At 57.7% G+C, this 272,889-nt stretch overlaps 12 protein-coding genes and 1 long non-coding RNA gene across 39 annotated transcripts; 7 read left to right on the forward strand and 6 right to left on the reverse strand.

Annotated features, from left to right (window-relative positions):
• Positions 1-1,614: 1,614 nt before the first annotated feature.
• Positions 1,615-20,421, forward strand: GBX1 (gastrulation brain homeobox 1). Its single transcript, XM_032643268.1, has 2 exons — positions 1,615-2,164; positions 18,988-20,421. Exons 1-2 carry the CDS (start codon positions 1,630-1,632, stop codon positions 19,542-19,544), a joined length of 1,092 nt encoding a protein of 363 aa, XP_032499159.1. The 5' UTR covers positions 1,615-1,629; the 3' UTR covers positions 19,545-20,421.
• Positions 20,422-22,819: 2,398 nt separating this feature from the next.
• On the reverse strand, positions 22,820-79,438 carry AGAP3 (ArfGAP with GTPase domain, ankyrin repeat and PH domain 3). Of its 7 annotated transcripts, none has more exons than XM_032643260.1 (18): positions 78,806-79,436; positions 49,949-50,007; positions 49,621-49,708; positions 49,352-49,437; positions 49,065-49,206; positions 48,536-48,670; positions 48,272-48,399; positions 46,440-46,598; positions 42,908-43,000; positions 38,404-38,508; positions 31,696-31,864; positions 28,634-28,753; positions 26,933-27,070; positions 25,066-25,220; positions 24,892-24,982; positions 24,491-24,713; positions 23,677-23,932; positions 22,820-23,522 (listed from the first exon to the last, which is right to left on the reverse strand). In XM_032643260.1, the coding sequence occupies exons 1-18, from the start codon at positions 79,128-79,130 to the stop codon at positions 23,316-23,318; spliced, it is 2,679 nt and encodes an 892-aa protein (XP_032499151.1). In that variant the 5' UTR covers positions 79,131-79,436; the 3' UTR covers positions 22,820-23,315. The 7 variants fall into 7 exon arrangements, with proteins under 7 accessions (XP_032499151.1, XP_032499153.1, XP_032499154.1 ...); XM_032643262.1 differs by lacking the exon at positions 78,806-79,436 and adding an exon at positions 75,940-75,958; XM_032643263.1 differs by lacking the exon at positions 78,806-79,436 and adding an exon at positions 51,158-51,219.
• Positions 79,439-82,371: 2,933 nt separating this feature from the next.
• TMUB1 (transmembrane and ubiquitin like domain containing 1) lies at positions 82,372-84,893 on the forward strand. 2 transcript variants are annotated; one of them, XM_032644049.1, is made up of 3 exons: positions 82,372-82,475; positions 83,367-83,785; positions 84,083-84,893. In XM_032644049.1, the coding sequence occupies exons 2-3, from the start codon at positions 83,397-83,399 to the stop codon at positions 84,432-84,434; spliced, it is 741 nt and encodes a 246-aa protein (XP_032499940.1). In that variant the 5' UTR covers positions 82,372-82,475; positions 83,367-83,396; the 3' UTR covers positions 84,435-84,893. The 2 variants fall into 2 exon arrangements, with proteins under 2 accessions (XP_032499940.1, XP_032499941.1); XM_032644050.1 differs by lacking the exon at positions 82,372-82,475 and adding an exon at positions 82,655-83,011.
• A 236-nt stretch (positions 84,894-85,129) lies between these two features.
• On the forward strand, positions 85,130-89,745 carry FASTK (Fas activated serine/threonine kinase). 6 transcript variants are annotated; one of them, XM_032642799.1, is made up of 10 exons: positions 85,130-85,316; positions 86,113-86,535; positions 87,035-87,214; positions 87,334-87,473; positions 88,291-88,504; positions 88,606-88,765; positions 88,964-89,055; positions 89,139-89,253; positions 89,327-89,441; positions 89,534-89,745. In XM_032642799.1, exons 1-10 carry the CDS (start codon positions 85,235-85,237, stop codon positions 89,639-89,641), a joined length of 1,629 nt encoding a protein of 542 aa, XP_032498690.1. In that variant the 5' UTR covers positions 85,130-85,234; the 3' UTR covers positions 89,642-89,745. The 6 variants fall into 6 exon arrangements, with proteins under 6 accessions (XP_032498690.1, XP_032498692.1, XP_032498693.1 ...); XM_032642797.1 differs by having other exon boundaries at positions 85,176-85,571; XM_032642798.1 differs by lacking the exon at positions 85,130-85,316 and adding an exon at positions 85,326-85,571 and having other exon boundaries at positions 88,606-88,759.
• An 89-nt stretch (positions 89,746-89,834) lies between these two features.
• SLC4A2 (solute carrier family 4 member 2) lies at positions 89,835-106,106 on the reverse strand. 2 transcript variants are annotated; one of them, XM_032642795.1, is made up of 23 exons: positions 105,934-106,106; positions 103,571-103,684; positions 101,757-101,922; positions 101,355-101,593; positions 101,156-101,274; positions 99,369-99,601; positions 99,127-99,269; positions 97,521-97,701; positions 96,078-96,213; positions 95,823-95,988; positions 95,563-95,677; positions 95,257-95,441; positions 94,901-95,126; positions 94,536-94,751; positions 94,305-94,453; positions 93,984-94,178; positions 92,061-92,318; positions 91,858-91,947; positions 91,490-91,656; positions 90,894-91,147; positions 90,627-90,796; positions 90,171-90,344; positions 89,835-90,071 (listed from the first exon to the last, which is right to left on the reverse strand). In XM_032642795.1, the coding sequence occupies exons 2-23, from the start codon at positions 103,619-103,621 to the stop codon at positions 89,991-89,993; spliced, it is 3,714 nt and encodes a 1,237-aa protein (XP_032498686.1). In that variant the 5' UTR covers positions 103,622-103,684; positions 105,934-106,106; the 3' UTR covers positions 89,835-89,990. The 2 variants fall into 2 exon arrangements, with proteins under 2 accessions (XP_032498686.1, XP_032498687.1); XM_032642796.1 differs by lacking the exons at positions 103,571-103,684; positions 105,934-106,106 and adding an exon at positions 102,938-102,976.
• A 1,722-nt stretch (positions 106,107-107,828) lies between these two features.
• CDK5 (cyclin dependent kinase 5) lies at positions 107,829-111,779 on the forward strand. The gene is made up of 12 exons (XM_032644048.1): positions 107,829-107,982; positions 108,581-108,669; positions 108,761-108,828; positions 108,961-109,021; positions 109,120-109,176; positions 109,833-109,928; positions 110,064-110,138; positions 110,275-110,371; positions 110,544-110,613; positions 111,137-111,197; positions 111,309-111,389; positions 111,499-111,779. Exons 1-12 carry the CDS (start codon positions 107,946-107,948, stop codon positions 111,583-111,585), a joined length of 879 nt encoding a protein of 292 aa, XP_032499939.1. The 5' UTR covers positions 107,829-107,945; the 3' UTR covers positions 111,586-111,779.
• Positions 111,780-112,817: 1,038 nt separating this feature from the next.
• Positions 112,818-116,980, reverse strand: ASIC3 (acid sensing ion channel subunit 3). 6 transcript variants are annotated; one of them, XM_032642545.1, is made up of 11 exons: positions 116,169-116,811; positions 115,267-115,417; positions 114,937-115,064; positions 114,578-114,779; positions 114,428-114,484; positions 114,178-114,325; positions 113,778-113,869; positions 113,537-113,616; positions 113,364-113,435; positions 113,117-113,175; positions 112,818-113,021 (listed from the first exon to the last, which is right to left on the reverse strand). In XM_032642545.1, the coding sequence occupies exons 1-11, from the start codon at positions 116,700-116,702 to the stop codon at positions 112,886-112,888; spliced, it is 1,659 nt and encodes a 552-aa protein (XP_032498436.1). In that variant the 5' UTR covers positions 116,703-116,811; the 3' UTR covers positions 112,818-112,885. The 6 variants fall into 6 exon arrangements, with proteins under 6 accessions (XP_032498436.1, XP_032498432.1, XP_032498431.1 ...); XM_032642543.1 differs by having other exon boundaries at positions 112,819-112,998; positions 116,169-116,980; XM_032642542.1 differs by having other exon boundaries at positions 112,825-112,998; positions 113,364-113,450; positions 116,169-116,740.
• Positions 116,885-134,949, reverse strand: ABCB8 (ATP binding cassette subfamily B member 8). 5 transcript variants are annotated; one of them, XM_032642536.1, is made up of 17 exons: positions 134,757-134,949; positions 130,869-131,181; positions 130,377-130,532; positions 130,206-130,300; positions 129,942-130,047; positions 128,928-129,089; positions 128,745-128,830; positions 128,522-128,619; positions 127,968-128,073; positions 124,855-124,888; positions 124,502-124,638; positions 124,216-124,310; positions 123,939-124,072; positions 123,087-123,234; positions 121,466-121,716; positions 120,648-120,776; positions 116,885-117,013 (listed from the first exon to the last, which is right to left on the reverse strand). In XM_032642536.1, the coding sequence occupies exons 1-16, from the start codon at positions 134,849-134,851 to the stop codon at positions 120,651-120,653; spliced, it is 2,142 nt and encodes a 713-aa protein (XP_032498427.1). In that variant the 5' UTR covers positions 134,852-134,949; the 3' UTR covers positions 116,885-117,013; positions 120,648-120,650. The 5 variants fall into 5 exon arrangements, 4 of the variants coding, with proteins under 4 accessions (XP_032498427.1, XP_032498428.1, XP_032498426.1 ...); XR_004351371.1 differs by lacking the exon at positions 116,885-117,013 and adding an exon at positions 118,391-118,658 and having other exon boundaries at positions 119,307-120,776; XM_032642537.1 differs by lacking the exon at positions 116,885-117,013 and adding an exon at positions 118,391-118,658 and having other exon boundaries at positions 130,005-130,047.
• Positions 134,950-137,148: 2,199 nt separating this feature from the next.
• On the forward strand, positions 137,149-146,011 carry ATG9B (autophagy related 9B). Its single transcript, XM_032642534.1, is given in 17 exon segments — positions 137,149-137,207; positions 137,489-137,650; positions 137,652-137,715; positions 137,830-137,876; positions 138,023-138,084; positions 138,287-138,458; positions 138,981-139,116; positions 140,791-141,543; positions 141,705-141,815; positions 141,818-141,861; positions 142,042-142,221; positions 142,901-143,137; positions 143,303-143,436; positions 143,618-143,683; positions 143,685-143,709; positions 144,502-144,625; positions 144,712-146,011. Coding segments are annotated over 17 exon segments (2,448 nt in total). The 5' UTR covers positions 137,149-137,204; the 3' UTR covers positions 144,840-146,011.
• A 138-nt stretch (positions 146,012-146,149) lies between these two features.
• On the reverse strand, positions 146,150-163,998 carry NOS3 (nitric oxide synthase 3). Its single transcript, XM_032642533.1, is given in 27 exon segments — positions 146,150-146,513; positions 146,602-146,796; positions 147,129-147,277; positions 148,094-148,215; positions 149,219-149,306; positions 149,408-149,618; positions 150,042-150,214; positions 150,762-150,949; positions 151,064-151,142; positions 151,270-151,402; positions 153,161-153,334; positions 153,439-153,556; positions 154,150-154,217; positions 157,009-157,113; positions 157,353-157,497; positions 157,675-157,748; positions 157,877-158,071; positions 158,587-158,688; positions 159,180-159,354; positions 159,458-159,597; positions 159,798-159,827; positions 159,829-159,940; positions 160,033-160,124; positions 161,625-161,787; positions 162,001-162,149; positions 162,453-162,570; positions 163,841-163,998. Coding segments are annotated over 27 exon segments (3,618 nt in total). The 3' UTR covers positions 146,150-146,351.
• A 13,393-nt stretch (positions 163,999-177,391) lies between these two features.
• KCNH2 (potassium voltage-gated channel subfamily H member 2) lies at positions 177,392-210,958 on the forward strand. 5 transcript variants are annotated; one of them, XM_032643636.1, is made up of 15 exons: positions 177,392-177,858; positions 180,610-180,840; positions 196,216-196,380; positions 197,732-198,178; positions 198,771-198,982; positions 203,296-203,724; positions 204,238-204,625; positions 204,954-205,153; positions 205,651-205,903; positions 206,879-207,072; positions 207,325-207,424; positions 208,097-208,369; positions 208,446-208,638; positions 208,973-209,150; positions 210,398-210,948. In XM_032643636.1, the coding sequence occupies exons 1-15, from the start codon at positions 177,783-177,785 to the stop codon at positions 210,524-210,526; spliced, it is 3,468 nt and encodes a 1,155-aa protein (XP_032499527.1). In that variant the 5' UTR covers positions 177,392-177,782; the 3' UTR covers positions 210,527-210,948. The 5 variants fall into 5 exon arrangements, with proteins under 5 accessions (XP_032499527.1, XP_032499528.1, XP_032499529.1 ...); XM_032643637.1 differs by lacking the exons at positions 208,973-209,150; positions 210,398-210,948 and adding an exon at positions 208,829-208,961 and having other exon boundaries at positions 177,709-177,858; XM_032643638.1 differs by lacking the exons at positions 208,973-209,150; positions 210,398-210,948 and adding an exon at positions 208,785-208,883 and having other exon boundaries at positions 177,709-177,858.
• A 25,178-nt stretch (positions 210,959-236,136) lies between these two features.
• Positions 236,137-255,876, forward strand: LOC116759875. The gene is made up of 6 exons (XR_004351559.1): positions 236,137-236,837; positions 250,450-250,596; positions 253,851-254,054; positions 254,244-254,330; positions 254,967-255,124; positions 255,725-255,876. It is a non-coding gene; the product is annotated as an uncharacterized LOC116759875 (long non-coding RNA).
• A 51-nt stretch (positions 255,877-255,927) lies between these two features.
• On the reverse strand, positions 255,928-263,949 carry AOC1 (amine oxidase copper containing 1). Its single transcript, XM_032644077.1, has 5 exons — positions 263,891-263,949; positions 258,808-260,389; positions 257,701-257,986; positions 257,200-257,332; positions 255,928-256,980 (listed from the first exon to the last, which is right to left on the reverse strand). The coding sequence occupies exons 2-5, from the start codon at positions 260,384-260,386 to the stop codon at positions 256,711-256,713; spliced, it is 2,268 nt and encodes a 755-aa protein (XP_032499968.1). The 5' UTR covers positions 260,387-260,389; positions 263,891-263,949; the 3' UTR covers positions 255,928-256,710.
• Between the last annotated feature and the right edge of the window lie 8,940 nt (positions 263,950-272,889).

Raw genomic sequence — 272,889 nt, forward strand, 5'->3', positions numbered from 1 at the left:
TGACCAGATGACCCTCATTTAGCTGGCCAGCTTGCTCTGTGTCCTGAAGCTCCGGTCACCCTTCTTCTGTTGACTTGCCTGTCTTAAGTCTTTCTTGCCCACTGACCTGAGGGGGCTATCAAGCAAAAGTGCCCATGACTTTTGCCTCCAGATTGACAAGTCTACTTCTGGGAATCAGGAGGACGGGGAGGGTAAAAGGCGCCGCCATTTCTGTGTCGGAGAATGGGGGAGGTGAGCGGAGTCATCTGCAATTAGCGGCTAATTAGCGCTGCTGACCCTTGGGGCTCATCGGCGCTCCTGGGGCCGGCCCCCAGCAATCAGCCAGGGCAGGTCGAGAGTGTCAGGCCCAGGAATGAATAGGGCTCATCAGCGGCGCTGGAGTCGGGGAGCCAATCAGGGAAATTAATAGCGGAAGAGAAGGAGAGAGAGCGAGGGAGGGCGACCGAGATTGACAGACAGACAGACAGAGATATAGATTTAGGCGAGGAATGAGGGGGTAAATAGCATGAAGCGGATGGGGTAGGGAGTGGGAAATGGGAATCATCAGATAGGAACGGGGATAGAAACGAGGGCAGGAAAGGGAAGGGTGGGAGGAAGATGGAGGGAGAAGGGTGAGAGGAATGGTAAGTACTTGACTTATAGTGAGGGCACTCGAGGAAATTACCCGCAGAGGCCAGAGTGAGGGACTCAGGGAGTGCACGACGGAGGGGGAGTGAGGAAAGGCAAATGCCAAGAGGCACCGGGGGGAGAGTGTGAATGCGGGCTACCGAGGAGGAAAAGGGTCCGAGCCGAGGGGCCCAGAGCCGCGGCGGCCGCGGAGGAGCGCGCCCCCTGCCGTCCCCGCCTCGCCGCCCCGGGGGGCGCCGAGGTCCCGTCCGCCCGCCGCGCCTTGCTCTCGGGCCCGCCCTGTCGTCCGCCCCAGGGGCCGCGGAGGGGGCGTCGGGGGCGGGGCCACGCTGGGGGACTGGCCCGGAGTCCGACGGAGGGCGGCGGCCCGGGGCGGGGGTCTCTGTGGTCCGGCCGCGCCAGCCGCCCGCCCGCCGCCGCGCCCTCGCTGCGCTCTCCTCGCTGGCCGCCCCGCGCTCGGTCCACGCCGGGCCCAGCTCCCAGTCCACGCCCAGAGCTGGGTGGGCAGAGTGGGGGGCGGGCCGGCTGGAGGGAGGGGCACCGGCCCAGCAGCTGCCGCTGCCTTCTCGTCGGCCGCAAACTTTCACAAAGCGGCGTGTCCGGCCTCATCAATCTCCATTAATAATAGTTGGTTGGGCTGCGGGGGGCGGGCGGGGGTCCCGGGCCGGCCGGCCGGGCCGCTGGGAACGGCTTCTGCGGAGGGAGCGGGAGCCGGGCGCGGCGGCTGCGGGCGGAGGGAGGAAGTGAAGCGTAATTTGAGGAAGATGGATGAGTCCGGAGGGCGACACCCCCAGCCCTCCCGCTCGCCCGCCCCCTCCCTCCTTATGAGAGAGAGAGGGAGCGCGGCGCCGGAGCCACACTGCGCCGAGCCCGCGCCCCGCCGGCACCTCGGCCCGGGAGCCAGGGAGCGAGCCCTGCGTGTCCGCGTGGGGCGCCAGAGCCGCGGGGCGCACGGCGGCGCTCGGAGGGGAGCGCCCTGGGGCGGCCGCAGCTCCGGGCACGATGCAGAGAGCCGGAGGCGGGGGCGCCCCCGGGGGCAGCGGCGGCGGCGGGGGCCCGGGCGCTGCCTTCTCCATCGACTCCCTGATCGGGCCGCAGCCGCCGCGCTCCGGCCACTTGCTCTACACTGGCTACCCCATGTTCATGCCCTACCGGCCCCTCGTGCTGCCGCAGGCGCTGGCCCCCGCGCCGCTGCCCGCCGGCCTCCCGCCCCTCGCCCCGCTAGCCTCCTTTGCCGGCCGCCTGACCAACACCTTCTGCGCGGGGCTGGGCCAGGCCGTGCCCTCGATGGTGGCGCTGACCACCGCGCTGCCCAGCTTCGCGGAGCCGCCCGACGCCTTCTACGGGCCCCCGGAGCTCGCTGCTGCTGCCGCCGCCGCCGCCGCCGCCACTGCCACGAGAAACAACCCCGAGCCGGGCGGCCGACGCCCGGAGGGCGCGCTGGAAGCCGAAGAGCTGCTGCCCGCCCGGGAGAAAGTGGCAGATCCCGCACCGCCCCCGCCTCTGCACTTCTCAGAGACTTTCCCAAGTCTGCCGGGTAAGTGCCGGGCGACCAGGGCGCCGGGCGGGAGGCTCGTTCACTTGGAAGTCCCAGGCAGCCGCCTGCTCGGAGTCTCGGCACCTGCCTGGAGTCCTGGAATCCCAGACCCCCAGATGGCGGGTTCTGAGGAGCCACCTCCAATTCCGCTGCCGACGCAGCTCCTCTAGACCCCAGCACCGCCGCCCCGCCGTGTCTCCAGAGTGCCTGCAGCCTCACCGGAGACTTGCCATTGCTCCTGCCAGAGCAGTGCCTTTCCTCCCAGCAGTCTAGTCCTCCAGCCTCAGCTCCTGCGTCTCCTTTTCAGAATCCCTTCATTTTTCTCCTCTGCTGGGAATAGAGAAGCTGCCAGTGTGGGATTCCTGGGGACACCAGCAAGACCCCTGGGTGAGGGTAGTGGGGCAGCTGTCGGTTCATTAAGGGCTTCTGAAGAGACGATTGTACTGACCCCAAATGGGCTCTGTGAACGCAGGGGCAGAGGGAGGGTCTTAAAGTGGTGCTGACGGTGAGGATGACCTGTCTTTCTCTTACAGTTGTAGAGGTCACTTCTTTATTGGCGGATTTAGAGCTAAGCCTTGAAGAACCAAGTAGGGGTCCTAAGGGAACATTAGCTAGCAGGGGGCCTAGCACTGCTGGACCAAGGTTGACTGGGAGGCCAAGAGAGAGGCTACAGGCTGGGCTGGATTGGGTGTGGCCCAAAGGCCTGGAGTCCAGAATCCAGCTAAGATTCTGGAACCAGTGAGATTCAGCTAAGAGATACTCAGGAATCCTGGATCCTCCATAGAAGGACTCCCTCTCAATAGAGGCAAGGTGTTTTCGAACTGAACCCTGTTGCAAATCAATCTAAACAGGCTTCCCTATTGATCCTTAATCTCCAGAAGCCGGAGAAGCTTTCCGCTATCCAGGGGCAGATTCAGGTGTGCTGAGACCCAAAGCTTACGCAGTTTGGTGGGTGGGCCCTATTTAAGAGAAAACGGGCTGCGTGCAAGTGTGGCGATCCTGAAGCTTAACGCTTGTTAGCATCAGGACGAACCTGCCTCTGCTCGACCAGGCTAGCAGGTGGAAGTGACCCAGGAGGCCTGGGGGCCGACTCTAGTGGAGACAGGGAGGAAAGCCAAGAGCCTTTTTGTCCTTTGCCAGGAGAGAGCAATTCCCGAGGATAGGTTGCTAGGCCCTCTTCCAGAGTCCACCTTCCAGAGTCCACCTTCCTCTTCTTTGCCCCTCTAGCCCTGGGCATTTTGGCTTTGGGGATTCAGCTGTTGGGTTTTTTTGTACCTGGTCGGACCAGGAGGAGCCAGTGACTGAAGTCTAAGCAGCATCTCCTGAGGAGGACCCAAAGGAAATGACAGAGCAGCAACTGGAAGGTGGGAGGAGATGCCCACAAGATAAAAGGGGCCAGAGTGGAGAGAAGGAGGGGCAGCCGGCAGGAGGACGGGAAGAGGAAAGGATCAGCGGGGTGTTTTGAATAGGGTGGTCCTAAGGCAGAAAGGAGAGCGAGGCAGGCGTCAGAGGGATGGCTTTGGAGGCAGTAGGAGAAGCAGACACCCGAGGAAGAGATGAGCTGAGCGGGAGGAGAGAGGAAGACACCCCAGTGGAGGGGAGCTGAGGGGATTATCCCCAGACCATGGGAGAACAAGCACCGTGTCCTACTCTTTCAGGTTCCCCTCAGTTCTTATTTTGACCTATTTGTATAATGGGGGCTCTTTTCTGAAGCAGGTAGAATATTGGCAGTAAAACCAGACAGAGAGAGAGAGAGAGAGAGAAAGGAATAAACAGAGGAAAAGAACAGAAGAGAAATATTGAGTAATAGAATAGAGGAAAGGATGAACAAATGAGCTGTATACCCAGATTATCCAAAGAGCATATGAGAAAGGAGAGGGCCACCTATTGGAAGAGGCACGTGCAAGGGATTTCTAGCGTTGGCTACACGAAAAGGGAACAGTATTTCTGGAACAGAAGTGTGTGTGTATGTGAAAGAGTTCTGTCTTGAGAGGATTAGGAAGGAACTAAATAAATATACTAGTAGGAAAGAAGGGAAAGTGTCAACACTAGGAGTGATTTTTTTAAAAAGGTGTTTCAATACTGGGAGTGAGAAGAAACTGGAAGTTATATATAGAGAATGCTGAAGGAAAGATCTTCATCACTGGAGGGAATATTGGAAGCAGTAGAGATTGTACTTTGTCCTTGGAGTAAAGACAAGGAATTTCTTTGCGAAGAACGATGGGAAGGAGGCCTTACAGAGGAAGAGTTCTGAGAGGTGCTGGAGTGAAGGCAATCATTCATTGGGAAGAGATACACATAAAGGGTTTACAGTGGGGCTTGCGGGGCTGAGCAGTAAGGAGAGGTGTCAGAAGGAACATTCGAAGGGGACAATGAGTGGGAGGTCTTCTCTGTGACCGCAGCTTCTTATCCCTCTCAGTGCAGACTCTCAACCCTTCCTCGCCGCTCCCGTCCACCTTCCCAGTCTTGATTTTTCCCTAACATAGTCGAGAAAAGAAATGGCAATTCCAGAAATGTTAGACATCACGTCAGTTTGGAGAGTGATGAACCATGCATGCTGAAAGTGGTGGGAAAACACACACTCCATTTGGGGAACTGTATTAGAGTATTTAGCATGAAGTAAGAGAGTTCTCAGATGGAATAAAGGGGTTGAAACCGCAACATAGTAGAGTTTGGAGAAGGAACGACATTTTTAAAATGACGGGAAGAATTGCTGTCCTAGTTTGAATGGGTGACATGGGTCTGAAATTATTAATTTACATTTGTCTAGCGTTTTACAATTACTAGCCCTTTTAATGAAATTATAGTGAAGATAGGCCAATTTGGAGAATGGTGAGCAAAGTTCTTTTTGTTGGGAATTAGAAGGACTATTTCTAAAAATGTTTCTGAGAGTTGAGACAGATAGCACCGTACTAGAACGGATGAAGAAGGAAACAGAACTTTATTATGATTAGATGGCAGGGGTAGAAGCTCTATTAGCAGGCAAAAAGAAATACTGTGTACAGAAATAATGGGGTAGAAAAGGTATCGAGAATGGTATATGGAAAATAATTCTGGGTTTGGCGTGTGGGAGCAGTGGGGGTAGCTGGGAGAGGCGTCCTAGGAGGAGTGATAACAGAGAATTTTTAATTAGTAGGGAAGATTTAAAAGTATGAATCAACAGAAGCACCCAGAGTAGTGCTGTCTAGCAAGTCATTTATGTAATTAAAATAATTTTACTAGCCACATTCAAATAGTAAAATGAAACAGGTGAGACTAACTTCATAGCATATTTTATTTAACCCAGCATGTCCAAAATATTATTTCAGCATTAATCAATATAAAAACTTTCATGAGATGTTTTATATCCTCTTTTCATACTAAGTCTGAAACCCAGTGTGTATTTTACACATTCAGCACATCTCAATTCAAGCTAGCCATGTTTCAGGTGGTCCATAGCCGCATGTGGACCATATTCGACGTATCAGATCGAGAGAGTTGTAAGAACAGTCACGTGAAAGTGATGAGGGAAAGGGAGCTTTGAAATGGGTGGATAGTGAAGTCCTTGGTGTATTAGGAATACGGAGAGAAGAGAGCAGTAAGCCCCAAATGACAGGAAAAAAAGAGAATTCTGCCTTGAATGGGACAGGGAGAGATGATCTTGTGTGTGAAGGTGTGTGTGAGCTCTGACAGTTATCAAAGCTAACTTAAGGATGTGGTGTGAATACACATCACAGAGAGGACAGGTGAAGAGGATGCTGTGTGCTGGGGAATGATGAAAAGAGCTGGCCGTTTGGAGAAATGCAGGAGAAAACTTTAAGTTGCAGGTGTCTAGAGCAGTGATTCATTCAGGGAGAAAAGGGTTGGATTGCCTGAAAACAAATAGTTAAGAGCTGAGGGATGGTGGACACTCCATATGTAATTGTTGGACTGACAGTACAAATCCAGTGAGAGATTGATATGAAAGATAATGCCAGTACTGAGCATGGTGAAGAAAAGAACATTTGTGGTTGAGATGGTATAGAAAAGAGAACATGATGGGACAAAGCTGGGAGATGGCAGTGTAGTGAACATTATTTTTTAAAACTAAACCGAAAAAAAAAAAAAAACTAAACCGAAAAAGATGTGCTAATTTCCAAAGAGAGATTGGCAATAATAATGGAAATTATGCGAGGAGACTAGGGAAACTTCCTGGGAGCATATCTGAATGCTGATTGCTGTAAGTCAAGCACCTGGTTATAGCTAGCGAACATTGTAGATGACCATCAATTTCTGAACAGGTGTTCATTATGACTGTCAAGATATATTTACTGATGAGAGAAAAACAGGAAGGGATAATGTGACATGGAATCAGAGACTTCTGTTGTTCGAAGCAGGAGGGAGCTTTTTCTTGGGAGTGATGGAGAGCTCGTTTTCCTAGAGATTTTGAGGAGGAGCAAACAGGGAGAGCGATTGCTCCATTGACACGTATAGAAAGGCAAATGTTGCATTAACTTAATGTGATGGAAGGAACGTCTACTTAGGAGTCGTGACACATGGGTCCAGGTCTCAACTTTGTCCATCATTAGCTGTACAACTTTGGCAAGCCACTTAGTTCAATTCAGGGAACGTTTAATGTGTGTCTGTTATGGCCTTAGTATTGTTTTTTTTTTTTTAAAGATTCCTTTTTTTAAAAAATGGTACCGTTACTTTTTAATTTTATTTATTTACTTTTGGCTGTGTTGGGTCTTCGTTTCTGTGCGAGGGCTTTCTCTAGTTGTGGCAAGCGGGGGCCACTCACTATCGCGGCCTCTCTTGTTGTGGAGCACAGGCTCCAGACGCGCAGGCTCAGTAGTTGTGGCTCACGGGCCTAGTTGCTCCGTGGCATGTGGGATCTTCCCAGACCAGGGCTTGAACCCGTGTCCCCTGCATTGGCAGGCGGATTCTCAACCACTGCGCCACCAGGGAAGCCCCTTAGTATTGTTTAAAACACTACAGGAGATTCAAAGTCTTCTAACTTCTCTAGGCTTCAGTTTCCTCACCTGTAACATAAAAGCTTTAGTTCAGATGATTTTTAATGTTCCTTTCACTTTCATAGAATTAAAGCTTATTTCTCTAGACTCAGTGTTTAGTCGGGCTGTTAACACAGACTCCATGGACCTCCTGTGAGGAGATCTGTTAATTATGGGTGGGAAAAAAATTACATCTTTATTTCTATTAACTTCTCACTAAAATTTGGCACTTCCTATAATTATGAAAGTAGGCTAGAAACCATGGTAGTTTCCCCAGTACCTGAGATTTTTGTCACCAATAGAAATCACAGATATTTTCATAGAAATTTACAATCTTTGGTGACATCTTGTTGTGTAATGATTTAGGAAAGAAACATAAATTATTCTCAAATGCATTTAAAATATTTGATAACTAGATTTTATGTAGTTGGCTTCTAATGTAATCCTGTGTGTTTTATGTGATGCACCTAAAAGCATTATTCCAAGAAGGGGTTCACAGGCCTTGTCAGGCTGCCAAAGAGACCATGGTTGAGAGAGAGAGATCTCCGAAATGACAGCGGAAAACGTTACTGGAGGTTTGGAATGCGATCCTGAGATGCCTTGTGCCATAGTGAAGGTAGCACTTGGGAGGGTTGGAAGACAGAGGGGTCTCTGCTGTGACAAATGCAACTATGGAGATACAGAGTCTAGACGGTTGGGAGTATAATCCTTAGACTCAGAGTGATGGGCATGAAGAGTCTGTACTGGGAATAACGGGAGAGAGGCAGTGATTGGAATAATGAGGGGAAAATGTTTTAATTGGAAAGAACGAGGAACATAATCTAAACAAAGTGCTTTGCATTGACGGTTAATGTTACTCTCAACGCAATACAATGGGAAGCTACAGGCAAGGATTTTGCCTTGGAAATAACGGGGAAAGAGGATCTTTGCAGTGAAACGGATTGGGGATTAGGAAACAGCAATGAGAGAAGCAGTGGGGTAGATGTACAAAAAGAGAGAAGCTTAAATGGGAACGATGAGAAGGAAAGAGTTCGCTGGGGAAGAACTTTTACCTAGAGGGGATGGGAAATGCCCCAGGCCGGGGCCGGACAGAGGAAACCCCTCATCTGAAACACTGAAAAGGACAGAGCGCTGTATGCCCGTGGTGGTGCCCACGGCTGTGACGGTGATAAAGGAGACCTGGATCGGGAGTGGTAGAGAAGAGGTTGGGGTTTTCACTGGCGATACGATCACGCTGGGAGAAAGTTACAGCTTAGAGTAATGTGGAAGAAGCTTTGATGTGCTGACTGGGAGAGTGCTAGGGAAAAGAGGTGCTTGAATTTGGTGTGATAGGAGAGTGACCTTCACGAGTTGAATTGAGTGTTAGTAGGAAGAGACAGCGCTGTACGGCAGGTAGTCACGAGGCAGCGCCTTCATCCCCTTCCCATCATGGAAGGGAAAGGAATACTCTTCCAGTGATGAAATGAGAAGTCTGTATTAGACGCAAATGCGGGGGGGTGGGGGTGTGGGGGGGGGAGGGCTGGGGGCGGGGCATGGAGTGCGGGGCTGCCGGGACTAACAGAGGCTAGGGTTATGAGGAGAAAGCACTGGGGGTAATGGGAGATGGATTTCTTGACTGTGAATTATGGAGGAAGTGGTATTAAAGAAGAAGTATTGGGTAAGCTGGAACTCTGTATTGGAAGCAATGGGAAGAGAAGTGATGCAGCCGTGTACTAGGAGGGAGGAGGATGAAACGATCCCAAGAGGGAAGGGAAGAAGCACCTTGTGCCGGAATAGGTGATAACTATCTCATAAATGATGCACAGATACTGGGAGTGTGGAACTGACTGGTCTTGGCCAAATCACGCCTCTGTGTGTCCCAGCTTCCTCATCAGTGAAGTTAGGGGTCTGAATTAGGTGATCTCTAAGGTCGCTCCAGCTCTACAATTCTGCTTTTATCTGTAAGGATACTTTTATTAATGAATTGTTCCCTTAAAAAAAGAAAAAGCCGTCCTGAGCAAACGGATTGGGAGAAGAGATTCTGTACTTCTCAGCGCTGAGTTACCAGGGTCACTGACGAGGAGGCGCCTGGGATGCCTACATCTTGAGATGAAATCAGGGCTGGGCTTTAGGATGGAAAAGGCCTCATCATCTGGGATCCGGATGGTGTTACCTGAGCTCTGGCCGTTTACAGCCATCATACTGAAACATTTGATAAAGGTGGGGGTAGATCTTATCTAGGCCAAAGAGACTGGGGATCGATTGTGACCACGTTGATGTGGTGAGGAAGGGGCAGTGCCCAAAAAGAAGGCTTGTGCTGTGAAGTCAGTTCCTGGTCTTCTGTATTATTTCTCCATCTGGTACAGAAGTTATGATAGGGTGACGGTGGGTTTCAGTCTCTTTTTCATTCAGTGATAACAAAGAGATGTGGTGTCGCCCAGAGGAACGAACACAGGCTTCGGATGCAGATCTAGGCACCACCCTTTCTGTGATCTACAGCAAAATACTAACCTCTGCAGTCTCCGTTTTCTCACCAGTAAAATAAGGGCAACAGTTCTTACCTCACAGAGTTAAGGATTAAATGAGAAGATATTTGTCCAGCATCCTAAAGTAATAGGTGTGCAAGAAATTCTGTGTTGTCCGTGTACTGGAAATGGATGGGAATTAAGCTTTCCTGGGAATTAAGTTGGGAAAGACCTCTTTACCAGGAGTTGTGATGGGTGGCACTCTCTGTACTGAAAAGGACAAATTAGAAATAGCGCTGTATTCCGAGAACTGGTTGTATGGGGCTTGCCGCGAGAGAACATTGCAGGAACCTAATACGGGTAGATTTGGAGTTTTGTCTTTAGCTCTTTCCCCCTCTTTTCAGTTTTCCTGTCTCACATTTTCGTGAGACACTCTGTGTAGACACTCTGTGGACATGGCTGCCCAAAGCCCTTCTGTGTCCCACTGGGGCCTGTGCTTCCCTTCTCTCTGTTAAAACAAACATAAAACCCCAAACAAGCAAACAAACAAGAAAACACCTCTCCTTTTTCTTCATCAGAATTCCTGTTCCCTCATGTATCTGATCTCAGCTTAGCGTCAGGAGCACAGCTGTTGGATTAAAGTAATTCACACTGGATGGATTATGGAGATTTTTTTAAGTCCAGATACATTTCAGACTTGTGAACTTTTAGGTGGCATTATCATGAATAACTTGAGGGATGACCTGGGTTGCTTTTTGGAAAAATTATTTTCGATGGGATTGGTGTGGGAGTGAGGTGGAGAGACTTACCTTCCCTGGAGTCACGCGAGTATTGTCACTTCTAGTTAGAGCAGTGTCCGCAGTCAGAACTCTTTGGGTTGCATGTGACAGTAGCTCAGCTCTAAATTAAGCTAAACTGGACATTTATTGATTCACATGGATCCAAAAATGCAAACAGTGTCGTTAGGTCTTTTTTTCTTGCTCTCAGTCTGGCTCCTGTCTCTTGTCTTTGCCTCATTTTCTCCTGATGAGAGGAAGGGGAGGACACAAGCATAAGCAACGCTAAATTCTTATAATCCCAGATCGGGACCCCAGTGAATTCTAGCACGTGTAAAACCCTAGGACAACGGATTCACTAGCTCGAGTCAAGTCCCCAGAGAGACCGGATGTGCGGATTGGTCAGCTCCAGGTCACCGTCCTTGTGGTCGTGAAGGTGGAGAAATGCAATTGACAGCCCCCCTCTACGGGGCAGTTGATGGGGAGCAGTGGCCAAAGGAAGGGGGTGTGCGTCAGTGAACAGGCGGGTAAGTGGTGCTGGGCAGACAGAAACAAACCCTGAACAGATGTCTATCAACCAGAAAAAAAGAAGAGAATGTGCCTTTAACTCCCTTTCAGTATTAGGGAGGAAAGCCTTCTCCCTGGCTAGATAAGCAGTGCCAGGAGAGCTGGATACTGGGAGTGAGGCTCTGAGAGGGTTCTGTAATGGGGAAGGCAGGCAGAGATGCCGGTGGGAGGAAGATGTCTGTTCCTCAGTGAGGCTGACTCCTGGACAAGGCAGAGCTGTCCTTGAGGGATGAGAGGCGCTTGTACAGCAGAAGCTAGAGAGGATTGGTATTAAAACTGTTTCCATAAACGGGCAGTATTATTCTTTAAATGAGAAAATACATTTCTAAATAAAAGAAATGGTGACGGGCTTCCCTGGTGGCGCAGTGGTTGAGAGTCCGCCTGCCGATGCAGGGGACACGGGTTCGTGCCCCGGTCCGGGAAGATCCCACATGCCGCGGAGCGGCTGGGCCCGTGAGCCATGGCCGCTGAGCCTGCGCGTCCGGAGCCTGTGCTCCGCGATGGGAGAGGCCGCAACAGTGGGAGGCCTGCGTACCGCAAAAAAAAAAAAAGGTGACTGGTAAGATTACATCATACAAACGAATAATGACGGAAAAAACAGCAGAAAGATTTGGAGGGAATTTTGTCTTGGGAATGATGGGAAAAATAGCCTGTGAAAGGACAAAGGTGGAGTTTGGTGAGTGAGGCCTCTTCTGTGGCGATTTTAAGAATCTTCTCTGCGGAAGGTAAGGGAAGATGTTGATGATTAGGCTGGAGCTCTGGGTGATAAGTGAAAGGGATGTGGTCTAAACTAAAACTGGGTTTGAGAGGAAGCCCGCTTGTGTGTTGAGGCATCTGAGGAGGGCTTCTACTGCAGGTGGAGGGAAGAGAAGATATTGTACTGGAAAGGATGGGAAGAGCACTGACTGGAGGTTTAGGAGACCAGGATTCTAGACCTGGCTCTGTGCCTAGCTATGTGCCTGGGGGAAATCATTTCATCTTTGTTCTTTTAATTTTTTAAAATTTTTGGCTGCATCGGGTCTTCGTTGCTGCACGCGGGCTTTCTCTAGTTGCGGCGAGTGGGGGCTACTCTTTGTTGCGGTGCATGGGCTCCTCATTGCAGTTGCTTCCCTTGTTGAGGAGCACGGTCTCTAGGTGCGCAGGCTTCGGTAGTTGTGGCTCGCAGGCTCTAGAGCGCAGGCTCAGTAGTTGTGCTGCACAGGCTTAGTTGCTCCACAACGTGGGATCTTCCCAGACCGCGGCTCAAACCTGTGTCCCCTGCATTGGCAGGCAGATTCTTTTTTTATTATTTTATTTATTTATTTATTTATTTAATTTATTTTTAACTGCATTGGGTCTTCATTGCTATGCGCAGGCTTTCTCTAGTTGCAGTGACCCGGGGCTACTCTTCATTGCAGTGTGCAGGCTTCTCATTGCAGTTGCTTCCCTTGTTGCAGAGCATGGGCTCTAGGCACGCGGGCTTCAGTAGTTGTGGCACGCGGGCTCTAGAGCGCAGGCTCAGTAGCTGTGGCGCACGGGCTTAGTTGCTCCATAGCGTGTGGGATCTTCCCAGACCGCGGCTCGAACCCGTGTCCCCTGCATTGGCAGGCAGATTCTTTTATTATTATTATTTTATTTATTTATTTATTTAATTTATTTTTAACTGCATTGGGTCTTCGTTGCTATGCGCGGGCTTTCTCTAGTTTTGGCGGCTGGGGGCTACTCTTCGTTGCAGTGCACGGGCTTCTCATTTTGGTGGCATCTCTTGTTGCAGAGCACGGGCTCTAGGCACGCGGGCTTCCGTAGCTGTGGCATGTGGGCTCAGTAGTTGTGGCATGCGGGCTCTAGAGCGCAGGCTCAGTAGTTGTGGCGCACGGGCTTAGTTGCTCCGCGGCATGTGGGATCTTCCCGTATCAGGGCTCGAACCCATCTCTCCTGCATTGGCAGGCGGATTCTTAACCACTGTGCCACCAGGGAAGCCCCATTTCATCTTTTTGAAACTCAGTTTTTTCACCTGAAAATAAGGTTACTAACCTCCCATTACTACTACTAATAGGTCAGCTGTACTTCAGCGAGTTGCTCAAAGATGAAAGAATAAGTGTGAAAGTGCTTGGGAAAGTTAAAGGTCACACAAGAGTGCTCTTGGCAATGATGATGTTAATATGCCATGAAAGGAGCTCTGAGCTTGGGGCGGTGGGGAAGTCGCCATGAACTTGTCATGAAGGTGGGAGTGATGTAGAGGAAGTTCTCATGTCCATTTGGAGTAAAGAATGCTGAAGAGTCATGGGGAAATGGGAGAGAGAGAACATGAATTTTCCTTCTTGTACCTAAAATTATAGGAAGGAGTAGTAGCATAATGTGGGCATGAAATTAATGAGGATGAATGAAAAACACATTGAAAGTGAGCTAGTTGCCATCAAGGACGGGAGAAAGTACCGTGTCCAAAAGAAACAAAGAAATAATTATGTACTGGGCGTGTTGATGCAATGAGGATGGTGGCAGACATGCCTCTTTTTTGAGGGGTGACCTGGGTTTTTTCCCACTTTTTTACCCTACCCAAATTGGTTCTGTATTCAGGAAGCTGGGTAGTCGTCCGGAGAGTGGTTTGGGGCTTGTGAGGGTAGTGGCTCTTTAAATGGAGGGAAGAGAAGTCAGAACTGAGTGTAATGGGGGAGAGGCTTCTCCTCAGTGCGTACTAAAAACTGTGTTTTATGTCAGCTGGACCACAGCAGGCTGCGTGAGGGCCGAATGGCACAGGGGCTCTGTCTAAAGTGGTTCTCCAGTCCCGGGGGTGGTTTCCGCTCCACTACCCAGGCCCGGCATCCTTGGTGACCTCAGCCGCAGACTCCCTCTCTAGATGGTACGAGTCTGGTGCTACTTGTTCTTTCTACTGGAGAATACCTACCACGGATTCTTTTGCCCTTGATTTCTTCCCCAGTCTGACCTGACTCGTTACCGAGTTAGGGCTTCTCTTCCTCTCGGAAGGAAAGCCCCTTGCAAGGGCGCCCCTGGAGTCTGAGTGCTTCTCTCTGGGGTGGAATGACGCCCCTGGAGTGGACTCCACAAGTAATCATGGTTCGAACCCTGCGATTTCTGCTTCTTAGGATAATAGCACCTACCAGGAGAACTCTGCATGTCTCCTAATAACCAGTCTGCTCCAGTGTCATTTCCCCTAGATAGACACCAAAGTCCTCACAGACTGTAGACTCACCCACAGGGAGCAAGCTGAAAACAACGCACTCTTCTTTCTCTTTTCTTTGATATTGGGGTAGAGTTGATTTACAATGTTGTGTTAGTTTCAGGTGTACAGCAAAGTGATTCAGTTATACATATACATATATCTATTCTTTTTCAGAGTCTTTTCTCATACAGGTTATTACAGAGTACTGAGTAAAGTTCCCTGTGCTATACAGTAGGTCCTTATTGATTATCTATTTTATATATAAAACAATGTACTCTTACATTACCAATAATGTCATTTTCATACCCAAAGGACAGAACCTGTCTGTTTGGCCTACCTACCTACCTACCTAGCACAGTAAAATTGTTTCCAATTAAACATTTTTCCTTTTGCTAGAATTTTTCTCATCAGGATCATTATTTCCCATGGAAAATTTTCTACGTTTGTTTTGTTGATCAAGTTTTTTTGTTCACGTCAATCAACTATAGCGTCTGCAGTTAGAAATGTGCTTTTATGGACATTATATCTACCAGGTCTAATTATTCCAAATCAAAGGTTACAAATAGAAATTTTATCAACAAGATGCGCTTCTGTCAAGTCTTAGCCAAAACCATTTTTCTAGGCGCCATCTTTGTTTTGAGTATATTTACTATTAGTATGCATTATGAATTGGATAAAAGAAAATAGTTTGCATTTATTTTTTAGCTCATGAGAAAACAGTAAAGCTGTTTCAGGATTGCTGTACTGTAAAGGGTCGACCTGCTGTGCTGCTCTTCGGAGCCTTCACAACAGCTTCCGTCACTTTGGGCCTTGCATTCTAAAGTGCTCCATCTGTCGGTGGAGCAGAGAACGAACAGCAGGGCTCCAGACGCATCACTGTTCAGGGTGGAAAAATGTAGGGCGTGTTGGGTTTTTTCCGAAAGCTTTTTGCTCTCTTCTCCCCGTGCCCCGGTGTTTTTCTGTTTTCTCCCTAAACTTTTCAGCCCTTTCAGGTTCTCTGACTCATCGTCTACTTCTTCTGCCGCTATGTCTGCCCCCCTCGTGCCCCAGTCCTCCTGCTGTGCCTTTCCTTCTCCCTCCCCCTCAGCCTCACTCACTGCCCCAGACCCTTTCCTCTGAGAGCGGAGCTGTGTTTTCCCCTGTCGGTTGCTTTCTTCTGTTTCCCCACCCCCACCTCCTTAGAAGAGTTGCTTATCAGAGCCCTCGATGTCATGATTCTAAAGGCTCAGGGGGGCACTCTTGCCCCTGCCACTCAGGATCCCACCGGGATCAAGTAACTGAGAGAGGTTGTGGACCTGTGCTTCTTATTTATATGGCTTTAAAAGCGGCACTGGGGGTGGCGCACTCATGTGGGCTTGATTTTATGGAATCTGTCTGAGGACAGAGGGATGGATGGTTTGATCTCAGGAGGGCCCTGCCAGATCAGGAACCTGGGAACTTCAGCTCAGTTATCATCAGTTTAGATTTATTGGATGCCCCCTGGGTGCTTGGAGCTGTGCTAAACCATTTCATCCTTCAAGCCCTGAAATCCAGTTTCTGCCTTTTTAGCAGCGGTTTAAAATATTGTAATACTGGGCTGAGTTGTAACAAGCTTTTGTTGTTCTTTCTGTTACTCTTTACTGCAAACCATGTTTTAAAAATCAGAAATTAAAAGTTAGAGGATTTAGTAATGGTGTTGGGGGTTGTTCTTGATTTCCTTTAGCATAAGATCCTGTAGATTCCTACCACGTATGGGTTCCTCTACAGCGAATGTGAGGTCAGAGGGCACACTGAAAAGTGGGTAGAATAATATTCATGGAGAGAATGTCTTATGCCCGGAGCTGGGGTGAGGGAGCAGGGCTGTAGGGAATATTTTAGGAGAGGCTTGAGAAAAGAGGGACAGAAATGGAGAGGGAGAAAGTGCTTGGCAATAGTTTCTTTCATTCAGTCAACAAATATTTATGCAGTGCCTACTCTGTGCGGGTAACTTTCTAGATGCTGGGGATACAGCCATAAATATAAATAAAATAAAAAATGGCTACCTTCATGGAGCTTATGTTCTAATAGGAAGAGACAGCCAATAAAATAAGTTAATAAAGTTAGTGACACATACTATAGCAACAAGTAAAGCAGAGAAGGGAGATCGGGAGTATTGGGAGTTTTAACTTTAAAAAGGATGATCAGAGAAGGTCTCATTGATAAAGACGTGAAGGACATAGGGAATGAGTCAGTGCAAAAATCTAGGTGAAGAATATAGTATTTCAAACAGAAGAATAATTGGGGCAGGGGTGGGGGGAGGGGCAGAAGCAGGAGAAAATGTTGATGAACCGGGTAAGAGACGAGGGTGACTCAGGCCAGTTGGACATAGAGGAGGTGGTGAGAAATCGGGTTGGGCACGGGCGGTGAGAGAGAGTGAAGGTCTGGTTTGAACAACACGGAAGACGGAGTTACCATTAACCGAGATGGGAAAGACGGGGGTTCAGATGGGGAAGGACTGGCTCAGGAGAAGTGTCAGGAGTTCAGTTTGGGACACGTTACGCTTGAGTCCTGGGGAAGAGGAGAATGGTGTGGGAAAGAGCCCTTAATGACACGAAAGGGGAACCCAAGGGTCTGAATCTTGCAGAAATTAAACAGATTTTGGCTAGATAAGGAAGAAAGCCCGGGGTGGTGGGAGGTGAGCATCACGAGGACTGCGTCACCTGTGGACAGTGGCAGTGGATGTGTCTCTTGACAGCTCACGGAGCTGGGGGCCGGTGGAGCTTGGGTGGGCTGCTAGCGAACGAAGCCCACCTGCCGGTGGCAGCAGCGAGCAGGGACAGCGTGGGAAGTCTGGGTAAGGCTAAACCAGGGTGTGCCACATGGGTTTTGCAAAGGTCAGATAAAGCATGAAGCCCTCCAAGAAGAGGCAGGGGCTCAGGCATAAAGATACCCCTGGGGTGTGAGATGAGAACACTGACTGAGATGGGGGTGGGTGATCTGGGCAGGGCCTGAACACTGGCCTCTAAGGAAAATAATGCAAACGTGGCTCCTGAGGAAAAGGAACAGGTGTGGATTGCATCCGTGAGGGGAAAGGACAGCTCTGGGATCCGGGAAGGGAACTGAAGGTGACTGGGCTGGTCCTGGAGGCCCTGAGCAGTTTTCGCAGGGGGGCAGGCACATGGCAGGGTTTAGAGAGGAGCTCCAGCCAAGCTCTGAGCATTGGGATGCCGTCCAGCCACGCGCACACGTGCACAGCCCCGTTCTCTTATAACGCATTTCACTGTTGCCCCAAGTCACTTAGCTCTGCGTTATAGCCTCAACCTCAGGGTATTCTTAGGAGTGACACGTGGTGGTGCGGATAGACGCACCGCCACGTCTACGAAGTCCTCCCCCCTTACACAGTGAGGGCCCCTGGTAAGGAGCTGACTGTTGAGTTTACGGATTACCTGTTTTGTTCTCTTTTCTACTGGTTGGTTTTCTTTTGACTTTTTGTTGCCCCACTGTTCATCGGTCCTTTGGGCAGAAAACAAGGGAGTTTGTAAAACTCAGACGCTGAAAACACTCGTAATGCGTTATTTGCAGTCCTGACAAAAGTGTCAATAGATAAGATCAAAGCCAGTGGCTGAATTAAATTTTAGAATTATGTATGGATTAAAATGTTTATATGCCTGTGATTACAAATGGTCAGTAGTCTACGGAGTCAAGATTTCGTTCTCCGTTTTCCTCTCTGTACCTCCCCTTGCTGAACTTCCATTTCTCCCTCCTCCTTCCACACTCCCTCCAGTTCCCTCCCTGACACCAAGCGCAGGGTCCTCGGGATTCAACTTGGGCAGAAAGCAGCTGTTCGTGCTTCTCAGCAACCTTGGCTGGGAAAGAGGGAGGGTGGAAAAGAGATGATGGCTTTTTAAAGTTAAGGAGAAGGACTGAAAGGGTCTTGGAGGGCTAAGTAATTGGAGGAAAAATCCGGCCACTGATAAGGTGGCGTGCGGCGGGGCGGGCTCCCTGCTCTGGGCTGGATGGTCTGGTAAAGGAGAATTGGGGAGGTGGGTACAGAAACCTCCTGACTCGCAGGTGCTTGGGCAACACTTCTTGGACCCCGATTGCGGCAGGGGGAGGGACTCAGATGACCCTGAAGTTTCCATCTGGAAATGAGATTCTGAGATTCCAGGACTTCGCTGGCGGTCCAGTGGTTAAGACCCTGCACTTCCAATGCAGGGGGCGCGGGTTCGATTCCTGGTCGGGGAACTAAGATCCCACATGGCATGCGGCGCTGCGGCCAAAAGGTTAAAAAAAAAAAAAAAAAATAGATTCCAGATTTAGGGAAGAGGGAAGGGAGGGAGGCGCGGAACAGAGGTGAGCACGTATCTCTTCCCACTAGGCCAGCGAGGAGTCCTAGGAGAATAGCAAAGGCTGCAGCTGTGGTCTCCCCCTCTCTCCTGCAAAAGTGAATTCCCCAACGTTGCTCACTCCTGCCTCTAGCCACTGAAAGGACCCCAAGCCAGGTTTTGCCCTGCTTCCCTCTGGCCTGCGGCTGCGCCGTTGGGGTCTGGAGGGGGCGTCAGTGAGTGGCAAGCCCTCCGTGTGGGTCTGGAGAGGGCCGGAAGGCAGCGGGTAGGGGAAGCGAGGTCGCAGGGGTGGGGGGTGGCGGTGCCACAGTCCTGGGGACGGTGCTTTTCTGATCCATGCCCGTTGCCGCCCCCACTTTGCGGAGTGAAGTCTGTGCTGGTTAATACCTTTCTTCCCATCTCTTTGTCTTCCCGAACCTCTTCCCACCCCCCACCCCCCACCCCGGATGTCTCCCCTCCCGCCCCGTCTCATCCCCTCCACGTGTGTGTCTCCTCCCGCTGTCGTGCGGTCCACGCCTGGCCACGGTTCCACGTGCCGCCGCCTCCAACCTGTCCGCCTTCTCCTCGCCTCTCCCCCACCCGCTGGCTCTCACTCCCCCCAGCCGAGGGGAAGGTGTACAGCTCGGATGAGGAGAAGCCGGAGGCGCCGGCGGGAGACCCAGCAGGCAGCGAGCAGGACGAAGGGGGCTCGGGCGGTGACAGCGAGGACGACGGTTTCCTGGACAGTTCTGCAGGGGGCCCGGGGGCCCTCCTGGGACCCAAAGCGAAGCTAACGGGAAGCCTGGGGACTGGAGCTGAGGAGGGGGCGCCGGCGGCGGCGGCAGGAGTCACGGCTCCTGGGGGCAAAAGCCGGCGGCGCCGCACAGCCTTTACCAGCGAGCAGCTTTTGGAGCTGGAGAAGGAGTTTCATTGCAAGAAATACCTGAGCTTGACCGAGCGCTCCCAGATCGCCCACGCCCTCAAGCTCAGTGAGGTGCAGGTCAAGATCTGGTTTCAGAATCGGCGGGCCAAGTGGAAGCGCATCAAAGCTGGCAACGGGGGCAGCCGTTCTGGGGAGCCTGTAAGAAACCCCAAGATTGTCGTGCCCATACCCGTGCACGTCAGCAGGTTCGCGGCGCGGAGCCAGCACCAGCAGATGGAGCAGGGCGCCCGGCCCTGAGGGGCTCCCGGGGACGTCCTGAGTCTGCTCTGAGACTGGGCCAGGGTCCTGGGGACCAGAGGGGCTCCCGCTGTGATTCTGCCCTCGGACGGCGCTCAGTCGGCAATTCACGTAGCTCTAGGGGGGCTCTCCTGGCACTTGGCCCCGAGCCACTTCAGAGACCCCCAGGACTGGGGCTTCAGGGCTAAAGGGGCTTAGGTCCTTCCTGTCGAGGAGCTGCTGGGACTGAGGTGGACCCCTAGGGCTCGGCAGGTTCCTGGCTAATGCCCTGGAATCGCTTCTGACGGGGATGGGAGGAAGCCAGGGTGAGACCTAGCCAAGCTGATGACAGCTCCTTATTTATTTTGTGTGAAGTTTGTATATATGGAGCTCTCTGCCTCTGTCTGTCTGCACCCCTGAGAGGGACTGGGGAGCTTGTGTGTTTCCTCCATCCTCAGCCAGTTTGGTTCCGTCTCACTGCCCCAGGGTGGGTACCGCCTCGCCTGTCTATAGTACAGGGCGCGCAAAGAAGTGAAGTGGAACTGTCACTAGCCCGTTAGAAACCCTTCAGCACTCACCTGTCCTTCCTGTAATCTACCTCCACTAACGTCCTTGCCCGCCGCAGGTGCTGCCCACCGTCCCCGCCTCCAGCTCTCACGCTCCTAAGGCGGCACTGCTTTTCTCTTTACCATTAAACAGGCAAGCTTCGGCACCTCTGTTTTCTGCTCTTTGCAAGAGTTTGCAGACTTCAGGTAGAGGGTTCACTCCCTTTTGTGTTCTGAGGGGAAATGAAGTACTTGACCCCAGCTTAGATGGGGCGTGTCTGGCCGTGTCTAAGTAGGTGGAGGTTATCAGTCGTGTGAGGGACTGGGGCCGGCCGGGGGCTCACCCCCATCACCTGGGAGCCCATTAATAGATCCTCTCCTGTGTAGAGGACATGGCAGCTTAGTCCATCTCTGCTGCTCTTTGATATTCCAGACATCAGGGCCTGGAGTAAAAAGACCCATTTCTAGTGCAGCATTAATTGTGGTCTCCCCCCACCCCCGGCCCCACCGTCCACTGCACTGTTTACGAAGCTTGGGATCCCAAGTCCTCTTCTGCTATAAAATGAGTTTGGTTGAGAGGGCCCACTGCGACCTGGACGAGGCAGGAATGTGTCTGACGGCTCTGGAAGGGTGTGTGCTGTGGAGGAGGCTTGGGGGTTGGAATTCTGTGAGCAGATTAAGGAACAGCGTTAATGGTGGACGAAGTAAACATACAGGCATGAGGCTTCAGGGGCACTTGCAAGAAACAGAGTAGACCTAGAGGGAAACGAGACAAGCTGAAGCTGTTTGCCATTCCCCCACCTTCACAGACGGGCTACCATCCTGTACCAGCTGTGGAGCCAGGCCGCACAGGCATCGGTGGGGGGGGGGGGGGGGGGCGGGGACAGAGTTACCACAGAAACCAGCTGAAGTCGGTATCGTGGTTAACGGGGCTTCCTGGGAAGAAACAGGACCTGCATTGAGTTGGGAGGAGAGGTGGAGTAGAACAGAAAAAAAAAAATTGGCTGTGAGTGAGGCCAGGTCAGAGAGGGGAGGGAAGTCCAGCTCAGTCCAGCCCCCGGCCAGCTTCCTCACCTGCGTCAGAGGGCACCTTGCTGCTGTTCCCGATTCCTGGTTTGCAAGCCAGCCGCTGTCTAGTTGCTCACGTCTGTTGCCTGCCTCTTCCAGTGAGACCGAGACAGCCCTTCCCCAGCAGCTCTTTCCTCCTAGCTGGTTCTGGCAACCAAACGGAACGCAGCCTGGAGCTGTGACTGGTCACGAGCAACGGTGGCACGGCGCCCTGGCTGGGACACACACAGCCGGGGTCCTCTCTGTCTTTTGGCTAAATTCCAGCAAGGCTGGAGAATCAGGCTGAAAACATGTAGTCCAGACCAGCCCCATTCCTGATCTACATCAAGGCTGTCTGCTACCTTTGACTCACCCACATGGGGAACCTACAGGGTGAGATTCTTTTTCGGAGAGAAGCCAGGCAGAGGTCGAGGATCCCAGGAGCGGTTGTCTTGCTGCCAGGAATCCGGGTGGGTCCGCACGTCTAGCTGAGCTGGAGCAGAGGCCCCCTGGCTCTGCCCGCAGTGAGGGGAAGGGGGGGCGGGGAGAACTACCAAGACCAAGGCCTCCATCTGCCCGTTTGTCCTGCATTTACCTCTGAAGCCTCCTAAACTATACCAGGCAGCATTCAGCCGCCCAAGGGGCTTCTTTTCCTTGGGGAACCTGGAGGTGATTATTGCTAGTATTTTCTGAGCCCAGGAGCCCAGTCTCACACACACCCATGGCCCTGTCTCTATTCTGCCCTTATCCTTGTTTAAGCCTCTTGTCAGCCTGGCAAAAGGACCAAGACAGTAAAATCTGGTTTCCTCTCTGAATAGCTTTACTTGGCTGATTTCCCTACGCACAGGCAAGGGCCGTGCAGAGCGCCAGCCCGCCACACCCAATGTACAAGGACCACCAGCAGAGAAGCTCCAGGAACGGGGGAAGCAACGGGCTCCCTAGGGAGTAGGGACCCTAACTTAGCAGTTCTCACCCTTCAAGAACAGGTACAGAGGGGTTTCTCCCAGGTTTTATTTCTAGAATAACTAAGGGATAGTCCGAAGGAAAAGCAGCAGCTCTGGATTCTGCCTCCAGTTTGGCAAGGGGTTGGTGGAAGCCAAGGGGGCTGTTCTGCTGTCGGTGACCCACCCCCTTCCCTCTCCTCAAACGCAAAGCCTAGGGATGAGTTCCCCAGAGAAGCGCTGCCACTCAACCCATCCCGTCCTCAGAACTCTCCCCCCGGGCACGGACCCGCGTGGCTCCCTGAACCCCTGGCTGTGGGGCTGGTTCCCAGACAGACACCTAGGAATGGGGGGGGGGCCTGTGCTCCTGCCCTCTCGGCGGGTGAACCGTGGGCAGCACAGCTGTGCTGTGAGGTCACTGGACAGAATACTGATGAAAATGAGGAGACCCACAGAAAGCCATTCTGAGGGTGGGGGCGGCAGGGCAGGGGGGCAGCAGCAGGAAGCTTCGAGGGGGGAGCACGGAGCTCGACCCTCCTCCCGGTGCTGCTGAGAAACTCAACTACACCCCTGGCAAGAGAGGGCTGAGAGAAACGCACGTAGGAGGCTGGGGGTCACCTAGCCTCCAGCCTGCCTCCTGGACGGGGGTGGGGGGGTGGATGGGGTACCCTAAAGTAAAGTACAGCAAAGATGAGAGGACAGGGACAGAGGAGAGAGAGATGAGAGGGGCATTTTCGGAACGGCAGGGAGATGAGAGGGGAGATGAAGGCCACACACACAGTCTGGTTTATTGGCACATCTCACACACACCAAATATGTACACAAACATAAATATTCCAATGTACACATTTACATGGGACTCGCAGGTCACCCCCCAGCGTCTGCCCGACCCAGGCTCCGTTTTAGGAGGAGGCTCCCAGGGGGCCGGCACGAGAAGGCAGGAACCTGGAGGAGGGCGAGGTCCTGCCCCCCTCTCCTCACAGCACCGCCAAAGGGTCCTGTCCCTTCTCAGTGGCGCCGGAGGGCAGGGGCCAGACCCCTCCGACCCCTCCGCTGCAGCTCCAAGCCCGGCGTCTCCTCGGACCCTTCTGTGTCTCCCGTTTAGTTCTTCCCTTTGGCTCTTCCCGTCTCCCTCTCCTCCTTCCTCTCCACGTGTCCCTGCTTCTCAGTCTCTGTGTCTTTGTTTCTCCCAGCGCCCGTAGGGAGGTGGGTCCCCATGCCCTGGAGTCCCTGTGGCCCCTCTGCCCTCTTCCTGGGCCTTACAGGAGACTGGGGCTTCGGTGCAGCTCAGCGGAGGTGCTGCTGCCGTTGGCAGGCTCTCTGCTGGGGGTCGGGGCTAAGCTGCAGCCCTCCCCGGGGCAGCCATGCTGGATCAGGATGTCTGCGCACTCCTGGCTGCCGGCCCGGCGAGCATAGGCCAGCGGGGTCAGGCCCCGGGCGTCCCGGCTCCTCACGTCCACCCCGTACTGCAGAAGAAAGCGCGGTTGGCACGGTTGGCGGGACACGGTGGGAAAGGTGTGGGTTCCCAGGGAGAAAAGGGAGAGGCGGCTCTCAGAGGGCTGGGGTGAGGAGGACGTCAGGGAGGTCAGGGGCACCTGTGGGGCGGGAGCCCCGACTCACCCAGATGAGCAGCTGCGTGAAGACGACGTTGGCCATGGCGCTGGAGAGATGCAGGGCCGTCCGCCCGTCCCCGTCCCCGTAGGTCTCATTCACCTCTTCCTTGGACCCGTGGGCCAGGAGCATCACCAGCAGCCGCAGGTCGTCTTCCACCACCGCTCGGAGCAGCTGCTGCCCCAGCGGCACGTCCGAGCTGGGCAGCGGGGCCAGGAAGAGCTTCTGCTCGTACTTGGCCCGGATCCAACGCTCCTTCTCCTCTCTGCGAGCACAGGAGGGGCCGGGCCGGGGGTCAGGGGGGTGAGGGGGCCGCAGAGGCGAGCCTGAGGGACCCGGGGGCGTCAGGGGGCAGCGGGCGGGCGGCACAGAGGGTGTGGAAGAAGTGGAAGAGAACTCCGGGGGAGGCCCCTGGGGGCCGAGAGGGCAGGAAGATTCCCGGCAGGGCTCGGGTGGCAGCTTATCTGGCCCTGCAGGAACAAAGGAGGCGGGGGCCTGCGCTGGGGGCCCATGCATGACCCTATCTACCACCCATTCTCCCCATCTCAGAGCTCAGGCCGTGGCCTTCGAGCCACAGAGCGATAGGGCCCCGCTGGCCCCCGACCTGCTGATAACGCTGAGAAAGGGCCCGTTGTGAGGTGCTGAGTGACAGGAGGGGGAGGGGCACCCCCAGGGGCCCACTGCCAAGCTGAGCAACCGCCGGGCTTTAATTAACCCTTCCAGCCCTGTCACAGCTGCCCGGCCCCACCCCCAGTTCTGCCCACCTGGCAGGAGCGCCCACGTCCCCGCCCTCGCCAGCCAGCGCCAGGGCCCCCGCCCTCACCTGCAGGCGTCGGGCCCTGGCTTCGCGTAGCCATCCAGGGCCCCCTCCCAGACACTGTTGGCCAGGGCATTGCCCATCGCGGTCATGACGGCCAGCAGCTCAGGTGGCCAGTCATCGAGGTCGAGGGAGCGGACCCGGGACAGGTGAGCCCCCAGATGCCGGTGGGTCCCCGAGCACTCGATGCACATCAGGGCACCCAGGTTCAGGCTGGCCCAGTCTGGATCTAGGTGCGGAGAGAAAGCAAGATGAAGCCCACGGGCAGCCAGAGCGAGACCACCAGGAAAGTCCTCCCTGCCGCTGTTCTCAGCCTACGAGAGGCCTCCTGCAGCGCTTCCTCCACCAAGCTGGTCGCGCTTTCTCTAAGCCACCCACAAGCCCGGCCCCGCCGGCCCGGCACTCACTGGGGGCATCGCAGTCAATACAGAAGCTGTTGCCACGAACGGTGCGCACGGCCTGCACAGCCAGAGCTGCGTTCTGGTTCCCCAGTCGAGTCTGCCTCGGGGGGAGAGGCAGGGGTGGCTGGTCAGTCGCGAGGCCAACCTGGGACCCCACCCCACCCGGGCCTCTGGGCCAACCTTGTCCTTGGCGCTGCGGCAGCCCTGCAGGCTGGCGAGGATCTGGGCCTGCACGCTCTGTACCCACAGTTCCCGCTCCTCTGCCGTCGAGGCCTCGAAGTGCCACGTCTGCCCGGTGAGGGACACCACCACAAACTCGAACGACTCCTCGGCCTCTGTGGGCACAGGGACACACGCCGGCGTGAGGGCAGAGGGCCCCTGCCGGCACGCACGTGCAGGGACACGCCACCCCAGCCTCGAGGACCGCTCTCTCCAGGGCACCTTGCGGGGAGTCGGGGGGCAGAGCGCCGTGTGGAGCCCCCAGACCTCCATCCTAGCCACCTGCGGAGCCTGGGAGAAAAAGGTGGGGAAGCGAGGTTCTGGCATCCCTGGCACTGCTGGGAATGGGTCTGGAAAGCAGAGGGTTGCTTCCTGGGGAAAGCAGAGCTGAGTATCTGGAGGATGTGATGGGGCGTTAGGAGACAGTGCTGGGGGGGGGGGGCGGCGAAGGCGGGGGTGGGCACCATCCGTACATGTCAGCTGCAGCCACCTCATTTTGCAGCTCATTAAAGCCAATATTCCTGACGGCGTCAGCGTGGGGCTCCTGGGAGCCGGGCCCCTCCCCCGCTACCCTGGCACAGGCAGGCAGGGAGGGCAAGGGGATGGGGAGAGGAGGAGAGGTTTCCTCCACAGACTAACTCGGATGTGTGAGCAGATAGGAACCTGAGGACATCTGCAGTGACAGACACTTCCCAAGCAGTGCAGTGAAGCTGTTCCCAGCTCTGCTCCCCCAGGCCCCCCAGGAGACAGTCACGTGGATCTCCTTCCCGCCGGTCACCGCCCCGTGGGTGAACGGTTCCTAACAAGCAGTGCGAGTGTGTCCTGCGGCTGGAGAGACAGGTGCCTGTGAGGAGGCCCAAGTGAGACCACACGTCCTGCCAGGGCAGCCTCCCGCACCAGTGGCACTGGCCATGCCCTCCCCGCCCACCCCCACCCCCCGCCAAGGGAAGTCCTCCTGGTGGGCTCCTGCTCTAAGGCGCCCTTAACGGAACTGTCTTCGTAGAGAAACTGGTACCTTTCTTTCCCCAGGCTCCACCATTCCACCTCACCTCGCTTCCAACCATCTCTGAACTACATAACGGTGACAGTCTGTGGGGTTCAGTTCCCTGGTACAGGCGCACCCCGTGCCATGAGCGCTGAGCACCCCTGTGTCACCGGTTGGCTGGGAAAGGTGGCTCCTTCCCTTAGAGATGATCTCCCGCACCGAGCCACGCCCCTAACCCTGACCATCAGAGTATAAACCAGCAACTGTGCATCAGTGTAGGTTACCCTTATTTAGGAGCAAGGACGCTCCAACCACTGAGAAGAGGCACATTCTGAAGACACTCTGGGGAAAACCAGAGAAGCAGCGCTATGATTAATAAGGGATTACGAGAAAGGACCTATGGAAAAATAGCTGAGGAGCTGGAATCCCTCAGCCTAAAGACGACTAAGGAGAGGCTCAGCCGAACACGCACGCGTATGAAGCACCTGTTTCGCGCCCAGCACTGCTTAAACTCAATGGGTGACACAAGACACAGAAAACATGGGTCCTGCCCGCACCCCCTTGGAAGAGCTGCGGGGGGAGTAGCGGCCTGCTGTCTTTTACCTTCTGTAAGAATAAAACAAGGAAGCTCACGTTTTCACAGGAAGGCTTTAAGTTAGGCAGAAGAAAGAGCTCTTCTAAGATACCAGGCTGAGGTGACCCGAAGCGGTGGAGCTGCTTTTACTGGAAATTACTATTAGAGAGTGCTTTTAGCCTAATACAGAAAGGGGGACCCTTCAGGTACTATCCCCAAGTCCCGCTGCCCGCCTCCTGTGCCCCATTTCCCTCGCGGGTCCCCCTAACCTTCAGCAGCACCGCTGGGGCCGTCTGGTCGGGGGGTCCCGGTGCTCTTTTTCCTCCGGTGCTTCTTCCGGTTGGAGTGGGGAGATGGGGGAGGCTCCAGCTTGGGGCTGGAACTGAGCACCTCGGCTGGGCCACTGGCTGGTGAGGGAGAGGTGGAGAAGTGTGGGGAGAGGGGAGGGGCCCGCACAGGCCCTGCCCGGGGTGCTGGGGGCTCCACCCTGAACTGCAGCCGGGGCAGGGGGAAGGGGGGGCACTCCCGCCCTGTCCGCACCCCGGGAGGGGTCTGCCCACAGGCCCCAAGGCGCCCCCGGCCTTGGAGGAAGGGAGGGTGGAGAGGAGCGTGTAGGAACCGCAGGCAGGGCAGAGTGAAGGTGCAGAGGGAACCGGCTTCTGCAGCCTGGAGGGCGGAAGGCGGCCGGGGGCTGGAGACCCAGCAGCTCCGCACCAGATTTATCCTCAATCACACTCCCCGCTCCTCACAATTAATAGCAGAATTAGAAACAATCAGGGAGCTGCCTAATTACTGTCAATTAGAGCGCGCTAATCAAGCTCCCGTCTCCCACACCCCGCCCGACGCTCACCACTAAATGTCAAACTTCATTAGAGGCAGACACGCGCCCTCCCTCCCTGCCTTCCGCCTGCCAGACTCAACAGAGGGGCCCCACCAAGGCCAGCACAGGCCGCAGGACGGTGACCCGGGAAGGGCCCCCGGCTGCCCTCTGGGGCCTCTACATCCACCGGCCAGAGGCCTGGGCCTGGCCGGGCAGGTGACGCAGGCCCGGGGCCGTGGGCGCCCAGCGGCTTCCTGCTGTCAGAGCTCAGGCCGGGCCGGCGCTTCTGCTGGCATGCGGGCCTGGGCAGGGTCTCTGGGAGGCGAGTCGGGGAGGAGAGCTAGCGCGCTGCAGCCGGGCAGGAGGGACGCGGGAGCAGCAGCGTGCCTGGCGCCCAGGGAGTCTCCTCCCTCTCACACCCTCACTCAGGAGAGGAGGGCCGGGCTGCGCCCATTTCCCTCTAGCCTTCAGGACTGCTGAGGGATGTGGGGCTACGGGTGAGTGAGGAGAGCGCGCGGAGGTGCTCGCTGCAGAGGCGGGGGAAGAAGTAAGGGGAAGACGAGGCACAGACGCTGATGAAGGGAAGAAGACCACAAGGCCAGGGAGAGCAGGCGGAGGTGGGAAGGGAGAGTTCTCGACCACCCAGACTGGGTGGGGCCTCAGCCTGTGGGGGCAGCGCGGGGGAGAAAGCACCTCTCCTATGGGGGCAGCGCGGGGGAGAAAGCACCTCTCCTATGGGGGCAGCGCGGGGGAGAAAGCACCTCTCCGGACAGCTCCCTGATCCTGTCTGCGGGGACCCCGCTCCACGTGGGCTAGCTGCCGCCTTCGGAACTGTTTCAAGCCCCCAGCCTCCGACCTCCCCACTCAGCCGCTCCCCCGCACCCCCCCCCCAGCGGAGAGGCTGATGAGCTGGCGGCACAGGGGGCTGATGGGGATGGACAGCGGTGGGCGGGCAGGGAGCTGCAGAGGGAGGGTCTCTAGCGCCAACCGCTGGCGCGGGCCTGGGGACAGCACAGGGGCAGCCACCCCACTCCACGCCCCAGGTGTGGCACCGGCTCTGCCACAAGCCCTGGAGGGCTCCGCCGCGCCCCCTTGCCCATCTCGGCCTCCCCGGCTGCCCTCCGCTGCGGCTTCACCGGGTCCTGCGTACCTGGGGGCAGGGCAGCGGCCTCACTCCACTGGTCGGCGCTGGAAACAGAGCAGGAGCGCTGATGCAGCCCCTCTGGGCGCGGGCCGGCCCAGGCTGGGCTGCTGGCTGAGTGGGGGGCACCTGGGGGGGTGGGGCGGAAGGGTCAGACTGGGAGGGGAGGCCGGGGGAAGGGCACCCATAGACTCTCCTGAAAGTACAGCTAGGGGCAGAGCTTGAGAAATCCCAGCAGGACACTGACCCAGGATGAGGGGCTCCTGGATTCACCAGGCACCGGGCCAGGATCACTGGAGAACCGGAGGCCTCCCATAGGCCCAGACTTCACACCCCCCCTTGTCTCCATGAACACCAGGGTCCACGCCTCTGTCCCCTCCCTGTGATCAGGAGCCAGAAGCTGGGTGAGTGGGACAGTCCCCCCATCACTGCCGAGCTGCTCCCCTGCTATCCCAGCCCCTGCCCCTCCTGGCCAGGCCCCGAACCCCGTTCCAGGCCACGTATGCCATTTGCCGTGCCTCAGCTTTGCTGCCATTCTGACGAGGAATAAGTGTATCAAATTCAAGTAATTATGTCTAATTAGTATTAGTAATTATCCTCTGGGGCTGGAGAAAATTAATCTTTCGTTTCCCATCGGGGAAGAACAGCAGAGCCAGGGGAATCGAAGGCTCCAGGAGCGCCAAGCCCGGGGCGGTGGGGGCAGCAGTGCGCGCCCTCCCCGGGCCCGAGTCACCCGTGGGGAGATGGTGGCAACGGCCCCCGGGCCCCAGGCCCAGCCGTGGACAGCGACACTGCCCTCTCACTTCAGCCGACCTGAGACAGGGTGGGGCCTGAGGCCAGAAGGCCACGGCCGAGGGAGGTCTGCACTCAGAGCTGGGCAGCTGGCCGGGTGCCCGCGGTTAGTGACAGGCAGAGACTCGCCCTGAAGCTGAACAAGCCGGAGGGAGGGGCGAGCGGCCGACACCAGGCCCCGGACCAGCCCCGCAAGCACAGGGGTCAAGTTTCTGGAATCCGGGGGACAGGAAGATGCGCGCGGAAGCCACTAGAAGGTAAAGGAACAGGCTCGCTCCGGGGACAGCACGAGACTGAATGGTGGGGGCGGGTTTTGTGTTTCTCTTGTATCTGTCATAACACCCCAGGCAGGACCAGACACACAGTTAAGTGCTTGTTAACATACGTGTGGCACCTGTGCCAGCTCCTCCCACCCTGCCTAACAGGTCCCTGCAAAGTTAGCCTTTCTTGGGGTCCCCCCGCACCGACCCCCATCAGGAAACCTTCCAGGGGAGCAGCCTAGGGTCTTAACTTCTCAGATGCTGTGCTTCTCGCCACCCCTCGCCTGCTTCCATCTCCCCCCGCGCCCCGGGTTCCAGATCTTATTCCCCCCTCCCCTCAGCCCCACCCAAAGAGAGCACAGGCCCAAGTTCCTCCTCAAGCCCCCCAACCCAAAACCCCGAGGGAGGGAAAGCGCTTTCCCTTTCCTTTGTTAATTCTCCCCTCATTACGCCTGCAATCCCACAATCAGTATGCACCGTAATTGTCGAATTTGATGCTAATGATTAATGAATTAAACATGGAGCCATCAATTAGTCCTCGGAGAATAATTCTGCATAAAGCAGCGGATAATGTAATTACAGTAACAAAGATAATGAGATGTTAACATCGCCCGGTGAGCGGAGACATGTATGAGTGTGTGCGAGGTCGGCGCGCGGCGGAGGGGACGCGGCTCCGGTGGCGCCTGGCCATGTGTTCCGGGGACGTCGGCGAGCGTTTGCGGGTACTGGCAGTTACGTGGGTGAGTGTGCCGCGCACTCCCTTCTCCATGCACCACTTCCGCTCCCCAGGTGAAGGTCTTCAGGGACCAGGAATGTGACAGGACCGAGTGTCTTAAGGCTTCCCTTCCTCTGAGGGAACAGGTAGCTTTCCCCTTGCTGCCTGCCTGCAAGGAAACGCTCCCCTTCCATGCTCCCTCTGGTGTCATCTGAGAAACCCCAAGCCAGTCCACAGGCAGCTCCGCGAGGTCCCCAGCCCCGCCCCGGCCCTTCCCTTCCCCAGCGGCCCCGCCCCTGCCCCCGCCCCACGCAGAACACCCAGGGCCCGCCTCCCCGCCCCCCAAGTGCAGCCCCACAGGCCGCTCCTGGCGCCCTACCCATCCTTCTTGTCTTTCTGTCCTCAGCTTCCTTCCTTCCTTCCCTCCGTCCGCTAGCTCCCTCTCTGTCTAATTCAAGGGCTTAGGGGACAGAACATCGCTTCCCAAGTCAGGCACGCGCAGGTTCAAACCCAGCTCCACCACTTCCTGTGGGAGTTTACAGACACGTTATTTAACTTCTCGGAACCTTTGTTTCCTCATCCACACAGCATGGGGAGGATAGTCTCGACTTCAGATCTACTGCAGCCAGCACCCCTCCACCAGCGGGGCCAGTGCCCGCCCCCTGCCCCTCGCAGCGCCTCCAGGCTGGGGGGCAGTGGTGGCACACGCAAGAGGCCGGGGTGCCGGCTTCTCGGGGCCCTCACCTCCAACCAGGGGCACACTCAGGAGGCCCCACCTCTTCTGGACACGGGGCAGAGTGCGCTCGGCCTCCAGCTTCTCTCTAAACTCAGTCTTCTCTGAGCAAAGACCACCCCCCCCCCCCCCCGGCCTCTCACTGCAGACCTGAGGACGGTTACCAGGTTTGTCCCAGGCAGCTGTGTCCCCTCCCGCCCGGCAAACTCGACTGAGATGTGGCCCTGGTGCCAGGGGGCCCCGGCGTCCCCAGCATCACCTGCCTGGCTCCAGACGCTGATGCCCCCTGTCGGCACGAGGCTACCTGTCCCCATTCTGATCTGCCAGGCGGTCCACTGGCCGCACCGCTACTAACCGCACGAGGGCAGCGTTGTGGCAACTGCGCTTGGCTGAGCTGACCCCGAAGCAAGACGCCGGGTGGCCGGCGTGTTTGGAGCCCTGAGGCCCTGGCTGGGGAGGGGTGCAGCCCCACACGCCTCCCTTCCGGGCCCCGTCGCGGCGCGCCCCACCCTCCCAGACAAACGGGGCCACGGCAGCCACACGCCCCCTCCCACCTCAGCAGCCCCCTCACCTGTTCCCCCGCCCAGCTGCGCGCTACTCCGCTCCAAGGCCATCCCGTTGGCCCGGGGGCTGGCGCCAGGGGCCGTGGCCGGCGTGGCTCGGGGCAGGCGCTTCCCTGGCACTTTGACCGTGGTCCGCAGCAGGTCAATCTCCTTGCCGTGGATGTTCTGCATGTAGTCCTAGGGCCACGTGGACAAGACAGAGGAAGACTCGTTAGGACAGGTCACTCTTAGGCAGCACCTCACCTCCGACCCTCCCAACTCCTGGGTCTCTCCCCCGTGCTGCTGGTGGGGGTGGGGGGGAGGAGGGGGACAGCCCGAGTTCTGTGGCGCGCACAGCACACCTCCAAGGCTGCCCGCGTGCGGCTCGGTGCGGGGCTCAGCCGGGAGCGGGGCAGGGGCGACAGAGGGTGGAGAGCCAAGATCTGAGGCTCGGGGCTCCTTTAGGGAAGACGGCTCAGGAGGCAACGAAAGGAGGCCAAGTACCGAATGAACCAAGATGGGATTTAGGGAGAGACGGCACGTGGTCGAGGAGAGGAACTGACAGGCTCCGCGGGATGTGGACGACTGGGTTGCCCCGGGCCCCGGGTGGCTGGTCACCAAGGACTTCAGCCCTATTTTCAGAAGCTCCCACCACCACTTGGGACTTTGAGAACTTATAAAGCCTAGAGCAGTCCCCAGTCCTTAGAATGGCACCTGACGATAAACATCTGTTGAACAGTTACAGGGAAGCCTTTGATTCTTTCCGCTGTTCTTAGGGATACTGAGACGAGTCCACGGTTCCACAGGTACCAGTGAGTATCCCAACGGCAGGAACAGTAACAACCACTGACAACATCACATCGCCCACCCAGCCACGTGCCAGGTGTCCACTGGGCCACAGCTGTATATCACATCTACATTCCATACACCGCCTCACGGGATCGTCACGACAGCTAGGAGGACGGTGTTACGATGCCCACTTTGCGGGTGAAGAAACTGAGACTTACAAAGGTTAACCTGCCCCAGGTCACACAATCAGCGGGTGACAGCCAGATTCAAGCCCAGGCTTTCTGGGTTCCCAAGGCTCTGCACGGAAGGCAAACTTCCTCCTCGGCCCAGGAGCCAACCCTGCCTTCAAGTCAGTACCGACAGGGCCCTGGAACTGGATGAGTGGGGAGGGACCCTGAGGGTGGGAGCCACTGGGTGCCGAGCCCCACCATCCACTTTCTCGACCTCGGCCTGGGACCGCCCCACCCCAGGGAGTGGCACCTGGAGGGGCCGGGGGGCGCGGGAGGTGGGTGACGCAGAGCACAGCCCTGCCCGCCCTTTGGCTGGCTGCCTGCCGTAAGGCCCGCCCGGCCTGGGCCCCGCTCTCCCTGCTGCTCTGATCTCTCCTTCCAGGCTGCCGACTCCTGCCTCCCTGCCCCTGGCACCAGCGAGTTCCGGGGCAGTTCCCAGCAAACGTCCTCCGTAAAATGTGGCAAAGGCTCCTTCCGGGGGCAGAAGCTGGGCCAGTGGCAGCAATTTAACTTCGGACGGAATTCCACCAATCAGACTCGGGATGGGCGCCTCTCCTCCCTCAAGAGAGCCTCTGGGATGTTCTGCACCCAGGGCGCTTCCCTGAGCATCTGGCTCGATGGCGTCTTCGTGTCCTTCCAGGCCCCAACCCTCTCACCCTACCCACTTGGAGCATCACTGCTGGTCACCCAGGTGTTCTCCTACCTTCTCAACTTTTAGCTTCAGGGAAAAGGGACAATGTCCTCTGCTCAAAAGAGCCGATGGGGAGTGCTGCCTGTTGGGAAGCAGGGCCCGGGCGGGCTGGCAAGGGGCTCAGGGGCTGCCCTCACCCTGTGAAAGAGCAAGAGGACATCAAGGAGAAAGGGGCCACCTGGCCCTGAGGAGCCAAGAGAACGTGGGAGCTTCCCGTTAGGAAGAGAATTGAGAACAAGGAAACAGAGCACCCAGCACCAGCCCTGCTCCTGCACTTCTGCATCGGGCTGGAACTCACCACGGGGCGGGTCATCAGGGGACCAGCGCGAGGGCCTGTGGCAGGACTACGGCAGGAGGGCCGTGGGGAGGCCGGGGCACCGCCGATACTAGCACGCTGGCCTCACCAGTCAAGCCCGGCTCCTGGAGGCCTGGCCTGGCCTGTACTCACTCTTTACTCTCCAAGCAGCTCTGACACCTTCACAGGCAGATGGCCCTCCAGAAAGACAGCAAGGGCACAGCAAGCCGGAGGGGAGGAGCTCCTTTCCCTGCAGCTTTGCGCTGCATCCGTGCCCTCCTGCCACCACTTAGTCCCGCGTGAGGGACAGTGCCGGGTGCCTGGCCTCAGGCAACCCCCGCTCCGAGGGGGTCTGCTTCGTGTCTCAGAAGCACAGAACAACATCACTGAGAAGTCGGTGAGGGTGGGCTCCACCCACGGGAGGACCCCCTCTCCTCCAACGACCTCTCACCCCCGCTCTGCCGAGCACTGCCAGGGCTCCGTCCCCCTGGTCCCTTCTCCAGCAAACTTGGCCCCACCCGGTGGCCGCTGGCCCTTTGGTCCTGCTCTCGGCCCAGCATCCAGCGTGTGACTCCACCCTCCTGGCCCTCCTCACTCCAGGCCCGACAGCCCGCCGACTCGGCTTCCGCACGCACCCAGGACCCCGCACACAGTCACATCTTAGCTCAGCGGCTCCAGACGACTGTCAACAGCTGGCTGGGCCGAAGGCACAGCTGCAGTCCCTTTCCTGGGGGAGGGGCTTGGGCTGCTCTAGTTCACAAGGAGGTCACAGCAGCTGCAACAGTTTTCAGGCCCCACGACGGCCCTGGGATAACCAGGCTGGGACACGGCGGGAAAAGCTGACTCCAGGCCAAGAAAAAGAGCCACACGGAGGGACTCTGTTCAGGCCCAAGGAGCCAGCAACCAACGTAAGGGGAAAGCACCGGCCCTCAGCATCTCCGACCACCTCGGACGGGCACTGGTTGCTCGGGGGGTGTGGGGAGCAGGCCAGCACCCGGCCAGCTGCAGGCCCAGGCCCAGAGGCGGGGCCCGGCCCCAAGGAGAGTGCGGCAGGAGCTCAAAAGGCAGCAGCAGGGATAGGGCATCCGGGGCAGAGCAGCGGCGTTTCCCTCCGTCAGCAGAACGGGGGCTCGGCAGTGGCGGTGGGAGCGGCTGCTCAGGAGAGCGGTCACCACGGCTGCCTTTATTACCCACCATCAAACAGCAATTTCTTCCCCAGCCTCCTCGCTAATTACCCAGCCAGCGTTCTCATCTCGTTTTATTACTGGAATTAACAACGAGTTCAGAGCGTGGAAAGCTATTAAGATGTGTGATTAAGCCACATTCAATTAGTTTCTACAAACAATTTAATTGATGTTGCAGATAGAATTAACAGAAGGTGATTGTGTGAATGGCTTCGCTGGCTGCAAAACGGGAGAGGCTGTGGCGGGCTCTCTGGGGCTAGGCAGGGGCTGGGCGTGAGGCTCGAGGCCTGCCCGCCAGCCCTTCCTCTGCAGCCCGGCCCATCCCGCCAGCCCCCATCGGGAGGCGGGTCCCCAGCACCACTGCCCTCGGGTCTCATGGGCAAGGCCGGGCTAGGCCAGGAGTTCCCGGACGGGCCTTCCTCTCTGGCTCCCTTGGCGCCTCCAAGGGAAGCGGGCAGTTCCGGGGACGGAGGGTCCCTGCTCACTGCTGGCAGCTGGGAAGCATGCTCAGGCTGGAAAACACGGCAAAGAGGGGACGGAGGTGGGAGAGCTATAGCAACAGGAGGGCGGCGGCCACCAAGGATGGAAACCGAGGCGAGCGGCCTCTTTTGGGAGGGAACTCAGGCCCCCGGGGCCGCGCACGTGCTTTCACTGTCACCACGGTTTCGAATCTGATTCGCGTCTCGTGAACGAGAAGCGTCTACAGGGCAGGGAGGCCGCCATCTGCGCGTGCTGGTTGCTGGGGGCATCCAGCAGGTGGCGAGCTGGGAAAGGACGTGCACTTTGACCACGGAGCCAGAGGGCAGCCAGCGAGGGGCTGACGGATGGGGAGGCCATGCTCTCAACCTCCTCACCGTGTCCTGCGGCCCCGGGGGGTGGGGGGGCAGCAGAGGCGGCAGCCTCTTCGATTCACCTCGCAAGAAAGAAGCAACAGCCTGGAAGCGCCTGCCGCCAGACCCTGTCCCGCGCCCGACACACTAAGCCACACACGGTTCACGGGCAGCACGGCGCTGGACGGGACTCCAAGAGCATCTGCCGCCCAGCCGTGCCGGGCGCGTGGGCTGCCGGCTGCCCCTGCCACACCCACCCAGCCACCTTACTTGCCCCAGTGGTAACTCTCCAGTGACTCGCAGGCAGCCCCGAAGGGAGGCGCTCCTGGCACTACAGAAAACTCTGGGCAACGCTCAAAGTCATGGGCCAAGTCACAGCCCAGCCACTGGCTGGGTGACTGATGATCCGGCAAACCCCACCGAGCCTCTGCTCTCCAGTTTGTTAAGCTGTGTGTAAAAACAGCAATCCCTCAGGCCTTTACCTTCCCTTCCGAAACCAAAACCGAGCACAACACCAGGCACTCTCCTCCCTGTGCCGAGACCCCGCTCCCATCCCTCTCCTCCTTCCTGGGGGGGGGCATGGGACCAGCAGGGGGCACAGGGTGCCCAGCCGGGGGCAGCGTGAAGCAGGAGAAACAGGTAAGGATGCAGCAGAGACGAGGGTGAAGGCCACTGCCACACAGGTGGGGAAACGGAGGCCTCAGACAGGCCAGCTCCCAGCCCAGCAGCCAGGAGGTGCCTGGTCAGGGCCACGTGTGTCCTCCTGGGCTGTGGGCGCTGGAAGCCAGGAGGGCCCAGACCCTCTCTGCTGGGAAAAACTATGGTCCTGCTCTTTCCGGCCGGGGGCGCTGCACCCGCAGACGCTCCCCGCTCCCTAAGACACGGTGCCTCTCATCAGGGCTCTACCAGTAGCCTCGCTGCCTCTTGTCCTGCGTGGACTCAGCAGCGGGACCAGGTCCTGGGCGAGGAGGAGGCCAGAACGGGGGAGAGGACGGTACCCAGGAGCCTTTGTGCTGAGTTCCCAAGGGCCCCTGGCCGTGGCCCCTCGTCTATAACCCCCCTCAGCCCCAGTATCATGGCACCAGCTCCCGCCCTGTGGAGTAAGAGGCCCCGAGCTGAGGGGAAGGGCCAGGTCCAGAGACACCCAGAGGGCCAGGCTGGGCTCTGGCCTCACTGGAAGGCCCAAACCAGGCCTGTGAGCTTTCTCAGCCGTCCTGGGTTGTGCTCTCAGGATGGAGCTATGGCCGAACCGTGGACCCCAGCACGCCTCAGGTCGGGGACCCCGGACACCTTGTGCAGATTCAAAGGCCGGCGAGGGACCCTCGGAGGCAGGCCTGGGGCCTCCGGGCCGGGGGTGGAGCCAGCCCACGTGCTGCGCTTCAGGGGCTTCACGGGAGAACTCATTAGCCCCACAGCAGGGTGGTGACAGAGATGGATGCTGGGGACAGCTGTGCGCTGGAGCCACGCAGTGAGGGGAGCGGAGGGAGGAAGGGTGGGGGAGCGGCCACGGGGGCCACGCTACCGTCACTGTGCCTCAGCCCCTCCCCGGGCATCGGCCACACCCTTCCAGACCCCTCTGCCCTACCAACAGTACCCCCGACACTCCTCTTCCCAAGGGGGCCTGTGCAGGCCCGCCACCCCAGCAGCCCTGGCTTAACTGCCCTTTCGCTCCACATCATCCCAGGAGCCCAGGCGTAACCCCAATGGTGCAGCTCCCAGAGACACAACTGTTGGCAACACTGACCCCCCCCCAGCTTGAGCAATTCCATGTAAACGGGCCCAATCCAGCTCTTAAAACAACTAGAGTGTAGGATGCAGAACCTGACTCGCACACCAGCCTAGCCCAGAGGTGACCGTCCCCAGGGGTGAGTTTACTCCAAAGAGCTCGGCCGGGACTTCCCTGGTGGTGCAGTGGTTAAGAATCCACCTGCCAGGGCTTCCCTGGTGGCACAGTGGTTGAGAGTTCGCCTGCCGATACAGGGGACACGGGTTTGTGCCCCGGTCCAGGAGGATCCCCCATGCTGTGGGGCGGCTGCGCCCGGGGGCCATGGCCGCTGGGCCTGCACGTCCGGAGCCTGTGCTCCACGGCGGGAGAGGCCACAGCAGTGAGAGGCCCGCGTACCGCCAAAAAAAAAAAAAGAATCGACCTGCCAATGCAGGGGACACGGGTTTGAGCCCTGGTCCAGGAAGATCCCACATGCCACGGAGCAACTAAGCCCGTGTGCCACAACTACTAAGCCTGCGCTCTAGAGCCCACGAGCCACAACTACTGAGGCTGCGTGCCACAACTATGGAAGCCCGCGCACCTAGAGCCCGTGCTCTGCAACCAGAGAAGCCACTGCAGTGAGAAGCCCGCGCAATGCAACCAAGAGTAGCCCCCGCTCGCTGCAACTAGAGAAAGCCCACGCGCCGCAACAAAGATCCAACGCAGCCAAAGATAAATATTAAAAAAAAAAAAAAAAGTGAAAGGGAGTGACAAGGTCATCCCTTTAAAAAAACACAAAGGGCTCAGCCAAGACTCAGAGCTTTCGTGCAGTGTTCAGCCTGGGCCTGGGTCTCAGAGTCTGTGCAACTCCCAAGCCACCAAAGCGAGGCCCTTTCTCGAGGAAAGGTCTTTTTGAGCTAAGGTCGCTTCCCTCTGGACCTGGAGTCAGCCCTTCCACGTCCGCTTCTCATCCTCGGCGCCCAGCCTTCCCCAGGCGCAGCCCCCCGACTCACGTGCAGGCTGGGATGGTAGGTAAGCAGCCCGTTGTCACACAGGGTCACGTACTTCTTCTTCCATTCCTTGTTCAGGGACTTTCCACTGCGCTTGAGCAGGATACCCTGAGGACAGAGGCCGGATCAGAGACAGAAGCCAGGCCCGCACGTCACAGCTACGAGGAAGGTCTCAGTGTCCACGGGTCACAGCATCCCCCGCCCCCCATCCTCCCGGGTCACTGTGCTTATCTGCATGGAGAGGCCACACGGGACTAAAACCGAACCAGGGAGAGCCAGGCGGATGAACCCATCTAAGGAACTCGGCTGCCCCTGACCGTCCTCAGGAAGCAGCCTGGAACCCACCTCTCCAGTTACCATGGACACCGTCCCATGGCAGGGAGGTGTCCTCTCCCCCAGGTTGTGGAACTACGTCAGCAACGGGAGGCGGGGGTTTAGATGGCCTCCCAGCAGTGATGCTCCCACCCACCGTCTCCAGGGATGGGGTGGAACGACAGCACAGAGACCTCAGGAGGGCCCGGGCCTCCTACCCTCTGTGGCAGCCCCAAATAGAGCAGAAAAGCCCCTAACTGTCCCCAGAATGGCCCAGTCTCCCCCAAGGCAGGCAGTGGGAAGACCCAGCCATACAGCCCAGCAACCAAATCTCCCGTGTGAGCTGATAAGACACTGGGTGTGGAGGTTAGATGGGCACCAGGATGAACAAGAGCTCCCCAGGGGCAGGGATTTGGGCATGTCGTTCCTCGACACCCTCAGCACTGCGACACTCCTGGGATGCAGCAGACGCTCGGGGAACAGCTGGTGGACGGGGCGGGGGAAGAGCCAGCCGAGACCGTGCGGTGTCAGAGGTGCTGCGAGACCTCACCGAGGCAGACGAGGCGTCCACCCACACCCCAGACGGCCTCTGCTGCCCTCCCCTGATGACAACCCCCGACGGTCCCTCGCCCACTGGCTTTCGCCTGGAAACAGCAGACAGCAAGGGAGAACGGCCAAGGATGGAGCTCGGGTCGGGATGGGACACGGATGTGCACAGGCGGCAGGTGCCCCAGGACCGTCATCACCCCTGTGGGGCCCCCTCCCCAAACTCGGGAGGGCTGAGAAGAGGCAGTGCTCCCTGGACATTCCTAGGCAGAACTCCTGGGGGGCAGCCCCCCCTCACAGCGGGACTGCCCCGGCTGGGCGAGAGCGGGCAGCACGCCAAGTCCCAGCAGGTCGCAGAGGAGCTGCCAGAGCTCCTGTGCCGACCTCTCCTACAGGAGGGGAGGGCCGTGCCCTCAGACAAGCCGGAAATGGGGGTCAAGAGATTCACTGTGAGAGAGGGTGGGGGGTAAACCCCGGATTCCATGGCCCCCTACCCCACTAAAGCTTCCTACTGGAAGGCTCAGCCCTAGGGGGTGAGGTTAACAAACAGGGGGGCTGGGATTCCCGCCCCATCTTTCCCCACAACAGGGACTGCGGTGGCCATAACATCACAGGTGTTTCACATCCTTGCTCCCCCACTCCCTTCCCCATCCTCATCCTCCTGCCCTCAAAGACAGGTGCAGTTGCGGGAAGTCACGCCACTGGAGCCAGTCCACCTAAGGACACTGCTGCTGCTATCTGGCCCCCTTTTCCTCACAAAGAGCTTCTGTAGACCAAGGGTGTGAACGGGACTTTCACCAGACGACAGGTTGGCTGGAACAGCCCAGGCCACCGCGGCCCCTGCATCGTGGTCCGCGAAGGAGCCTTGGCGACCGGCCTCTGGGCGTAGCAGCCATCCCCTCACAGGCCAGGAACGTGGAAACAGTTCAGCCGCCGCCTCTCCCCTGACTGTGGACCAGGGCCCTGAGGACTGCCGGCCAGACCCTGGAGAAGGCGGCCCAGGCCCACCTCGCTCCCCTGGGAGTGGCCGCCACGGCTGGCTCGCCTGCGCCCCATCTCACTCCCTCCTTTCCCACCTGCTCCCCAAGGGCCTCTGTTCTCAAACCTTTCACACCTGAGCCCGCCCTCCCTCCTCTGTCCCTTCCTCTTCACCAGGTTCCCTCCTGGTCAAGGGAAAGGAAAACCTGACTCCGTGCCCCGTTCTGCCACCAACTAGCTCTTAACATCAAGTAAGTCGTGTCACTGTCTGGGCCTCAGTCTCCTCGGAAGCGCGGACTCACCTACAGGGCCCGCTCCCCGCCCCCCCCAGCAGGAAATCAGGAGCCAGGATGCAGAAGAGGCCGGCGTAAGCGGGAAGCCCTTGTCTACCCAGAACTCTTCCTCCTCCGTCACCCGGGCCCCTCTCGGGAGGAGACCCCGGCGCCGCGGACGGCGGTAATGACGCTCCGACGCTGCTCTGACGCTCGTTGGCAGGGGGCGTGGGAGGAGCGCCGGGAGGGGGGCGGGGGAGGAGCGACCTCGGCCGCTGGGGCTTGACCCGCGCCCACAGGCTCAGCCCGCCTCTCACCGGCCCGGCCCGCTCTGCCCTGCCCTACCGGCGCCTCCGTCCGGGTCACAGCCCGTTCCGAGGGAGGAGAGCGAGCTCCAGGGGTTCCTGCTCCCCTCCCTGGCCGGCCGGCTGCGCACGGCGGAGCAGGAAGCAATCTGGGGCGGAATGGGAGCGGTGCGGAGGCGACAGCCCCCAGAGGACCCGTTCCCGCCGCCGCCTCCCTCCCAGCTCCGCCAGCCGGCTTAATTGCGGAGTCCGGATTGATTGGGAATGCAAATGGCAACTGAAATGCAATCTCCACTCCCAGCAGGAGCAGAGTGGGAGAGAGGAGAGGAACGGAATGGGGAGAAGAACGGGACAGGAGAGCGGGAAAGGAGTTAGCCCGGCCCTGGGGGGGGGGGGGGGAGGGGAGGAGGGAGGGGGGCGCGCAAGTAATGGCCACTGGCCCAGAGAGGGGAGAGTGGTGGAAGGACGCGCGGTCCCAACGGCAGGCACGCCCCCAGCCCCCGTGAGGTCGGCGCGGCTAGGCACCTGCCTCCAGCGGGCAGCTTCCTGGCTGTGTGCCGCCTCCTCCGGAGTGTCCCTGAGGTTCGGGGCCTGTGACACTCCAGTACCCTAGCTGACCCCTTTGGCCGGGCTTCACCCCCCACCTCACAGCCCCGCCTTCCCGTCCACGTTGGGGACTCAGGGAGCAGATAAATCAGACCGACCCCAGACAGGAAAGGGGGCGTCTGGGGCTAACTTATTTCAGAGCACGGGCCGGGGCAGGGGGGTGGGGATAAGCGTTGTCTGTTAAATGTTTACATGCGCATGTGTGTGTACTCAGAGCACACGCCCCAAAGCCGGGAGTGACAGTCCCCTGCCTGGCCCCGCGAGGGCCCTGTGGGAGGCCTCGGTCAGCACGGCCCCAGAGACACTCAATCACACCATCAACAGGTTTATGGACCAGTTCTGTGCCCAAACACACACAGGGACGGGGTGGAGAGTGCCCACCGCCATTCTCCCAGGCCCTCCACGCGCCCCCCGGGCAGGCTGACCCACCTAGAGCAGTGCCTGCTGGGCGTCACTGTGGTGACACTTCAGGGGAGGGCTGAAGCACAGATGCTCCTCACTGTGTCCTCTGGGCCCCGAAACCCTTCCTGAAACCCAGTGGACCTTCGCTGTGCGGTCAGAAACCCCCGTCCCTAACACCAGGATTCTGGTCACACTACCTACAGGCTCCAGGAGCCCCAGCCTGGAGAGCCAAACCTGACCACAGGGCCCTGGCCAGGCTGACCTCAGGGGCTCCAGCCACACCAGTCTCCTCTGTGGTCAAAAACTGACATCACAGCCCCTGGAGACACAGCATCTCTAACCACTGGCTCCCAAGAAGATCTGGGCCAAGCGCAGCATCCTGTGGGTACAGCGGACTGGCCAGCAGGCCGGCTTAGCAGTTCTAGAGCCCTGCCTGCCCAGCACACCATCAGCTCTGCACAAAGACCCCTCCACCACTCAACGTCTTTTTCCAGCAGAGAGACCCACGACAGGAGGTCTGGGAGGATCCAACACCGGGTGGCCCAGCCCTGCCAGGCAGTGACTCAGGAAGGAGGTGAGGGAGAGGCCCTACCAGGACGTGGCCCCTCCACTAAGTTTCGTCTTTACCAACAAACAGAGGCTCACACGGTAAGGCTGGGCCAGTGAACCCAGGGTAGGAAGAGCCCTCGGTAAGACCTTCAACGCGTACTCCTCGGGGTACTCTTTTGAGAATTCTCTTTTCTGGGAGGAGGGGAGGGAGGCCAGAGAGACCATACCCTCCTCCGGGGCCGCCCACCTCCAGAACCACCACCAGCGAAGTGCAGCTGAGGATGGCAGGCGGCTCTCTGCTGCCCCCCTGTGGTGGTGAGGAGGAACTGGCAGCGTGAGGGTTCCGGCCACCCTTTCCCCGCTGTGCTGTGAGTTCTTCTCTGCAGGAGAACTCTCCTTGTTAAGGATTCAGGCCTGGCAGGGGCAGGGCGCTGGCCTCTCTCACCATCTTCCAGAGGCCCCGAAAAGAACCATCATCTAACATTTCCTGGGCTTCATCTCAGCTCCTCTCCAGCCCCAGGGGAAGGGAGTGCTGACCTGTTTAATGGGGATGGCCCGACCACTCCCGATGCTGTCCACCTTGCACTCGGCGGCTTTTTTCTCCCGGTCCAAGTCGGCACCCTTTCGAGACTGGAAGAGAACAGAAGAGGCGTGTTAAAGGGGCCCAGGGTCTGCGGGGTCAGCAGCCCACCTGGAATCCCCAGCCAGCCCTCCCGTCCTCCCTCCTCCTGGGCGGGCCCTAGCAGTGGGGCGGGGCCGGGGCGGCGGGACCGGGAAGGAACTGAGACCACGAGTATTCCAACGGGTTTATTCTTACACACGGCACCATACAGAGCAGCACAGGTCACTGGGCCGGGCCCGCCCCTTACAAAAGAGCAAGGACACGAGATACCGAGGGCGTGAGGAGCGCGCAGCCCAGGGGGCTGGGGCGTTAAGAGACGGGAAGGGGCGAGGAGAGGTGTACGGTGGGGCTGAGGGACATGGCCGGGAGCACAGGGCATGACCACCAGGGAGAGCAAAGTCCAGAAGTGAGCGGGTAGCGGCCCGTCTGCGGCACAGACACCACATGGCACATTACGCCGAGCACCGCGGCGTAGCCCGAGGGGCACAGTGGATGGAGAGAGAGAGGAGAGAGGCCAGAAGAGGCCCTGCGCCCCTGCCGGGCTCCTGGGGCAGAGCCCGCCCGAATGCGGATCCTAGGAAATGGGAGGCCAAGAGAGGGGAAGGCAAGCGCGGCGTGGCTGCGGCGTCCGGAGCGGAGCAGGAACGGCAGAAGTCCATGCAGGAAGGAGCAGAGGAGGGGAGGGGCGGGGGAGCTCCCCCAGGAGCAGCTGGACCGCCGGCCGGCCGGGCGCTCGGACGCCCCGGCCTCTGGGCCTCGTCGCTGGCCGGCGCCGGGCGTGGGCCGAGCTCCCTTCTTCTCCATGCAGCGAGCCTGGCGCAGCGCGTCCAGCAGGGCTGGTCCCTGGCAGCCCCCAGCCGCGGGCTCCGGCGTTCCTAGCCTTCCCTGGGGGTGGGGGTTAGTTACAAAGGTTCCTGTGGGTCTCTGGAGTGGGGAGCACGGCGGCCGCTTCTCATCTGAGAGCAGTCCCAGGGCCCGGCCCGCCTCCGGCCCCGCACAGGGGAGAATGTCCAGAGGTGCTGTGTGTCACCACCTGGTCTTCTAATTTGGAAGGAGTTGGAAAGGCCTTTTTGTTGATGAAAAGTTGGAAACAGTGGCACATATCTGCAAATATCGAAAGAATAAAGATTTTGGCAAGTTATACTCAAGCCCCGCACAGTCGGTCAGCACTGGTGAGGGCAGAGACCCAGGCGGCTGGGGAGAGGCGGCGGCGGCGGGATGAAGAGGAGGGGGAGGGGGTGCGGGGGGGCGGGCAGGCGGCGGCAGCGGTGGCGCCGGGCAGTCCATGTCAGCGGGGAGTGTTCTCCACTCCGGGCCCTACACCCTCCTGCTCACCCGGGCTGCCAGGAGCCAAGGGCACAAGGAAGAGGCAAAGGACCGCAGCCGCAGCGCGGGGGCAGCACAGCCAAAGGAGCGGGAAGAGGCAGGCCAAGGGCCACCGCCCGCGGCTCCACCGTCCGTCAGCACCCGCCCCGGGCCTCTCCTGGGCGCCACGGCCTCTGCCCCTTCGGCCCAGGGGGGAGGAAGGTGGATGGGCCCGCTGCCACCGGGTCCCCAGACAGAAGAGCCGGTCGTGGGGAGCGGGGCGCAGGCTGTCCCAGCCAGGCTGGTGAGCAGAGAGGCCCCAACCAGCAGAGGATCCCTGGGAGCCCAGAGGGGCCCCCCCCAGGACGGGAAGCCGGGCAAGAGTGGCAACAAAACGAGTAACATGAAGTCATGGGGGAGACGGGGGACGCCAGCGGCCACGTCCAGCGGGAGAGTCACGGGGGCGCCAGCCACAGAACAGGCGTGGCCCTGCTGGGGAGGACGAGGAGGGCAAGGGGGTGGCCCCGGCAGCGATGATGAGAAGGGGAGGTCCCGAGATGCACCTCTAGAGACAGACACGTCTTGAGGCTGCCTCGGGGACAATGGCGCAAGTGAGGTCACCATGGAAACAATGGAAAGAAAAAATAAGGTTGCCACGGTGAAGATGGAGAGAATGAAAGGGCCCGGGGCCGGCTGTGCCCAGGACGCGCGCGCGGCGAGGCGGGCGGGCAGAAACAGCTCCGCAGCGCAGGCAGCTGAGCGCGGGGAGCGCCAAGGCGCTGGCGAGGGGGCCCTGGGCCCCGGCGGGCGGCAGAGGGAAGAGCGCGTGCCCCGGGGTGGTGCAGGACCAGCGGCAGAGGAAGGCGAGAGGTGAAGAATGGTGTGGAGGGAGCAGGTGCTGAGGGCGTGGATAGCAGTCACTGCAAACACAGGTCGCCCACGGGCTCGGCGGCGGCGGCGGCAGCGGCAGGAGGCGTGGGCGCGAGCAGGCAGCCCAAGGCGCTGTGCGTCTCAATGGGCGTGCACGGGAGACGGGGAGCTGCGAGTCCAGGCAGGGTTGGGGCTGGGGGCTGGGGGCTGGGGGCGGCTGTAGCGCACGGTAGCAACTGGCGCAGGGAGGGGGTCGGTCAGCATGGCCGGGGAGGGTGCGAGGCAGGCACAGGGCGGACAGAGGCAGGCAGACTGGGCAGAAGTGCGCCGGGCAGGCAGAGGCGAGGATGAATGGGCGAGGCCTGGGGAGCACTGGCTCTGTCTGGACGGGGTTCCTGAGAGCCTGGCCGGGGCCTGACCTGGTGGGCTGGACTGACAGCCACGCCCTGATGCTCAGAAAGAGGCACGTGGAGTGACGCAGAAGGACAGGGCGATCTCCTGAGAGTCCACACGGGCAGCTCACCCACCTGTGTCTGACCCAAGACTCCCGGAATGGTCCAGCCAAGTCCCAGCTGGACGGTGAGTTTGGGGATGGGCACTGCGTGTCAGATGCAGGCTCAGGACACCTAAGAGCTGACGGGCTGGGCCCCTACGGCGGAAGGCACACGGGACCCTGGGGCTGGGGTCTGCGGGGAGGGGGAAAGGAAGAGCTCGTCGGGGGACCGAGGCAGGGAATCAGGAGATGGAGGCCTGGGGAAAGACAGCTAAGCCTTCGTTAGGCCGATGGCAGCAGCGGGTGGGAAGCGTGGGAGAATGAAAAGAGCGGGCAGGTGGACTCGAGGCCTGGGCCCTGTTCATTCTAGCTCTGCCAGCAAACGCTTCCTGTAGCCTCAGGCAAACAATCTTGGGGCCTCAGTCCACAACTGCGGAATCACGGGTGCCTCAGAGTTAGAGCAGACGCGTCCAGAGATCCCTCAAGCTGGCCAGGAAGCCCTACGAGGTCGGGGAGAGGGAGGGTGTGTGTGTGCAGCCGGGAGGAGGGTCTGTGTGGATGCGCTGAGGGCGGCCCCGTGGGCTCGGAGGAACAGTCTGGAAGAGTCTGGGTGTGGACGGGGGGCACCGGTAAGGAGCCGACGGAAGCGGCGCGAGTCAGTGGGGATGGAGGTCGGCAGCTGGCATCGTCCTGCCTGCTCCCTCCTGGCCGGGGGCTGGGGGCTCGGCCCTGCCCGTTCGGTGAAGGCGGCCGGGCAGGCGGGAGGGGCGGGCACGTACCGTGAAGATGTTGGAGCGCCGCTTGGACTGCTTGCGGATGGGTGTGGGGGTGGAGGAGGCAGCGATGGTCTCGATGCGCAGCTCCCGCTGGCTGATGCTGGGGGTGGAGGGGACTGAGGATGAGTAGTCGCTGAAAGCGCTGCTGCCGCCATTCGTGGCCTAAGGACAGAGAGGGCTGCTGAGGGCGGCTCCGGGAGGGGCGCGGGGGCGGGTGGCAGGCAGGAGCTGGGAAGCCTGCAGTGCGGAGACCTGGCCGGGGGCTCGTGGGGCAGCAGAGGGGCCACTAGCTCCTACAGGTGGTACCAAGGGGAAAGGTAGCACGGCCTGGAGGCCAGCAGGACCCGGTGGTCACCACACTGGGCTGCCCCACTAGGGCCCCAGCAGGGGCCGTTCGGGGTCAGCCCGGGAGCTGAATCGGAGGCAAAGGCTAGCAGGTTGGAGTCAGTGACAGAGGCCAGAAGAGAACAAACTGTGGAGTCTTGGCTCACAGGTGGGTGTGACGCGAGGTGGCAGGTCACCCTGGATGAGCTCCCCAAGTCAGTGACAAACAGCAAGGCTGCAGGAGGCCAGGGCGGGCCTCAGAGTGCGGGGGGAGGATGAGGTTTGCTTCTAGGCAGTGTGGGTGACAGGGCACAGGATCCAGGAGGGCCGGGGCAGAGAGCGGAACAGCTAAACTAAGACTGCTCCAGAGGAAGCAGCAGGTAAGGGAGAGAGGCGGCAGCGGATCTCAGCAGAGAGACAGCAGGTGCTCGGCAGTGTCTACTCCAGGACTCGGGAAGCACAGTTTGACAAGGCCACCCGCTAACGGCCCATCAGATGATCACTAAATAGAGAACGTGTCCTGCCCTGGCAGCCTCCTCGAATCCTAACCCGTACAAAGGGAGCAAAACACCTGAGCTGCTGCCCCTCGGTGGGCAGGGCCCCCGTGCACAGCTGGTTCTGCAGCTGAGGTAGAACCGCTCAGAGACAGTGAAGAAAGACCTTCCGTGCCTCCTTTCTTCCACGGGGGAGTGCTTACAGGGGAAGCCCTGACGCCTTCTAAAGTGCTAAAGGGAGGGCTCTCTGGAAAAGTCACCAGGCTGTCATCAGGACACTGGTGGGCCAGGGGGCCTCAGAAAGACGATGGCCCTTGGCAGAAGTAAAGGAGTGGCCGTCGGCTTTACCACTCAGCGCGCACACCCGTGATGGCCCAGGGCTTTCCGCCGAGCAGGGACTGAGCGGGGAGATGCAAGTACTGGCCTGCCTGCCAAGGGCCAAAAAATAACCAAGCAGTAGGCCCAGGAAGTGGGCGGGTGTCCAAGTGGTAATACGGGAGAAACCCTGGCAGGACCCGGCTCAGAACACCCCCACTACCCCACACGTCACAAATGCCACTGGCCCTTGCGGGTAAGTGCTGCTCTTCTAAATGCGAACACCGAGAAGGGCCAGCAGGTGAGGGCCGGCAGGTGGGGGCCGGCAGGTGAGGGCCGGCAGGGACGAGCTCAGCTTAGAGCCTCCTGAGAACGGCTGCACGGGAAGCGGGCACTGAGACAGCACTAACGCGGCTGACCAGAACAAATGCTTAGGCGGCCTCAGCCGCTGCAGCTGCGGGGCAAGGAGAGTGTCGAGCAGGGATGGGAACTAGCGGGAAGGCAGTCACCACAGGGTACAGAGGAGGCCAGGCCAGGCCAGTCGTGCAGGCTAAGGGAACTCGAGCCAGTGCTTTCAAACCATCGGCAAGGCGGCAGCCCAGACGAGGTGGGGACAGGCAGGCAGGCAGGCAGACAGACAGGATGGCGAGGCAGGGCCGCGGCGGGCGGGACGTGCAGTGGCGGGGGGGAGGCTGCCCGCACCTGGTTGATATGCACGGCCGGGATGGAGGCGGCGGACACGGCCGAGTGGCTGGGAGAGTTGGGCAGTGACTTGCAGGGCCCGATGGCCAGCTGCTGCTTCTTCCGCAAGGCCACTACCTTCTGGGCCACTGCAGGGGACAGCACAGTCAATCACCCATGGGGGGAGAAGCGAGGAGCCCGGCTTAGAGCCGCCACCCCCCGCCCTCCCCCCCCACCCCCCCGCCTGCCTGACCCCCTCTGGGGGAGCGTCCCTGGCGCCGTTACCGTCCTGGAAGACGCGCTCCACGTTGAGTCCGTAGGTGGCGCACGTCTCGTAGTAGGTGCAGCGCTTCAAGTCTGTGGACAGCTTGCGGGCCCTGCTGTCGTCGATGACCCGCGGGTTCGCGGCACTGATGGCGTCTGTTGGAGACGGGAGAGCGGGGACTGACTCAGCCTGCTGAGAAGCTGAGGCTGCCGGCCGGTGGGCCGTTCGGTCAGAGGGTGGCTGGGCAAAGAGCCCGGGCAGCGGACGACACGGAGCACGAGAATACGGGTGTCTGGGCCTCGTTCCAGCTCTGCCACCGACTCACTGAGTGGGAACGAGCCAGACACTCTGTTTATTCATCTCAAAATGTGGACACGACCACCACACGGATGGGATGGCAGGATCTTAGCTGGGGAAGACCCAGTGCGTACGGGGCAAAGAGGAGGCGCCCGCTCTAGGGCGACACGAAAGGGCTGGTCCAGCGCCAGGAGGGCGGGGGAGCCAGGCTTTCTCGCGCCTGCCACCTGGCGGCCCAGAGCCCCCGCTCACCCTGCGTGCCCACCAGCACCATGGGCACCTCGCTGGCGTTGCGGAAGCTGCAGAGCCGCAGGAAGTAGTTGTACACCGTCTGGAAGCTGATTTCATCCTCCAGGCTGAACACAAACACCACCGCGTCCACCCAGGCAGCAAACTAGGGGGGACCGAGCACAATTACCACCCTCACCTGGGCACGGGCGAACTGCGTACCCCTTTCCCCACACGCAACCTTGCCCAGTCCCAACTGGGAACCTCAAGAAAGGGGCACCAAAGGCCAGGGCGGGGGGCAGGGGCATCACCTGGAGCTCAGGGGGGCCTCCTTCGTCTCGTATCAGCAGCAGGTAACTCTGGCCATCCACCACAATCTCCTTCTTAAACCGACCCCCTAGGACAGAGTTCACGGTCAGGCCCCAAACCAGAAGAGCGAGCCCACGGGGGCCAAACAGGAGAAACCCACAGCTTCCAACAGAGAAGACGGGAGCGCTGAGAAAGTCAAGGGGCTGGAGCCCCCCGCACAGACAACGGGAAGGAGGGACGGCAGCCATTAAGGCCGGCCCGTAACGCTCACCTTCTGGGGACTCCTCCTGGACATAGGTCCCCGTCAGATAGCGGTGCACCAGGGCCGACTTCCCACTAGACAGGTTCCCCACAATGCCCTGTGGGACAGGAAGGCGGGAGAGCTGCGGTCAGAGGGCAGGACAGGCTAATACATTAGCAAGGAGAGGGGCCGGTGCTGCGGATGGGCGAGCAAAGAGAAACAGGGAAGAGAGGGGTGACGGGAGAGACCAAGCCTAGAGACGGAGGGGACTGGAAGCAGGGGAAGCAACGCCGGCCCACCACTCCAGCCCGCACCCCCAGCCCCTGGGCTGCCTGGGCCTCCCATGGGCCTCACTCACCACTTTAAGCTCCGGCACCGAACGGCTCAGGGTCCACTCCTGGCTGTTCACAAAGGAGTCTGCGGGAGAGAAGGCCGCCTGTCAGGACTGGGGTGGGACACACACCTTCGCTATCGACCACCCGCTGCTTCTGACGCTGCCCCTTCACGGGCCACGGCCAGAAAACAGCACTCACGCCCTGGTTTCCTGGGAAGCAGCAGGAACGTTCTGCGCGGCTGGGACAGAGCGATGCCAGCCCCCACTTCCACTGGCCTGGCCCTGATCCCTCCTCTTACTGCTACAGCAAGGTGCGTAGTTGCCCCCTCGAGCCACACCCGGCCTGCTGCCCCCCACCTGGTGAGGGGCCTCCAGTAGGTCTCAGCCAGACCCAACCTGGGCTGCAAGGCTGCGAGTAGGAACAGCTCACCCTTGCAGGGTGCGGCCGCCTACCGCATTCCTGGAGGCTGAAGAGGGAGGAGCCCTTACCTGGCCCTGTTCTGTGAGAGGCAGGTCCAATGGGGAGCGGCCCTCGTCCCCAAGCTCCTCCTGGGCAGGAGGCCACCACCCTCTGTGTCCCAGAGACCCACCTCCGGGGCTCCTCCTCTCCAGTCCATCCTCAGCTCCCGCAGAGCCCCCCTCTCCTTTATCCTCTAGGTTGTAATGGACATCCTGCGATCAGCTCCGGGCAGCCTGGGCCTGGGCCAGCCTCTCTGGCTGGGCTTGCTCCCCCTCCCCAGGCTGTCTCAAACAGTGCTTCTGACGGTCGGGTCCACAAGCATTCCCCAAACCCATCTGCATAGGCAGCTAGAGGTGAGGGCTCGAGCCTCGCCTGGGAGCTAGAAATGCTGCTGTTCTAGGGTCCCACCCAGAGCCCGCTGGCTCCGAGTGAGTCTCCATCCCTCCCCTCCCGGGCCCCAACTCCTCAGGCACTCAAAGTGATAAGGGGCCCTTCCGACCTGCTCTCATTCCACCACGCTAGGGCCACGGGCGGGAGGTCCTGCCCCGACCCACCTGGAAGGCCACCTCTGCCACAGACACCTTCTCCAGACCCACCGGCGACCCCAGAGCCTTGCCTGCCCGGCGCCGATCCCACTCGGCCGGCCCCGGCTAGCCCCCAGGCCCACAAGGCACGCCCGCCTCTCCCAGGTAGGTTTCCGGTTTGTTTCACACCCGCCCTCAACCCCGGACTCCAACCAGGGAGGCCACGCAGGCCGGGGCTCTCCCCCTTACCGCTTGGCGCGCTCAGGAGCCCAGGGGCCGCGGCCGCCCGGCGGCTCCACAGCGGCTCGGACGGCGCGGGCGCGGGCGCGGGCCCCCTCCGGCGGAAGCGGCTGGTGAGCAGCCTCCAGAGGCCGGCGGCAGTGTGGGGCCGGCCCGGCTCTGGCGCGGCGCTCGGGGCCGCGGCGCCCAGCAGCAGGTCGCGGCGGCTGGAGAAGGCACCCAGAGAGCTGGCGTCGCCGTCGCTGCGGGTGCGCGCCCGGGGCAGCAGCCCCGACTCTGCGCGCCGGATCTCCTGGCCGCGGCGCAGACGGAAGCTGAAGCTCTTCCTCAGCGCCGACAGTCCGCGCCGGGGGCCCGGGGAGCTGCGCCCGCCGCCGCCGCCGCCGCCGCGCAGCACCTGCCAGCGCTGGCTGCTCCACAGCGAGGCGCCCCGCAGGAAACCCGCGCTGCCCGCGCGGCCCAGCCCCGCGCCAGCGCCCTCGGCCTCAGCCGCCAGCTCCAGGCGGTTCACCTCCAGGAACGTCATGCTGGTGGGGCCGCGGCGCCAGGGTCCGCCGGGGGCGGCTGCGCCGGCCCGGCGCGGGACTGGGCGCGGGGCTGGGCGACGGACTAGGCGCGGCCGAGCCGGGGCGCCCCGAGGACGCGGGCCGGGGAGCCGGCGGGAGGCCGTCGGGGGGGGCCGCGGCGGCCGAGACGCGGGCGCAGGAGGCCGAGCAGCAGGCCGCGGACGCCAGCGGCCGGTGGCCCCGGGCCGCCCGAGCACACGCTCTGCGGCCGCGCCGGCTGCTCGCGCACGGCGCACAGGGCGGAGGCGGCGCGGCCGGCCTGGGCGCCGTGCAGGTCCAGCGAGTCGCAGACGCTGAGGGCGCGGCGGCAGGCGGCGGGCCGCTCCCGGCTGCGGCTGTCCCCTGGCGGCCAGCCCCGCTCCATGCTCAGGGCCCACGGGCGAGGGCCAGGCCCATGGTGAGGGGCGCGGGGCTGGGCCCGGGCCGGGGCCGCGGCCGAGGCGCACGGACCTCCGGCCTCTGGGCACCTGGTGGCGGCCGACTGAGTCCCTCAACGCCTCCACCTCGCAGCCGGCAAGCCCAGACCTGGAGAGGCCGGGAGCCAGCCCAACACCGAGAGAGACGTGGCAAGCCTGGCCTGGAACACCCAGGAACGGCGGCCGCAGGGGAGCCAGCCTGCTGGGGCAGCCCCCGAGCCCTGAGAAAACAGGAAATTCCAGCCCAGGGCTCCTCCTCGGTTGGGGCAGGCAGGTGAGGAAATGTCATTAAGAGCAGGCCAAATAAGTAACAGTCCTCGGCACACCACACACTGAGTTCGGTTTTGGAGAGAAGCAGGCCATTTGCTGTCTCTCCAGGGAAGAACCAGAAGGTGACCCACGAGGGTGGGAGTCAGTAAAAGCCTAAATTATGAGTCAGGAGTTATGCGGACTTCGGGCCTCAGTCTCCTTATCTGGAAAGTAGGGAGCCTCTACGAGGCAATCCTGTCTTAGCTTGGGAAACTCGCAAATCCGAGTTGCTGTATGTTTTAGTCAGCTCTTCTGTTAATGACCGAGGCCGTCTTCTTCCCTGGAGATTATAAAATCACCTGTAGTAGGTTAAGTGTTGTCCTGCCCAAGGGCAGCAGAAAATCGAAAGAGAACCTCTGGACCTGGACCATACAGTTCTGGACGAGTGACTCACTTCTGAGGCCCTGAAGTCTCCAGCCTCCACCCGCTGGCTGGTTCTCACCTCCTGTCCAGAGGCTGTGCAGAGGTGAAGCTTCAGACTGCAGTACTGGTTGGAGCCTGACGCTCAGCACCGATGCCCTGTGAAGTTCACGTGTGTGGGCTGCAGCAGACTCTCAGTAAATGCAGGGATGACTTCAGGACGGGGGCAGGGGGCAGGCAGTTGCCGTGCTGTGCTCTCCACTGCGGTGTAAACGTCAGTCCTCTCCAAGGCGCTGGAGATGAGCCAGTTTACCATAATCCACAAGGACCCCGAGCAGATCAGGAGAAACCAGTTGAGGCACGTGGCAAGGAGGAGTGGGCTTGCCTTTCCTTTAAAGATGTGATACTCCCAGGTTTCCTCCACCCCCAGTCCAACCCAACTCCCAACGTTCCTGTCCCTCTCAGCTTTAGAATTCCAGGGTCCTGGTCAGAAGCAAAGTACAAGATAAAAGTGGCACATTCCTGAGGGGGCTGGGGTGGGGGAATGCCTGAGAAAGGCAGGGCCTCTCCATCCTAGGTGCTCCTGGGGAACCCAGAGCTGGAAACTCCCAAGTCCTGGGCTGGATCTCCCAGGCCTGGAGAGGCCCCGGGGCTGATTGCGTATTTTCCTGGGACTAGTTATTAACAACAATGAGGATGACTTCTTCCTCTCCGGGATGCACACCCCACATAAGAGTCGCTCCTGCAGAAGAGCCTTTCCCAGGCTCCTTCAGGCGTGAAGACAGGAATGCAACCCAGGAATCCTGACTCACGTTCCCAAGTTTAAGTCTCCTACGCTGAACTTCCCTATCTTCGTAGCTGTCTCTCTGTCCTCTCTCACACACGTAGGGGGGTTACCCCTCCCCAGAGAAGCGGCCTGCTCATTCCAAACCCTCCCCCCAAGCCAATGAAAATGCAAGCACAGGACAGCAGCTATCAGAGACAAGTGGGGACTGAGGGGGACGGGGGACAAGGTGCCGAACAGGGGATGGGCTGCTTCAGAACCCAACTGGCTAGCCTCAGGGGGCGAGGCGCAGGCTGGGAGAGGAGAGTAAAAGGCCCCCAGTTGCGCGCACACGCACACACACTCACGGGCTACAGGACATGCAGCAGTCCCCAGTCCAGGAGGTGGAACAAACATGCCACATTCTCAGAGGACACACCAGCTCCTGACTTGTACCTGCAGAATCGGTCCAGGCGAAATGCTCAGACTGGGTCAATCCCAAACCTGGACAGCTTCCTCTTCCTCATGGGGCTGCCTCCTTCCTATTCCTGCTTCCTAGAACCTTTCCTGACTCAGGGAACCAGACAGAGAAGGGCACCTGCCTGCACACAAATGTCCCAGGACATCAGCCGAAGACCCCAGAAAGGAGATCGGTGCAGGCACACACCTCTCTCCTTGTTGGTGTCACACACACACACCCCCGCCCGGGTTAGGGACAAGGTCTCTGTGTTCCATCTGCAAGATTCTACCCCAGAGACATGTGACAAACAGCTTACTACTCAACACAGCCCAAAGGAAACTAGGACAATCCTAAAAAGCATCAGGCTGGGGCCACGTAAACCGCACAGAAATCCCATAAAACTAGCCCTCGTGTCAGTTCTCTGACTCTTAAGGTCAACAGAAACACCAGGCTGAACCTGTCGTGTAGGGGTGAGGCCCCACAGAAGCTTCTGGGGAATTAAAGACGCACTCTCTCACAATGCCTGCAGCGTGCATCCTGGCTGAGGACGGACACGCTTCCCTGGAGGCTGAGCGCGCAGAGGCTGAGCACTGAGCACCCCCTTCTGTTCTGAGCGCAAGGCAAATCAGAAGGAGAAGGGCCAACTCTAGAGCTGGCTGAGCTGGACTGGCTGCTCGGACCTGAGAGAGGAGGGCGCCTGCGTGTGCAGCTGTGGCCTGGGGCAGCAGGGGTGCACTGCTGAACCCAGGGTGTCTAGGGAGAAAGAGAAAGACCCCTGCATAAAAAAGGCATGCGCTGTGAGGCACTGCATAGAAGCGGTGCACTGGTGGGGGGGAAAAGAAGGGCGGCCTCCGGCCCAGGAATCCCACAGAACCTTGTACCTAGTCTCCCTCAATATTTGCTGGGTGATCCATTGATAACTGTCGAGGCGCGCCCAGCTGAGGCCACGCAGCAGCCGCAGAGAGCCTGTGGAGGTCCTTCTCAGAGCCCGGGAGGGGCTGGCTTTCTGCTGGAAGCCAAAGGCTGTGGCTTCCTCCCGCCGCCAGAGCGGTCCCAAGAGCCGCAGGGCCCTCCGACGCCGGTCGGCATCTTCTTGCCCACAAGGTGGCAGCAACACATCTTCCTGCAGCCAGGTGGCCTCCAGCTGTGTGGCGAGCAAGGAGGTAAGGACCCCAGCAGTGGCCCGGCGGTGAGTGGCCACGCGGGTTGGCCAAGCCCTTCGACCGCTGAGCTGAGGGAGGCGACGAGTGTCACACCCGGAGGATCGCAAGGCCCGCAGGTTTCTAGCAAGCTCTGTCCTCTCTGCAGGTCACCGGGTTGGGGATTAGGGAGTCCGCGGAGACACCTGGGCTGCCCCCGCCAACGACCCGCCGCTCACACGGGCGGCCTGCAGGACCGGCCTCCTTACAAGTTTCAGGAGTTGTCCACAGCCGTCAAAATATTCATCTAACACTCATCCCTCTCAGATATTTCCCCGGTGTGTTTAACGCTCCCCCGCTAGAACTCGGCAGGGCACGCAGGTGGTGTGCAATGATTCTGTGAATGAATGAATGAACGTGCATCTTTGCTGAGCATGAACTGTGCGCCCCAGCTAGTTGTAGCTCACGAGCTCTAGAGCACAGGCTCAGTAGTTGTGGCACACGGGCTTAGTTGCTCCGCGGCACTGGCAGGCGGATTCTTAACTACTGTGCCACCAGGGAAGCCCTCATCCGTCTTTAAAGGTTGTTCTCTTCCTTCAAAACTGAGCAACGGTCCAGCCAAATCCCATGAGCTAAAAATCTGCCTCTTCCAGTCCAACAGGCTAATGAAAGTTTGCTTCCTCTTTCCTACAGAAGTAAACTATTTTCATAAAGGGAAGACAACACAGTATTCAAATAATTGCGCCGTTTTTGCTCTAAGACGGAGGAGCTGTGCCCCCATCTGGGAACTCCAGTACAGATGCACAAGATCCGGGTCTCAGGGAAAGGGGGACTGAGGGTCAGTGTACGCTATTAAGAATAAAGACAGGTAGTCTGAGAGTCTAATGGACAAAAGTTTAAAAGCCTCTGAATTCCAGGTGGGTGAGGGATGGATTGGGAGTTTGGGATTAGCGGATGCAAACTATTTATATAGAACAGATAAACAACGAGGTCCTACTGTAGAGCACAGGGAACTATATTCAATATCCTGTGATAAACAATTGTAAAAGGAGGGACTTCCCTGGCGGTCCGGTGGTTAAGACTCCGCGCTTCCACTGCAGGGGGCGCGGGTTGAATCCTTGGTCGGGGAACTAAGATCCACGGGCTGCTCAGCGTGGCCAAATAATAATAATGTAAAAGAACATGCAAAAGAATATATGTACGTATGTAACTGAATCACCTTGCTGTACACCAGGAATGAACACAACATTGTAAATCAACTATACTTCAATAAAATAAAGCTTCAAATAAATAAATAAAAGCATCTGATTTCCCATTATCAATTTTGGAAGCAGGGCCTACACTGAGGCCCAGGGCTCTGCCCCACTGGCAAGGCCAAGCCTGCCCATTGCCCCCAGCATCCAACACACATGCCCAGGCCCCGGGAGGCCTCTGGATGGGCTCCCCATCAAAGGAAGCCACAGACCTCTCAGGCCAGACCCAGGTTGACACCAGCAGGGCCTGGACGTGGAGGCTACCTCCCTCCCCGCCGCCAGCCCAGCAGGAGTCGTCGGTGAACACTCAGCTCAGGCCCGCTGCCACCACAAGCCCTCCTGGACGTCCCGGCCTCCTCTCACTGGCCCCAGTTCACCTCGTGTCTTCTGTAGATGCTAACGTCTAATCTGCTCTCACCTCCTGGGCGCCTGAGCTCCCGGGCACAGAAAGGTCACAGATACCTGCCCCTGTGGTTCAGGGCCAGACTCGGCCAGCCCTGGGGACGGCAGAGCCATTTTGGTGCCCTGTACACCCAAGGCAGCAGCCACAGGGGATGGCACTGGTCACCCGATAATAATGGCCACTTACTGAACATGAGAGGCTCTACTCGGAGCACTTCACACACACAAAGCCATTTAACCCCTCTGAGAAAGGTACTGGTTTTCTTTTTTAAAGAAATATTTATTCATTGACCACGTCTCGCGGCATGCGGGATCTTAGTTCCCCCACCAGGGATCAAACCCGTGCCCCCTGAAGTGGACGCTTGGAGTCCTAACCACTGGACCGCCAGAGAAGTCCTGAAAGGCACTGTTTTGTTTCTTTGTTCGTTTGGTTGGTTTTTTGGGGGCTGCGTTGGGTCTTCGTTGCTGCGCGTGGGATTTCTCTAGTGGTGGCAAGTGGGGGCTACTCTTCTTTGCGGTGCGCAGGCTTCTCATTGCTGCGGAGCACGGGCTCTAGGCACGTGGGCTTCAGTAGTTGTGGTACGTGAGCTCAGTGGTTGTGGTGCACGGGCTTAGTTGCTCCTTGGCATGTGGGATCTTCGCGGACCAGGGCTCGAACCTGTGTCCCCTGCATTGGCAAGCGTATTCTTAACCACTGTGCCACCAGGGAAGCCTGAAAGGTACTGTTAATCTCCCCATTTTACAGATGAGGACTCTGAGGCACAGCGGCCAAGTAACGTGCCTAAGGTGAGGGCTGGTAGGTGGCTGAAGCTGACCTTCCAACCTAGGCCACCTGTCTGGCCCCGAGCCCTGAGGCCTGCTGAGCCTGGTGAGATTTCTGCTGGCACACAAGTTCATCTTGCAGGCAGCACTCACCCGTCTCCCTTTCCTCCTGCCCTGGTACCCACATCGGGGCGGCCCAGCCTTGCCCCTTCCAGCAAGGGAACCTCCTTCCCAAAAGACTCCCCAAGGTTCCTCATCGCCCACCTTCCAAACAAACTCCTGCCCCCAAATCCCACTCTCCCAGCCCTGAATCAGTATGAAGTTCACGAGCCAGCCCTGCTAGGCATGCATGGCATTCACAAAGGAGAAGCCACCTCAACAGGCAAAAGGGGCGCTGTCTGGGGCTGAGGGGCCCTCGCACACCTCACGTTCACAGCCATTAGACAGAGCCCAGAGCGGCCAGCCCGGGCCTTAGGTCAGACCCACCCTCCCGAAGTGAAGACACTTCCCTGGGCGACTGCCATCTTCCTGAGCCCTTCAGGTACCCAGCAACATGTGACAGTTAATTTTCTACTGTGAGACACACCTTTCCCACCTCCCCGCGCAAGGGGTCCACTGCCCAGCGCTGCCTGGGCCACACAAGGACTGGAGTGGGGTGGGGACAGCCCGATGGGGCCCCTGGGGGCACAGGGCTACCCCCATCCCCATGCAGCCGGTCCACCTGCACACACGTCTGCTCAGCACCAGCAAGCATTCCCAGTCCCACCAGCCCTCCCGCGTCACGGAGCGACCTGGGAGTGGCAATCAGAGCTTTGGCGCCTGGCAGTTGGGTTTCAGACTTTCCTCTTTTTTTTTTTAATGTAAAAAGGGTTTTATTTGGAATTCCCTGGTGGTCCAGTGGTTAGGACTCCGCTCTTTCACTGGCCGAGGTTCCGGGGCCCGGGTTTGATCCCTGGTCAGGGAACTAAGATCCCCGCAAGCCACGTGCACAGCCAGAAAAAAAAGGTGGGGGGGAGGGTGCTTTTACTTGCAGGGGAGCAGGACTCTAGTGGCACAAGCCAAATGCCACGTCATCGTCTGACTCCTCGGCCTCCTCCCCCTTCTCATCTTTCTGCAGATCCTGGGGTGGAGACGGCCACAGCCCCGGCGGGCGCGCTGGCCAACATGCCGATACCCCGGCAATGACGCCCTCAATTGTTCTTTCCGTTCAGCTCACAGATGACCTTGTTGAGCCGGTCATCGTCCGCCTCAGTGCTGCGCTGTCCAGGATCTTCTTGATGTCCTTGGCGCTGGGGGAGGTGCTGTCCCCAGGGCGCCCAGCAGGTAGGAGGCGACGCAGCGCATCTCTGCGGCGGTGAGAGGCCTTGCATGGGCCACCTCAGAGGCATCAGGGACCCAGGCTTTCCTCTTAATTCTACTCTCATCTGTCTTCAGCCTGAGGACTCACCACTCCCACCGGCCCATCAGCTCTCAGGCCTGGGCCCCGGGCCACACCATCGCTGTGAAACAGCGTCAGGGAACCCTGGTGACCGCATGGGCGCTCAAGGGAGGCCACCCAGGAGGGAGCCCCGGAGGCCGCGTGGCCGACTGCAGCCTCCCCACGGTCCTCGGCTGCGAGATGAGACGGGCGCAGAGGTCAAGGCTGTGTGCAGAGCTGCCGTGCTTCGAACTTACGCCACAGGCAGAGCCGACCAGGAGCCCCCGGCAGAACCCCTGCGCAGAGAGCAAGGGCCCCCGGCCCGTCAGCCAACAACTGGGCAGCGGGGACGACACGCAGGGCAGAGGTGGAGGGGTCCCTGCAAAACCCATCTTCACAAACGCCCGTCCACAGCCTGTAGACCCCACGCGGGCGGGTCTTCTCCACCTCCCCTCCTGGAACCTTCACCTGTGCCCCTCTGTGCAACGCCCTCACTCAGCCCACCTCCTCCCCGAGGCCTCAGACCTCAGCCGCCAGCCCTCGCCCCAACCTCGCCGAGCCCTGCACAACTTGGCCGGGCAGCCGGGGAAGCCCACCGGCCACGGAGTCTGCGTGGAGCTACGGCCGAGCCGCAGGGGAAGCTGTGCTGGACCCCGGGAGGGGGGGAGGCAGGACACAGTTTGCAACAAGGTTCCTGGATTTAAAGGATAGAGAGAGAAGACCGATAGATTCACTGCATAAAAATAAGGTCCTGAATGATTTTTAAAAAATTGTAAAAAAACCCACAAAAAAACCTAAGAGGAATATAACTAAAGGGAAATCAACACCTGGACGAAAATGTGACTATGCTGATGGGTTGATATCACTAATACATGCAAAGCGCACAGATGTCGCTAAAAAAAAATAAATAAAATCTTGACGTAAAGAAGTACAAACAGCCAATTCACGTGGAAATCACTCGCTCCTCACTTGGGACTCAAAGAAACAGAAATTATAAATGAAGTTCCAGGGCTTCCCTGGTGGTGCAGTGGTTAAAAATCCGCCTGCCGATTCAGGGGGACACAGGTTCGAGCCCTGGTCCAGGAAGATCCCACATGCCACAGAGCAACTAAGCCTGTGCGCCGGAACGACTGAGCCTGCACCCTAGAGCCTTTCGAGCCACAACTACTGAAGCCTGTGCCCTCTAGAGCCCACGTGCCACAACTACTGAGCCCGCGTGCTGCAACTATTGAAGACCACACGCCTAGAGCCCGTGCTCCTCAACAAGAGAAGCCACCGCAATAAGAAGCCCATGCACTGCAACGAAGAGTAGCCCCCGCTCGCCACAACTAGGAATGAAGACCCAACGCAGCCAAAATAAATAAATAAAATTAAAAAAAAAATGAAGTTCCACTTCTCACCTACCAAAGCCTTAACATGACTTTTGTGTCCATAAGGCCCAGTGCTGGCAAGCGTGCACATGCCCCAACCCCCCTCCCCGGCAGCTCAGCCCTTTGCCCCTCTTACTAAATTAGCCACAGGGGACTCCAACAGAGACCGTCTGACATGGACACAAAGGTTTAGGCCCAAGAAGTCCAGCACTTCCAAAAAAGTGAAATCAACCAGAGTGTCCACCGATACGGAAACAAGGGAGTAAGCGACAGTGTCTCCAGACGGTGGGACGTTATGCAGCCACTTAAAATAACATCAGCAGGGGCTTCCCTGGCCGTCCAGTGGTGACGCCTCCACCTCCCACTGCAGAGGCCACGGGTTCCATCCCCGGTCGGGGAACTAAGATCCCACATGCTGCACAGCACAGCCGTAAATGAACAAATAATAAGTAAATAATAAAATAACATCTGTAGAGACTTCTTTACCCAGCACTGCAGCAACACTTGTGATCATTTTTTTTAAAAAAAAGCAAGATACAAAAACTGTACATAACATGGGACCCAGGTAAAAAAACGCGGGGAAAAGGAACATATCAAAATGAGGACAGAGGCAACTTGGCGGTTAGGACCTGCAGTGATTTTTTTCTGCCTCTTTCTACTTTTCTGCAAAATGTACATTTCACCCTGTTTCCTAAAATGTTTGTAGAGGATACGCTACAAAGAAAACAGAAGAAACAGAAGAGTGTTTCACATAGGGATGAGGGCTGGGTGAGGGAAGAAATGGCTCGCCAGAAAAACGCGTGGGTTTGCGCTCTCCCAGCTGAACCCTCGCCCCCTAAAGGCCCCCGAGCCTCCACACCTGCAGCGGCTCTGGGTCACCACACAGCCTGACTGGGGCTCACAACAGCTTTCCAACTCCAGCTCTGCGCGGGGACACAAAAGAAGAAAGTGGGCTGGGACTAGTCTAATAACATGCCCTTTGCCCTTCTTTTTAGAATTATATTTTACAGTATAAAAGCACATTCACAACACGCTGGGAAAGCTGCTTTTGATCCTCTGCCCCCTTCCCTTTCCTTCAACACGGAAGCTTCCAGAATGAGTGTCCCCTCCCGTCCCCAAAGCCCCAATGCTAGGACTTGGACTTAGCGTTTCACCACAATGCCCGGCCTGGGAGCAAGGAGCAGCTGCTAACACAATACGCTGGCAGCCTCCCCAGTCCCTGGGTACAGGCCTCACTCATCCATCATCCAGCCGTTGCCCTACTGAGGGCCATTCAGGTTGCTTCCTTTTTTGTCTTTAAACCTCTACAAGCAAGGCTGTAATCAACACCTGTGTACCTAGGTGTTTTCTTTCTTTCTTTTTCTTTTTTCATAAATTTATTTATTTATTTTTGGCTGCATTGGGTCTTCGTTGCTACGCGCGGGCTTCTCATTGTGGTGGCTTCTCCTGTTGCGGAGCACGGGCTCTAGGCGCGTGGGCTTCAGTAGTTGTGGCTCTCGGACCCTAGAGCGCAGGCTCAGTAGTTGTGGCGCACGGGCTGAGCTGCTCCGCGGCATGTGGGATCTTCCCGGACCAGGGCTCGAACACGTGTCCCCTGCATTGGCAGGCAGATTCTTAACCACTGTGCCACCAGGGAAGTCCCACCTATGTGTTTTCTCTCCACAGGTTACATGCCCCAAAGTAGAAAAGTTGGGTTCAAAGAAAAACATGAAGTTTTCATGTTCATGGATAATGCCTGATGACTTCTCCAAATAGGAGGCAGCAATTCACTGCCCCCCATTCCCCCACCAGCAACATACGGGAACACCCACTGCGCCACTCTCACCAGCATCGAGTCATCAGCTCACTTTCTGCTACTGAACGAGGAACCCAGTACCTTGCTCTTCAGATCTGTGTTTCCCTGATGACTCTTAGGCTAAGCATCTTTTCACGGTCATCAACAATTTCCATTTCCTCTTCTCTGAATTGTCTGCCTGGTCCTATTCTTTGTCCACCTGTCTTTGGATTTTTTTGTTTTGTTTTGTTTTTTGCTTGCACCGGGTCTTAGTTGCGGCACACAGACTTCTTAGTTGCGGCATGCGAACTCTTCGTTGCGGCATGCATGTGGGATCTAGTTCCCCGACCAGGGATCGAACCCGGGCCCTCTGCATTGGGAGCACGGAGTCTTACCCACTGGACCACCAGGGAAGTCCCTGTCTTTGGGGTTTTCAAAACCTTTTTCTTAACAGTTTAGAGGAATTCTTTGTATAATAGGCATCTTAACCATTTATCTGGTATATGTACATGGCAAGCAAATTCTCCTACTCTGTTCTACAAAAGTGTAATTAAATCTATTAATTTTATAATTGATTATAACATCTGAACAATAAGAACCACAACAAAAATCCATGAAACGAGAGTGTTCCTAAAAAAGGGCAAAGGGGGTGGGGGCGGCCTTCTTGACAGAAGAGTACCAGCTAAGACTTGCGGAAGGAATGTCCAGATGAGAAAATCACCACGTGGCAGCCCCAACAGAACAGATTCAGGCACGATCACTGAGGCACTGAAAACCACTGACTGAAAGTTGCCGGGAGCAGTTTACTTTCAAGGTGCAAAAGTCTCACTACAGATTACTGATGAATTACAAAGGGGGAGGCAATGGGCCTTCAGGATTAGGACATCTGGTAATTATGTCCTTAACATCACTAACAGCAGGGCCTGATGTGACACAATAGGAGGTATTCCCGTCAAAAGGGTTTAACCTGGATCTCATCAAGCCCCTGAGCTCGCTCCAGGTATAGGCAGCAGGCGGGATACAGGCACAAGTTAAATAACACCAAGCAGCCACAGCGCCCGAATCAGAGCGCAACCTGCTACAAGGAAACTGCCCCCAGACTCTTCAACAGTCTGTGTGATAAAGCGGTCAGAACGGCCATCATTAAAAAGTCTACAGGGCTTCCCTGGTGGCGCAGTGGTTGAGAATCCACCTGTCGACGCAGGGGACACGGGTTCGAGCCCTGGTCCGGGAGGATCCCACGTGCTGCGGAGCAACTAAGCCCGTGCACCGCAACTACTGAGCCCGTGCTCTAGAGCCGGTGAGCCACAACTACCGAGCCCACGTGCCACAACTACTGAAGCCCACACACCTAGAGCCCGTGCTCCCCCACAAGAGAAGCCACTGCAGTGAGAAGCTCGCGCACCGCAACAAAAAGCAGGCCCCGCTTGCTGCAACTAGAGAAAGCCTGCGTGCAGCATCAAAGACCCAACACAGCCAAAAATAAATAAATAGTTATATTAAAAAAGAGAAGTCTACAAATAATAAATGCTGGAGAGGGTGTGGAGAAAAGGGAACCCTCTTAACACTGCTGGTGGGAATGTAAGTTGGTGCAGCCACTATGGAAGACAGTATGGAGGTTCCTTAAAAAACTACAAATAGAGCTACCACATGACCCAGCAATCCCACTACTGGGCATGTACCCTGAGAAAACCATAATTCGAAAAGATACACGCACCCCTATGTTCATAGCAGCACTATTCACAATAGCCAGGGCATGGAAGCAACCTAAATGTCCATCGACAGATGACTGGATAAAGATGTGGTATGTATATACAATGGGATACTACTCAGCCAGAAAAAAGAATGCTGGGGCGAAGTGAGAGTAGCATTGACATATATACACTACCAAATGTAAAACAGGCTTCCCTGGTGGCGCAGTGGTTGAGAGTCCGCCTGCCGATGCAGGGGACACGGGTTTGTGCCCCGGTCTGGGAAGATCCCACATGCCGCGGAGCGGCTGGGCCCGTGGGCCATGGCCGCTGAGCCTGCGCGTCCGGAGCCTGTCCTCCGCAACGGGAGAGGCCACAACAGTGAGAGGCCCGCGTAACGCATAAAAAAAAAAAAAAAAAAAAAATGTAAAACAACTAGAGGGAAGCAGCCGCAGAGCACAGGGAGATCAGCTCGGTGCTTTGCGATGACCTAGAGGGGTGGGATAGCGAGGGTGGGAGGGAGGCTCAAGAGGGAGGGGACATGGGGATATATGTATGCATATGGCTAATTCACTTTGTTGTACAACAGAAACTAACACAGCATTGTGAAGCAATTATACTCCAATAAAGATGTACTAAAAAAAGAAAAAAAAAAAAAAAGAGGGGCTTCCCTGGTGGCACAGTGGTTAAGAATCTGCCTGACAATGCAGGGGACACTGGTTCGAGCCCTGGTCCAGGAAGATCCCACATGCCACGGAGCAACTAAGCCCGTGCGCCACAGCTGCTGAGCCCATGTGCCACAAGTACTAGAGCCCACGCACCTAGAGCCCATGCTCCGCAACAAGAGAAGCCACCGCGGTGAGAAGCCTGCGCACCGCAATGAAGAGTAGCCCCCGCTCACCACAACTAGAGAAAGCCCGCGTGCAGCAACGAAGACCCAACACAGCCACAAGTAAATAAAATAAAATAATTTATAAAAAAAAGAATAAAATAATGCCATCGGCAGCAACATGGATGGACCTAGAGATTATCATACTAAGTGAAGTAAGAAAGAGAAAGACAAATGCCATATGATATCACTTATATGTGGAATCTAAAACATGACACGAACAAACTTATCTACGCAACAGAAACAGACTCATACACAGAGAACAGACTTGTGATTGCCAAGGAGGTGTGGGTGGGGGAGGGAGGGTTGGGGGTTTGGGATTAGTAGATGCAAACCATTATATATAGGATGGATAAACAACTCCTATTGTAAAGCACAGGGATCTATATTCATTACCCTGTGATAAACCATAATGGAAAAGAATAAGAAAAAGAATATATTTATATATAACTGAGTCACTTTGCTGCAGAGCAGAAATTAACACAACATTGTAAATAAACTATACTTCAATAAATTTTTTAAAAATATTAAAAAAAGAGTCTGTGTGATGGGGAAAAGCATCACGATGGATCCTGTGCCATCCTGATCCCATCCTGATTTGGAAAAACAAAGAGGTTATTATATAAGGCACGTGGGGGTTACTTGAGGACATTTGGTTATGGATGAGCTAGTCAACGACGGTTGAGAGTTCTCACTCATCTTTTTAGGTGTGACCCTGGTACTACATTATGTAGAAGGACGGTCTGTTCGTAGGAAATGCCTGCTGGAGTGCTTGGGGGGAAGCATACACAACTACAGACCGTCACCTCCACCAAAATATGTGTGTGTGAGAAACAGAGGCAAAGCAAATGGGGTAGATGTTAACTAAGGATCATTCAAGGTGGTCGTTTTTCAGAACGAAAGGCTTGGGGAGGGCTTCCCTGCTGGCACAGTGGTTGAGAGTCCGCCTGTCGATGCCGGGGACGCGGGTTCGTGCCCCGGTCCGGGAGGATCCCACATGCCACGGAGCGGCTGGGCCCGTGAGCCATGGCCGCTGAGCCTGCGCGTCCGGAGCCTGTGCTCCGTGGCGGGAGGGGCCGCGGCAGTGAGAGGCCCGCGTACCGAAAAAAAAAAAAAAAAAAGGCTTGGGGAAAAATCTGTCTGTCTTTCCCTCTATAAATTCTGGGTTTCCTGTCTGGCTTAAGGGGATACCTCTTATCCCAAGATTAGACAATACCCTTTTACCTTTCTTCTGTATTTTTAAGAGTTGTATCTTTTTCGTGGTGCCGCAGCGCACGCCGGCTCGGAACACAGAATCTGAGAATGGACTCCCCGGGTCCAGGTCCTGCCTCTGCCATTGTGAGGCGAGCAACCTTGGGCAAATTCCTTTACATCTCGGTGTCAGTCTCCTCACCTTCAGGATGGGGATGGTAACACCCCAGGAACGTCTCGAGAATTACAAGCAAGCACGGAGGGCGGAGCCTGGCACGTAAGCACTGACAGAAAGCTATTCTTTCGAGTTCTTTCTGAGATGCCAGATCTGATGCAGCCACCCTTCGTTCAGAACCCTGCGGCTCCCTGGCACCTGAAGCAAGAGCTGTCAATCTTGCCATGTCTGCAGCACAAACAGAGTGCTGGAGTGTGGGGTGGCGCATTTGAATAGTTTAAAAACACGCTACGCCAGCAATTTTCATAATAAAATCACGACTCTGGTAAAACAGCGTCTCGCGGTGCCTATCAAAGCAGCCAGGTACGCCACAGGGCTCCCCCCACGTCCCTCCACGCTGGGTCACTCGGTAGAAACCCCATCGAGGCCCTGGCGTGTGGCACGCTCTTTGGGAAATACAATTTTTCTTCGGTGCCAACTCAGCATCACCCAGCCCATCCTCTCCTGCTTGGAGCAGAGGGACACCCCACTCAGCTCACTCCCAGCTGGGCTGCACCAGGCAGCACTGGGACCTGTACCCCCGCGGACCGCAGAAATCAATGTTCCCCTTGATTGAGTTCAGGGGGCACCCTGGAAGGAAAGGCAGTGGCAATGCCCAAGGCACCCAGTTCAGAATTCCGAAGGGCCTCCCCCCTCCTCCCCCCACCCCACAGCTGCACACAGCTCCCTCCGCCTGGACCACCCAGCCCTCACTCTCCAGGACGGATTTTCTCTTGCAGACAGAGGGGAAGGACTCTCTCCTGTGGCCCCCAGGGACCCTGCCCCCTCAGTGGGTCTGTGTTAAGCTGTTCGGACTTGGGTCAGGGTCTCCGTATCTATGCCATTGGTGCCCCCAACGTGGACACAACTGACTGCCCTGGACCTGCATGGGGCCTGTTCGCCCTGCACCCATGGGAGAGACCCAGGTAGTGGCCGGTGTCCCTCCCTTGGCCTCACATCCACTGTCGCCAGGCGAGGGTCACACAGTTGGGGCAGAACGTGGCCGCCTCCCGGGGCCGCAACCCAGGGCAGCCTTCTCCCCGGGCAGGTCACCGGCTTTAGGGCGACCAGTCAGAAGCACATGCCGGAAAGCAAGACACCTTGCTCTCAGGGACCTGGCAGCTCTGGCCCAGCTCTGAGCCCTGGAGGAAGAGGCCAGAGAACTCCACGCACCGCCCCTCCTCCTGGTCACCCCAGTGCCGGCGAGGCACAGGCTGGCAGCCCAGACTCTGCGGGGAGGCACAGGCCTCAGAGAGAGAAGTTAGGCCCCTCCACAGACGGCCCCCGCGCCACCCTGCTCTGGGGGCTGCAGAGCTCCACCTCAGGGGCCTCACAGCCCACAGGCCCCCTGCCCTTGGCTGCTCGGGGCCAGCGGGCTGGGAGGGGACCCCACGGGCAGCACCGTGGCCCTGGAGGGGACGGAACAGTGCGATACAGGCGAGGGCTCCCTGAGCCACCTCCAGGTCCAACAGGGCCCCTGGGCTGGGTACAGAGAAGGGAGGGCCCTTGGTCACTGGTACCTGCCAGGCTGGTACTGGGCTGGGGGCTCAGTGTCCAGGAGGAAAGCAGCAGATGAGGACGACACCAGCTTGGGGCCAGCGGGGGGAGAGCACCCACTGCTCCAGGCCCCACGAGGGACCAGGCCAGGGGAGACTAGGGGCTGGGGAGGGACACCCAACAGACCAGGGCCTCGAACAGGAAAGGTGGGCGATGGAGCTAGACAGAGGCAGGTTTAGATCCCAGCTCTTCTCACAGGTAAAGGAAAGTAATGGCCCTGGAGGGGCTGCCGTGCGCTCAGGGCCCACTGAGAGAAGCAAGGCCCAAGGGCCACAGCCAGCAGGGGATGGGGGATACCCAGGAAGGAGGTGAGAGCCTGTTAACACAGTTTCAGGATGGCGTGTCCCCCCGCCACCCCCGGCCGAGAGTGACGGCCTGGGAGAGAATGAGAGCTCTGCAGGGTGATAGGCTCTGTCTTCTCTGGGTTGGCTGGAGGGGCCTCAGGACCTCCCATCCAAGATGTCAGTCACCAAGGGCCTGCTAAAGGCAGAGAGCTGCCCAGCCCAGCCCATTGGCAGGTTCCCTGCTGGCTCCCCGGACAAAGGTTAACAAGAGGGGGCTGGTGAACTAGTACAACAGGGTGCTCCTTCCTGGGCGGCCCCACAAGCATCTCATCTCCAAGCAGAGGGGGGAGGGGGAAGGTCTCCTTATTTCAAGGCCCGGAAGTGGACTGAGAGACAGAGCAAGGAAGCCAACCCAGGCTGCTGGCTGAGAGGGGCCTTATTCTGTGCCACGTGTTTTCAGAGAGTACGTGTACATTTACGAACTTTTCGCTATTATATACATGTTACTCAGCGTAAAGACAAAGCACAAACCAAAAAAAAAAAAAAAAGCTTACAAAAAACAGCTCCTGCCTAAGACACCAGGATGGGGTGAGGGGAATATTGTGACTTTGCTGGTGACATATCCTGGCACAACTGCTGTGGGTCACGGCTGAAGGGGACATGGCCGGGATCACCCGACCAGCCTCTCCTGTGAGCTGGAAGGAGAGTACCACCGTGAAGTGCAAAGGCCCGGGGCCTCACCACCCTGCTGCCCAGCAGTGACCTTGAATCCCTGGCAGGTGGCTTCCACCCTCTCTGGTCCGCAGAGCGAGGGCTGGGCTTACAGTCTGCACGGCTGGCCGGCTGGCCGGCCTGCATAATCGGCACCCTATTCCCTAGTGGTCTGCACTTCACAATCCAGCACTTTAGTCCATCAAGCGTGAGGAGGATACGCAGAGGCCAGCCAGTCCACGGACTGTGCTGTTCACACGAGCTCTGCCCAGCAACAGGCTCGCTGTCTGGCACGTCCACTCCCGGTCGGGCCCACCGGCCCTTGCCCCCAAGCAGATGGAAGAGCCTTTCCCTGCCACCTCCCTTCCCCTCACCCTAATTCAGGATTATCCTCGGGCTGTGATGCAGAGGGGGTGGGCGGGGACGTAAGTAGGGCAGAGCGGCAGCCACGTGGGATGAAACCGCCAAACCCAAGTGACGTGAGCCACGCTGGGGCCCGTGGGCAACCCATTCTCAACCAAGACGCTGAGTAACAAGAGCCTGGACGTGATACCCCCCCCAACAGACACGCGCCCTCTCCTCCAGCTTCTTGCAAAAGAGCGGGGTCTGGGCTCACTCCCCACCTTCCGCCTTGAGCAAAACCGTGTGAACCTCGGTTCCAGAACTTGAGAACCCCTGGACGGGAACACGTTTCAGGGCCAAGCCCCCTCAGCAGTAGTTGTGCTTCCGGGTTTGAAGAAAATCCACGGCGACAAAAAACTACTGTGACTTCAGTAACACTTCTAAATAGATTTATCTGCCACCCATCACCACAGCCTGAGCAGGTACTCAGAAGTGTTTGTTGAGTGACTGAATGAAAACGGCAGGATATACGTGAAAGTCACGTTACTTAAAAAATTTTAATATGATACTTTAGAAAGATGAATCCAAAAGGATATACTTCTGTATTCAATTTTTCCAACAAACAGGAATTCTTTTGTTACTTTATAGGCTAAAATTAGAGCTGTTCTTCCAATACCAGAGACACTGGCCACGCATGGCTCTTGAGCGCTTGAAATGCGGCCAGTCCAAATGGAGAGGCACTGAGCGGGTGAAACACAGTTTGAAGACTTAGTTGAGAAAAGAATGTAAGATGTCTCATTAAAAATTGTTATATTAATTAATTAATTTATTTATTTATTTATTTTATTTAATTTTTGGCTGTGTTGGGTCTTCGTTGCTGCGCGCAGGCTTTCTCTAGTTGCTGTGAGCGGGGGCCACTCCTTATTTGCAGTGCACAGGCTTTTCACTGCAGTGGCTTCTCTTGTTACGGAGCACGGGCTCTAGGCGCGCAGGCTTCGGTAGTTGTGGCTCGCGGGCTCCAGAGCACGCGTTGTGAGTAGTTGTGGCGCACGGGCTTAGTTGCTCTGCGGCATGTGGGATCTTCCCAGACCAGGGATCAAACCAGGCGGATTCTTAACCACTGCACCACCAGGGAAGCCCCGTTATATTAATTTGTTAATTGTACGTTGAAATGATAATATTTCAGATACAATGGGTTAAATAAAATGCATTATTAAAGATATTTTTTTTTTTGCTTTCTTACTATGGCTACTTGAAAATTTAAATTTACACATGACTCACATGTGTAACTGGTGCTGAATTAGAGGAAATACTTTAATCGGCGGGCAAGCAATTAGATGAAAGCAATGCTGGGTGCCTGTGTGACACGCTCCTTGTGACCAGCTGTGGTCCAGGGTCTGCTCCAATCAGCTGGAACGTCAGACAAGTCCGGACCTGGCACCCCTCCCTGGGGCCTGCCAGGCTAAACCAACTTACCCCAAACTCTGCCCCGCCAGGTTCTCCCATTCGCCCGCTCGGGTTCAGGGAGCATGACTGGGGAGCCACCGCTGCAGGTGCCATGAGGGACACTCCCTCCCTGAGTCCTCTCCGCAGCCCTGCAAAGGCTGGAGCCACTGTGAACACTTCCGAGGGGCCGGGGCTGGTCTAAAAGCTTTGCACGCGTTAACATACTTCACTGTCACACCTACACAATGAGATGGGTGCTTGTTAAACTCATATTAGCAACAAGGAAGCCAAGACACAGAAAGGTTACACCACTACTAAGTGTTAGAAATGTACATCTAGGCAGCCTGGGTCCAGAGCCGGATGTACCCACTACCCTGTACAGACTGTGACAGAGAAGGAATGACACCAGGCTCCATTCTACCACATCATCCAACCTAAAACAGTCTAGAAGAGTCTAGAAGCAATAACCAAGACGAGTGGGGCTTCAGAGGGACTGAAAGCCACCAAATCATCACAGCGCTTCTTAGCAAAGGGCCTTCGTCTAGGGCCTGTTTAACCAAAAAAGTTCTCTGGGCAGGGACGTGCATCTGCCCCTCCCTGGAAGACACCACACACAGAGGAGGAGCCGGGAGCTCCCACCAGGAGCAGAGCAGGAGCCCCAAGTGGGGTCCAGCTCTCCCGGCCTCCCAGCCCTGCCGCACACACAGACCCACAGACACACACGGAGAGGCCATGACTGGGCTCGAATCCCACTCTACCAGCTTGGGATCCAGGTTCGCAAGCCAACAAAGCATCAAATTAAAAGGCAAAAGAGAAACTGCTGTGGGCGGGTGCACCAACAGTGGCAAGGAGGGGTGCTGACAAACAAGAAAGAGAAAGAAAAGACACACTATAAACAGGCACGACAACAGGAGAGGCATATACATCCCTCTGGGACCATGTGCTGTGGGCTCACCCACCTGGGTGCCCAGGGCCCCGGGAGGGCCAGAGTGCCGCCAGAGCGATCCAGACCCCAGCTCCCCTCCAGCAAACGGCAATGTATGCTTCATCTATGTTTGCATATTAAAACTGTCCTACACAGGGGCTTCCCGGGCAGTCCAGTGGTCAAGATGCTGTGCTTCCACTGTAGGGGGTGTGGGTTCGATCCCTGGTGGGGGAAGTAAGATCCCACATGCCGCACAGCCAAAAAAAAAACAAAAACAAAACTATCTTACACATATTAAGAAAAAGAGTAACAAACCACGAGGAAGATGAATAAAGGATATGACAGGAATTCAACAAAATACAACAACCAAAAACATTATGTTTCATGTTGACTCTCACGAGTAATCGGATACACACAAGATAAAACAACAACAAAAATCATTTCATCATTTCTCTTCACCTTTCAGGTGGACAGGGTGGGCAGGGAAAAGGCAGTCTCTGTCCCAGGGAAACGGGAAGGGCCTTCCTGCGGGGCAGTGTGGCACACAGAGAAAGGTCATGCGTGCCCGACGGCCTCGCTGTTTTCTTCCACTTGGGAATTTGTCCAAAGGAAATAATCAGACAAGTGTGAAAAGATCTAGGTACCAGGAGACTTGGATCAACTGCACGCAGCCCCTCAGCTCACCACGAGCACGCACTGGGTGCTCGCTCTGTACCAGGCACCGCTGTCGGCACCTGCCGCGCCTAACTCCATCACACTGTCACTACCCCTCCTCCTTACCTGAGGAAACTCAGGAACAGAGGCGATGACCAGCTCCTGGAGGGCTCCCGGGCAGCGCGTGTCATGTGCTGCGCACAAGAAGGCAGCCTCAGAACCTCCCACTGAACGGAGTCTGCCCTCCCTGGACCAGGGACCCAAGACTGAGATGGTCCAAATGCTCGAGGGCGGGGTCACAGCGAGCTGTGCAGATGAAACCAGAACTGGGTTCTAGGAGAACAGGCCGGGGGAATTGGGGGCGCCTTTATGACTTGCCCAAGTTCTCACAGCCAGTCGGCGGCAGAACAGGAATGAGAACCCAGGTATCCCAACTGCCCCGCAGGGAGCTGCCAGACGGGTGCGTGAACGCAGATGCCTTTCTTGAAACTGCGACTCTGGTTCCCCTTCTCCCAGTGGAGTATTTCCCACAGAAGTCCCACTTTCGCTGTGAAACGCCAAGAGTGTCACCAATCATAGAGCAGTAGACAGTAGATATATATAGGAGAGAAAGCAGATGGGAAAGACACCCATCAGACAGACAGACAACAGCAGGTACCTCGGAGAGGGGTGGGGGGCACACACATTTCTTCGACTTCCTTTCCACATTTGAATGTGTTATAACCAGCATGCATTATTTTTGTCATTTAAACATATATTTAGGGGCTTCCCTGGTGGCGCAGTGGTTAAGAATCCGCCTGCCAATGCAGGTGACACGGTTCGAGCCCTGGTCTGGGAAGATCCCACATGCCGCGGAGCAACTAAGCCCATGCGCCACAACTACTGAGCCTGCGCTCCAGAGCCCGTGAGCCACAACTACTGAAGCCCACGTGCCACAACTACTGAAGCCCGTGCACCTAGAGCCTGTGCTCCACAAGAGAAGCCACCGCAATGAGAAGCCCGCGCACCACAACGAAGAGGAGTCCCCGCTCACCGCAGCTAGAGAAAGCCCACGCACAGCAATGAAGACCCAACGGAGTCAAAAATTAATTAATTAATAAAAAAAATAAGTTATTAAAAAAATAAATAAACATATACTTAAATTTTTTAAATGTTCAAATATTTTGGAGTGTCTCTTGACCAAGCGTCCTTCTCCTACACGCAATATCCATGCTGCTCATAGAAGGGAGAGCCCCCCCTCCAAGAGCCACCATTCAGTTGGGGATTCAAGACACTCAGAAGAAAACCATGGCAGGAAAGAAGCGCTCAGGGTCACCCTTAAGTGATACTCTAAAAGCTTCCAAAAGTTCAACTCGAGGTCAAAACCTTGCCTGAGAGGCACCCAGAAGGGCTGACTGGGTGTCCAGCCTGGCCCAGCAAAGCTCAGTCGGCCCATCCATGTGAGGGGAAGAGCACCAGGCCTGGAGGTGGAAAACCAGGCAGAGTCCCCGGCTGTGCCGCTCCTGTGCGGCCTTGGGAAGTGCCTCCATCTCAGTCCTAGGAGATCTCATTTGCAAAATGGAGATGACACCTGCATACCGGAGAAGACTGCAAAGGATTGCAGAGGCCTCGTGACCATCTCCAGCAGGCAGGTGAGGAAGGTTAACTGGTGGAACACTGCACAGCCCACGGTCCCCATCCTCAAAGCAGGAGATCCTGGTCACCTCCCCTTCCCGCTTCCATAACCCTAGAGCTCAGCTCCATGCACCAAAATTAGCTGCCCCTCACCCCTGGCCTGCGTGGTGGAAGTTGGCTAGGCGTCAGGAGGAATGCTCTCCACTTCAACTAATCTCGAGTTACCTGCATATTAAGAAGAGAATGGGGGCAAGCCAAAGGGTCCTAAGTGGGTGTTCAGGAGATGCTGAGCGGAGACACAGGAGTTCTCAGGGCCCCGGGCCTGCCTCCCCCAAGCTAGGGCCTCCTTCCCCCTCCATTCCTGAGGTTCTGAGGCCAGAGGCCCGCTGACAGCTGCTAGGGAGGGCTCACAGTCAAATGTACGGCGTGGACACTAAGAGCTCATTAATCCACCTCTCCTGCCTGCTCTCCCTGTGGCCTTACTCCCTCTGATCCAGCCGGCACTGCACAGAGAGTAAGTTCTCAAATGCAACCGGCTCTCAAATACGACCTGCCGGTTGGCTTCTACTTCAACCCTCTCGTGACAGCCCATCTCCTGCAGGCTTAAGGGTCACCCTCGTATGGTCTTCCAGAACAAGGTGAGGTGTAAATGAATTAATACAGGATAAAGCATTCAAAACTCCCGAACCAGGGTCCTCCTGCCTGTCCCCCGTGGACTCAATGCTCCAGGCACGCAGACCAGCCTGCTGTTCCTTGAACCCCGACCCTTGCCACCTTTGCCAACCTGTTCCCTCTGCGTGGAGCATCTCTCAGACCCTGCGCCTGGCACACACATTCAGTTAAAGAAATAACTGGTAGAGGAAAGTTAGGGTATGTGCCAGCCACAGGGTGTTGACAAGCGAGGACCGTCTTATCTATACGGTGTCTTCCACCTGGCAGAGAGCTGGAGCGCAGTGAAGGAGGACTGAATGGGGGGTGGGGAGGCTGCATCTCAAGGCTGCCCAAGTTCCTGCAGGCTTGGGGTCTTGACAAGGCTTCCCCAGTCTCTCATCTCCGCCCTGCTTTTCTTAAAACCCGGCCTTATTCCTGCCACTCCCAATCCCCCCTCTGGCACCTCCTACTCGCTGATCCATTCACCTTCAGGGTCTAGAGCGCTGGCTCAGCCCCTTCTCTCCCCTCCTGCTCTCCACCGTGCTAGATGCAACTGGACCACACGGTAGGAGCTAAATAAATGTATCTGGAACAAAATGCAGCTTTCCCAGGCCACCGGCACCCACACTGATATCCTCTTTTTCAGAACTCCTAGAGCTCTTCTGAGCAAAGTCCTAAATAACCAGTCCCCCACCAGGCACTCATTCTCCAAACCAGCTAATTACCAGAAGGGGCCGGGGAAGTTACAAATGCAGATCCCTGGGCCGCCATCCCGAACCCACGGAATCAAATCCCTTGGAGGGAGCCTCAGAAATGCAGACTCGAGCAAGTCCCACAGGTGAGAATTAGCAGCAGGTTGGGGGATGCCCACCCCGAGGAGCAGGCAGAAGGGCATCAGCTCAGGAGAGGGCTTCTCTGTCTCCAAAACGTACACCATTCTGCTCTCTGCATCAGAGCGCTGTTGCTGGGATCTAGTCACAGCACACAGACGAAACGGGACAAACTCTAGAGCCCTGGGCAGGCCTGCAGGGAAGGCTACAGATGCTGAGGCCGCCCCCTCCAACTGCCCCGCCCACAGCTCCGGACCCCCTTCTCTCTTCAGCCTAATTTCGAACCAGACAGGAAAACCCGCACCTCTTTTTACCTGAGTCCTTTCAGAATGTTACCAAGCCGGGAGCCCACAGAGGCAGGCAGACGGTGCCTCTCCAAGGAATTTCACTGCTTAAAAACCCCTGGGGGAAAACCAAGGGCCACGGGAACAAGTCACCCAGTTGACAAAGCCGGGTGCCTGCCACAGCAGTAGCCTCCCGGGGCCACAGTCCGCTTCCAGGCCCTCCATGCGGGCCTCCCCTTGGGCAGACCTCCCCAGGTTCACATCGACTCAGGGACAAGCCTGCCTTTCCAGGCCACCTGCTGGGACCCCAAGGGCTGCTTCTCCCAACACCTCATCCTGGCTTCCGGCTCACTTGGCCCAGCACCCCTGTGTTCTGTATGCCCAGACTGTCCCCCATCTGGACCAAGGCCTGGTTCCTTCGTGTCCTCTTTCTAGGACATAGCCAGGACACCTGAGCAAGCCCCGGGAGCACCCCTCGCTGCAGGTCCCTCGCTTCTCTGAGCCTCGGTGTACCCACCAGGGAGGTGAGAGTGGCTCAAGGGCTCCGCACGCAGTAGGCTGTCTATCCCTCCGTCCCAGCTCCTGGTGACATTCCGCTCGTTCCTTAAGACCGTAGGGTGGACAGGTTTTCTCCTTCCTTGGCCTTTGGTGGGAAAAGGAACTCCCTCCCTCCAGATCCTGTCCTGAAACACAGGAAAGCTCAAAGTTCCTCTGCTTCTTCCTGCCCTGGCCACGGGGTGAGAGGGGCTGACAGAAGCAGACAGAGAGAATACAGGAGGGCAAGGTGCCACCACGCTTCCTCAGTCCCAAATGCATCCCGACCGCATCTCCGCAGTCACCTTCAAAGCTCAAACGCACCCTTCACTAAAGTATTACTGAATGAGGCTTCTTACACACTAGGAAAATGTCATCCCTTTCCCCTAAGAGGCTCACCCCTAGTAAACACAGGATCAGCCTCCCAGGCGATGAATGTGTTTATGTAACAGTCTCGACCCAAGTCCGCTGGGCCCTGGCAGGGGCCTCGGTCAGGCTCAGAGAGTGAGCACGGAAACGCCCGCCAGAGAAGCTGCTGCCCTCCCTCCACAGAGAAAGAAGGTGCCGACGCTGCTTTGCAGGACAGCGGCAATATGGTTTGGCAGATGGGGAGAGGAAGGATATACGGCAGAAATTGGAGAAGGAGTTTTCTGGGTTTTTTTTTTTTTTTTTTTTTGATGCCTGCCTACAGCAGAAAAGCTGGGGCGACAGGAGTGGGAAAGCAAGGGTGAGGTGGGTAATAAAGATGGGTTCCAAGAGAGAGGCTGGAAAAAAAAAAGGGGGAGAAGAAGAAAGAGGTGGGAGGCCTTGCCAAGAAAGAGCAGGGAAGTAGGGACCAGGAGAGCTGGGAACGGATGTGTGAGGAGCAGCTGGGCCCTGGTGACAATGAAACATTGGGTCCCAGGATCCGCAATGGTGATACCAAGCTTCCAGGCTAAGCAGACGGAATGTGGGGTACTTCCAAACCGCAATGGGGAAGCTGGTCACGGGGGAGGGCTCTAAGAGGGGAAATTCCGCCTATCATGTTGAATTCAAGACGGGGGTGAAAACCCAAGTGTGTCCCAGGAACTCTGGCCTTCACATCACGGAAGATGCCGGGCCAGAGACCTCCTGAGCTCGGGGGGGGGGCGGGGGTACTGTTAAGGAAGTGGGAGTTAGATGTGGAATCCGGCCAATCCTGCCTCTCCCTGCTCTGGACGCCATCCCTCACCCCTCCTGGGGCTGTCCCACCCCCTCCAAAAGGGGCTGGGAGGGGTGGGGGAGGCATCAGGAACTTACTTCCTCTGGGGAAACAGGGAAGCTGCAGGGAATGGCATTTCTTCCCCCCACCCCCCACCCCTTCAGATCTAGGAGGAAATATTGGTCATCTCCTCTCTTTGGGGCCCCTGGCTCACACAAATGCCATCTCCTGGTCCCCAGCCACACGGATGATTCAGGCCATTTACTCAGATCCATGCTAATGAGTTTTTTTCTGTCACCTAATTAGTTCACAGTGAACTCGGCCTTCAGAGGAAAGAGATGCGATGCGAGAGAGCTGGGAAAAGGACAGAAAGAAGGCAGATGGGAATGCTACAAGAAAAGAGCAGGACCCCAGCTCTAAATGGGATCCCCTACCCCCAAAAGACCAACTATGCCTTCCTCAGCCACGGGGACCTCTGAAAGCAGAAACGGGGTGTTCAGGTGAAGGACACCCCCAACAGCCTCACACAATGAGAGAAAGATGGGAGTGTGGCCCTAACTCTGAGGCCCAAGTACTAGACAGGGCCCTGCCCACAACTCCAAGTCATCAGCAAGAGGCCTTGCACTCTGCCTGCATTTCCGAACCCACCACCTGCTGGTGGGCGTCCCCCTGCAAATGGAGCCGGAGGACGAAGCAGATGGCCCAGGGCCAGGCCCATCTGCCCCACATGCGTTCAAAGGTCACCACGCCGCTGGGGTGCCTGCCGGTGCTGCCCGTCCCCACCACACCCGGGGTCGTGGTACATCTGCCAGCAGCGTGCACCCACTTCCTCTGCCCCTCAGTAGCCGAAGTCCAGGGCCCAAGAGCCTAGAGAAAGGAGCGCTCAGTGGCCCGGGGTTCTAGTCCCCGACGCCTGGCGCTGTGTCCCTGGAGGTCGGTCAATGCCCACCAGCTCCGAGCCCGCCTCTCGAGCGGCTCCCTTGGAGAGCAGCGGCGGGTGTCCGGCGTGCGGGGGACCCAGCGAAGGCGCCACTGGCCCGGCCGGGGCTTCCCACGCGGCCCCGGCGCCCAAGCCCCGCGCCAGGCCTGGCCCGCGCCCGCCGGGCCGCGGCAGCGTGGAGGGTGTGCGTCGGAAGAGCGAGCCTCGGCGAGCGCCACCCTCCGGGACCCGCGGGCGCTGGGCCCGGGAATGCTGCCATCCACTAACGGGAGACTCCGATCCACCGCTCCGCTGCGGGCAGGGCCGGGACAGCGGCTGAGACGCCTCTCCGGCAGCGGCCCCACCTCCCGGCCCGCCGAGGCCCTCCGCCGCGCCCACCCTACCCGGCCATGCCTGACCAGACCTGGCCTCTGGACCCCGGAACCTCTGTGGTTCCGAGCGCACCCGTCCCCGGAGCGACACCACCCTCACGCCCTGGAGCACTAAGATCAGAAAACCTGTCCCCTGGCACGGGACCTGCCCCCAGCCCCAAAGTGTTCCCGGACGAGAAATGGCGAAGCCTGGCCGCCGGCTATGCAGCGCCAGCGATCAGCAAACCGCGTGGCCCCGACCTCAGGCGCGCGAGGACCCCCAACGGGGAGAGCGTGGCCGGAACGGGCCAGCAAAGGCCCCGGCCGGCGCCGGAGAAGCCATCGCACCCCAGCTCCCGCAGCCCCCGGCTCAGCTCACCCTCGATGGAAATGACGTGCTCCCGGATCTGGTTCTGCAGCGCCAGGTCCTCGATGCGCTCGATCAGGTCGTAGATGGCGTAGATATTGGGATGCACGGACTCGAAGCGCTGGATCTCGGCCCGGATGGCCGCCGAGTTGGAGAGCGCGAACTGCTGGGGAGGCCCGCCGGCCAGCTGCTGCGAGGGGCCGCCGCCGCCCCCGGCCCCCGGCCCTGCGCCGCCGAACTGCCCGCCGCCCCCCGCGCCGCCGCCGCCGCCGCCCCCCGGCGCCGCCAGGCTCGGCTGCTGCTGCGGGCTCTGCCCCCCGCCCGCCTGGAAGTTCATGGTTCCGGAGCCGCGGGGCCCGAGGCGGGCCCGGCCGGATCCCTGGGCGGCGCGGCGGCAGCGGCAGCGGCGGCGGGCGGGCGGGCGCGCGGGGCTGGCGGGGCCGGGACTAAGGAGCCGGCGGCGCGGGGCTAGTGCATGGGGCCGGGGGCCGGGGGCCGAGGCCGGGAGGCGCCGCCGCTCACGCTGTGGCCACCGCTGCCGGGCGCTTCCCGGCGCCGCGATCCCGCTGCCTGGGAGCAGCCTCCAGCGGCAACAACAACGGGACCGGGAGCGCGCGGCCCGGGCCCTCCCCCCGCGTCATGCGCACGCACCGCCGCCCCCGCCGGCTCCAGCACACGCAGCCCGAGCCCCCCTCCCCGCCGCCCCCGCCCCTCCTGCGCGCGGGCCCCAGCGCCCCCGCCCCTCGCTTTGCTCGCTGGCTCTGCAGCCTCCACCCCCGAGCCGCGCGCTCCAGCCCCAGCGGCCGGGCCCCTCCCACCCAGCTTCGGCCCTTCCGCCTCCTCTCCAGGCCCCACCTACACCCGCCGCGAGGGCCCCTCGCTTCGAGAAGACAGCTGCACTGCCCCCCTCCCGGCCCCGGCTGTCGCTGTCGCCTCCCTGCGCTGGTCTGGGTGGGGTGTCCGATCTCTGGGCAGCGCCCGCACAGTGCCCTGCGCCCGAGGGTACTGATGAACGCGGCTGATTGGCCGAGGAGGGTCGCCAGGCCAGGCCCAGTTGCGCCTCCCTTACATCGCCCTGCCTTCAGTGCGGCACAGGCTCCCCTGTCCCAGGGCCCTGAGGTCAACCCTAGAGACCACGCCGACCCAGGGTTCTCTCTCAGGCCCTGCCTGGACTCTCCATTGCCGGCTGCAGCACCTAGGCTGGAAATCTGGATTCCCGGATTCTATTTCCAGTTCTTCCTGAGGAGAGCTTCATCTGCGGGGCCCTTGGAAATGACACTTTAAACAACAACGTCCCCACACTTATCTTCCAGCCTCTCCAAAAAGACACCCACTGCCGGACCGGGAGAGGACCAGTGAACACAGCTGGACCCCACTGAAAGGGGGAAGGAAGAAGAGAAAGGAATCAAATATTATGCCTTCTTTCCCACTCACCCCATTCAAGACATGCACCAGAGTCCACATGACTGTCTCAATTTTCTTTGTCCTCTCTCCCTTGTCTATCCTGTGTTCCTGTCCACTCCTGGGGCCAGGGAGTTCCCTCAACGTTCTAGTTCCTCTGCATCCCCATTGCTAAAGCTGTATGCAGTTCTGCTAGCCACCCCCCCCAACTTTTCTGAACCCCATAAGAGGGGGCATTTGCAGAGCACTGGTCCCAGCCAATCAGCCTGCCAGGGCTACACCCCGATGTCCTCTGGCACAGTCATCCTTTTTACATATCCTTCCACTTCCCAGGCCAAGCTGGGTCTTTTCCCAGCAAAAAGTTGCTCACCATTCAGCTACCTACACAACTCTACCCCAGTACCAACCCAGTCACCATTCCTAAGTTTCTTGTACCTTCCAAAGAAGCTGGTGCGAGCTAATCAACACCGGGGGCCTCCCAAACTCCTGAGGGATGTGGGTTCTACGTACCTGCTTGACCTTCAGAATGTCTTGCACCCTCTCTGGGCTTCATCTGCAAAATATAGTGGTTGAACAAATCACCTACCCTATGTTCTGTAAGTCTAAGAGCAATATCTAACATATCTTTTAGAAGCTTCATTAGAATTGACAGCAAGAAGTTGCACCAGGTACCTCCCAGTAGAGCTGTTGAGGGTAAAGAGTCCCTCAAAAATGTTGCCCCGGCAGCCAGCACATACCTGTTTTAGCACTGGGGGGCTACTTGTCTCCTTTATTAGTATATGAGCCACATGAGGGCAGGGATAGAGTCTGATTCATTGTACTCCCAGCATCTCACCCAGTGCCCAGCACACAGTATACACTTAAAAAATATTTCTAGAATAAATGAATAATGAAGGAACTAGAAATAAGTTAGTTCTTTATATTATAAATCTAAACTGACTGTCCCAAGGCAACATTTGGAGTGCTTGCTCCCACAAGTAAGCATTTGCTATCAGAACACTAGGGTGCATTACTTTTTTTTTTTTTTTTTTTTTTGCGGTACGCGGGCCTCTCACTGTTGTGGCCTCTCCCGTTGCAGAGCACAGGCTCCGGACACACAGGCTCAGCGGCCATGGCTCACGGGCCCAGCCGCTCTGCGGTATGTGGGATCTTCCCGGACCGGGGCACGAACCCGTGTCCCCTGCATTGGCAGGCGGACTCTCAACCACTGCGCCACCAGGGAAGCCCGGGTGCATTACTTTTAATCAAGACTGGTCTATACAATCTAGGATGTAAGATCTCTGTGCCTCTCTGTGGCTATAGAAGCCCAGAGGGAGGGAAAACCCATGGAAATTAACTGGCCCGGGCCAGGCCGAGGCTCAACATCCCCTGTACAGCAATACTCTAGGGACCTAATTTCTGAGGCCAGATTTGGGTGGAGGAAGTGTTCTAATACCAAGTGAACAGATACCTGCTGTGTGACAGATCCCCTACATAGTTTTCACACTTGTTTAATAAAACACCTAATTTTTTCCTTACAATTGTCTTATGAGGTATGTTTTAGGAACGAAAAAATTTAGGTTCAAAGAGATTCAATAACGCACACAAGGTCATATATTTGATAAGCACAGGATAAGGGATCAGCATTTGTGCCAGGTTCCAAAGTCCATGCTTCTTGCACAGTCTTACAGGGGCAAAGTGGAGAAGGGGACCAGGTAAATAAGGCAGCCCAAGCTGCGGTGGCCAGCCCTGAAGATGGATATCCTCAGCCAGCCTGGTGGGGCAGCCCAAGGCTACTGGGCTCTGGGCTGAAGAGTCAATTTGGAGGGTCCAGGATGCCTTCCGGCGTCCACTCTGACTTAAGAGTAGGCCGGGGTAGGGTCCACCTGAGCTCCCCAAAGGCTGCATCTCGAAACACCGGTGCTCTGACACGCTCCAGCTGACGTTAGTTTCTGGAGTGATACATGCCCTGGCTGCCCGAGGGGGAGGGGGGGGATGCTGCTGCCGCCGAAACCTCTGCGGGCTGGAACAACCCCCAGACACGCCCCCACCAGCCCCTCAGCGATTTGCTGGCACCGAGACCGGGCAGCCGAGCCCGCACGTGGGTCCGCAGGGCGGAGGGCGGGGACTGCTCACCGTGCCGGACTACAAGACCCACAATACTCCGGGCTGCGGCGGCGGCGCAGCGGCAGCGGGGAAGGCGCGGGGTGCGGGGGGGGGGGTGCCTTCAGGTGTCTGCGACCTCGCCACCTCCCGCCCGGAAGTGCCTGAGGGTCCGCTATGGGGCTGGCGGAGCCAGGCGGTGAGTCCCTGCGCCTTGACCGTACCCACCCCGCCGCCACCTCAGAGGGCCCCCGCTCGCCCCGCCCCGGGATCGCCCTCGCCCTCCCGCCACTCGGGGGTGGGTGTGGGGGGCGGGAAGATGGGAGGGGTGATAGAGGATCAGGGTGGGGAGGGCGAAGTCTCGGATTCCCGGCCGAGATCTGGGGTCCTGCAGCAGGCTGAGTTTGGAGAGGCTTCCAGAGGAGGCGCGGGGTCGGGCCGCCTCGGGGTGGGGTTTGAGTGCACCAGGAGGGGCCGAGTTGGCTGGGGGGTGGCAGCCCTCGGAGGTTCCAGTTTGCCAAAGGGCGCAATTTGACTTTTGGCGTAGGGAAGCCTTGGGAAGCGGTCCCGTGTCGCGGGACGGGGTTTGGGTAAATGGTAACCGGGAGGTGTGTGTGTGGAGAGACCTTTTTCTTCCCCCTTGGAGAAACTTCAGCGACTGAAGAGTAGATAAGCTTTGGGTGAAATAGACGAAGGAGTAGATAAACTTTGGGATGACCTAGACGGGAAGAATAGGTAAGCTTTGGTGTGAAGTTTGGTGGAGGTTGAATTTAGGGGAGACTCGCTTAGAAGGTCAAGGCCCTGACCTCGGAATAGGGTTTGGGTGAATTGGGCAGCTGGTTGAAGACCTGATCTCAGGTTACAAAAAATTAGGACTTGGGATTTGGTGATGGGAAGGGGTACGTGGGGCAAGTTTGGGGTAACTGGGTGTCAGAGCGGTCCGTGTCCCACGGTGGGGCCCGGGTATGTGGGCAGAGGTCTGAGGACTGTGGGAGAGTTGTGGTGGGGTGGGGTCTAGGAGCCCCCCCCGAAATTCAGAGGGCTCTTGGCGGGTGAGCCAGCCCCTCATGGGTTCTTTGTGCCTCTCCAGCTCGGTAGCGCAGCGGGCAAGGCAGGTGCCATGGCCCTGATCGAAGGGGTGGGTGATGAGGTGACCATCCTTTTCGCGGTGCTTGCCTGCCTTCTGGTGCTGGCTCTCGCCTGGGTCTCAACACACACTGCCGAGGGCGCTGATCCACTGCCCCAGCCGTCAGGGACCCCAGCACCGACACAGCCCAGCGAAGCCATGGCGGTCACCGACAGCATCAGAGGGGAGGCCCCAGGAGCTGAGACCCCTAGCCTGAGACACAGAGGTCAGGCTGCACAGCCAGAACCTGGCGTGGGGCTCCCAGCAACACAGCCACCTCCAGACTCCCCCCAGGAGCCCCTAGTACTTCGGCTGAAATTCCTCAACGATTCAGAGCAGGTGGCCAGGGCCTGGCCCCATGACACCATTGGCTCCCTGAAAAGGTAAGCCGGGAAGAGAGGACAGGAATAAAGTGCTAAAGAGTGGGGTGGGAATGATCACAGACCTAGAAGGGCCACTGAGGATATCAATATCTGAGACTTATCCCTCCGTTTATAGATGAGGGAACTGAGGCCCCCAAATCACACACCGTATTGTTCCCCTGAAGCAGGAGGGGCCCCCTTAGAGGCCTTGACTTGGGTGGTAGGTGGAGGACAGAGGTGAGGGTGGGAGAGTTATTCCGGGCAAGGGGCCAGGATTGCCTGAGACCTGCTCTATTACCCAGGTCGCTCTCTCCTCAGGACCCAATTTCCTGGCCGGGAACAGCACGTGCGACTCATCTACCAAGGGCAACTGTTAGGAGACGACACCCAGACCCTGGGCAGCCTTCACCTCCCTCCCAACTGTGTTCTCCACTGCCACGTGTCCACTCGGGTGGGTCCCTCACACCCACCGTGCCCACCGGGGTCAGAGCCAGGCCCCTCCGGGCTGGAAGTAGGCAGTCTGCTGCTGCCCCTGCTGCTTCTGCTGCTGCTGCTGCTCTGGTACTGCCAGATCCAGTACCGGCCCTTCTTTCCCCTGACCGCCACTCTGGGTCTGGCCGGCTTCACCCTGCTCCTCAGTCTCCTGGCCTTTGCCATGTACCGCCCGTAGTGCCTCCACGGGCTCTTGGCAGTGTTGCTGGCCCCTCCGGACCTTGCTCCCCACGACACGGTGGCAGTTGCTGTCTGCCCAGGCCTGCCTCTCCGACCTGCCTCTTCCCACTACCCTGGAGCCCAGCCCTGCGCCGCAGAGCACTCCGGGGACCAGCGGAGGCCCCTCCCTGCGACCTCCACGGCTCTGGGCCGCCCCCCGGGGCAGCTGGCCCTCAGCACCCACTAACAGTCGGCTCCTCCGGGTCAGACAGCTGCTGTCGCTGCCTGGGCCCTGGGCACAGCCGGGCCACGCCCCTGGGCCCTTCTTAGTGTTCTGCCTGAGAATCCAGCCACCTCTAGTCCCTGACAGCTCCTTGGGCTGATTTAGGGACTCGAAGACTGAGGGGCTGGAGAAGGGGAGCTGGGAGGGGTGGAGGGGGTTCTCTGGAACATGTGCAGATTAAATGTGAAGTTTTCACCCTTGGTGTATGTCTGCGTTTGCGGGCCCGGGGGCCGGGGAGCTCTTGCCCACTGGGAGACAAGGCATGAAGGGCGCCGACCGGGCACTTCGCTCTGCCCAACCTGCCCAGCCCGGCCGCTGACTCCCCGTCACCTTTTCATCCCAGCCTCAGCCCCTAGCCCTTTGGCCCCGCCCCGGCCCCGCCCCATCGCCGCGCGCGCAGCTTCCCGGAAGCAAGGGGCGGGGCGCGCGGGGACTGACGGGAGCCACGTCTTTGCTGGCCGAGGACTGTGCCGCGGTTGGCGTCTGGGCGGCGATCCGGGGGCTGCTGGGAAGATGGCGGACTCGGTGGCCCCCCGATGAGGAGGCCGCGGGGGGAGCTCGGCCCCCGGCCCCCGAGACCGACCGAGGGAGCGATCTGCGCGGGGCCTGGGGAGCCATGTAGGGGTGGTGCCTGCGGGGCGGGCCGCGGGAGGGCGGCGGGAGTTGGTGTTGGCGACCGTGCCCACGGTCTCCTGGCATCCCCGGGCCGGGTGGGCGTTGGGGGAGGGCCCTGACACCGCCGACTCCGCGCCATGGCAAAGCTGAGCCCTCGGGCTCCACGGGCGCCCTCCAAGGTGGGCCCTGCGTTCTCGTTTCACGGGCGAGGAGACTTGGGCAGAGAGACGAAGCCACTTGTCCAAGGTCACACAGCTGGTAAGTGGGAGCACCCAGCATGGAACCCAGGACCGTCCGGCTGCGGAGCCCGCGCTCCACCCTCTGTGCCGCCGCCGCCTCCTGCGGGAGGGGGAGGTGGTCGGGAGGGCGTATCGTCGCGGCGAGCTGGGCTCCAGGCTGGGCGCGACCACTAACCAGATTCGTGACCTCGGGCTTAACGTAACCCCCTCGCCTCTCTGGGCCTTGGTTTCTCCACCTGTGAAATCGAGGTAATGCCAGCCCTGCCTCCCTCCTCATAGGCCTGTAAGGAGGACGAGAGGGGATAATGCATGTGGAATTGCTTTGTAAATAGCCCTACGCTGAGCACACTGAAGGATTACGATTGCTGTTTCAGAGGATGGAAGAAGGCAGAGAGGGGCGGGTTGGGAAGTGGAGCAGAGCAGTCACAAAGAAGGGTGAACATGAGTCAGGGTTGCTCTGACCCCAGGCTCCACCGGATGGGGAGCGAGGTGAAGAGTAGATAGCTGGTCTTTCTCACCGTTGGAGAATACCTCACCCCCTTTTCTGGGCCACCCCTCAGGGTCTCCATCACCCAACTCCATGCTTCGAGTCCTGCTCTCTGCCCAGGCCTCCAGTGCTCGGCTGTCTGGCCTGCTGCTGCTCCCACCAGTACAGCCCTACTGTCTGGGGCCCAACAAATGGGGAGACCGGCCTCCTGGAGGAGCCCCCCATGCAGGCCCTGTGCAGGGGTTGCAGCGGCTTCTGGAACAGGCGAGGAGCCCTGGGGAGCTGCTGCGCTGGCTGGGCCAGAACCCCACCAAGGTGCGCGCCCACCACTACCCTGTGGCACTTCGTCGCCTGGGCCAGCTCTTGGGGTCTCAGCCACGACCCCCTCCTGTGGAGCAGGCCACACTTCAGGACTTGAGTCAGCTCATCATCCGAAACTGCCCCTCCTTTGACATTCACACCATCCACGTGTGTCTGCACCTTGCAGTCTTACTTGGTGAGGACGGTGTCTGGGGGGGGGGGGGGGGTGGGCGTTAACGGAAGAATAGAGAAACAGCAGAGGACCCGAGATCGCTGACAGAACGCACCCCTCGGGCTTGCCGGGAACGGCACATACGCGCCACACTTGCTGCTGCGCCCCTGCATCCGTGGCAGACACCGCGAGTCAAGCAGCAGGTGTTGTGCTTAGCTAGGGCGCCACCCCAGGTCCCTTCTAATACGGCGCTCTAGGAAGCCCCTGCAGTTTGTTACCACTGGCAAGAGATGAGAACTCACTCGCCTTCTTTGTATAAGGCCGTCCCCACAGACTGTTCTGATACCTTAGTGCACGTGATAGCTCACATTTCTCTAGTGTTTCCACGTGCTCTGTAGCAAACCTTCCAGCCCAGAAAACAGAGATGAGAAGGATTGGGGATTCATTAACTAAACCAGGACTGGAGCAGAGCAGAGCGACTCCCTGTTGCTAGGACTGCCTCCTCTGACCCTCTCCTCCTCAGGCTTCCCATCAGATGGGCCCCTGGTGTGTGCCCTGGAGCAGGAGCAAAGGTTCCGCCTCCCTCCGAAGCCACCTCCCCCTCTGCAGCCTGTCCTTCGCGGTGGGCTAAGGTTGGAAGCTGCTCTCAGCTGCCCCCGCTTCCAGCGGCATCCACAGCATCACCTCATCCGCAGCCTGGCAGGTGCTGGAGGGGGTTAAGGTTCATGGGAGGAGGGGAGCTGAGGCGGAGGCAGGTGGTGTCTGGTGGAATCTAGTTGAGGTCTGACCTGAGGGTCCGGTGTGATGAGCTGTTCTTCGCAGAGGCCAGGCCAGAGGAACTGACGCCCCACGTGATGGTGCTCCTGGCCCAGCACTTGGCCCGCCACCGGTTGCGGGAGCCCCAGCTTCTGGAAGCCATTGCCCACTTCCTGGTGGCCCAGGAAGCCCAGCTCAACAGCAAGGTGGGATTACCTCCCACCTTCCCATGCTCCTCTCCTACTCATCCCATCCTAAGACACCTGGCAGGCCTAACCCCCACCCAGCCTGATTGGCTGCTTCTGTCTGCAGCAGACAACCCAGTTAGGCTCTCTGCTCTTTCCCGTGGGGTTCCACCTTTGCTCACACCCTCGCTGGCTTGTCCAGCTCCCCAGCATGTATGCCTGGGTTGTCTGCACTTCTCCAAACACTTTTTTAAAAAGATGTTGGGGGTAGGAGTTTATTAAGTTATTTAATTATTTTTGGCTGTGTTGGGTCTTCGTTTCTGTGCGAGGGCTTTCTCTAGTTGTGGCAAGCGGGGGCCACTCTTCATCGCGGTGCGCGGGCCTCTCACTATGGCGGCCTCTGTTGTTGCGGAGCACAGGCTCCAGACGCGCAGGCTCAGTAGTTGTGGCTCACGGGCCTCGTTGCTCCGCGGCATGTGGAATCCTCCCAGACCAGGGCTCGAACCCGTGTCCCCTGCATCGGCAGGCAGATTCTCAACCACTGTGCCGCCAGGGAAGCCCTGCAAACACTCTCAGCCCGTCTTAGCTTGGTTGATCCCACTCTGCTAAGTCTTCAGGGACAGAACCCACAGCCACGTCTCCTCTGCTTGTTTGAAGACTAATCGCGTGGAGCTCAAGCAGTGCTTACACTGTTGAGCTTCTGGTGTGTGTGTAGAGGGATTGTTCTGCCTTTATGGTGATGCTGTAAGCTTGCAGGCCAAGCCTCCCTGAGGTCCAGCTTGTAAAGGATACTGGAGAACCGCTTCGCGCTGGGTGATGGGCTGCCCTTGCTCCGCAGGTGGTACAGAAGTTGGTCCTGCCCTTTGGGCGACTGAACTACCTGCCTCTGGAAGAGCAGTTCATGCCCTGCCTTGAGAGGATCCTGGCTCGGGAAGCAGGGGTGGCCCCCCTGGCAACTGTCAACATCTTGATGTCACTGTGCCAGCTGCGGTGCCTGCCCTTCCGAGCCCTGCACTTTGTTTTTTCCCCAGGTTTCATCAGCCACATCAGTGGTGCGCAGACTGGAGGGCTGGCTGGGTCCCGGGGAGCCAGTGGGCAGGGGAAGCAGGGTCGGGGTCTGCACCCCAGTAAGTCTTGTCCTGCTTCCCTGCAGGCACCCCTCACGCCCCGATTGTGCGGCGCTACCTCTCCCTGCTAGACACGGCCGTGGAGCTGGAGCTCCCGGGATATCGGGGTCCCCGCCTTCCCCGAAGGCAACAAGTGCCCATCTTCCCCCAGCCACTCATCACCGACCGTGCCCGTTGCAAGTACAGGTGGCTGGGGCAGCTCGGGGGAGGGGAGGGGAGGGGAGCGGCCCGCACGCAGCACATTCTGTGCGTGCTGCTGCGCCCTAGGCAGTCGGAAAGAGCGGAGCAGCAGAGGCATTTCCCAGGGCCATGGAACTAGGCGGGAGGGAGCTAGAACGAGTGTCTTGGGGGCTTTCCTGATACCGGTGTTCCTCTCCCCCTCAGTCACAAGGATATAGTAGCCGAGGGGCTGCGCCAGCTGCTGGGGGAGGAGAAGTATCGTCAGGACCTGACCGTGCCTCCAGGCTACTGCACAGGTGAGCTCCGGGTGGGCCTGCGGCTTGCCAGGACACGGAGCCTCCGCTGAAGGCCAGCAGCTCTCTCTCTCCATGCCCTGCAGACTTCCTGCTCTGTGTCAGCAGCTCTGGTGCTGTGCTCCCCGTGAGAACCCAGGACCCCTTCCTACCGTATCCTCCCCGGTCCTGTCCCTACACAATCCGTGACCCTGCCCAGAGGTAAGGGAAGAGGGTGGGAGAGCCCTGCCTGCCTTCATAGACAGCAGCTCTGAGCCAGTCACTTCTCCTCCAGGGTGGTACTGATGCTGCGGGAACGGTGGCATTTCTGCCGGGATGGCAGAGTGCTGCTGGGCTCACGGGCTCTGCGGGAGCGGCATCTGGGCCTGATGGGCTACCAGCTCCTGCCGGTGAGAGCCCTCCCCACGCCCACACACTCAGCTAGTACCCCTCCCCTGGCCGGCCAGGCCCTGGGGTAACCTGCTACCCTCTCCCCCTGCAGCTACCCTTCGAGGAACTGGAGTCACAGAGAGGCCTGTCCCAGCTCAAGAGCTACCTGAGGCAGAAGCTTCAGGCCCTGGGCCTCCGCTGGGGGCCTGAAGGGGGGTGAGGGCGTGCACATGGGTTCAGGATGCCCCCCCCATTGGGGGATGGACAGTTTGCACTTTGGCTCCCTCTGCTTTGATTTGTCATTAAAGTTCCTTTCCTTCCCCATTGCACATCTCGTTTCTGGGACAGAGTGGGCTGGAATCCGTCACCTCTCTTCCATTCATACCCGGCTCACACACACGCGCAGCCGGGGATAGGTGGGGGCCGAAGCACTTTATTGCGGGGCGCTGGTAAGGGGACTTTAAATTATTCACTTAAATAAAAACGAGGAGGGAGGAGGACGGGGCGAGCACCCCCCAGCCCCTGTTCCCTCTGTCCATCTGTCCCTCGGCCGTCCATCCAGGTAGCAGCTACACAGGCATGGGCATCTCGTTGTACTCATCCACGCCCTCCCGCTCATCGAACACCGGCTCTGCCTCGTTAGCATCCAGCTGTGGTAGGGGCAGAGTCGGAAGGTTGGTGCTGAGCGCGACCTCTTGGTGAGACCAAGGTGGGGGCCGGTGGGGTGGGGAGGGGCGCGGGAGCCTTACGCATCTCATCTCTCGCTCGGTGAAGATGCGGGTGAGCACCAGCATGCGGAGCGGCACCGTGAGGATGAGGATGAAGGGGAAGGCCAGGGAGGCGGCCGTGGACATGACGGCCCAGAGCACGGCCAGGCAGAGCAGCTGCAGGGCTGTGAACAGGTGCATACGGAGGGTCCGAACCTGCGTGGGGGGGTGCGGGGCAAGACAGGTGAGCCCAGGCTTCTCTCCAGCCTCCGAGCGCCCCGGTCCCCGGAGGGCCATCAGGCCTGCCACATCCAGAGGACGACGACCCCTCTCCCCTCCACAGGGGTGGGACGGAAGCGCCTCCTTGGGTGCTTACCGGAGATGGGTCTGCACGGGCTGAATGGTGGCTGGCCAGGGTGGGCAGATGGGGGGCTGGAGGGTGACCCACACAGACCAGGAGGGGGCAGAGGCACAGGGCCCTTCCGAGCCGGGTCTCACCTTCTTGACATAGGTGACGTCTGGGTGGTGTTTGGGTGGCATGAGAAGCAGGTGCAGCCGCTCATAGAACTGGATCCCGTTAAGGGAGGTAACTCCCATGTACAGAAAAATCCCGAAGAGCACAGCCAGGGGGATCTGCCGGAGCAGATCCCCGATGACCAAGGAGAGGCCTGGGGGAGGAGGAGAAGAAACAGCTGGCCCCAGGGCTCTCTACCCCAGTGGCCCCAAGACCCCTCCGGGAAGGCTGGGCGCGAGAGGTGAACGTACCCACAAGCAGGGCAACCAGCAGCCCCGTCACCCGCTGCTCCTTGACCTCCTGGATCTTGGGCTTGTCCCCGGGCGCCACAGCCTTGCTCATGACAGTAAGCGCGTTGGCATGCGTGACGGAGCGGACGGTGGCAGCGGCCAGCCAGGGCAAGCCAAAGAGGGCACAGATGCCGCCCATGGCCACGATGAGCAGCAGGTCCAGGTGGAAGCCGGAGCCCTTCTGCAGCATGCGCTCCTTCTTGGAGATGATCAGCCTGGGCGGAGACAGGCACGCGCTGAGCCCCGGGCCCAGCCTGGCAGACAACTGTGTCTTGCCAGAGTGCCGAGTCAGTCACTTCTGTCTGTTTCTGGAACCTGATGGTCCCTGCCTCTTCCATCAGGGCGAGGGTCCCATCATGGAACTGAGTCCTATCTGGCCCTCCCTACCCTCCTGGACAGCTCCCAGCCCGTACTGTGCCCATCCGAGCAAACGTCAGTGGGATTTTCTGCTGCCTACAAAGTCAACTCCAGCAGCCAGCCTGCCAGGGGCTCCAGCTCCTCCACGCAGCAGGCGGTCACCGTCTGCACGGCACCCCGCCTCTGCCAGGACCACTCACGTGGTGATCTGTGTCTCCATGAAGATAAGGATGAAGACCAAGATGGCGGGCAGCAGGCTGGCGACCATCATCCACACGGGGAAGGAGCTGCGCTCCCCCAGGGGGTTGATGACCCAGCCCCGCTTCTCTGGGGCTGTCACTGAGAATCCGCTGGGCACGCTCAGCTTCTGCGGGGCAGAGGGTGGGGCCGGGGGTGGGTGAACCTTGGAGGGAGTGCCCTGAGCTGCACTGGGCAGGGTGGACGCCGAAGGCGTGCTGTAGGAAAGGCCTGGTGTCTGCCCAGTTCAGAGGCAGCTCTGGACTTGGGGGCCTGAAGGGGAACGTCCAGAGTCCAACACCGCCTCACTGCTGCGCGTGCTCCGCCGTACCTGGGTGTAGGTGTCCTCAATACTGTAATCCACGAGCACCATGATGAGGATCGCGATGGGTACCCCGAAGTCCCCGATCACTCGCCGCACCTGTGGGCGAGCACCGTGCTCAGAGGCCCCACACCTCGCTGCAGCCCTGACTCCGAGTCGCCCCCCTTCCTGCCCCCAGATCTCGCCTCCCTCGGGCCCGCCAGCCCACACACCCGGCCAGGGAAGAACCGGCTGTTCTTGAATTTGCGCAGGAAGAAGGCGATGAAGAAGGTGCCAGCCATGAGCACCAGCGACAACAGGGCGGTGTTGGGCTGGCCCCGGGGCCTCCCCTGCCTGGACGGCCCGGCTGAGCTCTCATTCCTCGGCCCCAGCGTGGCTGCTTCTGCCCCAGCCCACGTGGTGTTCTCGCTACTGTCTGCCTCGGAGCTGTTGGAGACCGAACAGCCGTGGAGGGGATGTTCCTGGAAGATCTGGGGAGAGGACAAAGGATTCTATCAGCTTAACTGGTGAGACATCCGGGACTCAGCTGTATGCTGAGTGGGACAGGTAGGGCTGGGGGTGGCTGGCCTGCCCTCAAGGAGCTTGTCTTGATTAAAAAAATGACCAAGGTGACCAGATGTGAGCACGAGACAACTAGGAATTAAGAGAGGGGCTGGTCTGGGACTTCCCTGGCGGTCCAGTGGTTAAGACTGAGCTTCCAACGCAGGGGGTGTGTGGGTTTGATCCCTGGTCAGGGAACTAAGATCCCACATGCCACCCGGCGTGGCCAAAAAATTAAAAAAAAAAAAAAAAAAAAAAAAAAGTGGGGTTGATCTAATTCGGGAAAGCAGCTGCAAACGAGGCTCCAGCCAGGCCTGGAGGAGCAACACAGGGAGTGTGGTGGGCCTCGGGGGCACATCTCCTGATCCTGACACAGACACAGACGTGGGTCTGACGCCCAGACCGTGACCCTGTCTGTCATCTTGGGGGCCTTTCCCTTTGACCTTCTGGATTGTTCGCCGCTTTAACAAAAGCACAGGGGCTTCCCTGGTGGCACGGTGGTTAAGAATCCGCCTGCCAGTGCAGGGGACACGGGTTCAAGCCCTGGTCCAGGAAGATCCCACATCGTGGAGCAACTAAGCCCGTGAGCCACAACTACTGAGCCTGTGCTCTAGAGCCCATGAGCCACAACTACTGAGCCCGTTCACCTAGAGCCGGTACTCTGCAACAGGAGAAGCCACTGCAATGAGAAGCCCGCACAACACAGCGAAGAGTAGCTCCCCGCCCCCCCCAAAAAAAGAGTAGCCCCCACTTGCCGCAACTAGAGAAAGCCCGCACGCAGCAACAAAGACCCAATGCAGCCAAATAAATAAATATATTAAAAAAAAAAAAATCCACCTGCCAATGCAGGGGACACGGGTTCAAGCCCTGATCTGGGAAGATCCCACATGCCGCAGAGCAACTAAGCCCATGCGCCACAACTACTGAGCCTGTGCTCTAGAGCCCGCGAGCCACAACTACTGAAGCCCGCGTGCCTAGAGCCTGTGCTCTGCAACAAGAGAAGCCACTGCAGTGAGAAGCCCGCGCACCGCAACGAAGAGTAGCCCCTGCTCGCCGCAACTAGAAGAAAACCCGCGCGTAGCAACAAAGACCCAACGTGGCCAAAAATAAATAAATAAAGTTATTTAAAAAAAAACAAAAGCACGTATTACCTTCGTTATTAAAGATATGTGAGTCATCCGCCTAGATATTCAGCCTCACAGGTAATGGAATAATTGCAGAGTAAGCTCATAAGGATCCCCCTTTTCACATCTTAAAGTTTTGAAAATTTATTTCATAGAAGATACTGTGAAATATACGTCTTATATGCTGTGAAGCATGTATACTACTTTTGCAAGAATGTATTTGCAAGTTAAAAAAAAAAACAAAAACGTGAGTCTTTAAGACTGATCTGAAGCTCTGGTATATATGTTGGTGACAGGGAGGGAGGGTGGGTGGGGAAGGGGTGGGGGCAGCAGGAAGGACCAGCCTAGGTTCCGTGGCTCCATGGGGCAGCCCGGCCTCACGCTCAGAGAACAAAGGGGCAGGACGCCCCCGGCTCCCTCCAGTCCCAAAGCCCGGCCCCTCCTGGGCCAGGTTCCGTCAGGCCCACCCACCTTAACCAGCTTGTAGAAGGTCTCGTAGATGAAGATGAGGGAGATGAGGAAGGCGAAGATCTCCTGGGTGAAGCGGGAGACGAAGCGCACCAGGAAGCTCCCCTCCAGGGCCACCATGAGCAGGGCCAGCAGCACCAGCCAGAAGCCAATCCACACGCGGCCCACCAGGTACTCCAGGTCGTTGCTGCTGCAGAACTGGGGTACGGTGGGCAGTCAGGCTCGGAGCCCGGGGCGGGCTAACGGGGCGGGAGTGCTCGGGGAAGAGGACGGGGAGTTGAGCTGGGCAGGGAGGACCAGCCCGGGTAGCCCGTGGCCCCTCACCGAGAAGAAGGCTTCCTCGAAGACCAGCAGGGGCCCCGAGAAGCCGATCACCAGCAGTGGCTGGGCCCCCAGCAGGCAGAAGATCACGCCCTGGACTGCCGTGGACATGATCAGCTCCGATACTCCTATCAGGTCATGCGTCTTCTCTCCTAGGGCGGCAAGAGCCAGCTCAGCGGCTGGCGGCCGGGGGGACCCGTGCGCTCCCCACCACGACCTGAAGCCTCTCCTTACCCAGCAGCCCCCCGAAGGTGATGGCAGGAGACAGGGCCGCGAAGTAGATGAAGATGACGGCGGCCAGGCACTGGGGGTTGAGCGCGTCTCGGAAGTCGCTCAGGTAGTGGGGATAGCGGCGCCGCACATCTCGGATCAAGCCCCCAAAAGGCCGGCCTGTCCGCCGAAGGGGATCGTCTTCCACCACACCTGCCACCTCTACCATCTGCAGGAGCGCTGCAACCCGGGCCTCCATCAGGGCGCCCGTCACAGCCCTCTTCCTCCCGTCCCGCTCTCCTCCGCGTACAACAGACCACCCTCCAGCCTAACCCCCAAGCCCCCAGCCGGCAGCCCAGACCTGGCCCCCGGCCTGCACTGGCCCGTACCCTTATCTTGGGCTGACTTGGGCTCCAGCCCAGCCCCCGGAGGCAACAGCCGGACCTGCTCCTCCCGCTTCTTGAGCATCTGCCGCTGGAAGTGAGCGACGGATCGTAGCAGCTCCTCGCCCTGCACCTCCGAGGGCGGCAGCACCACGCTGCAGTCCAGGAAGGCGTTGATGGCCGTCAGCAGGTCCTCCCGTTCGTCTGCCAGGTAGGCTGCCTCGTGGAATTGCTGCCAAAGCGGGACGGGGCTAGTGAGGACACGGGACGAGGGCCGGGGGCCTGGGGCCAGGCTCGGCGAGCTGGGTGGGGGCATCCCAAGTGGGCTCTGGGGCGCGAGGCCCGGCCGGGCGGCGGCTGACCTTGTCGGACATGAGGGTGGAGATGGAGCGGCCGATCTCATGGTAGTCCATGTTGGCACTGCTCGGGCCCAGCAGCAGGAAGAGGAAGCGCACGGGCACCGGCACCTCCAGCACCGCGTCCAGCTCCGCTGCCTCCCGTAGCCGCACGAAGGCCATGGTGGGGCGGGAGAGGAACTCCACGCAGCCTGGAGGCGTGCAGCCGGCATGGGCGGGGGAGCAGCAGTCGCCTCCCGGCCCCCAGCGCAGGGGCGCCCCCGAGGCTGGCCCGGCCACCCGCACCCTGCCCCCCGAGCTCGCCCCACATACCCACAAGGACCACCGTAGCCTCGGCGTTCTCAGGGATCTTCTCCAGAAGCTTCAGCTCATGCTTGGACTTGGAGCGGGTGATCCCAGCCGGAGGAGCTGCAGGAGGCAGCTCACGCTGGGGACGCAGGAGAGCAGAGCTCAGCCTGGCTACCCCCCACCCCCGGCCCCGCCCGTTCCCGCCCGACTCGCTCGGCGGTCCCGCAGCCCGAGCCGCAGTGGCGGCCGGACCTGACCCAGGCAGGGTCACTTTCTCCCCTCACCTCTCGCTCCACCTCCAGCCGGGTCTCGGGAACACCTCCAATGAGAGGCTCGGTGACGTGGGGGTCGCTCTCGGCCCCCTGGCCGTGGTGATGCCCCAGCAGGGAGCCCAGGGAGCCGGCCGAGATGTTGCGGGGAAAGGAGAAGTCCTTCTCATCACTCGGGTGGCTGGTGGGGCAGCAGGCAGGAGGTGAGGAGGGCCAGCAGCCGGCGCTGGGCACGGGCGGGCGGGCAGGGTGCGGCGGGCGGTGCCTCACCTGTGTTTCAGCAGCAGGGCCCTCAGCACGTTGGCTCTGTCCTCGGCCTTGATTTGGTCAGAGATGACCATCTGCTCCACCACCTGGTGGGCCACGCCAGGCAGGGTCTGCTGGTCCAGGTCCAAGAGCACAGCCCCTGGAATGAGGACCACCGCGAGAGGCCCTCATCCCCAGGCAAGATGCAAGGGCGGGGATGGGAGGGAGGGAGAGCGGGAGGGAGGGAGAGCGGGAGCGAGGGCAGCCAAGTAAGTGCGGCCCAGGGATCAGTGAGCAGGGCCCAGCTCTGCCCAAGGCCCAAGTCCCACGGCCTCTCTGACCCATTTCTTCCAGCCCCCCTCTCCCCGCAGGAATGCTGTGGGGCTCAGCAGAGGCCAGGGAACCCCTGCCATCAGAGAGGCCACCGGGGCCGGGTCCTGCCCAGATGCCCCTTCCGGGAAGCACGCAGCCGGAAGTGCCCCGGGCCACCCCCTCGGCCTAGACTGCTCTTCACTGCCAGCAAGTGCCTCCTCTGACTTCACTCTAGGGTCCTAGTTCTGCCCTCTGGAGCACGACACAGCCGGTCTGCGTCCCCGTGGCAGCCCTGGAGCCATCTGAAGACGTCCCCCTCCAAGTCCAGCAGCTGCTCAAGGACAGTTTCTAGATCTCTCCACCCCGTCACTGCTCTGAGCTGCCATTTCATATAGAAATGAAGGTCCTTTCAAAAGTCACCAGGTCATTTTTCCGTCAAGGTCAACTCGCAGGAACACAGAACTAAAGACCCAACAGAACCGAAGGCCCCCCGAGCAGCCGAAACCAAGATCGCAAAGCCCGGCGATAAAGCACCCACACTTTGGCGCCTTACCCCAAGCCCTCAAGCCTCACTCAGAGCCTAGTTAGTTTCTGCCAGTTTGGAAATAATTCTGACAGCAGGTTTCTGAGTCCTCAGCTGCTTAGAAGCAGGCCTGCTGACAGCAGCTGGGAGCGATTCCCCAACAGGAAGGAGGAAACGAGCAAACAGCAGAACATCAGACACAGCGCTCGCGAATCCTGCATCCGTGCTCATGCAGTCGTTTACACAGCCCTACTACACGTTAGGTCACATTCCCCAGAGTCTCTAGAATTTCCCAAAGCGTTCCACTAAAACTGTTTGACAACACTGTAGCATCCAAAACATACCAGCTTCCGTTATCTGAAAATATCACTTAGAGAAGCTGTTTGCTGAAGATGCCAGACAAGAGAAGAGGGTCAGTCCTGCCCCGCAGTCACCCAGTGACAGAGCCCGAGGAATGGCAGGCATCGTGAGAGGTGATATCATGACAGGAGATGCTCCCTCCTGGGCTCTGGTGACATTACACACCCTGCTGCTCAAGACAAATGTGGGACCGTGTGGTCCTCAGAGAACGGGCTCGGCGGGCGAAGGGAACTCCTGGGGCGATGATGGGCAGGGGGTGGGGCATGGGTTACCGTGGGCCAGGGTCCGGCGCAGCTCCAGGAGGCTGCGGAACGAGAGGGAGGCCACGTGGGGCTTCCCCCAGCGCTCCGTCTCTTCCTCTACATCCTCCTCGAATTTGATCCAGCGCGCCGTCTCCCGCCACTGAGGCTCCTGGTTTTTGTCCAGCAGCAACTCATTCAGTTCCACAAACACCTTGGGGTGAGATCAGAGGGCATGGCAGGACGGAGGGCACAGGCATGGAGCCTGGGCGAGTTATTAACCCATCTGAGACTGTCCCTCGTCTGTGAAATGGAAGTAATACCACCCCCATTACTAGTGTACAACACAGGGACCTAATGTATAGCACAGGGATCTATACCCAATATTTTATAATAACCTATGAGGGAAAAGTATCTGAAAAAAATAGATATATATGTACGTTTAACTGAGTCACTTTGCTGTACCCCTGAAACTAAGACAACATTGTAAATCAACTATACTACAATAATGATAATAATAAAATGGGGGCTAAAAGAAAAAGTATACAAAACATTTAGCACAGTATATGACTCTTAGTAACCGTCTGATGAATGGTCACTACACACACACACACACACACACACACACAAAATGGAATTTTTTTTTTTTTTGGCCTCGCCACGCAGCATGTGGAACTTCCCTGACCAGGGATCGAACCGATGGGAAGTGAGTATTCACCACTTGACCACCAGGGAAGTCCTACATTGGAATTCTGTAGGATTCATTTATATGCTTTCAAGAACTGGCAAAACTAATTGAGAGTGACCGCAGAGCGGTCGCCTCTGAGGGCGGTGACTAGGCAGAGGCCCGAAGGAACTCCCTGAGTGTGGGAAATGTCCTATATCTAGGTAGGGTTGGCCAGGTATTTACACGTGCAGAGTGTCACAGAGCTGTTTGCTTAACCCGAGTGTGCTTTACTGTGTCTGTTCGACCGCAATAAAAAGGTCACCAAAAATAGCCACTGGGAGGGTCAGGGTTCAGGACCAGAGCCCCGAAGTCTAAGGTGGGCAACATCGCTACGTAACTGAGTGGCCTTGACCAGTCACTGCCCCTGATGTATGGCTGATGCCGCCTGGGCCGCCATCCTCACAGGTTACGGGAGGACTGGATGAGCACAGAGGTGACTGGATTCTGAAAAATGAAACGCGCCGCTCCACGGAGTTGCCTCTGGCCCAAACGGTCCTCAAACACCTCGCTGCCGGCTGCCAGAAAACGGGCACGAAAGGGAAGCCGACCTGTCTAAGATGTGAGCCAGAACCGTAAGGCCCACACCAGCAACAGCAGGTAATACCGTAATAACTGTCTGGGGACAGACGGCTACTAGACTTACCGTAGTACCCATGTCGTAATGTGTTTAAATGTTGAATCGTTATGTTGTACACCTGAGGCTAACATAATATTCTGTACCAACTATATTTCAATTAAAAAACTCAGTGCTGTCTGAAGATGTGTATGTCGCACTCTTGTGCAGTGTACAACCTTCAAAACCATACATGGCAACCCTGGTGCTCGAGATGACCGCAGGTCTGAGAAGCGACGGGGGCTGTGGTGAGAAGACGGATGGGGGGATGCTGCAAGACCGTGAAGTGGAGAAATTACCTCGTGGGGCTTGTGGGGGGCCCGGGGCCGAGCCCGAGGGGTGGGGCCAGGCTCTCGCCCTTCCCGGCCACTCTGCACAGACGCTTTGGCATTCTTCCGCACCAAATGTCGCCGTACCCCAGGAACGTCCTCAAACCGGTGACCTGGGGGCGGGGGGTGGAGGGACAGGGTCAAGCGCCCCTTCCTCTTACCCCCACCCTCGTTCCCAGCAGCTCCGGGCTTGGCCCAGGCCCAGCACTCACTCTTCATGAGGTCTAGGTCGGCCGTGGCCAGCGTCTGGGCCTCGCTCTCGTCCGTCGGGACCCGGGGCAGCAGTGCCTGCTCAGCCCCAGTCATGCTGCCGATGCGTCTCCTCTCCTGCAGATTGTAGCTGCGGTGCCCAGGCTGCGCTTTGGCCAGGGGGCGCCCAGAGGCACCCCCATCATCACCTCCCGCTGTGACACTGGCCACAGCCGCCACCTCTTCCACCAGGGCTCTGGACAGACAAAGCAGCCGTGAGCCTGAGAAGGCTGGCCCCTCTCCCTCGGCCGGGAGCCACACAGGAGGGACCCAGGAAGGGGACCGCGCTGGACCTCACCCCTCCTCGCTCCCCACTCTCGGTAGGTGCGGATGTGAAAGAGTGAGGATTCTGGAAGCAGACTGCCGCATCTAAATCCGGCTCGACCATTTACTGGCTGTGCCCCCCCAAGCAATCACACAAGCCACCCGGAACATCAGCTCAGCAGCAAAACGGAGCTGAGGGCAGCCTTCCCAGGTGTGGGGAGAGTGAAGTCCGGAAAAGTACCCAGAGTGGGACCTGCTTCCCCTCCCAGGCACACCCCTAACAATGGACTCGAGGTTCACGGGGTCCCGTGTTTCTAACCAAATGGAGTAAAGTACATGGAAATGGGCCTTTGAAACTGTAGATACCCCACCCCTACCCAACAGTCAAGGAGGATATGAACCCCTGTCCCTTACAGATTCCAGCTTCTGCTCCCGTCCCCCAAGCTGCGATGCCTCCTTTCTCTCTGCCACTGCCAGTGGGTCCCTGTCCCTGCCGCACCATTCCAAACTGTTCTCCCGGCATCTCACCTCCCACAGCTCCCAGCCCCCATCCCCTGCCCATTACCAGTCCCTCCTCTGCCAGGCTTTCTCCACCTACACCGACCTTCCGTGCCCTCGCTTCTGCTCGCACCCCTGCCCACAAATCTGACCCACTTTTCCAGCGCGACGCCGTGCTCTCTCTGGGGCTCCGCCACCTCCTCCTGGCCGTCCAGCCACCTGCAGGCCTGCGCCCCCAGTGCAGACAGCCAACGCGGACCCAGCTCCATCCACATTGTCCTATCTCCCCAGCGAGCCTGTACCGCCCTGGAGGGGCGATCCGCCCTTCACTTCCCCGGGTCCTTCGCACTGCCTGGCACCCAGAAACCAACAGGGAGGTGACAGTAGTGACCTTGAGACCCAGTTCAGTGATTTCTTCCAAGAAGGCTTCTCTGGCTAACAACCCCAAACTCCAATCACCTACTGGTACCGACACTACACCTGAACCAGGTCGTCTGGCACAGAACTTGTTCTGATACCATTTCATGAGACCACAAGCAGGGTAGACTGGCAGCTAGCTCCCCAAGAGCAAGAGGGGGTCTCCTGTTGCTCTCACACCCTTGGGGTCCCGGGGGTGCGTGGAGGTCACCCGTCCAGTCCCTGATCCGGGGTTTGACGCTGCTCCACGTGAAGCCACGGGCGGGGGGGATGGCAGGGGGTGGGAGGAGACGGCTTAGACCACACATCTCTTCCGTGCCAGGCCGACCCATACTTAAACTTCCGTTCACACCACCCTTTAACCCCTACTACCACCTTGCGAGAAAAGTTCTATTATTCTTGGTTTATAGATGGGAAAACAGGCTCATAGACACTGTGACTCGTCCAAAGTCAAATCGCAGCGGCAGGATTGGGATTTCTGAACCTGTCTGAGGACCTCAAGGCTCCTGCTTTGTTCCCCACCTCAACTCGCTGGTGCCGGCCCGGGAGGTCCCTGTTTGGGGACACTTACCCAGTCTGGGCCCCTTTGGTGGCCTGGGGAGCTGCGTCGTGGTGGGGCAGCATCGGAGGGGGAGACGGACTGGTTGTTTCCGCCTTCCGGTCCGCACCTTCATCCTCCTGGAGAAAGAACTAGAACAGGGACCCGTGTGAGCAGGTGAGGCCAGGCCAGGGGTACCGCAGACATCCCCAGGAGCCCTGCCCCCGCTCACCTGCACGGAAGAGGGTGTGGACGCAGGGGGCTGGCTGAGTGCCCGGGCCCCCTCGGCCTCACTGGCCTCATCCTCCTCTTCCTCGCCCTCCTCGATGGTGGGGGTCTCCCCGGTCGGGGAGGCTGCAGGGCGCCTGCGCGGCTTCCGTCCTGAGCCCTGGGGTACCTTTCGGCGCCTGGTGTCGGGAGGCAGGTGGGTGGACAGCGGGTGGTGGATGTGGTGGGAGGACTGCCGGTGGTCTGCAGGGAGGAGGGCGCTTAGCTGCCGGCGGGCACGGCTCCCCGCTCAGCTGGCCGGCCTCCAGCGCCCCCCCCGCCAGACCCCCCGGCTCCATCCTGGCTCCATCCTGGCAGCCAGAGCACCCCTGCCCCGCGCTCACTCCGCCTCCCCGAGCCCCCTCACATTCAAAGTCTGCCTCCCCGTAGCTTCGGCCCGGCTCCTCCCCTCCTCGGGACCCGGCTTCCTGCAGGATCTCCTCAAACCGCTCCACGCCCAGGGTGCGGTGAAGTTCATCCTCGTCCTGCTCAGGGAAGCCTGGCGTCACAGGGCCCAGGCTCTCTGGCTCCGGCTGTGGAGAAGAAGGGGCGGTGAGAACGCATGCACGCACGCACGGGAAACGCTCCTCGAAACCCCACCCCGCCTAGCGGCTGAGTCCAGTACCACCCCCCGCCCCGGCTGCCCTCCCCTCGAGTGCCAGGGACTCGGGACTCAGCACCCACCGCCCAGCGGCCCGTCCCCCGGGTTCCGGGCTCTCAGGACCCTGGCTGGGCGCATTCCAGTCAGTTCTAGGGCCTGTGGAAAGCGTCTGCCCTGGAAGCCTCAGCAGAAATCCTGTGTGTCCAGCCCGCAGGTCAAGGTCGGGTGTGTGATCTGGGCCGTTCACACGGCTGATAGTAGTGAACGCAGCCCCTGTGCTCGGGGATGGCGACTGAGCCTGAAAAGTAACTTCTGCAGGCGCCTGCGCTACCTGACCCGGGCTTGGTCTGAATCGAACTAGAGCCCAGCTCCTGGACAGGGATGCAGCGCTTCCCCTTGGGAGTCCGGAGCCCGGGGCCTCAGCCGCTGCGGTGCCCCGCCCTGCCCCCACCCTCACTCCCCCCACCTGAGTCATACTGCAGGAGCGGCGGGACTGCGGTGGCCTGGCGCTTTGGAGAGCTCAGCCTAGCTAAGCAGCCGGCCGCCCAGCCCACGGCCTTGGTCCAACCCCCACCCACACACACACCCCTCCCCCTACCCCCGCCGGGCGTCTCAGCTCCAGGCACCGCTAAATATTTGCTCGAGAGCTTCTGGACTTGAAGGGCATCGAGATCTCCAAGGGCAGGGGTACCAGAGCAAGGAAGAGCAAGGGGGAGGTAGGCTGGGAAGAAGGGCGGGCCTTGGAGAGTCTCGGAGGTGGGGTCAAGAGCAGCTGGGGGTGGCAGGGATACTGGGCAGGAGAAGATGGAGGGGTGAGGAGTCTGCTTCTCCCCAGCCCACCTCCGCAGCTCTAGCCCGGCTCCCCCCCGCACTGGGCCTCACTCTCACCAGAATTAGCACGCGGGCTAGCCCGGGGTGGGGGGAGGAGGGTCAAGAAACCCTCGCACCTGAGGCTGAAGGAGGAAGTCCATGGCCGGCAGGGGTGAACCCGGGAGGGAGGGGGAGGGGACCAGCCGGCGCCTCTTCCTGGTCACGTGCCCCGCTAGGCCAAGGTGACCAATAACGGGCTGATTATGGCACTGGGGTTAATCATTAGCCTTCCCAGGAAGAAGGGAGGGGGACACGTGGGGCGGTGGCCACGTGGGGGCCAGGAGGGGCGGGGCTGAGTGGCACGTGGGGCCGGGGGTGCAGCGGTCTGCCCAGAGCTACCTTGCAGCAGACCGGCGCCGCCTCCGAGACCCAGTCAGAGGGGGGTCGCTGGCTTAGAGACCCAGGCTTCCCAAAGTTCCTCTCTTGCTGAGGCTAAACAACAACCCGGGTCTTCAGGACACAGAGCCTCAACTCCCTCCCTGGGACCAGAAGCTGTCTGACACCCACCCCCGCAACCGATACCTGTCCCAGACCCAGTGCCCCACGCAAGGCCCGGAGCGGGGATGGCGGTGCCCCTCCCAAGTCCCTCACAGGCTCCCCTCCCAGGCCTCTCCGGACACACACACCCCTGCTTGACACAGACCCGCACCCTGGCCAGAGCCCCGGGGGTGATGGTGGAGAGGGACAGAGGGGCAGTGGGCAATACTCACAGTGCGGAAGGAATCTGCGCCCGAGGCGGGGCGCCGGGGGGCGCTGCTCATGGCCAAATCCTAGCCCTTCTCGCTGTAGCTGCGGCTTTCAGGGCAACAAGGCGGCGGCATAACCTGGGGGTGCGGGGTGGGGGAGGAGCAATCACTGCATGAGAGAGGTGCCAGGCCTGCAGGGGCACCCCAACATTGCACAGCCAGGGGAGAGCAGGGCACGGGGCTTCAAGGAAGCCCGCCGGCCACGAGGGGTCTCCTGGTTGCACAGGATCCTCCCAGACTATGAAAGGCCTTAGAGTGGCCCTTGGAGGGTGGGGGGAGAAAAGAGAGTTATTTATGGGAAGAAAAGAGAGGAACAAAGAGAGACAGAGGCAAGGACTGAGGCACAGGAGGCCACAGAGGGCCAAGGGACTAAGCGGAGTGAGGGGGAGAGAGCCGGGGGTGGGAGATGCTGGGGGGAAAAAAAGGCAGACAGGAGTCAAGGCCCAGACCCGGAGAGAAAGCAGCGGAGATCAGGGAGGGGAGACAGAGGAAGCAGGGAGGAGAGGCCGAGCCAGAAACGGGAGCGGTGGGAGCGGTGGCACGGCACACTGAGGCGGGCTGAGACCAGAGAGGGCTGTGCTGGGGGGAGTGAGACACCCCTTGAGGCAGAGACGACGGGTGGATGAAGGAAGGGAGAAAGAGAGCTCTGGAGAGAGCCCAAAACAGCAAGCAACGGGGCTGTTCATGGGCCCCCTCCTCTGAAAAAAGCCCAGCCCCGAAGTGGGGGGGGAGGCTCCCTGGGGGAGGGGCAGGAGCCCAACTCCACTCACTCAGTGGGAGGGAGGAAGGGAGGCTGGCAGGCACAGGCCGGGCGCGACTTTATAATGGGGGAGGGGCACGTGACGACCAGAAGGAGGGTGGGCACAGAAACTCCGAGGTTCTGCCCTCAGGAACGGTCCAATCCCTCCCCTCCCCAAGCCTGGGGCCAGGAAAATCTGAGTGGCAGGGCTGACGCCCTCCTGACCGTGACTGTAGGGGTGTCTGGGGAGGACACCGTGCAGGGGGAGGGCAGCGAAAGAGCTGCGGTTAGGGAACCCGACCAGTGCCAACTGGGGTACCTATTCCTAGTGGGGGCAGTGCTGGGGACACCCAAGGCTCTGCAACGGCAAAAGTACCGAAGCTCCCCAGTGTGTCACTGGGGGGTCAGGGTTACCGGATTTAGGGCCAACTCGGGGGTAAGACAGGTCAGTGCGGGGTCAAACAATGTAGGTCTGGGGGTCAGTCCGGGGTGGGGAGCCGGGAGCGACACATTCCTGGCCGGCCTTCCAACTCAGCTGACTGCCCTCTTCACCTCCCCCTAGCAGGCCCTCCGCCAGGGCAAGTCTGGTGCGGGGGAGAGGGGTGCTGGGGGAGGAAACCCGGTCTGGGAAGGAGTGCCGGCACCTGCCGGCGCCACACGCCCCGCTCCAGGCTGTGCCCTCAGTGCGCTCCTCCATCCTCCCCTCCTCCCTTTACCTCCGCCCCCCCCTTCGCCCCCGCCCCCACCATCCCAGAACACACAGCAGCCTCTGTCCAGAGCATCGATGCCGATAATCCGGGCTGGGGGCACATTCCGGGGACCAGCCCCGACCAGCCCGGAGGATTAGCAACTCTCCCCTGCCCAAGGGATTAGCACTCCGGACCCCCTTGGGGGGCATTAACCACCCCCCAGGTGAATTCGCACATTCCACAGCTCTTCGATGTGGGCCTGGGGGGGGTGGGGAGCGAAGGGAGGAGGGAAAAAGTGGACCCTGGATTTCAGGCGGCGCCGCCCCCCACACCCAGCACAGAGCTCCCCACTCAGACAAGCCAGCCCCCCAGGAGCTAGGTCGAACTCTCCGCGCTCGCCTTTCCCATCCCCACCCAGCTGCTCCCTCTTCTGCCTGACCCCTTGTCCTGACCTGACCCGCCAACCCCTTCCCGGCTCCGCCTCCCAACCCCGAGATCGGGGGCAGAGGCTTGGGGCAACCCCTAGGCAGGGCACCCTGGACGGCATGAAGGATAGAGTAGGGGACCAAAGGGGAGGGGTGTCGTCTTGGAGTCCATCCAGGAGTTGGGAGGGCCGGCGGCGCCTCCCAGAGAGTACCCCCTCCTGGTGGCAGGGGGCGCGGCACCCTCGCTTTAGGGAACTCTAAGAAGCGGACCCTGGATCCCGCTTCCTACCAGCAATCACTCCTCTCGCCTCCCCATCCTTCTCCCCAAGACCTCGCTTCCCCGCGCCCCAGTCTCCGCCCTTTCCTGCACTTCCACTCCCTCCCAGCTCCGAGTGCCGAGTTCCCCCCTTTCCTTTCCCCTCCCTTCCTCCCTCCGCGGCCCTGGCCCTCCCCCTCCGCCACCTCTCCGCTTACCCGCTTCCTCTGGACTTCGTGCTGCAGGGGTCTCGGGGTCTCTCCCCCTTCTCTGGAGCCCTCGCGCGCTCCCGCCGACTCCTCCGTGCCCACCTTGGGGCGCGCCCCCGTCGCTCCCAACTTCTCCCAACTCAACTTTCCCCCGCGCCACAGGCAGGCCAGCCCCCTGCGTGCGCGCCCCCTGGCGCACCGTGCGCGGCCCCGCCGCAGCGAGTTGGGAGGCGCGGAGTGGGGGCCGAGACCCGGGGGCGGAGGCGCGCTCCCAGGCACGGCCCGGCACTGGGAGCCCAGCGCCGAGGAGGCAGCCCCGGCTGTCGCTCCGCGCGGCCCAGCGAGGTTGCCGCCCCGGGCTTCCCCGCACGGACGCCCCGGGGACGTCGTTTCTTGGCCCCATTAGGCACCTCTGGGCGGAAAGGGGCCTGCCTCATGCTGGGGATCCCAGGCAGGAAAAAGGAGGCACAAAGATGATCAGGAAATTCGAGGCGGAGGAAGTTGAAATATATATGCATCGGGGTCAAGCTTCTCTCGCGGCCGCGGGCGTCCCCCGCCTCCCACCCGCAGTTTCCCCAGTGCCTCCAAGAAAGCCCCTGTCTTTGCCTGGAGGACAGGGACGGGGGGTGGGGGGAGGGCGAGAGGGGTGATGGCGGGGATGGATGCCCATTACCCTGAACTTAGACTTTACGAACCGGGGAGATTCTGCCTCGGAGAGATTCCCTGCGGTGACCTTCCTTCTCGAACCCTATTCATAGTCATCACCTGTCATTTAAAGATCTCTGTGTGTACTTCTGGTTTTCTAATAAATTATAACTTGTTCCAGATAAGGAATATACGTTTCGCTTCTTTAGTCTGCCACCGGCTGAAGCACTGCAATGTGTATGCAGAAAACGTTCAGATATAAACGAGTTAATTAACCAATGTTTAGCACCAACTTTGGTTCCGGCGCTGAGGAGTGCTGTTTGGGGCAGTTATCATCCAGGTCACATCCCTCAAGAATGCAGTCATGAGACAGAGAGAAGCCGCAAGAAAAATCTATAATCAACTCCTTAAGGGATGAGGTCAAGGCTGCTTCAAGTGTAGCTTCTGTCTGTCCTTCTGTCTGTCCTTCTGTCTGTGGAGGGCAGTAACCAACCTGCCAGCCCTCGGCCACACCCTGGCCGACTCCAGTGGGCCCGGGCTCTGCAGGGGGTTGGGGACACCCTCCCAGTGTCCAGCCAGCTTGCCTCGGGATATCAGAGTGCAGCGAAAGGCTGGAGTTGGGTGGGCTCCGAGACGACAAACGGGGCTCACAGGAGAGAGGAGTCTCTGGCGTTTGGTGAATCCAGTCTCCACTGGGGCACACCTGCCTCTCTTTCCAGCCCTGCGGTCAGCTGGTTCCTGTGAAGTCATCGTCAGCAAGATATGGCTCAGAGCCATTCCCCAATCAATCCTGAGGTCACCAGATGGCCTTAGGGAGAGGTGGAAACCCGTGCTGGGATTGTCAGGGAGTCGATGGAACCTCAATATCATCAGGGGCAGAGCAGGGCCACCTGGGCTCAGGATGAAGGCCGCCAAAACCCAAACCTTAGAAATTGCCCTACCCCCACCCCTGCTGCCTTCTGGAATGTGTAGTCCCGGAGAGGTCCTTCTCAAAAGAAGGCTGTAAGCGCTGAAAAGGAATAACACTAGCAGGGCACACTGGGAGCCGCGCGCGACGGCGGGGAGCCGGGAAAACGGACACGCGATGCTTCCTGGGACTTGAAGTCCAAGGGTCGACTCCGCGGTCGAACAGGAGTCCCGGGAGGCAAGTGCTGCAGAGAGCCTGAGCGCAGCCTGCTGGGGGTTGTAGTCTTCTTGTTGTCTAAGGCCCCGGACATTACTGGGAAACGTGGCGCCCTAGGACTACAAGCCCGAGAAGCCCATGCGCAGGCAGTGGGGCGGGGCAGGACCGGAGGCTGGGGTGCCGCCTCCTCTGCAACGCCGGGCCCGGAGTCTTAGAACCCAGGGCCCGCAAGGGTCCTCGCGCGGCTGCCGCGATGCAGAAATACGAGAAGCTGGAGAAGATTGGGGAAGGTAATGGGACCACGAGATGTTCCTGCAAGATCTCTTTCTGCAGACCCTTTAGCATTCCTTGCATCCCGGGCTGCTGTACCGTCAGCAATACCCACAGACTCCAACCTCAGCACTGGCTGCAGCCCTGGCCCTGAGCTCAACACTCCTAGCAGACACCAATCCTCCCCCGTTAGCATTTCCCATAGACGCCCCCCTCCCAACCTTAGCACCCCTGTAGACCCACCTCCGACCTCTGCACGTGCTGCATTTCCTACCCCTGTCCTCAGCGCCACTTGCAGAACCTCACCCACAGTTCTCGCGGCAGACCTCCAACCTCAGCGTTCCTGCCGGCCCTCATTCCTCTCCCAGACCCCTGCTCCCTATTTTCAGACCCTCCAGAAGCTCGGCCTTTATTGTAGACCTCCTCACCCAGCAGCTGCAGCCTCTCCCTGTTGCAGACACCCTTGAGCCATCTGCAGGCTCCTCCCTGCCACATCCCCCACTTCTCCAGGCATCAGAAGTAACACACCCCCAACGCTGCTTGCTCTCCCGGCAGGGACCGCCTGGGTTGGGGAAGGGTGCCCCATCCTTTCCCTCAGCCCTGACCTCCTTCCTCTAGGCACCTACGGAACAGTGTTCAAGGCCAAAAACCGGGAGACTCATGAGATCGTGGCTCTGAAACGGGTGAGGCTGGATGATGATGATGAGGTAGGACTGGGGTATTGGGGCCAGGGAGGGGTTGAGGGCCTAGGCTGGGTGGGATGTGACTGTGGCCCACCTGGCCCCCTCCAATGTGTAGGGAGTGCCGAGTTCTGCCCTTCGGGAAATCTGCCTACTCAAGGAGCTGAAACACAAAAACATTGTCAGGTGTGTAGGTGGGTGGGGTCCTCCTTGCCTGTGTGGTCTGGTGGTGGGGGCTTCAGAGATGGGCTGGGCTGACACTGGGATAGTAGGTGCAGACTTGCGGCGCTGCCTGGCTGAGCACTCGCTTCTCCCTAGGCTCCACGACGTCCTGCACAGCGACAAGAAGCTGACTTTGGTTTTTGAGTTCTGTGACCAGGTGAAAGGGGGACTTGAGGGACAGTAGCCTTGGGAGGATATAGGGACCCAGACTGAGGTTAAACTCCATCCCATCCCCCACCCCCATCCCTCTTTTAGGACCTTAAGAAGTATTTCGACAGCTGCAATGGTGACCTAGATCCTGAAATTGTGAAGGTGAGGATACTGGTTTCCTGGGAGCTCACTGGGGCTGGGGTTGGCGTCCGGATTCAGTGGACATGCTCTCAGGCCCTGCACGGGGACACTCGGGGCACGAGGGGAGGAGAAAACCCTGGTTCTGTCTCCGAGAGCTTCCATCTCAGCAGAAGCACTTTCACGTGATCGCTTTGACCTGAAGGGAACACTCTGATGTCAGTGATAGGATTTACATTTGCGAGGCAGGAAAATGAGGTTCAGAGAGATTCATTCATTCAACAAATACGTCCTGAATGCTTTGCAGTGTGGCAAGCACTGTTCTAGGCCCAGGTTCCAGGGCGAAGAAGTGCTGACTAATAATACAGCACAGCATATACGTTGTTGGTTATGATGTTCGTGTTCAAATGAGGCCAGGTAGGGGAGAGATCAGTGTGGGCTGGAAAGGTAGGAAGGCCCACCAAGTTGTCAGTTCTGGAAAGGTGCGGACCGGGGCCCCCGTTCACCTTTCGAGTACCCAGCAAGGAACGAAGTAGGTCCTCGATAATGAAGGGGTGATGCTGGGCCGAGCTTGGTGCTGAAAGACTGCTGGGGTTTCAAGGCAAAGCAGAGGGGAGCGTGACCCATCGTTGGGCCCGCTTCCAGACGGTTCGATGAACTCCTCCCTGCCCCTCCCCCAGTCGTTCCTCTTCCAGCTGCTGAAAGGCCTGGGATTCTGTCACAGCCGAAACGTGCTACACAGGGACCTGAAGCCTCAGAACCTGCTCATAAACAGGGTACCTCTGGGCGAGAGGACGGACCTCAGGGAGGCTGGCGTGGGATGAGGGGAGCTGGACGGGAAGGCGGGAGCGGGGGGGCTGCCCTCAGACTGTGGAAGAGCCCCTCTCCGTGCCCCTCCCCCTCCCCCTCAGAATGGGGAGCTGAAATTGGCTGATTTCGGCTTGGCTCGCGCCTTTGGGATCCCTGTTCGCTGTTACTCAGCTGAGGTGAGCTGCGGGGCGGGAAGTGGGGGTGAGGGAGGGAGTCCCCAGCCAGCATCCCTCAGCTCCTCTGGGACTCCTCTCTGAGCGCTCTCCTCCCCAGCCCTCAAACTGGGGGTCCCTGTGGTGGGGTCCTTTCCAGGTGGTCACGCTGTGGTACCGCCCACCGGATGTCCTCTTTGGGGCCAAGCTGTACTCCACGTCCATTGACATGTGGTCGGCGGGCTGCATCTTCGCAGGTGACACGCCGGGGTCTGCGGGGGCAACTCCGTCTCCCGTTTGAGTCAACCAAGAGGGTCTGGAGGGTCCCCTCTGGGGAAGGGAGTGGGGCCCCTGGGTGGGGAGGAGGCAGGGCAGGGCTGTGGGGGGGGCTTCTTCGCCTGTCACCCCCGCCCCCCGCCTCCCTCCCAGAGCTGGCCAACGCGGGGCGGCCCCTGTTTCCTGGCAACGACGTAGATGACCAGCTGAAGAGGATCTTCCGATATTCTTCCATCTCCCTTCACCTCAGGCCCTCTGGGAGGGGATCTGGAAGCCCCTGGAGCTCAGAGTGCAGGCAGGGAGGGCGGCGGTGGGCTGGGCTAGGCCTGGGGGTGCCTCAGGGCTTCTCCTGAGGGCAGAGGGTGCCCGCCGCCAGCTGGAGAGCGTGCAGCCTGTAGGCAGGGAGGGCTCACTCCTCCAACTGAGAGCCGAATCCTTAGGCTGAAGGAGCCGAAAGGAGCAGGGGGACGATTAGTGAGAGTGGGGGACCGCTGACCGCTTCATCAGGACCACGGACCTCAGGGTTTAGGTCAAAGTCGTTAACGGCTATACAGAACCTGGCCTGCAGAAAACGGCACGCAGCTGGGACTGCGTATGAGGGTCGCATGGGCCGGGGGCCGCCTTCTGTCGTGAGCTGGGGGATAAAGTGAGGGGGGCAGGGGTGGGTATGAGGAATCCCCCTTCCCCAGGGGAAGAGCCCCTCACCTGCCCCTTTCCACCTGAGTGATCCTTGACCCCGTGGACACGCTGCTGGGGACACCGACCGAGGAGCAGTGGCCCGCCATGACCAAGCTGCCGGACTATAAGGTGTGATGGGTAATGGGCTCATGCGTGGTTCGTCAGTGGCGCCCCTTAGGTCCTGGCCCTAGCAGCCTCCAGGCCCCCGCACCCCTGGCTGACTCACCCTGCCCTCCACAGCCCTACCCGATGTACCCAGCCACAACGTCCCTGGTGAACGTCGTGCCCAAGCTCAGTGCCACAGGGAGGGACCTGCTGCAGGTGACCAAGGGCAGGGTACTGGGGCTGGGGCCGGGGCACTTGTCGGGAGGGACCCGGGGAGCGCGGGGCTCTGGGCGTGAACCTGCCTCGCCTTCTTCTGTGCGTCCAGAACCTCCTCAAGTGTAACCCGGTCCAGCGCATCTCAGCAGAAGAGGCCCTGCAGCACCCCTACTTCTCCGACTTCTGCCCCCCCTAGGCTCCAGGCCCCCGGCGGCCAGGCTGGGGCCTGGCCTATTTAAGCCCCCTCTGGGGAGGGGAGGAAAGGCAGGGATGCACGGTGTGCCAAGCTCCAGCTGTGCTGGGCCCAACCAGGGTGGAGGCGCCCTAACCCGTGTTCTTCACTCCCTCCGTGGACTTTATTTAATTTCATAAATTGGCTCGTTTCCCACAGTCTGGCTGATGTGCTGGAAAAGTGGCTCTGGGCGGCGGGGTTGGGGGGCGTGGTGCTGGGGGGCCCTGAGGCTCTGTTTCGCTTCCCCACCCTCTGCAACCCAGCTGTCCAGCCCTGGCTCTGCTACTCTGAGTGGCTGGAGGCTGGGGGTTGGAGGCTATGACCCTTACCCTTAGGCGCTGCCACCACACGTGTGCGTATGTGCTCGTGCCCTTCCCTTTCTCTGCCCAGGAGGCGTTAGGCTCCCAGTGTCTGAGAGCAAGGATGGGCTTCCACCAGAATGGGGAGAAAAGAGCCGGGCCTTTCTTTATGGTTCTTGTCCCACGTGTACCCGCCCTGCCACTTCCCTCTTCATGCCCCCCACACCCAGGCCCTCAGGCTGGGACAGGAGGCACCCAAAGCGGTGGTTGGGAGCACCCCCTCCCCGGCTCCCTTATTTGTCATTTTCCAGTATTTAGGGTGCCGAGAAGGAGCTGAGAAAGCGGGCCTGGGCGTGTGCTTACTGGCAGGGGTGGGAAGGGAGGGCCTGGGCTCCCCCCGCTAAGCTGGGGCCTGCAATTCTTGTGCAAAGGCTGTGGAAGCAGGAGCGGTTCCTGTGCGGGGCGGGCAGGCTGACACTCGGTCCCAAGTGTGAGAAAGTCACGAATGCCTAAGACAGGACAGCAGCTTGTGTTCTTGGAAGCGGGCTAGCCACGCCAGCTTCTCCCCACCTGCTCCGCCGCTTCTTGCCGGGCTCTGGATCAGAGCCTTCTGCCAGCCCTTCCCTGATCGGACCCCAAGTGCGGCTGTCCTAGCACCGCCGCCTCTGCCTTCACACCCGGCTTTGGGCTGCGTTCACTCTGAGATGTCGGTTTGACAAACTCATTCACAGAGGTTCAAGTGACCCATGCCCGCTTACTACTCTTCTCTCGTCGAGAGATTTCTGGAGGTTAACGTTTCAGACATCACGTCTGCTGGGTGATGGCTGGCAGAGGTCTTGTGCCCGAGTAGGGCTGACCGTGGCCTGGCTGGTCTGCCTGTAAGTGGAACAGCTGAGGCTGAGGCAGTAGAACTTTATTTGGGGTGACGGTGGAAAGACACGTGCGGGCTGGCCACGCCCAGGATGTCAGGGTGCGGCCCTGAAGACGCAGACGCCCCATCTAGAGCTGGGTGACGAGGTAGCAGGTGCGTTGAGAGGAAGACAGCGTCTTGGTGACGGCACAGGGAGGGGTGGGAGGCCTGGGGAGACACGGACCACGGCCCTGGGATGGGAGGCCTCTCACCCACTGCCCTGCCCCTGCCCTCCAGACTGGAACTGCCCCATCTCCCTTGACCTTAGGGGGCCATTTCTTGTTACCTGGAGCCCAGGCTGAGGTGGGGAACTGGGGTTCGTTGGCTGCCCAGCCCTTCCTGAAGCTGTGGGAGGAGGGTCAGAGATTGGGAGTGGTGGCAGCGGGGATCCTCCCTCCCAGAGACCAGCCAAGGTCACTGCACGCCCCTCCCCCATCAATTTTTCTCAGCTGGGTGGGGGGGTGTTCTACACTTAGGAGGAGGGGCTCAGCACCCACAGTGGAGACGGCAGGGGAGGAGGAGGGGGCTATTACCAGGTTGGCGCTGGAGTGCCTTTGGGAGCGCTTTCGGTTCCAGAAGTATCCCAGGACTCTGTCCCGGAACACCTGGGGGAAGCAGTGCTGGAGGTGGCCAGCGCATACCTGACCCCTGGATCCTGCGGCTTGACTCTGCCCGCCTCCCACAGCTGGAGCCCAGGCCCACCCACCTCACAGAGGTAGTCCAGGATCTCAAGGACAGTGAGCAGGCTGGCGCCGATGAACAGCCCCATCTGGCCCCCAATGTCACCTGTGGAGACCGGGTCACCTGTCAGCTCACTGCTACCTGCTCTGCCCACACCTCCCCAGGCCGCAGGTTGCCTGCACGCACGCACAGACACGCACACACGCACACGCACGCACGCGCACGCACAGACACGCACGCACACACACGCACGCGCACGCACGCACCGAGCAGCTCCGACACTTCGTAGGCCTTCTTCTGCTCCACCGTCTCGTAGTTGAGGGCCTCAAAGAAGATGTCCAGCATCAGCACATTCTCCCTGGAGGAAGAGAGGCCAAGAGTGTTCGCTGGACGCCCCCAGTGCCAGCTGCTGGCAGGAACAGGAACAGAGACCCCATTCTCTGGTCCCTGAGTCCTTTCATGAGCCCTGGGGAGGGGTGTCACCGTCCCCATTTTCGGAAGAGCTGGCGTCAGAAAGGTTAAGCAGCTTGCCCAGAGTCCCCGAGCCCGGTAATGATGTGTAGCTTGGTGTCCCATCCCTGGGCGCTGCGCACGGAGGCTCGGCCCGGAGGCTCGGTGCTCGCCTTAACCCCGGGCCCCGGGCCCCCGGCCCCCTGCGGGGCTCACGCGATGTAGGCCTCGCTGCGGTTGTGTTTCCGGGCCAGGTAGCGGGCGGCGGCGCGGCTCGGCATCCGCACCATGGAGAGCTCCTTGGCGTAGCGCGTGCTGGCGCACGGGTTGGGACAGGTGCACGCGTCCTTCTGCAGCATGGCGTCTGCGGGCCACAGGCGCCTGGGTCAGGGCCGCCCGCCCCGCGGGGTCGAGGTCGCGGGTAGAGCGGGGTGGGGACGGGATGCAGGAGAGGCTTGCCCCTTACCCAGCGCCGGGTGGGCACAGTCCTTGTACTGCGGGGGGCTGCACACCGGCGCGCCGCCTGCACGGGGCGGAGGAGACAGCTTCAGGAGCGGCGCCCTCCAGGCCTCCCCGCCTCCCCGGACCCCCTCCCCCGCTGCCCCCAGCCCCTTACCTGGCATATGCATCATTCGGCAGCCGCACTTCCGAGCCACGTAGCGGCTCTCGCAGGCCAGGCGACACCCTATTAGACTATAGGGAGGGCTGGGGCCTAGGCTGGGTCTGGGGGGATCCAGAGGACCAGAGGGTTCCGGCTCAAAGTCAGGGTCCAGAGAGACAGAGCTGCAGTCACCCCAGGGTGGCGGCAGGAAGCTCAGCTGTAGGCGGACAAGTTAAGGAGGCTCTGGGAGAATGGGGGGCCTGCGTAGAACGCGAGCTCACTGGGACAGTTCTGAGGAGCTGGGGCTGGGGTCTGAGGCGGCGTGGGCTCAGGAGGGAGTCGGAGCCCGGTTTCGGAGGCAACAGAGAGGATGCTTGCTGCTTCTGGCAGGACACAAAAGTCTGGTAGCCAGGGGCTGCCCCGAAGCCCAGCTGGTCAATGAGCGGCGGCTCCTCCTGGCTGTGGATCTGCACTCGGATCCCCACCTCAAACGGCGTCTCCTCTGCGGGGAAGGGGGGACCCTGAGTCCCAAGAGGCCCCCTCCTGCAGCCCCCTCTCCCCAGGGCTGTGCCCAACTCAACTCACCCACTTCCCAAGGGAAAGGACAGGCCTGGGCCCCACCCCACCCCCGGCACCTCCACTTCTCCCCAGGGCCTTCTGCACCCCACCTGCCACTCCCCGGCCTCGCCCGTGCGCCCCCGCACCCGTGTCCCTCCACACGGGCAGGTACTCATCCTGCTGCACGTCCAGCAGCACCTCCAGCCCATTGCCCATGCCGCCCTTGGGAGTGGTGAGCAGCTCTGCCCCTTCGGCGCCAGAGTTAAAGGTGTAGCACTGCCCCATGCGGGTGAAGACCTGGGGCAGGGCAGACAGATGGCAGACCTCACCAGGGAACCAGGAGCTCAGGCGGCCCTTTCCCCTGGGCCAGTGCGAGGACTGTGGGACCCCTCCCTCCCCATCCTCTATCTGGGTCTCTTCTTTGAACACTGAAGCCCACATCTTAATGCCCCGAGACCCTCCCTCAACCGACACATGTAGCTGGACCCTCGCTGCACTGTGACCAGCTAACCCTGCCCCTTTCCCACAGGAAAGGACAGGCTTGGACCCTCCAGTTCCTCGCTCCCACCTCCGCCCCCAGCCCAGGGCACAGCCTGCAGGGCAAGTGTTTCTTTGGAGACTGGCATGAGGAAGAGGGGCCCAGCTGCCCCCCTTCAGGTCTGGCAGCATGTGGAAGAGGCAGCGGGGAAACCAGCACCCTCCCCCTGGCAGAGAGGAGGGTCTCCTGCCCTAGAACACCAGATCCCCCCACCCCCCAGGAGCAGGCTCTCCACAGACCAGACCTTGGGCCCAGAGCCAGCCTGGGTGAGTGCCCCTGGCTGGGAGGCCTGACCTTGCATGCTGCAGTCCAGCTGAGCAGCAGGGAGGGGCCCGAGGAATACAGCTTCCTGGCTGAACAGAAAGGCACTGGTGGGGTGGGGAAGGAAAGGATCCCCCAGCATGGCTGTTAAGGTTCCCTGGCTCTGGGGGAGTGTGGGTCGGCAAGGCCCGGCAGGGACCGCCTGGCGCTCCCGGGCCCCTGGCTGGACGGATCGGGCGGCCGGCTCACCGTGGTGAAGTTCTCGGGCCCGCACAGCCAGCCTCGGTAGCGGCAGGCCAGCAGCATGTCCTCGAGGGCGTGCCCGGCCCGGGCGTAGAGCCGGGCCACGTCGAAGGTGGGGCTGGGCATGAAGCCGGGCGGCGCGGGGGGCCGGCCCAGGGCACGCAGGTAGGCGGCGTGCTCGGTGGGCTCCAGGCCCAGCAGTGCGGGCCCGGCCCAGTGCAGGTCGTTGGGCGTGAGGCGTGAGCGGCGCAGCGGGTTGATGTTGCACAGGGTGACGGCCGGGAAGGTGAGCCGGCGGCTCTCGCGCTCCTCCAGGGCCGTCTCGTGGTGGAACTCCCCGTAGTAGCGCACCCTCCCAGCCACCTGGTAGAGGAGGGTGGCCAGTGCCAGGAGCACGGCTGTGGTCCACAGCCCCCGGCGCGCCATCGGGCCCCCCGGGCCGAAGACGTGGCCCAGGCCGTGCATCGAGCAGCTGCTGGCAAACACGCGGATGTCTGAGGCCGGCGACTGGGCCTCCTCCAGCCCTGAGGGGCGCTTCATGGCCGGAGCCCAGGGCGCGGGGGGAACCAAGCTACAGAGGCTTAGGAGGAGGAGAGAGGGTTGGTCCGAGGACTGGAGGGGCTGAGAGGGGGGTTCAGAGGGTCAGGCAGCGGTCACGCGGGTGTTGGGCCAGGAGAGGAGAGGGTGGGGAGGTACTGGCCTGGCCGGTCCAGCTCGGCCTCCTCCAGGACCCGGCTGTGGCTCTGCTGGGCGCGGTGCTGGGCTGCGGGCTCCGAGGCAGAGACCAGGTAGGGTGCGGCCGACGAGGCAAGCAGGGCGGCTCTGCTGGAGGCGGTTCTGCTGAGCCGGAGCTGCAGCAGAGGATTGGGTTTCAGCGGCGAGGGGGCAAGGGGGCTGACAGAGCAGCCTGGGGGGCGGGGAGGTCCCTGGGGCCCGAGGCAGAGCCATTAGTGCAGCGTCGGGGGAGGCCGGGCTGTGGAGACCAGAGGCGCCAGCAGGAAACCACAGCAATCCCGGGTAGGCTTGAGGGGAGCCGAGAGAGAACTTGGGGCCGGGGGTGCCCTCGCGGGCCTCTAGGTCCCCAGCTGCAGCCCCCGTATGTCGGGCTGAGGGTCCGTCGCTGACCCTTGGCCCCGTCCCCGTCCTCTGCCCTCTCCTCCCTTCCCCTAACCTCACGCGAGATCATCTGCTCTTTCGCAGAGCGGAGCTGGCTCCTGACCAGGCTGGAAAGTGGTGGGAAGTTGGCATCGGCAGACTCTTCTTTCTGAGCCCCCAGCGGCCCGGCCTACTCTGGGTGCCAGGGTCTCCTCCGGCCCCACGTGCAGAGGTGGTCTGTCCCCAGTGACCCTCTCTCCCACCTCCCCATGCTCAGGCCCTCGTGTCTGGGGGGCTGGCCTGTGCCACAATGACTGTGGGCTCACCTGTCGTCCTTCAAGTATAACATGGGTGCCCGTGTGACGCCCTCCCAGGTAACATGGATGCCCTATGATTTCACATCTTTTTTCACTTGACAACATATTCTGGAGACCATGTGGTATCCAGTACCTGGAAAACGTCCTCATTTTTTAAATAGCTGCGTAGCATTTCATTTCTGTGGATGTACCATCATTTATATATCCACACCCCTGTTGATGGACACTGGGGGTTTCCAGTCTTCCATTACAAACAGTGGTGCTCTCAGTAGCATCGTACAGACATAAACTCCTAGAAATAGAACTGCTGGGTCAAGAAGAGGCAACTGCATGGGTAATTCGATAGCAGAAAATTCCCCACCGTAGGCGTTATTACACCACTGTGCGCTCCCATCAGTAACATGGAGTGTGCCTGTTTCGCAAGGGGGCTTTTCTAAAGGAGGAGAGACGCTGCCCCCAAACCGGCCGGAGGGCCCTGGGCCACAGTGCCTAGCACAGCATGGCGACACTGGCCTTGAGGGGGCGGAGCCGCGGCATTTGACTGAGATGCCGAGGTGACGCTGGGTCGGGCTGGGGCAGACTCCCAGGGGCTAGAGAGGACACCTCCGAAAGGCAGAGCTGCAGTGTGCAAGGCCTCAAGCGGGACTCGGGGGTCTCGCTAATCCAAGGTGCAAGGGACGGGAGGCAGCTGCTGAACGCTGCCTCTGTCGCGGAGGACTGCCAGGGCTGCTCCTCGCTGGCGTCAAGCCCTGCGTTTGGTTAAACGCTCACCTGCCCCCGTGGAGCTGGGAGTTGCACTGCAGGCCTGAGAGAAAGCAGATTTATCTCCACTAATTTATTTACTGCAATTTATTTCTACTCCGTGCGCCTCCACAAAGCATTAGAGGCGAGGGTCCACGGGCTCTCGGCAGTGGGTGGAACGTAGTTCGCCAACTGAACGTGACCACGTCGCGCTGTGATCGCCTGGCCTCCTGTCCGTCCTCCTGACGAGACCGCCGCAGGTCTCACGGGGGCAGGGATGTCCTCACCGCCCCCACCCCGGCAGACAGGGCGGCACACAGCAGGTGCTTAATGAACACACACCCTGAAGGAGTGAATAACATGGCTTATCGCACAGATGTAACCAGCTTCTGAGGCTACGTACTTTACCACAGATTATTCTAATTAAACTCTTAAAAGAAGCTCGCGAAATTAAGTGCAGCTAGGTTTACGGTCTGCGTGGAATAGCTGCAGGAGCCAAGGCTGAGGTTAAGGCTACACAGCGAGTGTGCAGCTGACCGCAGGGCCTTCCAGCTCAGGGCTCGCCATGGATCTCACCACTTCCCTAAAGAGGGGATGCGGGGGGGCGGGGGCAGGAGTTGGAGAGGCCACCCTGCAGAGGTAAGGAGAGACCTAGAATCTGGTGTCAGAAGACGTCTGGGTGGCTGGAGGCCGCGGCTGGTGCTGGTAGAGCACGAGCGGGCCTCGGCCGGGAGGGGCCAGGCAGGCCAGTGCGGACTCGGCCAGGGAGTTGAGGCCTGCCCTCGGCTGCCCTCACTAGGGAGGCGTTTAGTGGCAAAGCGACCTGGAGCTAGCCCGTGTTCTGCTTCCCGGGCCAGGCCTGCCCTGGGGTGCGACCTCTCAACATTAAGAAAGCAGCGCATGAAACCTGGGTGGCTTTGGCCCTGGGATATTTCCCTAAAGTAGCACCTGGTCCTAAACCACACCCAGAAGAGGCTGTGGGCACTCACACCTGAGCCGCTGCAGCCTCCTCCAGGCTGGCCTCCAGCCACAGCTGCCCCTGCTGCCAACCCCTGAAACGTGGCATCGTCCTTCTATGCCATGGGATAAATCCAAAAGGTCTGGCTGGCCTTGAAGGTCCAGCATGGGCGGCCCCTCTTCCTCAAGCCAGGGCGCAGGACTCATGATGGAGTCCTCAGCCCAGACGTGGCTGTGAAGGGGGAAGGTTTCCTGGTGGGATGTGACATGAGAAGAACCAAGGCAGGAGGGGTGCCCGGTTCTAGGAGCTGACCAGGGCTGGGGGCAAACCCTGGCTGCTCTTAGGTCCCCAGAAGCAGACAAGAGTCTAGCCCCACCCCATTCACAGCTTTGGGGTCACAGGGCTTGTGCCACCTGGGCAGCTGGCCTATCCTCTTTCAAAGTGAGGCTCTGGTCCCACCTGCTCCAGGGACCCTGTCTGACCACGCCAGGGAGGCCGGTCGGGCAGTGACCGCTCCTTGTCGGATGGATTTTGTATTGTCAGCCCAAGGGGCTTAGCATCAGCCGCCCCTCAGTGCTGTGGTGACTGTTAGCACTGGACGTCCCCCGTGGCTGGAGTCTGGGGTGCATGTCCTCTTCTGTCCCTTTCAGAGGTAAGTGTACTCACATAGAGGGTGGCGGTCCACAATCTCACTGGGTGACGGGCTCAAGGCGCACGGGGCTGGGGCAGAACCTCTTGTGGATCAGACCACAGCTGCCCGCCCCTCCTCGCCCTCCCCAAGAGCCAGGGGGCCTCTTAGGCCCCCGTCCTGTTTAGATGGGGGGAGGGCAAAATCTAGAGAAAGGACTGTGTAAAGGCACAAGGAGAAGGAAGGGAAGTTGTTCCCAAGATGTGGGCTGAAGGTTTGAAGGGCTGGCTCAGTGGGTGGGCGCCTTCTTGCAGGGCCCTGAGAGGCCTGTCGGGATTCTGCAGAGGAGGCCGAGGTCCTGGTACGGGTGTGGGATGAATCCTGGGGCGAGTCCCTACTCCCACCCCCGGTGCTGACTTGTGAAAATTCCCTGCAGCTGCGGCCTGCACACCTTTAGCCTGTCGGGTACAGGGGGAGGCTCGGCAGGGCTGGGAGAGGGGTCGGGGAGGGCTTGGCAAAGGGAGGGGACAGAGCAGGGGCCCGCCGTGCAGCCAAGGGCTCTCAGCTCTGGCAGGAGTGCGCCCAACCTCCCCCAGCCCGGCGCCTGGCCCGGGTTTCGCTGCGAGCAGGGGAGCGATGGCAGTAGCCCCCACCCCAGCATGCTGGCCCTCCTGGGGGCTTGGTGCCCGGGATACCCCCCGAGCTGAGCCCTGGCCCTGGGCACGGATGCACGGCGGTGACCACACCTCTCAGGACTTGGGGTGCTGCTTCCCATGGCCCCTGGGCGTCTCAGGAGGCGGGGCATCTAGGGCCTGTCTCCGGATGAGCTCCGAATAGAGCCTGCCCTTCTTTAGGAGCTCCTCATGGGTCCCCACCTGGAGAGAGGAAGAGGGGCAGACGGTCACCCCAACCCAGCTCAGAGTTCAGAGCCCTTGGAGGGCCAGCTACTTATGAGCCATTGGGCACGGCTTCACCTAAGCCAGCGTCAGTCCTGAGGCGAGTATGAAACCAAAGCACAGCTGATTACGGATTGCCACTGGCGCATCTGTATTTGTCAGCTGAGCTAGATCGTGGAAGAGCATCTGGGTCCCCCTGTCTTTCTTACAGGGCCCAGTGCCCCTCGCCCAGCGCGAGTGGCCAGGGGGCTGTGAGCCGGGCCCCATACAGCCCCCAAGCCCTGCTGCAGACACAGCCTCTGGGCTGCTCCTGCCTGGGCCCTGATCAGGATCCCTGGTGCGGCCTCTTCTGTGCCTCAGCCCCTGGGCCCCTCCCCCAGCAGCAAACGCTTCTCTGAGAACTTTCCCCTTTGATCCTGGGAGCCACGCTGCAGCTCTACTCACTGCCCCACCCCAGGGGACAGAGGAAGAAGCTGGGGCCCCGAGAGGCCAGGGCTTATCAAAGGGCAGGAACTCCTGAATCCACACGGGTGCTGCTTTCAGACTATGAGCCCAAGGCCCCAGGGCCAGGCCAGACCCTCACACAGCTCAGCTGAGCCGCCCGTTCCACTGTGTCCGTGGCTGAAGCCGTGCCAGCCCCCTGACCTGCTCCCCGGGCCCCAGCTGACCTCGCAGACCCGGCCGTGGGCCATGACGACGATCTGGTGGGCCCCACGCACGGTGCTGAGCCGGTGGGCGATGACCAGCACGGTGCGGCCGGCGCTGGCACGGTCCAGGGCCTCCTGCACCAGCCTCTCAGACTCCGAGTCCAGTGCGCTGGTCGCCTCGTCCAAGATCAGCACTAAGGGCTGCTTGATGAGGGCTCGGGCGATGGCCAGGCGCTGCTTCTGGCCACCAGACAGGGTTGCGCCCCGCTCGCCTGGGGAGGGAGGGGATAGGGCGGGGGCCTGAAGTGGCGCTCAGCTCTGCACTCGGGGGCAGCCCTGCAGATGGTCACCGGGGCCGTCTGGCACTTCCCACCTGGCCCCTCAGGGCCCTGCCCTGGCCCTGTGCGCATTCGTCCTGCCTCTCTGAGGGCAGGGGTGATGCCTGGCGGCAACACGATCCCACATCCCCGTGCAAACGTGCACAGGCACTCACACGATGACGGGTCGTGAACGCAGCGGGGCTCAGTGATGCCCAGAGGTGTCGCTGAGCTCCACCCACACACCAGGGCAGGGGCTCGGAGCCATGACGGGCCTGGGTCCCACCCCCTGCCCTGGCCCTGCAGCGCTAGCTGCCTTCTCCTGGCCTCCTGGCTCTCTGCTGCTGTGGGGACATCCAGGATCCAGATGTGACTCCTGCGGTGGGGTAGGGGGTGGCAGAACAGTGGGATTCAAAACCCACCTGGGCATTCTGGGAAGACCATATTGGGGTCCAAAATGCCCACAGAGAACAGCAGAGGTGGCAGCCTGGCTGCCAAAGAGAGCCTCAGGGGACTCTGCGGTCACAGAGCAGGGGGGCAGGCTGCAGCCCCGGGCAGCCCGCGAGTGCACGGGGTCAGGGGTACAAGGCGCGTGCGCGAGAGAGGAGTGGGCCCGGCTCCTCCCGTCAGGGCGGGGTCCGCAGGAGTCCGAGCAGTGAGTAACACGGAGCACGAAGGCCGGCTACCCACAGAGGGGGCGCCACTCGGGAGGCTAAGCTCAGCCAGGCTCAGGACTAGGTTTCGAGAGGAGTTGGGAGCCTTGGATAGGCCTGTGCCGTGAGATATGCTGGAACATTCTGCAACAGAGCCAAGAGACCCTGGACGATGAACATGAGCCCAAAGGCTGGAAAAGGCCTCTGAGAGGAGCACACGAAGCGCAGGCCGCACTGCGAAGACTCCAGAGTGGCACTGCAACACTGCACCGGTCAGAACCACCAGAGCCCTCTTCTGGCTAAGTCAGCAGACAGGCTGGCTCAACCAAACCCACCCCTACGGAGAGCCAGGGGGAGCACCTTTCATTGAAGGATAAACAATTACAAGGAGGTAACACCCCCTTGCTTCTGGTCAGGTCTTGGGAGCTGACGTGGCGAGCTCTGAAGAGTCCCCACGTCACGGATCACTTGTGCCCCTGCCCTCCGTCACGCTCCTGTCCCCGCAGCCCGCCTGGGCCTCGTCTCCCCCGTCCCCACAGAGTCGCCTCTGTCCCACTCGGCCATGGTTGCTGCCTGGTCTTCCCCGATGCTGTGACTATGTTCCTGCCCCCCGGATCCCAGCCTCGCACGTGGGCCCCGCGGACCCCAGCAGGATGCGGTCTCTGAACTCACCCACGACGGTGTTGTATCCCTCGGGGAAGCTGGTGATGAACTCATGTGCGTTGGCTTCGCGGGCAGCTGCGTAAACCTCTTCGTCGGAGGCGTCCAGCTTCCCGAAACGGATGTTCTCCATGATTGTTGTTCCGAACAGGACTGGCTCCTGGGGGTGGGAGGTGGAGGGTCCACCGGAAACATTCTGATTTTGCCCTGAACCTCTGAGGGGCGCATCAGGAGAAGCTGTTTCGGCCAGAACAGGACCACTTGGGAGGGCAGGTAGGGGCAGTTCAAAGTTACAGGTCAAACACAGAGAGGTCCATCAAAGGGGGGAGAAGCCGAGCTCCTGCGTGGCACGGAGCCCCTCGGGAAAGGGAGCGGGAAGGCGGCTGGGAGAGCAAGGCCAGCTGGCCCGGCAGGGTGCCCCCTCTCTGGAGAGATGGGCAGGGAAGGGTTTTACAATTTGGCTTTCTCCTGCCCAAAGGGCGCCCTCTATCCACACGTGGTGGGTGGGGGGAGGTGGACCCTCGCTGGGAAAGCAGTGGGGCTGAGAGCTTCAGAGCGGGGCTGCGGGGCCTCGCTTGGTGGGTGAGCTACCAGCAGTGCCCGGCAACACCGTGTGGGTGTCCAGACCTTCTGGACACCACAGAACCCAGGGATCCTAAAACGGCCACCCCATTTCCACCTGCTTGGGCCTTTTACATTGAGGAACAGAGTTCCAAGGGCAGAGCTGCAGTCGCTGGGACTCCAGTGAACGCTGGGGACTGGTGAAGAGAGCCAGCTCGCCCCCAGTGCCCCCAGGAGGGCAGCAGGTGACGGGGCTGGAAAGGGGGAGGGGCCCAGGCCGCAGGAACTGAGAGAAGCAGGCACCTGGCTGATGAAGCCAATGACCTGACCCCGGAGCCAGGAGGGGTCGAGGGTACGCAGGTCCTGCCCATCCAGCGTCACCATGCCTGCCGTGGGGTCGTAGAAGCGCTCAAGCAGGGAAGCCACGGTGGTCTTTCCTGGGGGTTCGGGAGGGGGGCATGGGTTTCTGGAGCATGTCCGGGACAGGGACGCCCCCGGTGGCAGTGGGGGCCCCTCCTTCCACACTGAGTGGCTCCCACAGGGAGAAGTCACAGGTGGGAGGGTGGCAGGCTCCTCTTACCTCCCCCGGACTGGCCCACCAGGGCCACAATCTTGCCCGGGGGCAGCGTGAGGGTGAAGTCTCTGAGCACCTGGAAGCCGGGACGGCAGGGGTAACTGGGAGGAACCAAGAGACCCTCAGTCAGACCGGGTTCCTGGCCCCTTGTTGCCCGGGTCCCTCCCAAAGTCTCCCTGTACCCGCAAGGGGGGCTTACTTAGAGGGAGACATTGACCCACAGGTCCCCAGACAGGCTCCCTCTCCTGCCCTCAACCCGCAGAGAAACACCCCCGCACCCACCGATGCTAACCTGAAGCAGACGTTGTGAAAGGTGATGGAGCCGCGCAGGTGCTCCCTGGGGATGCAGTGGCCCCCGGACAGTGGGATGCACGGGCTCAGGGTCATGTACTCGAAGACCCGGGTGCCTGCACTGAGCCCCCGCACCACCTGGGGAGGGGGGTTAAAGTCTGTGTGAGGGAGGCATGGGGTCCCAGGGAATGGGCAGCACCTCCTGGACTCCCACTTGGCGGCAGGGAGGGGCTTGTCGTATCCCCTCCGCCGGACACCCAATTCCCACGGCACACAAGTGACATCAGTGGCTGACGGGACTCCAGCCCAGGTACCACGTCCACATCCTTGGACCCACCCACCTCTGCCACTCACCTGACCAAACAGGACAGAGAGGTTGGCCATGGACCTGCGAGTAAAAGAGGAGGGTTGAAAGAGGGGGACGAGGAGGGCCTGAGAGAAGGTGGGCTGGCGCCAGAGGGGCAGGTCTGGGTCTCAGCCGCGTGGGGGGACGTGTTGGGTGAGGCGAGGAAACAGGCGGCCGGAAGCCAAACGCAGAGGTAGTTCCCAAAACCTGGGGCCCTAGGTGCCCTGGAATCCGGCACCACCGGGGAGGTCTCCTGGCAAGTAACTTCTCCTTTCAGGGCCACGCTCCCTCCTGGCCCGGATGGGCTGACAGTCATCGGTACCTGAGGGCCGGGCTCCGGGGAGGAAACAGGGAAGGCAGGCGCAGGGCGCGGTGGGGCCGGACTCCACGCTGCCCGCAGCCTGCAGGGAGGGGCTGTGAGGCCCACCAAGGGGGTCAGACCTAGCGCTGTCCACTCCCGGGGGAAGCAAGGGCTAAGGAAGGTGGAAAAAAGCATGTTACTCCTTCTAGAGAAAGAAGGAAACAGAAGACATTAGACCACAGGGGGAGCTCAAAATTCCCTGAAGACATGTCATCACGGGCTCCGCCCTGTGTGAGCAGAGGGGTAAGTGTCCATCTGTCCAGATGGTGGGTCACCTCCTCATCGTCGTGCGGGGCTGCCGGCTGCGAGGAGGACGGTGAGTCACTACTCCTGAGTCACCGGCCCCCGGCTTAGTCACGGACCAGGCCAGCCCGTGACTGTGCGTCTCCGATTGTGCATGCGGGTTCTTCTCGAAGAGAAGAGGAGGCAACACTGACTCCCCAGGATCTCACTTCTCCCAGCACCGGGGGTGGGGGAGGGGGGGAGCCCGCAAGGAAACGCCCAGAGAACTTCCCGAGAAGAGCCAGGACAGCAAGTTAGTCCGCGCCTGAGGCCTGTGGCTGGGGAAGCCGCCCCACCTAGCACCTAGCAGCCTGCGAGACAGGCTTTCTGAAGTCTGTGACACAGTTCTGCCACCTGGCTAGACAGTGCAGCGGGGAGGAAAGGAAAGGGTCTGGACGCAGGCCATAAAGGGGAGGGGGCCCAGGGCAAGGCGAGTCTGAGGGAGCGGGACCAGGCCTGGGACGGGTGGCTGCCATCCGCCGGGGGAGACTTTCTGCCCCTGCCCCGTGGAGCACGGTGGGGTGACCGTGAAGGGAGCCAGTGGTGCTCGTCCGGGTCAGCACCGGGGGAGGGGCAGCAGGGGGCGGCCCAAGTTCCGCCTCAGAACAGCCAGACCTTCTTAGTCCCAAGGCCACCAGAAATTAGTTCCTGGGCCTGCGGGAAGGAGGGGTGAGGCTGCCCAGGACAAGAGAGGGTCTCAATGGGCCCAGATTAGGAAGCACTGAGCAGAAATGGGTGGTATCTGGTCTTTGTGGAATGCTGGGTCTGGGGCTGAGAAAGGGAGTCTTTTCTACCTGCCTGCCTCCAGCTTAGCTCCATTCTGCCCAGGACAATATTAATAAGGCCGATGGTGAGGGATTCTGGAAGAAACGGCTGACACTCGCACAGGTGGTAAGACACGGGGCAGAGCCATGACACAAGGACCGTCGGCATCGGGAATAACGAGGAAGGGACCCAGAGGGGCGTCTGAGCTGATGTTCTATCTTCTGGACGTGGCTGGTTGGTAACACAGGTCTTCACTCTTCAATTATTTATTCCACCATATTTACTGTAATTGTTTATCTAATGTGTCTTTTTTTTTTTTTTTTTTTTTTTTGCGGTACACGGGCCTCTCACTGTCGTGGCCTCTCCCACTGCAGAGCACAGGCTCCGGACGTGCAGGCCCCGCGGCCATGGCTCACGGGCCCAGCCGCTCCACGGCATGTGGGATCTTCCCGGACCAGGGCACGAACCCGTGTCCCCTGCATCGGTAGGCGGACTCTCAACCACTGCGCCACCAGGGAAGCCCCCCACTTTTCAATTATTTATTCTATCATATTTACTGTAATTGTTTATCTAACGTGTATTTATGTTTTATGTGTTTTGGTATACGTGGTATTGCTAGGAACTTAGCTTGGAGGGGATAGGAGAGGGGAGGAGGCCCACCCTGGGCACTCTTGTGGCAGTGCCAGCGGGGAGCTCTGGTGCCTGCAGGCAGATGGGATCTGCGGAGCCGCGGACACAGTGAGCCAGCAGGGTGGGACCTGCAGGGGAAGGTCAGGCAGAGGGTGGGAGGCCAGCTCTTAAAAAGCGTGTCGGGCTTCCCTGGTGGCGCAGTGGTTGAGAGTCCGCCTGCTGATGCAGGGAGCATGGGTTCGTGCCCCGGTCTGGGAGGATCCCACATGCCGCGGAGCTGCTGGGCCTGTGAGCCATGGCCGCTGGGCCTGTGCGTCTGGAGCCTGCGCGTCCAGAGCCTGTGCTCCGCAACGAGAGAGGCCACAACAGTGAGAGGCCTGCATACAGCAAAAAAAAAAAAAAAAAAAAGAATCCTCCTGCCAATGCAGGGGACACGGGTTCGAGCCCTGGTCCGGGAAGATCCCACGTGCCGCGGAGCAACTAAGCCCGTGCGCCACAACTACTGAGTCTGCACTCTAGAGCTCGCGAGCCACAACTACTGGAGCCTGTGTGCCTAGAGCCCGTGCTCCGCAACGAGAAGCCACCACAATGAGAAGCCACCACAATGAGAAGCCTGTGCACTGCAACTAAGAGTAGCTCCCACTCAGCAACGAAAACCCAACGCAGCCACAAAAAAAAAAAAAAAAAAAAAGAAAAAGGCTTGGGACTTCCCGGTGGTCCAGTGGTTAAGACTCCGTGCTTCCACCGCGGGGAGCACGGGTTCGATCCCTGGTTGGGGGACTAGGATCTCACATGTCACGCGGTGTGGCCAAAGAAAAAGAAAAAAAAAAGGACCCCAAAAAAGGCTCATTGAAGAATTGTCTGGAAGGTGAAGATGGCAACTGCGTTTCTGAGTGTACGGTCAGCGAGTTAGGCTGCAGGGGCTGCTGGGAGCCCCGAGCGGGCTCTGGACGAAGGCAGGGGCTCCCCATCCCCAGCCCTGAGCTTCTCCAGGGGACCTGGTAGCTGTCCCCGCAGCAGACTGGCACCCCCGGCCCCTGGCCCAGCTGGGCTCCTTAGGAAAGGGAACGGCCCCACACTCACCTCTGCACTGTCTGGGAGGCCACCAGGAAGGACATGAGGTCTCCCCCCGTCAGCTGCTGTCCGGCCACGAGGGAGCCCCCAATAAACAGGGTGCCCAAGACCATGCCTGAGTGGGGCAAGGACAGGGGTTCAAGGAGGAAGCAGAGGAGGGCAGAGGACAGAGCCTGGCCCACGTGCTGGTCCCCAGTGCCAGTCCCTGCTGTGCTCCCAACTGACTGGAATTTAGGTAAGTCACTTGAGTGGTCTCCGCCTCTGTCTCGTCATCTGGCAATGAGTAGGTTGGAGGCACCTCCACGGCTCCCTTGGGGGCGGCCCAGCAGCGCGCTGTACACGGCTCGGCTGTGACACTGGGCCTCCCTGCCCACTGCCTGCCGGAGGCAGCAGCCTCCAGAGGCCGGCTGACTGGCCCTCGAGAGACATGCGAAGGACCTCGAGCAGGTGGAGAGCCGCCCGTCGCCCGCCCTGCTGGGACCCGTCCTTCGCTCCTCCGAGCTCAGCCCAAGCCACAGCCCAAGCCACAGCCCAGGTCCCCTGGCGGGGCCTCGCTCACTCACAGTTGAAGGCGATACTGGAGAGCCCCTGGAACAAGGCGATGCCTCTGCCCAGCTCCTCTGCCTTAGAGCGGGACCCCCCCAGCTCCGCTCCATAGCGTCTGTGACAGAAGCCGAGCCCAGCCCTCAGGAAGCAGGCAGGCTGGGACGCGGGGTGGGGGGAGGTGCATCTGGGGAGGCCGCCCCCCTGCCACCGCTTTGGGCTCCACCCCCGCCCGGCACTCACTCCTCTTCCCGCTGCTCCATGGCGAAGGCTCGCACAGTCCGGACGTTGCCCAGGGCCTCATCTGCCACACCCGTTGCCCTGGCGACCTGCGGGGAGTCCAGGAGTCAGGGAGCCGGGATGGAGACACGGAGGGGTGACAGAGGAGTACAGGGCAGAGAGGAGGACGGGCGGGAATGCTGGTACCTGCTCCTGACACTGGCGAGACAATTTTCTGAGAGCTGAGCCCATCAGGGTGCCAGCACCCATCAGGGCAGGCGTGGCCACCATCAGCAGCAGGGTGAGGCGCGTGGAGAGCATGGACAGGGACACCAGGCAGCCGGCCACCTGAGTGAAGCTCCGCAGTCCCTGGGGAGCAGACAGGAGGGCTGTCTGGCATCAGCAACATGATGTGGGGAACTCAGCAAGAGTCAGCTGGCTACAGCTAGCTCTCTACTCACAAGGCCAAGGCCACAGGTCTGACCCCCGGGAGGCCAACCGACAGTCCACTGGTCACAGAGCGTAACCCCTTCCTGATGAGCAGGCGTGAAGAGAATGCCTGTGGACCGAGGCATCCTCCCCTGGGACAAATCCCACTTTCATTCTCTTCTGCTCTAGAAACTGAACAGAAGGAGAATCGCCTGGGGAATTCCCTGGCCGTCCAGTGGTCAGGACTTGGTGCTTTCACTGCGGGGCCCAGGTTCAATCCCTGGTCCGGGAACTAAGATCCCACAAGCTACGAGGTGCGGCCAAAAAATAAAAAAAGAGAGAATTGCCTGGTGATGCCACCCAGGGACGGCTAGGGGTCAGTGACAACGTGGGGGGAAGAGGAGAGGACATCAGGCACAGAGCAGAAAGCCATCACTCCCCCTCCTGTCAGCGTGCCCGGCATTCTGGGGGCAAGGTGGTGATTCTGCTCTGGGCAAGCTGGGCCAGGAAAGGCTCTTGTCTGAGCCTTCCTTCTTGGGACGGTTTTCCGGGGAGGTAGGATTTCAGAACAGGAGAGAAACAGCCTGTCCCGACCCCGGACGCTGCCGTGGCACCTCCTGCTGTGAACGTCCCTCTTCCCTCACCCGCACCCTCACCAGACAGCAGGCTTCTCGCTTCGGCATGAGCCTGGGCGCAGGGCCCAAGGGGGGCGGGGCGGGCAGGACTGGCCTGCTGCATCCGCACTAGGGAGCGTGCCCGCGTGGGCGAGCGTGGGGGGGCCTGGGCGCTGACCTGGGAGATGACGAGCTTGAAGGATGACTTAAGCTCCTGCACGTCAGTCGTCAATCGGCTTACCAGCTGCCCTGTCTTTTTAGCATCGAAGAAAGCAATGTCTTGTCTGGCGGTGGGACACGGGGGCAGCGGGTGGGGGGAGAAGAGGGAGACACGACCTCAGGATGAGGCCCCGCCCCTAGACATTCACCAGCACCCCCCTACCCCCCGTGGGCCGCTTGGTCCCCGCCACCACTGCACCCCACAGCCCGAGGCTGGCAGTACCGGAGCAGGTTGCTGAAGAGGGCCCTCCGCATGTCCGCAGCCATGCGCTCGCCGATGCGGGACAGAAGCACCAGGTACCCGAAGGTGAGCAGGCCCTGGGAGAGAAGCCAGGACCTCAGGGGCGCCCGCGCGGTTCCGCTGGCGGCCCCCAGGCCCTCCCTTCTGCTGTACCTGGAGGCCGTAAAGGATGAGCAGGTGGGTGCTGAGGTTCCGGGACTCAGTCAGGAAGCTGCCCACGTGGTCCCTCGTGTACTTGGCCACGATCTCCACCAGCTGACCCAGAAGCAGGGGGATCTGCACATTCACCAGTGCTGTGCCCAGTGCCAGCTTGGGGGGTGGGAGACAGACGTTTACAGGGGGACCACGCTCTTCCCTAACCCCTGGCCCTTCGTCTCCCACTACTGCCCACACTTTGGGGGCTCCTGTGTCTCTCGGAGAGTTAAAGCCCAGCTGCCAGCCCCAGGGGACCCCTGGACCCTGTTCACCCAGCTGCCCTGTGCAGGTTCTCCTGGTGACCCCCAGCCCCGCTGCTTCCCGAGGTCTCCTCTGAGATTCGGCCAGGCAGGAAAGCTGTCCCTAGGCGGCTCTGGCGGGGGCTTCCGCGAACCCCTGGCTGGGCTCTTCCCTGTCCCTGGCGTGGGGCGGGGCGGGAGAAGACCTCACCACGACGGCTGCCCCCAGGACCAGCAGATGGGGGCGTAGAAACTGACAGAAGAGCTTCCAGTTGAAGCGGGGCTCCACGGCACCGGGTCCGGAGCGGGCCGGAGGGGCCGCCTCTGCCTCACAGAGGGCCACAAGGCCACGGCGGGGGCACTTACTCAGGATCACGGGGCCCAGGAGGACTCCCCCAACCCAGAGCCAGGCAGAGGGGCTGCGGCCGGGAGCTGCAGGAGCTCGAGGGAGGCCGGCCTGGAGCTGGGGCTGCAGCCGGGCCACGGCCCTGAGGAGGCAGGAGCTGGGGTGGCCATCGCGGGACCTGCAGGGAGAGAACGGCACTGAGGGCTCGAGGGCCCAGCTGGCCCCCAGCTGAACAACAAAGCAGCCGAGCTCTTGGCTCAGCCCTCTGGAGAGCAGCAGCTCCTCTCCCAACGGCCCACCCTGCCCTTCTCAGGGCGGCTCTTAAGCAACCTCGGTTTCTGAGATGAACGCACCCGGTGGAAAGCAATCGAGTGGTAAAGGTGTTCTCCCTGGCTCGTCTCTCAGACGGCGGGCCCCAGCCAGTGACCATCTCCAACCCCTGCTCTCTCAGAATCACAGGACATCAGAGCTGGACGGCGCTCCTCTTACAGTGGAGAACAGAGAAGTTCCCAGTGAATGCAGCTCAGAGAGGGACAGTGCCCCCCCACCTCACCAAGTCATCAGTCCGCTCTGTTTGATCCTCACATCCCTGGGAGGGAGAGGCCAGTATTCTCACTTGATAGATGAAAACATCCTGCAGGGCTGAGAGCTGAAATCATTTGTCCCCAAGCAGCAGAACTAGGACAAGAGAGGAGCCCTGCTGTCTGACTCCAGAATCCAGGCTCATCCTATACTGCCATGTGTGATGAGCCCAAGGTTATGTGTGGCAGGGCCAGGCCCGCACCCAAGTCTCGACCACTGGTCGGAAGCTTATTATATACCCCATTGCCCTGTCTCCTTCCTGGCCTTGAGTGCGTATGTGACAAGGCAAGGAAGGAAAGGGTGACAGACTCCCTCTCTGTCAGCTGAAGGAAGAAAAAGAAATAAAATCCGAATAACGTATCTTGTCATCTTGGGATAGGCCAAGATCACCCCTTTCCTGCAGTTTCGGTACCTGCAGATGGCAACGTAGGGCCGCAGCCTGCTGTGCATCAGTGCTCTGCTCTGAGGAACAGGAAGAGGGGGTGAACGGTACAGACCGAGTAACTACGCTGCGGTAGTTAAGCTTTAGTGTGTGTGTGGATACAAACGACTAACGACAAAGCTTGCTGAGGCTGGAGGCTGGAGGGTGGGGGTGGGGTGGGGGGAGCCATTACCGTCCTTTTAAAACACCTGGACTTGAGAGGGCAACGAGGACCATAATCATAATTGCATTTTTTTAATAAAAAAAATTTTTTTTAATTTATTTATTTTTGGCTGTGTTGGGTCTTCACTGCTGCGAGCGGGGGCTACTCTTCCTTGCAGTACACAGGCTTCTCATTGCAGTGGCTTCTCTTGTTGCAGAACACGGGCTCTAGGTGCGCGGGCTTCAGTAGTTGTGGCTCGCAGGCTCAGTAGTTGTGGCGCATGGGCTTAGTTGCTCCGCAGCATGTGGGATCTTCCCGGACCAGGGATTGAACCCGTGTCCCCTGCATTGGCAGGCGGATTCTTAACCACTGCACCACCAGGGAAGTCCCCATGATTGCATTTTAAAGATCACTGCAGAGGGGAGTGAGCTGGAGAATGACAGGAGTGGCTATAGGGAGGCCTGTTAGAAGCATAAGTTATCTGGCCAAGAGTATATGGTAGGACGATCAAAGATCCAAATGAGATTATTGATGAAAACAAATAGATGAAAGGTTTCTTCTTTACTATGATGGCCTTTCATATTTCCAGACCTTCCTAACTACACACTCCATCTCATCCTTCCCTTGTTTCAGGGAGGCCTGGGCTTCTTGCCAACTCTATATTACACCTCCCCCGACCCCATCCACCTGCCTGTCTTCCACTGTGTACTTTATATCTATCCAAAATATAAACGGAGAAGCTCAATGTCCTTCTGCCCTGTGTAAATGCCCCTCTTCCTCATTAGACCGTATATTCCTTGATGGCGGGAAGCCCTATCTTATTCACCACTGTATCCCCAGCACTTAGCAGAGCTCTGGTACATAACAGTGTCCAGCACATGCTCTCATTAGAAATGCAGAACAAGCTGCCCTGACTCGCTGCTGCAGCGTTTGCAAAGCTTTAGACTTACTGTGCAACAGTAACAAATATGTTTTACTTTGCGATCCGGCACAATGTCACAGAAAACCGAAATGCTTCACAAAACAGTACTTGCCCTCATTTTCTTTTGGCTGTCCTGTGCGGCTCGCAGGTTCTTAGTTTCCCCACCAAGGATTAAACACGGGCCCCAGCAGTGAAAGCACCAAGTCCTAACCACTGGACCACCAGGGAATTCCCTCCCTAATTTTTAAAATTAATTAATTAATATATTTATTTTTGGCTGCATTGGGTCTTCGTTGCTGCGCGTGGGCTTTCTCTAGTTGCGGCGAGCGGGGGCCACTCTTGGTTGCGGTGTGCAGGCTTCTCATTGCGGTGGCTTCTCTTGTTGTGGAGCATGGGCTCTAGGCATGCGGGCTTTAGGAGTTGTGGCATGTGGGCTCAGTAGTTGTGGCTCATGGGTTCTAGAGCGGAGGCTCAGTAGTTGTGGTGCAGGGGCTTAGTTGCTCCGCGGCATGTAGGATCATTCCGGACCAGGGATCGAACCCATATCCCCTGCACTGGCAGGCGGATTTTTAACCACTGCGCCACCAGAGAAGTCCCCCTACTTTGTTTTTAACACGTATTCCATTATATTCACTTTTACATGATTCAGACTCACTAAATTCACTTTATGAACTATTGTGTTGTGACCTGACGTTTTAAAAACACTACACTATGAACACACAAATAGTAAAACGTTGTTTGATGTCTTTTCTGGAGTTTCGCTCTGGGTAAAAAACATCGACACCCTTACTCTTTTCCTAAGGGCTGTTTTCAAGCCTTTTAATAATTTACCATGGCCACTTTCCAGCTTTTCTCATCTTCTCCAAACTAAGGTCTAAGCAGTGCTTGGTCACTGCCAAGAACTGGCAGATTACTTCCCAGCACCCGTACTTCTAGCTGCAGCTCCGCCCATCTCGCCCTCCATCAGTCAGACGGGCTTTCCAAAGGACACAAGCCCACATCCACCCGCCCCTACGAATCTGCTGCCTGCCTGGCTCTCGGGTTCTTCACTCCAGGATTAGAAAGGCATCAGTCGCTTCTCATAAAGCATTTACAGCGGAGTGGCAGTTTCAGGGTACATGTTCGTTTCCCACCTGTGTCTTTCTCTCTTGAGACGAACGTGTATAGAGCATACAAGAACACATACATACGCGTTACCAAATTGACTATCTCTGCTGAAACCATCCCGATTTAGTAACCATTTTTGTTCAGTTCACACTGAATTTTTGGAACAACAGCAATACTAAATGTCTCCGGACACTAATAATTTTTGTCCACATCGCCAGACCAATTCCAAGAACGAGGACTGAGGCCGGAAACGGGGGCCCGACACCTGTGCAGCACGGCGCCCGCTGGTGGGAGGAGACCTAGCGTGGTCACCGGCCAGAGCGCCCCCTCCGTCCAGCACACATGCAGATACAGACGCGCCGAGCCTCCTGCTGGCACCTAGGTCTCGCTGTAAATAATTGAGGCCAATCCCCGGGGGAGTGACATTCAACCCCGGGCCGGGCCGGCCTACAACTCCCAGCAGGCGTTGCGCGAGCCCGGGACTCCATCTCCCGGCGGTCCCCACGCCCTGCCGTCAGGTCAATGGCCCGCGCTCCCAGTAGGTTTGTCCCTTTTTACCTGACGGCCGAGAATGTCTGGAAGCGGAGGGATAGTAGTGGCTTGCCTGCGACGGGGCTACCCCGAATCCCGACCCGAAATAAGTGCACCAACATGGTGGGGGTAGAAAAGGAGCAGCCGGCAACAGCAGCTTCACCCTTACTCCACTGAGAGCTCCATGTTGGCTCCGGCCCCCATCCCGACAACCCCCTCGCGACTCGGCGATGATTGGTGGAAAGAAGCATCAATTTCATTGCAAGCTGTGATTGGAGAAAACCTTGTTAGCCCCCCTTCTGGGACTGATTGCAGAGAGTCGCCTGTCTCCCGCCCCCAGTTCCGTGCGGGCCCTCCCCTGTGCACGCCGTCCGAGTCGGCTCTGGGGTGACGTTTTGAGGGTGTGCAGAGTGCGTCCCCCGCCCTGGGGTATCCATAGTAACGCGTCAGCTGCTGACCTCCGGGTCGTTCTCTTATGGGCGCTCCTGGCGGACTCTAGATGTTCCGGAGTCTCCAGGGAGTGTAGACCGCTGGTTCTGGGACACTAAGGGACAAAAAAACCGTTTGGAGTTTTTTCAAAACATGTGCACGTGCTTTGCCACCCACCCCGCTCTCCTAGGCGAGTCAGAGCTCCGGGGACGGCAGCCACATATATTTTGGGGAAAAAAATCCCTGGTGATTCTGATAAGCTGCCCCTACTCAATGGTTTAGAACCGCTGGCGCGACCCTAAATCCATCTCCCCCACAGATGCCTTCCTACCGCAGTTAGGCTGACTGCCTGAAGCTGCCACCGCACAGCTCTTACACCTCTGTTTCACTCTTAGTTATTTCTTCCGTGTAATTACTTGTTTGCATAGCTGCCTCCCCACTGGGCTGTGACTTCCTTTTGGTTAGTGGCTCTGTCTCATTCATCCGTCCCCTCCTTCCCCTCCAAATGCCTGGCAGGGAAAAGTGTCCTTAATAATAAAATTGACGTGAATGGGGCCGGTGGTAGGGAGGCTGTTCATCGATGAATCTGGAGTGAAACTGGGTAGGAAAACGTGTCAGGATTAGTCTGATGTTGGGCTGGGTGAGGAGGCTGTATGGGAGGGTCCTAAAGTGAGTATGGTGGAATATCAGGGTGAGTGAGGCTGGGGAGAGACCAGAGGAAACCCCACATATCTGGACAGGTGTCTCAGAGAGATCATGGGAATTTCCTAGCCCCTCTGCAGTGTGGGATTCCATTTTGGGCACCAGGAGTCTTGTTTTCATAGCTCTGCCTCCTGCTCGGGGATAAAACTATGCAAGTCCTGAGCTACCATGACAATTCCCCTCCCAGGAAGGAAGCACAGGTTCCTCCTCTAAGTTCCTCCAGTGGGCAATCTGGGATGTACTCTGTTCCTCTGTTTCCATGTCTTGGACACCGGTCCCTACATCAGCGCTTGGGCTTAAGCCCTGGAGGCCCTGACACATGGGTGGCTGAGTCAGCACCTCAGGAATGGACTTCAGTAGGAAACCTGATGATTCAGGGCCTCAAGAATGGCATTGGACAAGCTACCATACCAGCTGCCTGGGCCTCCGCCTCCTCCTTGAGGTGGCGACAAGGAACTCAACTCAGTCAGCTCGTCCCTGGGGCACCCAAATTACCTGCCCTTCCAAATTCCTGACCTTCAGCTGCCTTCTGCTGGGTCAGCCCTGATGCATCTCAGGGGGCTCCCAAAACTGGATCAGAACTTGGTAGAGAGGGTTTCAAGAGGATAAATAAGCAAACATACTGGAGCTTCCAAGGAACCCCACTTTCCTACTGTAAAAGCTCCGAGAACCACCTCTCATCCAAAATAATTGCCTCTCCTCTCTTCACTTGCTCCCTCTCAGTTTCCCCCACCCTGGCTGCAAAGTCAGACGGTCTCCCCTTTTCCATTCCTTAGCACTGTCATACAAGCAAAACATGCAGCCGTTTTCTTTTTCTTTTTTTCTTTTTGTGTTTCTTAAAGTGCTTCTCTGTGGATCACTCTGTGTGTGTGTATATATAAGGAGGGGAGATAAGTTGTTTTGTTTTATTCTGAGATAAGGTTTTAAGAAACTAAAGATGTATATCTTGGCCCCATAGCCCTATAATCCTAACTAGGATTCTTTCTGTCTTTGTTCTTGGCTTCTGCTCTCTGGCCTCCCGCTTTAAGTCCACTGGGGGTCTGAAGGTGGGACCGTGGGGATCTCCTTCCATCTGCCGCTAGTCTGCTCCTGCCTCTCCAGGTATTGCCCTGCCAGGCATGGAGGCGGGGCCCTAAGAGGTTTGGCCGCGGGTTGCCCTGGAAGGGATGTGGGTGGTCGGGCTGGTGACTGCGAGTTGGGACGCCTGAGGCCTGCCCCGACTGAGTCACCGGGCTGTTGTTGTCACCGTCCTGGTTGCTGAAGTCCCTGCTCAGCGACGCAGACCTCTTCGGAAACAGCAGCAGCTCCCATCTTTCCAAGCTTTCAGGAGATGCCACTGGCCTGATGGTGAGGCAGATGGGCGGGGGGTGGGGACCAGGGGACAGCTGGGGCGTGGATCCGTGCCCCTCCTCCCCGTGCCACTGCCTCCTCTTTCTCCTCCTCCGGGTCGGGGACCCGGGGGAGGGAGGGTCTCCAACTTCTCTCTGGCCCCTGCACCTCACACAAAAAGCACCCCTTCCTCAGCTCCTCCTTCAGCCCCGGGGCCCCCCTACCCAGCGGTGCAGGCCCCAGCGGCTTCTCAGCCTCGCTATAGTACCCTCCCCACTCCCGCTACCCCCGCCACGCAGCCCCGGCCCGTGATGATGCCCATCTCTGCTCCCCATTCCTGGGGTTCCCACTCTGCCCCTGCCCCACGCCGATGCCCCCAGGACCCTCCTGGGCTGCGGATAGGCCCTCTGATCCCTGAGCAGGATTATGAGAGGCTGGAGGACTGTGACCCTGAGGGGTCCCCAAGATTCAGCCCTCCATGGGGAGGGGCAGCAGTCCCTGCTTCGTGTGCCTGAAGTGCTCCGAGGTGAGGGGCTGGGGAGGGCCTCAGGGTTCCAGAGTGTCCCCCGGGCTGGGCCTCTGGCAGAGGCTTGAGGGCACGGAGGCAGGTGAGTCCCAACGCTCTCCCCTCTGTGCCCAGGCTCCTGGCACCACGTCCAGAACCCGGACAGCTTCTTCGCCAAGATATCCTTTTGTGCTCTGCCTGGCAGAAAGGGGCACGGGAGGCAGGGAGACAGGGATGCAGTGGGCTGGGGACTTGGGGGCTGAGGAGTCGGCGTCCTCAGGAAAGGCCCATCATGCGTCAGGCTTAATTCTTGACGCCCTGCCGCATGTACAGCTACCACCAGAGGAGTGGCTTTGCCTGTATCCTGCCGGAGGATGGCTTCCAGCTGGGGTGAGATGCTTGTCCCAGACCCCAATCTCTTCCCCTTGCTTGCTCAGTACTGCCTGCTGCTTCTGGGCCTCCAGCGCCTTCCCAGGCAACCCAGGGGCTCAGCAGGATGGGTTAATCCGGGTGGGGGGGGGCGGTGCCCGGAGGCTGGGGCAGGAGCCCTCCCAGCCCGCAGGCCTCATCACTGCACTCCCTCCCGTCCCAGACGATTCATTTTCATTGTCACCTTCACAACCTTCCTTCTTCGCTGTGTGGATTACAGCGTTCTCTTTGCCAACCAACCAAAAAACCGAACAAGACCTGGGTCGCTCCACAGCAAAGTGACCTTGTCAGATGCTATCCTACCCTCATCCCAGTGTGCCCAGCGGTGAGTGACAGCTGGTGGGGGAGGTGATGGGGGAGAGCAACCGGCAAAGACAAAAGCCTCCCCTCCTTTTGTTCCTTGGTTTAGATCAGCCATTCTCCAAGTTTTTAGTCTCAGGCCACCTTTGATACACATAAAATTGATCGAGAACCTAACTCCCAAGACCTTTTGTTGATGAGAATCCTATCTAGATTCACCTTGTTAGAGATTAAAGCTGAGGACAGCTTAAAGCTGTTCCTAAGAATGTACAAACATACATTCCATCGACTGTGACCGTGATGTCACGTAGCCTCTGGAAAAGGCCACTGCATACTCTTGGGAGAAGGAGAATGAAAATGGCAGAAAACCTTAACATTATATGAAAACTTTTGACTCTGCAGACACTCACAAGGGTCTGGGGACCCCTAGGGCCCACACTTTGAGAACCACCGGTCTGGCTGGGTCCCCTCTCCAGGACCCCCATCGCTCCCCAAGCCTGGTCTCCCTTGCTATGGGGCCGCTACTTTCTCTCTTCCGTCTGTCCCACCCGGCACAGGATCCGCTCCAGCTGGTCTTCCTGCTGATCCTGGCGGCTACCTTTTGGCTCTTCCAGCTGCTTCGTTCGGTCTGCAAACTCTTCAGCTACTGGGACATCCAGGTGTTTTCCAGGGAGGCCCTGCACATCCACCCCAGTGAGTTGGGTGAGCGTGTCTGTGGAGGCGTGCCATGTCAGGGGGCGGAGGGTGGGAAGGAGTAGGGAGCTGTACAGACAGAAGGATCCACTGGGAAGAGGGGAGAAGCCCTTAGAGACACCTACCCTTGGCCCTGAATAATGTTAGGAGGTGGGGTACCGCCCCTTAGAACACAGGGTCCTTCCTGTTGTGGAGCTTAGTTGATGTGGATGGTTATGGAAGATGACGTACATTCACGTGCTTGTGGCCCAAACAATGGGTCTTTAGAGGAAGGGCAGTCACCTGACTTTCCAGAGCAGGAGGAACTGGGCTTGGGCTGGGGAGGCATTCCAAACCCCAGGCAGGAGGGGGGCAGGGGAAGCGATGCGCATCTTTGGGCAGCAGTAAGGAGACTGGCCCGCCAGCCCGCAACTGAGTGTCCAGGCCCCCGTCAGTGAGCCCACCCCCCTTTCTGGCCCCTGTTTGCAGGAAGCTACTTCGTCGGCCCCTTCACTGTCCCCGGTCACGCTTTGCTCTTTCCTCCCCATCTCGCTCATGCTCCTTCTGGCTCTGTACCCACGATCTTTCTTTCTTTCTTTTTTTTTTCGCGGGCCTCTCACTGTTGTGGCCTCTCCCGTTGCGGAGCACAGGCTCCGGACGCGCAGGCTCAGCGGCCATGGCTCACGGGCCCAGCCGCTCCGCGGCATGTGGGATCTTCCCGGACCGGGGCACGAGCCCGTGTCCCCTGCATCGGCAGGCGGACTCTCAGCCACTGCGCCACCAGGGAAGCCCCCCAAGTTCTTTCTTTAAGGCACAGCGCAAAGGCTGCTCCTCTCAGAAGTGCAGAGCCTTTTACGCAGCCGTCCTGTGCAGCAAAGGGGAGAGGTTCTCGAAAGCCCGCCTGAGTACGGAAGCACAAGCCGTAGCACAGGAAAGAGTCGCGAGGGCTGGGGATGGAGGCAGGGAAGCTGAGGAGCTGGACCATTGCTCCTCCAGGAGGTGGCTGACCCCTCTGTCTCCTTCCTTCTTTCTCCTCTTCCTTCCAGGGGAAAGGGAGACCCTGGGATAGACTGGAGAGGCTGGCCTGGAGGGACTTGACTAAGCTGGACTGGGGAGGCTGGGTGAAACTGGGCTAAAATGAGGTTTGCAGATGAGCTCCAAGTGAGATCTGACAGCCTCCACCCCGATGGGGACAAGGCCACTGTCTTAGGAAGGTTAATCTGTTGGAGTGGGATGGGGCAGGGGGTGTGTGTGTGTCTCAGAGCATGCTGAGGTAAAAGTTTGGGGGCTTCCGGGCCAACGGGAAAGAGACTTCCATGTTACCTGCAGCTCTGATGTACCTTGTATGTGTAGGGCTGCGGGCATGGGAGGGGCGAGCGGTGGCCAGGAAAACCTGCTCTTACGGAGCTGAGCTCAGATACATGTAGAGTTTGGTTTATGAGCTCTTCCTGGGAAGCACACGACTCACGGCCTCAGGAGGGGCAGGGGCCCGAGGAACACAGTTCAGAAGAGGGTGAGGGGAACTAAGAGGTGCCCCTTGTTGGTGGCAAGGCGAAGGGGGGGCGAGGGGGCAGAAAGCGAAAGGTGGCAGCTTTCGTGCCCCAGAGACACTGGGTGAGGACGACGGGGATGCATCTCTGGTCACGGGGAGTTTGGGCATCGCCGTGGAGAGGAATCCAGGTGGCTGGCGCTCAGGCGTCCCCTCTCCGCAGGAGGAGCTCAGCTCGGTGCCCTGGGCCGAGGTGCAGTCCCGCCTCCTGGCGCTGCAGAGGAGCGGGGGGCTGTGCGTGCAGCCGAGGCCGCTGACGGAGCTGGACGCCCACCACCGCATCCTGCGCTACACCAACTACCAGGTGGCGCTGGCCAACAAGGGCCTGCTGCCGGCCCGCCGCGCCGTGCCCTGGGGAGGCAGGGCGGCCTTTCTCAGCTGCGGCCTGGCGCCCAACGTCGATCTGCTCCTCTCTCGCGGGCCCTTCTCGTTCTTCCGCGGCGGCTAGGAGCTGCCCGACGCCTACAAGCGCAGCGACCGGCGGGCCGCCCTGGCCGCGCGCTGGCGGCGCACGGTGCTGCTGCTGGCGGCCGTGAACCTGGCGCTGAGCCCGCTGGTGCCGGCCTGGCAGGGGCTGCACGCCCTCTACAGCCGCGCGGAGCTGCTGCGGCGCGAGCCCGGCGCGCTGGCGACGCGCCGCTGGTCCCTCCTGGCCCGCCTGCAGCTGCGCCACTTCAACGAGCTGCCGCACGAGCTGCGCGCGCGCCTGGCCCGCGCCTCCCGCCCCGCCGCCGCCTTCCTGCGCGCCCCCGCGCCCGTGCTCGCGCTGCTGGCCCGCCAGCTCGTCTTCTTCGCCGGCGCGCTCTTCGCCGCGCTGCTCGTGCTCACCGTCTGCGACAAGGATGTGCTCTACGTGGAGCACGTGCTCACCGCCATGACCGCGCTCGGGATCGTGGCCAGTGGCCAGGTGCGATGGGGGAGATATCCGGGGAGGGGGCATTCCTCTGTCCTGGGGCTGAGCCTCCCGCGCATCCCTACCCCTCCCACCGCTAGTGGCCCCCCAGCCCTGCATCCCAGCCGCACATCCTCTGAACGGCAGGCCCCTTCTGCATCACCATCCCGCCCTCTAGGTCTTTCATTCCGGGTGGGCAGGGCCGAGGTCGTCCGCCGCAAATCCCGCTGCCGGCGGCCTTGGCGCACATGCACTACCTCCCGGAGACCGGCCCGGCAGGACCAGCTCTTACCGGCAGATGGCGCGGCTGCTGCAATACCGAGCGGTGAGGGTCACGCCCGTAGCGGGGCTGCGGAGGAGGCTTGGCTGCCCGCGGTGTCTGGGGACAGAGGGGCTCAGGGCTGGCCCTCCCGGGCGTCGGGGAATGACTGCGTTGGAGGTTTCCTGCTTGGCGAGTTTGGTTGCCCTCAGCAACCCCTTCTTAGCCTCAGCCCTGCTTCCCCAGGTCTCCCTCACGGAGGAGCTCCTGTCCCCTGTCCTCGCCCCACTGTTTCTGCTCTTCTGGTTTCGCCCTGGCGCCTTGGAGATCATTGACTTTTTTCGTCACTTCGCTGTAGATGTGGCCGCGGTTGGGGACATCTGTTCCTTTGCCCTTATGGATGTGAAGCGCCATGGCCACCCTCAGGTAAGAGCCTGTCCCTGGCCGTGCGGGGTTGTGGTTTGGTAGGAGTTCGCTTGCCTCACTCAAAGCAGAGCTGGGTTCCACCCCCAGCTTCATTGCCCGTCACCTGTGACCTCGAGCTAGTCACTTCACTTCCCCTTAGGGCCCTCATTCGTCAAATGAGGACGGTGCGTGGGACTCCTATGAGGATTACGTGAGATGACATGTGTAGAGCCCTACCAGAGTTCCCGGCAAGTCGTAACACCTATAAATGGGAACGTCTCGGTCAGTGGACGGGGCTGGAGTCAGGCCAGCCCTGGTATCCAGTGTGAACAGGTTTGGCAAAACACTGAGGTCACGCCGTATCTTAGTGCTGAGTCTGGACCCAGGTCCAGTTCTGCGGCTGTGTTTCTGGGTGTTCTTGAGCTAGTCCCCATTCTTTCCAGTTCACCTGGAAAGAAAGAATGGGGGCTAGTGTTTCCTGTCCTGCCTACCCCAGGTGGCACCCACTACAGCTATAAAAGTGGTGTTCACGGGAGTTCCCCAGTGGCCTAGTGGTTAGGATTTGATGCTTTCACTGCCAGGGCCCAGGTTCCATTCCTGGTAGGGGAACTGAGATCCCGCAAGCCACGTGGCACGGCCAAAAAAAAAAAAAAAAAAGTGCTGTTGGCGGCACCTGAAGGACCATCGTTGTTGCTTTCAGTGGCTCTCAGAGGGACAGACAGAGGCCTCACTGTCTGAGCGGGCTGAGGACGGGAAGGCTGAGCTCTCATTGATGAGGTTCTCCCTGGTTCATCCACAAGGGTGCCCCCCAAGCCACAGCTCCAAGTTCCTGGGGCACCTTCGAGGCCGGGTGCAACAACATGCAGCCGCCTGGGGCGCCAGCTCGGTTCGCAGCGCCCCCAGCCCTGGGATCCTCAGCATCTCTTCCTCCCCTCTGGTGAGTCAAGCCTGCCTGCCCTGCTGCCCTCCCCCCCGGCCCCTCCCCCCTCTGCCTCACCTCTTGTATTAACCCACTCATTAGCTCAGCCTGCTCTCCTGCCTTCCTTAGACCTCCGCCTCCCCTCCTGTCCTCTCTTCTGACCCTCTCTTCTCTTGCGCCCAGCTGGAGGCCTTCCCGGCCAACCTCTCGATGCAGACCCTCGTGCCCCCTCAGGACCTGAGCCCCGTAGCCCCCTGCCCAGCTGCAGCCACTGCCAGCCTCCTGGCCTCCATTTCCCGAATGAGCCAGGACTCAAGGTGAGGGGTGGGGGCCTGAGACGCAGGGAGCAGGGCTGGTGGGGCTGATCCTCCAGGAGAAGGGTGCAGGGGCATGGGGGCGGGGGTGATCAGAAAGGGGAGGCGAAGCCTGGCCCTCCCTGGGGCATGTGGGGACGGGGGGACCTGTCGTTTTTTTCATCCACTGTGACCTCTGTTCTAGCTGTGTGTCCCCAGGAGGCAGTGGGGGCCAGAAGCTGGCCCAGCTCCTAGAGCTTACGTCTGCTGAGTCTCCGCGCCATTTACCTGCACCAGGTGAGTAGAGGGGTGCCAGAAAGAGAAATGCGGGGAGAAAGCAGCTGAACAAAAGGGAGAGTGTGGAGGGGCTGGAGTGTAAGGAATTACCCAACAGGAAAGAACACAGTTCAGAAGAGGGTGAGGGGAACTAAGAGGTGGCCCTTGTTGGTGACAAGGCGAAGGGAGGGTGAGGGGGCAGAAAGGGAAAGAAAGGTGCAGGTTTCGTGCCGAGGGACACTGGGCGAGGATGCGAGGACACGTGGGTGTTCGCACTCCCCTCCTGGGATCCTCTTAACAGACCCGCCCACTGGCTAGTCACTGCTCATTTTTTTTTTCTTTTGTGGTACGCGGGCCTCCCACTGTTGTGGCCTCTCCCGTTGCGGAGCACAGGCTCTGGACGCGCAGGCTCAGCGGCCATGGCTCACAGGCCCAGCCGCTCCGCGGCATGTGGGATCTTCCCGGACCGGGGCACGAGCCCATGTCCCCTGCATCGGCAGGCGGACTCTCGACCACTGCAACACCAGGGAAGCCCCATTGTCCTCATCTGACAAATGAGGGTCCTAAGGCTAGGGGAAGTGAAGTGACTAGCTCGAGGTCGCAGATGGCAAGCAGTGGAGCTGGGGGTGGAACGCAGCTCTGCTTTGAGTGAGGCAGGCAAACTCCTACCAAACCACAGCCCCGCACAGCCAGGGACAGGCTCCAAGCTGAGGGTGGGGGAGGAGATTTCAGCACCCTCTGCACCGAGCCCGGGGGCTGGGCCTCAGGCTGCAGGGCCGGAGGGAGCCCTTCATTCTTCTCCTCTCCATTTAGCTCCATCGGCAGCAGCAGCAGGAACTGTGGGGCGAGGCTTCAGCCTTCTCCCTGTCCAGGCCCTGGGCCAGCCCGCCACAGACACTCTCGCCGGATGAGGAGAAGCCATCCTGGTCCAGTGATGGTGAGGCGGTCAGGGTGTGTGGGGGACAGACCCCGGGTGAACCGCAGGTATCATGGCACTGCCCAGCTGATGGCTTTTCTCACCAGGCTCCAGTCCTGCTTCCAGCCCCAGACAGCAGTGGAGAACCCAGAGGACCCAGAATATGTTCCCTGGAGGGTTTCAGAAGCCCACAGACACCCAGAAGGAGCCTGGCCAGGCCACTAGCACGGACTGAGAGGGCTGCTCACGGCCAGTATTGTCTAACTGGGGTGGAGGCAGGGCAACGAGTAGGACACTGGGTGGACTCAGACTCGGAGGTATGGGAACAGTGGTGGGAATTTGGGGTGATGGGGATGGTCATCTCTGGAACCTAAACCCCTGGACTGCTTGTCAAGAGTTTTTCCTCCCCCAGGTTCCTTGGCTTCTTCTCTAGCCACAGATCGGACGAGGTAGAATGGAAGGGCACGCCGAGCCCTCTTTAAAGACCCCCATGGATGCTTTAGCTGGGCGGAACTTGGGAGTCAATGACGAACGCGCCCCGGAGAAGAGAGAAAGGGTAGGAGATGCCCAAGGCATCGGGAAACATGTCTTAGAGACAGTCCTCACACGGAGGGGCTGAGAGACAACTATCTGTCCTGGAGTGGTCGGCTGGGGAGAAGTGCCCAAGTGACCTCAAGTTGGAGGGCAGAGCCAAGATGGAGGCCAAGCTACACATAAGGGAGCCATGAGGGGCTGGACCTGAAAGGCAGTAGTTTCTTTTTTTTTTTTGCAGTACGTGGGCCTCTTACTGTCGTGACCTCTCCCGTCGCGGAGCACAGGCTCCGGACGCGCAGGCTCAGCGGCCATGGCTCACGGGCCCAGCCGCTCCGCGGCACGTGGGATCCTCCCAGACCGGGGCACGAACCCGCGTCCCTTGCATCGGCAGGCGGACTCTCAACCACTGCGCCACCAGGGAAGCCCCAGTAGGTTCTTTAGACACATCTGGACTTCAGGTTCCCATGGGACTTGTGGAAGGGCATGGGGACTGGGGGTGGGAAGACTAGAGAGGCCTGACGTTTTCGGAGTTCACGTTGGTGTGACATCTGAGGAAGCGGGTCTGGCCCCTCGTCCTGTCTGAAACAAGCAGTAAAGTTTGCTCATGGCTGTGCTGCACAGCTTTGTGACCTTAGTCCTGGAATCCCCACTCCGGTCAGCTGACGACTGCACCTGCTTCTCAGTCCAGATCAGGGAGCGACACAGAACTGCCCGTGATTGGCTGGAAACCACCACTGTTCTCCAGGACTCCCTGTCAAAGAATTACCACCTCCACGCTGTCTGCACGAGTTCAAAGACAAAGCTCGTCATTCATTCTGTAACTGTGATTGACAGCGCTGGGTTAGGCATCTTAGTAGATCTAACTTCTGATCTGGTCTCTTACGGTGAATCTTCAGTAATAAATATTTCAGTGATTTAGAGATCAGGCTTCAAGATAAGATACTTCCGAGAAAGGTGAGGGGAATCTAAAATTCACCTAAATAACACAAAAGGGCTCTGGAATACCACTGCTGGGAGACGGCCTTCCAGATTTACTCAGACCTAGGGTAGGGAAACAGACCTAGACAAAGAAAGAGATATTCCCGGGGAATCAGGCCAGTCTCTGCAGACTCTGGACAGAGGTGGGGCGGCACCTCGGAGGGGAGGGAGAGGTGGCTGGTTCCGGTCTGACGGCCCCTCTCTCCGCGAACTGAAGCGGAAAGCAAGAGAGCTCTCAGGGCCCAGGGGTGTCTGGGCCGGGCGGGTCGAACGCCCAGGGCACTGCGCCCCGCATATGCCGCTCCTGCAAGGAAAAGCTCTGGGTGCGTATGCGGCTTGTCACTTCCTGGGTGCGCAGCGTGAGCCCGAAAATGTCCTCGTGATAGCGTTGCTGATCCTGGCGGGGGAAAGAGGGCGGGACATCAAAACCCAAGTCGGAGTTGCCATCGGGAGTGGGGGCGGCCCCCGGCCCCGCCCCTCCGCACCCGCAGCACGCCGATGACGTCGCCGGCCTCATCCAGCTCCATGTCGCCCTCTGTCGCCAAGATGCGCTGCACCGTCTGCAGGACGCTGGTTGCCATGGTGACATCGCCGCAGACAAACATGTGGCCCCGCTCGAGGCACAGCACGCGGTGCACCTCAGCAGCCAGCTCCGTCCGCAGGATGTCCTGCACGTAGGTCTGAGGGGAGGCGGGGTCAGGGGCCGACCCCGGCGGGGCACCTGGCAGGGAAGGGCAGGCCCCGGGGGGAACGGGCGGGAAAGATAGACAGCGCACCTGGTGGGGCCTTGGTGCGCTGGGGTGGGGTCTCAAGGGACGGAGACAAGTAAGGGGGGGGCATGGGTGAGGGTGGGTGGGACCCAAAGGGGCCTTGGCATGAGGGTGGAGCCGAGTGGGGGCGGGCGTCTGAGCGCCACTGGGTCGAGCGGAGGGTGAGCACTGCAGGGGGCGGGGCTGGCCCGGGCCTGGGCCTAGGCGTGCCGGGTTACCCCTGCCCCCTCAGGGTCCCGCACCTTAGGGCTGTTGGGTTCCCGGGAGAAGGCAGTGAGGACGCGGCCAAACACCCCGCGCTGCTGGGCATCCTGCACCTCCTCGCGGTAGAGATGGTCGAGCTGGGAGCACCGGCAGCCGAACACCAAGGTCATGGGGGCAGGCTGCAGCCCTGCAAGCATCACTGCGGCTTGGGAGAGCCCCCCAACCCCCTCCTGGGGACACAGCCCTAGTGACACCTCCCACTGGCTACCCTCACCCAGGCTGAGGGGCCCACCCTTTCCGGCAGAAACAACCACTCAGCTGTTTGGCCTCTAGGAGAGTTGGGATGCTTTCACAGAGATCCTGCCTGACACTGATTTACAGAGAAGCCGAAGGTCACAGGAGATGGTGACTTCCCTCTGGTGGCATGGCCAGTAGTGACGCTGTGCTACGCCTGGGGCTTCTGACCCCATGCCCTTTGTACCATCCAACACTGCAGTCTGAGACTGTCTGGCACCTTCCCTGCTCTAAGCCCATATTCTCCCACACCTTCAGTTCCTGCACTCTACACCTTCCTCTTAGTCACAAGCTCCCTTCTTTTGATTTACCAGCTCCCCTGGGCACCCCATGCCCAACCTAAACACCCTGTAGCTTCCTTGGGTCTCAGACACACCTAGGTGACCTCTGACACAGTCCAGAGTCCACCTGGGGCATATCTGTCTTCTGAGTCCCAGCCCCACCTTCTCCAGACATCCGGGTTCCCTTTGTTGTTAATCCAATCCAACACTACTTTGTGCTGGGCACCAGGAAGCCAGACCAACAGGGCACTGCCCTTGCCTCTAGACCCCCGACCCCCTGGTCTAATAAACTTCTTTTCACCTTTGTGGCCCTGTTCCTTGCCCTCTTTCCTACCTGGTTCCTGCCTTCTAGCCCCCTGCTCTTTTGTGCCCCTAAGTTGTGTGACTCCCTCCTGCCTTCCAGTCCGTCCCTTGGGCCCTAGCCTCACCTTTGCTCTCGATGTCATGTAGCCGCTCCTGCCAAAATCCCCGGAAGGGGGCGATGCCAGTGCCCGGGCCCACGAGGATGCAGGGCAAGCTGGGATCAGGCGGCAGCCGGAAGGAGGGAGCCCTAGCCAAGAGACCCTCCGTCAGGCCCACTTTGTTTCCCCACATCCCCCATTCTTATCAACCTCAGCAGGGTTGAGAGAGGAGAACTCAACTTCCACTGAAAATGAGTTAATGCTTGTGTCTAGCTCATAGTAAACGCAAAGTGTTTAATAAAAGAACTCTGCTGATTGGCAGAAACTTCCTGGACCTGTGGTTTCTGGAGGTTGGGCCAAAGGAAATAAAGCTTAAATTTGAATTGAAGAATGCTTTGATGTCTCAGTTCAGGAGATATAGAAAGTATGGGGGAGGGAAGGACAGACAGCCTTTTAGTTCATAATGGGTTCGCTGAGTGTCTTTGTTTTAAACCATAGCCTCAACATTGGCATTTGGTTTGTACTCACTAGATTGGCAGTTTATCTGTAATTTAGCCTGCTGGATGGGTTTGGGTCACTAGGCCTAGCTGGTGCCATCCTGGGAACACTTCTTTGTCCCACCTGAGACTTCCAGCTCCTGGGTGCTGGATGGGGCAAGACTTCTGAACACAGCAGGAGGGAGGGGTGCCCTGAGATCCTTCAGTTTCCTCCAGTGCTCAGTGTTACTGTGGTAACCTAACCGGTTCTCCCCGGACTAAATGCGGATGGGGCACAGTTCCCAAGCACCCTGCCTGCCAACATCAGACTGACCCCAGAGATGTAGGGAGGGACACCGTACACCGTCTAAAAGCAACAGGGCCTGCTGGATCGAATCCCAGCCCCGTCTCTGGGAACTGCAGTTTCAAGATAGGACCCTAAGTCCAAATTAGTGAAAGGCCCCAAACTTAGCCAGACTTGTGAAGTGGGTGCCCCGTCCTGGATATGTTAAGTGGGGGCGTCCCTGCTCCCTATCACACCTTCACCAAAGCTTCTACCCTCGCCCTGTGCAGCTGCCTGCCGACCCCTGCACCTGTCCTCGGCCACCTGTGACGCACTCTGCCACCCCTGCTTGGTGCCCCGCCTGCCCGCCTCTCCCCCACAGTGCTCACTTACCCCCTGATGAAGCAGGGTACGGGGTCTCCAGTCTTGAGTTGGCTCAGCCACGTGGAGCAGACTCCATAGTGCAGGGGACCCAGCCCATCTAGGGGGTTGGGGAGGGAGGGGGCCAGTGAGGGGGCCAGTGAGGGGTCCATCCCGGGGTCACGGTGTGGTCCTGGCCCTGCCCCTGCTTCCCAGCCTCACCTTGGGTCCTGTAGGCCAGCACAGCTACTGTGAGGTGGATCTCTCCTGGATGGGTGCTGGGTGCTGAGCTGACCGAGTAGTACCGGGGCTGGAGCAGGGGCAGCTGGGTGAGAAGCAGCGGGGCAGGCAGTGCCACGGATGGAAACTGCTCGAGCACCTCCAGCAGGGTGGGGCAGCGGAACCACTTCCACTCCTCGTAGCGCCGGGGGTCCTGGGGGGGCAGGGGGCAGTGAGCTTGGAACCTGCTAGCCCTGCCTGATGACCTCCCTTCTTGACCCCTCCGGAGCTGAGCCTCCTGGGGTTTCTCCCCGCTCAGTAGTTCAGGCCAACAAACATTTCTTGAGCACCTTCTCTGTGCTTTTTTTTTTCCATCCTTTTGGCTGTGCTGTGTGGCATGTGGGACCTTAGTTCCCCAACCAGGGATTGAACCCGCACCCCCTGCTGTGGAAGCGCAGAGTCTTAACCACTGGGCCGCCAGGGAAGTCCCCTCTGTGCTTCTTTAAGGCGAGAGAATTCAGAGATGAGTAGGAACTCCAGAGCTGGGTCTTAGAGCCCCGGCACGATAGCCAGGTGGGCTCCTCTCCTGGCTCGTCCTGCCTCACCGGCCCCTGCTCCCCACTGGGGTGGCCCCCACCTGGCTGAGGGTCTCGAGCTCTTGCTGTTCACTGGGCTCTTCAGCCAGGGTGCTGAGCAGTCGAAGAAGTTGAGGGCTGGGCGGGGAGGTGATGTCCAGGAAAAAGGTGAGAGCCTGGCGCAGCGTACACGGGGGCAGCCGGGGGTCCCGCACCCAGCCGGGAGGAGGGCCACCTGGGGGGGGGCACGGGGAGCTCTGAGGAAGGGGCCAAGCCGGAATTGCATTGTCTGGGGAGTACAGGGGGACTAACCACCTCACGGTGTCTTATCAGAGGCCTGGCCCTCGAACAGTGGTGGTGGGCCTGTATGGGCAGCCCCTATGAGTGTGTGTGTGTGTGGGTGTGTGTGTGTGTGTTTGAGGGCCCCTGCTGGACTGGGGTGGTCTGGGGTCCTGCCTTTCCCCACCCAGCTTGAACTCCAGGAACTGGTGCAGCGTAAGGTAGACCTGATGCCAGCTACAGAGCGGGCTAGGCTGTCAGGGGTGGGTGGAGTGGGGAAGCCTTTGAAAGGAGCCCAGAGGGAGGGGTGGCCTTCTGCGGGTGTGTATGTGTGTGTGTGTGTGTCAGGGAGTTCTGAGAAGGGAGCCGCCCTCAGTGGACCTTCCAGCAACAAGGCCAGCCCGTCAGGAGGTGGCACAGCGCCTGTGAGTGGAGGTGGCCACCTTCCACCAGATCCTGAACCTGAGGGGACCCTGGGGACCAGAAGGATGGAGCCCCCTCACCTGGGCTGCCCTTCTCCAGCTGCTCCACTGCCACAGACTCGGTGGGCGGCGGCGGGTCCTCCACGCGGCTCATCAGTGCCTCCACGAGCCCCGGCCGGTTGGGCGGGCAGATGCCTATGTGGTCCCCCGGCTGGTACTGGAGCCCCTCCTGGCTTCCAGTGTCCAGGCGCACCAGGATCGTGGCCCGGCTGGGGGTGGGGAGAGGGGGCAGTTACAGGAGGGCTGGGCAGGAGGGGGGCGGAGCCAGGGTCTGGGCACGAGGGGCGGGGCCCGGCGTGGTGGGGCCGATTGGTCCTCCTCACGTGGACTTGCTGCTTTGCAGGTTTTCCACCAAGAGGACTGTGGCCTGGAACATCTTCCGCCTGTGCACGTGGATCAGGCCTGAGGGGCGGGGGACAGATGAGACAGAGCTGGAGCCGGGGACCCTGGCCTGGCCCCTGAGTGAGTCGGTCCCGGGCCCAGGGGGAGCTGGGGGTCCAGCAGAGTCAGGGTGAAATCAGGGCCACACCTGGCAGCAGCTGGAGGCCCTCGGCCTGGGCGCTCAGCCGGTACCTCTGGCGTTTCCAGCTCCGTTTGGGGCTGAAGATGTCCTGGGCCGCGGCCTGGGCATCCTCCCCCACGCAGAACGTCTCACAGGAGGCCTGGGGGGTGAGGAGGTGAGGGCTGAGGCCCTCTGGCCACCAGGGAGGGCCTGGCGGTGAGCAGCTCAGCGGCGCTGATGCGGGAGATGGAGCTGGGCCTGCTGGGGCCCCAGTCGCCACCTCCCATTCCTGGGGCTGCCGGAGCAGAGGCGCCCGTCTCAGGCTCGCACCTGTGGGACAGGCAGCCCCAGGGGCAGGAGGGAGAGTGGAACCGAAACGGAGGCTAAGACTGATGGCCTCGTGTCCTTCAGCCCATTTAGTGTCTTGGCCGCTGTGTTAGCTATTCCTTTGCATGTACTTTTGTCGCGACCACTCGTTAGTTAACCTGGTGAATGTTAATCTTGTGTCCCAAGGAGCACAGAGCTTGGCACACGGAAGCTTCAGCGAACGCATCTACGCGTTCAGACCTGTGTTCACATTCTCACTCCTAGACTTAACAGCTTGCAGGCCTCCGTTTCCCCGTCTTCACACCTCCTTAGGGTCTGCTGAAGATTAAATGACATGCTTATATAAAGCCCTTAATTGCTCCTGGAGTGGGCACAGAATTCCGGCGCCTTGGGAGGGGTCTCCGGCTGGTCTGTCTTCCCCTGCACTGCACACCAGGGGCTAGAGGGGGCCCCTGGGGCAGGACCCCCGGGAGGGTGTGTATCCTATTTGTTTCTGCTCAGGTGCAAGCCTGGCAAACCGCTTGGCCGGCCATCAGCTTGAAATCTAGGGCTCACCCATGACGGGTTTGCTCCCATCCATATCACCAGTGCTGTTAATCTTTCTTTTGTGTGTGTAAGTCTTATATCTCTTCCTTCCTTCCCTGGCCCCCTCCCTTCCTTCCTACCCCCACTAGCTCCCACCCTGCTTAGCTCAGAGCCTTCCTGCTCTGGCTGGATGCTCCTCCCGTTGGCCCTGTGTCTCTAAAGTGGTGTCCCCAGGCCTCATGCCCTCTCCTCCCTTCTCCTGTCACACTCCCAGCTTCCTGCCGATTCCCTCGTCTGGATTCTTTAGTCTTGTTTCCCATTCCCTCTTCTTCTCCCCAGCAAACACTTCACCTGTGCTGGCCGGCCCTCCTGCTGGGATGCCTGCCTCCTTGCCATCAGTCCAGACCCGCTGAGCTCAAGCCTGGGGACCTTGGCGGGGCCAGCGCTGCCCTGGAGCAGTGTTAGGACTGTGAGAAGGAGGCCCGTTCAGCTCCAGGCATGATCCCCAGACCAGGCAGAGCTGCTCTGGAGGAAGCCCAGGCTTAGGAAGTCGTGGCCCTGGGCTGGCCCCTCCTGTACTCCCCTAGCCTAGGACCCCCTCCAGTCCAGGCGCGGCCCCAAACCTGCCTAGCCTCTGACTTCCTGTAGTTCCTCAGCTTCAGCCCTCGTCTCTGACTAACCCTCTCTTGATCCTTCCCTTCTCCCTCCATCCTGCCCTGCACCCCTCCCTCTGTGCCCGTGGGGGAGGGGGCGGGCAGCCCGTGCCTACCTGAGGCTCCCACCTGCGCCTGCAGGGGCCCCTAGCTGTTCCACCCGTGCTGTCAGGGCCATGTCGTCCCTCACCACTCAGGACTCAGCCAAAAGGGCTGGCTGTGCAGTGGCAAAACGAGGGTGGATTTTGGAGGAACAGGAAGGGGCCAGAGAACCCAAGGAGTCCGGGCATCGGTGAGGGCCCCGCCTCTGTAGGTATGGCAGGTCTCGGGAGCAGATGTCCAGGCTGGAGTGACTCAGAATTGCAGGGGCAGGGTGGCAGGAGCGAGACGTCGGGACGGGCCAGGGGGCTCACCTGGAAGGCAGCCTGGGCCCAGCCGCGGAAGGCCTCCTCCTGGCCACACAGCTCATCGCCCTGGCCCAGCTGAAGCAGCCGCTCCCCTCCCAGCTCTTCCAGCCGCGTGTCCACCGCACGAGCAAAGGCGCAGAAATGGGGGTACGCCCGGGAAGCCCAGCCCAAAACACAGAAACCTGGGGTGCAGGGAGCCGTCAGCGGAGGCCACCTCGTCCCCCGCTCCCTGGGGCCCAGGCAGCTTCCCCCCCCCGTGGCTCCCCTAGCCGAGCCTCCCCAGACCTGAGGGTCCCCAGCGCCCCCGCGCTGTCGGTATTACTGGACTCCTTCCTCTTCCGCCGCCAGGAGGACACCAGCGGGTCTGAGCAGGAGATGCTGTTGAAGCGGATTTTGTAACTCCTGCAAGAGAGGAGGGAGACGGGGTGTCACAGGGGACTGGATACCAGGCGGGGCCCAGACGCGGCCAGGGGACAGCCTCAGGGTCTCCAGAACAGGCTTGGGATCGGGGCTGCGGCCCCAAGGGGTCTCTGAGCCTCCAGGCCCTGCCTCTCCTCCTGTCTCTGAAGGAAACCTCAGGACTGGCGGCCCCTTAAAGCCCCGGGGCCTGGAGTTGGGGGGTCACAAGGAAGAGGGTGTCCTGAGGCTTGCGTGAGGGCTGAGGCCTCCGCTCAGCTGTCCTCCAGCTTGTTGGGAAAATGAGTGCGGAGCCGTGGGTTTTTTGTTTTTTTTTTGCGGTACGTGGGCCTCTCACTGTTGTGGCCTCTCCCGTTGCGGAGCACAGGCTCCGGACGCGCAGGCTCAGCGGCCATGGCTCACGGGCCCAGCCGCTCCGCGGCACGTGGGATCTTCCCCGACCGGGGCACAAACCCGTGTCCCCTGCATAGGCAGGCGGACTCTCAACCACTGCGCTACCGGGGAAGCCCCCTCCTTTCCTTTTGTGTCTCCAGATGCCTCCCTGTCCCCCCGCCCCCAAAACTCCCATCCCTACTCACTTGTGTTGCTCTGGCCGAGGGGAGCTGTTGTAGGGGCCCGACATCTCCATCAGGGCTGCTGCAAAACTCTGGTGAGGGCAAACATTGGCATCACGATTAGTTTTGTTTTATTTCAAACTATACAAGATTTCATACTACACTGGACTGGCCCTTGTTGTTATTATTATTTATGACCTTAAATTTTAATTTGTTTTGAACATTTCAAAAGAGAGGTATTGGCTTTTGAAAACATTACAGAAGCATGTAAAGTAATAAAAGAGAAACTCTACCCTTCCCTTCCCTCCAGTCTCATCCCCCAAGGCATGTGTACCACGGACAGATGTTAAACTTTCTATAGTTTATTTTTTAAAGTAAAAATGGGATCCTATTATGTTTACCTGCTTTTTGTCAATAACCTATCATGGATATCCTTCCAGGTCAACACACCAAGATTGACCTCATTCTTTTTTTTTTTTTTTTTTTGGCCGTACTATGTGGCTTGTGGGATCTTAGTTTCCTGGCCAGGGATCAAACCCGGGCCCCCTGCAGTGGAAGCACAGAGTCCTAACCACTGGGATGCCAGGGAAGCCCCAGACCTCATTCTTTCGAATGATTACATAGCGTCCCATCATTTGTAGGTACCATGGAGACTTCCCCCTGCCTGGGGATATCTGGATGGTCTAGGCACAATGCTCGAACACTCATATACGCCTGTTTCCTCCTTCGCATATTTCAGTAGGGTAGTCCTTAGAAGTGGAACCGCTGAGTCAGAGGGTTTAAAAGCTTGGTGGCGTGGTCAGATGGTCCTGTAGCATCAGGATAGAGGAATGCTCTTTCCTCAGTCCTGTCCACACTGGATGTGACCAGTCCAATCTCATAGGTGGGAAATGGCTCTCAGTCTCCCTGCATTGCCTCGATCCCTAGTGGCACTGATACCTTCTAGAAAGCTGAGCCTTATTACATGCTACCACGGAAATAGCTTAGAACCACACACGACAATCTTTACACAGGAAAAACCAAAACGCGGCAAGTTATCCTAGGGTTAGCTGCAGATGCATTTAGACGGTGAGTCTACAGGTTCACCGTAATTAGCATGTACTACCTTAATTTTATTTCTTGAACACACAGAAAAGCACCCACGTTATAAATGCACAGCTTTACAGATTTGCGTAAACTGAACCTACCTGTGTAATCAGCATCCCATCAAGAAACGCCACCAGCGTCCTAGAAGTCACCTTGGTGTCGCCCCACCCCAGTTACTCCCCACCCCCTCTCTGGGGTAACCACCCGGTCTCCTGATTAAAAGCCCACGGAATTGTTCTGCCTCTTCCTGAAGCTGATACAAAGTGAGTCCCACGGTCTGATTCTTTCGTGTCTGGCTTCTTTCCCTCTGCGTGATGTTTGAGATTCATCTGTTTTGTTGGGTGTGGTTGTATTTTGTTGTGTGTGGTTGTTTTTCGTTCACCCTCATGCCGCACTGCATTTGAATAGACCACGATGTATTTATCCTTCTACGGCTGAGAGTCATTTGAACTGTTTCCAGCGCGGGGATATCACGAACAGCGCTGCTATAAATATTCTTGTTTGTGTTGTTAGTAAATATATACCATTTTCTGTAGGGCAAATTCCTAGGTTTGCTCCATTTAGAAACGTGAGGTAGAATGTACACACATCGAAATACACGGAACTTAAGGGTGCAGTTCAATCGTTTGGCTGTATGCAGTTTCATTAAAAAAAAAAAAAGTTAAACATAACATCTACCCACTGACCTAGCAGTCCCACTCCTAGGTATTTATCCAAGAGAAATGAAAACATAAGGCCACAAAAGCCTTGTACAGAAATGTTCATAACAGCTTCATTCACAATAGCCAAGCGCTGGAAACGGCCCAGGTGTCCGTCAGCAGAGGAGAGAAATAAACTGTTCATGCCATGGGCGTGGCTCAGTCATGGAGAGGAATGAGCCACTGAGTCACTCAGCAGCGAGGTGAACCTCCAAAGCGGGGGGAGTGAAAGAAGCCAGAATACCGTGCTCCCCTCTCTGTGCTGTTCTAGACCAGGCGACAGGAATCAGGACGGTGGGGAGATTGAGAGGTGGATTGACTTGGGGAGTTGACAAGGGGGACTTTCTAAGTGATGGAAGTGTTCTCTGTCTTGATGGGGTTGTGGGTCACATGGATGTAACTATTACTTTTATACTAAAAAAACTTAGTGACTCTAGTTTCTTTAAAAGGCAGATCAGAAGCAGGGCTGAATGGGCAGCGAGGCAGGGGAGAAGGCTTCCATGAGCATTCTGCTCTAGGGGACTTGAGGAGGTACTTAGCACTAAGAAGGCATTTAGAAACAGAAGTAGATAGGGGCTCCAGAAATGAACGTTCCTGGGGGCGGCCAGAGACAGAGAAGCAGGAAGGACAGTGATTAACAGTAAAGGATTCAGTGGTGGGACCCCAGTTTGTTCCTTTCAAGATTTGTTCAGAAAGTGAAGTTGCCTAGTCTCTGTTGGCATCTGAGCAGTGCTCTTTTCTTTTGTGAAGAGAAGAAGAAATGACAAAGCTGAGATCTCGCCTTAAGTGCCGTCTTTCCCATCTGTCAGTGCCTGGCCAGCCAGGAAGTGCCTTCCATGTATTAAACACTTGCTCTGATAATGGAAATGACTTGGGGACCCAGCTAAGCAGATGTGTCTGTGTGTGTGTGGTGGGGGGGGCAGCCGCAAGGGTGGGCCTGGAGTGTGGCGTGTGTAGGCCCTTGGGTCCCAGTGGACTGTCCACAGCTCCTACTCTCACGGCATCTCCGCTTTCCATCATGGGGTTGGGGGTCCTGCCCAGCCATTCCAATTCTGAGTCTCCCTTCGTTCCCAGCGGCCCCTTTCCTGGCAGGCCTCACCTCTCCATTCTCTGGGGGATCGCCGTTCCCAAAGGTGCTGGTCACCACCAACACCAGCGTCTCGTGCTCCAGGGACACCACGTCATACTCATCCATGCACAGGACCTGTGGGCAAGGAGAAGACCATGTCCTGGGGACCTGTGCTGCGCTGCTCTGGTTCTTTTTATTCTAGTCCTCCCGGCAGGGCAAGATTCAGGCCCCGACTCGATCCCTGAATCCCTGAGGATCCCGGGGTTCCTCGTGGGCCCTGCCTTGTGACCCTCTCCTGTTCTCCAGGCTGTGTCTGAAGGTGGGGGCAGAACCCCCCTTCTTTTCAGATCCCTGCCCTCTGGGCTCAGTCCTACCCGAGGGTCGAAGGCCTTCCGGAAGAGCCTCCCCAGCTGCTGTGCGTAGCTCTGGGCCCGGCCGGTCTCGGAGGCGTACAGAATCGTCGCCTTCACTCGCTTCGCCATCACGGTGCCCATGAGTGAGGCAGAGATCTTCACCGCACTGTGGGGCAAGGGTGGGGTGAAGGGGTCCCAGGCGCACAGAGACGGGGCCTCCCCAGGCGCGTGACCCAAGCAAGGTCTTGGTGGGTGTGGAGGGGTGGAGTGCCCAGACCACTGCTGGCGATGGGGGGAGGGTCTGGGTGTGTGGGAGGGAGGGCAGCACTCCCAGGGAACCTACTTGGCCACTTCCTTAAAGGTCTTCTTCCTGGTGATGCCGGTGCCCTTGGCTGTGCTCCCCTTCCAGGGGTCTGGCTACAAGGAAGCGATGGGGGGTGGGCAGGAGTGGAGGGAAAGGTAAGGAGAGAGAACAGAAGGTTGGAGGCCCCTGGGGCTGCTCAGTCAGAGCTGGCATGGTGGGCAAGAGCCAGTGGGGTGGGCACCTGGTAGCGGAAAGCAGGGGACAGGACATAGTTGACCATCTCCTGATGGAAGACTGGGGTGAGGCTGCCCGAGATGGGGGGCACGATCCAGGCCCAGTCGGCAGGGCAGCCCCCCCTGGCCTTCTGCTCGTTCTCCAGGTGCTTCATGAAGGAGGCCGTGGCAGCGTGGTGGTCCACAATGGTCACTTTGGCGAGCTGGGGTGAGGGACGGGCTTAGACTCAGCCCACAGACCCTGCGCTTCCGTCACCCCAAACCTAACATCTACCGTCTTCCCCGAACCAGTGTCGCCCCTAACTGCGGCACGCGTGGTCAGCAGGCAAAAGGAGGTCCAATCTGTGTTCTCGGTATGCCTCCCACACCCAAATAGCCGAAAGTCTCGAGACCACATAGAAGTACTTAGCAGGCACTAGTTTCCTCCAATGACAATGCTCAGCATGCCCTCGTCCTGGAATTAGAGTTTCCAGAATCCGGTGGGTCCCACAAACCGCAATACCCAGCATGCCCTGGGGACCAGAATTACCAAGCATGCGCTCGCTCATCAGCTAGGTTCCCATAGTTACAGCGCCTGGGACTGCAGGCCCAGCGCCCCCGTGGCGCTCAGACTCGGGAACTCCTTCCAACTTTCTCCGACCCCCGGCCCAGTCTCTAAGTGCCTTCCTCTCTTCCAGCCCCGATCCCCTGTGCTCCTGGCCAGTCGGGGCCTGTGTACCTGGTAACTGTGCAGCACAGCCAAGTTGATTTCCACGGCTGCCTTGTCTTTCCACAGGGATGAGGTGGTCCGGGTATCCAGGTCCATGCAGACGGCCACGTCCTGAGAGCAGGGGTGCGCGGCAGTGGTTGGCAGGGGGCGGGGGAGGGTGGGTGGAGAACATCTTTGTCTCCAGCTCGTGAGTGGAAGGGGTGAGGGCGGGTGGGTAGCCAGCAGGAGGCCTGAGCACTTCACTTGGGGCTGATTCAGGTTCCTGCCTGCAAAGGCACCACAGGGCAGAGAGGGACCCTGGGGCCGGCCACATCTCAGCCCCGGGACTTAATTTCTCATCTCTAAAATGGGTTTTACCATGTTTTGGGTCAAAATATGCTTTGAGAAACTGACGAAAGCTACAGTTACAGCTCCTATCCCCAGAAAAATAACTGCATCTTCGCACGCAGGCACATAGCCCCCTTTGCCCTGACCTCGGTGGTTCCAGAGCCCTCCTCTGCAGTTCTAGGTCAGGAGGCCGACCGGACCTGACCTTGTTCAGATTCTCCATGTTGCCGACATCCTATACGTGCCCCCAAGCCCCCCGCCCCACGGGTCCTCACCTCCAGGATGTTGTAGCGGTGGGGATCACACAGGTCCCGCATGCCAATCTCCGTGCTCATGTACCAGCCGCTGAAGGGGGCTGCAGGGAACTCCAGGCCCCCAATTTCCAGCAGCATGTTGGACACTGCTGGGAGGGCGTACCAGCGCAGGCCCAGGGCCGAGAACCACTCCAGCCTGGGGGCGTGAGGGCGTGGGATCAGCCCTGTGGAGCCTTGCTGACCGGGCCACCCCCTGGGCAGCCCTCTCCTCCACCCATCCCGGCCCCTCTCGTGCTCACGTGGGGTGCTCCAGGGGGACCTCGAGGACCAGTTCGGAGGGCAGAACAAAGAGTTCTGGAGCCTCATCTGGGGTCTGGAGCAGCAGGGGTAGCACATCAAAGCGGCCGTTTCCTGGGGTCCAGCCATGCTGGATGCAGAGCTGCGGGCAGAGGGGCCGGAGATGGGAATGAGGGGCCCAACCTTGTGCCCTCCTCAGGGACCTCCTTCTTTGGCATCTCCCATCCTTTGTCTCAGTGAGGTCTCCTCTCCCTGCTGCGCCGACCGCTCTTTGACTGGACCCTTTGTCCTCCTCCCAGAGCCCTCGGGCTGGCCTCCCCGTTTCCACCTGCCCACGCCCACCTCGGTGATCTCCACGTTGGCTGGGTCCCCCCCTCACGGAGCCGTCCTGCTGCCTGTAGCCCGCGTAGCGCACCAGTTGGCTATTCCAGATGCGGAAGTCTCCGCGGCCCGGAGCGCGCTGGGGGAACACCGTGATGGCCGAACTGACGTGGGGACGAGAGCTGGTCAGAGCCCAGGTTCACTGCCTGTGCCTGGGGGAGGGGGTGGGGTCTCGGGCAGGGCGGGGGGCACTCACCGGAGGTTGCCCCGGTTGGTGGCGTACTTGATGTGGTTGCAGATGTAGGTGAACATCTCCTGTGCAGAGCTGCAGTCCCGCGCATCGAACACCTGAGCCATCCGAGGCAGGGAGACAGGAGGGAGATGGGGGTCTTGAGTGTCAGCCCCAGGAGAAGGCAAGGACGCAGGGCAGGGACTAGTGACCTTGTCTGCAGCCTTCGAAGGCTGCGGGGGGTGGGTCACAAGCTGTGAACCATGGCTCTTTCTCCTCTCGGGAGCCTCCCTGACCATTTGCACCCACACTGACCCTTCCTGCCCTGCACCCCACACACCCGGTGTAGTCTGGCCTGTTCCTTATCTGCCTGCCGGGGTAAGTGTCTCCCCATCCCTACGGAAGCTGACTCGGCACCTGGTACAGAGGAGGGACCCAGTCACTGCCAAGCTGATGATCGGGGGCAGGGCACCAAATGACGGGGATGCCGCCTGGGGGTGTGGGTGGCGAGTTCCCCATTTCTCATGGTGCTCAAGCAAAAGCAGGTGACCCCAGCCAGTCTTCTGACTCTCCCTGAGCACACTGGTGATGGGAAGGGGGGTGGCTGCAGTAGGTGGCCTCCGGGGACTCTGCCCATCCTGACATTCCGAAGCAAGGAGGAGCCATCCTGACTGCTGGGGTGGAGGCCCCAGCAAGGGGCTGGGAGGTCCCTTTCCTGCTTCAGGGAGGAGGGGACTCTCGTGTTGGTGATAGGGGCAGCGGTGACAGTGGCTGGCCTGGGGCCAACAGCGGGGTCAAATACGGAATCTCTGATGGGTTCAGAGTTGAGCTGGAGCTTTGAACAACTTAAAGCGTTTTGTTAAGTGTCAGACAGGATTGTTCTGATTTTATTTGAGCCTCCTTTGGGATTTACTCCGCACATGGCTTTCTTCCAAATTCTCTGGTGTCCGGTTACAACTAAGGAGGCCAAGGTCATGGATCCAGTTCCCCTGTGGGTCAGCTCGCTTCTGGTAGAGCCGGGCCACAGGCTGTTCCAGTAGCCCACGGGAGCTTGAGTCACATGGCGGGGTGTGTGAGGCCCAGGCTCTGGGGGACTGGGAGGGAGCCGTGTGTTTGGGGTGAGGACGCTGGGCTGGGCAAGCAGGGGCTTTTTTTTTTTTTTTTTTTTGCGGTACGCAGGCCTCTCACTGTTGTGGCCTCTCCCGCCGTGGAGCACAGGCTCCGGACGCGCAGGCTCAGCGGCCATGGCTCACGGGCCCAGCCGCAGGCGGACTCCCAGCCACTGCGCCACTAGGGAAGCCCGGGGTCCTTTTTTGGAAGACTGCTCTTGTTGCTCTGACCATACCCCCCCGGGATCACCGCTCAGCTGTCCTCACCTACTCAGTGCGTCCCTCTGTCCATCTGGGTGATTCTCCCCCTCAGACAGCCAAGGCGCTGCTATGGGGCTTAACGACCAGGTGGTAGCTGCTGGGCTGTGGGCTCCCCTGGGGTAGAGGGAATGGGCGGGGTCTCCCCACTGCTCGGGAACCCCCCGGGAAGCCTCGGGAGCTGTCGCACCCCATGTTTTCCTCTCCTGTGTCCCCCTGTCCCCACACTGGGTGCTGGCTAGCCAGCCACACCTGCAGCTTCCCCCACTGGATCCGGCCCACGCAGCGGGGGGCGTTGCGCCAGGCCTGCTTGGCCCCGAACACCAGCTCGCTCTCACGAAGCTGGTAGGTGCCCGTGGCTGCCACCTCGGCTTCCACTTCCTGAAGCCGCTCCTTGTGAGCCTGGGAGCCGCTCCTGGGGAGGAGAGGGGAGCGAGAGGAAGCCGTGGGCGGGGGAGGGCCCCCGGGCTTGGTGAGGGTTTGGCGAGGGTGGCGGTGTTGAGCTCCGGCCCCACGTGGTACCGGGATGGGGGGAATGCGAGGGGCCCCGGGGGGAAGGGTCACCTGCCTCTAGGTCTCAGCAGGACCAGGGCTGAGGGTGGGCTGCGGGTCTCGGGGGAGGGCTTACCTCTTGATGGAGCTGTAGTACTGGTTGATGAAGTCCCTGGCCTGGCTCAGCAGCTGCTCAGGGGGCGGAGGGCCCTGGGAGGGTCGGCTCTGCAGTTTCCGTGGAAACACCAGGGAGCCCAGGCAGCGTCTGGGGGTGCAGGGCCCGTCCTGTGTCGGGGTGGGGGGTGGTGGCCGAGAGAGCAGGGAGCATCAGATCAGGACCAGATCGGGGCTGGGGGGCAGGGCCTGGAGGCAGAGTCTGGGGCAGAGGGAGGGAGGGTCCCGGGAGGTGTGCGTTGGGCCTCCCCAGCCCCCAAGACTGGACATAGCCAGGAGGTTGGGCTGGGTTAGGGAGGCTGAGAGCGCACGTTCCTGAGCTCGTCAGGTTCTTCCCGGTCTCCTCTGCCTTTGAGGGGATGGGCCTCAGCCGTGTTGACCTTGACTTGGGAGACGGGGGGCCCCAGGCCTTACCTGCTGTGACTGAGCACACAGAGTGTCGTAGGTGATGCTCCCCGCCTCCCAGTTCTTCACGCGAGGGAACTTGGGCCCCTCTGGAGGCCGGGTTAGCCGGGGGCTGTTGGGAGCCGGGCTGGGGTCATGGGAGAGAAGTGTGTGACCCTTTGGATGTGCCCCAGAGACCTCTCCGACAGCACTGAGCATCCAGTGATTGCTTGCTTGGTTGCCACGTGCTATCTCACCCTTCCTCCCAGCCCTCGCAACAGCCTTGGAAGGTAAGCAATATTGCACCCCGTTTACAGGTGAGATATCTGAGGCTCAGCGAAGTGAAGGATCTTGCCAAGGGCCGCACGGGCAGAGCTGCCGCTTCTCCGCCCAGGCCCGCCGCACTCCTCTGGATGCTCAGTGAGACCCTGGGCTCCCGGGGCTGCGGCACTGGGATCCTGAGGCCCTGGCCCAAGGCCGGGTCTTCGTCCCCACTGCCTCCTCTGGACGTGGGGTGTCCAGCCCCCTGAGGTTGAGATGAGCCCGGCCTGGAGGGGACGGAGCCCCAGGAAGCCCCGGCAGGGATTCCTCAGCCCAGATTTCCCTCCGGCCTCAGAGGCCTTATCACTTCCTCCCAGGGCTGCCAGCCCAGCCTCAGGGAGGAAGGGAGGGACGCAGGCCTCCGCGCGCCTGTGCGGCCAGGCCCCCGGCCCCTTTGCCCTTCTGCGCAGAGCTGCCTGCAGCCCGGCCACCCCGGCTGGCCTGTCACCCCACCTGGCCTCGGGCTGCGTCCTTACTCTCTCCAGGGACCTCTGCCCCGGGGGCGCCCCTGCTGGGGTCTGGGGCTGCAGGGTCAGTTTGGGGGTTGATGGCCAGTGGGAGGAGGGGTCTGGAGCAGGGGAAAAGGGCCTAGCTGTTCTCTCTTCTCAGTTCCTCCCGAGGTCCTCAGTCTCTCCCCCGTCCTCTCACTCCCTTGTACCTACCTCTCCCCAGCTCCTTTCCACTCCTGTTAAATAATCATGGCTGTTTGTCGGTCTTGCCGTGAACTAGAAACTTAACAACAACTCAATGGGGTCAAGTACCGCTATATCCATATTTTGTATAAACGGAGGTTCAGAGAAGTTAAGTAACTTGCTCAAAGTCAAACAGCTCTTGGCAGCAGAGCAGCATTCAGACCCTGGCCATTCACACCTGGGAAGCTGGCACCCTTACCCTCGACCTTCACCTGTTGCCTGCCGGCCCGGAACCCGGTCTCTTGTCTGAGCCTCCCTGACCATCTTGTTCTGTCCACGCTGACAGCCGTTTGGGTTGGCGACCTGGCCCTCCTGACTGGGCTGCAGGCTCCAGCCCTTCCAAGCTGGGCCTTTAGGCCTTGACCTGCCCCCCTGCAACCTGTTCCTAGCCTCCGCAGCCCTCACCTGTGGTCTGGCGCGGGCGGGGGTGCGGGTGCCGGTGCCCGGCTGGGCTCAGGTGCTGGGGAGGCCGGGCCCTGTTTGCTGCACAGCCCGAGGCCCAGCCCTAGCCCCAGGCCGCAGGGTGGCCCGGGCTCCTGGCCCACGCTCTTCAAGTTGCCCATGTCGGCTTCGGCCGCGTCTGCTCTGTGGCTCCCGGCAGAGCCTCAGCCTTTTCCTTAGGAAGGGGAGGGGGCAGTGGGAGGGGGCTCTCCACTGCTGGCCCTCGCCCCGCCCCTGTCCCACACACAATGGGACAGGAACAAGCCCGGCTGGGAGGCTCGAAAGCCTCGGCTCCATGCCCGCAGGCCCAGAGGGTGGAGGGCCGGACGCCTGGGTTCCGCTCTGAGGACGAGGGAAGATAAGTGGGAACCCAGGTGCTGGCAGACCCCTGGGGCCGGAGTGCAGGAGCTGGGGTGCAGGGGAACGGTGGGGTGGGCTAGCCAGAGCGCCAGCAAGACCCTTCTGTGGTATCTGACCAGAGGGCAGGTCTTCCACCTCACCCTTGCTGGCCTTGCCCTGAGGGGTCAGACAGAAGGGGGGCACTGGGGCAGTGGCCGGCGACGAGTCCCTGCTCTTAGTGACCACAGGGACCTCTAGGGTCACCCCGGTGCCCTCCTTCAACACCTTCCCTACATCTAAGGGCTCCTGGACCCCTACCTTTGAGTCTTTGGGGGTTCTTGGGGGTACAGGCCCAGCAAGGACAGTGACCCTTTGTCCTTGGGTCTGGCATTAGGGTATCCCTTTCCATCCCAGCCCCAACTTCCTGGAACCCCCGCCCCCTGTGACTCAAGTGGGGGACACAAAAGGGCAGGAAGCTGCCATCCAGGGCCTCCACGCCCACCCTGTCATACAGTGACGCATGCTTCCCTGGGGGAGGTAGGTCAGCAGACAGACCCAGCAGTCAGGGCTGGGGCAGAGACTGACCACTGGGGAAATCTTGGGGCCCTAGCAAGAGCCGGGTGTGTGGGGGGGTGGGGGTGAAGGGAAACTAAATTCCCAGAATGCAAGTGGTACACATGGGCACTCTTCAGGCACCTCAAGGAGTAGTGCATTTTTAGCCATCTAGGAGCTGGAGAAAGGCCATGAGCTGGGGCTTCTGGGTCTACGGGGATCCATGTCTGGCGGATTTGAGACCACAGAGACTAAGAGAAACTGTGAGAAAGAAACGGAAGTTGAGAGACTGGGATAGGCAGAGACAGGGAGAGGCAGACCGGCAGACAAACAAACGTGTAGATTTGTGTTGGCTGGACTACCTTGAAAAGCAGTGGAGGATATGATTGGTGTGGGCCTGGGTGGGGGGCGGGCAGGCGGACCAGCCGGAAGGAACGGGCCGTGCTGGGAGCTCTGGGATCACACCAAGAAGGTGGGGTCTGCCAGTTTGGAGGCAGGAGGGTGAGGGGGCTTTGTAGACACGGACAAGCCTGAGCTCCTGGGCTTCCAGAAAACTTTGCTGCCCCTCCGTCAGCCAAGGGGCAGGTGAGATGCAGAAGCACAGGGCCTGTGCTCGTCCCGGCTTTTGCCCCCCATGGCCCCGGAGCCCAAGGCCCCACCCCGCTCGCCTTCCTTTCTCAGGGAGGCGCCTAGCTCTCCGGTACTTTTCCCCACCATGGCTGAGGCAGACAGACCCCACTTCTGGCTCCCATTCAGCCACCACCTAACACGCACGTGACTGAGAATGACTCCTTTTTTCCGGATTCCAGTTAATGGAGCTGTGGCTGGCCTCCCCTGGGACAAGGTGGCAACAAGCATCAGATGCTAAGTCTTTACGACCTCTCGCCTGCAGCACTGACCATAGCCCTTCCCTGTGGACTCCGGAACTTGGGGTCTCCCCTCCCATCCGCGCTCCACACTACGGCCAGATTCATCTCGAAATCAGGGCTAACGTCATGCTTTGGCTCCCCCTGAGACCTTCAACCCAAGGTCAACACACTGGCCCAGCCCTCAATTTCCCAGATGTGCTACTCACACCCTCTGTTCTAGACAAATGGGCTTCCTCACAGATTCTCAAACTGTCCTTGTGTTTTCTTGCCCCTGGGCCCTTGCTTTGCCGCCCCCTCCTCCTCTCCCTTAGCCTTCTGACTAAAGGAGATCTTTCTTTTCCTTGCTCATGGCCCAGCCTTGGCAGCCCAGGAGGACCTGCTGCAGGAGATGCAGGTGTGACGCCCTCAGACTCTGCCCAGCAGCCAACCCAAGACCACACGCTCCCCCAAGGCTTCAGAAAGTCCCTGAGCCCCCGAGGCACGTGGGCTCACGTCGCTGCCCACCAGGGGCCTCTCCAGGTGGTCTTCCTGCGGCGTTCCTGTTGGCCCGATGAGACCATCGCAGGGCTCCCTGTGGTACGAGGCTGTCCCCATCCGGTCCTCCCCCCACCTCTCCTTTCACAGGTGTCAGACCCGCATCCTGTTCCAGAGGCGTTCCCTCCTTCCCCGTTATCTTTCGCAGGCATGAATCTCCTATGCTTCCCATTCCTTCTTGGTGTGCTTCCTGGAGGATCCGACCAGCACACGGCCCCGCTGTGTTTCCTCTGTGAGGCCTTCCTCCAGCCCCCTTCTCCAGGCTCCCCGGGCCACGGGAATATCTCTTGCTCTGGTTCCTCCCAGCGGCGGTTCTCGGGCAGCTCGCCCCGTCCGATTTCTCTTCCAGATGAACTTGTGTGCTCTGGAAGCACAGGGCAAGTTCTGCTCATTTGCTCTCCTCGGGCCTGCGTCTCCTGCACCAAGCAGGTGTTTTGTGAACATTGGCTTGTTCAGCTGCAGATGTGTGCAGCCCCCCAGGGGCCCGCAGCTGTGTTCCAGGGGCAGTTGGAGAGGGGTGGCTGAGAAGGGAGTCAGCGAGGCTGGCGGGTCGCGGTGGGCAGAAGGCACGGGGTGGGCTGGTGAAGGAGGCAAGAGGGGCCCTTCTCTGGCCACAGAGAGGCTGGGGACAGTTCAGTGCAGCCGCGCTGACGGCGGGGACCGGGGGCCCTGAATTTTTGGTGGGGATCTGGGTAGAGGGAGCCACAGCAGGGATTTTAGGAAGAGAGGGAGATGATAAGTAGAGCTAGAGAATCAGAGGTGAGGCTTTGACCACAAGGAGGTTTCCCTTTGGCCGCTTTTCCTGGAGTTTTGGCGGGCGCTGCCCCTCGTGTCTTTACTTCCGTCAAAACGGACTCTGGCCATGCCCGACGGTTTTTGACGCTTCCACCTCTGGGATGGGGCCTCTCCCATCCTTCCCCAGGCCCTGCCTTTCTCTTTGCCGGCCATCTCCCACTGGGCATTAAGGCTCATGCAGCTCGGCGGCTGACTGCTCTTCTTAGCTATTGCATTTTAAAGAGTAACTGCTGACTTCCCTGTCGGTCCAGTGGTTAAGGACTCCGCCCTTCCACTGCAGGGGGGTGTGGGGTTCTATCCCTGGTCAGGGAACTGAGGGGAACTAAGATCCCACATGCCGCATGGCCGGAAAAAAAAAAAAAAAGTAATTGCTGAAAAAACAATAATTTCAAAAGCCGCAGAGTTGAAGTTTCCACCGGTAGGAAAGAATTTTAAATTAATTAATTAATTTTTTCTTAGCCACGCTGCACGGCTTTCAGGATCTTAGTTCCCCGACCAGGAATCAAACCTGGGCCCCCGCAGTGAAAGCACCGGGCCCTAACCACTGGACTGCCAGGGAATTCCCAAGAATTTTAATTTCAAATTATGGTATTTCAAGCTGGAATCTGTTGAAAGGAATCCAGCAGAGGATCTGTTTGGGAATCCAGCCCTTCGGTCTCTGACAGTGGCGGTGTTTTCTGCCGCTGCGGGGGCGGGGGGCAGCCCAGCCCCCAGCCCCATCAGTCCTGGTCCGGGAGGGTGACAGACGTTCTGTGGGTGAGTAGCCAGGCCCTTGGCGCTTCCTGCCCCCTCAGAAGGCAATAAGCCTTGCTCCTGACTTCCGTCTTGGAGCAGGAAGCCGCTCAGGGCTTGGGGGATGCGCTGACCTTGGGGGAGGGAAGGGCCTGGCTCCTGGGGTGTGTGCAGGGGCTGTGGAAGGTGGCGGGTGGAGGGGGAAAGAGCGGAAGGCCCTTGCTCTTTATAGCCCAACCCGGGGTTGTTCAGTGTGAGCTGGAAGTGCCCCACCCTCCCCACTATGAACAGCTTCCTTCCTGCCTGCTGGCAAGCCTGGGTGGGAAGCCGGGGGAAGGGGGGTCGGGAAGCAGGCAGAGGGGAGTGGGGTAGCCCTCTGTGGCCCAGGGAGGCCCCTGTCCTCCTCAGGATGTAACTCCTGTTGGGAGCAGAGAGGTTTGCTGAGCTTCCAGACTGCAAGACGGAGGCTGGGTGTTTGCGGAGGGGCTTTGGACAGGGTCTGGGGTGTTCAGGACTCAGGCTTCGGAAGACGTTGCCTGTCGGAAAGGGGCTCCTGGCTGGCACTGGGGCAGCGTCAAGCAGCCCGGCCTTTCTTGAGGAAGCCACATGGGGGCAGCAGAGAGCTGGAGACAAGAGATTGGAGCAGAGGCCTGAGCTCAGACACCCAGACCCTCAGACAATGAGACCCAGCGTGCTGGAGGGACAGTGGTGTGTGCCTCTGGCCCAGCTCGGGTGGTGGGTCCGCACTACCCCTCTGGGACCCTGAAGTGGTTCGTTTGCGTAAGCCTGAAGTTCCTGACGATGACTCTGACCAGCCCACCCCCAGACCTTCCTTGGAACCCCCCTGCTTCTGCGCAGACCCCAGGGTGTGGTGAGTTGAAAGCGCAGGGGAGCACGTCCAGCAGGGTCCCGGGTGTGGGCAGCAGGTGCCCCCCGGCTCCCGTGAGAGGAACGCTTGTAGATGCCACCCCCATCCCCAGGTGGGTCTCCAGAACAGGGCACATGGGCCCTGTTCTGGAGACTTTTGGTTCCTGGCTCTCAGGACTGGTAAGAAAGTCATGGGAGAATCCCAAGACCCTTTGCCCTGGGAGTGACAGTGACCGTCGACCTCTGGGACGCTCCGGGGAGCGAGGGCACTAAACTTCCGGAAGGAAACCTGGGTGTCTCCAGGCCTTGATTCTTCTTGAGGTCTAGACTCTTGCTTCTGAACTGCGGCCCTAGAGTGCATTCTGGTGTGTTGTGTGTGTGTGTGCGCGCGCGCGCATGTACCCTTGGGCAGCGTGACCTGGGGCTCAGTCCGTGACCTGCCTCTCCTTCTGGTCCTGACCTGCCAAACTAATTTGGAACGAGAACAGTCAGGGTGGATATAAATGTTTTCACATCCTTGGGGACTTGAAAATGTCCTTTGTTCCTGGGATCCAGAGTAGAAAGCGAGGAGTTTTTGGGGCCAGGCTGAGGCTTCTCGTTGATGTCATGGGGGTCCCCTATTCAGTGCCATGGTGGGCCCTACGTAGAAGGACATGGGGGCCCTACGTGAAGAGGCATGGGGGCCCTATGTAGAAGGACATGGGGGCCCTATGCAGGCCATGGGGTCCCTATGTAGAAAGGCCATGGGGGCCCTACGTAGAAGGGCCATTGGGGGCCCTATGTAGAGGCAATGGGGGCCCTATGTCAGGCCATGGGGGCCCTATGAGAAGGCCATGTGGGCCCTATGTCAGGCCATGGGGTCCCTATGTAGAAGGCCATGGGGGCCCTATGTAGAAGGCCATGGGGGCCCTATGTAGAAGGCCATGGGGGCCCTATGTCAGGCCATGGGGGCCCTATGTAGAAGGCCATGGGGGCCCTATGTCAGGCCATGGGGGCCCTATGTAGAAGGCCATGGGGGCCCTATGTCAGGCCATGGGGGCCCTATGTAGAAGGCCATGTGGGCCCTATGTCAGGCCATGGGGTCCCTATGTAGAAGGCCATGGGGGCCCTACGTAGAAGGCCATGGGGGCCCTATGTAGAAGGCCATGGGGGCCCTATGTCAGGCCATGGGGGCCCTATGTAGAAGGCCATGGGGGCCCTATGTCAGGCCATGGGGGCCCGATGTAGAAGGCCATGGGGGCCCTGTGTAGAAGGTCATGGATGTCAGGGCTCAGTCTGACGGGCCCTACCCCCTTCCCCTCTCCTCCCCTCCTTCAGTCCCTCAGTCTGGCCCAGTTTGCTGGTGTGGTTTGCTGTGGTGCTGGGTCTCTCGGGAACTAGGGCTGTGAGCAACAAGTGTGCCCAGCATGGAAATTCTGTAGCAACCATCACTGAGGATTGGCTGGGCAGAATCCCTTCCCCCTGCCTCTCAGGTGCCCAGGGCTGGGGCAGGCACTCTCTCCAAAGCAGTGTGGGAGGAGAAGACTTTATATCACTGCTACTGATTTGTGAGATAGAGAGACCCTGAATCCAAACCCCAATACACCTTCAGTCATTGTGTTGTCTTTTTTCCTATCCTCCCAACCAAATTATAAGCCCCCTGACGCCCAATGACCAGCAAACGAGCCATTCCTGGTATATTTGCTGTCGACGGTGATCTGGGACTCTCCTGGGTCCTCATTCTGTTGTCTGGCTTCCTTAATTCTAGTCTAGGCTGCTGCAGGAATTGGTCCACCTCTGATTTAGAGGAGTCTGATTTAGATGGTGTTCTGCCCCTTCCCCAGAAGGGGAAGCGCTCCAAGCCCTTTTTTTTTCTTCCCCAGGGGAGAAAGACAGAACCCTGGCTTCCTGGACATTCTGCGTCCCTGCCCCATGACTGGCCTCTGCTGTCACTTTCGCACCCTCACCAGCTTTTTCTTCCTATAAGAAGGCCCCACGCTGGACTGATATCCTTCAGAGGGACAGAGATGAAGTGTCCTGACCGCTGTTCTCAGCTCAGCCAAATCCCTCTCAAGCCCTGCTCCTTTGTGGAGACTTTCCTTCCCTTTCCAGGCTGAAAATGATCTCAACCTGTTCTGAAGTCAAAGTGTTCATTGTCTGAACCATTACTTGGCGCTTGGGGTCTAGGACCATGTGACTCATCGTATTGGCTGCTGTAATATTGTCTATTCACGTGTAAGCATCTTTTCTTCCCAACTAATTGCAAACTTTTTAAGGCCCGGGGGCTGGATTGTATGCCATGTATTTCTCTAGGGGTCCCTCACAGCACGGGACACATAGAAAGTGATGGATAATTGTTTGTGAGTAGATTGGGGAGATGATGGAGTGAGAGACCTGGTTGGATGTGAGTTCTCTTCTCTGGTCCTTCATGTTGGCTGATTCACGGGGTGGAATGGATACCCTTCAGGATACGGAGCTAGTGTTGGGTTAGCATTCCCAAGCTCATCTCTCCCACCCAAGCTGGGGTAGGCTCTAAATTCTGCCTGATGAGTTTAGCAGAATGAACAAGGAATTGTTCTGGAGAGCTGACATAGGCACCTCTGTATCTAGAGGTCTCTGGGTCTTGTATCTTCTCTCTCTCTCTCTCTCTCTCTCTCTCTCACACATACACACACACACACACACACACACACTCTTGAATTCTCAATTTCTTTTAGCTCTTGTTATATGTGGCATATGATCCCTGACTGGGCCTGGGGTACGCGATGGGGAAACCGCTTGACTGAGAACTGGGGGACCTGCTTCTGTTTCTCACTTGTAGCACAACCTTGAGGAAGGGCCTGTGCTGGTCCGAATCTGTTTTCTCATCTAAAATATGAAAGTGTTTCTTTCTGCCTCTAATATTTCATAAAGCAACAGAAGCCTTCAAGGAAAAGAGGTGCAGGCGTCAAGGTCAGAGGAGGATTCATATCTTTTCCTTGATGACTTGTGTGGAGGTGAGGGAGGGAGGCACTTTCTGGACGTTTGGAAGAGAGACTTGAGGCTTCCCAGCACCGACTGGCAAAGCCAGCTCTTGCTTCACCAGATGCTCCCTCCTGGAGCTGCTGTCCAGTTCCAGAAGCATTTCCATGGTTCGGGGTGACTGTCTAATTCACTGTGTCTGGAGGAGAGCCCCAGTCTTGGTCACCTGAGCTGCCCTCCCTCGTTCCCTGCGGAGCCTGGCATGAAGGGCTTTCAGCACCTTGGACAGAGACAGAGCTCCTGGGCAGCCAAGAGCGCTTGGGATCGCCTGCCGGGCCAGCTTCCCTGGCGGAGTGGCACCAAAGCGTGGTTTGCTCCCTAACTTTTTTTCAGTCTCTCAAAGACACTCTAAAATAACCCCCCAATCTACGTCAAAAGTGCACTTGTGCCCCAAACTGAGGGCATTATTTAACAACCACCACCCACCACAACTATATCCTACAACAGTGTCAGGTACATAGTAGGTGCTTTGTAAATACTTATTTTTAAAGAATATATGAAAAATTCAGCCTCCAGACAAATGTCCTAGTCTCCCTTCCCCCCCCCCCCCGCTTTATAATCAGGTTGTCCCTCCCCACCAGTACCTATATAATAATTCTGGAGCTTCTGCTACTTGCTGCGTTTTGGAGCCTCGCTTAAGTCCCTTCTTGTGTCTGAGAAGGCTGAGTCCCACCCTTAAATCAAAGGGACAGATGGCTGTTAAGCTCTCAGTCAGAGTAAACTTAAACTGGCCCCTCCTCTTTGTCATTTGGGGGTAAGTAGATGGATGTGAGAACTCAACACCTGACCCCTATGGGATCTCATTTTATGAAGATGTTCACTCCTTTCCTCTGTGCCTGAGAAAACTCTTACGATCCAGGAGGGCCCAGTACTCCCAGGAAGCCCTCCTGGCTGCCCCAGCCCACTCAGAGCCCTCCCTCCTCTGGACTCCCTTGCACATACTGTCAGCAGCCCGTGTCACACCAGATCGTTTTCAGGACACTTCATGCCCATTGGTTCTCTCTCCCCAGTTAGATTATGGTGGAGTCCGCGCCGTATGTCTGTCTGTTCTCAAGAGACCCTCCAGTGAGGAGCACACAGCAGGGTGGAGTGGAAGATGGATGGGTCTGTGGGTCTTCTCACCTGCCCTTAAGGTGTCTCCCACTCCACTTATTTTTAGTCTGAAATAAACATGTAGGATGGACCAGGGTCCTATCTGTGGAGTAACCACTGGCCTCAAGGGCACCTCGATCAGAGAACAAAGGTAGGAGGTGGAGGTGGAGGCGGGTATTGAGGGAAAATGGAGAGTCGGCTGATGGGTGGAGGACGTGGTTGTGTAGAATTAAAGAATCACTCACTGTTGGGGCTGGAAGGGATCTCAGAGATCAGCTTGTTTGGTCTCCTCATTTTACAGGTAAGGAAAGTGAGATTGAGCGATCCTACTACAATGACCCAACAAACGGGCCCCTTTCCATCACCTCTGACCTCGTTCACGTCTCCCACATCTCTCCCTGGACTACTGCACAGCTTCACATAGCCGATTATATTTTTCCAAGATGCTCACGCCGGTAGATCACATTGCACATGCTTTTCTTACGTCAGGGACACTCCTCCATTGAGAAGTAGGTCTATGTTCCTCTCGTTGAATCTGATGGGCCATGATTACGGCAGAAGTTATCTCGTGTGACTTTGTAGGTTGTTATTAAAGGTGGTACGGCTGCTGCCTGGACCTCTCTTGGGACACTTGCCCTTGGAACCCAGCCACCACGCTGCGAGGAAGCCAGGCAGCCACGAGGAGAGGCTTCATGTAGGCATCCTGGCCCCGGTCCTGAGAGCCCAGCTGACAGCCAGCATCAGACACCACATGTGAGTGAATGAGCCTTTCAGTCCCAAGCTGAGTGGAGCAGACACAAGTGGTCCTGGTGGAACCGGCCCAAATGGCAGACCCGTGAGCAAAATAAATGCTGTCACTGATTTAAGTCGTTGAGCGTTGGGATGATTGAAACACCTTGTATCTGCCTCAGTCTCTCCAAACTGTCATGCACATTTCATTAATTCAACAGACCTTTATTAGACACTGACCATACGCTAGGATCCGTACAAAGACGGACATGATTTCTGTATTCAAGGACAATACATTTCAGCTGCCGCCACCGTTCCTTTGCACACAGAAGAAAACCCATACTCCTCAGCCCTCTGCTCATGGCTCCAGCCTATCACCCACCGACACCACACCAAACTGTTTTGTCCCCAGATCTGATCTCCATCCTCCGCTCTCTATGCCTTTGTTCATGTTGTCCCCACCCCTGCAGTCCTTCTGCCCTGTCCCACTTCAAACTTCAAGGACCTTCGCTCTGAGACCTTGTCCCCTCACAAGGCGCGCCCCCCCCGGACTCCTCCAGCGCAAAATAATCGACGTCCCCTCGCACGCCCACGGCACTTACCTCAGATTGCACAGCTTCTGTCAGCACAGCACCTCTCCCGAGCTTCAGTATTCTGTGAACCCCTGGAGGAGGGGACCTGGCTTGTCCCTCCTGTCCCTCACAGCATCTCGCATAGGGCCCAGTACATATGAGGCCCCCAGTAAACATCTGTGAATGCGATTAGTAGCAGAACAAGAATTGAAAGTTAGGTGTTCTCCAGTGCCTTACTTGCTTCTTTGACTATTACCACGGCAGGGGAAGAGCCCCATCAGTGGAGGGTATCAGGTGGGTGGGAGAAGCCCTTGCCTACGGCTGGGAGTTGACACGATCGCTGCACGTGGAGCTGCGGGTGGCCACGAATGGACAGAGCTCTGGCTCCTGGCCAGGGCTTTGTGGTGGGTTCCCCCCCCCCCTCCGTCCCTTCTCTTCTTCTCAGCAAGCCCTGAGCACCCACTTCTGGAGGGGAAACATGCTGTTTCTTTGATCTTCCTCTCCTCCAACCCCGGTTCATTTCTGAGAACATCTTCCTTCTCACAGGCCCCGCTGTGCTGTCTAAGCCTCCCCTGGCACCGCGAGGGACGGTCCCACGTTCTTCCCCATGGGGTTTCTGAGGAGCCATTCCATGAGCTGTCTTTCCTGCGCCCACCTGACTGGAACTGCTTCCTGGCCCCGTGTGATTGTCACTTGCTCTCTTGGGTCCCATTCTGGCTGCATCTTGCCTGGCCCGTCCCTTGGGGGTACACCGGCAGGGTCAGGCTTCAGTCCCTTTTCACTTCCCAGGACAGGATACCTCACACTGAACAGGAGTGGAGAGTGGGGTGGGCAGGATGTTTTCCAAGGGCTTTCCTCCCCAAATTGTCTCTTTCTAGGAGCTGGGAGGTGCCTCTGGGTCTCACCGTCGGTACAGCCTCCTGCCGCCTCAACACAGTCACGTCGCAGGCCGGGTGGGGGCAGCTCTTCCCAGGACTGGTTCCTGCAGATGGCTCACTGAGCCCCAGCGGGCCGGGGCGGGTTCTGGCGGCTCGGGTATTAAGGTTGAGCACTTTCCTCTCTCTGAGGGATCTGAGGTTAGTGGAGGTGGGGAGGGGGTGGAAGGGAGGCTTCTCTGTCAGCTCCTCTGTTGCCCATTACCTCTTGGGGGCTGGTACCTGTGGCCCCACGAAGGATGCCTTTGGGGGAGTTCATCCCCATCTCACAGTCTCTCTTGCTTGTCCCAGGCTTGGCTGTGGGAGGGGCTCCGTGAGGCTTCCTTCAGGCTCTCTCCTCAGCCTCCAGGAAGGCAGAAATCTGCATTCAGCTCTGACTTCTGAGGTGTGTGCGTGCGTGTGTGTGTGTGTGTGTGTGTGTGTGTGTGTGTGAGAGAGAGAGAGAGAGAGAGAGAGAGAGAGAGAGAGAGAGAGAGGGAGGGAATACACAGGACGAGGGCTACTCTGTGTCCAGCCTCTTCTCTGTCGGGAGGATCAGTGGTCCCTCTGATTCCTTCATCCCCCTGAGGGATAAGAGCAGAGGCCTGTCCTGGGAACATGGGAACCTCAGTGTGGACAGCTGGCCAGGCTAGATGAGATGCCCCTCTCTACTGCCCCTCTTCCCAGGCCCCTTCTCACTGTCTCAGTCCCTTGACCTGGAGGGGAAGACACCCCAGTCTTAGGTTAATCACCTGGACTTAGCGCAGTCAAAGCAGCATCCAGGGGGTGGTCCTGGGGCGGGGGAGGAGCTGGACCAGTCATCAACTAGGTTCCTCCCAGTACCCAGACGGGTGATGTGCCTGGTGCCAGGTCACAGAGGAAGGGGAGTCTGTGCCACAGAAGGCCTGGGGCATCTTGAAGTGTGAGTGAGGAAGCCGCGGGAGGTGGAGAGGGCCGAGGGGATGACGGTACAGATAAGAGCCTCTGGTCTTTTTTAGCACCAGCTGGTGGAGCCACCCCCTTCTCTCCCACTGGCTGCCTCCCTGAGTCACTGCCCACCCACCAGCAAATTAAAAAGGGGTGTCATCTGCTGGCCAGTCGCCCCATCTGGCCCCAGGGTTTGGCTCTTTTTGCTCCTGGGTGGAAGGTGAAAGTCTGGGTAGGGTGGTCTCACCAAGACCTGTTCCCCTGGGCCTTTCTCTTGCCAGACTCTGCTTCCTTCTCTGCCCTTTGTTCCTCCCCTCCCCCCGGCATCCCAGGATGGTTCTCCCCGGTGACAAGACCCACCCCCTTGCTCCAAGGACAGAGGCAGCTGCAAACCCTCAGGGGCCCCCACATGGCCCCATCCATCTGGCCCGTCTCTGATCTGGGCTGCAGGGGAGGGGACCCGCGGGGGGCAGCTCAGTTGCCGACTACGCCCCACCGGCCAGCTCAGCTGTCAACACTCGCCTGCCGGCCCTGGCCGTCCTGAGGCCCCGCCTGGCTGCTCAGGCCGGGGACACTGCGCCCCGGAGACCCTCAGTCAGACCCAGGCAGGCGGTGGGCACGCAGCAGGCAGACACCCTGCCTGCCCTTGAGCATCCTCAGGCCTCCTTGCCTAAATAAGGGAGCTGTAGCTGGAGTGAGCCAGCCGGACGCGGGGAGGGGCCTGCGGCTAGGCCAGGGTTTTCCGAGGGGCTGGGCCGCCGCAGCGCCGCAGGGCCCCGAGCCCGCCGATTGGGCCTGCACCGCTGGCCCCGCGCAGCAGAGGGAGGGCGGGCCGTTCGCACAAGGGGATCCCCAGGCTGGAACCTCGCGTTCAGAGGCCTCTCTTTGATCCCGAGGCTAGGAGGCTGAAACTCCTGTCAGAATGTCCCGCTCTGGGCAGAAGGGCCTGGAGTAACCCCAGGGAGGGCTCTGTGTGTGTGCGCGCGCGTTGGGTGGCGGGCGCCCCTGCTCTGGGTGCGTGCCCCTCCTAAATCTCACCCACCCTTATTTCACATCTCGGTGGCCTTAGGCCTCCAGATTGTCCTGCCCTTCACATTTCTCGGGTCTCCCCTGACCCTGGGCTCGTCTTCCCAGGGCCCAGGCCTCGCCCGCCCGTGTCACCTGCAGCGGGCACTGAGCGCAAGCTGTGCGTAGGAGCCCGTGCTCGGCGCGGTGGGGGTCCAGGGCATAAAGGACCGGCCCTCTCCCTTCAAGTCAGGTCCCTCGGTCCTTCCAGCGGGGAGGGGGGGGGAGGCGGGGCGGGGGCGGAATCCCCAGGCTCCTCCTTGGCCGCCTCAAGGCCGGCCGTCGCACCTGTCCTCACGGTTCCCCTACCTAAGGGCCCCTTCCCCCTCTTGGGGCGCGCGAGTCCCGGGGGCTCCTGGGCTGAGCGAGGGGCTGGGGTGGGGGGAGCCCTCGGCTCGGCTCAGCCAATGGGAAGGGCGGGCGCGCGGGTTGTGTGGGGGGAGAGGGCGGCGCTGCGGGCGCGCGGCGGGCGGGAGGGAGCCGGGAGGCGGGGGCCGGAGCCCGAGGGGCGCGCGCCGCGTTAACCCTTCCGCGGCCGGGCCGAGCAGCAGGCGCAGCCCCAGCCGCTGGCGCCGGAGCGGCTGTCGGCGCAGCGGGCGGGAGCCGGGAGCCCGGCGCTCGGGCAGGCGGAGCGCAGCGCGGAGACGCGGCGGAGGGGGGCCCGCGGCTCGGCTGGGGCCGGCAGACAGGTGTGCGGGCGGCCGGGCGGCCCGAGCTCAGGCAGCTCCAGGCCGGGCCCACGGTCCGGAGCCGGCGCCGAGCGGAGACCCCGCGCCCGCACCCCAGTCCGGGCCCCGCCCGTGCTCTGCCTGGCCGCGGGGTGCGGGGACCACGGCCGGGCCGGGCCACCGGAAGCCTGTGTTGGGCCGGGCCGGGCCGGGGTGGGTGGGGGTCCGCCCGGCCCGCCCATGGGCTCAGGATGCCGGTGCGGAGGGGCCACGTCGCGCCGCAGAACACCTTCCTGGACACCATCATCCGCAAGTTTGAGGGCCAGAGTGAGTGGGGGAGGGGGCCGGCGGGGAGGGGGCTCTGGGGGCGGGCCGAGCTCTCCAGAGTGTGAATGGGGGGGGCGTGCCCGGGCCGTGTGCGTCCTGCTAGTGAGTGTACGGGGGCTGGTGACCCCAAGGCGCTGGCCAGGGGTCGCGGGGTCAAGGCTCGGTGCTGGGTGCCGTGGGCTTGGGGCCAAGGGGCCTGGTGTTGGGGAGCGCGGCAGGAAGCTCAGCTTAGGTTTCCGGGATCGGGGAGTGTGTGTATGTGACAACCTGAGTGTGCAGGGAAGGGAGGTGGGATGGGAGTGTGCAGGTATCCTTAACTCTGGGTGCCTGGATGTGTGAATGGGGCTGTGTGGACGCAAGAAGGGGAGGATGTATATATGGCCCAAACTGTGGGCCCCGAAGGGTACCGTGCATGTGCCCGTCCAGACTGTGTTGCTGGAGACTGGAAGCCAAGTATGTAGGGTCAGAGCCTAACACGCTCTTGGGTGTGTGTGGGGTGTCTGTGTGTCACCCATGCGTTTGACCCTGCATGGGCGGTGGGGAGGTATCTTTGACAAGGCTGGGAACTGTGGGCCCTGGGGTGAGAGGGAGCCAGGGCTGAAGCTGGGCTTTGGGGGCCTAACAGGCTCCAGGCGATGACCCTATGTTGTTGCTTTTCCTGTCCTGAGCCCCTTTATGGGGACTACAGCAGCCCTAGTGCTGGCCTGGTAGGGGAGCCTTCCAGAAGTGTCCCAGGCTAGGTGAATGTTCCGTGTGTATTTGCACCCTCCTGGCATGCGTGTGTTTGTCCCCAAGGCTGCATGTGCCCTGGTGGGTGTGACTGCCAAGGGCTCTGGGAGGGGGTGACATTCCTTGCCCATGACCCTGTGAGCACAGGACAACGTGTGCTTGTGACCGTGGTGGGGGAAGGGAGGGGTCAGTGCGCTGGGCAGCGTTGTCTGAAGCAGAGGAACAGGGTGATCCTGAGGGGGAGGAGACTGTGGTGGTGGAGGGCAGTGAGGCCGGGGCTTTCACTCCCACAGGCTCGGGGAGGCTCTGCAGGCTGGAAGCTGGGGGCCTGCCTCTGGCCCCACCTTGCCACTGACTGCTGCGTGACCTTGAGTGACTCTCTTCCGAATCTGGGAAGGAGGGGGCGGCCAGAGGGGCCTTTCAGGTCCCTTCTGTCTCGCTTATTCTAGGAGCTCAGGGAAGGAGGCGGGGTGGTGGGGGGGTGGCAGGGGTGGGGCCTGCCTTCGAAGAAACTCACTCTCCTCTCCAGGCCTGGGAGCAGGGCCCAGGTGGTTTTTCCTCTCTGAAGATGGTGCGTGCGTGGCTGGTATGTGGCTGCTGCGAGGGACTGCCTCGGGCTCAGTCAGGAGTCTTTTCCTGTGACAGGGAGCCCTGCCTTGTGGGGCTGATGGCTGCCTGAGAGTTCTGGGGGGCCTGGGGAACTGACCTAAAGATGACCCAACTTCTAATTTCCTGGAGGCCAGGGGAAGGGAGGGGAAGGCAGGACGAGGCCAGATCCTGGCGCAGCAGCCTGGGCCTTGCACATGTGATTGCCCAGGGCTGCAGCCTGAGGGCTATGCCCACTAGGAACGGGGAGGGCAGCGTTCTGACTGCTACCCAAAGCCCCAGCATGAAAGGCCAAAGTGGCCGGAAACTTCTGTGTTTATAAAAACCTCTATCCTCAGAGCATCTCTCCCGGCACAAGCTGGGGCTGCCGCCCGCCTGCTGCTCACCCACCAGCGTGGCTCTTGGGGCATGTGTGGAGGGAATGAGCCAAGTCTAGCTGCAGTGGGTCCATTGGGGCCTCCCCTTGATGGGGCCGAACTGAGGAAGAGCCGCTGGAGAGCCGCTTTCATGGGTCTGTTTACAAGTGGGCCGCTCTCTCAGGCCAGGCTGGGCTCCGGGTGTTGCCAGGGTTTGGAGCTGCAGGTCCCTCTCCTTGCTCCCTATGACCCTGGGCCTCCGCCAGTGCCCCACTTATTCCTCACCGGCTGCCAGGCCTAGGTTCGAAAGCGGGCTCTATCTTTTACAAGCTGCAAGATGAGGGCAAGAACTTCTTCTGAGTCTCAGTTTCTTCATCTACAAAACGAGGATAACGATGGGATTGTCAGAGTATTAAATGAGAGAAAGGATCGTAGGTGCTCACGTGGTACTTCTTCCCTCATCCTCTTTGACGCGCCCACTGCCCAGCTCCTGACTGCCCTTGGAGGGGTCGCAGAAGTCCCAGGAAGTACTGACCTGGCAGGGTCCACAGATACTTGGGGGAGTGGTTTCCTAGGGGTCCCCGGGGTAAGGAGCGCCCGGGGAGCGCCCTCCAGTCTAGAGAGCGGGGGTCAGGAAGAGAAGCCGGAGCGGTGCAAAGGGAATGCTGGCCGCCATCTCTGGCCCTTCTCAGGCTCCCTTTCCAGGCCCAGTGTTTATCCCTCCGCCGCGGCTGCTGACACGCGTTGCTGACATCCGCCCAAGGCTGGCCTCGGCCTCGGGCGCGGAGGGGGCGGCGGGCCGCTGGCAGTCCGCCCGGGGGAAGCCACGCAGCCAGCCCGCGGGCCGGGCGGGGGAGGGGGCGCGCCGCCGGGCCGGCCAAAGCACCTGTGTCGGGGCACAGCTGCGTTCGTCCCCTGCTGGGGACCCCAGGCCCGCTGTGCTTCCTGGGGTGGGGAGTCCCCGGGCGGGCAACTGTGTAGGACAAGAGAAGGCGGGGAAGGGCTGGGAACCCTGGGGGCAGGGGTCCCGCTCACGTGCCTGCTTATCCCCGCCCCCCAGGCCGCAAGTTCATCATCGCCAACGCTCGGGTGGAGAACTGCGCTGTCATCTACTGCAACGACGGCTTCTGCGAGCTGTGCGGCTACTCGCGGGCCGAGGTGATGCAGCGACCGTGCACCTGCGACTTCCTGCACGGGCCGCGCACGCAGCGCCGTGCCGCCGCGCAGATCGCGCAGGCCCTGCTGGGCGCGGAGGAGCGCAAAGTGGAGATCGCCTTCTACCGGAAAGATGGTAGGCGCGGACTGGGGCGGGGCGGGGCGGGGCGGGGCCGAAAGGCCGGGGGGGGGGGTCGGGGGGGGGTCGGTGGGGTGGGGGCGGCCGGCGATTGGCCGGAGCCCCGGCCTGTTGCAGGGGGGCGTGACCTCAGTAGGGACCTATGGGGTGCGCCAGGTGGGAGGCGCGGGCTGGATTTTGGCTCTCTTTACCCCAAGCACTCTGGTGGGGTGGTTTACGGGGTGCCCAAGGGGCTGCTGCTTGGTTGTGGTCTGGAGTCTCTGGTTCCTTCCTCCCTGGGCAGATGTGGGCACGTTGAGCTAGGTGGGTTGGAGTTTGACGGCAGCACCGGGATGGCAGGTGCGTGCATGGATGGAGGTAATGGAAGTCCAGGCCGGTGGCTGGGCGCCGACCTCCGCCCACAAGGCCTCTAGCTACCCTCGCCTCTGCCAGGTGACTGACTGGTCTGGGGAGTTGTCGCTGAGGGCGAGGCGGGGAAGGGCTGCAGGACTCTGGCTGGCTCTCTGCCGCCCCTCTCCTGCCCCCTCTCTCTTCTGCCCTTCAGCTGCACCTGGCGGGAGGTGTGTGCCTCTCCCCACAACCTCAGTTCCCTTTGTCCCATCTTCTGAGCGCCCCGCCCGCCACCCCTTCCTGCGCCAGGTGTCTCTACTCAGCCACCGCCTCTCCGCCCAGCTGCGCTGTCTTCCGGCGAGCGGATAAACAGAGCCATGGGCGGGGCTGCTCCCACACCGCCCTGCCCTGGTGGGGTGGCCTTTGCTCAGGGAGGGCAGTGCCGCAGGGCTTGGGGGGACCTGCAGGTATCAGAAGGCTGGGGAGGGGGCTCTGGAAGGTGCCGCAGGGCTGCCCACCGGTGCCCAAACCCTGTCGCTCACCAGTGTGTATCTGATGAGCATTTACCGAACCCCTGTGAGCCAGGTGCAGCAAGGTCTTGGAGATGGAGCAGTGTTCAAGATAGAGGAGGTTCCTGCCCACAGCAAGCTTACCTGCTGTGGACAGCGCTCTCTGTCTCTTCCTGGGGGCAGTGAGCCAGCAGCCCCCGTATGCCTCTGGCCCTGTCCCTTGGAACCTCCCCTGTATGCTATGCTCAGGGTTGGCTGCAAAGGATTACATGCCCTGATGACCCTGCTTTTGCAGGAGTGCCCAGCTGTGAGATCCCTGGACAGAATCAGAGTCGGGGACAGTCACTGGAGACCTGTGGAAGAGGGTTTGCTCACAGCAAATGGGCCTCTGGCTGGGAGATTAGATGCAGACTCTGAAGGCAGGGCCTCCTTTCTGGTTCTTCACTGATATCCCCCCAGAACCTTCATCAGAGCAGATGTGCTTTTATATCTGCCTGGCTATCTAGTACTAGCTAATATCAGCGGTCGCCTTCTATGCGCTGGACACTGGGCCGAATGTTTCACTTGCATCGTCTCATGGAATCTTCACAACCACCCTGGGAGGTAGACACTATTTTTCCTGCATTTTGTGGTTGAGGAAACTGAAGTTCAGGAAAATTAAGAAACTTCCGTAGAGAGGGCAGAGCTGGGAATGGAACCCTGTCTGTCCGATCAGAGCCCTGTCCGCTCTGCTCTGCTGTCATGTGTTAAAAAGGAGGCAAAATGGTTGCAGGTATGTCTCTAAACTTTACGCGCACTTTTATTTTGAAAGTTCGCAAACCATTGGTGTCATGAGAAGAACGTGAATACACACGTCCTGGGTTCAGGTCTAACACCAGAAATTCTGTGATGCGGATCAAGTTGGTTACTGCCTTGAGCCCGTTTCTACTTCTGGGATAGTGTGCCCGCCGGACCCCTCGGCAGCAGGGGCCTGGGTGATTCTGTCTTCCCTGTAGTGTGTGTGAGGAGCTGCCCTCCCTCCTTCCTGCCCCAGGCTGGCTCCTTTGGGAGAGGATGGCCGTGGGACCCCTTCTGCAGAGGTGCTCTCATGGAATCTTGGTGACCTTGAGGGTCACTTAATCCAGCCCACTCAAGTTACAGATGGAAAAACTGAGAAGTAGAGGTCGAGTTACCAGCGAGTCAGTGGAGGGAGTGTGGGACTAGAACCTAGGCCTCCCACCCAAGTTCAAGCTCTTTCCCCACCCCAGGTTACTGCTCCAAATGGTGCTGTGACCCAGAAGGTCCTATGCCAGCCATCTCGGCCTGCCCCCTTCTCTGCTCTCACCTAGGTTCCATGGGGATCAGGTGTCTCCTGGTGGCCAACAGGCTGGCCTTGGCCCTCAGGTTATGTGGGCCGCTACTTGTCCTGGTACTTGAGGCCTCGGGTGCAGACAGATTTCCTCAGCCTCCCCTCCCTCTCCCTCTGCTCAGTCCCTTGGGCAGATTTCTGTGCCTGACCCTGGCGGGGTGTGTGTGTGTGTGTGTGTGTGTGTGTGTGTAGATGTGAGGAAGGCCAATGCCACCACTTGTTTCTGTCCAGGCCTTTCTCAGGGTCTTTGCCTGGGCCGGCCACGGCAGAGCAGGTCCCTGGGCTTTAGCCCCAGGGAGGTGGGTGGCTGGGAAGGAGGCGGGGCCTTTTGCTGGCAGGCACCACCGTGGACAGCTGTGCTGTGTCGGTGCCTCTAGCCTGGCTCTGTGCAGCCTCAGGGCCTGGAGCCAGACAGCCCCATTATTTAGCTGCTGGGACTGCTGGGAGGTGGGGAGGCCAGACTGGGGCGTGTGGGCTGGAGGGAGAGACACGAGGTGCCAGGCCCTCACTGGCCCTGTGTCCATGCTCCTTCAGGTCAGGCCTGGGATTAAGGTGCAGCGGGGATCAGGGCCCAGCAGCCTGGGGCTGGCAGGTGGTGGCATCCCCTTGGGGCTCCGGGCCGCGCCTCGGCAGCAAGTGTGCTGGTGCACACCTGCATTCCCACATTGCCCTGCGGAGGCTTCGGGCCCTTCCACCATGGCTTCTCCTCACATGCTCCCCTCCTCTTCCAGGCCTCGGGAGGTCCCCTGCCCTCTGGCCCTCGTGTCCTCTCTGCTCTTTGTTCCCACCTCTCTGCCCCGCCCCTGCCATGCTCAGCGGCTGCCTGTGCCCGTGGTCTCTGCTTCAAGCCTCCCTGCCGGCTCTGTCCCCCGCGGTCTGTATCTCCCTCTCCCTGCAGCTGTCTCTCTTCTTCCCCCCCCTTCAGTACCCCTGAGCCTTCCTCCCTGCCTCTCTCCCTCTGCGCCGGTGGCCCCCGCCTCTCTGGGCTCCATCTCCAAGTCTCTGTCTGGCTCCCCGTACCTCTGCCTGTCCTGGCCTGGTCTCCATGTCCCTGTGTCCCTGGGAGCCTGTGCGTGGGTGGGGATGGGGGTGTCTCTAGAGAAGAGTCTGTTGGCTTCTCCACTCCAGCTGCAGGCCGGTTGTCATGGTAACAGGGTCAGAGGCCCCCCCCCCCCCTGCAACAGCTGAGCTGTGGGCTGGGGGAGGGGTGGGGACAGAGGGCCAGCGTGCTCCCCAGAGCCCATGGGGAGCCAGAAACCCAGAGGTGACCCCACACCCACTGGTCTGTGGTCCCCAGACTCGGACCTCAGCCTCCCAGGTGCTTGCGCAGGTACTCCTGGCACCAGTGATTCTCCACACACCCCAGGCCATTTCACTGCCTCCTCCCTGGTCGCTGAAATCTGACTCTGTACTGTGACCCTCCCACACCACCCCCTTCTCCATCATGGCCCCAAGCTCAGACATCTACTCCTCCCCTCCCAGCCCTGTCCCCTCCAAGCTGTGATCCTCAGGTCCCCAGGCCCCCATCAGTCAGGGTGGCTGCTGAAGGAGCCCTTGGGTATTTTGAGGCTGGCAGGCAGGTCAAACGGAGGCTGGTACCTGGGTGTGCTCTGTGTCCTTGAGATGGAGCAGGCCGGGGTGAGCCCCGGAGGAGTGAGGTTACACACAGGTAGCACTTTACTTAGGGGCGGTGGGGAAGCCATCGAGGGGCCCCCTCCACCTCGGGCCTTCTGGTCAGGCCCCGGGGCAGCTTGGAGTCCGGTAGGCGCACACACCTGCACGATGGTGGCCGGGAGCAGGGCTCAGGGGCTGCGTCCGAGCCCAGCCTCGCTTTCGCTCCGTGGCTCCAGGGAGGGCAGCTGAGCCGGAGCAGGGTGCCCTGGCCTGCATGGGGGCTTCCTGTCCCAGCCCCACCCTGGGGGCCGGGCGGGCCTGCCATGACCGAGGGTGTGGGCCACTCCTGGCCTTCTCTGGGGTCTGGAGAGTGTCGGGCGGGCGGCTCCTCTGTGTGGTGTCTGCTGTAGCCCCTGAGAGGAGCTATGTAAATATTTGTGCAGACGCATCTGGGATGGGAGCAGATTTTGACAGTGGCCTCGGGCTCTGGGGAGGGGGGCCGTGGGCAGCAGGAGGGCCAGCATGGGAGTGTGAGACCGGGTGAGGCTCAGCCTCTTTTCTGCCCAGTGGTGGCTTCCGGGGTGGTGGGACTTCAAGGGGTCCAGGAAAGTCCTTTCACGATGAAACATCTTCCCCGAGGGTGCTTGAAATGCCTCTATTTGGGAACCTTTAGCTTGGGTGGAGAACGAACCTTTTTCTTTAAAAAGACATTCTCTTCTCATCACTCCTCCCCTGTAAGCAGGGAAGACTGTGGAAATAGCTCGCCCTCAGTGTGAAGGAGTTTCACAGAATCATTCCTCCCTGACATGGGGAGGGGCCCATGGGGTCAGGGCCAGAAGAGGGGGCACAGAGGGACACCTGGGACAGGTGGTGAGTATGGGAGAGGCTCTGGATGAACCGCTGTCCCCCTAAAGTCCCTTCCTGTCCTTAGTCCAGGGGCCCATAAAGATCTCCACGCTGTGCACTGTGGTTGGCCTTGAACGGACTTCTTTCCGTTTTGGTCGCGTGTCTACTGGAGTAGAAGCACCTTGAGGGCCGGGTAGCGTCTTCTCTTTAACCCACCATCTCACTCACATACAGTTCTGGGCAAGGCTGCCGTGTCTGACTCCCCCACTAGATTGGAAGCTCTGGGAGGGCAGACAGCGGCCCGCTTTGTTCTCTGTTGTATCTCTGTGTCTGCTGCATAGTGGGAGCTCAGTTCATGCTCCCGCTGAATGAAGGATTGAATGAATGTGGTGGGCAGTGTGCTGTGTTGCAGAAACCCTATACCAGGAGTCAGAGCCTTGGGAGCAATTTCTGGTTTAGTTATAGACTTGCTGTGTGACCTCGGACAAATCACTTCCCATCTCTGGGCCTCGGTCCCTCCCTCTGTGAAAAGCCTTAGAATAATAGAATGCCAGGGCTGGGAGGGGTCTTAGAGGATGGGGAGGCTATTGGGGCCAGAGGAAGGTGGCCTGAGGTGGCCACTGAGAGAGCTGCAAGTCTTCCACCCCTGCCGTGTGGGGAACATTGTGGGGTACAGGGAAGGCATCTGGGGATTCTCAGCCTTCCCGCCTCATAGATGGACGGAGGAGGGCTGGATGGGGGAGCAGAGCTGGAGGAGGGGGTGGTGGCAGCTGCACTCATTGGCACCCTCACTGTTGTGACTGCACTTTTTTTTTTTTTTTTTTTTTGCGGTACGCGGGCCTCTCACTGTTGTGGCTTCTCACTGTCGTGGCCTCTCCCGTTGCGGAGCACAGCCTTCGGACGCAGAGGCTCAGCGGCCATGGCTCACAGGCCCAGCCGCTCCGCGGCATGTGGGATCCTCCCGGACCAGGGCACGAACCCGTGTCCCCTGCATCGGCAGGCGGACTCTCAACCACTGCGCCACCAGGGAAGCCCTTTTTTTATTTTTGGCTGTGTTGGGTCTTTTTCGCTTTGCACGGGCTTCTCATTGTGGTGGCTTCTCTTTGTTGCGGAGCTCGGGCTCCAGGTGCTCCGGCTTCAGTAACTGTAGCTCATGGGCTCGGTATTTGCGGCATGAGGGCTCAGTAGTTGCGGCTCGCGGGCTGTAGAGCGCAGGCTCAGTAGTTGTGACGCACGGGCTTAGTTGCTCCGCGGCATGTGGGATCTTCCCAGGGCTTGAACCGTGTCCCCTGCGTTGGCAGGCTGATTCTTAACCACTGTGTCACCAGGGAAGTCCCTGTGACTGCGCTTATAGTTTGCAAGCTGGGACGCATGCTTTGTGGCAGGTGGTCCTTAGATGGGGCCTCCTCACCATCATTTTACAGGTGCCAAACTCACTTAGAAAGGCTAAGGGGTCTTAGCCAGCTGGCAGGTACCTGAGTGGGAACTCCAGTCCAGTTTTCCTCTTTCCACTCGAGTCCTGCCCAACACGGAACACCACTGCACAGGCTGTCTTGCCCCAGAGGGCCCTTTGGGGTCATGATGGGCTCAGAGCCCCAGGAAATTTGGCTTTTAGCTTGGGTTCCCAGAGCTGCAGTTCCTCATTCGCTAAGTGGGATCAAAACACCTGTCCTCCCGCGTACTGCTGGTACGGGGGTTCGGCAGATAAGAGGATAGGTGCAAAGCAGTGTCGGGTGCCGAGGCTCTTGGCATTCTACTTGCCATTAGGCGGGGCGTCACCCATGTGGCCGCAGGTTCTAGTCAACCAAGGAAGTGAGCTGACCAAGGGTCTCAGCATCCCTGTTCCCTACGGCCGCCACCCTGTGCCCTGCTCCACCCCGGCCTGCGTCTCTGCCTCTCTCCATGGGCTTCTGCTGGGCCAGCTCCTGCTTCTTCCACAAATCATAGAAACCAGGGGTGTTTGTGTTACGGGTTTCTTCTTTCTCTTTCACTGGTTTTTCTCCTTTTCCTTTTTTCTCACTCCCCAGTCCCGTTACCCTCCCCTTAGGCAGCCATTCAAATGTACTTTCTGTGAATGTGTTGCTTGCATATGTTCTTGCAAAACGTGTGTTTTGTCTGACTGCATATGGGTTTAATTTATGGAAATGATATGTGCTACATATTGTATTCTGGTGTTCACTTTTGTTGCACAGGAATCCGCCTTTAAGTCCAGCCAGCTTGTTCCTTGATCTTGAGCCTATAGCTCCATGTTCTCTGGTGTGCTCCCCCCTCGTTTTACCTGTCCACTCTCCTGGGGAGGGCCCTCCAGGTTGTCTCTATAGATGATGCTGCAGTGAACATCCTCATGCATGGCCCCTTTTGGACTCATGTGAGGATGTCTTTGGGATTTCTCCCCAGGAGTGGAACTGCTGGATCACAGGGTATGTGGACACTTAATTCAACTAAGCGCTGTCCGGCTGTTCATGAGCAGGGCTGCATCTGTTGCCACCCTCCTAAGCAGAGCATGGGATTCCCCTGCAATCCTGCCACACGTGGCGTTATCCACCTTTCTAATTTTTGCAAGCTTAATAGGTGGAAGTGATATCTTTCCGCTTTAATCTGCATTTCTTTGATTTCATGCGAGTCCGAACATCTTGTAGGCAGCCGTTCAGGTTTCTTTCCCGTGACTTCCCTGCTCATATCCTTTGCTCACTTTTCCGTGAAGCTGCTGTCTTTCGTTCTTGTTGATCTGCAAGAGTTGCTTATTGATTCTAGAAACACACATGCGTACAGTTAAATAGCCATCGTGTATGCTGGATATTAATCCCCGTTGAATCAAGATTTTGTAAATATCTGCTCCCATTCGGTCGTCTGTCAAATTTGTCCAACAAAAATTCTTAATTTTGATACAAACAGATTCATGGATTTTTAGCTTTCTTCATGCTTTTGAAGTTTTGTTTAAGAAATCCTTCACTGTCCTGAGGTTGCGAAGGTCTACATTTTCTTCTGTTACCTTAATTGTTTTACCTTTCTCAGTTGGGTCTTTAATCCATCCTGACCCTACCTTTGTCTGTGGTGTCAAACAGGGATCAAGGTGTGTTTTTTTCTGTGTACTGAGCCAATTTTCCCAACACATCTAGTAAACAGCCTATTCTTCTCCGTTGACTTGTGGGGCTACCTTTACCACTGGTTAATTTGCCATATATCCACGCGTCTGTCTTTGAGCTCTCTGTTCTGTTCCAACTATTTATTTGTCTGTTCCTCCATCAAAGCCATGTTGAAAATATACGGCAGTTAGTATGTCTTAGTATCTGGAAAGGCAAATCTTCCCTCTCTGCTCTTCTTTTGAAAGGTTGACATACGTATTTGTGGACCTCTCTTCTCCTTTGCAAACTCTAGAGAAGGTTTATCAAGTTCCTGGGAAGGAAAACCCCACTAGAATCTTGACTGGAACTAGATTGGTTTTATGGGTTAATTTGGGGAGAAGTGACATCTTTCTAATATTTGTCCCATCTGACAGTCTGTAGCGTCTCTCCATTTATCAGATGGTTTCTGCATCCTTTATTAGTTTAAGGTTTTCTTTTTTTCTCCCCCATAGAGACCTTGTGCATTCTTGGTCACTTCCTAGACACTTCATAGTTTTTTTTTTTTTTTTTTTTTGGCCATGCCATGCGGCATGTGGGATCTTAGTTTCCCGACCAGGGACTGAACCGGTGCCCCCTGCATTGGGAGTATGGAGTCTTAACCACTGGACCACCAGGGAAGTCCCCACTTCATAGTGTTTGTTGCTATTATGAAAGAGATCTTGTTTATTTATTTTATTTTATTTTATTTTTTTGCGGTACGCGGGCCTCTCACTGCTGTGGCCTCTCCCGTTGCGGAGCACAGGCTCCGGACGCGCAGGCTCAGCGGCCGTGGCTCACGGGCCCAGCCGCTCCGCGGCATGTGGGATCTTCCCGGACCGGGGCACGAACCCGCATCCCCTGCATGAGCAGGCGGACTCTCAACCACTGCGCCACCAGGGAAGCCCGAAAGAGATCTTATTTTTGACTACCTACTCTAATAGCCTTCTGCTGGTGGAGAGGGGGGCTGATCTTGTATCTGGCAGCCTCACTGGATGAAGTCTCTCATTAGCTAGTTCTAATTGTTTATCTGTTGATTTTATTGGTTCTCTAGGGAGATGATCCTATCATCTGCGAACAACGCTGGTTTTCTCTGCGTATGTTTGGGTCATTGCCATATGCGTTGATGTTGGAACGTTCCATCTGCCTTTTCAGCAGGCTTTCACATGCACTTGTATTTATTTGCTGGAGTCCTGTGAGGTGGGTGAGTCAGGGAGGGATTGCAAGTTTCGGATTAATGATTGAGAAGCTGCGGCCGACTGGGTGACCGATGGGACAGGCCCTCTGGGGTACGCCGGGAGCCAAGGTGGGAGCGGCACTCCAGAAGCTTGCGGGGCCCTGGAGGAGGGCAGGGACCCCCACTGTCCCCTAGCGGACCTCGGCCCTTTGTGCCCTTGCTGCCCGTGGCTGGCTGTGTGAGGGTCACAGAGAAGAGGGCTGGTAGGGGTCTGAGGCTCAGAGATGCCCCAGCCCCCTTGCCCGGATTCCCGGGCCGTCAGCCTCCGTGTTCCGTGCCGTTGACTGGACTGAACAGTGCTTCAGCAGAAGACGCCACCTCCTTCCTCTGAGGGTTCTGACTGCTGTCCAGACTCAGGGTGGGTTTGAAATGGGCCAGTCCTGTCCTGAAAGGGTAGTCAGTCAGCGCCCCTGGATCTGAAATGGAGCTTAAAGCGTGGGGAGATGACCCTGTCCCCATCCGCCATCCGGGCAGGTCCCTGCCCCAGTCCATGATCGACTGGACACCTGTTCACCCAGTTTGTCCCGTGAAGCCAGCCCAGCGCTGGCTCCGGGCAGAGGGAGGAAGCTCCCTCAGAAGCCAGTGTACAGTTACCTCTCTCATTAGGAGCACAGTGTTAGAGGAGTTTTCAGTGAGAGACATCCCTGTGGCCAGATGGAGCTGCCAAGAAAATCTTTGTAGAGGGGGTCCTTTGGGGGCCTAGAGGGACGGGAGGAGTTGGAGAGAAGCGGGGTGGGGCTGTGGGGAGTGGGAGGGCCTGTGAAGCTGGGGTGCACTGGAGGAGGCACTGGGGCCAGCCTGCGTGTCCGGGGATGGGAGGCTAAGTGTGGAGGCCTCAGGGAGGTGGGGAGTGCGATGGTGCCGTAAGAGAGGCTTTCCCCGAGTAAACATGGCCTCGTTTCACCTTCCTGGGGCTTCTTCGGAACAGGGCAGGGCTGTGACTCCCAGTGTACAGACTGTGAGGCTGCAGCCCCGAAGGAGGTCGAGTAGGGCTGAGCCCCAGAGCTTTTCTAGAAAGAGCTCTTCTCCCCAGGCCATCACAGTGGCCCCTGGGAAAGGTAGCACAGACAGGCCACATGTAATGGGTTTGGGCGGGTGCCTGGATGACCCACAGAGGCCCTGGGGCCCTCCGTATGGCCCTATAGATCTCTGGGAAGGTGTTAGGCTGGAGGGCTAGTGGAGGGTCTGTCTGGAGATGCTCCTTCTGTGTGAGTTGGGGTCTGGATCGTGGCTCCCCAGCCCCAGCCCTGAAGTGAGTATTCCTGGGGAAGTCTGTCCCACTCAGCTCCTGGAGCCATGGGGATGGGATTGGCCTCTCTTTCTCCCTCACACACTGACACACACACGAACACACACGTGCACACTCATTCACTGGCTGGCCTCTCAGGCTCCCCCGCTCTGTCCCCTGGGCCTGTAGTGTCCCTGGCCTTCCTTAGGCCCCCACTGCCCGAGAGCGCGACGTTAGCGACACGGTGGCCCCTGGCCAGGAGCAGCTCCTGCCGCATCTTCCTGTCGCCGCCACCAGGCTAAATATATCCTGACACTGCACAGCCCTGGGCCGCCGCCGCCGCAGTCGGAGACAGCCTCTGCCTGGGGGCGGACAGGCCGACTGGAGCCCCAGCCTCCTGCCCCAGCAGGGCAGGACAGAGACCGGGGCGAGGATGGCTGCTTCCCCGAGGTCACCTTCCCTGCAAGGACCCGGCACCCTGCCTCGTTACAGCTCTGAATGCTTCCACAAGGCCATCTATCATCTCATCTGGCACCCAGAGTACGAGTCACTTGTCCCTGCAGTACCCACAGGGAGTCTGAAGCTCAGAGAGGTGGCTGACCTGCCCACAGTCACACAGCGATTGCCCAGGTCTCCTGAGGGTCGGGGCAGATCAGCTCGGCTCAGCTCCCCAGGACCCCTCTCTCTGCCAACTCATCCCGGACTCCAAACTGGGGGTCCTGTTGACTCCCCGGCTAAGTGAGGGTGGGTGCCACGCCTGTCTTGTTCACGAGGCCCTGAACGCTTCACGCGCGTGTGCTCAGTGAATACTCCAGGGGGATTAAGAGCCACCTGCAAAGGAGCTTGATGACACCTAGTATGCAGACGAGCCACTAGAGATTCTGACCTGGGGAGCTTGTCCAAGGACACTCAGGTCACCCGCAGGCCTCCCTTTCCCCACCTGCCTGGTGCTGCCCCAAGAGATAAGGCCTGCCCCCGCGAAAGCCGACGGTGGCTCCTGCCTGGAGACCAGCCAGGGGCTCCCAGAGGTGGGCAGTTGGGTTTGGGACTGTGGGTGGGGCCCCTGGATGGGTTGGGATGCAGGGCAGGGACGGTGCCCCAGGTGCACTGTTGGGTGTGGGTTGGCACCAGGTGAAAGCAAGCCAGTGTTGCGTTCTGATGAAGATGGCTCCCTTCCCCGGGGTCAGGAGGAACTGGACCTGCTGCACCTGGAAGGTAGCCAGACCTGGTCCCCTGGGGCCCTCCCACTGCCCCCCTGACCCTTCCTCAGTGGCCTGTGGTGAACTGCATGACCTCTGCGGCCTTTAGGATCTCAGGCGCAGAGGAGCCTGTCCTTGTGTGAGGCTGTCAATCCATGACTACCTCTCCTCTCCCAGTCTTCATTCTCACAGGGCCCAGGGTGCCCCAAGCCCAGGAGGCAGGCCGAGGCTGGGTGCCCGGATGTCTTCAGCTGGGGCTGGGGTCGGCGGGTGGGGGTGGTGTGAGTCGGGTGTTCTTCAGCACCAGCCACGTGAGCCAGGCTGGCCCAAGGGCCCTCTCCCTCTCCTCCTTCTCCAGTTACCAAGATGTCCCTTGGGGGACTTCCCTGGCGGTCCAGTGGTTAAGACTCCGCGCTTCCATCGCAGGGAGCGCAGGTTCAGTCCCTGGTCGGGGAAACTAAGATCCAGAAAGCTGTGCAGCGTGGCAAAAAAAAAAAAAAAACCCGCGAATAAACAGAAGCAAAAACAAACAAAAAAACCTCCCTTGGGCCCTCCCGCTTCACGGTGTCCTGTCATTCATCCCTCCAGCCCAGTGGGGCATGCTCATCGTCCTGTATTTTGCGGATGAGCTCCCCGGGGCCGGAGGGGGGCAGGTGACTCGCCCAAAGTCATTCTGATGCAATGAGCGAAGGCCACTTAACTCCATAGCCTGTGCCCCGCCCTTTCGCGCCCGGGAGCCCCTCAGCCATTCTGCGGGCAGGGCAGGGGCCCTCCGCTCCCCGTTCCCTCCTTCCCCGGGCGCTCCAGACTCCGGCTGTCTCGGGAGCGCGGGCCGCTCCTGCCACAGAGCGGCTCTCGGCGGAACTGCAGCCTCCACCAGCTCTGGGCTCAAGTCAGCCTCTGCTCCGCGGGGCTGCTCTGGGGGGGTGGGGCGGGGCGGAGGCAGGAGAGGAACCGAGGGATGAGCGGGGTCTGGGGTACGTAGGAGCAGGGCTCATGGGGGACGAGCCACTGGTCCCGGCGTGCGGTGCCAGCCCAGGGCTCCGGGGAGGCGGCCCAGACACTGACTCTGAACATTTCTTCTCTGCTGAGAAGTTGTGTGAAGGTCACAGCCCCGCCGCCTGCAGGCCGCCATGTGCCTCTGCTCAGTTCTGGCTGTCCCTGTGCCCCACCCCTGGCCTGCTGACCTCCAGCTGCCCTCAGGGACCAACCCCCCCCCCCCCCCCCCCCCCCCCCCGCCGCCAGAATTCCAGCCAGTGATGGGATGGCGTCCCCTGGCAGGTCTGGCTGAAGAGCTAGGGGTGGGTGATACGGCAGCTCATGGAAGACCCAGCCAGCCAGGCAGGATGGGCGGGAGGCAGAGCCTCTCGGAGCCCTGGCTGACCTGGGGCTACCCGTTTTCCTTCCTTCCGTGGCCCCTCGAAAATAGTAGCTGGAGCCTAACACCCCGCCTCCCCCCAGCCATCAGGCAGGGCTCCAGTTCACATTTTCGGAATAACAAGGGCTTTTACAGGGTTATTTGAAAGGGAAAATTCCTTGAATGTCGACAAAAGGGAGAGGACCAAGGGGGCTCCGTGTGTGAGTGTGTGTCTGTGTCCAAGGGCCGGGAGTGGGCCTGTGCTGTAAGGGGGCTTATATCTGGAGTTTCTGCGGCCTGGCGTGAAGGGGGGCACAATTTGCGATGTCAGGGTCCTGGACTGTCCAGGCTGCAGAATGCAGGTCTGGCCTCTCTTGCTGAGAAGCTGGAACTGAAGTGGGCACGGGGTGTTGAGGCCTCAAGTTCAGAATGCTGAGGCTGTGCCCTGGGGGCAGGATCCCCAGGCCATCCTGCAGGGTGGGGCTCATCAGGGTTCCAGACTCTGGACTTAGGTGAGACGAGTTTCCCAGCAAGGAACCAAGACCAGGGGCCAGGATCGCTGGGCTCCCAGGGGGTGGGTGTTGGGGGGGGGTCTCCAGGGCTACGGTTTCCTGGTCTCTGGCCTCTCCTTAGTCCCTTTGAGGGCCGGTCCCTGTTCAGGCTGCTGCCGGCCATCACCATATTAGGGCATAAACTCTAGGCGGGCTGTCTAGGTGCCAGACGGTCTCCAGCTGGGCCCGGCCTCCTGCAGCTCCCAACACCACGGCAGTGCTTCAGCCGGGCCATGTCAGAGGCTGGAGGTCAGGGGACAGGAGCAGCTACTGGAAAGAGACCCTGAAAGAGACCCCCAGCTCAGGTCCCGTGGGCCAAGCCGTGAGGGCCTGGGACGCGGTGAGTGGAAGGGCTTTGGGGTAGGGCAGAGAATTCTTGGCCAGCCCCTGCCCTGGCCCAGCTCCCCTCACCCCAGTGCCATCCTGTTTCCTTTGGTTTCAGAGGATCTCCTTCCACCAGATTAATCCCACAGCAGTTAGAATTGCTCCCCTGCCGCTCCCTCTCGGCCCTGTCCCTATAGCAATCGCCCCGGAGCCCGGCCAGCATCTCCTAGGAATCAGGCCCTTTACGCCTGGCCTTCTCAGGTCTGTGGAGGAGCTGCGGCTGCACTTCCCAGGGCTGGCCCACAGGGCTCATTGGCCGTCGGCCCCTCCAGCTGGTTGGCCTTGACTCAGTTCACCCCAGCCATGTCCTCTCCACCAGCCCTGATCCTTGACTCCTCCACCGCCGTTAGCCCCACCCCATCACCAACACCACTGGCCAGCGCCTGCTCCCTGGTGCGTTGTTCTGGGTGCTAGGCCCTTCAGAGGGGACACAGACGCTGGTGAGTTAGGACCCGGCAGTTCAGAGAAGACAGATGAACACCAGGAAAGAAGTCTCTGCCCTGGGAAGAGAAGATGAGGAACATGCTTGGTCCCCATCAGGTCCATGGAGGAACAGAATGTTAATGCGCCTTCTTGTTGCATCAAGGAGGGCTTCCTGGAGGCGGGGGTTCTGAGCTGGGCCTTAGGCAGAGCCTGAGAGCACACCAGGGTCTCTTTCAGAAATCAGCAGAGAGGAGGGTGTGGGGGCCGTGCGCTGGTCAAAGGCAGAGGCGGAACAGGTACATTGGCCTGGTGAACTGACAGCAGCTGGAATAGGGGGCCTGGTGGCCAGAGAGAGACATTGGGAGGGAAAAAAAAATCAAGAACAGAGAAAAAGACGAGAGACAGGTGAAAGATCTAGAAGCAGCGCCTCTCAACTCTGGTGAAGGATCAGTTTTGTTTCTAACGTGTCACAGACCAATACTTGTGTGAAATACAAAAAATCACATGCTTGGGTATTGTGGCAATGCCCAATTGCTGTAAAGGTTTTGAAGCTCTTGCTCTCAACTTCTGAACTTATCTTCTTGTGGATGACACAACAGTTGGGTACGAACGAAGAGGAGCAAAGACAGACAGAGACAGAGGGTGATGGCTAACCTGTCTCTAGTGTTCGGCGCACGCCAGGCACTGCCCTAGGTAGCTGGCACGTGTTGACTTATTTAATCTTTACAACTCACGAGGAACGAATTATCATCGTTCCCATTTTATAGATGAGGAAAATGAGGCACAGGGAGGTTAAAAATGTAAGAAAAATGCATCAATGACAAGGCAGCAGAGCTGGGATCTGAACCCTGAGATCCTGGGCTTAAAGTCTGTGGGCTTAACCTCCAGGCTTCACTGCCTTGCATGAGGAAAAGCAAAGACAGAGTGCGAGAGGATAGGGAAAAAGGTGAAACAACCCAGGAAGAAAGGAGCAGAAGGCAGTGTGGGGAGAACGCACGTCGGGAGAGAGGGCTGGACAACCAAGGCAAGCAGAGAGGGAAAGGGAGAGCTTTGAAAGCGGAAAGCTGGAGCGGCCAGATTGGGGAAGCAGCTCTGGCCGGCAGGTGGCAGGAGGAGGGGGTGGGGCAGGAGGCAATGGTGAGAAGGGGCAGGACTGTGTGTGGGAGCCGTGGGGGAGGCAGAAGTGGACAGGCCCCTTCAGGGTCCGGGGCCTGGTAGCACAGTGGCCGTGTCTCCGCTCTGCAGGGAGCTGCTTCCCGTGCCTGGTGGATGTGGTGCCCGTGAAGAACGAAGATGGGGCTGTCATCATGTTCATCCTTAACTTTGAGGTGGTGATGGAGAAGGACATGGTGGGGTCCCCAGACCGTGACACCAATCACCGTGCCCCTCCCACCAGCTGGCTGGCCCCCGGTAAGTGCAGCTGTGTTCTTGGGCTGGCGCAGGAATACACGGTTTCCCTTCCCTGGGGCCGTGAGGCCGCCCGAGGGCAGTGCTCTGCAGGAAGGGATGCGGAGGGGATCCCTTCAGGGATGGGGGAGAGAACGTGGAGGACACGGCCGGTCCCCTCCAGCTCAGCATGGACAGATGCGGTGGAGTGACTGAGCCCAGATTCACAGGTCCCTGGGGCAGGAGCATGGCTGGTTTCATAGCCTTACCCGCTTGGGGTCCCACCACAGCATCCCCTGGGAGTGATCCTCTCTCCAGCCCCAGGGACGGGGGATTCACCCTTCCCAGATGGCCCTGGCCACTTCGGGGCAGCCCCTTCTGCTCATGAGGAGGCTCCGTCTCTCATGGACTCAACTCTGTGAAGTTTCTCTCTCTGGTCCTTGTTCCCGGACGGGTCAGCTCCCTGCCGTGGCCTTGGCTACTTGAGAAGAGGATGTGAGGGGACTCCTCCCTGTGGCTGGAGGCGTGGAGGCCTCACCTCATCCCCCCATGACTCAAAGGCTCAGACACCTCCTCCTCCCCCTGCGTGGCCTTTTTGGGTTTAATTTTTTTTTTTTTTTTTTTTTTTTTTGGCGGTACGTGGGCCTCTCACTTTTGTGGCCTCTCCCGTTGCGGAGCACAGGCTCCGGACGCACAGGCTCAGTGGCCATGGCTCACGGGCCCAACCGCTCCGCGGCACGTGGGATCTTCCCGGACCGGGGCACGAACCCGTGTCCCCTGCGTCGGCAGGAGGACTCTCAACCACTGCGCCACCAGGGAAGCCCCATTTGGGTTTAATTTTAAATGTTCCCTCAGAGTCATGGCGAAAGAAACCACCTCTTGGTTTCTCAAGCTCTAAAGTGGCAGCATTAGTAACACTGGCCCCACCTGTTCCATGGGTGCCACCTCCAAGGTGGCAGGGTACGGCCGGAACCCGTGGCATCACTCCTCCATTTGGATGCAGGCCCTGCCGTTTACTGTGTGACCTCCAGCAAATCACATAACTCGCTGACGCCTAAATTTCCTCAAGTCTAAAATGGAGGTAATGATACCCAATGGGTGCAGTTGTGAGAGCCACGGTGGTGTATGTAGAGACTACCGGTGATGTGAGGCTCAAGAAATGGTGGTTTATTATTGGCGGAGTCTTAGATACGACTGCATTCTAGACTTTTTCTGGAGACTTGAGTTCTGTGCAGTAGGAGTAGGGGCGGAGGGGTGCCGGCGGCTCTCGGGGCTCCCACTTTCCCTCCTTCCTCCCCTTGGTGACTGGGCTCCAGCTGCTAGGCCTGGCCCTCTCCCGGGCTGCTGGCGCCACGCACCTCCCCTCTCCACGCAGGCCGCGCCAAGACCTTCCGCTTGAAGCTGCCCGCGCTGCTGGCCTTGACCGCCCGGGATTCGTCGGTGCGGCCGGGTAGCGCAGGCGGCGCCGGTGCCCCGGGGGCCGTGGTGGTGGACATGGACCTGACGCCCGCGGCGCCCAGCAGCGAGTCGCTGGCCCTGGACGAGGTGACGGCCATGGACAACCACGTGGCGGGGCTCGGGCCGGTGGAGGAGCGGCGCGCTCCGGTGGGCCCGGGCTCGCCGCCCGCCTGCGCGCCCGGCCCGCACCCGTCGCCCCGGGCGCACAGCCTCAACCCTGACGCCTCGGGCTCCAGCTGCAGCCTGGCCCGGACGCGCTCCCGAGAGAGCTGCGCCAGCGTGCGCCGCGCCTCCTCGGCCGACGACATCGAGGCCATGCGCGCTGGGGCGCTGCCCCCGCCGCCGCCGCGCCACGCCAGCACCGGTGAGGGTCGGCCCCACCCCTGCAGGAACTGCCCGGCTGCGTCCTCACCCGCGGGCTGTCCATTCCAGGCCATCAGCTTCCTCCCTCTCCGCCCTGTCCTGTGTGCCTGGGAGATGGAAATCCTATTAAGCGCTTACTTAATCCCATTAAGTAGCCTTTTATTCCATTAAACGTGCATTCATCCCGTTGCATTCTTCCACTCTCAGAGCAGGTGCTGGCCCTGAGGAGCTGGCTCTCCCAGGCTGGCCTGGAGCGGGGATGCCCACGGGAGTCGGGAAGGCGGGAGAGGCATCTGGGTCCCTGCCACCACCTGGGCCTCTGGCAGGCTCCCAGTGCCTGCTGAACAGACCCGTATGGAGGCTCTTTCCCCTTCGTCATCTCATAGCTGCATCAGGCGTGCTTCCTTACGGTGGGGAGGGTTCTGCCCTCACTTGTTTCTCAGGGACTCCACTCCTGTTTCCTGAGCTGGCCTCAGTGAACCCCACGGCCTGGCTCCTGCAGGGCCCGTCTCCACCTCAGCTCTGTGTCGTCGACCTGACGGCCTTTGCCCCTGCCTGCCTGCCACCCTGACCCCCTTTCCCCTCCACCCCAGGGGCCATGCACCCCCTGCGCAGCGGCCTGCTTAACTCCACATCAGATTCGGACCTCGTGCGCTACCGCACCATTAGCAAGATTCCCCAAATCACCCTCAACTTTGTGGACCTCAAGGGCGACCCCTTCCTGGCTTCGCCCACCAGCGACCGGGAGATCATAGCCCCCAAGATAAAGGAGCGGACCCATAATGTCACTGAGAAGGTCACCCAGGTAGGTGTCCAGCTCGCTGGCTCTCCGCTCACGTGGGAGGAGCTTGGAGGGAGTGGAGTGGGAGTGGACTGTGGTCAAAAGGGGGGGTGGAGGGGTGCAGTCAGCGAGGGCGTCCTGAAGGTGGCGGACGTGCCGGCTGGGGGTGAGGGTGGCGTTTCAGAGCTGGGACGAGAGAGATCCTGGAGCAAGGGAGACTGGAGGGGGTGGGCAGATACAGAGGACAGGTGGATGGGGCTCAGGGAGGACAGGGCAGTTGAGGCCGGGCACCTGGCAGGGTGAGGGTGGGTGGGAGAAGGTGGCCACGGGGCACAACAGAGTCCTGGGGGCAAACCAACGGGAAGTTTCACGTTAGAAGGGGCCACAGAGGTCAAGGTTGGGGGTCCTGATTCTTCTAGGCCAATGTGATGAGCCAGGAAGAGGGTGGGAACCCGGTGCTAGGGCCAGGGTGGCCTAGCGGTGCCCACCCCTGTCCCCAGACCATGGGAGAGGAGAGTTTTCCTTCCCAAGTCGGGAGGGGAGGGTATGGAGTTGGGCGCACAGATACAAGAGGGGTCAAGTCCCCGAATTCCAGACCAGAGAAGATTGCCAGCCCGGGGGGGGGTGGCACTGCCCAACACTGCCCAGTGGCAGGGCCAGCCTGGTCTCCTGCCCCCTCTTGGCAGCAAGCCACCCCCACTGCCCAGTCCATCCCAGCTCCTTCCCGTCCTGGCCTGGGGGTGGGGTGGGGGAAGGTCAGGACTGAGAAGCCAGGGACGGAGGGGGCTCCCGGGCCACACCTGGCTCGCCTCAGTCCCACCACCCCCTCCAGCTCCTTCGGGCTCCCTGAGCCGCCCGAGTGAGGGAGCTGTCCGCGCGCTGCCCTGAGCCTCCTCAGCCCTCCTCCTGGCCCCGCTCCGCTGCCGCCTTGGCTCTCTGGGTCCCTGCCAGGTCTCCGGCCCCTTGGCCTTGACTCCAGAACGTTCCCCCCACCCTAGGCCCCATATCTGGCTGCCTCGGCCTCACCCCCTCCCACCTCTGCCTCTCTCGTCCTCACCTGGAGCCCTGCCGGCTGCTCTGCCCCTGTGCCCACAGCGTGTGCTGTCGTGTTGTGGTCTGTGCGCGCCAGCGTGAGCCTGTGCTCCTGGCTCTTTGGTGGCCGGCCGGTCGCTCCATCTCTGGGTGTCTGTCTGACTCTGGCTGGCTGGGCACTGGACCGGCGGGGCGGGGGTGTCGGGGAGACCATTAATCTGCGGTGACAGGCCGGGCTGCCGGGGGGGGGGGGGGGGGGGGGGGGGGGGGGGGGGGGGAGGGAGGGGGAGGGGGAGGGGCACGGGCCGCGGGAGTGGCTGCGGCGGGAGCCCGGAGCGGGCCGCGGGGGAGGGGGCCTCCGGCCGGCGGGCGGGGCGCGGGAGCCCGGTGCCGGCGGGGCGGGGGTGGGGACCTGGGAGGAGGAGGGGCCGGCTGGAGGAGCCGAGGTTCCTACCGCGGTGCCCTGCTGCTGCTGGGCCGGCAGCGGGCAGAGCGCAGCACCCTGGCAGCGGGGCCGGCACCAGGGGACCATGGGCGGCCTGAGCCAGGCGGGCTGGTCTCCGCGCTCACTGCCAGGGTGACCCCAGCCCCAGTGACCCTGGCTTCGTGCCAGAGGCTGCCCTGGGAGCCAGGCCGCCAGCGGCTGGGGCGCAGCCTGGGCTGAGGCTGCCGTTGAGGTGCAGGTGAGGCGCTGGCTGGGCCCTTGGGCCCCGGGCAGGCAAGCTGGGGGGAGCCAAGTCCTCCATGGCGGCCCCAGCGGGGAAGGCGAGCAGGACAGGGGCTCTGCAGCCCAGGGCCCAGAAAGGCCGGGTGAGGCGGGCCGTGCGCATCTCCAGCCTGGTGGCCCAGGAGGTAGGTGACCCCCCCCAGCCCCTCCCCCTCCCTCCGGGGCGGGGGCACCGAGATGGATGCGGCCCAGAGGGCTCTGGCTCCAGGCCCGGAGAGGGCTTCCGAGATGCAGGGTGGTTTGGGAGCCCTGGGATTGTGGCCCCGCTCATCCCATTCCTGGCTCCGGCTTGCTTGCTCTTCGCCAGGCCCGCTGGGCCTAGGTGGACAGTGTTTTTCATGCCAGCACTTCCCTTCTCCTTGGGCTTCCGTGGCCCAGCCTTCTAGCTCGAAACGCAAAAGGAGGAGAGGGGGAACAGGAGCGAAGTGGGTGCGCGGAGAGGATGGTGGGGAGACAGGGGAGGAGAGGACGGCTCCAACTCCCACCCCACCTCCCCCAGCCAGCGGGCAGCAGCCGGGCCTGGCACAGAGGCGCAGGGGCTCCACCCCTCCAGCACTCTGTGTGTTGTGAGTGGACCCTGCGGCGGGCCAGGGAGGCGTGGGCTCTTTCAGGGGTCCAGGTTGGGGGGCTGGGACCCGAGGAGGCTGGGGTCAGAGGCCACTGGATGAGTGGTGAGGGCAGGCTGAGCCGGGCATCCGGTCTGCCTCTTCTGGGGCAGCCTGAGGTGCTGGTGGCTATGCTGTGGTCCCCCAGGCTGCTGACTCTCTAGGTACCTCCTGGGAGCCACGTCTCCAGCCCCTGGGGGGCTTCTGGCAGAGAGCCAGAAGCCAGCCCAGGGAGGATGGCCCGGGGAGTTGGAAGGCTCACGGGTGGGTCTGGGTCTGAGAATCCCACCCGTCGCCACCACCAGCACCTAAAGTCTCTGCCGTGGCTCTTGTGACCCTCCTAGCTGGGGGACAGGTATGGGAGGGGACTCTTCCCGGCCACAGGTGAGGACCCGGGGTTTGGCTTAAATGAGTTTTAGTATTCTGTGTGACAACAGCTTATGTAACAGGGGAGGTTATATACAGGCAAGGCCGTGTGGCGAGCTGGTGGTTGCAGAGCTGAGCAGCCCGGCCGGCCCCCACAAGAGGAGGTCTGCGGGGCCGGGCCTCGTACCCTGGCCTTGCCCCCGGCATATGTGCTTGTGTCCTGGGCGGTGCTGGTCCTGCTGTGGGCAGACTCAGGTAGGGGGCAGGATCCCATTTGTCAGGTGTGGCTGAGCACAGCCTCCGGGGGCCTGGCCTCTCAGGTGTGGTGAGGAACCCCATCCGGGAACCTTCTTCTGCCTCCTTGTCTCTGAGGGCCCTCTGCAGTCCCCACTTGACCCCTGAAAGTTCACCGCCCGTGTTTCCTGCCTTAAGGAACTAGGGGCTCGGGCTGAAGGCAGGGCAGGAGCGGGGCTGCCCGCCCCACCCATCCTGTGCGTCTGGAGCCCCTGTGGCCAAACCCCTAACTACGGCCCATCTTAACTCCCCGTTACTTCCGCCACACAGGCCATCTGGTGAGGGTGGTTCCAGGGGGTCCCCAGCTTGAATACGAATGGGAGTCTGCGGCTCCGCCCGCCACGGCCCTGCCCAGCACAGAGGCCTGAGGATGCGGGGCCCGGGCATCTAGTACTGCTCCCGCAGGGCCGGCAACCTTGGCTCTCAAGGGGGCGGGTGAGGCCTTGGGTCTGGCTGCCCAGGGATGGCAGGGCCAGGCTGGGAGAGTTTGGGGATTCTGAGGGGCAGGAGGAGGCCGCAGGGGGACAGACAGAGGCTCCTGGGACAGCGCGAGAAAGCTGGTCTCAGCTCTTTTAGTTTGGCTTGGGGGGAAAGAGTGGTGTGACTTGCTGCCACCTGGTCTGGATGGCGAGCCTGCCTCTGCCTGGGTGATGAAGGGGCAGGACAGGAGGTGAGCCGGTGCGGGGCTGGGTGGTCACTTCTGAATGGCTGCCCTGGGCCAGGGTGAGTAGGGAGGGGGAGTGAGTGTCATGGTCTCTCTTTCCGGGATGCCAAAGGGCCTGAGGCTGGGTGGCTGGTATCCTTGGGCCAGAGGCATGAAGGGACATTTAGGCCCTCAGTCCCTGGGCCACCAGCAATGGGACTTGTAAGGAGCTGCAGTGACCACCACCATTTACATCACCCAGGCCGGAAGCTGTAGTCCTTGGAGCATTACCTGGACAGAGACTGTAGTATATGTGGGACGTGTGTGTGTGTGGTGTTTGGGGGTGTGGGTAAGATCTCACGGTGGGAGTTATATCCATAGTTATCGGTCTGTATTGCTGGTGGGGAGCAGTACTTGTGGGTGTTACTGCTTGGTGCCCTGGACTCAGCCAGCCAGGAGGTCCCGTGCCACGTGGGGAAGGAACTCTGGTGAGTGGCCGTGTCCGCTTGTCTGAGGGTGGGCTTCCCCGCTTACTCTGCGTGGCCTCTTCTCTGGAGGGCCCAGCAGAGATGCTACCTGCTCCTACCCTGGAGGGCCCCATGCTCTGTCCTCCCTGCCCAGACCCTGGCTGGACATCATACCCTCACCTGCACCTTCCCCGCCGGCTCAGGTCCTGTCCCTGGGGGCCGACGTACTGCCGGAGTATAAGCTGCAGGCGCCGCGCATTCACCGCTGGACCGTCCTGCACTACAGCCCCTTCAAGGCCGTGTGGGACTGGCTCATCCTGCTGCTGGTCATCTACACGGCGGTCTTCACGCCCTACTCGGCCGCCTTCCTGCTGAAGGAGACGGAAGAGGGTCCCCCGGCCCCCGACTGTGGCTATGCCTGCCAGCCGCTGGCTGTGGTGGACCTCATCGTGGACATCATGTTCATCGTGGACATCCTCATCAACTTCCGCACCACCTACGTCAACGCCAACGAGGAGGTGGTCAGCCACCCCGGCCGCATCGCCGTGCACTACTTCAAGGGCTGGTTCCTCATCGACATGGTGGCCGCCATCCCCTTTGACTTGCTTATCTTCGGCTCTGGCTCTGAAGAGGTGGGTTGGCAAGGAGGCAGGGGCAAGGGGAGGGCAGCAGGTGGTGGGGTGAAGGGGTGGGTGGAGACAGAGGGAGGGGGCAGACGCGTGGCAGAGCCCCAGCTAACCCGCACCTGCTCCCCTTTCCATATAAGCCACTCCCCGGCTGTAGCGGTCCAGAGGGCTCACCTTTTCCTAATGTGTCCGTGTCCAAAGTGGCCACTGTCTTTTAATTCACATGGAAGTGCCCTGGAAGCTGGTGGGAGCTCTGGCCGGGCACCTGAGGGTGGGTGCACCTTTCCGAGCCCCACTTTCCTCAGTCTGGCCCTGGGAACCGCGAGCCCTTTGTCACAGAGCTGGCCCGAAGGTGAATGGGCTCCGTGCTGCGCCCGGTGAGCGGGAGGCGCTTTTATTTTGAGGAGGTTCCGGGGAGAGCTCCTCCGGGGGTCTCACCTCCGATGCCCCGCGAGAGCTGCAGCGCCCCCACTCCTCATTTGCCCCCCTCCCCCACTGAATATCCGCCGACCCCCATAGCTGATCGGGCTGCTGAAGACGGCACGGCTGCTGCGGCTGGTGCGCGTGGCACGGAAGCTGGACCGCTACTCCGAGTACGGGGCGGCCGTGCTTTTCCTGCTCATGTGTACCTTTGCGCTCATCGCGCACTGGCTGGCCTGCATCTGGTACGCCATCGGCAACATGGAGCAGCCGCACATGGACTCCCGCATCGGCTGGCTCCACAACCTGGGCGATCAGATCGGCAAGCCCTACAACAGCAGCGGCCTGGGCGGCCCCTCCATCAAGGACAAGTACGTCACCGCCCTCTACTTCACCTTCAGCAGCCTCACCAGCGTGGGCTTCGGCAACGTCTCGCCCAACACCAACTCGGAGAAGATCTTCTCCATCTGCGTGATGCTGATCGGCTGTGAGTGCGCCGCGGGGTCAGGCGCGGGGGCTGGCCGGGGGCCCGGGGTCTGGGAAGGGCCCGAGACAGAGGAGAGGGTGGGTGTTAGAGGAGCCAGAGCGGGGCCCTGGGCCTTAGAGACCCCGGGGGCCTCCGCATGGCATGTTTGGGGCTGGGACACCAGGGCAGAGGCGCGGGGCAGAGCCGAGGGGTGTGTGTGCCTGGGCTTTTGTGTTCCTGCATCTCGCGTGTGTGCTTACAACGAGACGTGCCTGCGTGTGCTGCTGACCCGGTACAGGGGCGGGCGGGGTCCCTCAGACGCTGACGGCCCCACTCACCCCGCCCCCAGCCCTCATGTACGCCAGCATCTTCGGCAACGTGTCGGCCATCATCCAGCGGCTGTACTCGGGCACGGCCCGCTACCACACGCAGATGCTCCGGGTGCGTGAGTTCATCCGCTTCCACCAGATCCCCAACCCGCTGCGCCAGCGCCTCGAGGAGTATTTCCAGCACGCCTGGTCCTACACCAATGGCATCGACATGAACGCGGTGAGGCCACTGGGCTTGGCCTCCGGTTGATGGTGGGCTGGAGGGAGCAGCGTGATGGTAGGGACTCCTCCTGATGTAGCGGGCACGTCTCAGACCGCCAGAGTCACCCTCCTCCGCGGTTCAGGGGGTCCCGGTTAGCGCCAGGCAGGACCCTGAGAGGAACGTTACCCTCCTTTTGCCCGTGGAGCTCGTTTACTGGGTGAGCGGTCACTTTGGGGCAGGTGCTAGACCAGGCTCTGGGTGATCGTGTTTCATCCTTATGACAGCCCCAGGCGGGAGCTGGTCTCCGAGCCTCACGCGTTAGAACGTGGAGGTTAGAGCAGTGAGGCGTCGTCCCCAAGGGTGCACGGCTGGAAGGGGTGGAAGGGGTGGAGCTGGAGTGGGCACCCAGGTCCTTCTCCCGATACCGGACGCCCTGGTGCTCCCCGCTGGATCTCCGGGTGGGGCTGGGAGTGGGGTCCCGGGAGAGGGCATGCTGAGCTGCCCCCTGCCTCCAGGTGCTGAAGGGCTTCCCTGAGTGCCTGCAGGCCGACATCTGCCTGCACCTGAATCGCTCGCTGCTGCAGCACTGCAAGCCCTTCCGAGGGGCCACCAAGGGCTGCCTGCGGGCCCTGGCCATGAAGTTCAAGACGACGCACGCGCCGCCAGGGGACACGCTGGTGCACGCTGGGGACCTGCTCACCGCCCTCTACTTCATCTCCCGGGGCTCCATCGAGATCCTGCGGGGCGACATTGTCGTGGCCATCCTGGGTACGGCAGGGACCGGGAGCTGGGCCCGAAGTGCCTGCCGAGGCCTGGAGGGGTCCCACCCAGCCCGTTAAGGACACAGCCCTAGGGGCTGTGGCCCCGGGACCACCCACAGGGACCTTGGGCTCCTTTAACTCACCCAAGCTCAGGCCTTCCAAGGGGTCGGTGGAAAGGACTCTGGGGCTTTCCAGATTCTGCTTCCCTTCAGGGTCTCCTCACGGGCAGTGACACTCTTGTTCCTTAAGACAGGACCAAATCCAGATGCTCCAGGGTAGGCAGTGGAGGGAGGTTTTGCAGCCTCAGGCAGTACAACCGAGCCTTCGCCTCCAAAGCAAAGGGAGTCCTGCCCCTCTCCCCCTCTGCCCTACCTGTGTACGTGGGCAGGTGTACCTGGGCACTGGGACTCCCTGCCCTCTGCCTGTCCTTCCTTTGGCCCTGGACACCTCAGGGCAGATGTGCCAACGGGGCGGGGGGCGGTCTTTATAGATTTTTTATTTCTCAGTTCGGCATAAACACGCGCTTATGCCACAAACACCCCCAAACACAACTGGAACCAAAGTTTTGCCAAACAACAGTCGTCTTAACTACTTTCTGGTGTTTCCTGTTCTATGCTGTGCTAAGCTGTGCTATCCTGTTTTCTTTCAGTAAACAGAATGCTGGTCTTGATTCACTACTGTGTTTGATCTGTAGTTTGAAGAACATTGTTTATGGGGGTGCAGTGTTTGGCCAGGAGGGTGTTTGGGACGTGGGCTTTGGGGGGTACCAGAGGAGTTAGAACCCAAGGAGGAAGCCAGGGCCACGGGCAGCTGCTGGCTGGCCCACACGCCCTGCCTTTGCGAGCTGGGGGAGGATGGGCTGGTTGATGCTTCCCTGGCCCTGGGGGCTGGGGCCCGGTCAGGGTGAGGATGCCTGGAAGTCAGGTGTCTGCTGCCTCTGCTGCTGCCCCAGGGGCTGAGCCCCCCTCTCGGTGGCCTCCAGGGAAGAATGACATCTTCGGAGAGCCTCTGAACCTGTATGCGCGCCCTGGGAAGTCCAACGGGGACGTGCGGGCCCTCACCTACTGTGACCTGCACAAGATCCACCGGGATGACCTGCTGGAGGTGCTGGACATGTACCCAGAGTTCTCTGACCACTTCTGGTCCAGCCTGGAGATCACCTTCAACCTGCGGGATGTGAGAGGGCCGCGCGGCTGGCTGCATGCTGGGTGGCTGCCCCTTCGCTGTGTGACCTTCTCTCTGGGCTTGTTTCCCTGTCTGTCAAACGGTATCGGGGTCAGACCAGGTTGTGAACGTCCCAGCCTCAGCCCCGGTCCTGGGGCAGAGCTCACACCCCCAACCCCACCTTCTCTGTTCGGGAGGGGGTCTGGCCGGGACCGGGCAGGCTGGGTGGGCGCGGAAGGGCCCTGACACCGTTCTCGGTTCCAGACCAACATGATCCCCGGCTCTCCCGGCAGCGCGGAGCTGGAGGGCGGCTTCCACCGGCAACGCAAACGCAAGCTGTCCTTCCGCAGGCGCACTGACAGGGGTGAGGCGGGGGGAGGGGAGGGGGCGGGGTCCAGGTGAGCCGGGAGGCGGGTGGGGGGCGGGGTCTAGAGGAGGCGGGGCTGAGGGCGGAGCGCGGGGTCCGGCGGGTCTGCTCCCCCCCAGGCTACACAGACCTTCCGGTCCAACCTTCAGTGTCCCGCCCCCCACCCCATCACCCCATCCTTTCAGGCCCACTTGAAATGTCGCCTCCTCCAGGAAGCCCTCTTCCACCCTCCAAGGCAGGGCCGTGCCTAAGTTTCTTTGGTCCTCGCAGGGCTGGTGTCCTGGTGGGCACTGCTTTGAACTGATGAAGGGAGGAAAGACAGGACAAAGGAGGGCAAGGAGGCCAGCACGGGGGGCCGAGGGCCCGGGGTCCCAGAGAGCCCCTCCCAGCAGTGCCACCGCCCGTGCTTGGGCAGCCAGTGGCCACAGACGACCTGGTCCCGCCCTCGAGTTCTCAGTCCTCTTGAAAGTGGGGGAAAGAGAGCGGAAGAAACAACTGGGGACAAACCAGGGCGTCCAGCCACGGTCGTCTCCCAGACCTGCTCCAGTCCCCTCCCCTCCCCTCCCCTCCCCTCCCCTCCCCTCCCCCTCCCCTCCCCTCCCCTCCCCTCCCCTCCCCTCCCTTCTGTGCCTCCTGCCTGCTCTGAGGCCCCTTCTCTGTTTCCCACAGACCCGGAACAGCCAGGGGAGGTGTCGGCCTTGGGGCCGAGCCGGGCGGGGGCAGGGCTGAGTGGCCGGGGCCGGCAGGGGGGGCCGTGGGGGGAGAGCCTGTCCAGCGGCCCCTCCAGCCCTGAGAGCAGTGAGGATGAGGGCCCAGGCCGCAGCTCCAGCCCCCTCCGCCTGGTGCCCTTCTCCAGCCCCAGGCCCCCCGGAGAGCCGCCGGGTGGGGACCCCCTGACTGAGGATGGAGAGAAGAGCAGCGACACTTGTAACCCACTGTCAGGTAGGGCGAGGGCCCCCTGGGCAGGCGGGCGGGGCGTGGCCTCTGTCCCAGCCTCAACCCAGCTCTCTGGCTCCAGGCGCCTTCTCAGGAGTGTCCAACATCTTCAGCTTCTGGGGGGACAGCCGGGGCCGCCAGTACCAGGAGCTGCCTCGCTGCCCCGCCCCCGCCCCCGCCCCCAGCCTCCTCAACATCCCTCTTTCCAGCCCTGGCCGCCGGCCCCGGGGCGATGTGGAGAGCAGGCTGGATGCCCTCCAGAGGCAGCTCAACAGGTGAGGGTGGTCCCTGGGATCAGCCTAGGCCCGGCTGTGTGTGTCCAGGGGCGCGGGCTAGTAGGGGTGGGGCATGGGCACACTGCAGTGTGGTCTGTGGGTTTCGGGCAGTGTTGCAGGGTGAAGTGGGTGTCTGCTCTGTCTAGGCCTGTCCACGTGTCCAGCAGCTTGACCCTCTCCTTGCGTTCAGAGCCGAGCCAGGGGCTGCCACACCTAGAATGAAGAGTGGACCTGGGGTTGACCAGTTGGCTGTCCAGAGGGTGGTCCTGAAGTTGCGGTCACTGGTGTCTCCACTTCCCTGAGACCCAGGGCGTCCTCCTCCTTCTCGCCCCAGGCTGGAGACCCGGCTGAGTGCAGACATGGCCACTGTCCTGCAGCTGCTACGGAGGCAGGTGCCGCTGGTACCGCCTGCCTACAGTGCTGTGACCACCCCGGGGCCCGGCCCCACCTCCACCTCCCCTCTGCTGCCCGTCAGCCCCCTCCCCACCCTCGCCCTGGACTCACTTTCTCAGGTAAGTTCCAAGCACCCCAGCCCTGCCTCTTCTGCACCGATCCCACCCCAGACCGGCTTTGCTGCCCTTTCTGCTTGGCCTGGGGCCCTAGCCGCCTCCCACCCTGTTCCTGCCCTCCTCCCAGGCTGTACTCCTGGAGGAGGGCTGCCCTAGGAGCTGCGAGCACAGAGCACAGCAGGAGAGCCCCCAACTAAGCCCCCAGACAGCTGGGCCAAGGAAGCCAGCAGGCCGCGTGGCATTCGCTCCCCTAGTGTCCCCTGAATGGCCATATCTACTCAGGGTGCCTGTGTCATGGCTGTGGGTGGAGGGACTGTTGAGCCGGGGGCCTGGCGGCGGGTGCTGGGTGCCAGCGTGCCCTTGGGATAGGGTCCCAAGCCCCTGCTGCGACTGATACCCCCTGGGTCAGGTTCTGCTGCCAACCCTTGACTCTCGTGCTCAGCGCTTTGCGGGGTTGTCCTGAAGGCTCTGGCTAAGCCCCAGGGTAGCACTTCCGGCCCGCATCTCTCCCCTCCTGCCAGAGATGGGCCTCTGTTGCCCTTTGTCCTCTCCTAAGTGGACACGTGTGTTCCTGGCCTCCTGACGGGACAGCTGTGTCTGGGTCTCAAGAATGGGGCTCCTCTGGCGACGAGAGGTGGCCTGGGATCTGCTCCCCCCTCCCTCTGGCATCTGCTCCCCCCTCCCATCTGCCGCCTGCTCCTGTTTGCAGACACCAGGGCCCACGTCAGCCAATGTGCCAGTCTCCCTTCACAGCCTCCTCCGCAGAGATCTCACAGCAGACTCGTCAGCACCCACAAAGCCCCTCCTGCCTGCCCTGGTACTCTGCCTGGCCTTCCGAGCCCTGGCCCGCCCGCCTGCCTCTGTTTCTAGGTCCCTGAGTTCTAGATTGGAGGAAAGAACCCTGTCTCTCTCTCTCTGTACAGCTTCTGTGCCAGCTCAAGGCCCCTTATTCTGAATTGGGTTTGAATCCAGCAGCCATGTTCCCTGGGGAGGGGAGCGGCTGTGGCCTCAGGCTCTCCCCGAGTCAGGCAGAAGCTCCCGAGGCCCCCAGGTGCCCGGTCTGGCTCTTGCCCACCCAGAGCGCGTTGTTCCTCCCAGAGCCGGTGGGAGTCGTGCTCTGTCTGCCTTGGCCCTTCTCCTGTGCCCACCAGGCCTCTTCTGTCTGTCACCAGGGTCTCCTGACCCTCTCTATCCTCTGACCCTCCCCTGCCCCTTGGCTTCTAGCTTCTCACACTCCGGTTTCTTTGCAGGTTTCCCAGTTCATGGCGTGCGAGGAGCTACCCCAAGACGGCCCTGCTCGACGCCTCTCCCTGCCGGGCCAGCTAGGGGCCCTCACCTCCCAGCCCCTGCACAGACACGGCTCAGACCCGGGAAGTTAGTGGGCTGCCCAGTGTGGACACATGGCTCACCCAGGGTTCAGTGCGCTGCCTGGGCCCCTCCTGTGGAGGCCCTGCCCGGGAGGCCCTGGCCGCTGACGGGAGAGGAATAGGAAGGCACAGCTCCTCCTCCAGCCCTTGGGACCATCTCCTCCTGCGGTCCCCTGGGCCCCGTTGGGGGGTGGGGGGGGGGCCGGGGAGGGGCAGGGACAGGGCCGGGCAGTGGATGGGGGTCTGTGGTCCCCTCACTGCCCTGGGGGCAGTAGCTGGTCTAACTGCCGGAGGCACCCGGCCCTGGGTCTTAGGCACCTCAAGGACTTTTCTGCTATTTACTGCTCTTATTGTTAAGGATAATAATTAAGGATCATATGAATAATTCATGAAGATGCTGATGACTATGAATAATAAATAATTATCCTGAGTGAGGAGACTCCAGGGGTGCTGGGTGGGTGCAGCCATCAGCACGCTGTACCCCATGTTCTCGTTCATAGTGTCCGGTGCGCTGGCCTCTCTGAGGGAATCCAGGCCGATCTGTCTGTGTGCACAGGGCCTGCAGGGGCAGCTCCGACGTCTGGGTGTGGAGTCTGTGCAGTCGGGGTGCTCCCTCGGGGCTGACACAAGTCACCTCCAGGACCTCTGGCCTCCGGAGGGCCCTGCTTCCATGTGGTCCTGGATTCAGGACGGCAGAGAGCCACCTGGACTCTTTTACATATAGAGGTTGTCCTAATGGGATGCCAGGCCTGGGGTCCCGCCCCTCGGGGTCACGGTGGCTTGCTGGGTGGCACACTGACCCCCAGAGCTGGCCCCAGGCTGACTGCTGGCGGCTGTACTCTTCCCTCACGCAGCTCGTGAGCCCAGCCCGTACTGACTTTAACCTGGGGCTGTATTTGGCCAAGCCCCCAACTTGGCCTTCTCTTGACCTTGACTCAGACTCACGCGGATCCTATATAATTGACCCCCCACAGCAAACCAACTCTGGGCCCGCTGGTTTTCTCAACCCTGACCAGAGCCCCCACCCCCTGGTGTCTGGCTCCAGACGGGCCTCACCTCTGTCACCTCCGTCACCTGGTCACCTGTGATCCCCGACCAGCGGAGCTGCCTGAAGAGGGTGGAAGTTTCAGGCGGCTCATTCCCAGTATCGGAGGGGCAAGTCAGAACAGATGTCCTGGGGCCAGTGGAGGGCGGTGGCTGTGTGCGTCCGTGAGCTTGTGAGTGTACGCGTGTGCCCTTCTGGTCTTGCGCGAACACCCGGCCTCTCAGAGGAGCTGCCGTGCAGTGGCCGTGGTAGGGCGGCTGCCAGCCAGCAGGAGGGGCCGATGGGCAACAGTGCGGCCCAAGGCCTCCAGGGTCGCTTAGTCCTGTAATCCCTGACCCTCCGAGGTGGGTGTGTTAGCCTTGCTTTGAACAGAGCCCATTACCGCCTGTGCCCGGGATGGGGAGGGTGTTGGCAGGAGACCCTGGTCTCTGCGCCACCTGGGGGGTGCTCTGTTTCCAGAGCAGGTAGGAGAGAAGTTCCTGGTGGTTCTGCAGCAGGGCCTTGGCTCCCCTACCAGAGGGTGGGACCAGGGAGGGGTCCCTGTGAGTTCAGCGTGCCCTGGGGGACAGGGCACGGAAGATGGGCACGGGGAGTAGAGGTGGGGGAATAGACCCGGGTGGTGGGGAGGGGTGACCCAGAGAGGTGGGCCAGGCAGAAAGGGCAGCTCTGTGCAACGGGGTCTGGCACGTGTGTACGTGGGTGTACACGTGAACGTGAGCGTGCATCTCTCCATGGTTTGGGAGCACACACGCAGGCCTCCCTGGTGGATTGACGTGTGTGGGCGTGGGGTGGGGTTCTAGCTGGGGGGATGCCCTAGATTCAGGGTCAGCTCACGGATTACGGGCGCAAGCAGACGCCGTCAGGATCTCAGCCCCGGACACCGGCAGAGGCCCCCGTGAGGTCGATGATGAGAAATAAAATGACAGACGAAGCTCGCTGCACTTGGCACGCGGGGGCCGAGGTGCTGGGCCAAGTCCCCGCTCTCCGGCACTCTCTCCATCCTTCTTACCATCTGTCCCGTCCTTAGAGCATTTTCATCTGGGAGCTCAGCCCCGATTCGCAGCACTCTGTCCAGGTGTGGCGGTGAGGGCTGGGGGAGCTTGGGACAGCCTGCGGGAGGGGCTGAGGGCTGGCGCAGCGAGTCAGGGCCCTGTGCTGGTGGGCGTGGGGAGCAAAGGAGGTGAAACCCGGGCCCGCACTCCCTAGGCTTTGTATCACGTTTGACACTGGTTATTCTCTGGGGCACATGCCGGCGTCCACAGTCAGCTGCCCGCCACCACGGGAGTGACCTGCCTGGGCCTGGAGGCCTGATGTGTGCGCTTCCAAGGGGTGTGTGTCGGGGGGGTGGTACACGCACACGTCTGTGCTCAGGGTGGGGGCTGGCCCAGCAGAGGGGAAACCTCTCTGTGCTTGTCCTCGATGGAAGCACATGGGTGCCCAGGGGCTGGTCTGCTCAGTCCGGTTGAAGGAGCTTTCTGCATGGCCAGGACACCAGTGCCAGGTCCCTACCAGGAGCCACCACTGAGATGAGAGTGGGCGGAGGCCAGCGGTCACAGTGGCTCCATTTACGATGGTTCCACCTGCCCGGCTGTGTCATTTAACCCCTGACACCCCGCAGAGGTGGGTGTTGCTGGTCCACGTGAGGAGGGTAAGGCTCAGGATGGTCGGCAACTGACCAGTGTTAGTGCTGCGGGTAGGTGGCCGTGTGCAGCTCTGGGCTTCACTGGAGGGGCCGCAGTGGCCCTCAGGGCACAGCACTGGAGCCAACACTCGCCGGCCGCAGGGTATGGGCTTGGACCTGGGCCTTGGGGGACCTGAGAGGCCGGCGGGGGTGCAGTGAATGGGCAGTGCAGCCCAGTGTGGAGCCCAGCGAGGAGACTGCTTGCCTCCGTTCCCAGCCTGCCCCACCCTCCCCTGCCCTGGCCAGGTGGCAGCACACCCGCTCCTGCCAGCCTGGGACCATGCTCCACCCAACACATGAATGGTGCCATAAAACACAGCTGTGCCTGTGACCCGGGAGCTCTCTGTTGGGTGGGATCAAGTTCTTGGGCAGGGTCTGCTCAAGGCTGAAGGCTGCCTTGAACCCAGAGGGGGGCCCCAGCCCTCATGGGGTCCTGCTGCGTCCCTGGGACCAGGCGGGCTCCCAGGTGTGTTGGGAGGGGCGGGTGGTAATTCTGGGGGCCGGCTGGGGGTACAGCAGGCTGTTTCTCTCCAGGGACCACCTTTGTTCACCATGCATTGATGCATTGCCCACTCTTTTAAGGTCCAACCTCATCTTTTTTTTTTTTTAAATAGAAATCAGTAAAAATGCTTTGGAAGGAAGATGAAGGACCATCAGAAGCCAGTAGCCTGTGAGGCTGGGAGAAGGGATGCCTAAGGGGCATCTCGTTCCTGGGGCTCAGGAAGAGAGGAAAGAAGGAGGTGTGGGGACCACTGTGCCGCCACTCTGCACCCTAGGACCGGTTCCACGGTCAAATGAAGGGCGCTTCCCCTGCCGGCCTGAGGCAATGAGCTCTGGACTGTCAGCTCCCTGCGGGTGGGACTTGTGTGACTCTAGGGCCCCCGAGCAGTGCCGGGCACTGGGATGTACTCAATGTTTCCTGAATGAACGAAGGAAGCGCCACCCTTCTCCCCGGGACGGAGACCCTTGGGCTTAGCCAGCAGGGCTGGGGAAGGCCTCCTGCGGCTGGCAGAGCAGAAGCGGGGCATCTGTGCAGGGCTCTGGCCCTTCACCCTGGACCCGCGGGTCACCATGCTCTACTCCATTCCTGTCCTCGGGCCTGCACTGCCCAGTTCTGTGGCAACTGCCCGCTGCCCCAGACCTGATCCCTGGCCTCCCCCATCACCTGGGCTCCTGGAGCCACAGGACTCTGGTGACGGTGGGGGGGGGGCAGGGCAAGGGTGCAGTTCCCTCCTCTCCTGCAGGGCCAGTCACCAACAGCGGGGGTGGGCTGTTGTGCAGACTGGAGGGTTCTCCCAAACCAAGAGGGCCAGAGGGGTGGGGTGGGAACTGCAGGGGCCGTGGCGGGTGAGGAAAGGTCCACGCGGTAGCCGATGCCCAGGAAGGCAGGTGGCAGAGCCTGGAGCCGGAGTCTGGTCAGGGGCGGGGGACAGGAACCGCAGGGCAGGCCCGGCCTGCCTTCCCCCACCTCCACCTCTGCACCTAAAGGTCCAGGAGCGGAGTGAGGTGCTGATGGTGCCTCCTGGCCGCGTGACTCAGCCACTGCCCAGAGTCCAGGTGCAAGCTCGCCCTGCTCTGTCCTCACACGGACCCCCGCTCCTCTCAGCCCAGGCAGTGGTAGCTCTCACGTTTCAGTGACAAGTAAGAGTCATCGATACTTATGGAGCCCATCCTTTGAGGTGAGCATTATTCTGACTGCCTGAAACCCAAGGCCCAGAGGCTCGTGGAACCTGCCAGCATCCGCGGCTCCTGAGGATGGAGCTGAGGCATGAACCCGGGCAGCCTGAGTCCCCCGGGCTGGCCCGAGCCTGGGGCACACCATCTCCCCTAGGCAAGACAGTGACTAGGAGACCTTTGCAAGTGTCTGCGATTTCTGGGACCTTCTCTCCCCTGCAGGCTTCTGTACCTTCTGTTCCTTTGCCTGGAGCGCCCTTTGTTTGGTGAATTCCTGCTGGTCTTTGGGTGGCTCTTCCAGGGGATGCCTGGTGCTCCCCCTCCCTCGGGCTGGGGCCCCCTCTATGCTCCTGCAGCGTCCTCTGCTCCCCCCACCCCGCCTTCCCTACCCTGGACTGCCAAATCCGGGGGCTTGTCATCTCTGCGCTACACCATCCCTGTCTCTGTCCCCCAGCACCACGCGCAGTGGCTCCCCCAGAGCAAGCACGCAACAGTTTACTAAATGAACATTTCTGGATTTGGGGAGTGATTAGCAGTAAAATCCTTTTTTTTTTTTTTTTTTTTTTTTTGCGGTACGCGGGCCTCTCACTGTTGTGGCCTCTCCCGTTGCGGAGCACAGGCTCCGGACGCGCAGGCTCAGCGGCCATGGCTCACGGGTCCAGCCGCTCCGCGGCATGTGGGATCCTCCTGGACCGGGGCACAAACCCGTGTCCCCTGCATCGGCAGGCGGACTCTCAACCACTGCGCCACCAGGGAAGCCCAGCAGTAGGATCCTTAATATCCAAAGGGCCCGTGTGCTTGACTTTGGGGGCTGTGACTTCCTGTGCAGCCAGGCTTGGGGTGTGAGGGCTGAGGAGGGGGCTCTGGGGTAGCTGGCATTCCCTGAGCCGCCTCCACTGATAGGCAGACGTGAGGTCGGGTTGGCCCCTAAGGGCCCACGGGGTTTCCGTTTTCTACCCCACTCTGTTGGCTCAGCTCAGTGCCTGGGGCTTGGTCCTTGCTCCGGGTTACGATCAGGAAACTTCTCTGGTGCCACCTGGAATCCCTCCCGGTGGGCATCTAGGGGCACAGCTGGATATCCCGTGATGGCCGTCGCTCACCTGAGCTTTGGGGAGCCCCTGCCTTTGCTTCCCATCACAGCAAGTTCATCACCTTCTCAGATGCCCGGTCCCTGGCCTGGCCATACCTCCGGGGGCAGCCCCTGCAGGCCTCTTTTCCAGGCTCTGTTCTGCCACAGTGCAGGGCAGTAGGTCTTGTGCCAGGCCCTTCCTGCAACCCACCTGCCCATGTCGCAGGAGCAGATGGGCTGAAGCATGCCCAGGTCCTGATGTGACAGATGGCTCCTTCCTCTTTGCCTGCAGGACAGAGCCCTCCATGTCAGCCTGGCACAGAGGGTTCTCATCTTCCTTTCCAGACTCACCTGCCTTTATATCTCCTGCTGCCACGTGGCCAATACTCTAGCCTCATGAGATCACGTCCTGTTAACTATGCTTGAGTTCTCCCTGCATTTGCCTGTCTTTCCCTCTTCTTGGAAACAGACTCTGTCCTTCCCGGCCTGGAGAAACTCTTCGATCCTTCAAGTCCTAGCTCACACGTCACCTCCTCCAGGAGGTCCTCTCTAGGTGTCTCAGTGGATCTAAACCTCCCATTGCACTGGGCTCAGGCCTTTGTCAGCGCCTCCACACACCCTGCCTGTTCTCCCGTCTGTCGTCCGAAACAGGACTGGCTGAGTATTGGTCATCTTCTCAGCTCCCTTGGAGGCCTCTGTCGTGGGGCCGGGGAGACGGCAGGCCCTTTGCCAGTGTGTCTCGCTCCATCTCCACTTCCCAATGGGCCTCTGCGTGGAGGGCTCCTGCCCACGGTCCTCTGTGTGGCTGCTCATTTGTCCTTTGATGGTCAAGGCTGAGAGCGATTTCTCGTAGGGCTTTTCTGTTTCAACCTCAGGTCTGAGGGATCCACCTTTCTCCGCAGTGGTGGCCAGTCCAGTGGGAACTGAAGGGTGCTCAGCCTGGCTGCTCAGGGTGACCTACAGGGCTCACACGGTGGTCCGACCACACAGGGACCATCAAATCACACAAGTAGTGGGTCTAGTCTATCTCAAGTGCTCAAAAATGTCGAAACAAATTTGAATCGTAGGGCCTTTCAAGGTGACTATTTGGAAACACTTTTAGATAATTGTATATCATAAAAAAGTGGTTGGTGTAAAAATCAATAAGATTTAGTAAAAGACTGAATAGTAACAGGTTTTTTTAAGCCACATAGGTGCATGTTACTAAACCCTGTAAAGACTCAATTTATCTTGATCATCTTATTGTAGTAGCATTTAAAATAAAGTGATTCTTGATACTTTATTTTCTAAAAGTCTAAGTACAGGTCAAGCCCTTTTCCTTTCTTTTTGGCTAACTTCTGTCTTTCAAAAAAAAAAAAAGAACGTGTTCTGAGGCATTTGTTTAAATAATCAGCTTCATTATTTTGTAATCACACCTTATAAGTGAGTTGGAAGTTGGCAAGAGCCATCGTCTAGAAACCAGAGCAGAAGAATTTAGCTCAGCTGTCTTACCATTATTTTAAAATCAGCAATAGCATAAGGTCTGGCTGCAAAAGGCTTAGATGCTAACTGGCAAGAAACTCAGTCATTAGGGAAACAGCCTGGAGAGGGTAACGGCTTGGCTTCCTCTTTCTGTTCTGCCAGGTGATGACAGCTGGGGAAGCAGAGGGAACGCATTGGTCAGAGACACCAGGAAGGTCAAGTGAAGCTGATCTCACGGTCTCAAGAGGCCTAAGTGGAATGAAACCCTTAGCAGATGGGAAAATGAGAGTAGAGAGCTTTAGTTAAAGTCAATCTTCCCTGGGCCCCCGGAACTGTGACTGTCCCGCAGGGAAGTTTGGCTTGATGTGAGGCTCTGAGCGGCCATAAAGAAGCGTTATTCTCAGGGCCGGTGAAAGGAGCTTGGGGGGACGAGGTTAAACAGTGATTGTGCCATGACCCAGAGGCCCTCCGTCCTCCAGCCCCCAGGGAGCCCTTCCCCTAGGGTGCTGAGAAGTGGCTGGTGCCCCATCCAGGGGAGAGTAGGGTGTGCCTAGTGGCTCCCCGGGTCTCTGGGGATGCCCTGGGGGTGAGGCCTCTGTTCTAGGCTAGCTGCCGTGTGACCTGTGAGACACCTGTCCCCTAAGTGTGTCTGCTGCCACCTCTCTTCCAGGACACTCTGACTTAAGGTGGACACCCCTCCTCTTCATTATCCCAAAGCGCCACTAATTAAAGGTGTGGCATGTAGCGGATGATTAGTAAAGATCTTGGAGGTCACTGTGAACACTGGGGAAGTCATCTCCCCGTACAGCCCAGAAAACAGCCTAAAAGATGATCTCAGACATTCCAGTCCTAAATTCTTGGCTGCTTCCTTGTTGATGACTTTCTCATTGGCTGACCTCCTTCCTAGCCCTTCCAAGACCCTCTTGGTCAGTTCCCATTTTCTGAAGACCCTTCTCTGCCTCTTCTTTTTCCCACTTCCCTGGCCTGCCCCACATTTACCCTCACTACCTTCGGCAGATCCGTTCAAGTGTCTCCAGGCTGCTCTTAGCTGACCTTGCCCGGGGCACCACTCTTCTCCTTCTGAGGCCCTTCCAGACTATAGGGATGCTATCCAGACACGCACCCGATAGACCCAGAGTGAGCTACCCGTGCCCCTAGCGGAGAGAGGGGGCTGCAGTAAAGCTGGCTTTCTTTTCCCTTCCTTCCTTCCTTCTTTTCTTTTTATTTTTGGCCATGCCGCGTGGCTTATGGGATCTTAGTTCCCGACCAGGGATTGAACCCTTGCCCTCAGCAGTGAAAGTGCAGCGTCCTAACCGCTGGACTACCAGGGAATTCCCCCTTCCTTCCTTCCTTTTTTTTTTTTAATATTTATTTATTTACTTGGTTGCGCCGGGTCTTAGTTGTTGCAGGTGTGCTCCTTAGTTGCAACTCACCGGCTCCTTATTTGAGGCTTGTGGGCTCCTTAGTTGTGGCATGAGAGCTCTTGGTTGAGGCATGCATGTGGGATCTAGTTCCCTAACCAGGGATCGAAATTGCCCCCCTGCATTGGGAGCGTGGAGTCTTAACCACTGTGCCACCGGGGAAGTCCCCCCTTCCTTCCTCCTTCCTTCCTCCCTCCCTCCCTCCCTCCCTCCCTCCTTCCTTCGTTCCTTCGTTCCTTCCTTCCCTCCCTCCCTCCCTCCCTCCCTCCTTCCTTCCTTCCTCCTTCCTCCCTCCCTCCCTCCCTCCTTCCTTCCTTCCTTCCTTCCTTCCTTCCTTCCTTCCCTCCCTCCCTCCCTCCCTCCCTCCTTCCCTCGTTCCCTCCCTCCCTCCCTCCCTCCCTCCTTCCCTCCCTCCCTCCCTCCCTCCCTCCCTCCCTCCCTCCTTCCTTCCTTCCTTCCCTCCCTCCCTCCCTCCCTCCCTCCTTCCTTCCTTCCTTCCCTCCTTCCTTCCCTCCCTCCCTCCCTCCCTCCCTCCTTCCTTCCTTCCTTCCTTCTTTTTGATTAGCAAACAGTGTCCCTGCAATAATAATTAGTGATACATAATGAGGGCATCTAGGGGAAGAGATGGGGGGTTACAGAGGAGGTGAGGAAAATGCAAAGTAAACAGCAGAGTGGGAGGCGAAGAGCCCAGAGGGGCAGATCTGAGGACCGCTCGGCTCTGCCGCTGTCCCTCCACACAGGCATCCCGAAGGGCGTGCAGTCAACGCTTGGTTTGGGCCTGAGCTGTTCCGGTCTCAGGAAGTTCTCTTCACGAGCCAATTAGCTTCCCTCTCGCAGAGGCACAGACTCGTGGGACCTCGGGTGTTTGGAAGGGGTGGGTTCAGGAAGGGATAGTAGGAGCCGCTGCTTATTAGAGACCCACCTCACATCAGACACGCCCTGAGGAAGGGTTAGGGGCAAAGGGCTGCTTGTCGAGGACAGAGTCCTCATGGTCTCCTGCTAACTTTTTGCCAACTGACTGGCCAACGTTGAATATTCTGAGTCACTGTCCAGTTCGTGGTTTGGAAATGCGTAAAATGAGGAAGAGCTGCAAGCGACCTTGGAAAAGAGGCAGCTCCTTGGACTAAGTGCTGGACAAGGGGGACGGAACGGACGCCGATGGGACCAGCACTTCTCTCTCCACGCTCTGTCCTCCCCGGCTGGCGTCCCCCTGGCTCTAGACCCTGCTTAGCTCCCCGGGTGCCTGGGCAGCACGGCTGAGGGTCCTGGCCCGTTGGCCTAGACTCCAAGCAGAGCAAACTCAACTGTCTGGGGTTTTCACGACCACAGCCTCCCACAGCTTGACCTCAACGAAGAGCGGGATAATTTTCAAGTGAAATATTTTTCTTGAGCGCCACCCAGAATGTTAGAAAGTCAAGAAAGGCCCTTAAAAAAAAAAAAAAGCCCCTTAAAAAACAGAGTGTGTTCTCTTTAATTTTCAGTGGAAGAGTTGCCAAAGGCCGGAGAGTTAAGGGCAACATGGCTTCCTGACCCACAGCCTGCTGCAGGCCGGGCGCTGGGTTGATCACAGCAGCGGTTGTATGAGACCCAGCCACGGCCTTCAGTATCTTGTAGTTCAGCTGGAAACACGGGAGGGAAATGGAAGAAGATAGTGAAGGTCCCCCTTCTGAGGGCCCAACAGAGCTTCTTGTATTCCTTCTCGAGTCCTTCACTCTTGCCAAGCCTAGCCTCGCAGTTGAACTTCTCCATGAAGACTTGTCCGTGACGTTCCTGTGACATGCGATGCTGCCCCATCTGGTGACGACTCTTAGCCGTAAGAGCTGTGTGTGCCGGCCACGCAGAGCTGGGATTTAGGGGGACGCCTCTTCAGTGTGGGTGGACACGCTCTCCTGCATGATGACCTGTCCTCTCCCAGACTTTTTGCATGAAAACAGTCACATCCTTTTATTTTATTTTTTTTAAAAACATCGAATCATACACTTTATTTATTTATTTTAAATAAATTAATTTATTTATTTTTGGCTGTGTTGGGTCTTCGTTGCTGCATGTGGGCTTTCTCTAGCTGCGGCGAGCGGGGTCTACTCTTCTTTGCGGTGCGCGGGCTTCTCACTGCGGTGGCTTCTCTTGTTGTGGAGCACAGGCTCTAGTCACGCGGGCTTCAGTAGTTGTGGCTCTCAGGCTCTAGAGCACAGGCTCAGTAGTTGTGGCGCACGGGCTTGGTTGCTCTGCGGCATGTGGGATCTTCCCGGACCAGGGCTCGAACCCGTGTCCCCTGCACTGGCAGGTGGATTCTCAACCACTGCGCCACCAGGGAAGCCCACACATCCTTTTGGACTTGCTGCATGGTGGGGCGTCCCTGTGGGGTCTTCACAGATGGGATTGGGGAGGCCCGCTGTCTAGGGGGTGGTGACAAAGAGCTGTGACCCACCTGGTAGTTCCCCCCCCCATTCAGCCTCTCCACAGTGTGGTCTCTCTGCATTTTTCTCAATTCCTGATTTTCTCCCTGGGTGCAGGATGCCCCCTGACTCGTGGGGGCACAGTGTGTCTGTGCCTTGTCCTTCCTCCAGCTCTGTGCTGGTCCAGTACAGCTGGTAATTTGGGGAGAGTGTTCCCCCTTTCTTCAGTAGCAGAGGCTCCCCTAACTGTCAGGTCTCTGGTTCCAAGTCCTCTCCACCCCTTCTCCCCAAAAGATCGCTGGAAGCTGCCCCACATGGGACCAGCGTCCTGCGTGAATTATAGCCCGGGACTGAGGTAAACTCAAGTTAGAAGAAATTTCCTTTTAGAGCCACCCATGTGCTCTCTGGTCACCTGGGATTCTGATCTCACTAGCCACCCACACACCCAGACGGTGGCCCCAGATAAATCTTGAAAGGGTGGGACTTCCATTTCTTGCTGCAAAGAAAGACAGAGGCTTTCTGGACTCGTGTTGCATTCTCTTTGCTCTAAAGGGGAGCTTGAAAAGGGGCTTCAGTAGTTAACCCCAACACTACGTTACTTTCTAAAATCTTTCTGGCACAAAACTGTCCCACATAGAAGAGGAATCCACAGACTGGAATCCGAACCTGGGTCCCATTTGTCCCCTGGCTCCTCAGACGGGGCCAGTCTGATGACAATTCAGCTGAAGCCACACACTGGTGCACAGTTGTGCGTGGGGCGGGGTCGCTAGAACTGCACCTCTGGAGGCTCTGTGCGGGCACCTGGGAATGAGATGCGGGAGCAACAGGAGTTCGGACGCCAGCACCCGGAGGTCTGCGAGGGGCTGGAGGAGTCTTAGTATGTCCAGGCTGCTGTAACAAAAATACCACAGACCGGGTGGCTTGTAGACAGCAGAAATGTGTTTCTCGTAGTTGTGGAGACTGAGAAATCCAAGATCAAGGCACTGGCAGATTCTGTCTGGCGAGGTCTGCCTCCTGGTTCATAGATGACTGCCCTCACGTGGCTGAAGGCGCGAGGGAGCTCTTGGGGGGCCTCTTTCACAAGGACACTAACCCCACTCATGAGGGCTCCACCTTTATGACCTAACCACCTCCCAAAGGCCCCACGTCCTAATACCATCACCTTGGGGATTAGGTTTCAATATATGAGTTTTGGGGACACAGACATTCAGTTCAGAGCAGAATGGACCAACGATAGCAGGAGGGTCCAGTTAGACCAACTGGCACACCCTTACATAGACCAGAGGGAGATCAAAGAGTACGGGGAGTGATCTATAAACGATGGATTTGTTCTTTTCGTATTGTTTTCGTAAATCTTTTCTGGTAAATTAAAAAAAAGTACCATTTAATATACAGCGTCTCCCTCCATATTTTTCCCTTGCTTTTTTGGTTTTGATTAAAGGATCTAGGTTTTTTGTCTTCTAGAGTTTTCTACAACTGGGTTTTGCTGATTTTGTCCACGTGATGTAGCTTAACATTAGGGTGACCAATCAACCCAGTTTGCCCTGTGCTCGAATCCGGAAGTCCTTAGCAAATCAGGTTGGTCACCCAACTTTTTTTTTCTGTCATCTAGAGCCTTTATCAGCCTCAGGTTTAGTTTTCTAGCAGGATTCTTCCCTAGTGGGCGGTGCTTTAATTCCAACAGGAGGCACACAAGTAGCTGGTCGCCTCTCTCTTTGTGATATTACAGCCTTTAACGACCACGGCTTATATTCATTCATTCACACGGGTTGAAGAATGGTGATCTTCTCATTCTACCTTCCCTGTCCATTTATTAGCCAGACTTCTTTAATTAGAGAAACACTCTGAGCAACTCTTTCGTTACCCAGAGCTGCAGTTCATAGATTAAAGGCACTATCAGTGCTTGATTCTTTCCCTTTGTTACCAGCTTTTCAAAATATGGTTCCCTGGCACGCCCCCAAAGTATCCAAAGTTCATGGATAGCAAAAAATATTTCAATCTTTTGTAGTTATTATTCTTATTGATGCTCACGTTTCCATCTTCGAGAGAACTTATTCAGGTTGGTTCCTGAGTTATTTTGCTATTTAAAAAAAAATTATTATTATTTTGTCTGTATTGGGTCTTCGTTGCTGCGCGCGGGTTTCTGTAGTTGCGGCAAGCGGGGGCTATTCTTCGTCGCGGTGCGCGAGCTTCTCATTGCAGTGGCTTCTCTTGTCGCGGAACACGGGCTCTAGGCGCGCCGGCTTCAGTAGTTGTGGCTTGCGGGCCCTAGAGAGCAGGTTCAGTAGTTGTTGCACACGGGCTTAGCGGCTCCGTGGCATGTGGGATCTTCCCGGCCCGGGGATCGAACCCGTGTCCCCCGCATTGGCAGGCGGATTCTTAACCACTGCGTCGCCAGGGATGTCCCTGATTCTGCTTCTTATGTACCTTCCCACGCTCTCCCTCCCTTGTTCGTGAGAGTTGTATTATATCCACCGTGTTGGAGCACAGCCATTTCCTTCCCTATGTTGTCCCTTATTATTGTCATTTAGTCTTGGTGCCAAGCTTGCTGCCCGGCTTCACACTGATGTCTTTCCAGTCAGCGTTGTTGTTTGAAGCTTCCTCTCTCGTGGATTCCTTATTAAGAGCTCATGAGAGTAACAGCCCCCGAATTCTTGACTGTTTACAGCAGTCTGTCTATGGTCTTGACACTTAAAGGTTGGCTTGGTTCCCGTTTTCTTTCCTTGAGTAGCAAATATTTCACTCCACTGCTTTCTGGCATACGGTATGGCTGCTGAGACATCAGCTGCACTCCTATACTTTTTCCTTTATAAGTGACTTGGACTATTTAACCAACGTCCAAAGATATTTTTCGTCCTGAAAGTCCTATCATTCCACTAGCATATGTCTCAGCGAAGTGTGTCCTGTCCTGGGTGGACATTAAGTGCAGTTTCAAGTATTTTTACCTCAGGAAAAAGGCTCTAAACTTTGATTTTGAGTACTCTCCTGTTTTATAGCTTTGGTTTTCTTCTTGAGGTTTCCTATTATATGAATATTTGATTTTTTTGCCTATATCTCCTGCCACTTTCTCTTGAAATCTTTTCATCTTCTTACTCATTCCTTTTGACTGAAACATTTCCCTTTTTCATCTGTTTCACTTAAGACATTATCCGCTGTTTTTATGTGCATTTGTGAGTCTGGCTTTGTCCTCATTAGTAAAGTCATTTTACTTCGTATCTCATTCTCCCTCCCCCCCTTTTCTTTCACACACTCTTGTTCTTCAATCACTTCCTTTCTGAGCTTTTCTAATTCTGATTCACGATGTTCTTTCATACTCCTTTCCTTTTATTTATTTTAGCTCATTTTGCAATATGAAGTGGCAAGTTTTTTTTTTTTTAATATTTATTTATTTATTTGGTTGCACCGGGTCTTAGTTGCAGCATGTGGGATCTTTAGTTGTGGCACGTGGGATCTTTAGTCGTGGCATGCGGGATCTTTAGTTGTGGTGTGCGGGATCTAGTCCCATGACCAGGGATGGAACCCGGGCATCCTGCATTGGGAGCGCAGAGTCTTAACCGCTGGACCACCAGAAAAGTCCCTTTGAAGTGACCAGTTTTCCTCTGCGTCTGGCCACGTCATTCTGCTGTGTCTTCGTGGGCTGTGGGGATATCTCATTACCCCTCACATCTTTTCTCTTAAATTAACTTACTGTGATATTTGAAAGAAATTATCTTCCACTGCTCATGTTCAAGTAAAATGAATTTTCTGTACTTCTGGAGGAGAAGTTTGGACCAAGAGAGCTGTTTTGAACTTCACGACTCCAGAGCTTTTGTTTCTGTTCTCTTCACCAAGGTTCATAAAATATGGCCTCCTGTGCTCTGAGATCTGTCTTCTCACCCGTTCTGCACTATTAACTGGGCCTTCTCTTCCCTCTGCCCCTGTGGGCCCTGACCTGATCAACTCAGATTCTTTTCTTAGCAGTTTCCCCCTCAGCACTGGGTTTGGGTTTGAAGGGAGCTCTGGTGTTAGTTTTGCGAGTTCACGGGCCCAGGTCTCTCTGGCATGGTGTGGTGGTCCCTTCTTCTCACCTACGACTTGCAGCCTTCAAAACCCCCTCCTAATTTTGATTGCTTTTCTCAGATTGACCAGAAGTAAGTACCTAGAAAAGCATCAGATGAGTTGTGTTTTTTTTTTTTTTTTTTGGCAGTACGCGGGTCTCTTACTGTTGTGGCCTCTCCCATTGCGGAGCACAGGCTCCGGACGCGCAGGCTCAGCGGCCATGGCTCACGGGCCCAGCCGCTCCACAGCATGTGGGATCTTCCCGGACTGGGGCACGAACCCGCGTCCCCTGCACCGGCAGGCGGACTCTCAACCACTGCGCCACCAGGGAAGCCCCCGAGTTGTGTTTCTATGATTCTCAGGACCAGCAGAGAGAGGGCCAGCTGGTTTTCCTTGTCATCCTCTTGAACACTTCTTCGTATCACGCTGCTCCAGCAGCTATTAGCCGTTTGCCTTTAAACATTCATTTTTTGGGCTCGTGGGGATACACTGTCACCGTTTTTGCTGTAGATGTTGTCCATGAAGTTTTGGTTTTGTTATTCCAGTTCTGTTCTCTTTTGCTGTGGAGATTTGGGGATGTTAAAAAAAATACGGGCCGTTAATATTCATCTCCCATCCTTTTGATTAATTGAAATTATTAGGAAATTTTAAATGTAGCTACGTACCTGGTGGTATTAGTGAAATGCTAACCAACCACTGTATCCTGTGTGTCAGAAATGTCCTCTCCAGGCCACACGTCCTCTGAAGGTTCTAAGGAAGGATTCTTGCCTCTCCTGCAGCTGTGGTGGTTACCAGCAGTCTTTGGCTTGTGGCTGCACAGTTCCTATCTCTGCCTCTGTCTTCACACGATGTTCTCTCTGTCTGTGTCTGTGCCTCTCCTCCTGAGGTCACCAGTCATTGCATTAGGGCCCACCTCATCCAATATGACCTCATTTTACCTTGATTACCTCTGCAAAGACCCTATTTCTAATAAAGCCACATTCCCAGGTACAGAGTGGACATGGACTTTTGGGGGACACTATTCAACTCAGTACAGGGGTCTTAGGCTAAATAAGCGTATAATAGGCGGATTTCCTGGGTAAAGAGAAAGAAATATGTCTCCCGAAGAAGGGAGTCAGAAGATTTAAGCTCTTCCCGTCTCTGCATCAAGAGGCATGTGCCTTATGACTCAGCCAGGGCCTCAGAGACAAGTGCCCTCCAGTCAGCTCCGGACTCCTCCTGAGTTTCCACTGTGCCCTTGGAGGTCTCCTCTGGGCTAATCGTCACGTAGCCCTTGCACAAGGCTGGGGCCTAATTCCCTGCCATCCTTTAGGAAGCCCGTAATCTGAAAAGCTGTCATAGAGAAGCCTTCTATCTCCGGACCCAGCGGGTGGGAAGCCAGAAAGAACTGTTCTGTGCTCCCTTTTCTGACCATTGAATTCCTATAATTGAGCTTCTTTTTAAAAGCCTGAAACCCTCACACATGCAGAGAAGGAAGCAAGGAGTCAGAATAGGTGCCAAGAGCTATAAATTTTCTCTGTCTGTCTGGGGCCATTATTCCACTGCCTACAGGCACTCACTTGGCAGCTCAGAGTAAATCAGTCACATCCACCAATCCAGGTGGATGCACTGGTTATTTAATTAATTGGATGTACATAGTTCGGTGTCCTGGCTCTTGCATGGGGGTGACTGCCAAATTCTCAGCAGTCTAGAAATATCCCAAAGAACTTTTCTGGCTTATAAATAGAATTGTTATAACCATCTCTCCTTTGTTCACCCCAAGGCCTAGCTCTCATCAGTCTGTTTTAACAACAGTAATAACAATAACAACAGCTCCATTCCAATCCATCATTTCTGGACAACGTTCTATGTCTTTGGAACATCGGCAGCTGCTTCACAGTGAATGTGGGAGGAGTCTCCTAGCTTGCTGACATGGTCTTATGCCAGATTAATGTGCCCTTTGCCTTTATACATCATTTTGAAAGGATTTGAGGAGCTTTTCCAGGAGCTTTCACTCTACTGGACATCACACATTGAACGTTTGCGACCTGAGGCCGCCTGGTCTGGTAGAGGTAGCTGCTTATTCTCTAGATCTCATAATTACGCAGTCTGTCCCTCACTGTCCCCTACCATTCTCAGCAGTCTCCTATTCATCTTCTACTAACTCCTACCAACTTTGAATCAACCTCACAGCAAGTCGGCCTCTCAATTCCACATCATCAGCCAGTTATCTCTCAACCTCATGTCACTGTTCCTAGCAATCCAAGGCCAGATGCCGTATGGACTTCCTTTTACTCTTTTTTTTTTTTTTTTTTGCAGTACGCGGGCCTCTCACTGCTGTGGCCTCTCCCGTTGCGGAGCACAGGCTCCGGACGCGCAGGATCAGCGGCCATGGCTCACGGGCGCAGCCGCTCCGCGGCATGTGGGATCTTCCCCGACCGGGGCACGAACCCGTGTCCCCTGCATCGGCAGGCGGACTCTCAACCACTGCGCCACCAGGGAAGCCCTCCTTTTACTCTTATATGGAACATCTTCTTGGGACTCTAATGGATGGTGCTTTTGGATCATTTGGGCACTTGTATCTGTCACTGCACGTATATTTCCATTTCTGTGTATCTTAACACATTCTTCTTTCCCTTCTGGTCTTCCTCCCTTGGATTTCTCCTCTTCCTCTGGGAACTAGATCTGTCTAGTCTGCTTTCCGTCTATTCCTTTCTCTAACAGGGGTATTGGGCAGACTTAAGTTGCAGACAAAAGGAGCAGCTCCAGCTATTTCAGTCCAAGAGGGATTCAATACGGAGAATAGCTGTTTATAAAATTGTTGCCAAGACAGGAAGCTGAGGCTCTAGGCTGAGTGTCCATGCCCAGCTCCCAGAGAAACACTGAAGAACTGGCACAGGCATATTTGGTGAGCACCAATATCTGAGCAAACATCTCAGTTCTTTACTCCGTAAGCATGATAGCTTTCTGCCTTTTCATTTTCCTCTGAATTATTATCTCATAACAATTCCTGTAGCACATCCCAACATTGCCTCAGCTGTAATATCAGGAAAAAGGGTTCTTACCCTTTCAGACTCAGGCCAGGATTGGGGGGAGGACCTGGGATCACCTAGAGGACGTAGTGTCGAGGCTGCAGCACGAAAGACATTTCTAAAAGAGATAACTAAATACATCAGAGAAATGAAGGAAATAAGAAAAAGGTTATAGGAATGAAAGACTGTGGGAAAGAATCGGGGCTAGTGCTAAATATGAATTCCTTACTCTTGGAATATTCCATTATATCCATACAAAATGAAAACCCCTCCACTGTATCCCAGATGGATGGACCTCTGACCAAGAACGGAGCGTGTTCTCCTTTACTGGACAATGTCTGTTATTAGGCTAAACGTGTCTTCTTGCAGATTCCATCCATCGGTTCTATTTCTTTTCTTTTCTTTGTATGATATATAATTTTATTTTATTTTATTTATTTTTTTTTTTTTGCGGCACGCGGGCCTCTCACTGCTGTGGCCTCTCCCGTCGCGGAGCACAGGCTCCGGACGCACAGGCTCACCGGCCATGGCTCACGGGTCCAGCCGCTCCGCGGCATGTGGGATCCTCCCGGACCGGGGCACGAACCCGCGTGCCCTGCATCGGCAGGCGGACTCCCAACCACTGCGCCACCAGGGAAGCCCTATAATTTTATTTTGATTAAGTGTTGTTCTAACTCCTAACAAATATTTTTATGTTTTTTTATTGGAGTAGAGTCGGTTTACAGTGTTGTGCCAGTCTCTGCTGTACAGCAAAGCGACTCAGTTACACACATACACACATTCTCTTTATATATCCTTTTCCATCAGGTTTATCACAGGATACTGAATATATTGAATATAGTCCCCTGCATATATACAATGGGATACTACCCGGCCATAACGAAGAACTAAATAATGCCACTTGCAGCCACGTGGATACAACCAGAGATGATCACGCTAAGTGAAATAAGTCAGAAAGGGAAAGACAAATACCGTATGATATCACTTATATGTGGAATTTAAAATATGGCACAGATGAACCTACCTGCAGAACAGAAACGGACTCTCAGACGTAGAGATGTGGCTAAAAAATATTTTTCACCACATCAGCTAACAAATAGCAAGATGGCTAGATTTTATTAAAAATTTAAAAAATTGGGCTTCCCTGGTGGCGCAGTGGTGAGAGTCCACCTGCCGATGCAGGGGACGCGGGTTCGTGCCCCGGTCCGGGAGGATCCCACATGCGCTGGGCCCGTGAGCCGTGGCCGCTGAGCCTGCGCGTCCAGAGCCTGTGCTCCGCAGCAGGAGAGGCCACAGCAGTGGGAGGCCCGCGTACCGCAAAAAAAAAAAAAAGAAAAAAAAAGAAAAGGTTTGTTTTGTTTTTTTGGTTCACTGGTTCCAGTTCTTCTTTCACCGACCCCTGACAAACGCCTCAGATGTATTAGGCAGAGGCCTTTAGTCTCCTCAAACCTCTTCTTCTCCAGGCAAAACAATGCCCATAAACTTCAGTACTCTTTATAGGGTGTAATTTTGAGATGCTGACAAATGGCACCACAGCCCTCACCAATGGCCTGAAGCCACTGATCTCATTAGCTCGCAGAGCTTCAACCTTGGGTTACCCCCGTGGGGAGGAAGTGGGGGAGCCCCTCAAGGCTCCGAGGGCTTGATCGATAAAATCAACACAAATGGGATAAGAGGCCATTTGTCAGACCATGTAGGTAGAGTGCTTCTGGGTCAAACACAAACCAAAGAGATGGCATTAGCAGAAGCTATAGAAATAATATGACAGGAGAAAAGGGGATTTGGGCATAGATGCAAAATGGGGGATCAGAGAGATGAAAGCTGACAGCATCTGTCGGTACAGTCGGGGGACTGGACGTTGAATCTGAGCACTATGAAAAATCAGTGTCATGGGACAGCCGGTCGGCTTGGTTGAAACATCCTCCGGTAATAGCCACCTGCCTTTAATCTGATTCCACGTTCATCAAGCAGTGTTTAGATGAATAATTTCACTTCCTGTTTCACCTGATACTGGGAAGGAGAATGTGCTGGTGGGAAGCTGTGCGAATTCTGGTCACTGGAATGGGATCCCCTGCTCTGCGAATGAAGACGTTGGTGTCTGTTTAATATCTTAGTCTGTGTAAGTTGGGAAATATCAAATGTTCCCTGCTCACATCACCCATGGGTACTGTGCATCACGGACAGTTGCCTTCCTATCTATTTTTCCATTCTTCCTTATTAATTAGAATCCCATGTGTCCACCTAAAAATTCTTACTTCCCCTGATTCCCTCGCGGCTAAAGGTAACCACGTGCCACAGTTCTGGCCAATGCAACGTAGATGGAAGTCCCTCGGAGTGTGTTTGTTTTCTGGATAATGAAAGGAAAGCCTTACTAGGAGAAAGTGTTTTTTGCCCTTTCCGCTTTTATCTACTAGAACGTGGCTGTGATGTCTGGAAGTACAGCAGCCATTTTTATGACAACAAGGACAAAAGTCACACCCAAGGATGTCAGAGAAAGAAGGTAGAGGGGCCTCTGGCTCCTTATGACAATCCATGAGCAGCTGCATGGGCCCTGAATTGCTTTTCCTCCAGAGACTGTTAGAAAAATAAGCCGCTATCTGTTTAAGCCAAAGTTGGGTTGGGCGTTTTACCATTTAGAGCAGAATATAGTCTTCATTGGTGCAGGTCTAAGTGGAGTTTTCTAAGCTGGCAAAGCAGACAAGACTCTAGAATGTGGTTAATTCACAAGGTGATGCATCTATGAGGCTCCTTGGTGGTCATGCCCTGGGGATGCCTCTTGGTTTTCTTCTGATCATAAACATAACTCCTATATTTTTGTGAAAATTCAGGTGAAACGTAAATCATAAAGAATAAAGAAAAAATCACTCTAAAGTCTACCACCCAGAGATAACCGTTGCTGGCACAGTAGTGAATGTCCTCATAGATGTTCGTTTATGTAATACAAATGTTGATACTACAGTTTTGACATAAAAGGGATTTGCATTTTGTAACTTGCTATTCACTTGACAGTTGTGGACATCATTCCTGTGATTTTGTTTAGAAAATCCATTCTATTTTCAGATTAAATATAGATCTCTATTATTAATTGTAGCTATCTTAATATTCAAATATTGTTATTTAATTAGGTCTACTATAATTTAGCCAACAAATCCTCAGTTGGTATCTAATGTTTGATATTCTGTATAGGGCTGTAGTAAAATGTCTTGGGGTAAATGTTTTTGGGAACTTTTCTGATTATCTCCTAAGAAATCCCTGGAAGCGGATTGCTGGCCTCTGAGGGTTCTGCAAGTGTGCCTAGGTCTCACTCATGCGCTCCAGACCACACTGCTTCCTACTGTGTGATCCCTGCATTCCAAGGTCATTCTGCTGACTTGTCCTTCTACATGTTTTAAGCTCTCTAGTTTCAGTGGGGCCTGACATGGCTTAGAGTTGTTTAACCACTGCCTTTTCTCTAATAAATGCTCCACGAGAGCTGTTCAAGATTCTGCGGCATTTCTTAAGCTCTTATTATGGGCTGAATTATGCCACCTTCTCCCCAAGCAATGAATACGCTGAAGGCCTAACCCCTGGTACCTCAGAATGTACAACTGTATTTGGAGATAGAGCCTTTAAAGAGGTTATTAAGATAGAGTGAGGTCATATGGGTGGCCCTAATCCCATATAACTGGTGTCCTTATAAGAAGAGGAGATTAGGACCCAGACACACACAAGAGGGAAGGTCATGTGAGGACATGGGGAGAAGACGGCCGGCCATATGCCAAAGTAGAGAAGCCTCAGAAGAAGTCAACTCTGCCAACACCTTGATCTCGGACTTCTAGCCTCCAGAATGTAAGAAAAGAAAATTCTGTTGTATAACTAGCCAGTGTGTGGTCCTTTGTTATGGCAGTCCTAGGAAACTACCAGAGTCCAAATCTCACCTTTCTGGAACCACTCTCAGGGGAGGTTTCCTTCTTCGTAGACCCAAATCAGGCTCAACTGGGGTTCTGTTTATGAAACCGTACAAGGTTCCACTTTCTAAGAGAGACGATAGTCAGAATGGATTTTCTTAACCAAATCCCTTTATTTTCCAATAAAGTACACATTGAGTAATAATCCCACCCTCAGTGGCATTCAGCCTCTCTGTGGAAGGGGCCTCTCTGCACAGCACCCAGCACCCCACCTGTCTCCACTCTCCCCACTTAGGAGAGGCAGGCAAAAAGAGGTGAGGCTGCAGGACACTTAATGGGTATAAACACATCACTGCTTTTCTCCAGGGAGGCTAGCTGCACCCCTTCTTTCTGCCCAAGTCGATCGACAGTGATGACGATGGATTTCAGTATTCCTGTCCTCGCAGGGGAATTGAGAAGCAGGCTTCCTCTGATCTCTCACAGAGATATTGTAAAGTAGCTAGCATGCAAAGTTTTCTAGTGAAACAGTGTAGACATAAAGACTAAAAGAAGATTCCGTATCTCACTCTGGCAATGCCTCATTCTGTTAGGTTTATACTATCACTTAAAAAACATTCCATCTGTGGGATTTTTAGACATTTTTGGATGTCAAGGTGTCTGTTCCACCTCGGCCTGGCCTCCCTGGAGACTCCTGTCCCCTGTGTGGGGCGGAACCACGCCGGGCTGGATGGGTCCCTCACCTCGTGTGTTGTTGCCGTGGCCAAGCGTAGGCTCCTGCATCTTTTGGTTAACGGAGACTTCAGGCCTCTGTCACAAGGGCCCCCAAAACTGGAGGGTGCGGCTGGGCCCAGGACAGGCCTGGCAGCCCCTCCTTCCCCGAGCCAGGGTCCTCATTGCTCTGTGATGTCCAGGGTGGCCTGAGGCCTGCACCAGGCAGAACCAGGACCCTCCGTTTCCAGGCTGGAAGACTGCCAAGGATGCTTGAGCCGAATCACATGTTGACAGGTCTTCAGCTTTCTACCACAATATCGGAGTTAGGGACACATTGGCCAAATAAAGTTGAATTTTCTGCGAAAAAAGAGAAGATTCGTGCCCCTCTTCTATTCACTTGTTATAACTCATGAAGTGTCTTGTGGGACCAGATATCCTAGGCCTTGGTACCAGTCTCTCCTAGTGATGGTTTTCAAAATCCATACATTCACAGGTGACGGAAACGTTGTAATTAGCAAATGGACAAAGGTCATCCCCCAACCCACCACTTCTACAGAATCGCCCAGATGTCCCTGGCAGAACAACTCTTTCTTGATTGCCTCCTGGATACGAGGAGAGGGAGATTTTTTTTTTTTTTTGCCTATTTTTCTTTTCAAAATTGTGGTAAACTACACAACATGAAATTTACCATCTTAACCATTTTTTTTTTTTTTTTTTTTTTTGCGATACGCGGGCCTCTCACTGTTGTGGCCTCTACCGTTGAGGAGCACAGGCTCCGGACGCGCAGGCTCAGTGGCCATGGCTCCACGGGCCCAGCCGCTCTGCAGCATGTGGGATCTTCCAGACCATGGCATGAACCCGGTCCCCTGCATCAGCAGGCGGACTCTTCAACCACTGTGCCACCAGGGAAGTCCCTGTCCCATTTATTTAGATCTTTTATTTCATTTAATAGAAGGTAAAAATTTCCTCTGTTGAGAGTGATGTATTTTTTGTCATATTTAAAGATATTTATAGCTTTTGTTGCTATTATGAATGGTACCCTATCTTGTACTATATTCTAGGTGGTTATTGTGGTATAAGAGAATGTGTTATTGACCTTTGTAAGTTGATCTTACATTCATCCAATAACCCTCTTTTCAGTGCTAATACTTTGTTCAGAATTTCTATGTAGATTATCCATATTGATCACAAATAACAACACTTGTAGCTCTTTCCTTCCAGCTCCTACACCTTATTTCTTTTTCTTGTTTTATAACATTGGCCGGGACCTCTGGTTCTTTGTTACATAATAGCAGTGCTAACAGGCATCCTTATCTTGTTACCAATGTTAACAGGAATGTTTCTAAACTTTCTCCATTAGGTATGATGTTTGTTGTGGAGTTTTCACATACAGCCTTTAAAAGTTGAGGTGGTTTCATTCAAATTCTGGTTTTCCGAATTACTCTGTGACTCTGTGCTGGGAAGGGCTGTCCATCCCTGTGCCTCCAGCCCACGTGGTGTAGCCACACGTCAGCCATTGGATCCACATTGCAACTTCGTGATTTAAAGATTTCCAAGTCACATGTCAAACACATATAGGATGTCCCTACTCATGGGAAGCATCCTCCATTGCTGTCCTGTCCTCCATCGCAGCTCGGCCCAGGTGGAGATGATGACAACTTCCTACTACATACAGACATCACCTGGGCACACCTGTGGGGTCCAGTGTCTAGATGGGAGGTGACGTGGAGGGAACACTGTGAATCAGGCTGTCTTGTGTTTGAAACTGCAACCGGCCACTTGCTAGCTATGTGACCGTGGCAAATTATTTAACATTTCTAAGCCTCAGTTTCCTCATTTGTAAAATAGGGAAAATAAGGGTACCTACTTCCCGGGGAAGCTACTTAGTAGGTTGTTAAATAAAATAATCCGCAAAAGCATTCGAGAGAGAGTAGTAACTGTCAGCTATTGGCTTTGTAACCACGAAAGGAAAATCAGTAACGCATTCAAGTATTTTCACAGGACTTTGAATGATATGCAAAGGCTCTTGATAAAACGTTAAGGGAAAGCTGCAGCTTTCACAAACTAAGTCAACATTTGTTTAACAATGTCTTAAAATCTGCATAAGTAAAAGACTGGAGAGAAATGTATCAAAATGAAGCGTTATAGGTGATTTTTTCTCTATGTTTTCACGTTTTTCTCCAATGAGCACACGATTACTCTTATAACCTTTAAAACATGTTTTATGGAAACAAACAACTCAGTGTGACTCAGCTGTGACAAGTTGGCCAAGAAAGCTAGCGCTGTCTTTGGCTGTCTCAGAAGAAATCCAGTGCCCAGAGCTGGAGGTAACGGCCCTGCCACGCTTGGCACTGGCCAGACCCCGTCTAGATTAGGGTTTTGTTTAGCTCTGGGCATAGGTAACCATGGGAATCTTAAATGTCATGGTGGAACAGAAATGTAAGTGTGCGAGGGCCTCAAAGTCTAGAGGAAAACGGGGCTGGAGAAGTAGACAGGGAGTGAAGACAGATTGGGAGAAGCAGAGGGGCTCCCAGCCCGGGGCAGGGAGGGGGGGAGGGGAGGAGGAGAGGGGAGAAGAGAGGAGACAGTGAGAGAGAGAGAGAGGGAAGGGGAGAGGGAGAGAGGGATGGGGGAGGAGGAGGAGCCTCGGTTGGGGGGCGGGCTTCTGCTCGGGGCCATCTGACTTAGGGCCGCCATTGCCTTTCTTGTCCCTGGTGTCCGGCACACTCTCCCGGGCACTGCCCTTTTTCTACCCCAACTGTAAGGTTGAGTGTGGGCGCAGATTCTTACAGATCCTGCCCACTGCCTCATGGTCCATGGATCCCGGCCAATAGATGTCCTTCACACGGAGTTTGTAAACTGTGCCCTGGGGACAAGCATCACCTCCCGTCAGTCTGGGGGCCGTGAGCCCTGCACGTGGAGAGCTCCCTCTTGGGGGATGGACTCCCCGCAGAGGCTCAGGCACAAGGCGTGGACGTTGACCTCTGGCGGCGGGCTGGTCCCGGGTGTGAGGGATCTGTCCTTCTCCAAGGTCTGGTCCTTTAACCCGCCTTTGCCGGAAGCGCCACCCAGATGGCTTTTCAAAGCCTGTCTCTTTTTCCTCAGCCGGATTCAGGCTGGGTTTTTATCACTTGCCAACCAAAAGAGTCCTGAGTAGTTCAGAATGACAGATATGAGTGGTTGTGAGGAAGCTGAAGTGAGAGGCTCTGTCTGTCTGTGTGTCTGTCTGTCTCTTTGTGGTTTTCTCTCTCTCTCTGTCTCTCTCTGTCTCCTCTGTCCCTGTCTCTCTGTCTCTCATTTTCTCAGCCTCAGTGTCTCACTTTGGCTCGTCTTTCCAAGCCCTCTTCTCCCAACCTGGCCCCCACTGTCTGGAATGAGTTTCTCCCCCAGGCTCCCGTCCCACTTCTCAGCTCTCCCTGGCACCCCTGCCTGTCCACCTCCCCACCGCCCTCCCCAGCTGGGCTTTCTCACAACCAGGGGTCCAGTTCTGTGTGTGCTCCTGGCCCTACGTCCTCTTCCCCATTCGTCACAGCAGGCCCCCCTCCTCCCTGCCCTCCCCCACACCCTGGGGTCCCGCTCGGTGGTGGTTGGGGGGTGCTGGCCCATCTCCACAGTCAGGCTGGAAGCCCCGCAGAAGCTGCTCCCCTTCCATCCTTCTCTACCTCCCATCGCCATGCCCGGTGCTTAACTTCCTGGAGTGTTCTGGAATCTGCTTCCTTCTAACCCTCCCGCCCCCGCCTGATTGGCGTCTTATGTCTCTTGCATGAATACTTTGAGTGGTAAATCGTCTCTCTGCCTCTACGTTTGCTCCTCTCGACCCACCCTCCTGGCTGTCATCTTGTACAATCACAGATCCATCGTCTTGCCCTGCGGATAGCACGGCGAGGGGCCCATCAGCCCCAAGGAAATCTCAAGGGCCCTCGGAAACGGTAGGTTGGCAACTCCGCCTTCTTCTCCCGCTCCAGCCACAGAGGAATTTGCAGTTCCCAGCGCAGAGCACCACGATTCCCTTCTCTGGGCCTCGGCTCAAGCCGCCACCCTGCCTGAGCCTTCCCTCCCTGCCTGAGCCACTCTGTGCCTCTGTTAGACCCCCTGTCTCTGCCAGACCCTCTCCACCCCTGCTGCACCCCGGCCCCCCGGGAGGGGGTTCTCTGCAGCCCCACCAAGACTTCCAGTTATTTCCTCAGGGATTGGTGTTTCCTACTAAGCTCGGGTGCATCCGGGCTGGCAGCCTCTGCACCCCGTCTCTGGAGGTGTGGTTCCAGGAACGTTAAGAAGATGATGTCTAAGGGTAACGAGATGGAGATGGTGTTTGTGTAGGGGGAAGCAGGGTGTCCAGGATGGCTTCCCGGTTCTTGGCTTTAGGTGGGGGACTTGAGGATGGAGTCCTGGAGTTGGGAGCACGGGAGGAAGAGCAGGTGGACGGGGACTGGGGGTAGGGAAGGTGGTGAGCTGGCTTGGATTCTTGTAGGACATTTAGGTAAACATGCAGATCCTGGAGTTTAGGAGAAGAATCTGGACATGGGACACACATTTGTGAATCATATCCATAAAGAGGTTGGAAAGTATGCTGCGTTGGCATAAAGGAATTTTCAGCGTCTTATGTTAATATGTGGCCGAGGTTGCTAGTTGCTTTCAGCTCTCCATTCTCCCATTCTTTTTTCCAAACTGAACCCTGAAATTATTGGGGGGTAGTGATGTTCAGGTAAAAGATTCCAGTCTCCAGCCTCCCTATCTGGCCAATGAATTGTAAGTAGAACTACACGATGTCTCTGAATTCTGGGAAAGCTCCTTAGAGCATGGAGCCATGCATTACTCTCCCCTCCTCTATCCTACAGCATAGTACTCAGATGTGATGGCTGGAGCTCTAGCAGTCACTTTGGAGTAGGAGGCTGAGGGCCATATCCTAGGGGTCTGTGTTGGAGAGGAAGGAGGCTGCCTCCTGGACACGCACCTTCGTGGAGCTCCTATACCAGCCCAGGGTGCTTTCACATAGAAACAAATATAGCTTCTTTCTCGCCAAAGCCACTGTTTTATTTTTCTGTTAAATGTGGCTGAACTTAGGTAGTCCAAATGAGCACATTATTGGTCAAGCTCTAGCCTTGTACCTGTGGGCATTTCCAGTCTCGGTGAGGTTGGCAGTGAACACCGGGCTGCCTGTGGGAGCTGACAGCTAAGGTGTGCTCTGCCACCTGGTGGACACACGGCAGACAGCACGCCTTTCAAAGAAGCACGGCGTTAAGCTGCTTAAGCCGGGATGCTTTTCTGGGCTGTCTGGCTTTTCCCAATGGTCTGCACCCCAGCTTGCTAAATTGACCTCAACCCCAAGTCGTCTTTTAGCCAGCAACAAAATGAGTGTTCCAGGGTCCTGAACGTCAGTGGACCTCTGAGAACTCCAGGAATTCCCAGCCGCACTGAGTTTTTTGGCCCGGGTGTGTTCTCAGAACTAATGAGGCTGTTTCTAGCTACCCCGCTGGGTCCTCCCGCCCCTAAGCCGAGAACTTCTGTACTAAATAAAGGATTCCATGTGACCTCTCCTCCTGCAGACTCTGGTCTCAGAGCAATAGTTAAAGGAGGAGAAGCGGGAGGGAGATGACTCACTGCCTCTCCGAGCGGGAAATGAACACCAAGGGAGCCTAACCTGCCAGCCGCAGCGAACAAATGGATTTGTAGCCGTTGTAGCCACAGGCAAAGTGGGCTGGAGTGGGCAAGCTGCTGGCTGCTTCCTTCTGCTGACCGCTGGTACAAGCCTCAATGGCCAACCATGTCCCAAGTAGAGTTCAAATTGCAAAAACGAGTCTTGGCGGTTTAGAAATTCCAGAGATTTGGTGGAAAGACCCCTGGTACCCGGACACATGGGTTTACACCCAGTCTGGTCACGGACGGTGTGTAACCCGGGGCCCAGTTTCTCTCTCTGGCCTCACTTGGAACAGGAAGTGCCTGGGACACCACTGTGTTGCCGCCTAGGCCTCTGTAATAAGTGTGGCCCTGTGTCATTAAAGCAAGACAGCGTAGGCTTTGGGGAGAAGCAGATACCAAGAGCAGGAAGATGGCTTCTCCAGCTTTAATTGGGAGCAGGAATGAGACGCCTGCTATGCGGGGAGGACAATGTCACCTAGGAAGTGGTGGACTTCAGCAGACTGATGTAGGTCCTTGGTTTTTCCCGGGGGGCGGGGGCAGGAGACCTGTAAGGCCGGGGTTGGGGAATGCGGTGGCAGGAGGAGAGCCAGAGGGCAGACAGAGCAGCCCCAGGGTCAAGGGCAGTGGGGCAGTGAGTATGGAGGAGATAGAGCTGGAAGAGGGAATGAGGTCTATGGGGCAGGAAGAGGGGGACGAAGGGCACCCCCAGTCCAGAAGCTGTGACCCTCAGGCTGGAAGGAAGGAATGAGTGTCAAGCCGAGGAAACTGAGTCTCAGAGGTGTGTGAGTTGCACCGCATGGCGCTTATTGGCAGAGCTGGGCTGGCCCAGGCTCTCTACCTCTGGGGAGGACGCTCTAGCCTGAGGGGCCCTGGGGTTAGAGTCCTGCTTCCCTGGAATCAGAACCCAGACGACCGGGAAGGCTCTGCTTTGTAATTCTTTGTCCTTTTTATACTTGAAATGAGAAAAATGAGAACAATCTTAAAGAAACCCTACACCTGTTGACTCTGCTCTGAGACAGGGGTTCCTCCGTGTGGGCCAGGAGGTCCCCCCCCACCCCCTCCCCTGCCCCTCCTTCCCAGAGAAGCTCTCCCTCCCTGCCCTGGGGTTGCCTTAATCTGTGCCCCATTCTTGGAAGGCCTCTCAAAGCAACAGGTTCCTGTTTCCCTAAATCTTCTGGCTTCATCCTCTGTCGTTCTGTAAAGCAATCTAGTCCTCTCTCCCTTTTTCCTATTTGCATCTCCACCTGGTAGAGGAGGGGCCACAGACAAAATGACAATCTGCTTTATGTGGGAGGGGGAGCGGAGGGAGGGGGAACCTGTTGTTCTCTCCTCTTCTCTTTACGGTCCAGGAAGTTTCCTGGTGGGGCGGTGTCTCTTTCCATTCAGAGCTTCTCCTTCTTCCCGTGCTTCTCCTTCTGTTGCTGCCCCGCCAGCAGCTTTGCCGAGACTGTCATGGGGGAGCCCCACAGCAATGCTTCCAGCAGAGCTGGGGGAAATGCATAGGACCAATCCCCCCATCCCCGGGTCCAAGCCTTCGGCAGGTACGGATCCGATGGTGGAAGGTGTATATAACACGGTCTCCCTCTTCGGTACATCTTCCCCCTCAACCAAACACACGTAGAGACGTGCCAGGCAGCCCCTATATTCTGGGGTCTGAGTCGCCAGAGGACCGTGGGCCAATCTGGCCACATGGGAGGCAAATCACAGGACACACCCACGGCCCAGGCTGCAGTCCGCCTAACCCACAAAGATGCGGCCAGGGTCCTCCTCCTGGACATTAGTTTCATAGATGTGACTTGGGTCAGACCACCCTGACAGCCCTGTTTGAGCACTGCTGGTCCCTGTTTCCTGGGGGCCACATGACATGAGCCAACTTACTGAACAGTCTGAGCCAGAAGGGGCGAGAAGTGGAAATGGAGGCTTCCGGGGCTTCCCTGTGGCGCAGTGGTTGAGAGTCCGCCTGCCGATGCAGGGGACACGGGTTCGTGCCCCTGTCCGGGAAGATCCCACATGCCACGGAGCGGCTGGGCCCGTGAGCCACGGCCGATGAGCCTGCGCGTCCGGAGCCTGCTGCTCCACAACGGGAGAGGCCACAGCAGTGAGAGGCCCGCGTACCACAAAAAAAAAAAAAGTGCACATGCCACCGTAACTAAGAGGCCCAAATGCCTCAAGGAGGATCCCACATGCAGCAACTAAGACCTGGTGCAACCAAAATAAATAAAAAAAAAAAAAAAAAAAAAAAAGAAATGGAGGCTTCCACCTGCTGCCTTTCCACCTGCCGTGCAGGTCCTGGGACACTTCCTCTCCCTCCCTCCTCTGTCTGTCTCTCTGGGGACAGGCCCTGCGGCTGTGTCTTCCACGCTGCAGGTTCCACCAGCGGGAGGCCCTGCTGGGAGACTGGGGTGGGTCATCCCCATCCCTCTCCATCTGTGGATAGACGCCCACAGGGTCCAGCTTTCCAGGGGTGAACTGTCCCCTGGGTTCTGGGAACCCCTCTTCCTCCCTCTGTCCCCCACTCCGGGCTGGACGTGTCTCCTGTAACTGCTGTCTCTGGAATGCCGCCCTGGCTTGTTTCGTAGCACCTCTGTCACCCAAGCCACCAGGTTCCCTAACTTCATGGATCTCTGTGCTAAGTGCCCCAGGGCTTCTGTTTCCCCACAGCCGTGTCTGCTGGGCCTTTCATCCTGGCCTTAACCTGGGAGCAGATCCCACCATCGATTTTTTTTTTTTTTTGTGGTATGCGGGCCTCTCACTGCTGTGGCCTCTCCTGTTGTGGAGCACAGGCTCCGGACGCGCAGGCTCAGCGGCCATGCTCAGGGCCCAGCCGTTCCGAGGCACGTGGATCTTCCCGGACCGGGGCACGAAACCCGTGTCCCCTGCATCAGCAGGCGGACTCTCAACCGCTGCTTCACCAGGGGAGCCCGTCACCATTGGTTTTTGATTCATGTTCGGGTATTAAACACCCTGTCAAGTTGATTTGAAACTCTTATCTGACATCCAATTCAAAGTTTTTCTCCCACTTCTGCTGGATCCCAGGTCCATGGGTCCTGGCCTGGGAATGGGCCAGGGTCTGCTTTCCCGCACTGGGGCAGGGCCAGGCAAGGGTGGGATGAGGATTGAGGAAAACTGGCCTGCTGGTGTGGGCCATTCCTGCCATCCCCGGGCTCAGGACAGCAAGCGGCAGGTACGTGACACCCAAAAGGACCAGGTGGAGTGCAGCGAGCTCTATGGGAACCTTCTCCCACCTGCTGGGGGGCGCGAACAGGAGACAGCTGGGAACTCATGTTGGGCCTCTGGGGCCCTGTGACGCCCAAAGGTGTCAAGGCAGTACGTGAAATTTCAGGCCCTCCAATCCATGGGGGTACTCCGTGTTTTCAGCTTTGGGCTTTACAAAAGATTTGTGGATGTGGAAAAAGCCCCATTCTGTAACCAGTTGCCTTTTTCTCATCCTTTCTAATTAGCTTCCCTAAGGGTGAGAACTCAGGCATCGGCTCAGGCTTACGGTCAAGTCTAAATCTCTCCAAATTCTGTTTGGCTATAAATTGTTTCCTGCAGTGACCTGATCGGCCAGTCCGGAGCCTCCTGCTGGGCCATGGACACTCAGCTCGGAGGGCCAGCAGCCAGGTCATTTGGGTTTCACTCTCATGCTGGCACTTCTTCCCTCTTGTTGACATGGATCACAGCCAGGAATTCCAGTGTGGAATCGGAGATCTTTGTGGCTTGGGGCAGAAAATACTCCTAATTCTAGATCCTGTAGGAAAATGTAAGAAGTGAGACCCTAATCTTTCCTTCCTTTTTCTCTCTATGCCCCGTCTCATCCTCTCTTCTTTTTTTTTTGCGGTACGGGGGCCTGTCACTGTTGCAGCCTCTCCCGTTGTGGAGCACAGGCTCCGGACGCGCAGGCTCAGCGGCCACGGCTCACGGGCCCAGCCGCTCCGCGGCACGTGGGATCTTCCCGGACCGGGGCACGAACCCGCGTCCCCTGCATCGGCAGGCGGACTCTCAACCACTGCGCCACCAGGGAAGCCCCCTCTCTTCTGTTTTTAAAAATATAACAGCTTTATTAAAATATAACGCACATACATACAATCTGCCCATTTAAATTGGTTTTTAATATTTTCACAGAGTTGTGTGACATTACCACATTGAATTTTAGAACATTTTTTAGCATCTCCAGAAAGAAACCGTACACCCATTAGCAATCACTCCAAATTTCTCCCAACACTCTCCAGCCCTAGGCAATCATTAATCTACAGAAGTAGCAAGATGGCTGCAGCATTTGACCATTTCCACAGCAATGTATGACGGTTCCCATTTCTCTACATGCTCGCTCACATGCGTTATTGTCTGTCTTGTTGATTTAGCACCCTAGTGAACGTGAAATCGTATCTCTTGTGGTTTTGATTTGCATTTCTCTAATGACCTTTTAATATGCTCATTGGCCATCTGACATCTTCTTAGGCGAAATGTCTATTCAATGCTTTGCCCAGTTTTACTTATTTGTCTTTTTGTATTGATAAAGTGTGTGTGTGTGTGTGTGTGTGTGTGGGCGTGCACACGCGTACACATATAGAGTCTGGACACCAGACCCTTGTCAGGTATATGATTTGTAAATATTTGCTCCCATTCTGTCGGTTGTCCTCTTATTTTCTTTCTTTCTTTTTTTTTTTAAAAATAAATTAATTTATTTATTTTTGGCCGCATTGGGTCTTCGTTGCTGCGCGCGGCTTTCTCTAGTTGCGGCGAGCCGGGGCTACTCTTCATCGCGGTGCGCGGGCTTCTCATTGTGGTGGCTTCTCTTGTTGCGGAGCATGGGCTCTAGGGGCGCGGGCTTCAGTAGTTGTGGCACGCAGCTCAGTAGTTGTGGCTTGTGGGCTCTAGAGCGCAGGCTCAGTAGCTGTGGCACACGGGCTTAGTTGCTCCGTGGCATGTGAGATCTTCCGGGACCGCGGCTTTGAACCCGTGTCCTCTGCATTGGCAGGCGGATTCTTAACCACTGCACCACCAGGGAAGTCCCGTGTCCTCTTAATTTCTTGATAAAGTCCTTTGAAGAACAAACGTTTTTAAACGGTGATGAAGTCAAATGTATATAGTTTTTCTTTAGACCATTAAGACAGTTTAAGACAAACTTGCACTGATACTGGACACTGCCCCTGCCCCCGCCCCCAGGCTTCTTGCTGTTGCTGGTTTGTTGCTTTGGTGACTTTGCTGGGCTATTTTTTGTGGAGTGTGTTTACCCATAGTGTGAAGCCTCTAACGTGCTCCCCAGAGGGTGCAGACTCAGCCTGTGCACAAGCACCCTGGGACGAGAGTAGCTTGATTTTCTCTTCCCCTGACCTCTCTCTTAAACCTTCTGTCTCTGTTGGCATCACACTCAGATGTTAGGCTCCACTGACTACTGGCTGACGGCTCTATTGTTTTCAACCATGCCTGGGGTATGCAGTGCCTCACCGTCTGATCCAGTTTAAATTTGGGCCTCTTTATGGGAGTGTTTGTTTTTTTTTTTGCATCTTTATTGGAGTATAATTGCTTTACAATGGTGTGTTAGGTTCTGCTTTATAACAAAGTGAATCAGCTATACGTATACATATATCCCCATATCTCCTCCCTCTTGCATCTCCCTCCCTCCCACCCCTCTAGGTGGTCACAAAGCACTGAGCTGATCTCCCTGTGCTATGCGGCTACTTCCCACTAGCTATCTATTTTACGTTTGGTAGTGTATAATGTCCATGCCACTCTCTCACTTTGTCACAGCTTACCCTTCCCCTCCCCATATCCTCAAGTCCATTCTCTAGTAGGTCTGTGTCTTTATTCCCGTCTTACCCCTAGGTTCTTCATGACCTTTTCTTTTCTTAGATTCCATATATATGTGTTAGCATACGGTATTTGTTTTTCTCTTTCTGACTTACTTCACTCTGTATGACAGACACCTCACTACAAATGACTCAATTTCGTTTCTTTTTATGGCTGAGTAATATTCCATTGTATATATGTGCCACATCTTCTTTATCCATTCATCTGTTGATGGACACTTAGGTTGATTCCATGTCCTGGCTACTGTAAATAGAGCTGCAATGAACATTTTGTTACATGACTCTTTTTGGAATTATGGTTTTCTCAGGGTATATGCCAGTAGTGGGATTGCTGGGTCATATGGTAGTTCTATTTGTAGTTTTTTTAAGGAACCTCCATACTGTTCTCCATAGTGGCTGTACCAATTCACATTCTCACCAGCAGTGCAAGAGTGTTCCCTTTTCTCCACACCCTCTCCAGCATTTATTGTTTCTAGATTTTTTGATGATGGCCATTCTGACTGGTGTGAGATGATATCTCACTGTAGTTTTGATTTGCATTTCTCTAATGATTAATGATGTTGAGCATTCTTTCATGTGTTTGTTGGCAGTCTGTATATCTTCTTTGGAGAAATGTCTATTTAGGTCTTCTGCCCATTTTTGGATGGGTTGTTTGTTTCTTTTGTTATTGAGCTGCATGGGCTGCTTGTAAATTTTGGAGATTAATCCTTTGTCCGTGCTTCATTTGCAAATATTTTCTCTCATTCTGAGGGTTGTCTTTTGGTCTTGTTTATGGTTTCCTTTGCTATGCAAAGCTTTGAAGTTTCATTAGGTCCCATTTTGTTTATTTTTGTTTTTTATTTCCATTTCTCTAGGAGGTGGGTCAAAAAGGATCTTGCTGTGATTTATGTCATAGAGTGTTCTGCCTATGTTTTCCTCTAAGAGTCTGATAGTTTCTGGCCTTACATTTAGGTCTTTAATCCATTTGAGTTATTTTTTGTGTACGGTGTTAGGGAGTGTTCTAATCTCATACTTGGGAGTGGTTTTTTGAGGCAGCCTTTGAGGTTTGTTCTGACTTCTGGAGGAGTCTTCGCTGTCTCTCTCTCTCTCTTTTTTTTCTCTGACAAACTAGCTGACCTGCCGTTTTAGCTCATTGCTCTTATGGAGCTACCAGTGTTTCTCGTCACTGTTTACCACCAAAATCTCCATTGTTTTCAAGAGCACCTTTATGCTAGACCTTCCCCAACATTTTGTTCTAAATAAAGTCAGCTTGCCTTTCTTTCTTTCTTTCTTTCTTTTCTTTCTTTCTTCTCTCCTTTCTTTTTCTTTCTTTCTCTTTCTTTCTTCCTCTCTGTCCTTCTTTCTTTCTTTCCCTCCTTCCCTCCCTCCCTCCCCCCTCCCTTTCTTCCTTCCTTCCTTTCTCTCTCTCTCTCTTTCTTTCCATATCTTCCTTCCTCCCTCCCTCCTCCTCCCCTTTCTTACTTCCTTTCTTTCTCTCTCTTTCTTTCTTTTCTTTTCTTTCTTTCTTTCTTCTCTCCTTCTCTCTTTTTCTTTCTTCCTCTCTCTCCTTCTTTCTTTCTTTCCCTCCCTTCCATCCTCCCTCCCCCCTCCCTTTCTCTCTTTCTTTCTTTCTTTCACATCATAGCTCTCTATTCTTATGGCCTTCCTTTCCATGGCACAATTTGAACCACTGCTTCAGAGCTGGGGGCAGAGACAGTGGCTTCCTTCTCTGAGTGACGCTCCTGCTTTACAAGGTGGGGCTTTGGGTGGAAGCAATAGCTCTGGTCTTCTCAGCTTGCTGCTCCCAGCATGAAATCTCTGACCTACAAGCAAACTGAGGCAAGAGGAACTGAGGTCCCAGAGACTTTAAACGCTTGAAAAATACAATTAAATATATTTTTTTACCAGTTATGAGTGTTTTGCTCTGGAGGAGGTTTGCAGAGCTTCTCACACCATCATTTTGAAGCGGATCTCTTCTTTTTCTTCCTTCCTTCCCTCCCTCCCTCCTTTCTTTCTGTGAGTTTTGTTTGTTAACTTATGAGTTAATCATAGAGTATTCCAGGTGTTAGAGATAATGTTCAGATGTGGGATGCTATTAATAAGTATAACAGCTAATGTTGAAGACACTCCTCTTAATTCAAGGAAACTATGATCAGAAGTTAAAAAAGTTTTTGTTTGTTTTTGCTTTTTTTTTAAGCACAGTGAACAGCTTCCTCAGGAAGATTGAAGGTTAAAAGTAAAAAGTTTCAAAGCAAATACATTTCCTGGCTCCTCTTTACAAGAAGTTATTTTCTACTGAACTGTAACCCTTTGTGTTTAAGAAGATTAGATTTTTCCCCTAATGCTGAAAGATTTGTTACCTTCCTTTCCTTTTACAGACATTCATCATCTTTTGCCTTTTAGTAGTTTCAAAGCTTTGAAACAATGTTAGATAACCTCAAAAATTAAAAAACAATGGCTAGGATAAAAACTGTTGATGTTTTAAATATTGGATCAGTTGTTATAAAAGTGCTCTGTCCAAATCCTATAACAAACTTGTCTTAATGGTGTTAAGATGAAAGGTTTAAGATTTACCTCCTTAAACCTTGAAACTTATTTGGCTAATTGGAATAATGGTTTAAACTACAATTATGAACTTTATTTTTTTCTTCCAGTTTTATTGAGATATAACTGACATAAGTACTGTGTAAGTTTAAAGCATGATTCATGGTAAGTTTTAGTGAACATCTATCGTCTCATATAGATACAAAATTAAAGAAATTAAAATTTTTTTCTTGTGATGAGAACTTAGAATTTTCCTCCTAGCAAATTTCATGTATATATAGAGCAGTGTTAATTATATTTTTATCATGTTGTACATTACATCACTAGTACTTATTGATCTTATAAGTTTGTACCTTGTGACTGCCTTCACACAAACTCCCTTTTTCTCATCCCCTGCCCCTGGTAACCACAAATCTGATCTGTTTTTCTGTTTGTCGTTGTCTTTTTTTTTTTTTTTTTGCTGTACGCGGGCCTCTCACTGCTGTGGCCTCTCCCGTTGTGGAGCACAGGCTCCGGACGCGCAGGCTCAGTGGCCATGGCTTACGGGCCCAGCCGCTCCGCGGCATGGGGGATCTTCCCGGACCGAGGCACGAACCCGTGTCCCCTGCATCGGCAGGCGGACTCCCAACCACTGCGCACCAGGGAAGCCCCGTTTGTCGGTTTTTTGAAGTATAATTGACCTACAACATTATGTTAGTGTCTGTTACATAACAGCAATTTGATACTTCTAAACATTTCAAACCAATCACCACCATAAATCACCACTACAAAGATATCACATAGTTATTAACTATTCCCATAGGGTGCATTTCTTACCCATGACTCATTTATTTTGCAAATGGAAGTTTTGTATCTCTTAATCTCCCTCACTCCTTTCTTTCTTCTGCCTGCTGCCCTCCCCTCTGGCAAACACCTGTTTGTCCTCTGTACCTATAACTCTGTTTTGTTATGTTTGTGCATTTGTTTTTTAGATTCCACATATACATAAAACCATACAGTTAAAAAAAAAAAAAAAGATTTACCTCCTTACTGCTGGAAAATAAAAGGTATTCAGACAGTTTTCTGGAATATTAAGCGCAATGTGAAACTTTGTTTGCTTAATTCACATTCCTTGGGCACCAGGGAACCCGGAATGAACCTGCCCCACTGGAGTCCTGGGGTTAGGGGTAGGCAAGCAGGAGCAAAGGGAAGCGAGCTCACACGAATTGTTAATTGGGGGTGGCCCCAATCTCTTTAGGGGAGACTACAGCAGATAGTGGAGGGCTGTTCCGTGAGTCTCCTCTCACCCCAAACTGTCTCAGATTTTCCCACCAGCTGGATGCAGGTGTGGAAGGGAGGAGAGAAAGATGACAGGTGTGCTGGTCTGCTGTCCACCCCCTCCCGCCCCAGTTTCCATAGATGATCAGGTAGAACAGGAATGGGCAGCGTTGGCCCATCTCCCAGGTGGAAATGGCACTAGCCCTTCATTCCGAGGCATGGGGGGAGGGAAGGGAGAACCAACCACGCCCATGGGCTTATTTCTTCCCATGTCTCCTTGAAAACAGAAAAGAAGGTTGGGGAAGGTGGAGGTCCAGGAGGAAGCAGGCTTCTCCTCTAGCTTGCATTCTCTACGTTTACTTGTCCCTTGTTAACCTACTCAGTTTGATGGCCAAGTCTGGTCGGCCAGGAGCCTTGCTGCACACCTTGGATGGCTGCCAAAGGGTGGAGCCTGTCACTTCTTAAAGCCACTGCTGTGATCCCTGCCTGCCCCTGGTTATCCTCCCTGGACCGGGAGGTGGATAATGCGCACGTGGTACAAAGGTTCCAGAATTAGTTCACGGCCAGCCCAAATTGCCCCCCTCTATTATGCCAGTTATGTAGAGACAGCCCTGCGTGCCGAAAGTACGTTCTCCATTCGTGCTTTTGCGGGTTGGAGATGTTCTGTTACTTCAGCTACAGACAAGGTGAGACTAATCTACAGAATTAAAATAACCCACTAATGCAACAACCCGGGGCTTCTTTCCTTGATAATAAGAGGCCTGTCGTGGTTTTCGGCGGTGCTCTTTCTGGCAAACGTGTTGCTTGCTCTCCCGACTCAGAATGGAGCCAGTAGGCGGCCTGAGACAACCCAGGAGGCTTGGGAACAGAAGCTGAAGGAGAAACGGGCCCCGAGGAGGGGGCAGGAAGGAGTAAGGGAAGTGAATAATATGCAATAAGACGTGAATGCTGGGCTTTGGAGAAGACACTCCCTGCAGGAAGGCAGGCGTCTGGCCACTCTGTAGCCTGCCATCACTCCCAGTCCTGCCCAGGTGCACCTGTCTGGGACGCTGAATTTGGACCCAGTGGTGCGTACAGCAGGGCTGCGGAGGAGCCTCGGGTCTGGAGGGGATCTCGGGCTCGGGGCGGCGTCGTGGCGGGGGTGGGAGGGTGTGGGTGGGCGCAGAAGCGCAGCGGCGCCACCTAGCGCCCAGCCGGCGGCGGCGCCGCGAAAGCTCAGCTCTTTCTCCCCAAAGGAGCAAAGATGCGGAGGCCAGAAGGAACCGGTCTTCAGCGCCTGGGAAGCCTTGGCGAAAGGAGGGCATGAAGATGGCGAGGAAAAGAAGCGTAGGGACAGCCTGAGCCCCCTTTATTTTTAAATTTGACATATACCCCTTGATTTCGTATGTATTCATATAAAATATGGTGATGCGGCGCCACAGATTTCAGAATAATGCTTTTCTCTCTTTCCTTGGTCGGGTCTTCCTTATTTTTAGTAAAATAGTAATTGCTGAATTATGTAGATGCAGTGTTTTGTTCTTATGATCCAGTTCTTGCGTGTAGGAAGTTGAGACTGGTGAAATATCCCCATCACATATTTGCTCATGCCATATCCTTTTATTATTTTATTTAAATTTCATCAGTTTTATTGAGATATAATTGACATATAACATTGTATGAGTTTTAGCTGTACCACATAATTATTTGATACATGTACGTACTGCAAAATGTCACCACAACAAGCCCAGTTAACTTCCATCACCTCACATAGTTACATTTGTTTTTCTTGTGATGAGAGCTTTTAAGAATTACCCTCGGGGCTTCCCTGGTGGCGCAGTGGTTGAGAATCTGCCTGCCAATGCAGGGGACATGGGTTCGAGCCCTGGTCTGGGAAGATCCCACATGCCACGGAACAACTAGGCCCGTGAGCCACAACTACTGAGCCTGCACGTCTGGAGCCTGTGCTCCGCAACAGGAGAGGCCGCGACAGTGAGAGGCAAGCGCACCGCGGCCCCCGCTCGCCGCAACTAGAGAAAGTCCTCGCACAGAAACGAAGACCCAACACAGCCAAAAATAAATAAATAAATAAATAAATAAAAAATTACCGTCCTAGCAAACTTTCAAGTAGAGTGTAGAGGTTTATATCAATATATAAGTTTGAACTTATTAAATGTATTATTCAGATAATCCATATCTCTGCTTAGTTTTCATCTGCTTGACCTGTCAGTTTCTGAGTTATGTACTAAGTATGTTTTCTTCCTGCACTTGAGATAATCTTGTTAGGTGCACACATGTTGTATCTCCTTCATCTCTTGTTTCTTTTATCAAGGTGTATCATCCTCTTTCAAGCATACACGGAAGTAGAGAAAAGAATAAAACAAACCCTCCTGAATCCAGGTTCAACAACGCGTGGTTAATCTCATTTCATTTATACCCCACGGACTCTTCCACAGCCCTTCTACCTGATTATTTTGAAGTAAGTGACAGACATCATATCATTTTATTAGTAAATACGTTAGCACCTATCTAATAAAGATAAGGAATTCTTATTAAAACATAACCACAATACCAATCATCACTCCTAAAAAATTTATAATAATTTCTTAGTAGCGTTAAATATCCAATGAGTGTTCAAATTTCCCAATTGTCTCATGAATATTTTTGATTCTCTTTGCTCAGATTAGGATCCTAATAAGATTCATACATTATGATTAGTTGATATGCATCCAGTGTCTTTTTTAAAAAAAATGTTTTTTTTGGCCTCTCTGCAAGGCTTGTGGAATCTTAGTTCCCCACCAGGGATTGAACCCAGGTCCACGGCAGTGAAAGCGCTGAGTCCTAACCACTGGACCACCAGGGGATTCCCTCCAGTATCCTTTTTATATACAGGTATGACATATCTCTTTGTCCCTTTTGATATTTCCCGGTCTTGAGTTTTATTTTGTCATATATTAGAATTTCTAGTTTTGGATAATTAAACATTTTTCAAGATTACAAAAATTATATACGAATAAATGCTCCTCTCATTGAGATGTGAGGTCTGTGTTTTCTTCCCTTCAATTTGGGTGAGTTGGTGACTTCACCGACCAGTAGAGTATGGCAGAAGTGAAGTCATGTGACGTCTGAAGCTCGGTCATAAGAAGCATGCAGTTTCCTTCTTGTTTGCTAGAACACCCACTCTTGAAGCCCTGTCTCCACCTAAGAAGTTTGGTTACTCTGAGACCACCATGCTGTGAGGAAGCCCAAGCCACATGGAGAGGCCACGCATAAGTGCTCTGTCTATAGTCCCTCCCGAGCATAGCCTTCGAGTCATCCCAGCCCAGGTGCCAGACACATAAGGGAAGAAGACTCCAGATGTTCCTCCTAGTCTTCTGAGATACTCTCAGCTTTTGAGCCCTCCCTGCTGAGGCCCCAGACATCATGGAGCAGAGACAAGACATCCCTGGTGTGTCCTGTCTGAATGCCTGTTCCACAGAGTTTGGGAGCATAATAAAATATTTGTTATTTTATGCCACTAAATTGGGGCAGTTTGTTACGTGGCAGTGGGTAACTGTAACACGGAATCAATTCTCAGGCATTGATGGGGATACCGTGACTTTTGCAAACCAATCCTTGAATGCTCTAGCCTGTGGGCTTGGTAGGTGTCTTTTTTTTTTTTTTTTTGGCTGCACCGCACAGCCTGTGGGATCTTAGTTCCCTGAATGGGGGTCGAACCTGTGACCTCAGCGATGAAAGTGCAGAGTCTTAACCACTGGACCACCGGGGAGTTCCCTGGTAGGCATCCTTTTAACTTTCTAGCCAAATCCTTGGATCCAACATCTACACTTGGTATGTTTTCATTTTTATCAGATTTATCCTGGTTTCATCCATTAGAAATTCCAGATTATGGGATGCGGAGCTCAAAGTGGCCCCAGGACAGGGAATCGTGCAATTAAAAAGAGCAGGTCAGTTATCACACAGGTGGTATTATCACAAAAAATCCAAACATCTCCCCCTAACTGAGAGAGCAGAACAAATTTAAGAGGAGCGGTTAACGAGGCCATTAATATACGTGCTCTGAGAACTAGTTTAGAAGCTGGCCAAGAGTTTAAGATTAGACCTTGGAGGATCTACAGTTGAGAAAAGTGTTTAGTGAATCATATCTTTTTAGTTAAAAAAGTTTACTGCCAAGGTAACAGGGTTAGAATTGCATAATTGCTCTGTTTCCATAGGCTTATATTTAGTTAAAATTATATATTTACTGTAACTGGTATATTGAATTAATAAATATTTATTTCCTTTTGGGAGCAGAAGAGCTTTGTGAATTACTTGCTGTATTACTACGTTGCTATATTACAGCCCAGGATGCAGTCTGCCACTTTGGGGATGCAGCTGAGGAAAGCAGTGGGTGTGTGACAGGGAAGAGCCAGTTCTGACTCCACGTTGAATCTGTTTCTTTTACTGTAACCTTTGCTTTTCATTGCTTTTGTTATTATAATCACTGTCTATAGCTGTAAGCATACACAATGACCCGCCACAGGGAACCCTGCCCGTCTGCCTGACTGTTAAACTAAAGGGCCTTTGTTCAGCTCACAGAGAGACATTCTGACCCTGCCCACCTGTGAATGGCTGCAGAGAGAAGACGACGGTTTTTGGGGGACCCTAGCCCACCATCTGCTCGGTCTGACGGCTTTCCGAATAAAGTCGTATTCCTTTGCCTCGACACCTCGTCTCTCGATTTATATATCGGCCTGTCTGTGGCGAGCAGAGAGAGCTTGGACTCAGTACCAGGTGCAGGCAGCCTCATGGGCGTATGACTTTAGTCCAAAAGGCCCCACACTTAGTTTAACTTTCTGTTGTCGCCATCTTGAAATTCTTAATTTTTGAGCCAGGGCCTGCATTTTCACTGGGGGCTCACAAATGATGTTTCAGGTCCTGGTGGCTAATGGTCCACAGCCGGACAAGCTGCCAGCTCGATGGAAGCTGAGGATGTAGGCCTCTGGGGCGCACTCGTGTCCAGAGGGAAGACTTAAGGACGCCTAAAAGTGGAGGGGCATAGCGGCGGAGGGCTTGGTCCACAGGGCAGCCCACGGGTTTAGGCAGAGACCATCAGCACAGTCTTGATGAACAGCTCAGAGCCCCAGGATTTCATGGTTGGCTCTGCTCTTACTGGCATCCTCCAGCTTTAGAGACCTTGTCCTGTTGGTGCCCCCTTCAGGCCCTGTGAGTGCTGGGAAGCTGTCCTCAAGAAGTTCTGGTCCCTGGGCTGGCTGGCTGGGCCATACCATCTAGCTGGACCTGGGTTTCTTGGAGCCACCTGTATTTTCAGAGGATCAGTCAGACTGGTCATGAGGAGTCTGGAGCCGTGCCTCTTCTGGGGCCCACCCTCTTGGGTCTGGGGCTAGGGCTCGGGTGGGGACACCTGCTGCTCCCCCTTCTCCCACCTGGGGAGGGCCTGACAACGAGGCCAGTGGCCCCAGCGTGTACGTGGTGCTCAGGAAGAATTCATCTGCCCAGGGATGTCGTGTACTTGAGAACGTCAGGGTCGCACAATGAACTGCTGGTGAAAGTGTTCACAAAGGTCACGCTAGGATGACATTTTTGGGGGCCATTTGCAGCTCTAGGGTGGGACCAGACTTCCAGTCTTTATAAAACAAGAAGATGTCTGTTGGAGAGAAGCCCACGTCTCATGACATCACGTGACAGTGCCCCACAGGCTGCACTTACTGACTCTCTGGGCTGTCTCCCCAGCATGACCATGGATGGATGTCGTGAGGGTGGGGTCTGAGCCTTCCTCTTCTCTGCATCCCTGGCCAGTCACATTCTGGGGGCTGCATCATTCTTTCAGCACGGAGGAGCAATGAGAGAAATGCTGACGAGGGAGGAGAAGGGAAGAGGTTGAAAAGTGGCTGCCTGCAAGGACCACCAGGGGTCTGGAGCCTGCACGAGGGGGAGGTGAAGACTCTGGGGTGCTTGGGGCTGCCTTTTGAAGTGTGACACTCAGGTTTTCTTGCCGTCTCGTTAGGTGGGGAGGCGGTGCTGTAGCCAGGGAACTGGCCCAAATTATTAGGGGCAGGGAACAAGAACAGGGTGGGGGGAAGAGGACACGAGGAGTAGTTGTAATCTGGAGTTTGCATTTCTTAGGCTGTTGGTGACTCAGCCACTCAACAAGCACCACTGGGGGCCACTGAATGCAGAACACCATCAGACCTGCTATGAAGAGACACAGAGGTAAGTGAGGGATGGGTTTTGGTCTTCAAGCTGCCCCCAGTGTGGGTGGGGATGCAACAGTCCCATACACACAACAAAACGCATATGAAGGAGCCCCTTGTCCTCTGGTTTCTAACCTGCTCTCATCTGGGTCCCCTTAAACCAATTACGATCTTTTGTCTTGGGGGAAAGGTTGGAATCTGTATAATTAACATCCAGTCAAAAAGCCAGGACTCGGCTCCCTCCCCCTGTGTGCCCTGGTTCCCAGTCGGCAGATCCTGGTCCTGGGCTTGCTTGGGTGACTGAGCTCCGTGCGGAGACGGGGACACATAGGTGGTGGTGAGGGGGCAGTGGAAGATTCGCTTGTTCTGCTTCCTTCCAGCCACAGTCGTCCGGGTGGAAATCCACACCTGTTGTATTGGTTCCTATCGCTGCCATAAATAAGCTGCCATAAGCTTAGTGGCTTCAAGCAACACGTTTATTCTCTTACCGTCTAGAGTCTGCAGGGCTGTGTTGCTAATAAAGGCTCTCGGGGAAAATCCATGTCCTTGCCTTTTCCACCGACACCCCTGGCTTGTTGCGCCTTCCCCGACTTCAGAGCCAGCAGTGTGGCAGCTTCCCTCCTCTCTGACCCCCTGTCTCTCTCTTACCGGGAAGGACCCTCAGAAGGAAAAAACCCACCCCAGAGCCAAGAACAATATAGAAGATTTACGCTGAGAAGTCCTTGTGATGACCTCGAGCCACCTGGAGAATTTCCCATCTCAGGATCCTTACCTTAATCACACCTGCAGAACGCCTTCCTTTCGCCGTGTAAGGTGACATATTCACAGGTCCCAGGGACGTTAGAATGTGGAAATCTTTGTGGGGGGTTGAGTCTGTCTATCCATCCATCCTGGCCAGCTGCTTTATCCCATTAATCAGCAATAAGAGTTCCTTCCTTCCTCCCTCCTTCTCTTTTTCTTTCAAAACTTAGATTTTATTATTTTGAGTAGGTAATATGTTCCCATGATTAAAAAATAAAAACAACATAGCACTGGGGTGGGAGGTGATGGCACCTGGGGACCCACCAACCTGGGACTGTGCTGTGGCCGGGACCCTTGGAGGCTCCCTCGACCTCCAGAGGGAGGGAGGAGACCCCGCCCCTCCCCACCACCCTGCCCGCCCCACTGTGGGTCCCCTCAGGCTCTCTTCACTCAAAAAGAAAAAGCCCACAAAGAAACTCAGCCAAACGGAGCATCTCTTCTCCCTTCCCTGCCTCATCCATCCCGTTTCTCCCTGTGTCTTCAGGTGCTGAGGTTTCAGTGCCTGTGTCCCCGCTAATGTCCAATGTGATGGTGTTAGGAGGTGGGGCCTTTGGGAGGTGCTTAAGTCATGAAGGTGGAGCCCTCACGAATCGATTAATGTTCTTATAACAGAGACCCCGGAAGACCCCTCACCCCTCTGCCATGGGAGGGTGTGCCGAAAAGTCACAGGTCTTTGACCCAGAAGAAGCCCCTCACGTGACCTTGCTGGTACCCTGATCCTGGACTTCCAGCCTCCAGAACTGAGAGCAATAAACATTTGCTGTTTAAAAGCCACCCAGACGATGGTATTTTGTTACAGCAGCTTGAATGGACGAAGACAATAGGTAACCGTTTATATTAGAATCACGTGTATTTTTCTAGGGTTTTTATGAATACACAATTGCTCTCTTACACGAAGATTAGCATGCTATCTATATATTGTTCTATACCTATTTTCTTACTTAGTATATCCTGAAGATCTTTCCCCATCAGTACAGAGAAGGTCCCTGTTCATTCGTTTCTTTTACAATCACCTAAAATGGCACTGTGTGGACACTCCGTAGTTTATTCAGATCTGTAGGCTCTCTCCTGTAGAAGGACGTTTGGGTCGTTTCCAGACTCTCCCAGTACAAACCGTACTGCAGTGGATTACTGTGTACATCTATTCTTCCTCTGTTTGTAGGTAGATGTCCAGGATAACTCCGAGAAGTTGGATCAGTGTGTCAAAGGGTAAAGATGTTGGCAATTTTGCTCGATTTTTCCATAGTGTATTCCTGTGGTTGCACTATTGCATGCCTATCAGCCCCCCAGAAGGGTCCCCCACAGCCCCCCGAGAGGGAGCCGTCAGCCTCAGATTCTCCACACTGACCTGATAGGTCAACCTGGTATTTCAGTGAGTGTCCTCGCCTTAGTGATGGAGGGCTTCTCTGGGGTGGAGGCCAAGGCCTGTGTTTCTCATCTGTGTGTGTGCCGCACGCCCGGCCTGGTGTATGGCCTCATCTGCTACGCCTTCCGCAGGAGGCAGCATAGGAGCTGAGGCCTGAGGGGGTTTACTGTCTGTGCTTGGGGTAGGGGGGGCACTCGGGCTTCAGGTGGGAGTTAGTGGGGGGAGGGGGCCTTCACACAGGCCTGTAGGTTCCATTGTAGCTAAAAGGGGGAGGCATCAAGCAGCCCCCGTCCTCCTCAGGGATCCAGCGCTGGACATAGGTGGAGCCATTTTCCAGAGGCCACACGACCACGAGGTCTCTGGACGCCAGGGATGGGTCCTCTGGGAAGAAGTTGAAGGGCCGGAGCAGGAAGCCCACGGAGTTCCCGGGCGTGGCCGTGTTGGGGATGTCCTCGGAGTGGGGGATGTGCAGGAAGCCCACTGTGACCCAGGCCACCAGGTCCTACAGGAGAGAGGGGTGGGCGGTGCTGAGGGTGCTCAGAGGGGAAGGGGTGGGCACCCCCCCTAAGCCCCATGGTTAAGGAAGGGGCAAATCCAGTGACCACCGAGCTTGCTCTCCAAGCAGCAAGCCGGCCCTCACCATCCTGGGACCGGGCACAGATCTTGGGACTGAGCGGGGATCCGGTCTCAGGGTGGGGCTGGAAGAGGGCAGAGCTGGTACCTCATCTTCGATGTTCTCATTGTTGTGAAGAAACTCCTCAAAGACCACAGGTGGGTCCCAGGGGTCGTTCTGGTTGTAGACGCTGCTGCTGCATAGCTCAGACTCCCGGTATTTGGTCACTGCCAGGGGATACCTGTCCGGGCAGAGAGAAGAAGGTAGCCTCCAGCCCCTCCCAGGGAACATCTTCAGGGTCAACGATGGGGGAAAGTTACTGCCTTCCCTCAGATGCGGGATCATCCCCTGGGAGTCAGCCAGACACACTGCCAACAGAGGCTCCAGGGCTCCGCAGGGGCTCTGTACTTCCCCTCCCAAAACACAGAGCCACGTGACCAAGAACGTACACGTGTGCACACATACACACGCACGCACACACACGCCCAGATACACCACAGCATACACTCAGAATCTCATGGACAGAAACACAGACGCACACGGACACAGGGAAACACAGGGACACTGAGAAGAGCCTCCCGCCCTCCCGGCCTCCTGGGCCTCCCTCACCTGGCCCAGGTGACAGCCCGTTCCTCCTGCCAGCCCGGGGGCAGCACTTGGTCGGCCATGGAGTGGATCTGCAGTCGGTAGCTGCGCTTGTGGCCCCAGGGGTTCTTCTTGGGGCTGGTAAAGAGCAGGTACTTGGGCAGAGTCTGTCTGAAGAGGAAGGCCGCCTGACGCTCCCGGGAGAACCTCGTCTCCTGGAGAGTCGGCTGCACCAGGCGGTGTCTCGGGCTCCAGGGGTTGGTAATGTTCTCTAGCTTCACGTGCAGGGTCTGGAAGCTATTCTTGGTGCCTGAGTGTGCGCAGGGAAGGAGGAGAGTCAAGCAAGCGCCCTGCACTGAAGCGTCCTTATCCGCCCTGGGCCTTCCTTCCCGACCGCACCCAGCAACAAACCACGAGAGTGGAGAGGGTATCAGGGGCGTGCACTGAGCCAGACGGCGGTGGAGGGAAGGGACCGAGGAACTAGCAGACAGCTCAGGGTCGGGCACGGCAGCTGCGGTGATTCCACCGCCACTCTGCACAGTTCCTCTTGAGAGCAGAGCTCTGTGTCTGTTTGCTGAGGCCTTGGCCCCAGCAAAGGACAGCTGGCCTTTCCCCAGGGGAAGAGACTATGTCAGTGCCCTCTGGGCCCAGGGGCAAGAGGGGCGGAGTGAGAAGAAGCTGCCCGCCTGGTCACGGGGGGTTCTTCTAACATGTGGTTTGATGTCAGGCCAAATCCTGTCATTACGCCCATGACATCTTTTAAGGTGACACCACTAACTCAAGAGACACGAGGAGTATTCCCGATGTCACCGCATCCACTCAAAGCACCAGACAGCGACATTTCTTACACTCCTGGGCACTATCACCTCCCCCGCCCTGTGCACTCCTTTCTCTCCAGTCCGTCCCCCTAGGGGGTCAATGCAGCACCAGGGGAACAGCTGGCACTAGTCACGTTCACCATTTTGCAGGGGCACACGGATTTCTAGCACTGCAGGTTCCACGCATGCAGGCTGGGTCAACTCTCCCGGTATCGCGCTTCCAGGGGGAGTCTAAGCACATCTCCCATGAGTGTAAGTTGTTGCTCTGATGCGGACATTTGGCCCAGAGGGTGGTTCCGAGCCCGAGTCCTACCTGCCACGTCTAGGTCAACGCGGTAATGCACTAGGTGGGTGTGCATGTTGCCAATCAGGTGCGTGTGCAGGCGGGTCCCATGGCGCAGCCCCTCGGGGGTGTAGAAGGTGGCGTGGACATAGCCGGTAGCGTGCATCTTGGCCTCCATCACCCCACTGGGGTAGAAGATGAAGTCCCAGATATAGTCATAATTGTAGACCGTCGAAGTGGTCCTCAGCACCAACACCTGGCCCTTGAGGCCCGCGTAGAAGTTGAAGCCGTCGCTGAAGTTGGAGTTGAAGTGTCGCCGGATGGGCACCCCCGTAGGCATCTCGAAGAGACAGAGGGCTCGAGGGTAGAGGACAGGACCGTCGGCGTCGTAGTAGTGGAGGGCATCCAGGAAGGTGGCCGTCTCCGGGCAGTCGATGCCAGGGGCCAGCTCATGAGTGACGCTGCCCAAGCCCCAGCCGACGTCTATGTACTTGGTCTGCATGCCCGCGGGTGTGTGTCCTCCGTACAGCGCCACGGCTTCCTGCACGCTCACCTCGTAGGCTATACGCTCACCTCCGAAGTGCACGTCCAGGACCTGCAGCCCCGAGGACGAGCGCAGCCGGAAGGCGAAGCTCCAGCCCCCGTAGAGCACGGTGTTGCCCTCCAGGCTGTAGCGGGGGCCCTCGGGCTGCACCAGGCGGGGGCCGTTCTTGGTGACGGCGAAGTCCCCACGTGGCTGGTAGAAGGAGAAGAGGGCTGCCTCTGGTAGGTTCTCTCCATCCTTGTCCTTGGCGAGCGGATCTTCCAGGACCACCGCATCCACCTCTCCGTCATCGTACTTCTGAGCTAGCTCTTCGGGGCTGCGGTAGAACTTCCCGTTGTACCAGACCTGCTCCACCGTCCAGTCTTGGGGGTTCGTGCTTGCGTGATCCACCAGGAGCTCCAGCCCAGTGGGGTGCAAGAAGTAGCCTTCCATATGGCGCTGCAGGATGAACCAAGAGCGGCGCTGGCCGGAGGCCAAGCCACGGGGCGCCACGTCTGTGAACGTCAGGCACCGCTCGTGGCAGTTTCCGAACGTGAAGCCTGTGGTGCGACGGAAAAACTGGTGCAGGGGTTTGCTGGCCTCCTCCAGGGTGTGGCTCAGGAGGGCATACTCTGCCTTGGACACGGGCCTGGAGGCCCAGGAGGCCTGGTGCCCGGGCTTGTGGGGCAGGTGTCGCATGTAATGGGGCCTGGGCAGTGGTCCCACGGCAAACTCGGTGATGTTGGGATGCTCCTGGGCTCCGAAGAAGATGACAGCGCGTGCTTCCCGAACGGGAGCCCGGTGGCCTTTATCCAGAAATTTCAGCACGTGCTGCTTCTTGGGCAGCAGCATCTCAATGAGAAACACGGAGTTCTTGGCCATGGTCAACGTGCTGGATGGCTGCAGCCTCAGCTCTTTCTGGGACCAAAGGAAGCTGTGCACGGCCTTCAGCTCTTGGGCGCTCAGGTCCGCAAACACCCTGCCCTTGTTGCCAGGGGTCCGTGGGGAGCCCTCTGCCGCGGCCAATGTCTGTAGCACCAGGATGGCAGCACCCACCCAGCCGAGGGCCAGGGTCTTCCGCCCCATGGTCTGGAATGCAGTGGAATAGATGATCTTAGTTTTATGGGAGGAAATGGGTTTCCACCAGGTCGGGTCTTGGACTACGATATCCCTTGGCCTCGTGTTTTTCCCACAGACTCACTTCCTGGCTCGTCCCCGCCCAGCTCGAGGCAGCCCTCAGTGGCAGCAGGGGACCCACGCAGCTCCCAACACTGCTCTGGTCTCTGCTGTCCATCGACTTTAATTCTGCTGTCTCCTCCCTGGTCCGTAAACCTCTTTTAGTCCCGTAGATTTTCTTACTTGTGCAAACTCCTTTTCCCCTTCTCTGTGCGTCATCTGCGGGGCGGCTCTTATCTCTCCAGCTTTAGGTCACTCGGAGATTCACAGTGCCCCTCAAATCCCACAAAATGCCTATTGTGCTATGGTATTGACGGCAAAACTGCATTTTTGATACAACACGATATTTTTTATGTAGATAAAATCTGAAATTTGGTGTAGAAGTTCAAAGATGTGGCTCTGGAGCCAGGCTGCCGGAGTTCGAGTGCTAGTACATCTCACCATTGGGAACAGCTGTGTGACCTTGGTCTCCTTGCTTAAACTCTCTGGGCCTCCATTCACCCAATGGTGGAATGGAAATAAATGGAAAAATCGGTTGGACAATAAGGATAAAGTGTTTAGAACAAAGCCTGCCTCTGGGAAGCACTCAAGAAATGCGAGCTACTCTTCTTTTTATTTTATTTCTTTATTTATTTTTAATTTGCAGTACGCAGGCCTCTCACTGTAGCGGCCTCTCCCGCTGCGGAGCACAGGCTCCGGACGCGCAGGCTCAGCGGCCATGGCTCACGGGCCCAGCCGCTCCGCGGCATGTGGGATCTTCCCGGACCAGGGCACGAACCCGTGTCCCCTGCATCGGCAGGCGGACCCTCAACCACTGCGCCACCAGGGAAGCCCTAACCATGCTTTTTAAGTCTTTTGTCATTTATAGACAGTTATTGTCTTAACCTGATGCTTTTACAAAAATGCCTGTAGATGACTTGCTTTATGCTCCAAAACTAAGTTAAACTCGGTAGCAAAAGGACTTCCACCTGGTATGAGGGTTATTTCGGAAACAGCTCTCTCGTAAGGCTACTGAAGAAATAGTAATAAGGTCTCCTTTAACTATTTATGTCATACACTCAGCTAAGTCTCTTTTAAATTCTCACCACACTCAGCACAATTCTGTAAGCCAGCTAACTTACGAAGTTGTTGCTTTCTGCTCCTAATACTACCTTGGTTTGATGTAATAGCATTAACCTTGCAACTTTGCTTCCAGAAGCACAGGAAGAAAACAACCATGACCGTATCTTGTTAACAGATTATCTTCTTGTTCCCAGGAATGACTTATAAGAAGCTGCTATCGATAAAGCTGACCTAATTTAATTTATAGATGGGTCCTACTTATGGGATGAACGAGACATTGCCGAGCCAGGTATGCAATAACGTCCACAATGGACATAACTGAAAACTTTTTTTTTTACCAGAAACAAAGTCAGCACAGCAAGCCAAGTTAACTGCCTTATCTCTAGCGTGTCAACTAGCTAAGCCCAGGTAACACATTTTTTTTTTTTTTCGGTACACGGGCCTCTCACTGTTGTGGCCTCTCCCGTTGCGGAGCACAGGCTCCGGACGCGCAGGCTCAGCGGCCATGGCTCACGGGCCCAGCCGCTCCGCGGCACGTGGGATCTTCCCGGACCGGGGCACGAACCCGCGTCCCCTGCATCGGCAGGCAGACCCTCAACCACTGCGCCACCAGGGAAGCCCAGGTAACAAATATTTATACCGACAGTTGCTATGCTTTTGGAGTGGCATACAACTTTGGAATGCTGTGAAAACAGTGCGGTTTTAAACCTCTTCAGGGCAACTTATAAAAAAATAGAAAACAGGTTGAAGAGTTATTAATCATTATACAACTGCCCAAACAGTTAGCAATTAGGAAAACAACACGGCATTCCAAATCTGACGCTGCAGAAGCTAAAGGAAACCAGCTTGCGGATGCCACAGCCAATTGGGCAGCTTTAAATACTCGTCCTGTCCGGCCTCCGGAATGTCCACTGCTGTCCGTTCACCCCGCTAACTCAATAAAAGATTTCTTTCTACAGGCTCAAGAAATCACCTCTGAAGGAGAGAAACAGATATGGCAACAAAAAGGGGGAATTTTGACCCCTCCACACAAATACGGTTTAGACCTGATAAAACTACTGATCATATCTATAGCTCTGTATAAAATAGTGGGCATGCACAGTTCACATACAGAGTAAAATTGGCGTAAGTCTTATTGGACAACCTAGTCCTATTAGTCCATGCCAAGCATAAGTCTTATTGGACAACCAGCCTATCAGTCCATGCCAAGCATTCTATTAGCCTAATCCCCTTAAAGGAAAGAAAGAACTGGGCTGTTAAGACAGGGCATTGGGGGACATGGTGGATCCAGAGCAGATAAGCAACCATCCTGGCATTGGGGGACCAAATATTTGATCACCAAATGCTTTCCACTGAAAGATTAATGATCTTAAACGGGGGAAATAATGAAATCAAATTTACATTTTAAGGTAGGACAAGAAAAACTTAAACATAGAATTTTCTCTCTGTGTTTGTTTGGGCCTCCCTCCTTCCCTCCTTAAAATGCAAGGTGCATCTGTGTTACACATTAACCAGAGCTCCTCAAAGATGGGAGTGCCTGCTGGACCGTAAAGATCAAATTTTTCCCTTTCTTCTGATGCTAGCAATGTAACCACTTATAAGAAGGATGTTCTTTCCCAGCTCTGCAGGGGGTCATGGTGACTTGCTGCTTTGCTCTATGTGTGTTTACCTGGACTGTGCATCCTTAGTGAACTTTATGTAAAATGTCAATATGGCATTTGGATGTATGATCCTTTTGTCTTGAAAATGTATATGACTGTGCCTTCCACTTCTAACTGGCAGAGCAGCTCTCAGAGCTTTCTGAGAATCTGCTCCCTGAGTTCTAATCCTCAGTTTGACTTGAATCAAATTCTCCTTTTTACTTCTTAACTTGGTAGTTAACTGAATTTTCATCAACACTTCTTATCCCCAAATTGCTTTCTGCTCCGCTAAGGAGGGAGATGAGGAAGAGACCTGCGGTCCTTTAAGCCGAACTTGGCTATTCCTTTAACCTTTCCCTTTCCCAGGACCATCCTCTTGTCCAATGTCCAAATGGGCAGTGGGTGAGGTGGACAATGAAGCCATGGGAGAAGGGAGAACTTAGTGGCCAGTGAGACCTCCATGCTGGGAGATGTGAAACGCACCCTCTCCTCTCCACTGCTCGTCTCCAGCACCTGAAGAACAGAAGCCGCCTCCTCGCTGCACATTTCCCATCTTGCCCCCGGGCAGCTTGTGCCCTGGAGTGACACCTTCTGGGCTGTGTCTTGTGTACTTGTTTCTCTTGACCCTTCACTCCATGTCCATATTCCCTTGCTTCCCCCCTTCCCAGTCAACCCCTGCTTGACTCTCCCTGGATATCCCATCAGTACATACCTGTGTGCTCTGCTCTGGGCTCACCTTTGCTGCCAGACTTTGTCTCTGACTCCTTGAGCTTTATGGCTCTACTGGTCCCGCCCTGGAGGGAGGGACAGGGTGAGGCATGTGCTGACCAAGGTGGTGACCTACAGCTCAGGAGGCTCCACAATGGGCAAGGGCAGTGGTACAAGGAAGTGCACGGGGCTCTGGTGGCTGCAGTCCAAAAGGTGTCTGTTACCCCAAGTACCCAAGTTTGGAAACTGCCCAGTCCTTCACCACTTTAGCAGCTGGGTTCACTTCTGTTCTCCCCAACAACACCTGTGCCCTAGATCTGCTTCCCTATCATCCTCCTTCTGCAGGGACACCTTTCACAGGAGTTGTCTGTGTTTCCTCTGTTATGATCTGTGCTGTGCCAAGGTCCGTTAAAGTAGGTGGTGAGTTTCAGAGGCCGGAGATAAGGAAAAGGAGAAATTTACTAGCAAGTAGTCTCGCCTGAAGCAGATATACAGACGGAGGCAGAAGCTGGTAGAGACTGACACCAAAACAAAAAACAGAGAATTTAACCCATGTGTAAATGGAGAATCAGAGACAGGATAGTTTGGGAGAGAGAAGCCACTGAGCTGAGACTCCAGAAGAAGTCATATTAGCCATCTCTGAGACCCTGACAGGATTCAGGAAGGAGGGAGGAGTTGGCTGGGAAGAAAGTCCATCAGGATGGCCGAGGCTGCGGCCCAGAGAAGGGAAAAGGGAAAGGGAAGTGCGGGTGGGATGGGGCAGGTACCTGTGCCAGGAGGGGTGATAGTACTAGAGTGGCTTAGTTAGATGGCAAGGGCAAAAGTGGGCAGGGAGGATGCTCTTGGTCAAAGGGAAAGAATAGTCAGGAACATGGTGTGGCTTGGAGAACCAAGCTACACAATTCCCTTGCTCACCGATTCTTGATGGCTTATTCTTTTATTATTACATGCCTTTTGTCTTTCTCATTATCTTCCTGCTTCTTGCAAGTCACTTCAGTATTTACTGACAGCTAGATGAAGGAAGGAGAAAACTGTTAATCAACCCGATACTTGTTTGCAATTTCAGAAATCAGAAAGTCAGATAACAAGTGCTGGTTATGATGTGGAGAAATCAGAACCCTCTACAGAGTTCACAGGAATGTAAATGGTGCAGCCACTTCAGAAAACAGGCTGGCAGCTCCTGAAATGCTTAAACATAGAGTTACCATATGTCTGGAAATTCCACTCTTAAGTGAATGAGAAATGAAAACATATGCTCACACAGAAACTTGTATATGGATGTTCATAGCAGCGTTATTCATAATAGCCAAAAGGTGGGAACAGCCCAATGTCCATCAACTAATGAATGGATAAACAAAATGTGATGTATCCACACAATGGAATGCTATTTTGCATTCAAAAGAAATGAAGTACCGATACATGCTACAGTATGAATGGATCTTAAAACATGTGAAATGGGGCTTCCCTGGTGGCGTAGTGGTTGAGAGTCCGCCTGCCGATGCAGGGGACGCGGGTTCGTGCCCCGGTCCGGGAAGATCCCACATGCCGCGGAGCGGCTGGGCCCGTGAGCCATGGCCGCTGAGCCTGCGCGTCCGGAGCCTGTGGTCCGCAACGGGAGAGGCCACAGCGGTGAGAGGCCCGCGTACCGCAAAAAACAAAAAAACAAAAACAACAAACACGTGAAATGAAAGAAGCCAGTTAAGAAAGACCACCTATTATATGATTCCATTTAAATGAAGAATTCAGAACAGGCAAATCTATAGAGACAGAAAGTAGATTAGTGGTTGCTTCAGGCTGAGGAAGGGAGGTTGTGCAGGTGGTGATACCAAATGGATGTGGGGTTTCTTTTCGAACTGATGAAAATGTTCTCAAATTGACTGTGGTGAGGGTTGTATATATCTGTGAATATGCTAAAATCCATCCGATTATTTACTTTATGGGTGAATTGTGTAGTAAGAGGATGCTATCTTAAGAAAGCTGTTTTTAAAAAAATATCGAGAGGGACTAATATCTGGAAACACACACAAAACTCCTAAAAAAGTGGCCAGAGAGAGGAAGTCATCCCAGCGGAAACATGAGTGAAGAATCTCAGGGTAACTTCCAGAAGGGGAAGCCTAAGGGGCTCAAGGCACGTGACAAGGTGACCAAATGTAGCGGTTTTAGAACACTGCAAATTCTTCAACAACGGGATATAATTTTATACCCATTTCTGGCAGAAATGAGAAAGCTGGATGACGCCAAGTGTTGGCAGAGATGTAGGGAAATATGCTTGAGGGAGGGGATGCGATGATGCAGTCGTTCTGGAGCGCCATCCCCAGGACGTGGGCACAAGGTAGTTGCATCGCAGGGTAGAAACAGCCTCGGGAGCAGGTACCACTGCAGGGCTCACTCCTGGAGGATGAAGGATGGTGAGGCCACCACTTACTTTTGTGCAGGAAGGGAGGGAGGGTGTACAAGTGCACATTTCACTTTTTCTTTTGAAGGAGCACGAAAAATGTTCATAGAAAGATAAAAATGTTACAGGGTAGCACAGAATAAGTGCCGCGGGAGCTGTGCCCGACTGGGATCCTGCAGGATTCAGAAGGAGCTGGCCCTCAGGACTGTGGCTTCTCAAGGCCTGCGGCTCTGTTTAGATTCCCCTGCGTTAGACGCCCAGGGCTGCTGTAACAAGTGCCACACACTGTGTGGTTTAAACAGCAGGAGTTTATTCTTTCACGGTTCTGGAGGCTGGAAGGCTGACATCAAGGTGCTGGCAGGGCCAGTCTCCCTCTGAAACCTCTAGGGGAGGGCCCTCGCTTGCCTCTTCCAGCTTCAGGTGTTGCCGGCAATCCCCGGTGTCCCAGGGTTCCTTGGCTTGTAGCCGCATCTCTCCAGTCCCTGCCCCCCTGGTCACATGACATTCCCCACTCCACCCCCGCGGCCCCACCCCCACCCCGTGTCTATGTCTCTCCTCTTCTTACAGGGATACCTAGTCATTGGATTAAGGGCCCACCCTACTCCAGTATAATTTCATTTTATCTAATTAAATCTGCAATGACCTTATTTCTTTGTACTTTTTTTTTTTTTTTTCGGTACGCGGGCCTCTCACCGCTGTGGCCTCTCCCGTTGCGGACCACAGGCTCCGGACGCGCAGGCTCAGCGGCCATGGCTCACGGGCCCAGCCGCTCCGCGGCATGTGGGATCTTCCCGGACCGGGGCACGAACCCGCGTCCCCTGCATCGGCAGGCGGACCCTCAACCACTGCGCCACCAGGGAAGCCCCCACTTGTCTTTTTTTTTTTTTTTTCCTCCCCACTTGTCTTTTCGACAACAGCCATTCTAAGAGGTGTGAGGTGATCCCTCATTTTGCCTTTGATTTGCATTTCCCTGATGATTAGTGATGCTGAGCACGTTTTCATGCACCTGTTGGCCACCTGTATGTCTTCTTTGGAAAAAATGCCTATTCAGTTTCTCTGCCCATTTTTCTGTCCGAGTGTTAGTTTTGTTGTTGTTGCTGTTATTGAGTTGTATGAGTTGTTCTTTTTAAAGTTTATTTATTTTATTTATTTATTTTTGGCTGCGTTGGGTCTTTGTTGCTGCACCCGGGCTTTCTCTAGTTGCGGCGAGAGGGGGCTACTCTTCGTTTCGGTGCACGGGCTTCTCATTGCAGTGGCTTCTCCTGTTGAGGAGCATGGGCTGTAAGCACGCAGGCTTCAGTAGTTGTGGCACGCGGGCTCAGTATTTGTGGCCCACGGGCTTAGTTGCTCCGCAGCATGTGGGATCTTCCCGGACCAGGGCTCGACCCCCTGTCCCCTGCATTGACAGGTGGATTCTTAACCACTGCACCACCAGGGAAGCCTGTATGAGTTCTTTATATATTTTGGGTATTGACCCCTTCTCAGATATATGATTTGTAGATATTTTCTCCCATTCTGTAAGTTGCCTTTTCATTTGGTTGATTACTTCTTTTGCTGAGCAGAAACATTTTTCTTTGATGTAGTCCCTCAACCAGGTTACTATTAATATGGCCACATGGACGGGGTCTGGGGTGGGCCCCTTGGGGCAAGGACAGCTGAGGATGGTGTGAGTCAGCTCGGGCTTCGAGGACATGCAACCTGTGGGGTCTCCCAGGCTCCGCACTAAGAAGGGCCCTGCCCGCAGTTTAATGCTCTACTACTGCTGTCTTGAAGTTCTTAACTTTTGCAAAAGGGGTCCCACATTTTCATTTTATGCTGGGCTCTGCAATTCATGTACCTGCTGCTGGCTTCACAAGGACGAGATTTAGACTTGCCTTTAGAAGGCCAAGGAAGGGCAGGTCACGGGGACAGGGCGAAGGGCAACCAGGCTAGCCCACTGAAGGTAGGTGAACAGGGTTGATAAGATAAAGGGGTGAGGCTGAATGGCAGAGGGATCCAGGTCAGGGATCAGGAAAAGAAGCTCTGGGAAGATGGGTGACAGCAGCAAATACATAACATCAATTGGGGCCAAAGTCTCAGGTGCCTGGTTCTGGGCGTAACACTTGCTGACTCCTATTTCTTGCTCTTAAGGATGCTCTCTAACCCCATTGTTCTCATACAACTCCCCGTTTGCTGGAGTGCTGGACAAAGCCTTATTTCCCTCAAAGCAGATGCCCACTTTCAATGTTACAGCCCCTGGGTCTGGAGGCAGGTTGGAGACTGATCGAAGGGAGCAGGATTGAAGAAGCTGCTCTGAGCCGGTTGATGTTTGCTGTAGAAGAAAGGCAGTGGCCACAGGAAGCCCCCGGGGCCAAATCAAAGGCATGACAAGGATGAACCTGGCCCAGGGAGCTGGGTCGTGTCTCCCTCAGGGCCAGGGCTAGCGAAGCCTGTCTCACTCTGTACCCTCAGGGTCCAGCTCCAACCCCACCCTGAGAGCTTGATACTCTTTCTGTTAATCTGAGCTGGAATATTACTCAGCCATGAAAAGGAACAAACCCACATTCCAGTCTGCAGCCTGCAGGAGCCCTTGACAGGCTCCTCGGCCACTGAAGTTGCGGCCGGGCATTTCTTCTCCTCTCCTTCTCCGCCTTCCTGCTGAAAGCTGTAGGATTTAATAAACAGCAAGAAAAGGAAAACATCTATTATCATACATTATCCACATCAGTGGAGGGATGAATGAGGCCCAGGCATGTAGCTCAGGTTTTTTATTATTAATTTTTTATTGGAGTATAGTCGCTCTACAATGTTGTGTTAGTTTCTTGCTGTACAACAAAGTGAATCAGTAATACGTGTACATATATCCACTCTTTTTTAGATTTCCTTCCCATTTAGGTCACCCCAGAGCATTGAGTAGAGTTCCCTCTACTCAATGTAGAGAACCTTCTGTGCTATACAGTAGGTTCTCGTTAGTTATCTATTTCATACATAGTGGTGTATATGTGTCAATCCCAATCTCCCAGTTCAACCCTCCCCCGCTTCTCCCCTTGGTAACCATAAGTTTGGTCTCTACATCTGTGACTCTTTCTCTACTTTGCAAGTAAGTTCATCTCTACCATTTTTCTAGATTCCTCATACAAGCAATATTATACGGTATTTGTTTTTCTCTTTCTGACTTACTTCACTCTGTAGGACAATGTCTAGGTCCATCCACGTCTCTGCAAATGGCACTAGTTTGTTCCTTTTCATGGCTGAGCAATATTCCAGCTCAGATTAACAGAGAGAGTATCAAGCTCTCAGGGTGGGGTTGGAGTTGGGCCCTGAGGGTACAGAGTGAGACAGGCTTCACCAGCCCTGGCTATGAGGGAGCCACAACCCAGCTCCCCGGGCCAGGTTCATCCTTGTCATCCCTTTGATTTGTTCCCCACTAGGACTCGGTAGAGTCTTGTTTTACAGATTTCGAGGGTTAGGCTGGGCATGCTTGTTAAAGGGAGGTGCAGGCAGGGGACCCAGAGGAGGTGACATTCAGGGGGTAAACTGAGGCCACCGGCCAGCTTGTCTCTTCAGTGAGGAGGGTCCCTTCCACATTAGCGTGGGAGGTTCTGGGTTTCACTGAGGAGTGAATACCCCCCACCACGCCCACCACTCACGCAGGCCCAGGTGCCACTGTGCCAGGGGCGCTGTGCATGGCCTCGAGGAACCCTAGAGGTGGCCCTGCAAACAGGCATCATCCCTGAGGTTGCCCTGCTGGTCAGTGGCAGAACTGGGATTTGCACCTGGGTCTCTCTGGCCCCCAAACTTGCAGCCATCCCTGTTCCCTGCGACAGGGTGGTATTCAGCCCTGTAAGGGGCAGGTGAGCACCTTCCTTACAAGAGGCATCTGCTGAGCCCCCTTCATCTGCGTAGGTAGCCCTTCCATGTCTCTTTCAGGAAAGGAACTTTTGTGTCTATGCCAGGATGGGTGTGTGGGAAAAAGAGACCTACTGCTAGTAAGGTCACACCTTTGCTCACACCTACTTAAAAAAAATCTTCAAACAAATATTATACCTAGAGGATATCTTTTGCCACCTCAATGGCATTATAACTTAACCTAGAAGGTAGGGCATAAGCTGGAAAATTTTGCTTTTTCTGGTAAAGATTTTTGCACCTAAACAGGTGCTTAATCTCTGATTGTAAGCTATCGGAATCTGTCCAGGATAAACCCAGATTCCACGCACTAGAGGCTTTCTCTGACAGTTCTGGGTCCCGTCTGGAAGAGGAAGGGACCCTCTCCAGCGGGGGCTGCGTGGGGCACCAGAAGGACGGCCTGGTGGTGCCACACATGACAAGACTCCTCGCCGGAGCAGGAGTGAGCTGGTCCCCGCCCGCCCCCCCCATCCCCCCCTCCGCCCAGGGATGGCGCCGACTTTCTGCATGAGCATGGCCTCTGCCCTGCGTGCGCGGTCCCGCCCATTAGCAGGCTGCCTTCCTTTTGCACACAATCCAAGGCTTCTCTAGAACTGTAGGAGCCGACGAGCCAGTGTTTTTTGTAGGCTCCAAGACATGGGAGATTTGTGAGCACCCAGGGTAGAAAAAGCTTCTCAGCTGTGGGGCTCTGACACTTGCTCGAAGAAGCAAGGTCTGGGCTCTTCTACCTCAAAGCGGGGAAAAAAGAACTGAAAACAAATATGGAACTCTAGTTAATGATATGTGTGCTGAAGTGTTTAAGGGGACGGGTACAGATGTCTGCAACTTACCTTAAAATGCATAAAAGACAAAACGCAAAAAGAGATGGAGAGGTGGACAGGTATGTGACAAAGCAAACATAGCAAAATATTAATCGTACAGTCTGAGTAATGGGTACATGTAAATTTTCCCCCCAACTTTTCTGTGTGTTTGAAAATTTTCATAGTAAGATGCTAGGGGGAAAGGCAGAGGCTCCCTTGGTGGTGTTTAGGAGGGGGCAGCTGTTCTGCACAGCGATGTTGTCTGTATCGCTGAGGGAGCAGTTGGTACAGCCAGTAAAAATGCCAGAGAGGTAGGCAAGGGCCGGACGTGCAGGGAATGTGGACTTCATCTCGGAGACCATGAGAAGCCAATAAAATGTTTGAAACGGGGAAAACAGACATGTTTTTGCATTTTCACCTCTCACTGCGCAAGTCACACCCCCAGACTGAATTTTCAGAACGGCCGGTTACTTGATTTGAAATGCAAATCATCTGGAATGGAGTTAGGAGACGATTCTGCATTAGTCAAAGCATTACTTCCCTCGGTTTTCTTTCTCATTCGTGGGTATGGGGGCAAAGTCCCAGGCTCTTTCAGGAACACATACAAATTGGAAAACTCAGAGTCTGCAGTTAATTCTAGTGTTATCTTTCAGACCTACCAGTCCTTGGGGGTAAACAACATGAAGAAAAAAATATAAAACTCTAGTAGAGATTGAGCAACCGAGGAGCTCCTTCAGTGAAATGATTAACAAAAAGCCCAGGATCAGGAGTCAGACTCTCCGGATTCAACTCTCCGTGATGACATTTCCTAGCGGTGTGACCTTCGCCCAGTTACTTAACTTCTCTGAGCCTTAGTTTCCTGTTTGTAAAATGAGGATCACACTAGTCAGTGCCTCACAAGGGTTGCTGTGAGGATTATAATAAATGAGGCAAAGGCATCCAATCACCGTAAAATACTTGCTTTAGTGCCTGGTGTGCAGCCAGTGCTGAAGAAATGTTCAGCAAATAATTATTGCTCACTGCTACTTCCCCACTCATGGCTTATGCCATTCCACCAATGTCTTTAAAATGGTTATTAAGCGCCTATCTTTAGTTCCTACTATTTGGAGTTTCAGACCTATAGCTCCCTTATCATGGGAATGCCCCTTCCTTCCACCCTCCAGCTGGGCATCTGACAGTCCTGCCAGACCTGGACTTCTTGGCCTCCCAGCCCCTCCAGCACACCAGCCAGTTCTGTGCCCAGGCAGCTCCTTCATCTACTGCCTGCTCTCCACTCCTCCTGGTACTGATGCCGAGAACTTGGCCTCTGTGCACCGGGGCTGAATCGAATCTTGGAGACAGAGTTCTGGGTGAAGTAGGAAACGATAGCTTTATTGTTCTGCCAGGCAAAGGGGAACACAGAGGGTTCCTGCCCCTCAAAACTGTGTGTCCCAACCCAGGAGGATTTGGTGAGGAGTTTTATAACAATGGTTCAAGGATGGGGTTGTTGATAGGGTTAGGGTGTGTGCAGTGCCTGCACTCCTTTAATCTGGTCTCAGGTAATCTCTTTTTTATTTATTTTATTTTATTTTTTTGCGGTACGCGGGCCTCTCACTGTTGTGGCCTCTCCCGCCGCGGAGCACAGGCTCTGGACGCGCAGGCTCAGCGGCCATGGCTCACGGGCCCAGCCGCTCCGCGGAATGTGGGATCTTCCCGGACCGGGGCACGAACCTGTGTCCCCTGCATTGGCAGGCGGACTCTCAACCACTGCGCCACCAGGGAAGCCCCCTCAGGTAATCTCTTGATGAGCTTCCCTGGTTCCTTTAATCTGGCATGTTCCTAGAACAAGCTGAGACTTGTAGGACAGAGCCACCTGACAAGAGCTGTGGCCCTTGGTAGGATGCTGCCATGCCAAACTGGGGTCTGGCACAGAGGAAGCCAGGG

Source organism: Phocoena sinus, chromosome 9, assembly GCF_008692025.1.
Source record: "Phocoena sinus isolate mPhoSin1 chromosome 9, mPhoSin1.pri, whole genome shotgun sequence".
In the NCBI taxonomy this organism is placed as follows: domain Eukaryota; kingdom Metazoa; phylum Chordata; class Mammalia; order Artiodactyla; family Phocoenidae; genus Phocoena; species Phocoena sinus.

Bases quoted from the DNA above. Each gene is read 5' to 3' on its own strand.
- GBX1 (XM_032643268.1), top strand. From the start codon at position 1,630: ATGCAGAGAGCCGGAGGCGGGGGCGCCCCCGGGGGCAGCGGCGGCGGC. The intron at 2,165-18,987 runs GTAAGTGCCGGG...CACTCCCCCCAG, and splicing joins GACTTTCCCAAGTCTGCCGG to CCGAGGGGAAGGTGTACAGC.
- SLC4A2 (XM_032642795.1), bottom strand. From the start codon at position 103,621: ATGAGCAGCGCCCCCCGGCGCCCCGCCTCGGGCGCAGATTCCTTCCGC. The intron at 101,923-103,570 runs GTGAGTATTGCC...TCTTCTCCACAG, and splicing joins GCGCAGATTCCTTCCGCACT to CCGGAGCCAGAGAGCCTGGG. The intron at 101,275-101,354 runs GTGAGCGGGGGC...TCCCTGTTCTAG, and splicing joins CCACACCCTCTTCCGTGCAG to TTCTTTCTCCAGGAGGATGA.
- ASIC3 (XM_032642545.1), bottom strand. From the start codon at position 116,702: ATGAAGCGCCCCTCAGGGCTGGAGGAGGCCCAGTCGCCGGCCTCAGAC. The intron at 113,870-114,177 runs GTGAGCCCCGCA...CTCTTCCTCCAG, and splicing joins CGCAGCGAGGCCTACATCGC to GGAGAATGTGCTGATGCTGG. The intron at 113,176-113,363 runs GTAATAGCCCCC...CTCCTCCCACAG, and splicing joins GGCACTCCAGCGCCAACCTG to CTTCAGGAAGGGCTGGGCAG.
- AOC1 (XM_032644077.1), bottom strand. From the start codon at position 260,386: ATGGGGCGGAAGACCCTGGCCCTCGGCTGGGTGGGTGCTGCCATCCTG. The intron at 257,987-258,807 runs GTAGGACTCGGG...GCGCACACTCAG, and splicing joins CGTTGACCTAGACGTGGCAG to GCACCAAGAATAGCTTCCAG. The intron at 257,333-257,700 runs GTGAGGGAGGCC...CTGCCCGGACAG, and splicing joins CGGGCTGTCACCTGGGCCAG to GTATCCCCTGGCAGTGACCA.
- ABCB8 (XM_032642536.1), bottom strand. From the start codon at position 134,851: ATGTTGGTGCACTTATTTCGGGTCGGGATTCGGGGTAGCCCCGTCGCA. The intron at 130,533-130,868 runs GTGAGGTCTTCT...CCACCCCCCAAG, and splicing joins TCCTGGGGGCAGCCGTCGTG to CTGGCACTGGGCACAGCACT. The intron at 130,301-130,376 runs GTACAGCAGAAG...CTTCTCTCCCAG, and splicing joins TCATCCTTTACGGCCTCCAG to GGCCTGCTCACCTTCGGGTA.
- CDK5 (XM_032644048.1), top strand. From the start codon at position 107,946: ATGCAGAAATACGAGAAGCTGGAGAAGATTGGGGAAG. The intron at 108,670-108,760 runs GTAGGACTGGGG...TCCAATGTGTAG, and splicing joins GGCTGGATGATGATGATGAG to GGAGTGCCGAGTTCTGCCCT. The intron at 111,390-111,498 runs GTGACCAAGGGC...CTGTGCGTCCAG, and splicing joins CAGGGAGGGACCTGCTGCAG to AACCTCCTCAAGTGTAACCC.
- TMUB1 (XM_032644049.1), top strand. From the start codon at position 83,397: ATGGCCCTGATCGAAGGGGTGGGTGATGAGGTGACCATCCTTTTCGCG. The intron at 83,786-84,082 runs GTAAGCCGGGAA...CTCTCTCCTCAG, and splicing joins ACCATTGGCTCCCTGAAAAG to GACCCAATTTCCTGGCCGGG.
- FASTK (XM_032642797.1), top strand. From the start codon at position 85,451: ATGGCAAAGCTGAGCCCTCGGGCTCCACGGGCGCCCTCCAAGGTGGGC. The intron at 85,572-86,112 runs GTAAGTGGGAGC...GCCACCCCTCAG, and splicing joins TGTCCAAGGTCACACAGCTG to GGTCTCCATCACCCAACTCC. The intron at 86,536-87,034 runs GTGAGGACGGTG...TCTCCTCCTCAG, and splicing joins GCACCTTGCAGTCTTACTTG to GCTTCCCATCAGATGGGCCC.
- KCNH2 (XM_032643636.1), top strand. From the start codon at position 177,783: ATGCCGGTGCGGAGGGGCCACGTCGCGCCGCAGAACACCTTCCTGGAC. The intron at 198,983-203,295 runs GTAGGTGTCCAG...CCGCCGGCTCAG, and splicing joins TCACTGAGAAGGTCACCCAG to GTCCTGTCCCTGGGGGCCGA. The intron at 208,370-208,445 runs GTAGGGCGAGGG...CTCTGGCTCCAG, and splicing joins CACTTGTAACCCACTGTCAG to GCGCCTTCTCAGGAGTGTCC.
- AGAP3 (XM_032643260.1), bottom strand. From the start codon at position 79,130: ATGAACTTCCAGGCGGGCGGGGGGCAGAGCCCGCAGCAGCAGCCGAGC. The intron at 48,671-49,064 runs GTGAGCGGGGGC...CGTCTCCAACAG, and splicing joins GGTGCTGGTGGGCACGCAGG to ACGCCATCAGTGCCGCGAAC. The intron at 25,221-26,932 runs GTTAGGGGGACC...CTGTGCCCACAG, and splicing joins CCCCAGCGGTGCTGCTGAAG to AGGCCGAGGAGTCGTTCGAG.